At 44.3% G+C, this 288358-nt stretch overlaps 5 protein-coding genes across 11 annotated transcripts; 3 read left to right on the top strand and 2 right to left on the bottom strand.

Moving 5' to 3' along the window:
* Positions 1–27650: 27650 nt before the first annotated feature.
* EFHD1 (EF-hand domain family member D1) lies at positions 27651–68800 on the top strand. Its single transcript, XM_014785400.2, has 4 exons — positions 27651–28018; positions 54864–55011; positions 61877–62011; positions 67477–68800. Exons 1-4 carry the CDS (start codon positions 27723–27725, stop codon positions 67609–67611), a joined length of 714 nt encoding a protein of 237 aa, XP_014640886.1. The 5' UTR covers positions 27651–27722; the 3' UTR covers positions 67612–68800.
* A 10713-nt stretch (positions 68801–79513) lies between these two features.
* GIGYF2 (GRB10 interacting GYF protein 2) lies at positions 79514–216587 on the top strand. Of its 7 annotated transcripts, XM_087424679.1 has the most exons (31): positions 79520–79596; positions 83040–83109; positions 84791–84856; positions 105440–105523; positions 117044–117173; positions 118899–118994; positions 127226–127337; positions 131967–132078; positions 132955–133000; positions 147042–147111; positions 157931–158110; positions 161728–161945; positions 162035–162197; positions 162284–162472; positions 165746–165942; positions 166919–167078; positions 172979–173145; positions 176635–176726; positions 177793–177900; positions 178911–179011; positions 180984–181084; positions 183298–183459; positions 184990–185145; positions 187987–188223; positions 201169–201291; positions 205678–205893; positions 206024–206229; positions 207416–207570; positions 209124–209323; positions 211446–211593; positions 215523–216587. In XM_087424679.1, exons 4-31 carry the CDS (start codon positions 105483–105485, stop codon positions 215588–215590), a joined length of 3954 nt encoding a protein of 1317 aa, XP_087280805.1. In that variant the 5' UTR covers positions 79520–79596; positions 83040–83109; positions 84791–84856; positions 105440–105482; the 3' UTR covers positions 215591–216587. The 7 variants fall into 7 exon arrangements, with proteins under 7 accessions (XP_087280802.1, XP_087280805.1, XP_087280801.1 ...); XM_087424675.1 differs by lacking the exon at positions 147042–147111 and having other exon boundaries at positions 83040–83098; positions 132955–132995; XM_087424677.1 differs by lacking the exon at positions 147042–147111 and having other exon boundaries at positions 132955–132995; positions 161746–161945.
* KCNJ13 (potassium inwardly rectifying channel subfamily J member 13) lies at positions 138968–142094 on the bottom strand. Its single transcript, XM_004427691.3, is given in 2 exon segments — positions 138968–139590; positions 141635–142094. Coding segments are annotated over 2 exon segments (1083 nt in total).
* A 13837-nt stretch (positions 216588–230424) lies between the features above and the next one.
* On the top strand, positions 230425–237296 carry SNORC (secondary ossification center associated regulator of chondrocyte maturation). The gene is made up of 3 exons (XM_004427690.3): positions 230425–230562; positions 236813–236995; positions 237080–237296. Exons 1-3 carry the CDS (start codon positions 230490–230492, stop codon positions 237187–237189), a joined length of 366 nt encoding a protein of 121 aa, XP_004427747.3. The 5' UTR covers positions 230425–230489; the 3' UTR covers positions 237190–237296.
* Positions 237297–239259: 1963 nt separating this feature from the next.
* On the bottom strand, positions 239260–279963 carry NGEF (neuronal guanine nucleotide exchange factor). The gene is made up of 13 exons (XM_087424671.1): positions 279789–279963; positions 278946–279088; positions 273206–273510; positions 254562–254722; positions 252880–253032; positions 251481–251610; positions 248267–248341; positions 245168–245257; positions 244011–244174; positions 243371–243526; positions 242497–242576; positions 241619–241723; positions 239260–240255 (listed from the first exon to the last, which is right to left on the bottom strand). The coding sequence occupies exons 1-13, from the start codon at positions 279893–279895 to the stop codon at positions 240065–240067; spliced, it is 1860 nt and encodes a 619-aa protein (XP_087280797.1). The 5' UTR covers positions 279896–279963; the 3' UTR covers positions 239260–240064.
* Between the last annotated feature and the right edge of the window lie 8395 nt (positions 279964–288358).

The raw sequence follows: 288358 nt of genomic DNA, 5'->3' as shown, positions 1-288358 counted from the left end.
AGTGGTCACAAGGTGAGCACAGCAGGTCAGTAATTAATCTTTAGTTCCCAGGAAGAGATGCTTGTCCTTAACCAAATGCTGACATGGGGGGAAGCTACATCCCTATCTTTAAGGGCATCATTCTTGTCTTTGGGACATAGTAAAGGTTTAAAGCAGATGTACGATGCACGCTCAACAGGCCACGTCAGGCCCTTTTGAAAAAACAAGATCAGGCCGAATTAGTTTTAAACCAAATGGCTTCCTCATATAGTCCAATCTATCCTATTGCTTTTCATTTATTTATCACCAGCTTATCAGTGCTAATGGTTTTTGGTTTTGTAGAACGTGTGTGTGTGTGTGTGTGTGTGTGTGTGTGTGTGTGTGTAGAGGGTGGTAGATTGTTTGCAGTTTTCCAGGTAGATAAACCATCTCATCTTCAACTCATGATAACTGCTCTCTCCCCCTTTACCAATATTCATACACTTTATTACTTCTTGTGTCATCATGTTGGCCAGAATGTCCAGAAAAAATGTCAACTGCACTGATATTGGGCTTCCTTCCTTGTACTGATTTAACAGGAGTCTTCTAGGATTTCCTACAAGTTACTAGAGATAAATCCTCTCTGCATCCATTCAAGGAACCATTCTATTGCTAATTTACTAAGAGTTTCTATCGGGAAAGGTTTGACCTTCATTAAATGCTTCTTCAAAGCTGTCACACGATATTTTCTTTTCCTTTATTATACAAATGTGATACATTTCCTGAATAGGCTGTCTTGTTTTGAACTATCCTTGCATTCCTAGAACAAACCTACTAGGCTATGAAGTTGCATTATTGAAGTACCATGTAGGATCTGATTTAGTAACATGTAAACCGTTTACCACCCCTGCTGGGACTTGCTGCCAGGTCTTCCCCTCCTCTTCAGCATTTATTCATCTTCTTCACTGGTTTCTCTCTTCCCGGCTAAAATAAAAACCATGACCACACCCTTCCTCTTCCTTTGTTTCTCTTCCCAGCTCCGAAATGAAGCTCTGGGCCAGCAGAGCACCGCCCACTCTCTCCTGGGCTCTGCAATCCGCCCCCACACCCTTCTGCATTCTCCCGGGCCTCGGGAACACTCTGCTCACTGGTTTTCTGGGTGGCCCCTCTGGCCCCTGTGCCCTGCCGCGACTTCTCCATCTCCTCCCAGGGCCATGAATCAAATCCTCCCCTTCCTGCTCCTCTTTCTCACGGCTTCTCCCACCACCAACAGGACCTCAGGTTGGTGTCACCTGTGGTGTCCAGGCTCTTGTTTCCTTTCCCCACCTGCCCACCAGACACAGGATTTCACTGTCACCCCAAATTCCAGAGGTCTGAAGTGAAGCCCATCCTCTCCCCTCTTCTTCCAGCCTCCCACTCCCCGCAGCTCTCACCCCGCTGACTTGGACTCAGAGACTCGGTGCCTGTCCTGGACATGCTGGTTTTCTTGGACACGCTCCTCACCACTGCCCTCCCCCTTCATGCCCGCACGCTCTCTTACTAGCACTGACACCAAAACGTAGTTGTGCCTTTAATACATGATCTCATTCTATCCTTCCAAGCCCTGAGAAGCGGGTAGTTATGATCCCATTTCACAGATTAGGAAGCTGAGGCCCCAGGAAAGGAAGCAGTTTACCAGATTGGACATCTAGTAATTGCAGAGCCTAGAAGAGGTGGGGAAGCACCGGGCACCTCATTCTCCGCAGACCCCTCCCTCCAGGGTCTGTCCCAGCTCCCTGGATGACACCTTCTTCTCCTGCTGCATTTTCTTCCTCAGCTGGTGATGGAGTCAGACACCCGAATACTAAGCTGCAACCCCCCAATCTTGGTGGGGTGTTGAAGAATTAGGGACCAAGTTGTCAAGGCTCTGTGGCCCCCAATGTCCCCCACTCTTTTTCACCATAGGGACATGGCTTTCCTGTGGGTGACTTCCCAGCATCTAGAAAAACACCTTCAACACAGAAGTTTAATACCTAGGATCAAGCACAGGCTTTGGGGTCAGGCCAGATTTGCTGCTTGCTAGATGTGTGACCTCAGGTAAGTCACTAGACTGCTCTGAGCCTTAGGTCCTCATCTGGGAAGGTATCTTTACTTGGTGAGGCTGCCAGTGAGCTAAAGTGCCGAAGAGCCCTAGGCACGTGGTGGGGATCAATGAACCTCTTCGATTACTGATAACTGTTGGTGCGGAGCGGGCCGCCTTCAGGCGAGTCTCCGGGCGGAGTGTAGTGCTTGGGGTAGCGCCATCTGGTGGTCGTTCTGCTTTGCTACCTTTTGGCCCACAAAGAGACCCCAGGGACATTTTATCCAGTGGCGCTGGACTCTGGGGATGCTGAGAGGGGATAGGCAGGGCTTGAGCTATATTGGTGTACAGGCTCCCATCTCCTCTTCCCACCTTCCCACTAGACACGGGATTTCACTGTCATCCCAAAGTCCACAGGTCTGAAACAGAGCTCAGCCTCTTCCGACTTGCTCTGGACCTCTCCCTCATCTGCCACTACTTTTCAACAGAGAGGAAATTAATGGACTAACTGCACAATAAATTCTTTCCCTTTTAAATGATTCTGCAAGTAGCAAACTCCCCAAACAGACCTTAATGTACATATTAAAATTTAGTATATGCTAATGGCAGCGTTTCAAATCACTGAAAAAGTAATATTCAATAAAGGGGCTAGAACGATTAATTTAATTAACTATTAAAAAATAAAATAATCTCACCCTCTTCCTTTCCCTGCATTTAGTATTAATTATTGGCATCCTTCCCTCCTTTGTCAAAAAGCCACAAAGTAGGTTCAAGTGAAGTAGTTGGCTTGAGGTTGGGGATTTTGAATCGGGGAAGGTGCCCCAAGTGTGGGGGGGCCCATGTGTGAAGGGGTAGGAGCCTGGAGGAGTCGGGAGGGTAGTGTATAGAGGGACAGTGAGAAAGTAGGTAAATAATTGAGAGGAATGGGAGCCAAGTTTCTGACTGGTAGAAAAGGAGGTACAAATCTGGAAAGAAGAGAAGAGAGAACGAACCCTGTGGTGTTGGGTTGGAATTGGAGGTATTGGTCTGAAGTCATGCTTTTCTCTCTCTATATATATATATACCAATAAAGAAATAAATATAGATGTAAAGTAGAGTGTGTGTCTGTGTGTTTATGTGTGGGTATATGCACATACATTTCCTAGCTACATCCACTGAAATGGCCTAGGAACACATCACACCTGTGACAATGACCACACCCACCACACAGATGTTGGTTACCAAATACCTTGCTCCACTGAAAGGAGCCAGGGCTCCTTGGAGAAATGGAGAAAAGGGAAAGTCCAAGATGAACCTGGAACATCCTTTGTGCCAGAGAATTAGGAAGTAAACAAAGAACGTAGGGACATTTAGAAAAAGACAGAAAAGCCAACTTAAAGGGGCTTCCAGTAGCCAAACCTGGGACAATTTGAACAGCAAAATACCTGATGATAGTAACAGATTATAACTCATGAAGTAAAATAAGACGCCAGGAGTCCATTCTGATATAAATGAATGAATGAATGAATCATATGGGAATGGAAACCTCTTCCTCAAAGTAGAAGCCAGCTAACAGCTCTAAAAGGAGTGATGACATAGAACATCACTGTTTGGCAGCCACGGTAGTAAGAGTTAATTCCGGCAAGAAACATTAAGGTATGCTAAAACGAGTAGGTGAAAGGGGATGAGGAACGGGGTTTCACATGGTCTCAAAGATTCTCCCCATAAAACTTTTATTAAATACAAAGGGAAGAAAAGAAACGTTACAGCGGAAAAACCTGACACATACCATCTTCATTGAGTGGACTGTTATTACCACCGGTCGTGGGACAGAGAAATATCAGGTGCCACCCACTAGGCTGCAAGGGACCAAACACAGCGTACATGAGATGCATTACCTGGGTCTCATCGTGAGGAAACGTTGGACAAATCCAAATTGAGGGACATTCCACACAATGACTGGGCTACATTCTTCAAAAATTAGTTCAAGTCCTGAAAGTCACAGAAAGACAGAGGGGCTGACTCAGATGGAAAGTGACTGGGGAGGCAAGATCACGGGCTGCACATGTGATGCTGAACTGGAACCTTTGCTCTAAACGATGTTACTGGGACAACTTGTGAAAGCCGAATAGAGTCTCCAGCTGGAGGATATATGGGAGTTCTTTGTCCCTATTCTTGCAACTTTACTGTAACTTTAAAGCTTTTTACATTCAAATGTTAAAACAATCGGAGGACTGGGCTGCCTGCTCCAGTGAAGAACAGAAGCTTCTGCTTCCTGCCCTGAGAGCATAAGACGGTCCTCCCACACACTCCTGCCTGAAGCAACCAGACAGCTGGACAAAATGCCCAAATGGCGCTGGGAGGCAGGTGACCCAGGAGAAAAGGGAGGAAAATGAGGTGAGTCCTGCCCTCTCCCAGGATTTCTGCCTGGAGGTAAAATCTAGACTGGGCACAAAGAAGGGAAACCCAAGAAGAGCCCAGCAATCTCATAGAGGTTGAAGTTTGGGGAGGCCCAGACATCTAGAACTGACAGCACAGAGTAGGCAGGAGGAGGGAGGAGCAGATAGAGAGCTCTGGAAATCTGCATTGGGTCCCCTGGGTCTTTGGCTGAATTCCAGTTGTGCATGCATGGGGAGAAACTCCATGGAGCCAGACAAAAACTCCTTCCAGAGAAAGAACCAGTACGGCAGAGCCATAAGCCGAACAATGCCCCAGATTCATCAGAACTAGGAATTGGTTGAGTCCCCACCAGCCAAAGTGAAGAGATTTCATTGGATGCATAGGGGGTCCAGTAGACAGCCCAGAGTGTCACACCTTAAAAGCAGGTTAAATGAGCTGTAGAGGAGAGGCTACTCTAGACCAATCTTGAAAGAGCTTAAAAAGGACTCTTAAAAGATCAATGTGATCTGCAAGTAAATGAATGCTTGCTATAAAAACTCGAACACTCTTTAAAGGAGCACAACAAAATCCAGCACCCAAAACATAAACCTCACAACGTCTGGCATCCAATAAAAAATTACTTGACATAGGCGTAAGAAGTAAAAGCCGTCCTTTAGCCTGGAGAAAAATCAGACAGTATAAACTGACCCAGAAATGACGAAGATGATAGACTTTCTCAAATTCCCATTCTAAGATAACCTCCAGTTAACAGTCCTTGATGAAACAGAAATGAGATCCTGCTTCTTATCCTTCTTGGTAAACTCTTTCCACCTAACAGTGCACTGGGGTCAGCTTCCCCATCAGTGGACAAGTGGCCACAATGACCTTAACTCTGGGCTGGATGGAGGCTTCACATTTCCACACCAGGGTCTGCTGCCTGACATTTTGTTTAATTCCAAACTTCCATTTCAGGAGCAACGTCACCTCCTACAGGAAGCCCTCCCTGACCTCCTAGGTCAGGTCCCCTGTAACATGTTCTCATTTCCCTGTTCTTTCATCCACATCACAGTTGGTGTGAATTTATGTGACTGTTTTATTAATATCTGTCTCCCTGTTAATGCCCCGAGCCCAAGAACTGGGCCAAGTGTGTTCCTTGAATCTCCAGCACTAAGCACAGTACCTACACAGGGTGTCATCGATAAACGTTTGCTGAATGAATGAATGCATACATGAACAAATGCTATGGGCATAATGAATTATACTCAGTCTTCGAAGCATATTTTAAGAGGGTCACTGACAGGCCAATGCTCTCCAGAAGAGGGCGCTCCAAACTCCTGATGAGCTGGAACTTTCCAGGTTCAGCCCCAGATATGCTTGCGGAAAGCATACCCGGTGCAGGTAAATATTTAGACCCCTGTCTGGCTCCCTTTTGATGATTTATTCTTGACAGAGGCCTTTCTCTGAAGTGTCACTCACTCAATCTCTTCAGGTCACCATCTGTAACATTGAGAGTGTCCCCTGACAGGTGAGACGGTCCCCAGACGTAAAATGGGGGAGTTGTAGTAGGTGCCCTTTAAAGCCCCTTTCAATCTAGAAGGTCTATGATTTTCGGCGTTAACCAGGCAGTCTTTTTCTTTTTCTTTTTTTAAATTTCAGCTTTATTGAGGTAATTGACATATAAAATTGTGAGATATTTAAAGTGTACCTCGTGCTGATTTGATATAGGTATACATTGTAAAAGGGTGCCCCCATCTAGTTAAACATATCCTTCGCCTCACATAATTATCTTTTTTGGTGGGAGAGTGGTGGTGAGAATATTTAAGTTCTCTCAGCAAATTTCAATTAGTGAACCAGCCAACTTGTTCTAGTTCACTGCCGGGACGCTGTAATTTCTCACTGCCGCCACCAGGTGGCACTTCCGGTTTTTAAATTCCATGCCAGGCGAGAGGTTTGGAATCCTCTTCACTTGTAAACCCGTACTCGGGTTTGTCTTTGTAGAAGAGAGGTCGGTAACTAAGAGCTTGTAAGATCCCGCAGCCTCCTGCGTCTGGGGGATTCGGGGCGAGGGAGAGGGGTTGGAAGAGTCCACAATCGGACTCACCTGGAGCGTTAGCAGAGGAAGAACCACGCTCTCCCTCCCGCCCCTCTGCCCCTGACCCACCTGCGTTCTCTCCTCCGAGGAGCAGGTCGCCTGGGGAGACCGGACAGGGCTGGAGAGGCCCTGAGCAAATTCCGCACCGCACTGACCCTCATCTTTAAAGTCAGGGTGCACAGGATCCGCCTCACTGGTGTGCCCCAACCCGGGGACACCCCAAAACATCTTGTTTCTGAAGTAGAGATTCCCCATCTCCGCCTCCAGAGATTCCGGCTAGGGCGAGGTTGCTTCCCAGGTTACTGGGAAGATTAAATAAAACAAAACCTAGCCGGCAGGATTTTTGGAAAATTAAGTGAGGCTTCATACGTAAAGCTCCTAGTACCGTGTGCAGCGTAAGTGCTGGTTGAATGGGAGCTTTCATTATTTTTACTGTTAGCAGTTAGCAGTCCAAGTGCCTAGGACCAAGCCTGTACACAGTCGATGATGCCAGGTAAATGTTGCTGAATGAATCAGCAGTTTTGGGGAGAAAATAGAAAGAGAATGCAAAGTGTGCCAGACCTCTCGCTTTTCAAGGGGGTCGGGGACAGGAACTAATTTATTCTTAACATTGCTAATTAAGAAAATTTAGGCTCATGGGGCTGGCCGGGTGGCCTAGCGGTTAAGTTCGCGTGCTCTGCTTTGATGGCCTGGGGTTCGCCGGATCGGATGCTGGGAGTGCACGTACTCGCCGCTCATCAAGCCATGCTGAGGCGGCGTCCCACACAGAGCAACTAGAAGGACCTACAACTAGGATACACAACTATATATGGGAGCTTTGGGGAGAAAAAAAAGAAAAAGAGGAAGATTGGCAACAGATGTTAGCTCAGGGCCAATCTTCCTCAGAAGGAAGAAAGAAAGAAAGAAAGAAAAGAAAATTTAGGTTCAGATCTATTTTTTTCTTTCTTTTTTTTAAAATTTAAGGTAACCACCAATAGAATGACATCGCAATTACTTGGGGAAAAGAGAAAAAACACTTGACTGATATAGCAAAAGAGAGGGAAGGAAAAACCAGGGAATTGCGGGGTAGCATCACAAAAAAGCATCAAGTACAATGACAGTAATTTCAAACATATCCATTATCATAATGCACTCGAATAGGTTCAACTCTTCTATTACAAGACAAAGATTGAAAAAAAAACATGAGAAACATAAACTTCTAAAATGAAAATGAAGGTAAATATATCATATGTAAACATATTTGGATCAGGGAAGTCTAGGTTAAGTGAAATATAAAACTTCACGTCAATTATTCATTAATTCCTTCCTTCCTTCGTCATTATTTTTTTAATGCCTAAGTGTGCCAGGCACTATCTTGGGAACCAGGGAGCCACTGATGAACTGACTGAGATCCTCCCAAGTGACCCTGCAGTAGGAAATGTAATCATTATAATGAGGGGTCGCCCCCATCTGGCTAGGTGTTAACCGTAAGGCGGCTGAGGGCCCTGGTTCTCCTCCCTTGGGCCCTGCTCAGCCTCTTCCACTTCCCCCAAGGCCTCCTGCTCCTTCACCTGCAGGCGGCGCATCTCCCTTGACACAAGATTCGCCTGTCCCTCCCCAGACTGAAGCAGTCTCTCCCTGTGGGTGTGGGTGCCAGCCCCGGGCCATTTCCAACCGGGGCTGAATGTGGCACGTTCAATAAATGTTTGTCTTTTCCCTTTAGCTAGAAAGCAAACAACACAAAGACTTTCCAGGTGGGTACCGAAGAAGCGTCTACTGGTACCTGGCCCTCCTTATCAGAGAAGAGAATAAACACAGGAGAAACACTGACATTTGCTTCGGATACTCACCAAGGTCATTGTGGTCACATGCTTACCCGCTCAACTCCCTCTAGAATGACAGGGGAAAGGGGTCCAGAAATGCTGACTCACCCCTGTGGACCCTTACATCCTGAAGGTGGAAGGTGAGGGCTCAGGGCAGAGTGGTCCCATCACAGACCAGGAGGCGATGTTCCATCCTGGTGGATTAGTTCTCCAAAGCCCCAGGGTCAGGGAAATGGTGACAATTCAGACTGAAGTTTGCTTGTGTCTGTCACTGTTCATTTATGGCCACACGGCAATTGTTCAGCCAGGCTGAGGCTCCAGGCTGACCTGCCCTTCAGCTCTTTATGGTGAGTAAGTGAAGGGATGCCCATCTGAGGAGGAGGAGGCTGCCAGCAGGAGGAAGATGCCCTTCCCTACCCTGGAAGCCGGACCTAGAGATGCAGGATGCTGGGAGTGGATGCAGGCCAACTTCTGAAGGCTGCTGAGGCAGATCGGAGGAGGGAGGGCCTGGAGTCTCTGAACCCATAGAATGGGGAGATGGACAGTCAGGGAGAAAGGCGCCTTCACCAACACCTGGGGAACATGGTCTGTCCTGAACTCTCCCTACTCAGGGTGCTGTTTATGGGAGGGCCGGGGAAGTGAGGGAAGATGGCCTCTTGGCCAGCTGGCCTGTCTTGATCTGTGGACCCTGAAGCCTGTGCGCCTGCCCCAGTGTCCCTTTTTCCAGATGACTTCTGGGAAGCTGAGGGCCAGCTCTGCAGAATGAGCCTGATGCTGATGAAATTTGCAGTGACACCCTCAAGCTGCGTGTCTGTGCCCAGCGTGATGGCTGCCTTCTCATCTTTGTCCCTCCTTTCCTTTGTGCCTAGCTCTGCACCTGGTGTCCCTGGACCCTCAAGGCGACTGTGGACAGAACCCAATAGGTTGTAAACTTGGATGGGGAAAACAATTGCATCTTTATTTTCACTAACTTCCAACTGAAATCTGGTGTTTCCTTCCATCATGTACGCAGCCAACCCAGCCTGGAATTTGTGTCACATCACAGCTGTCGCAAGTGTCTTAGAATACCATTTGCATTACAGTCATGTGTTGCTTAATGGTGGGGATATGTTCTGAGAAATGCGTCATTAGGTGATTTTGTCATTGTGCGAACATCATAGAGTGTACTTACACAAACCTAGACGGTACAGCCTCCTACACACCTAGGCTACGTGGTCTGATCTTTTGGGACCGCCATCGTATATGTGGTCCATTGTTGACCGAAACAAGTCATTATGTGGCACACGACTGTATTCTATTTTGAAAATACTGACGTTATTAGACCTGCTGTTAATGCACTAACCAAGAAGTACCAGAGAGCACACATTTTCAAAAATGTTTTGATCATTATGTTTCAATATAATCTGTTTCCTTCGTACCCCTATGTGTTTTGTTTTTTGCATTTAAAAACATTGTAGAAGCATCCATAGGTGAAGAGGCCAACAGGGTCCAGGGCAGGAGGAAGATCAAGTGCCCCCGAATTCCATCTTCTTTTGTTGTTTTCGTGTCCTTGAGAGTCCACCAGCAACTTGCGAGACCCGGCCATCAAGCTCCACTCAGATGCAAGGGCAGGGTTCCAGACCCCAACTGTAGGGGCAAGGGAACTAGAATAGCCACCTGCCCCACCAGGACCCCACTCCTGCCCCCTGGGTCTCCAGGGGCCCCTGGATCCCACAAGTGTCCTGGGAAAGGGATCCATCCTGAGAAGAAGGCAGCCTTGGTGAGTTGGTCCAAAGTTCGCTGGCTCTGCACCCTGGTCCACAGGGGCATCCTGGGAGGGGGCTGTCCACATGCTACCTTTGTGACAAGATCTCCCACAGCTAGAGGGCTCCGTTGTCTGGGGAATTAGGAAATCATTGACAAGGCCCAGCCCCAGGAAGGGGCACCGCGTGGTGGTCAGTTGAAATAGAGGCAGAGAACAACCGGGTGACAGGTGGGCCAGCAGTGCTCCCAGCTGCTCATGGGCCAGATGGAGCCACTTCTGCCTCTGAATCTCCCTCCCTTGGACCGAGCAGTGCTGTTTGTCCTCCCAAACCTTGGAGATTCCAAGAACTAAATCTGAAACCCCTGAAGCGAGAACTGTCCCAGAGATGTGCTGCCAACAGGAAGCCTTTGCCCACATCCAGGAGAGGGGGTGGGTAGGAGGCCTACATGCACCCAGGTTCCCGCCAACCAGCCAGGCAACTCAGAGAGCCATCTGCCATGTGGTTCCAGCAGGGGGCAGACTGTCTGAGATTTCTGGGGGCCATGCTATCCCAACTTGGTGTAGGCTTTCTCAGGCAGCACCCAGGTGTCTAAAAGAGCAAGCGGCCAGCAGGGGTCAGCGTCCAGCATGAAACCAGCCTGCCCATCCCTATACTTATTGGGCCCGAAATGTGGAAACCTTAACACCATATGTGAGTCATGACATCAGAGTCTGTGTCATTTCAGCTTTGCTTTATCCTAATTTTTGAGTGATGCCCAATCAGCTGGGCTGGGAGCACCACCCCTGCACTGAATTTCTCCCTCGTTTGGATATTTTATTGACATAAAAATAAGCATGAGATTCAAAAGACACCAATGAGAAAATTAAAGGCAAACCACAACCTGGGAGAAAATATTCACGACACATATATCTGGCAAAGGACTTGTATCCAGAATATATAAAGAGCTTTTACAATTCAATAATAAGACAACCCAAAAGAAGTGAGCAAAAGATTTGAACCAACACTTCACCAAAGATGTATGGGTGGCCAGTAAAGACAAGAAAAACTGGCCAGGATCAGTAGTCATTAGGGAAATGCCACTTAAAACCACAGTGAGACACCATCACTCACCCATCAGAATGGCTACAATTTGAAAGACCGACCATACCAAGTATGCGAGGATATGGAGCAACTGAAACTCTCATACACTGTCAGCAGGAATATAAAACTGTACAAGCATTTTGGAAAACAGATTGACAGTTTCTTAAAAATTGAAACGTAACAACTTATGCCATCCCATTCCTAAGTCATTAAACAAAGAAGTAATGGCATATGTCCACACAAAGAGTCATATGCAAATTTTCACAACAGCTTTATTACTAATAGCTCCAAATTGAAAACAACCCCAAAGGGAAGGGAGAGAAAAAGATACTCCATGCAAATGACAATGAAAAGAAAGCAGGGGTAGTAATACTTATATCAGACAAAATAGACTTTAAAATAAAAAGTGTAACAAGAGGCAAAGAAGGGCACTGCATAATGATAAAGGGAACAATCCAGCAAGAGGATATAACACTTGTAAATATCTGTGCACCCAACATAGGAGCACCTAAATATATAAAGCAATTATTAACAGACATAAAAGGAGAAATAGACAGCAACACAATGATAGTAGGGGACTTTAACATTCCACATACACCAATGGATAAATCATCCAAACAGAAGTCAATAAGGAAATATTGGCCTAAATAACACATTAGACCAGATGAATTTAGTAGATAGATACAGAACATTCCACCCAAAAACCACAGAATACACATTCTTTTCAAATGCACATGGAACATTCTCCAGGATAGAGTGCATATCAGGCCACAAAACAAGTCTCAACAAATTTAAGAAGACTGAAATAATATCAAACATCTTTTCTGACCACACAGTATGAAAGTAGAAATCAACTACAGGAAGATAATCAGAAAAGCCACAAATATGTGGAGATTAAACAAAATGCTACTGAACAACGATTGCGTCAACAAAGAAATCAAAGGAGAAATCAAAAAATATCTGGAGGGCCAGCCCTGTGGCTTGGTGGTTAAGTGCGCGCGCTGCAATGCTAGTGGCCCGGGTTCGGATCCCGGGTGCGCATCGAGGCACCACTTCTCCGTTCATCCTGAGGCCGAGTCCCACATACAGCAACTAGAAGGATGTGCAGCTACGACACACAACTATCCACTGGGAGTTTGGGGGGAAAAAATTAAAATAAACAAAAATCTTTAAAAAAAAAAAATATCTGGAGACAAATGAAAATGAAAATACAACGTGCCAAAATTTATGGGATACAGCAAAAGCAGTTCTAAGAGGGAAGTTTATAGCGATACAGGCCTACCTCAACAAACAAGAAAAATCTCAAATAAACACTCTAACAGTGCACCTAAAGGAACTGGAGAAAGAAGATCAAACAAAGCCCAAAATCAGTAGAAGGAAGGAAATAATAAAAATCAGAGCAGAAATAAATGAAATAGACATAAAAAAATAGAAAAAATCAATGAAACTAAGAGGTGGTTCTTTGAAAAGATAAGCAAAATTGACAAACTTTAGCTAGACTCATCAAGAAAAAAGAGAGAAGGCACAAATAAGTAAAATCAGAAACGAAAGAGGACAAATTACAATGGACACCTCAGAAATACAAGAGATTATAAAAGAATACTATGACAAGCTATATGCCAACAAATTGGATAATCTAGAAGAAATGGATAAGTTCTTAGACTCATGCAACCTTCCAAAACTGAATCAAGAAGAAATAGAGAATTTGAATAGACCAGTAAGGAGATTGAAACGGTAATCAAAAATCTCCCCCAAAATAAAAGTCCAGGACCAGACAGCTTCCCTGGTGAATTCTACCAAACATTCAAAGAAGACTTAATACCTATCTTTCTCAAACTCTTCCAAAAAAGAGGAGGGGAAGCTTCCTAACTCATTCTATGAAGCCAACATTACCCTGATACCAAAACCAGAAAAGGACAACACAAAAAAAGAAAATTACAGGCCAATATCACTGATGAACATCGGTGCAAAAATCCTCAACAAAATACTAGCAAATCGAATACAATACATTGAAAGGATCACATGCCATGATCAAGTGGGATTTATTCCAGGGATGCAGGGAGGGTTCAACATCCACAAATCAATCAACGTGATACACCACAATAACAAAATGAAGAATAAAAATCACGTGATCATCTCAATAGATGCAGAGAAAGCATTAGACAAGATACAGCATCCATTTATGATAAAAACTCTCAATAAAATGAGTAGAAAAGGAAAGTACCTCAACATAATAAAGGCCATATATGACAAACTCACAGCTAATATCATCCTCAATGGAGAAAAACTGAAAGCTATGCCTCTAAGAACAGGAACCAGACAAGGATGCCCACTCTCACCACTCCCATTTAACATAGTATTGGAAGTCCTAGCCAAAGCAATCAGGCAAGAAAAAGAAATAAAAGGGATCCAAATTGGAAAGGAAGAAGTGAAACTGTCACTATTTGCAGATGACATGATTTTATATATAGAAAACCCTAAAGAATCCACCAAATAATAAATGAATATGGTAAAGTTGCAGGATACAAAATCAACATACAAAAATCAGTTGTGCTTCTACACTCCAACAACGAAGTAGCAGAAAGAGAAATTAAGAATAGAATCTCATTTACAATTGCAACAAAAAAGAATAAAATACCTAACAATAAACTTTACCAAAGAGGTGAAAGACCTGTACACTGAAAACTATAAAACCTTGTTGAAAGAAATAGAAGACCTAAAGAAATGGAAAGATAATCTGTGCTCTTGGATTGGAAGAATTGACATAGTTAAAATGTGCATACTTCCTAAAGCAATCTACAGATTCAATGCAATGCCTATCAAATTTCCAATGACATTTTTCACAGAAATAGAACAAAGAATCCTAATATTTGTGTGGAACTTCAAAAGACCCAAGATAGCCAAAGGAATCCTGAGAAAAAAGAACAAAGCTGGAGATAGCATACTCCATGATTTCAAAATACTCTACAAAGCTACAGTAACCAAAACAGCATGATACTGGCACAAAAACAGACACACAGATCAATGGAACAGAATCAAGAGCCCGGAAATAAACCCACACATCTATGGACAGCTAATTTTTAACAAGGTAGCCAAGAACATACAATGGAGAAAGGAAAGTATCTTCAATAAATGGTGTTGGGAAAACTGGACAGCCACATGCAAAAGAATGAAAGTAGACCATTATCTCACACCATACACAAAAATGAACTCAAAATGGATTAAAGACTTGAATGTAAGACCTGAAACCATGAAACTTCTAGAAGAAAACACAGGTAATACACTCTTCAACATCGGTCTTAGCAGCGTATTTTCAAGTACTGTGTCTGACTGGGCAAGAGAAACAACAGAGAAAATAAACAAACGGGACTACATGACTAAAAACCTTCTACACAGCAAAGGAAACCATCAACAAAATGAAAAGACAACTTAATTGGGAGAAGATATTTGCAAATCATATATCTGATAAGGGATTAATATCCAAAATATATAAAGAACTCATACATCTCAACAACAAAAAAACTACCAACCCAATTAAAAAATGGGCAAAAGATCTGAACAGACTTTTCTCCAAAGGAGATATACAGTTGGCCAACAGACACATGAAAAGATGTTCAACATCATTAATTATCAGGGAAATGCAAATTGAAACTACAATGAGATGTTGCCTCATGCCCATCAGAATGGCTATACAAGACAGGAAATAGCAAGTGTTGGTGAGGATGTGCAGAAAAAGGAACTCTCATACACTGCTGGTGGGAGTGCAAACTGGTGCAGCCACTATGGAAAACAGTATGGAGATTCCTCAAAAAATTAGGACTATGGTGCCGGCCCCATGGCCTAGCGGTTAAGTGTGCGCTCCGCTGCTGGCGGCCCGGGTTTGGATCCTGGGTGAGCACCGATACACGGCTTTTGTGTCAAGCCATGCTGTGGCGGCATTCCATATAAAGTGGAGGAAGATGGGCACAGATGTTAGCCCAGGGCCAGTCTTCCTCAGCAAAAAGAGGAGGATTAGCGTGGATGTTAGCTCAGGGCTGATCTTGCTCACAAAAAAAAAAAAAAAAAAATTAAGACTAGAACTACCATATGATCCAGCTATTCCACTGCTGGGTATTTATCCAAAGAAGCTGAAAACATGAATGTGTAAAGGTACATGCACCCCTGTGTTCATTGTGGCGTTATTCACAATAGCCAAGACTTGGAAGCAACCTAAGTGCCCATCAAGGGCCGAATGGATAAAGAAGATGTGGTATATATACACAATGGAACACTACTCAGCCCTAAAAAAGATGAAATCTGGCCATTTGTGACAACATGGGCGGACATTGAGGGTATCATGCTAAGTGAAATAAGTCAGAGGGAAAAAGTCAAATACCGTATGATCTCACTCATAAATAGAAGATAAAAACAACAACAAACAATCACATAGAGACAGAGATTGGATTGGTGGTTACCAGTGGGGAAGGGGGGAGGGAGGAGGGTGAAACGGGTGATTAGGCACATGTGTGTGGTGATGGATTGTAATTAGTCTTTGGGTGGTGAACATGATGTAATCTACACAGTAATTGAAATATACTGATGTACATCCAAAATTTATATAATGTTATAAACCAATATTACCGCAATAAAATAAATAAAGAAAAGAAAACAACCTCAGTGTTCATTGTCTTAGTCTGTTTGGGCTGCTATACCACAAATACCATAGACTGGGTAGCTTATAAACAATAGAATTTTCTCTCTCACCATTCTGGAGGCTGGGAAGTCCATGGTCAAGGTGCTGACAGATCTGGTGTCTGTTGAGGGCCCGCTTCCTGGTTCACAGGTGGCCGTCCTTTCACTGTGTCCTCACATGCCAGAAGGGGGAAGGGAGTCTCTCTGGGGTCTTTTTAAAAGGGGTTAGTATCATTCAGGAGGGTTCTCTCCTCATGACCGAATCACCTCCCAAAGGTCCCCCCTCCAAATACCATCACCCTTGGGGATTAGGTTTCAACTTATAAATCTGGGGGGGACACACACCTTCAGTCTATGGTACTGATCATGAATGATGAGCGGACAAACAAATTTGGGTGTATCCACACGATGGACTACTACTCAGCAGTAAAAGGAACCCGGGCTGATATGCCTAACATGGATGAATCTCAAAATCATTTTGAATGGAAAAAGCCAGACACAAAAAAGTACATACTATATGCCTTCATTATGTAAAAGTCTGGAACAGGCAAAATGAATGGAAAGTGGCAAAAAACAGATCCAGTGAGGACGCAACACTCACTTCTCTGCCTTGTCCATGCTGTCCTTGGCGGGCACGGCCTCCTGTCCTTGCCACGCTGTCAGCTCCACTGTGCCCCCTCCCTCCGGAGGCATCCCCTGACCCCCTGGGTGTCCAGCGGTTCCCCTGGGCGGACTTCATCACAGCACTTTGCCCCATGTGACCCAGGGCCTGGCACAGAGGATGCCCTCATTGTTGTTGTTGAATGAAAGAATGAAAAACAAAGCATCATTCTTTCTATCTTCGAGATGAGGAAACTGAGGCTAGAAGGCCATCTTCCCAAGTTCACCCAAATTGGCGGCTGACTCCGCCCACTGACACCTCATCCTGGGACATTCTCCCTACTCCAGAAGAAACGAGGGCTTTCCGAGGCTGGTGAGGGGAGGCCAGGCCTGCAGGGGTGAAGTCAGGGTCAGGGTCAGTATTGGGCATCAGACACACCAAGGTTCGGTCCCCTCCCACTACCAGCTGTGTGCCTTTGAGCTAGGCACTTGCCTTCTCCGAACCTCAGTAAAGCAAACAAATACCACTAACCTCAGGGCAATGTGGGGCTTGAAGAAGCACGCAGGACAGCACTGAGCTGGGGGCCAAGACTCTAAAGAAAGCCCTTTACAAAGAGCTGGGGATCAGGGCAGAGGAATCGACCACTTATTTGTTGGTGGTGGTGTTTTGTAACTACTAAAAACAGAACAAACAAAAACCCTACATAGTTCAATTGCAGAAACAATTGACTGGTTTTCTGATGTTGAGAGGAAGAAATCAGTTCTGTCACAATCCCTCCCACCTCACCCCACGTTCTTCATAGATATATAGAGTTGTGTGTATAACTGTATGGTGTTATGTGTGTAGTTATATATAGTTATAAATAGTATACATATTTACATATTTTTTCTTTTTTTTTTTATAATTTTATTTATTTATTTTTTCCCTCCAAAGCCCCAGTAGATAGTTGTATGTCATAGCTGCACATCCTTCTAGTTGCTGTATATGGGACGCCGCCACAGCATGGCTGGACAAGCTGTGCATCGGTGCGCGACCGGGATCCCAACCCGGGCCGCCAGCAGCGGAGTGCACGCACTTAACTGCTAAGCCACGGGGCCGGCCTACATATTTTTTTCTTACAAGGTCAAGGTTCGTGTCGTATATGTTCACCCGAGTAACCATGACGCCCCCTCTTCTTTAGTCTTTATATTTATGTAGATTTGGTGCTCACACCAGACCTTCTGCTGTGGCTTTTCCACGCCCAGTCTGGTTTATTTAGATTCGTCTCTGGATGGTGCTGTCTGGGAGAAGGCTTTTGTTTTTTCAAGAAGAGGTGATGGGGCTGCATTCCCCGAGCATCTGTGTGTTGCCTGATCTTTGTAAGAATGCTTTGCTGGGTAACACCTTTTTTTTAAGTGTAGTCATCTTTTTTTTTTTAAATAAATTTTATTGAGGCACAACATTGTTTCAGCTGTTTGCTGTGGTGTTAACTAATCACCTCGAAATTTAGTGGTGCGTCACGTTCGTCACAGCGTTTTTCACAACAGCCAAGAGGTGGAAGCAACCCAAGTGTCCATCGACGGATGAATGGATCAACAAAATGTGGTATATAGTACAATGGAATATTATTCAGTCTTAAGAAGGAAGGAAATTCTGACACAGGCATAGCATGGATGAACCGTGAGGACATTACACTGAGTGCAATAAGCCAGTCACAAAAGAACAAATGCTGTATGATTGAGGTTCCTAGAGGAGTCAATGAGATGGAAAGTTAGAGGTTCCTAGAGGAGTCAAGTTCATTGAAATGGAAAGTTAGAATAATCGTTGCCAGAGGCAGGGGGGAGGAGAAAAAGAGAGTTGCTGTTTAATGGGTGTGGAGTTTCAGTTTTTCAAGATGAAAAAGTTCTGGAATCTGTTGCACCACTATGTGAATATATTTAACACTTCTGAACCATACATTTAATGATTAAGATAAATTTTGTTATGTGTTTTTTACCACAGTTAAAAAACGATGACGACAACAACTTAGTGACATAAAACAGCCGCCACCATTTTATTATATCGGCGGGCTCTCTGAGTCAGGAGTCTGCGCACGGGAAGGTGCTCTTCTCTGTTCCAGGTGTCCAGGACCTCAGCTGGGGTGACCCCAAAGGCGGGGGCTGGAAGAGCTGGGACCGGAGAGTCCGCTACCAAGACGATGTCTTTACTCCGATGTGTGGCACCTGGGCTGGACACGCTCCTCTGGGCCTGTCGACTGCAGCCCTACAAGTGGCACCTCCAGTCTGGCAACCTCAGAATAACCAGACTTCTTGCAGGGTGGCTCAGGGTTGCAAGAATGAGTATTCCCAGCAGGCAAGGAGGGGGCAGCACTGTCTTCACCACCTACTCTCAGAAGTGATGGCGCGTCCCTTCTGTTACCACACAAAATTGGGATTCTCTGCCCGATGCGCATAAACAAGCCAATTAATGACAGCATCAGCCTTTGGGGGAGAAATCAACTTTCATTCAATCTGCAGGGAGACAGGGGGCGTGTGCCCTCAGATCCGTCTCCCTGATTCAGGATCTGGGGTGAAATTTAAGAGGTTAGGGAGAACAGGGCTGGCAGGTGGAAATGCTGGTGGGACAGGTTTTGATTGGTGGGCTTCAAGCATTTATGGTGAGGTTTTAAACATTTATGGTAGGGTGGGGAAGGGATTTTAACACCGGATCTTCCTGAATGACGGACCCCTCGCTTCTGATAAGAGTCCGACTTTCAAGTTCTGGTTGTGTCCCAGTCCTTGGGTTGCGTGGGGAGGAGGATCTTTAGTTTCGAGGTCATTTCAGGTCATGATTTCTTCTTTTACATGCTCTGACTACGTGACTTTGCAGTTTTTCTGTAGGACAATTCTTAATCACTCTGTTGATAAGAGATAGGGGTCAGTTGAACTGGTCCTGGAGGGCCTGAGGTTACACTTCCACCATGTTCATTTTGTCCACCAGTCACAAGAGCCATCCAAGTTCAGGGGATGGGGACATAGACCCTACCTCTCAATGGGAGGAGGGTCAAATCATTTGTGGTCATGTTTTAAAACCACCACAAACATAAATACAAAAAAGTACAGAAATCATGAGGATATTGCTTGATGTAATTTTGCAAAATGAACCACTCATGGAGTTACCAACCAGATCAAGAAATAGACAGTACCAGAAACTCAGAAACCCCTCATCTGCCCTCTCCCGGTCACTCCCCATCCTCACCCCTGACTTCTGACACTAAAGTTTACTTTTGCTGGATTTGAACTTTACATAAACATTCAGGATACATTCCTTTATGTCTGGCTGCTTTCTCTTGCCCTTGTGTTCGACCATGTGTGAGATTCATCAAGCAGTTCATTTTCACTGCTGTATAGAATTGCATGGTATGAATTTGCTATAATTTATTTATCCATTTTACCATTAATGGACATTTGGGTTGTTTCCAGTTTGGGGCTTTTATTAATAAAGCAGCCGTGAGCATTATTATACATGTCTCTCAGTGCACACATGAACGCATTTCTGTTTTGTATATGTGTAAGAATATATCTATTCTTTGGGGCATAGTAGTTAAGTTCGTACACTCTGCTTTGGTGGATCGCAAGTTCGTATCCTGGGCGAGGACCTACACGCTGTTCATCAAGCCATGCTGTGGTGGCGTCCCACATACAAAATAGAGGAAGATTGGCACACATGTTAGCTCAGCGACAATCTTCCTCAGCAAAAAGAGGAGAATTGGTAACAGATGTTAGCTCAAGGCCAATCTTCCTTGCCAAAAACAAAAAATAAATAAAAGAAAAAAAAGGACTCAAAGAATATATCTATTCTTTTGCAACTTTTGTACTCAACATTATTTTTGTGAGTCTTTCAAATTGATGAATATACCTGTAGTTTATCCATTGAGGTTGTTTCCATTTTTTTCCTCCAACCATATGGTGTAGGGGAAGAAAACTATCTTTTTCCTTCTACTCTTGTAGGTTCTCAGCTGGGTCTTTGTAACAAAAGACAGATTAACAAGAGAAAAGCGTACACATTTATTTAATATAAATATTATGTGACATGAGAGCCTTCATAAGAAAATGAAGACCTAAAGTTAAATTTAAACGTTTTTATGCTAGATTTGATGATGAAGAGGGGAAAGTCATGGAAAAAATGCGATAGGACAAAACAAGTATGAGCCGAGTGTAGTAAACTGGCGGAGAGAGCAAGGCCTGTTCCTTCAGATCCCTCTTGGTGTCTTGGAGAGAAGGATGCGCCTTTCCTCTGGGTGTAGGGAAGACATCTCTCACATGAAGAGTCTCCGACCTGCTTCAGGGGAAGGTCAGAAAGTCTTCCTGCACCTGCTGTTTCTCAAACTCCTTCAGCTTAAAATATTCAATACACCAAGATGCTATATTTTGGGGTAGTATGTCCTGAACTCCTCAATAGCTGTAAATATTTTTAAACACGTCTCCTTGGCTTCAGATCTCTGTGAATTTCCGTGAATTTCTTCAAGATATGTGCCTAGGAGGAGTAGGATGTGTAATCTTCAGATGGTTGTGCCGATTTACGCTCTCACCAGTGGTGTATGCGCGTCCTCATTGTCCACAGCCAGCCACACTTGGTTTTGTCAGATCTTTTAATGTTTACACATCTGATGACTAGAAATGTTCTTTCATTGTGATTGTAATTTGCATCTCACGTCCCTGAGGCAGAGCATCTTTTTGCATTTATCAACCATTCATTCAGGTTGCCTCTTCTGTGAACTGCTGGTTCAGTCCCATGTCTGTACTGTACTTTAACAAATTTCAGAACAGACAATGGAATGTTGTGTATGTGCCAGTTACTCAAGCCTTAACTCAGTGTCGAGAATGTGTAGCCCAAGGATGCGGAGAAATTGGAACCCTCAGACATTGCTGGTAGGAATGTAAAATGGTGCATTCACTGCGGAAAGTAGTCGTGCAGTTCCTCAAAATAATTAGACATAGAATTGCCAGATGACCCAGCAATTCCAATCGTAAGTATATACCCAAGAGAAATGAAATCAAGTGTCCACACAGACATGCATACTTGCATGTTCATGGGGCTTTACCCATAATAGCTAAAAAGTGGAAACAACACAAATGTCCATCAAGAAATGAATGGATAGGGGCCAGCCCGGTGGCGTAGCGGTTAAGTTCGCATGGTCCGTTTCAGCAGCCTGGGGTTCCCAGGTTCGGATCCCGAGTGCAGACCTGCGCACCACTCATCAAGCCGTGCTGTGGTGGCTTCCCGTATACAAAATAGTGGGAGATGGGCACAGATGTTAGCTCAGGGCTGATCTTCCTCAACAAAAAAAAAAAAAAAAAGAAAGAAAGAAAAGAAATGAATGGATAAATGAATAGTGGTATATCTGTACAATGGAATATTATTTAGTCATAAAAAGGAATAAAGTATTGATACATGCTACAACTTGGATGAACCTCAAAAACATTATGAAAAGTGAAAGAAGCTGGACACAAAAGGTTGTATAGTGTATGAATGTTTTTATATGAAATGTTCAGAATAGGCAAATCCACGGAGACAGAAGCAGATTAGTGGTTACCAGGGGATGGGAGGAAGAGGGGATGGGGAGTGATTACTTAATGGGTACATGGTGTTCTTCTGGGATGATGAAAAAGTTTTAAGACTAGAGAGAGATGGTGGTTGCACAACATTGTGAATGCATTAAATGCCACTGAATTGTACACTTAAAATGGTTGTGTGTTTTGTAAATTTTACCTTAATTAAGAAAAAAAAAAGAACACATGGTCCAGGGGTATCAGCCAACATGATAGCAGATCTCTCACTCCAGGTGTGGCCAATACAAGTCTGTCTGTTATCCATTATCTTGATCAATAACAAAAGCTTGATTTGCTAATTAGCATAATGATTTCAGAAATGTTTTTTAAAAAACATGGGTGGGGGCCGGCCGTGGCTTAGTGGTTAAGTGCACACGCGCTCCGCTATGGGGCAGCACGAGTTCAGATCTGGGCGCGCACCAACGCACCGCTTCTCCGGGCATGCTGAGGTCCCATCCCACATACAGCAACTAGAAGGGTGTGCAACTATGACATACAACTATCTACTGGGGCTTTGGGGAAAAAAAGGAGGAGGATTGGCAGTAGATGTTAGCTCAGAGCCGGTCTTCCTCAGCAAAAAGACGAGGATTAGCATGGATGTTAGCTCAGGGCTGATCTTCCTCAAAAAATAAAAAACAAAACAAAACAAAACAAAATATTGGTGAATACTTCCTAAAGCAATCTACAGATTCAATGCAATTCCTATCAAAGTCCCAAGGACCTTTTTCGTGGAAATAGAACAAAGAATCCTAAAATGTATATGGAACAAGAAAAGACCCCGAATTGCCAAAGGAGTCCTGAGAAAAAAGAACAAAGCTGGAGGTATCACGCTCCCTGAATTCAAAATATACTACAAAGCTATAGTGATCCAAGCAGCACGATACTGGCACAAAAACAGACACACAGATCAATGGAACAGAATCAAGAGCCCAGAAACAAACCCACATGTCTATAGACAGCTAATTTTTAACAAGGGAGCCAAGGACATACAATGGAGAAAGGAAAGTCTCTTCAATAAATGGTGCTGGGAAAACTGGACAGCCACACACAAAAGAATGAAAGGAGACCATTACCTTACACTATACACAAAAATTAACTAAAAATGGATTAAAGACTTGAATGTAAGACCTGAAACCATAAAACTCCTAGAAGAAAGCATACGCAATACGATCTTTGACACCCGTCTTAGCAGTATCTTTTTGATACCATGTCGGAACAGGCAAGGGAAGCAAAAGAATAAATAAACAAATAGAACTACATCAAACTAAAAAGCTTCTGCACAGCAAAGGAAATCATCAACAAAATAAAAAGGCAGCCTAATAATTTGGAGAAGACATTTTCAAATCATATATCTAATAAGGGGTTAATATCCAAAATATATCAAGAACTCATACAACTCAACACCAAAAAACAAACAACCCCATTAAAAAATGGGCAAGGATCTGAACAGACATTTTTTCAAGGAAGATATATAGATAGCCAACAGACACATGAAAAGATGTTCAACATATCTAATTGCTAGGGAAATGCAAATGAAAACCACAATGAGAGGGCCAGCTCTGATGATCTAGTGGTTAAAGTTCCTCTCTCTCCACTTCAGCGGCCCGGGTTCACTTCCCAGTCTCAGAACCACACCACCCGTCAGTTGCCATGCTGTGGCAGCAGCTCACGTGGAAGAACAAGAAAGACTTACAACTAGATATACAACCATGCACTGGGGCTTTGGGGAGAAGAAAAAAAAAGGAGGATTGGCAACAGATGTTAGGTCAGGACGAATCCTTCCCTGCAAAAAAAAAAAAGCTACAATGAGATACCATCTCACACCCATCAGAATGGCTATTATTAAAAAGACAAGAGGGGATGGCCTGGTGGCCTAGTGGTTGAGTTCACACGCTCCACTTCGGTGGCCTGGAGTTCGTGGGTTCGGATCCCGGGCGTGGACCTACACACTGCTTATCAAGCAGTGCTGTGGCAGAGGTCCCACATATAAAGTAGGAGAAGGCACGGATGTTGGCCCAGGGCCAATCTTCCTCAGCAAGGAAAGTAGGATTGGCAAAAGATGTTAGCTCAGGGCTAATTTTCCTCACCAAAAAGAAAAAAAAAAAAAGACAAAAAATAACAAGTGTTGGAGAAGACGTGGAGAAAAAAGAACCCTCATACACTGCTGATGGGAGTGTAAACTGGTGCAGACACTATGGAAAACAGTATGGAGATTCCTCAAAAAATTAAGAATAGAAGGATCCAGCTATTCCACTGCTGGGTATTAACCACTAAGTTGAAAAGATATATGCACCTCTATGTCCACTGCAGCATTATTCACAATTGCCAAGATTTGGAAACAACCTAAGTGCTCATCAACAGATGAATGGATGAAGAAGATGTGGTATATATACACAATGGAATACTACTCAACCATAAAAAAGATGATATCTTGCCATTTGTGACAACATAGAAGGACCTTGAGGGTATTACGCTAAGTGAAATGTCAGACAGAGAAAGTCAAATACCATATGATTTCACTCATAAGTGGAAGATAAAAACAACAACAACAACAAACAAACACATAGATACAGAGATTAGATTGATGGTTACCAGAGGGGAAGAGAGGAGGGAGGAGGGCAAAAGGGGTAAAAGGGCATGTGTGTGTGGTGATGGATGGTAATTAGTCTTTGGGTGGTGAACATGATGTAGTCTACACGGAAATGGAAATATAATGATGTACACCTGAAATTTATATAATGTTATAAACCAATGTCACCTCAATAAAAATAAAAAATAAAAGAACATTGGTGAATATAGCGGCTCATTGACTAAACTGATGAATGTTAAACATGGTCTCTCATTGATGAAATTAAAAGTATTGTTATTCAAGATATATGGATTGCCTAAAATAGTTTAAAATCACTCCCCACCCACACAGCACAGGACAGAGGAATCCAGCAAAGCTTGTAACCTGCCCCTGAGGCATGATCTTTAATGGACTAGTTTTTAGCCATTGATTTAGGAGATTTCTGGTTATTTGATGTTGCCCATAAATAAGGCAAGGAATCTGGTCTCTAGGATGTGAGTCGGCCTCTGGTGAAAGGCTTCGTTGGGTCTCCTAAGAAGGCCGAGAGCCAGGATTTGAGACTTCATTGAACTTATAGAATAGGTTGTCTGAGCTGTTTCTTGTCTGCTCACTGGGAATGTTGGTTTAATAAATATCTTTATGTTTAGCAGAATTTAGTCTGAGACTGGCTTTCCTTACAACGTGATAACAGGATTGTGGGAGAGCAGTTAACACCCACCCCAAACTTTTTTTTTTTTAATTTTTATTTATTTTATTTTTTTCCCCCCAAAGCCCCAGTAGATAGTTGTATGTCGTAGTTGCACATCCTTCTAGTTGCTGTATGTGGGACGCGGCCTCATCGTGGCCGGAGAAGCGGTGTGTCGGTGCGCGCCTGGGATCCGAACCTGGGCCGCCAGCAGTGGAGTTCGCGCACTTAGCCGCTAGGCCATGGGGCCGGCCCCTCGTTCTGAATTCTTTGTCAGGCAGCCAGCCGGACACCGGAAAAGGGAAGATGGACGGCAGGGCTCTTCCAGCTGTGGCCGTGACTGTAATCTGCCTTGGGTCACTAGTGAGATGCTGAGACTTCATTCCTGGGGTGGGGGGCAGGTGTTCCCTGGTGAGCATCAAGGGTACCTGCTGCTTTGCTGCCAGGGGTGGGCACAGCCTAGGAGGTATTCCATCCTCCGCCCCTACCTCAGTGGTGGGGAGACTTGAGAGGTGCCTGGTGGGCATAGCCCCCAAACTTTGCCCCTTGCAGGTGAAGTGCCTTTTGAGTGGCACCCAGCTGACAGCTTGTATTACACATGCACATTATGCCAAAGTGCGTCCTTAGAGAGCTGCTATGCAGCATAGAGCCTGTAGTTAACAATGTGGCATTGTGCTCTTTAAAAGTTATTAAGAGGGTGGATCTCACGTTAAGTGTTCTTACCAAAAAACTGCAAAAACCAAAAACCAGAAGGGCACAAAGAAACTTGGGGAGGTGATGGATGTGTTGACTATCTTGATTGTGGTGATGCCACATCACCACATGATGCCATCATCATGGGTTTTCATGCATGCACACAGTCAGCAAATTGTATACATTAAATACGTGCAGTTTTTTGTATATTAATGACACCTCAACAAAGCTGTGAAAACAAATAGTGCTTCCTCATTTGGAAGCACTTAAATGAAAAAGTCTAATTGCCTTCAAAATCCACTCTCATTAACATGAGAATTTTCAACATTGTGTTTGTAAATGAAAGAAAAGGGAGAGCTATTAGAGTCTTTAAATTTAATGTAAAGTGTGGTAAATTTTAGTGTGTAAAATGATTGTCTACATTTTTTATTACCTACTCAGGCAAAGTTTCTTGTGGATGGAGACTATTAAGAATTTTAAATCTTTCTTTGGTGTGTATGTGAAATATGTCACATATGAAGTGCTCAAAACAGAAGTGACAGCAAAGCAAAGCCAGTCACCATCACCAGGTCAGGAAGGGTGGCGCCCAGTGACATATTCAAAGGGGTCCATCAATCTCCATTTCAAACATAAAATCTGATGTAGAAAAGGCTGCTTTTGCAGAACCAAATCAAATTGTTTAGTAGGGATGTTTAAAAGATTTTGATACCTTTATTTAAAAACAATATTTTCCCTAACACTTTGTTTTTTCCCACTAGGCCTCTACAGATGCCTGGAATCCCTGCCAGGGCCTCCCTGGCCCTACACACGCATGCCAAAGGCCGGTCTCGGGTCTCAGGAGCCCACAGCCTGGCAGGGTCACAGGCACACCCCGGGGTCAGCAGCCGCGAGGAGGTCAGAATAGAGTCCATCCCGGCGGGGGCGGACCATGTTTACATGATTCTTCTCAACTCGGCTGATGTAACAGCTACTCGCATCAGCCTTCCTTAGGGAGAGTGACTACACTTGTTTTCACCCTCTGGTTTAAAATGCTGATTTATTTCTTTATTTTCAAGCTTCTTTTTCTTTTCCTTCTTGTATGTTTCACAGAAAACGTCGCAGCCCCTGAAGCCGCCCTGGTGTCTTACCTCCAGGGAACCACGAGTTTTGTCTCCCTTATTCTTTCTTCTGTTTGCTTATTTGTTTTTAGTATTTTTAGTATGTTTTGGAAACATTTCTTTGCAATGAGTGTTTGAAACGCAGCTCCCTCCTCCCCCCGCTCCCTGCGGGCACCTCCCACGCCCAGACCTCGCGACCGGTGGGTGCCACTCCCGGCCATGGGGACACATGGATGTCACCCGGGGTCGTTCGGCTCCCCCCCTCCCCCCCAGCCTGTCCCAGGCCGCGAGCGCCTCCAGTTGGGGCACTTCTGGGGGAGGAGAAAGGAACCGCCCCATAGGTCGCGAAACTTTTTCCCGCTGCCGTTCCCCCGGGGACAGCAGAGTCCCCGGGCTCCCCCGGAGCGGACGCGGGCGGCAAGGTCAGAGTTGATCTGAGGGTCCACGCCCGGTCCCGAGGGACAGTCAGCCTCCAGTCTGGAGCGCCGGGGAGCGGGTCGAGGTCCCCGGGACGCGCAGACACCTGCGGCCTCTGGCCGGGCGGGCGGTCCCAGAGCCCTGGCGCCTCCTTAAAGCCGCGGCTCCGCCCCGCCCGCCCCTCTCCCCCGCCCGCGGTTCCACCCAACCGCCAGGTCCCAGGCGCCTGGGCAGAGTGTCGCAGAGCCGCGAGCCTGCGAGGAGTACGCCGTCCGCTCAGTCCCCGCGCCGGGTCCCGTGTTCCCGCGTCCCCAGATCTGCCGCCATGGCCAGCGAGGAGCTGGCGCGCAAGCTGCAGCGGCGACTGCAGCGGGAGGAGGCGGAGGAGGGCGGCCCCCAGCCCGCGCCCGGCGCCGCCACAGCCCCGGAGCCGGAGCCCGAGCCCCCCGCCCGGGCTCCCACGGCCAGCGCCGACGCCGAGCTGAGCGCGCAGCTGAGCCGACGGCTGGACATCAACGAGGGCGCGGCGCGGCCCCGCCGCTGCAAGGTCTTCCACCCCTACACCGAGTTCCCGGAGTTCAGCCGCCGCCTCGTCAAGGACCTGGAGAACATGTTTAAACTGTGAGCGTCCCGCGCAGCCCTGCGCCGTGCGCCCCCGAGGACCCTGCGCCCGGGACCCGGGAGGGAGGGAGCGGCGAGGGGGCGGTGGGTCCCGAGTCCCGGGCCCCGCTTTGGTGGGACAGGGTGGGAGAGTGCAGGGGTTCCGGGGGTACATTTAGCATTTAACCCAACGCCTCCAGATCCTGCGCGCCGCGAGTCTATCCCGGCGCGACTGGGGGACCCGGCCCGGCTGCGAAACCGAGAGCAGGAGCCGCAGCTCTCCCTGACCGAGCTCGGAAGTTCCCCTGGGGTAGCCGAGCCCGGGTCCCAGGTCCCGATGGCCGGCCCCGCCCCCTCCGGCGGCTTGTTCCGAGATTTGTCCCGAGCACAACTTCTAGGAAACTGAGACGTGCTGCGCCTCACCTGCCAGCTTTATCTCCCAAGGGAGAAATTAACCCCCTTGTCCTTTTATCTTTTAAAACAAAAGAGGAAAGTTATCCTTGGCTACTGCGCGGGGTCTGATGAACCAACAAAGGCTGAGTACTGGAAGTTCGTTAAACTCGTAGCGAAAGATCAGGACGTTCCTGGAGCGAGCGCGTCCGGGGTGCCTCCTGGGGGTGTCACCTTGTCTATTTTCTCCCTTCTCGCCTTTGGGCAAGAGGGGCCCGTCGGAACCGGACGTGGCAGCGGGCAGCCGGTCCCGCGGGGGCTCATTCCTGTCCTGCTGTGTAAGCCCCACCGGGCGGGGGAGCTGCAGGTGCGCCCCAAGCCCGGGCGATGGAGGCAGCCTAGAGAGCCCCCACTAGTCGGCCTTGCAGCCTGGAAACTCCCTGGGCCTCAGTTTCCTCCTCTGGAGAGTGGGGGCAGTAATCGTCCCTGCCTTTTAAGGCCATAAAGTATTTTGCACACCGCAAGCTCCTAACCGAGCTATTAATATTATTTCCAGAATTGGGCCAAGACCGGAAAAACGCCTGGGGGAGCGGAGGCCGCCCGGCCAGGTCATGCTTGGGGCGTTTTAAAAAGCGCTTGGAATGTGTCTGTCCTCCCGCATGGAGGTTCTATTTAAAGGCGCTGTGGCCGGCGCTCTGTGGCCGGAGCCTCGGCCCCTTCCTGAGGCTGGGCTGTTGTCCAGCCACAGCCCCTGCGAAGAGGTCGCCAGAGCCTGGCTCCCGGAGCCTCCGCGCCTCCTCGGCTTCCTGCCGGTCCCTGGCTTCCAGGCGCTGTTCTCTGGTGCTCACGCCTGGTGGGTCTAGGTCGGGAAATTAACGAAGGCTGAGTTGGGGCGAGAGATAGGAGGCACCGGGCGGGAGACGGTGAATGGTTTGACAGAGCCCCTTTGATTGGGGTTGTGCCTTTCAGGGGAAGACTGCTTTGGCACAGCTGCTTCCAGGTCCCAGCAGTTCCTCCCCAGTCCAGCTGGCTTCAGGGAGGGCATCTTGGGGACCTTCATCTTCTGGTGGCTTTGCGGTGACTTGGGTTTCTTTTATTTATTTATTTTTATTACTATTATTTTTTTCTGCAGAACAATCTTTGAAAGGATAAGTTTGTTTGTTAGTTGGCTGCCTAAGAGTAATAAAGGGAGTCCACAGAGTCAGAGGGTCTTGGGAAACCAAGCAAGGTGGCATCCGTGAGGAAACAGGTAGTGCAACAGAGTCAAACTAAAAGGAAGGCATGTGTGGTCTGGGATCCCACCAGAGCTGGCAGTGCAGCCTGTGTGTGGTACTTCTTTCTCCAGAACTGCTGTGTCCGTCAGAATTTTAGGTTGGGTTTTCTGTCACTTTCAACCAAAATTGGCATAAACAAAAAGGGGATTAATGGGCTCGTAAAACTAAAAAGGACTGGTGTCAGGTGTGGCTGGATCTAGGAGCTCAGATGATGCCATCAGTACTTCATTTCTCTTTTTCTTAAGCCAGTTTCTTCTCTGTATTGTCCCGAGTCTCAGGCGGCTTATCCCTGGTGTTGGCAGTGTGGCCACAGGAGCTCCAGTAAGTCCAGTGGGAAAGAGTAACCACAGCAAAGGCCTCATTGTGTGTATGTGTGTGTGTGTCTCTCTCTTTTTTTATAGCGTTACTATTGTTTCTTACTGGCTCTGAACCAATTACTGTGGCAGGGGAATTCTCGTTCTGGTTGGCCAGGCCTGAGCCACGTGCCCCATCCCGGCAGTGGGAGTGCAGCCCTGCCCCTAGCAGGGGACAGCAGTGGGGAAGAATGGCTTTCACGGGCACATCTAGGGGCTCTTAGTGAGGAAGGAGGGACTCGTGCTGGTGGCTGTGAACGACCTTCACACTCCATCCTGGACCTGACTGTGGTCCAGCTCGGACCTGCTGCTTTGTTGACCTTCAGCCATTAGTGTCCTGAGGCAGGACTGGCAGCTCCCGTCACCAGGGCGTGGGATCTGAGGTACAGGCTGTTGCAAAGAAACCTTCCTGGGGATTGTCCCCCATGTCCTTGGAGGCACCAGCGTGACAGGGGGAACAGTGTTGCCTTTGCAGCCAGAGAGGCATAGGGTCAGACAGGGCCTAAGCTATATAACCCCACTAAGACTTAGTTTTCTTGCTGGTGAAACAGGCACACATACCACCTTCCCACAAGGGCCAGGGAGCTGCTGCGGCTGCCAGGGGCAGGGGCCACTAGGAGAATGCTGCCTTTCTTCCCCCACAGTGGTTTGGAAAAGCCCCCTCTTAAACCTGGCGTCAAGACCCAATTATCTGTCATGAGTTTGGGGACGGTGGGGACATAGCGCCCTCATTCTAGAATCATTAGCTGTGATCACAGGCAAGTTTCTTAACCACTTGTGTCTTTTCATCTGTAAAATGGGGCCATAGTTCCTTTCGTGGGGTTTTGGGAGAACTGAGTGAGATGAATGGGGGGGGTGAGTTGGTGTGCGACATAGAACGGGGCCTTTTGCTGAAGACCATCCCCCCACTTTGGCTCCAGGCCCTGTGTCCATCCACAACCCTCCCCACCCTGCCCCCCTTCAGGCTACACTCACCCTATAAAGACAGGGACTCCTCGGCCCCGCCCCCCGAGCTTCCACCGACTCAGCACCTTTCAGCTGAGCCTACTGGCTTTGCCCTCAGGTGCTTCTGCCCGTTTCCTCCACCTGGGAGGCAGCTGAAACTCCGCTCTCCCTACCCGCCAGAGTCAGGGGCTCCCCAGTCTGGGAGATTTTGTCACCTGGACACCCTGACGCAGCTCAGGTTTTCATCCTCATCCACCCTCGGTGCCCGGCACATGCAGTGACTCTAGCTGATGGACAAACTCTCATTCTTTTTTTTTTGTGAGGAAGGTCAGCCCTGAGCTAACATCCGTGCTAATCCTCCTCTTTTTGCTGAGGAAGACCGGCTCTGAGCTAACATCTATGGCCAATCCTCCTCTTTTTTTTCCCCAAAGCCCCACTAGATAGTTGTATGTCATAGTTGCACAGCCTTCTAGTTGCTGTATGTGGGACGCGGCCTCAGCATGGCCAGAGAAGCGGTGCACCAGTGCGCACCCGGGAACCAAACCCAGGTGGCCAGCAGTGGAGCACGTGCACTTAACCGCTAAGCCACGGGGCCGGCCCCAAACTCTTGTTCTTATGAGGGGGCCTTGATGTGTCTGCAGTTACTAGGTCAGCCCAGCCCCTTTGCCACCCCCTGGGCTACCTGCCTTCCAGCAACTTCGAGCTCATTCTGGGCAGCCGGCTGGCTCTGGGACCTCCTCTGCCGGAGCTGTCAGCCCCGGGGGGCCACCTGCACCCTGCTGCCTGGCCTAGTCTGGGGCAGAACGTGGGCCCCCCTCCCACCCGGAAGGCTGCTGTGAGGCTTGGCATTTGGGGATTTGCCACCTGTCGTGGCCTGGCAGTGCCGCCTGTCCTGTAGCTAGCCCTCCGCAGCCTGCTGATGAGCTCCTTGGTCCCGGCTTAACTCACAGCCCAGCCCAGATTCCCGACTGGCCCTCTTTCATGTTTTCCTCTCCCTGCTGTCCTGCATGACTGTTTTTTAGCTGCATGACTCAAAAAAAAAAATTAAAAACTGCATCTAGGTAGGTCCTCTTGAAAACCGAATTGCTCACTGCCCCTTCCCCACACCCACTCTTGCATTGACCCTTACCTGCAGCTGCCTTGACCATTTGCTGAGGACTGGGCAAGGAAACCCCTTTGTGGGGGCCTCCTGGGCTCCTATGCTGCCCGCAGGAACCCCACACATGTCAACCCCTCCTCGACTCTTCTCCCTGCCCCATGAGTGGGTCAGCTGTGGCAACACCCCGTCCAGCCAGCAGCTGGTCATTACCACACTTCTGTCCCAGTTGAAGCATGGTCTCTTCCTCCCTTTTTCTTTTTCCTTGGTTTCTATGCTTAAGTAAGTAAAAAATGCAAACATGTTAAAAATCCCAAAGAACATATGACCCACTGACTTCTTTTCCATGGAATGACTTTCCACATTTTATCCACTGCAGAAGCGGTGTCGTGAGGCTGTTAAGAGCATGACCTTGGGAGCCCTGCTTCCTGGGTTCAGACTCTGACTCTACCGCTTGCTACCTGGAAGGTGACTTTAGGCAGGTTATGGAAAAGCCCTGTGCCTCAGTCTCCCCTTCTGTCAAGCGGGGCTAGAATACTACCTGCCTTGTGGGATTATTGTGGGAATTAAATAAAGATATGTGAAGCAGTTAGTTCGACGCTTGGCACATGGTGAGGGCCCAGTAGGTTTGAGTCACTATTTTTCAGATTATCACATAGCTGTAATTTTGGTGGATGTGCAAATTTTTTGTCATTTTTTGTTTAATAATTCACAAACACTTTGCAATGTCTGGTTTATCCTTTGAAGTCAATTTCACCTGCAATTTGAGCTGTGGAGTGGCGACCTGGCTGCTTGGTGAGTAACCAGTCCCCCTGGGACTGTGCCCTGCCTGGTGTGCACCCTTCCGGGTTCTGTTGAAGGGATTTACTCGCTCCACTGCTGGGTGAGCGGATGAGTGTGCTAGGGCTGCTGTAACAAAATACCACAAACTGGGTGGCTTAAAACAACAGAAATTTATTCTCTCGACATTCTGGAGACTGGAATCTGAAATCGAGGTGTCAGCAGGGCCGTGCTTGCCCCAAAGGCCCTGGGGAGCATCCTTCCTTGCCTCTCTCCTAGCTTCTGGTGGTTGCCAGCCGTCCGGAGCATCCTTGGCTTATAGACGCATCACTGTAACCTCTGCCTCCGTAGTCCCATGGCGTTCTCCCTGTGTGTGTCTTCATAAGGGCTTCTTATGAGGACACTAGTCATTGGACTTGGGGCCCACTCTAATCCAGCATGACTTCATCTTAATTTGATTTGTTGCATCTGCAAAGACCCTATTTCCAAATAAGTCCACATTCTGAGGTTCTGAGTGGCCATGAGTTTTGGGGGGACCCTATTCAACCCATTACTGTGAGTGAGTGGAGATGCCCAGTCCATTCGGCACCATGATGGTCTCCTCCTCACATCCTGGGGGCGTGGGGAGGGGAGTAGGGGGTCCTCCCAAGGAGGCCCTTGGGTTTAAGAATGTCAGAGACTTAACCAAAGCCAGCATGATTCCTGCCCCCAACAGAGTGGGGTCAGTCAATGTCAGAGACTTAACCAAAGCCAGCATGATTCCTGCCCCCAACAGAGGGAGGTCAGTTGTCCCAAAGCCCAATCCTAATTCAAATGAAGTTGCCATCTAATGGCAAAAAACAAAACCAACAGAAAACCCCCCACTCGTGCCAGGAGTGCACTTACTTTCAGCAAGAATTTCACTTCTAATCAGAGTTTCTAGATCCAGATTCTGATATCACCTTAGAGTACCTGACTTGACCCGTACAAAGTACACCCATTCTTTTTCCTCTGGGCCTGATAGATTCATGCAGATACTGCAAAACATCTTTTGCTCTTTTCAATCTGATTTTCCTACTTAAAAGTATTTTGCTTAGGGATTTCTTACATTTTCGAGGTTAAAAAAAAACTGGATCCTTCTCAGCCTGTGCGCCTGTTGGGTTCTTGGAGTGGGGGTCATTTGCCTTTGTGTCTTGGCTCCTAAGTGGTGTATGGTAGAAGAAAGAGAATTTTCTAATGAGTGTGGGAAGCCAGAAGCGTCATCAGCCCCGCCAGAGAAAGTTCCCTCTCTGTTTCCAAGCGTGTTACTGGATAGCCTGAGCCAACAGAATAGTGGCCTGATTTTAAACGAAGAGTGAGAAGGGCCCAGAAGAAACTGACTCTACAGTGTGTGTCCAGGGCTGTAATCCGAGCTGGCAGAGTGGTCAAGGTTAGACAGGAAATTTTAATTACCCCGGGCTTATCCAGGGGCCTGTTTCAAAGGGAGGTAATGAGAGGGCAGCCACTTAGGGGCAGGACTCCAGTGCAGCATCTTAACGTGCAGCTGTGATGTTTTTGCAGCACACTAAAAGCTCGTGTTTCAGGTCCCCAAAGAGAGGGTGGGAGAGGGGCCTTTGGCTCTGGGAAAGTTGTCTTTTTATTAAGAATCTGAAATGATGATGTCACGGATGTGCTGCCAGCCCCAATTCCTGCATCAGCACTGAACCCCGAAAAGGCGAGGTTGTCGTGAAACTCTTCTTTCTTGTACCCCCTAACCCCCCCAACCAACCCCATTTCCTGTCCTCCTCCTTAGACTCCTCTCTGAGGGAAGGAGAAAGGAGTGTAGGAGGGCTGGGAATTTCCCAAAGAGGCGAAATGAGCCCTGTTAATAAGGAGATTTACGGGGGGGTGGTGGTGAGGCGCTCCCGCATTCTCATCTGGATCTGTTGAGTGAACTGACTTCAAAGATGGGACAGGCAGGCGGGAATACATGGAAGTTGTGCTCTTTCCCCTTAGAGAAGGGCGAGAGCCTCTGACTCCCAGTCGTAGCTTCAGTCCACTGTGGTCCACCACAGAGGTGAGATTCCCTCGCCTTGGGCTGGCCCCGTGGCTTAGCGGTTAAGTGCGTGCGCTCCGTTGCTGGCAGCCCAGGTTCGGATCCCGGGTGCACACCGACGCACCGCTTCTCCGGCCATGCTGAGGCCGTGTCCCACATACAGCAACTAGAAGGATGTGCAACTATGACATACAACTATCTACTGGGGCTTTGGGGGGAAAAATAAATAAATTTAAAAAATTATAAAAAAAAAAAAAGATTCCCTCGCCTGCAGTGGATTTCGCACGTTTGACTGTTCTGGGTGGAGGGTGGGGCGAGAGAACCCGGGGCTTGTCTGAATTCCTGGGGGGCATTCAGCCAGAACCCTGGCTGGCTTCTGTTTGGGGGCCTTGGTCTCTGGCAGAAAGACATTGTGGCTTGGAACTGTTTCTTAGACGGGTTTAAGCACTGGTGGTTCTTATTTGCCCAGCACGTGTGATGAACGTGATGGAGAGGAGCTGGAAGGAAGTTCCACAGCTTCTGGCAGTTTTACCTTTGCAGGGAAACTCTCTCTCTCTCTCTCTCCCCCTCTCTCCCTCTCTCAAGTCTCCTCCACCCTCCTCATTACAGAGCCATCACATTTTATGAGAATTTGAATGAAGGGAATTTGAAATGGAATGATTAAATTAGAAATTGAGTAACTTCTTAAAATCTCACATTATGCAAGAAAAAAAGTCCTTTTCCCTTTCTCCCTTGCAAGATTAATCAAGTGCCTGGTTTCGAAGCTATAAGGTCCAGGGAACTCTAACTTTATTTATACTCTTAGCCCTGTGGTACCCCCAGTCTAGCTAGTAAATAGAAATACCTTCTTCTGTTGAATTTGAGGGGATCTGGTTTCCATGGGCCTGTACCATGTGTGGTTTTCACTGCATGGCTGAGCCAGTGGGTCTCTAAAGACGTGTTGGATGAATCGGGTCTTGGGAGCTAGTGGCTGCGGGCCTGTCCACGACTCGGGGAGAGATGCTCAGTTCAGGAGCCCAGCACACAGGCTAGCTTTTGCACATTGCTTGCTTTTAGCTTCCTGCTTTGTGAGTATCTGTGCATCACATGCACCCTTACACACTCACACGTGCCTACAGGCGTGCTCACACTCACACCCACTCCCACATACACTCACACTCACAGTGTCAGCCTCCTCCACATTATACAGTCCTCCTGGAACAAGCCTCTGCAGCCTCCTCCTGCTCCTGTGTCCCTTGAGTGCTGGAGATGGAAGGGCACTGCTGGTCCTAAATTCTAGATGCTCCTTGGCAGGCCCTCATACAGGGATATCTGAGTTGTTGGAGTGTGGACCGTGCCATCCTGCAGGATGAAACCAACCTGTGCTCATGACCTGCCAAGACATGGACCCGAGGGCCCTCAGTGACTGGTTGGTTCCAAGGCTGCACGGACCTTCTGTGACCCCTTCCCCAGTGCTCCCATCCCTGTGCTCCCACGGCCATCACTGTCCACATGTTTGCTAACATCTGCTCCTGTGGTACCATAGTGATGAGCCTCTTTCTCACCTACAGTTTATGAGCTATTCATTCATTCATTTTCTCATTCATTCAGCTAAGCACCTGTCAGGTACTAGGATTATACAGATTGATCCAGAGGGGTCTCTGCCCTTGAGAAGCTCAACAAGCTCTTACAATGGGCTGGATTTAACATGATGCTGCTTGACAAGGAGGGCTGCAAGTCCTGGAAAAGCCAGCTCCACCTATGTACAAGACACCCATTAGCCTAGCAGACCCTGCGAGGATGCTGGGGGCACTCCAACTTCAGGCTGCTGCATTCAAGGCGGGGGGCCTGGTCTTTCTGGACACAGCCAGGGAAGAGCAGCCAGCCAGGACTGGGAAGGGAGTCAGGCTCTTGATGGATGGAAGGCCCTGGGGCTGAGGCTCCTGGACCCAAAGGATGGGGGCTGAGAAATTGAAGTGTGATGGGGACCTGTGCGACCTCAGAGGGCAGAAGGCGGGCAATGAGGGCACAGTGAAAGGAAGCCACAGCTTTGGTTCAATGTAGAGAAGAAAGAAATTTCTCATGGTTGGAGTTGTTGAGAAATGGAAAGAATTGTCTCAAAGATGGTGAGCCCCTTTCTCTGGAGTTCCGTTGGAAGGTAAGTGGTCTGACATCTTGGAGTGAGAGGTTTGCAGCAGGGAAGGGTTGAAAACTCTTGAGAGGCTGGGGGATGGGCTATGTGACCTTCAAGTTTCCTTCTAGGTCAGGGATGGGCAAACTCGGTCTGTAAAAGGCCAGGTAGTTAATCTATTTGGACTGTGGTCCCTGGGGTCTCTGTCACTCTCAACTCCGCCATTTTGACAGAAAGCAGCCACAGTCAATACATGAATGGCATGGCTGTGTCCCGATAAAACTCAGTGAGCAGGATTTGCTCTAGGCGGTTATTTCGGAATGTTCTGAATCCCAAGCCCTGTGAATCTGTTGGTGGTCTCACTCAACCCCTTCCTCATTTCTCCGCCTTTCCCCCGTCACTGGGCAGACCTCAGGTCCCAAGGGGGAAAGAGCCAGAGGCAGAGCCAGAGGGCAGAGTAAGGCCAGAGCTCCAGGACCCCAGAGTTGCTTCTGGAAGGTTAGTGCTGGAGCAGGAGCAGCAAATGCATCTTCTCCTCCTGCCAACTAAGTGGGCTGGACAGCTGGCGCCCCACAGCTGAGGACCCCAGTGTGACATTCTGCACCCTCAGAAGGGCTGCCTTGGTGTTACTTCCCCTGAGAGGTGGTCCAGGGTGTGTGTGAGCCAGGCTGTGGTCAAGAAGGGTTTAAAAACTCCAGATGAAAAGGAAAACATGGGGCCAGCCCGGTGGTGTAGTGGTTAAGTTCGTGCACTCCGCTTTGGCGGCCTAGGGTTTGCAGGTTTGGATCCCAGGTGCGGACCTACACACTGCTCATCAAGCCATGCTGTGGTGGTGTTCCATACACAGAGTAGAGGAAGATTGGCACAGATGTTAGCTCAGGGCCAATCTTCCTCACACACACACACAAAAAAGCTAACTTGGTGGCACATGGACCTCGGCCTTAGGTGTCTGCCTCCTTGAGCCCTGTGGTTAGAGCAGGGGTCCTTCACCTCCAGTCTTTGGACCCTCTGAAATCAGGTCTCCAACTGCAAGCAAACAGTTGCTGGGTTGGGCCGGCCCAGTGGCTTAGCGGTTAAGTGCGCGCGCTCTGCTGCTGGCGGCCCGGGTTCGGATCCCGGGCGCGCACAGACGCCCCGCTTCTCCCGCCATGCTGAGGCCACGTCCCACATACAGCAACTAGAAGGATGTGCAGCTATGACATACAACTATCTACTGGGGCTTTGGTGGAAAAATAAATAAAATTTAAAAAAAAAAAAAAAAAAAAAAACAAAAAAAAAACAGTTGCTGGGGACCCCTACCTTCTCACAGCGGGGTTTATGGCCCGTTTCCCCAGACAAAGTTGAGACCCACTGGTTTGGAGGGAAACGGATTAGAATCTCACAACTTAAAGAAAACTTGATTATTTTTCATTATAAAAGTGTTACATTCCCAGTTTTAAATTTCTTGTAAAATCGTAAAGATATTTGTGACTTGGAGAGTGGAGTCCTGTGCTGTTCTGTTCCCGAGGGATCACTGCTAACAGGTTGGGTGCATGTTCTTAAACACGAATGTTGAGACCATGTGTGTGTTCAGCTGTGTATTAGTGAGGGGGCCTTTGGCTCAAGTGGTGGAAAACCCTCCCCAAACTCACTGATCAACAAAGATGCGTCATCTCACGTAACGGAGTCCAGAGGACAAGGGTGGCCCTTGGCCATGGCTGGCTGCTGCTGGCATCAAGGACTCGGGCTCAGTCCTTCTTGCTCTCCGCCAGTCTTTGTGTTGGCTTCGTCTGTGGGCTGGCAGCAGGATGGCGAGGTTCCCCAAGTCACATCTACTCTGGCTTCCCACTGGCCAGCACTGGGTCATGGGCCCGCTCAGGCCAGTGACTGTCCAGAGGAAGGTGATGACTGTGATTGGACCATGATTGGGCTCCCATCCCTGAGGGGCAGGTGCCTGGGCAAAGTGGGGGTTCTGTAAGTGAGGAAGGGAGGGTTCAGCCCCAACAACATCTCTTTTGGGCCTTTTCCTGAGCGGAGTACCATGGCTCTCTTGTGTCCCTCTGTGTTTTTGCATACATGGGATGGGCTTTTAGAGGGCAGGTTTGGATTCTGGAGACCAGGTGGGGAGCAGGCTCCTGAATGCCTGAATGTAGAGGTCTTTCCTCTGGGACACTCACTTCTGCCATCTTAATTGAGCCCCTATGATTTCTCTCTTTGTAGTTGTAGGTCCCTGGCAGCTGGGAGGGCTGTGTGTGCATCTGGGGATGGGGGTGGGGGATGTGTGTCTGTGTCAAGTGTCCTCTAGGCCAACTTTCAGTAAATCCCCCACTTTTGCCTCAAGTAGCCCTCCCCTCTTACAAGGAGCCTGGCGGTGCTGAACCCCGCCACTTGGCCTCGGGTTTGGAGGGCCCAACTGGCTTCCTTGGGCAGATTCACCAGTTACACTCCTCTCCTGCTTTCTGTCTTTGAGAACTATTTACTGGCACCTCCCCTTTCCCTAGACCCCGTCCCCTCCCCAAACCTCCTTTATTCTCTTTATCATCATGAGTCCCATGCCTCTATGTCCTCTCCTTTCAGAGGAGTCTCCAGATGGGGAGGCAGTGAGGGCATGGGACCAGCTGCCATCTTTGGCTGGGAGTTGCCGTGTGTTGAAGGGTCTCATTCCTTGTAGCAGCTGCCCGGTCTTCTGTTGCTAAGGGCCCCTCTCTCAGCGTGGAGGCCTTTGTACAAGTCATGGGTGGAAGCTTGTGTGTGTTGGGGGGTGTCCGGGCCGGGTTTTATTTTCTTTCAGTCTCGGCCTAGCTGCCCCCTGTGTTGCTGAATGAAGGTGAATTCTTTGGTTTTGGAGGTAAGGACTGGGTTGCCAGCGACAGCAGCAGCTCCTCGTGGCCAGTTCCTGGAGACTTGGGGACAGGGACAGGGAGCAGTGGACTCCTTCCAGCTGCGCTGGGGTCTGATTCCAAAGTGTGACCCCCGCCTCTGCTGGGCGGTGTGGCTGCCTGGTCTCTCCCCACACAAGGCTGCCTCTGGTCAGCGATACGCCCTTGGCCCTCTGCCAGCTTGGATCAGCTTTGCAGGAAGTAGGAGAATATCCTTTGGGACTTACAAACTGCCACGTGCCCAAGGCCGGCCCCTCTGCCCCATCCTAGTGGGAATGGCAGAGGGACCCCAGGGCTGCAGCTGATCCCAGGCCTGGGGTTAGACAGCTCTGGGAGACCCCCAGCCCCACCCAGCACTGCTCACTGGACACTGGTGGTGCCTAGGATGGCCCTCTACCAACAAGATCCGGCTACTGACCGTCTCAACTCTGTGACGTGGTGAGCTCTGTTGTGGACTTGAAGAGGCGCGGGCCCCTGATCCTGCCCAGCTCTGCCCAGCTGGCCTCAGTGACAGGGTCTCTGTCCCCTCCCTCAATGCCCCTGCTCCCCCTACCCCACCTACGATGGCCGACTTGACTGAGCACCAGGCTCCCCTGACACCGCCTAACAGCCGTGCTTACAGAACACAGGCCTACAGACACTGTTCTTAGTGTTTACACATCATAAACACTGTGAGGTGGCTACTATCATCACTGCTCATTTTACAGTTGAGGAAACCGAGGCACAGAGAAGCTGGGTAACTTGCCCAATGTCACACATAGTGTAAGTGGTAGAACTGGGGTTTGAGCCCAGGTGGCCCGTGCTCTTGTCCCCTGTGCCCCAAGCCACTCTCATTAATGTCATTCCCATCTCCAAATCTCAGCTGTCCTTGACACTCCCCCCTGCATGGCCAAATGGGGCCATGGTGGCACAGCCTCTGCAGGCTGCCTGACCTCCAGGCCTCGCTGGACCACCCACCCTAGGCCTGGGCAGCTGGCCTCCCCCCATCCATCCTACATGTTGTGACTTCTTGCCAGAACCCAGATCTCATGAACTTGCTTTCCTCTTCAGAAGCCTTTGTGGGTTGGGGGGGCAACATACAACATTCAGTAGCTCCCTATTGCCCAGGGGACAAAGACCAAATTCCTCATGGTGACCCTCAAGGCTAGCCCCAGCTGGACATTGCATTCTTCTCTCTCTGGTTCCCCCAGCCGGGCCCCACCCCTGCTGGATGATGGCCCCCCACAGCCTCTCTCCCATACCCCCAATTTCTGATTGATTGCATTTAGATCTGTTAGTTATTGTCACTTCTTGTGAGGGTCCCCCACCCATAGCATTTCTCCTGGGAAAGCAGGGGCGGTCTTTATGGTTGAGTGTGGCTAACTTCTTCCTCCAGGACCCATGCCCACCCCAGGGCCGGCCCAGGACCATGCATGGGACAGGGGTGCCTTGACCTCTGTAGAGAGTCTGAGCTCAGCCTCTAGAGCTGCACTGAGGCCCTAAATACTGCCCCAGGGGAGCTTCACTGCCCACGGGGCTGTCTGGGGAATGGGACACTTGTGCAGTTCCCTCTGCCAGTGCCACCGACCACATGCCACACAGGCACACGCCTGTAAGTGAGATGTGGAAAAAGGTAAGTGACCACCTTCTCAGGTTGTCCCCAAGATCGCATGACCTCTCGGTGTGCAGTCAGAGCCTTAATTAGGTCACTCTGGTTCCAGCCCATTTTCTTTTCACTAAGGGAGCTGCAGGTCCCTCGGCCCCTGAGCCAGGCTGTGGGATTTAAGATGGTGCCAGCCCAGAGGAGGGACACAGGAAAAGGACGGGCTGGCAGGGAAGCGGTGGGGGGAGCTGGAGACTCTTAGGCCCAGAGGCTGCCAGTGTGGGTGCTCTTCCTTCCTGTTTGGAGGGATGGCCGAGTCCCCCACAGTCCACTTTAGCCAGACCTGCGGACCCTGGCCTCCCCTGAGACTGTGCCTGCCCCTGGCCATTTCCCCTGACTCTTGGGCTTGGGGGCCAAGGGGGGGTGGGTGCTGCCAATACTGTCTGTTTCCAGGGGCCCCTCCAGCCTGATTTCCTGGCCCCTCAGGACTTTTATGGGAAGTGTCGAGAGCTAATGGGAGGTGCCCCATTACTGCACCTTGGCAAAGAACCGACCCTGCTCATTTCGACATCCCTGATAGGAAGAGCCCTTTCGCGCCCCCTCTCCCCCATCAGGGATTGCTCAGGACAGGCTTCCCACAGGGCCTGAATGCCATGTCCTCACCACCTCGGCCCTTTCTTCTCTTCCTCCCTTCTGCATGGATCGCCCGGAACTCTAAATTCCCAGATCCACTTACTCCATTCCCTGTGCCCAAACTGAGTCCCCAGCCACCTATACTTACCCAAATTCAGTAAGAGTGCCCCCATTTCAAAAGGACCAAAGGAGACTCGGATTAGGGTCTTTCTCTTAATGAGATAATATTAGTGAAACTCAAAAAGTGAGTCTTTAATGATAAGCTTACTGATAAGTCGAGAGCTTATCTGCCCTTCTTAATCTTGACAACAACTAGATAAAGGAGGAATTTGAAGCCCTGAGAGTTTGAGTAACTTGCCTAGGGACACACAGCACATGATGTCATGGGAGCTTTGAACTGGGAAAGTCTGACGGCAGGAGCACACTCCCAGCCCCTGGCGTCTCCTGCCTTCCTCAGGAGGAGCTTACCGAGCTCTAATAAACTGAATTGTCCCTGTTACATTTGCATTGCTGGGTCAGAAGCTTTCCAAGGCCGAGCCCTCTCCACCTAGTCATTCGTGGTCAGAGGGTTCTTGGCATTTGTGCCTCCATTGTGGCCGAAGCACTTTGCGCTACTGACCTGTTACCTCGTTGTCAATGGCATGTTGCTTTGAGGTGGTCATGGGGGTTGGTTTGCTTGTTTCCGCACTGGGTTGCTGGCAGCAGCAGGAGAATTTGCATGTAGCCGAAACCTCCCTATGTATGGCAGCCAGTTTGAGAGCATGAGGCTGGGGTAGCTTGGTGCAGTGAGTGGCCGTCCTGTGTGGTCACTCCCCCTGCATGTATTTGGGACAAAGCGGAGTTCCCCGCTTGTCTTAAAGGCCTGGGTAGCGGCCGCCTGGCTCTGCCTCCCCTCTGTTGTCTTATAAGGTGCCGAGCGCACAGTGGGTGCTCTGTGGTAGTGAGGGGGCCCTTCCAGTCTGCCCTGCCTCCCCACCTTTCTTTATGAACTTCTAGAGCCATGTATCAAACTACAGGACGCTATGGCTGATGGGTGGGGGAGGACCCAACATCCACGGGTCTCCTGCAGCCTGCAAAGATGTTGGCCTCTTACCAGAAAAGGAAGATATTTGCCAGAAGTGAGCCCCCACAGCACTGGCTGTGCACAGAACAGGTGACGCTGGTGCTCACCTGCACCCAGTGACACCCCCACCTCACCATCGCCCTCCCTGCGTCCCTCCGTGGCTAGGACTATTGTGTGCTCCCCACCTGGGCCCCCTGCTTTAGTCTGCTCACCCCACCCCCCATCCCCCCAGAAAAATCCATCCTGCACACTGAACTGAGAGATGTCAGTGACAACTGATGTCACTTCTCTGCTTCAAACTCTTTGGGGGCTGTCCCCTACTCCTTTGCCCTTAGGAAGAGACGGATCTCCCAGAATGCCTGTGGGAGCTGGCCCCATGCCGCCTTCTGGGACATTCCGGCCCCTCTGGACTGGATGGTGAGAGCAATTCCCTCCGGGGCTCTGCACATTTGCTCCAATAGTTCCTGCTCCTCTGTCCCAGCCGCCTCCCTTCACCCTCCATCCCAGCCCTGCCCGAGTTCCGGCCTTATCACAGCTCAGCTGTCTCTTTGTACACCGGCCTCCCCACTGGGACTGGTCTTTGTGCTTTCCTCTGCCCTGGAGGGGCCCCAGGTAGAGGGAGCCAGGTGGAGAGTGAGCGAGTGAATGGAACTCAGGGAGAGCCAGGAGCTCACCCGACAAACAGGCTGGGAGCGTCCTGACTGGAAATCAGACTCCGGGCTCAAGCTTTTGTGCTTGACTCCCCGGAGCCCAGGGCCCTTCCTCAGAGCCTCCGTGCTCTTACTTTGCGGGCAGTTGTAACACACTTGGGGATCTGATTTCCCAAGCTGCAGCAAATCGGAAGGAAGGAAGGAGGAACAGATGGTTTGACAGCTAGGGAGGACCCACACAAAGTCCAGGAAACCAGAAACTCAGAGAACAGGCTGGAAGGGAAGCCTGAAGGAGGGACGACAGTCCCAAGGCCTCGGGGAGTCCTGAGCCTCACCTGGAGAGGCACAGTGAGGGACACCCACGGGGAGAACCTGGGGCCCAGGGAAAGGCCACCTGCTTTGGGGATATCCTGGCACAGTACCCGTCTCCTGTGCCTGGAGAAAGTGCCTGGGCACTGCGGGGATCTTGTGAAAATGCAGGTTTCTGGCTCAGCAGGTCTGGGGCGGGACCTGAGATGCGTTTCTAACAGTCGGTGACCATGAGGCTGCTGGTCCAGGGACCGCACTTTGAGTAGCCAGCGCCTGCGTGTTTGAAAAGGCAGCGCGTGATTTCCACACAGGCCTTTCTATGTAAAGAGAAGCAGGGCTGTTCCGATGGCCTGGTGGTCTCCGAAGCACAGGTGATCCCCCAACACTAAGGCGTTTTCTGGGGCACTGCCACCCTCCTGAGAACTCCCCCTCTGAGGGATCCCTGGGGGAGTTTCCCATGGCCGAGCCTCAGGCAGGCAAAGGCTGGCCCGCTTCTTTCTTCCTTAATGGCGAGATTACTCGGGCGAAGTGAAAACCAAGAAAACCCAGGGGCTCTGCAACGCGGAAGCCAAGAGAGCAAGCAATTCAGGGAAGGAGGAGGGACCCAGCACTGGGCGGACACTGGAAACCGGCCCCTGCCCCCTTGTTGCTGTCCCACGGCTAGCGGGCCTTTGGTGGGCCGAGGGGTACAGGTGGGCCCCTTTGGCCAGGCTGGGGGCTTTCCCAGGTCATAGGCATGCACAGCTGTGGTGGGCCCAGTGATCAGGGGTCTCAGCCCATCTCACCCCACCCCACCCCACCCCACTGTGCAGTGATGGCCCCAGTCAGTCAAGAGATAGTGAGCTGTTTGAGGCCCACTTGGGTGTGGGCGGCTCTTCAGAGCAGAAGCCCTGGAAGCTGTCTGCTTCCTCTCCGCGGCTGCAGACAGGTACTACTTTTAAAAATAGCTCCCTCTCATTGATTGCTCGCTAGGTGCCTGGGACGAGAACGGCGTGTTATCTCCTTTTGGCCCCACTACAACTCGGCAAGGTTCATCCAGCTCTGTCCCGTTACACTCAGCCTGCAGAGGGCTCACCATCCCAAGTCTCTCCCAAGGGAATGGCTGGGCTTGACCCCCGGCTGTGTCTGCAGGGCCATCCTGGTGCTGATGGGCCTGGAGTCTCCCTCCTGGAGAGTATAAAGATGAAAGGGACTGAGAACATTTTAAAGCAAAACTGTGGAAAAGGTCACCAATCCAGAAGAGGGCTAGAAGGAAGCCCCAGGACACAAACAAGGGAGCAGGGTCCTGGGATTATGGGTGGTTTTTCTTTTTTTATAATTTTATTTATTTATTTTTCCCCCAAAGCCCTAGTAGATAGTTGTATGTCATAGCTGCACATCCTTCTAGTTGCTGTATGTGGGACGCGGCCTCAGCATGGCCAGAGAAGCGGTGCGTCGGTGCGCGCCCGGGATCCGAACCCGGGCCGCCAGTAGCAGAGTGCGCGCACTTAACCGCTAAGCCACGGGGCTGGCCCTGGGTGGTTTTTCTTTAATAGCCTGGGTTGCTTTTAATAAGAAACTCTGGGTTAAAATTTAAATTATAGAAAAAAACTGGTATAAGGAGCTCAGATGTTGGTAGGGGAGGAGCCAAGGGCTTAAGGAAACTCCAGTAAGCCTGCAAGCATTTGAAAGATGTAAACTGGAGGGAGGAAGTAGGGGATGGTTTGAAGCAGGGGAAGGGGAATGCCACCGAGGCTGGGCTTCTAGGGAGAAAGAAAGCCCCAGATGTGTCCAGGACTGGGGCCGTGTGGGGCCTCCCTCCCCCCCCAGGCCTCCTCCATCCCTGGTCCCACACCCCAGGGCTGGGAAGGGTCATCTGTCCTGGGGAGGTGCCTGGCAGGTGGCCCTGCCAGCTGGGCCATGCAGGTGGACCTGACCTGGGCAGGCTATTCTAGGTGCTATTCCCTCCTCTCGGGGCTGGATTCCAGGTTTTGAGGAAGGTGATTGCATTTTCATGGGGGGAGGGGAGCAAAGGAGGTTTCCAGAATGAAGGAAACAAATACACTGCATTTGCCTTTCCCAGAGGCCCAAAAATTTGGTGTACGGTCACCGGTTTGCAGACGGCCTTGTCTAAAGGGGTCTTCACACTGCAGGTGCTTGAAGAGAGGGACTCTGAGTAGGTTGAAGATAAGTGTTTTGCCCCCTGGGCCAGCCTTGGGGGCCTCTTCTCAGGGCCCTCGCCTCCAGCTTCCTGCAGCCACACCTACTGTGGGATTCCATAATGAACCTTCAGAAAGGCCTTTGTCTTTTTAACACCTGACTTCCCCAGGAATCTTCTCTCTGCTTATCTCTGTCTTTCTTAACTGTCACTGGAGGCCAACCTTGGCATTCTGTAAAGACTGACCTGATATCAAGTCTTCCTTCCCCAAAACCTACTTCTGGCGGCTGTGGCGCCCAGCCCTGGGGTCAGGCTGGGGGCTTGGGCATCAGGCTGGGGGTCTTTCTGGTTGACCTCAATGGGTCCTGGTTTTTCCATCAGCATAACAGTACTACATCCGCGGAGGGGTGTTGGAGGGTTACATCAGATGAAATCTATTTGAAGGGCTCGGCTGGTGAGACTGCTTCTCCAAATGTTTGTAAGATGGCAACATCGGTACTCTCTTGGTCAAAAATTAATGACTTTGCGTATGTGGACAATCTGTGGTATCATGCTTTGAGACCAAATCAGAATCCATGCACATTCAGGACTCAGCAACATGGCTCCTATCATTTCTGCATAGTCTTCAGATATAAATTGTCAAAGGTGTAATGGCACAGTTCCAACAGTGTCTGTTTGTTGGGACGCAGTATACACTCTGCCCCCGGCCTCCACCGAGTTGAAGGGCACATAGTATACACTCAGTTAACAATCATCCTTGCCTTCCCTGCTGCCATGTAAAGCCAGGCGCCTGCTTAGAAGTCCCAGGTTAGTTCTGATCCAAAGGAGTTGGCTTTGCCAGTACGTCAGCTTTCACCATCCACCCAGTGGGGTGACTAATGACCATTCAAGGCATTGCTGAATTAAATGAGGTGACTTAGCACAGCGTCCGGCCCTCAGTAAGCTCTCAATGAACAATAAACGCAGGCGGTTCTCATTAATTCTTCACATTCTCATTAATTCTTTCCTGTTGTAAAGATGAAAAGGATTAGTATACGAGATGATGCGTGGTCAACTGCAAAGCGGACCAGTTTTAATTATTAGGCTCTTTGAATCCCAGTGTGTGTGCTGCACATGTGGTCATAGGATCATATGGTCATAGGATGCTTTGAGAGGAGGAGATAAAAGAGCAAGATGACGAAGGGGACCTGGGAGGTTTTTCCTGCCCATCTTGCAAATCCAGGCCCTGGAGGAAGGGACTGGACAAACCCTCATAGACGGTCACTTTGAAGAGGGAAGGATGCGCTTCTGGATTATAAATCCCAGCTCCACAGGGAGGGGCGAGGACGCCACGAATGTGGTCGCTTTGTAGTCCTGCCAGGACTTACATATGGCACTTGACTGGTGCTTCAAGGCAGGAACAAAGGAAAGCAGTCTTGACTGAGTCCCTGGGAGTGAAGGCGGTGGCTGCTCATGACCTCTTTCTTCCATGCCCTGCTGGGCCTTGGGGATGGCCCCTCCACATCTGCACACTGGCTTTATTCCTGCACCAAGCTGGGGGCTCCCAGCAAGACGTGGACGGGGCCTGCTCTGGGCTCAGCTTTGGCTCTTTCCTCCACCTGGGATTTGCCCACTGGGGTGGTAGGCTCCTGCTTCCGGGTACACACTCACCAAAGTGGTGAACCAAATTTTCCTGCCCATTTAAAGAAATCAGAATTCCTTTACCTGTTGCCCAGACTTTTCCGAGGCCCTTTCTGACACCTTTGTCCTTTTCCTTAGGGCTGGAGAATGTTTCAGGCTTGAGGGCCTAGAGGAAAGGTTTTCCAGACCTTGACTCCTCTCAGTCAGAACCCAGAAGAGAAATACGAGGATAACTTCTCCGAGCCCCTCCCTTGTTTCTGAAGGAAGCCCCTGCCCAGGCAGGACCCCGTATCCCCGTATGGACAGCCCCTTGGGCTAGGGGAGGCTGTGCTAACTCTAGGTTAGGCGAGCGGGGAGCCCTCGCCCTTCCTTCCCCCACTGGGTGAGGACCGATTCCTGCCTTGTTCTCTGACTTTTTCTTATCTCCTCCATCCTCGTTCCAGTTTATGCCTGTTCCTGGGGCCCTCCCCTCTCTTTACACCTAAGCTTTTCAGCTACTCCCATCCTCCCTCCACTTTCCTTCCTTTCTTCTCTGCGTTCAGACCCTAACACTCTGCTTTTGCCCCGAGTGATTCACATCGTGAATGCACCATCCCTCATCGCTTCAGTCTCCTCTTCTGCAACCCATGTTGGAACGTGCACTGTGCACTGAGCAGCGGGCAGAGGACATTTACTCAAAACCTCGGCATGGAGGGGCCTGTTGTGGTTGTTTAACTGGCCGTCCTGACTTTGAGTGGCCCTGAGAAGTGTTTCCCAAAGTGTTTTCCCTGGAACACTAGATTGCCAATTTGCACCTTCTCCAGTGGAAAATCCCCAAACGCAGAGGATTGTGTGGTCAGATGAATCTGTGTACTCTGTTGCCCTCTCATAAGTTTCAGACACATGACCATATGGAAGGTTCTGGAAAGTTCCACACTAAAGAAGCCTCTTTACTTTGACTAGGACTCCCTGTAACACAGACTGTCCCTCGGCCTGTTTGTAAGAGCTCTCCTTACCTCAGGTCTCCTTCTAGTCGGCTGTTTTTGCCAGAAAGCTCTTCCTTGTGTTGGGTAAAGCCCTTATCTGTGTTGTCCACACACAGAGCCCAGTTCTGGCCATCCTTTGGGAATGTTCCTGGGAAGTTTAAATGCATAATCTGAAAACAGCTCTTTGCTTCCCAGGGCCAAATACTCCCCGTTCCTTCCGCTCTCGTCTTTGTGTGGGGTCTTAAGTCCATTCACCTTCTTGGGTGTCCCACACTGACCAGGCTCACATCCCCCAAAGTGGAGTGGAGCAGACTGTCATGGGGTGGGGAAGACTGTGGCCTCCTTCATTCGGGATTTGAGACTCTTCATTCTTGCCGACATGATTTCACCCCATGGGTTTTTGGCAGTCCCCTTGACTCACTGTGGTACAGTCCCGCCATCCACAGTTTCACTTTCTGCGGTTTCAGTTATTGGCGGTCAACCGCGGTCCGAAATATTAAGTAGAAAATTCCAGAAATAAACAATTCATAAGTTTTAAATTGTGCACCACTCTGAGTAGTATGATGAAATCTCACGCCCTCCCCTCTGATTCACCTGGGACGTGAATCATCGCTTTGTCCCTCCGATCCATGCTGGATCCTCTACCCGCCCATTAGTCACTTAGTAGCCATCTCGGTTATCACATGATACTTTCATGGTATCACAGTGCTTGTGTTCAACTCACCCTTCTTTTCCTTAATAATGGCCCCAAAGTGCAAGAGTAGTGATGCTGGCAATTCAAATATGCCAAAGAGGAGCCATAAAGTGCTTCCTTTAAGTGAAAAGGTGAAAGTTCTCAACTTAATAAGGAAAGAAAAAAAATCATATGCTGAGGTTGCTAATGTCTACGGTAACTTTTACTACAGGACAGGCATACCTCAGAGATATTGTGGGTTCGGTTCTAGACCCATCGCAATAAAGCAAACATCACAATAAAGCGAGTCATGCAAATATTCCGGTTTCCCAGCACATAAAAAAGTTACGTTTACACTATACTCTATTAAGTGTGCAATAGCACTACGTCTAAAAAAAATGTATATACCTTAATTGGAAAATACTTTACTGCTAAAAAATGCTAACCATCATCTGAGCCTCCAGCGAGTCATAACTTGTTTGCTGGTGGAGGGTCTTGTAAAAAACATAGTATCTGCGAAGTGCAATAAAATGAGGTATTGTTATAATTGTTCTATTTTATTATTAGTTATTGTTGTTAATCTCTTACTGTGCTTAATTTATAAATTAAACTTTATCATAGCTATATATGTATAGGAAAAAACACAGTATATAGAGGGTTTGATACTATCCGTGGTTTCAGGCATCTAATGGGGTCTTGGAATGTTTCCCCCACAGATAAGAGAGAACTACTATTTGGCAAATCTCCAGATGTCATCGCACGTGCTGCTATGCTCTGTTCCCCTCAAACCCTGTATTTGAGAAGTCAGTTTAGGGGACTTGGTTTCAGGATCTTGCCTTTATTTTTTTCAAATTGTGGAAAGGTATATGCAACATAAAATTTACCATTTTAACCATTTTTAACTGTACAGTTCAGTGGCATTAAGTACATTCACATTGTTGTGCAACCACCACCATGATCCAGCTCCGTAACTATTTCCATCTTGTAAAACTGAGACTCTGTTAACAATAACAATTAAACAACTCCCCTTCCCTCCTGCCCCCCAGCCCGTGACTACCACCATTCTACTTTCTGTCTCTATGAATCTGGCTACTCTAGGTACCTCATATAAGTAGAATCATACAATATTTATCCTTTTGTATCTGCCTTCTTTCACTTAGCAGAATGTCTTCAAGGTTCATCCGGTTGTGACGCATGTCAGAATTTCCTTCCTTTTTAAGGCTGAATAATATTCCACAGTATGTATATACCATATTTTGCTTATCCATTCATCCATCAATGGGCACTGAGGTTGTCTCCACCTTTAGCTGTTATAAATAATGCTGCTGTGAACACTGGTGTACAAATAAATATCTGTTTGAGTCCCTGCTTTCAATTCTTTTGTGTGTATACCCAGAAGTGGAATTGCTGGGTCATATGGTAATTCTATATTTAGCAACTTGCATTCTTCCTTGCTGTATTTTGTCCCCAGATAGCATACCAGCTTGCTGAGATCTTTTGGGTCTAGATTCTGCCTCAGCTTTGTGTCGCCAGCCAATTTGATAGTTGGCACCCTTTCTAGGTGGCCCTACCACTAACAGCCAATCCGCCTAACTGTATGGCATCTAAACCTGTTTATCTTTCCCCAGAAGCCTAATAGGGGGGCCTTGCTGACCCTGGCAGAGACATCAAGTCAGCCATAGTTTTCTGTTGAACCGGGTTGACAACGTTGTTTCAAAAGCAAATAAGGATATGACCCAGCAATCCCACTCTTGGATATATACCCAAGGGAAATGAAAACATACACAAAAACTTGTACATGAACGTTCATAGCAACAGTATGCATAACAGCCGAAAAGTGGAAACAACTCAAATGTCCATCAACTGATGAATGGATAAACAAAATATGGTATGGCCATACAATAGAATATTATTCAGCAATAAATAAAAATGTATAAAGAACTGATCGATATATGCTACAATATGGGTGAACCTCGAAAACGTCGTGCTCTGTGAAAGAAGCCAGACACGAAAGACCACATATTGTATGATTCCATTTATATGAAATGTCCAGAATAGGCAAATCCATAGAGACAGAAAGCAAACTAGTAGTTGCTTAGGGGCTGGGATGGGGAGAGCAGGATAGGGAATGACTGCTACTGGGTACGGGATTTCTTTTTGGGGTGATGAAAATGTTCTAGAATTAGATAGTGATGATAGCTGCACAACCTTGTGAATATACTAAAAATTACTGAATTGTACAATAGTTATTTATTTATTTTTGAGGCAGAGGATTGGCCCTGAGCTAACATCTGTTGCCGGTCTTCCTCTTTATTTCTTTTTTCTTCTCTCCAAAGCCCCAGCACATAGTTGTTTATCCTAGTTGTACATCCTTCTAGTTCTTCTACGTGGGATACCACCTCAGCATGGCTTGATGAACAGTGTGTAGGTCCGTGCCCGAGATCTGAAGCTACAAACCCCGGGCCGCCGAAGTGGAGTGCGTGAACTTAACTGTTACGCCACCAGGCTGGCCCCTGAATTGTACAATTTAAAAGAGTGAACTTTAGGGGCCGGCCTGGTGGCTTAGCAGTTGAGTGCGTGTGCTTCGCTACTGGCGGCCCGGGTTCGGATCCTGGGCGCACACTGACACACCGCTTGTCCGGCCATGCTGAGGCCGCGTCCCACATACAGCAACTGAAAGGATGTGCAACTATGACATGCAACTATCTACTGGGGCTTTGGGGAGAAAAAGGAGGAGGATTGGCAATGGATGTTAGCTCAGAGCCGGTCTCCCTCAGCAAAAAGAGGAGGATTAGCATGGATGTTAGCTCAGGGCTGATCTTCCTCACAAAAAATAAAAATAAAAAATAAATAAATAAATAAAGAGTGAATTTTATGGTATGTCAATTATATCTCAATAAAGCTGTTATTTTAAAAAGAAGTAAAATGAGGCCCATCCGTGAGTCATTTTTAGTGAACCCATTTAGTGAACCCAAGGAAGCAATCATTGCTTCCTTTTTCAAGCGCTCACAAACCATCCTTTGATAATACTAGATCCGAGGCTGGTTCCTCTGTGATTCATATACTCTGCTCACTTCCTGGAAACCCAGGAGCACCTTGCTCATTTTCAGACCTGGATCGCTTGTCTTGTCCTTCAGGGTCCTCAGAGCTCACCAACAGACATCCAGGGGTCTTGTCTGCATCCTTTCGTACCTTGCAATATAAATCTTCCAGGCGAGGAGCAGCGCCCAGTGGGAGCACAGAGCTGCTTGAGTTAGAAAATACTCAGCAGAGGGAGGTGGCATCAGCCACGCACCAGAGGAGGACAGACAATGAGTGCCGTTGGAGGTCAGAAGAGGAAGGGCCAGCTCCCAGAGCTCTGGGGCACAGAAAGGCCACTGAGAAGAGCAGAGAGGGGGCGTTCTGTGTGGGAGAAATGGCATGAGCTGGCCACTACAGCTGGAACGGAGCACGTTGGGGAGGACTGGGCCTCATCTCCAGCCCGACCACGTGGGCCTCAGAATACCACCAGCCCACAGAGCTAGATTTCTGCTTGCCCACAGGCTACATTTCTTGGTAGGTGATGGTATGGTTCCCAACAATGGTGCGGTTCTGTTGTTGTTGGAGGGGGCGATAGATCACGAGGAAGCCTGATTTGTTTATTTATTTAACTTTTTTATTATGGTAAAATACACATAAAATTTACTGTCTTAACCATTTAAGTGTACTGTTCAGTGTGCATTCACATTCTTGTGTAACCATCACTACCATCTGTCTCCAGAACGTTTTTGTCATCCCATACTGAAACTCTACCCATTAAACACTAACTCCCCGTTTCCCCTCCCCCACTATGCCCTGGTAACCACTGTTCTACTTTCTGTCTCTATGAATTTGTCTACTCTAGGAACCTCATATAAGTGGAATCATACAGTATTTGTCTTTTTGTGTCTGGCTTACTTCAACCCTAGCATAATGTTGTCAAGGTTCATCAATGTTGTAGCATGTATCAGAATTTCGTTCCTTTTTATTGCGAATTATATTCTATTGTATGAATATACCATATTCTTTTGTATGGCTATGCCTCATTTTGTTTATCCATTCATCCGTCAATGGACACTTGGGTTGTTTTCGGCTTTTGGCTATTGTGAACTGATTTGTTTTTTAAAGCAAGGTCTTCATACCTGAGCAACAAGCCATCTCTGGGTAGTGGAAAGTAGGATGGACTTGAAGGGAGGAGAGCCAGGACAGCCTGGCGCCAGCCCAAATGTGTAGAGAAGATGGAATGGTGGAGTGGCTGGGAGAAAGCAGAGGGCAGAAGGCTGAGGAAGGCTCCCACGGGGCTGACCCAGGCACTCAGGAGTAGAGGGCAGAGCCGGCATCCCCCACCATAGTGAGCTGGGTTTGTTTCCAGGCAGGGGGCTGCAGGGCTGGAGGAACAGCCAGCAGAGGTGCTGGCTCTGTGGCCAAAACTCGGCCAAGAGGCAGAGCCAGGTCCCCTCTCAGCAGTCACACAGATGTGACTGTTCAGACCTGGAGACTGGATGAATGGGCCAGAAGTCAAAGCATAAAACCAGAGCTGGAGCCAGGCCAGATTTGCAGCCACATGCAAGGGCGGGAACCGGCTTCCACAAACAGGAGACCAGGAGGATGACCAGAGGGGTGCCTGGAAATGGGGGTGGCAGGGACCCAGGAGGAGGCTCCTGGAATTGCCAGTCGCTCCGTGTGAATGTAGCAGGTGCATGGGGTGTGTTCCTGTAGCTCTCCGTCGTCCAGCATCAGGAGGTTCGGCCCATGTGTGTTGACCACAACTGGGGAAATAGAGGTAAACAGGAATATTTTTCATCTTTGAGAAACTTATGGCCTGGTTAGGAGATAAAAGGCACGAAAACAACCATGTAGTACAAGATCCACTTTGTTTTTTTTTTGTTTTGTTTTGTGAGGAAGATCACAAGCTAACATCCGTGCTAATCCTCCTCTTTTTGTTGAGGAAGACTGGCTCTGAGCTAAATCTATTGCCAATCCTCCTCCTTTTTTTTTTTTCCCCAAAGCCCCAGTAGATAGTTGTATGTCATAGTTGCACATCCTTCTAGTTGCTGTATGTGGTACGCGGCCTCAGCATGGCCGGAGAAACGCTGCGTCGGTGCGCGCCCGGGATCCGAACCCAGGCCGCCAGTAGCGGAGTGCGCGCACTTAACCGCTAAGCCATGGGGCTGGCCCCAAGATGCACTTTGAATCAGATCGTGCAGAGCCCAAAGGTGTTTTGAGAAGAGGGTCCCTTCTGATGCAGTGACTAGGTGGACCCTGCAAAGCAGGAGGCCTTAGAGTCATTTTTCAGCAAAGGAGGCCGAAAGAACTACACATTTGGGAGAGTAACAAGCGTCCTTTCATCCTGGCTGCGGCCGTCCCTCATCAGCATCCTTCTTTTGACCTCGCAGGTATGATGCTGGACGGGACGGCTTCATCGACCTGATGGAACTGAAGCTGATGATGGAGAAGCTGGGGGCTCCCCAGACCCACCTGGGCCTGAAGAGCATGATCAAGGAGGTGGACGAGGACTTCGATGGCAAACTCAGCTTCCGTGAGGTACCCTGAGCCCCTGGTGGGGGAGTGCCCTGAGAGGACCCTCACATTTACAGTCCCCTGGAGTGCAAATGGCTTTGGCTTTTCGAGAGTGCTGTTTGGATATTTAATCTACAGTCCTGCTTTTAAAAATATCTTTAAAGAGCTAGTGAACTGCCGTGCTGGCATGGGAAAATGCTCAGTATGCAGATTGAAAGTCAGTGTGGGTAGAATAACCTCATTTGGGTAAAAAATGGTAAGGATTGAGAAATCTGGAAGGATGTTCACCAAAATATTCATAGTGGATATTTGTGGGTACAAAGTTTTGGTGGTTTTATAATTTTATATGTTTTTTATATATTAAAACTTTTAATTTTTTTATAAGAATTTAAAAATAGTAAAAAATAGCAATTAAACAATTGCCCCTGGACCCCCTCCTCCAAAGTGTCCAAGAATGGGCTTTTTGGTCTTTGAACCCCTGAAACTACAGGCAAAATTTTGTATGCACAGATGTCTTCCTGGAAAAGTGCATGTAGATTCACAGCCTGATACTTAAATGGGTGAGAACCTCAATGTTCAAGCCATTTCTATTTTGGGAAAAAGTCTCAAGGCCATCGGGTTTTTTCCATGGCAAGGATGCAGCCCCACAAGGAAGAGAATTCCATGCTTTGTGTATTGGAGTTTTATTGAAAGGCCTCTAGATGTGTCAGTGTGACCTGGTATTAGAATAACTTTGGTGACAACATCCGGCTAAATGCTCAGAGCATTAGCCCAGCTGCTGCAGACTGAGATCCAGTCCTGTCTCAGCTGGGCCCTCAGGAGCTGGGAGTAGAGAGGACTCTCCTTGCTTTCTGGTGTTTAACCTTGGTTATTCCAGAAACGGTGGAGCGCTGGCGTCCTGGTTTCTGATGGTGAGAACTTTGGCTAAGTACTGGTCTTCCGTCCAGGCTAGATAGGGCCGTTGGATGCTCTTCCTGGGGGTCTCTGCAGCTGAACTGGCAGTCTTGAGTCCCCTCCCCAGCTGTGACGAAACTGGCCTTGCCTCTCACCGCCAAGAAATCAACTCCAGATTCTCCCATCTCTTCCTTTCCTGAACTGGCAGGTGTGGAGATAGAAGATCACAGAAAACCTGTGTTGGGCATAACCCTCAGGATAATCTAGTTCATCCTTCTCATTTCAGAGCTAAGGAGCTAGAGAGCTCAAAAAGTCGGCACCTGCCTGAAATCGGCCCCAGCTCAGGGCTGGGCTTTGGTTGGAGTTTCCATGACACACAGCCTCCCGTTGTCTCTGGCCATGCTCCCTTCACAGCGGCCCCTCTAGCTCCCTCTCACATGTGGTTCTGTCATATCACTCATGCATCATGCTGGGCACTGGCTCTTTCCAACCCGGATACCCCTGGGATATAGAAAGTAAATGCTTTTGCCTTGGTGAAGCCTTGCAGGTAACACTGGGGAAACTGCTTCTGCGCAAAGTTGTGACCTGTGGGGAACAGAAATCGAGAGGGTGTTTGGAGGTCTGTGCAAGTCACCAACTGAGCTAGGATACAATCCCTCCCCTACCCCGTTTTACCCAGAGGCCCCCCAAACGTGCTCCTCCCTGAATCCAAGATGCTTGGTTAGCTTTTGGTTAGCTGCTGTTTGGGCCATTTCCCACAGATGGTGGACAGCAGAGGCTTGGAAATCTCCAGAAGCTTCCTGTTGTGGGTTCTCAACCCTCCCACAAAGCTTCAGTGACATTCACATTCAGTCCTTTGTCAGTTCAGAGCCCCATTGTGGTCCCATCTCTAGCAGTTGTTCCTGGAGGTACAGGATCTGGAAGTGTAGACACATTTGCCATTAATACTCCACAGCCCAACCTCCTGCTTTTAGTGTAGTCATGTGCCACATAACGACATTTCGGTCAACAACAGACCACACATACGACAGCGGTCCCACAAGATTAGTACAATATAGCCTAGGTGTGTAGTAGGCTATACCGTCTAGGTTTGTGTAAGTATACTCTGTGATGTTCGCACAATGACAAAATTGACTAACGATGCATTTCTCAGAAAGCATCCCCATCATTAAGTGATGCATGACTGTATTTCACTCTGCCGGGTTCTGCCAATGTTGTAAGCCACTAGTGGGCCAATGCTGTGCTTCTGTAATGAAAAGAGGCTTACAGTCAGACCTCCGTCCTCCACACTGAGCTGTGTAACTTGAGCAAGTTATTTTACTTCTGAGCCTCAGTATTACTGTCTTTAAAATAGGGATGTTAGTTAATAGTGTTCCCTCCGGACTGTTGCAAGAACTAAGTTTTCTTTCTGTGCCGTATCAGTTAGAATTCTTGGTCCCAAGTGACAGAAAGAGAATGCCAACTAACAAGAAAAGAACAGACAACTATTGGCTCACATCCCCGGGAGAGGAAGTGGAAGTGTTAGGCACAAGTAATCCAGGGTCTTGCTCTTGCCATACCTTACTGTACTTTCTTCTATGTCCGCCTCATCTTCTCCTTCCACATAAGGTGTTGTGCCCCGGGCCTGCCAAGATGGCTGCCAGCAGCTCCAGATTACATATCCCCCAGCTTAGCAACCCCAGGGAATAGAGGGCTTCTTTATCCCAGAGTCTATACCAGTCCCAGAAGGCCTCTGATTGGCTCTACTGGAGACACATGCCCACCTCCTGGGCCAGTTGTTGCATTCAGGGTGCTGTGATTGGCTAGGTCCAGTCATGTGCCACAAAGCACTATAGTCAACAGCGTCACCATCATCACGTGGGGCAGGAGTTGCCAGGTAGACACAATTGCTCACTTCTACAGTTCTTTCCTCACCACCTGGCATTTAGTAGGTGCTTAGTGAAAGTTTGTGTTCCATTTCTTTCTCTTTGGATTAGCTTGACTGAAGCACATCACATTCGCTCTTTGATATGGAAGATATGTCTCCATTAAGTACTATCTTGCTGCTTTTCCCCCATGTACAAGGGAATTGATCTCTCTTTTAAACCATTTCTTTTCGGGGCTGCCCCCACGGCTTAGTGGTTAGGTGCGCGCGCTCCACTACTGGCAGCCCGGGTTCGGATCCCGGGCGCGCACCGCCGCACTGCTTGTCTGGCCATGCTGAGGCCGCGTCCCACATACAGCAACTAGAAGGATGTGCAACTATGACATACAACTATCTACTGGGGCTTTGAGGAAAAAAAAAAAGGAGGAGGATTGGCAATAGATGTTGGCTCAGAGCTGGTCTTCCTCAGCAAAAAGAGGAGGATTAGCACGGATGTTAGCTCAGGGCTGATCTTCCTCACAAAAAAAATAAAAATAAAAATTAAACCATTTCTTTTCCAATTATGAAAATAATACATGCGCATTATGGGTGTTTTAGAAAATGGCATACATGGAACCATTAAAAATGGTGATGTAGGGGCCGGCCCAGTGGTGTAGCAGTTAAGTGCACGCACTCTGCTTCAGTGGCCCGGGGTTCACAGGTTCAGATCCCAGGCTGGACTAACTCACTGCTTGTCAGGCCATGCTGTGGCAGCATCCCATATAAAGCAGAGGAAGATGGGCACAGATGTTAGCCCAGGGCCAGTCTTCCTCAGCAAAAAAGGGTGATTGGCAACAGATGTTAGCTCAGAGCTAATCTTCCTCACAAAAAAAAAAAAAGATGATACAGCACAGTGTTTCATGACCAGAGAACAAATGTTGACAATATAAAAAGTAGAGACAAAAGCAGATTACCAAATTGTTCATAAAATATGATTGTTTACATTTATGGTTTATGTGTGTGCTTATGTATGTGTACAGACATGCACAAGAAGTCATGAGGGTGGACCAAATGTTAGCAGTTCTACCTCCATAGCTCTAGTGATCTAGAATTGGATTCCAGGCCCTCCCCACCTCTTTCTCCTTTGGAAACAGACAGCGAAGACTTAATATCCTCCTCTCTTTTTCTTATAGTCCTCACTAATTCCATTACATCTGTCTCAGAGCAGAATTGAGACAGATGTAATGGAATTGATTGGACCATGGGGGGACCCCTGGCCAGACTAGGTTAATTGGCTCTGCAGGTGGCTGTTCCTGGAAGAATAACTCAATGTGAGGTCGCTGTTCTCTACCATGTGGATCAGACATGAGAGCTGGAGAGGGAATGCTGCCTCTAATCCCCAAATCAATGCCTCTCCCAGTTCCAGACCTCTTCCAGGTCACTGTATTCCGCTGTTGGGTTTTTGAGACATCCTTTTTGTATAGTGCATACCTTCTTTTTGCTTAAGCCAAAGTTTGTTTCTGCCACTTGCAATCTAAGAGCTCTAAGTAATACAGGGGAAGTGTTTGCGTCACCAGTCAGGGCCATAAAATTAAAAATTTCCTTAAATTTATCAGAAGCAATTAATAGCCTATGTCTGAAATTGCTTTTTAGCTTCATTAATTCTCTCTGTGTTTCTTTGTTTTCTGCTTCTCCTTCCCTGCCCCCACTTTGCTCATAGTCACAGCTAGGACACTTTTCAATTCTCCACAACATACCAGTCTTTGTGGACTATAAATAGGAAGACAAACAAGGCTGGGCAGTGGAGAAATTGTCATTCAGAGGTTGATGATTGTAATAAAATTAAATGGGAATGTCTGGCATGCTTTCTGGAAGGCTGAACATTTTCAGGTTGAGCTAGATTTTTTTTTCTTCTTTAACTAAGGCTAAGGCAGGGGGACCCCTAAGTTATGAGAAGGTTGCTGTTTGTCATTTGCTGAGCTGGCAGAGTGAGAGTGATCATAGGTGGCCAGGATCTGCTCTGGTTAAAAGACCCATGAGGAATACTTTAAGCCCTTCTGTGAACACAGAGGAACATTGTCATCTCCGCTGTACTTGTAAGAGCCCCCAAGATGACTTAGATTTTTGCTAGGCTGAGAGCAGTGGTCCATCTTTCCTGAGCTGCCTCCCTGGGCCCAGGAGAATGGCTGGATGGAGGGACTGCCTGTTTTGTGTTCGCCTGATGGAGCAATGGGGCGGAGGGCTTCTGTAACTAGATGCTTTAAGGATGGGTAGGGTACTGAGGGACGGGTACTTCACTCCTTCTCTCCTTGCATGGCTCGCATTTGCAGCGCTGGTCTTTGCTGCTTCAATCTCTTCCATAAAAGCTTGACCACAATTGTCCCCCCACCCCCTTGCCCTCCATCCTGTTCTTAGGGGGGGGCCTCACCTCCTTGAACAGGCTTGTTTTCTGAGACTTCTCTAGAGCCAGTGTTCTGGATACAATAGTCTGCAGCAAACTGGGTCTTTGCCGGCCTCTAGTGAGAGAATTTGAAGCTGCAGGTGGATGAACGTGGCATTTCTGTACAAGCAAGCTGACCACAGAGGCCTCCGCAAAGCTACAAGTCTTCGTGCACCTCGCTTCATCTCTTACTTTGTATTTGGCAATTTCCACAGTGGAGTTAGGACCCCCAACGCAAGAATTACAAAGAAAAGCTTATTAGCAAGATGTGTTCAGGTGGTTGTGGTGGAGGCAAGACTTTTACTTCACGAAACACACTTCCCTCCAGGGATTGAGATCTTGGCAGTAAAAGACACCCAAGTTGGCATTTGGAAAGTCTGTTGAAGTTGTTTAACCTCCCACTCTACTTTAGGTGATGTTCTTTTTTCTTGGGGAAGCCATTTTTTAGAAGAAACGGTCATGATAAAGACCCCTGAAAACCTGAAATTTCCCTTTAGGCACACGTATTTTGGGTAACACCTGAAAACCTGGAGAAGCCTCTTACTGGGATGACTTGGAAGGCATCAATTTATATTCGTTCCAAGTGGAAAAATAATTACAGAAGTTGACAAGCAGTTGTTTGACAAATAAATTCACAAAAATTCTTTAAAGAAGAGAAGTAAAAAGCCATAAAGTCACCTTGGGGGAGAAAGATGGGAAGACAGGGACCTACCTGCCTTTTCAGCTTGGCCTATTTATTTATTTAAAAACATGTTCTGTGGGGGCCTTAGTACAAGCTTACTTTGAAGATTAATTCATTCCAGTCACATTTTGAATCTGGAGGAAGAAGATGGATTATTCAGTAAATGATGTGGGGATTACTAACTAACTATTTGGAAGAAAATAAGGTTAATGATCAACCTCACATGATAGATCAGAATAAATTTCAGAGATTAAATATTTACATGTTAAAAAAAAGAAGTAGGCAAAAACATAGGCGATTGTTTCTGTAACCTAGGTGGCGAGAAAGGTTTTTCTAAGCATAACACTGGTGAGAGAAAAGAAAAAGATTGATAGAGTTTATGTAAAATTTTTGAAAGTCAAAAATAACCATAAAACAAATTGAAAAGGCGAGTGATGGAGCTAAAGCATTTGAAACATACCAGGTTCCATAAAGATCTCTTAGAAAACACTAACAAAGGTAAACAATCAATCTAATGCAAAAATGGGACACAAATGGAAAATAGGAATGATTAAAAAACATCAGAAATATTAACCTTTTAGCTTTAAAAAATAGTACTTACAGGTTTGTTGGAGTTTTTATTCCATGGCTATAAACAAGGACAATTGACAATTATTTTGCTTTTACAGATAATGCTTCTTAAACTACCGTGTAAATGTTTCTGAGGGATAGATTCCAGCAGTAGAATTAATGATTGGAAGGGTGAAAGCATTTTATTTTTGATACATATTTCCAAAGTGCCCTCCAAAGAGTCTGAGTCAATTTACACTCTCATCAACGAGATAGGAAGGTGCCCATTTCCCTGTATCCTTGTGAAAAATGGGCATGTTTTCATTTTTGACAGTGTGATAAGGGAAAAAATAATTGGTCACACGCACACATTTGCACCCTTTTTTATAGGCTTGGCAATAAAGAATTCAGCCTGGGCCGGAGGGGATTGTTGTAAATCTCTCAGTGCGTTGACTGGACTCTAATCCGTCTTTCCGCACAGTTCCTGCTCATATTCCACAAGGCCGCAGCGGGGGAATTGCAGGAGGACAGTGGGCTGATGGCGCTGGCAAAGCTCTCCGAGATCAATGTTGCCCTGGAGGGTGTCAAAGGTGCCAAGGACTTCTTTGAAGCCAAGGTAGGCAGGACAAGAGCTCCCTCCCTCCGCCCTGCCTGACAGGGGCTCCCAGGCTGTGACTATCCCATTACTGAACAGCGATGACTTAAGATATATATATCGTATGTGATTGCGGGGAAATGGGAGTGTGTCTGCGTGCAATCTGAAAATTAAAAACAAAACAGAAAAACAACCAAGTGGTAAATGCATTCGATCCTGGTTTCAGATTCAAAAGGATTTGCTGGTACAGTGCTCGCAGGTCAACTCTCGATCCGGACTTTCCTAAAGAATTCCTCTCTACCCCAAATCACAGTTAAGTTGCTTGAACAGCTCCCTCCACGTTTGCATCTTGAACATTTGTGTGCAAACAAGTGCATAATGGGGCCAGAGGAGGGAGCCTCGGTGTCTTGTCCCGAGTTGATATTTGCTCCATTGACGGTGGTTGGGAGTTGGGAAGAAATCTCCAGCACATGGTCGCAGAGCCTTTCTGGGTGCTTCCATTCATTCACATGTTCATCTTGTCATTGAACATTTATCGAGAGCCTCTCCCTTGTTGGGTGCTGTCATTTTCAACTCCACAGAGCACACCTGCAGCAAGAGAGATCAGGAGAGCCCTCTAAACTCCCTGTCAACCACAGCAGCAGTGGAGTGCAGTGGGTAAGGCTGCCTGGGTTCAGATTCTGCCTCCTCCACTTACTAACCCTGTGATCTGTCTATGCCTCAGTTTCCTCATCTGTACAATGGGGGTGATAAGAGGATAGCTGTGAGGATTAATTGAGTTCACATGTAAAAAGTGTTTTGCAAGTACCTGGCTCCCCATGAGCACTCTGTACGTAATATAAGCTGTTGGGACTCTCTGCCACTCCAGGCAGGAGCCAGCCTCTTGTGCAGTTTTAACTCATTCCAAGAGTTTACCCAGAGACAGAGTGTCCTTGGTGACATATCCCAGCCTGCTCGGGCCCCTAAGCAGGACTCTTTTCTCACTTCTCTGTGATACTACTTGGAGACAGATTCCATCATCTTTCTGCCAAAACGTAAACTGTGAATCATGGTGGGCTCCTCATGCCTGAATTCCTACTGCTGTCATCTGACCATTTCAGGGACAGGCCAGTCACTCACTGCACCTCAACCAGCATCGTGTGTCCAATCCTGAAAGTGGTCGGTTCCTTCCTTCATGACTTAACATTGATTCGACCCAGCTCCGGCAAGGCCAGGCACTACGTTAAGCTCAGGAGATATAACTCCTTGACAAGGGTGTAGTAGGTAAAACTTTTGCCCTCCCCAGGGCACACACACAGTCTTTGAAAACAAACTTTCAGCCTTGACAGACAGGGAGTAGAGAGGAGGCAAGGGTTAATTCTGGTGGGATGTGTCCTCTCCATTCATCGATTGAATCAACACTTGCAGATCTCTTGTGATACCTTGGGCAGGGGCCTAAACTTAGCAGGACACTGTTTCCAGTCCATTGCTACAGCGCAGTGTGCCAAGTGCTCTTGTCGAAGTCTGTATGAAGTCTCTGGGAACGTCTTATCTGGGCATCCCAGACCTTATATAATCCAGCTCTGATCCCCGCTCCAGACTCGTCCACCCCTGTGTGCATTTCTTCAAATACTGCCACAGTTTTCACAACTGGCCTCAGCACCTGTTGTTTCCTCTGCCTGGAATGCCCCACCCAAATGCCTCTTCCAGAAAGCTCTACTCATTCTTTAGGACCCACCTTAAAGAGTCGCCTCCTCTTGGCTGCTTTCCTTGATTATCCTGGCCGAGAAAGTCCATCCACTTCTACGTGCCTCTATTACTAGTGGAAGTGGTCTTATAATTTATTTGTTCAAGGCATTCTTGGACCCTTTTGGTAAGGGTACAAGTTGACCCAACTGTTTGGAGAGCGGTCCGGGGCTAGCTATTCACGTTTCATATCCTTCACCTCTGGAATTCTGCCTCTAGGATTTTATGCTTCGGAGACAGTCGTGCAAATGCACATAGATGTATAGACAAAGATTTTCCTACAGCATTGTTAGTAATAGAGAAAAATTGGAAACCATCGAATCTTCCATTTCTAGGGAATCGAGTCCATTGTGCTGCACCCACACCTTTGCACATCCTGTAGCTGCACGTATGTGTGGACAGATGTCCAAAATGAATTAAGCAAGACAGTGTGTTTGAAACCTCATTTTGTTAAATATTAAATACAAGCTGAATAATTATATACCAAAGTATTAGTTACATCTGAGGGACTCATTTTTTATATTTTTGTAATGTTTTATAATGTGTGCATTATTTTTATAACCAGGAGAAAAGATGAAAAGAATAACAATAAAATTTTGTGAACTTGTTATGTTTATATGTCTGCCTCCTCACCCAGACTCAAAGGCAGAGTAGGTGTGTTATCTGTGTAATTACAGTGCCTGGCTTATAATGGCCCTTAAACTTTTGCATGAATGACGAATGAAGGGAATCATCACTTGAATTTGGGAGAGGGCCATAAAGGAGCTGACATTTGCAACAGATGTTCAGAGATGAATGGGGATTCACCTTGCAATCAAGGAAGGGAAGGCGTTCCTGCCGTGGGAACGGCAGGAACAAAGGCTCCGAGGCATGGGAGGGTCAGGAGCGTCTGGAGGCTGGCCCCTGTCCTCACTGGACGCAATTGGACAGGGAGCTCTGGGCTCCCCTAAAGGTCAGGCCGTACCCAGCCTGCTAACCACCAGAACTATCTGCAGTCCAGCTTCCCAGGCCCCACCGAGATCTACCTGGGATTTCTCCTGGATGTTGCCCAGGAAACGTGGAGTTGAATGAGCTTTGCGGGTGGATCCAAGGTACAGGCAGGCTTGGAAAGCATAGCTGCAGGCCCTGGGGTCCCTCAGAGGTGTTTGAACAAGGCCTTGACATGATCAGTGATGGGCACTACGGGAACAGACTGGCCTGGGGAGAGGCTGGACTCAGGGAGGTGTCCATAGATGTCTGGAGAAGAATTGTAGTTTCAATGAAGGTAGTGACAGCGGGGCTGGGGAGGAGGTAGAGATGAATCCCAATCTCTCTAGAACTTTCGGTATTCACGACCACTTGGTTGGAGGCGGGAAGTGAAATGCCACAAGGCTGTGGAGCGGGTTGATGATTTTTTTTTTAAGTCAAGACAGGAACCCCCCCCCCCCCCCCCCCCCCCCCCCCGCCCCGACACACAGAATGGGAATGATTTGCGGAGGAAAAGTTATAAACTGGGTTTTGCTTTTCAGTCTGAGGTGACTTCAGGCAACGGGAAGGCATGCCCCATCATTTGAAGGGCACGATGTTGGTTGCAAATAGTTTCTGCTCACGTCTTGTTAGACAGAACTTGGCCACATCCATCTACATGGGAGTCTACACAATGCCTTTTCTCCTGGGAATCCGTGTGCCCAGCCATCAGGGCTCTTTGCCTTCAGTTCCCCTTCACTTCCTACCCTATTGCAATCTGCTTTGCATGGTGAACCTGGTCTCTCAAGATTTGCTGGACCCAAGACCTTTACTCTGGCCTTATCCAATTTAATCTCTTCCTGAAATTGTTCCTCCTCCAAAATAACATTTTCTCTAGGGTTTCTTGTGTCTCTGGTTTCTTCCTTCCCAACAATCCAGTCACCAATATGTTCCCACCATTGGTCAATGTCCTCTAGCTCTTGGGTTTCAACTTGCATCTTATGAAGATAGCTGCTGTGGTCTGTGTAGTTGAGTGTCTGTGGAGCATCCATTTCCTGCCTTCTTTCTTCCTATGAGATGCTTCCCTGGCACATAGCCCAAGGGTCTAGGGGAGACTGACCCCACCCTGGGCTCCAGGAGAGAAAGCCCGATCAGACTCATGATATTCCAGCCCTTGCGAGTGGTTGGTTCAGCAATGGAAATGTGTGCAAGAGATTATTCTGTGCCCCTCAATATCTAGTATCCCCTTCTTCCCTAGTGCAGAATTACAAATAAGAAAAAGTATGCTTCTTCAACATGATAAAAGAATATTTACCTTCCTTATAAATATCAAGGCATCATATAAAGCAGTAATACTAAGTAAAGTAGTATGGGTACAGGAATAAACAATCCAGTTAGTGGAACAGGGTAGAAAATAATAAAAACAGATCTCCTTCATTTGGGAATTTAGTATATGAAAAAGATCATTTTCAACTCAGTGGGAAAATAATGGGCTTTTCAATAACAGGTGTTGCAACAATTGGCTATCCACTTAGGAAAATGAAGTGAAGTCTCATTATGATACTTCCTCACTAGAATAAATTGCTGGTGACTTAAAAGAGCTGAATGTGAAAATAAAACCATAAATGTATTAGAAGAAAATATAGGAAAATGGGTTTAGAAACTTGGGGGTATAGAAGACCTTCTTAAAAATGATATAAAATACAAAAGCCAGAAAGGAAATGGGTGAAAATTTTGATTACATCAAAATTTTAAATATTTGTATGGCCCAAGATACCTTAAAGTTAAAAGACAAGCAAAGAACTGGGAGAAAGTATATAAACATATATATATGTGAAACAAAGGACTAAGACCTAAATTATGTAAAGAAATGCAAATTAAAGAAAAAAAAAAGCTGAATAGAAAAATGGGCAAAGGATACAAATGGGTAATTCACCAAAGAGGAAATAAAAGAAGGTGCCAGTTTTTTTGCCTATCAGATTGGCAAACAGGAAAGAAGTTAATGATAAGCATTGGCAAGGTTGTGTGGAAATGAATACTTGCATTCCCTGACGGTGGGGGTGTAAATTGGAACAGCTGCTTTGGAGAGCAATTCAGCAGTCTCTATTAAAATAACCTACACGCCTGATGTGTTTGGAAATTTTACCAAATTGATGAGACACGGAGAGAAAAAGAGAATCTGTTTAGAAGAGAGGATTTTAAGATGGATTTGTCTGATACAGTATTATTGAAGATAAATTAGGTTTAAAAAAAGACATGAAATCCCATTCACAATACCAACAAAAACGTGTAATATTTGGAAGTAAGTTTACATTGATTGATTTAAAGAAAACGAAAAATTTTAACGGGTAACATAAAAGCAGTATTGAATAAAAACCGAGGCATTTAGGGAAAACTGTGTAGTTTAAAGATATCCTTTTGCCACAGGTGGATGGATGAAACCTCAGTCAAAATCCCAGCAGGGAATTCATTTTGTTTTTGTTTTTGTTTTCCCTGGAATTAAACAATATTGTTGTGAAATTGAAGGGAGAAAGTAGAAGTGGATAGTAGGTGGGGATGTTACACAGTATCCCGAAACAGAGGTGAAGTGGAATGACTCACCCCAGCAGATAGGACACAGCAGCAAATAAAATGATCACACCCTTTGGAAGACCAAAGGGCCGGAGTATTTGCTGGGGGGATCTTGTCCCCAGCAGGACTAGATTTCCATGTCACACGGCTTGAGACAGCCAAGAACTGGTTGATGGACTGTTCCATCTCCAAGTTTCTCTTCCCCTCTCTCACTCTGTTGGTCTATTTTTGCTGTTTCTCTGCAGGTCCAAGCCTTGTCCTCTGCCAGTAAGTTTGAAGCAGAGCTAAAAGCCGAGCAAGATGAGAGGAAGCAGGAGGAGGAGAAGAGGAAGCTCCGCCAGGCGGCCTTCCAAGAACTCAAGGCCACTTTCAGTACATAGTCAAGCGACCTTGACCTCTGTCCACAGCTGTGCCTCACGGACACTACAGGGGGAGCTGGCCAGGCATCCTCACTCCTGCTGACCCCTCACCCTAACCAGCTTTCACACCCACTGCCCAGTGCAAACTCCTTAGCCTCGTAGGGGTGGCAAGGGGTGGCTCTCATCCCAGTGTGGGAGCCCCTCCCAGAAGGTTCTGGAATGGGCCAACTGCCCACTCACCTCTCTCTGCTGCTCACCCCCTTTGTCCTTCTCTGTAGCCAGAACGTGCCTGTACTTGGCAGCCTGTACTTGTGCCTTGCCCCTTTACCATTCCACGTCAAAGAGTGGTCTCTGTTAGTTTGTACAGATACTTCCTTCTTTGGTGGTCCATAGAGGAGATAGTCCCTGGAGGGCTATGATGTTAATGTTGCCCGTGTCCTTGGGTAATTCTTCTCTGCACCTCTCCCCCGCATGTCCTCCTCCCCTTCATTCCCTAATAAGGAGAACATCCACTTCCTTGTTCTCATTCTGAGCCTGATTCTGTCAGTTGCTTTTGCATCTTCTGTCCTTTGATGATGGTGAGGTTTATGGGGATCCAGGCTGGACCACTGTCCCCTCTCCAATAGGGGGCATGTCATGCTGCCGAGATGACACACAATAGAGAAAAGACAGGAAGTTCTATTTCTTCCCATCACCTTTCTCCTCTTAGCACCCCCCGACATCCACCTTCTTCATCCCCCTCCATTCATATGTTCTCTTTTCAGCCTTTTTTCTACTCTTAAATACTGTGCTACTTAACTGTAAGAATGAAAGAATAGTTAGAAGTAATATTAATGAGTAGAAGAATTCCTGTTTACTCTGACTCTGTGCAAATTATATTACAGTAGACCCCTGACATTCCCAAGTGAAAAATCTAGAACCTTTCAAAATTCCAAAAGTCATGACCATTCTCATCATCTAGCCAGTTTCCAACATCTGCTCCGAGGTGTTTGGGGGAAGAAGTTCTTACTCCCAGCACAGATTTTTGTATGTTGTGAGTTCTTGGGATTGCTCACAAATGCCAGGGGTTTGTTGTATTTTAAAAAGTAATTCCTAACATCATATTTATTACTTTTCTTTTGTAACTGTCTTTACAATAAAGAAAATATCTGCATTTCTACCTTACAGCTGTTTCTTTTTAAATAAACTGTGCAAATGGACTTTGCCATCACGTCAATGTGCTTCTAGTCTCCTTTGAACTAGGGGAGAGAGAAGGGTGTTTTCTATGGGGGCCACATCCAGCCCGGGCTCCTGTTGGACACCAGGTCCCTGAAGTAGCGTTAGAAATGGTAACTAGAGGGTTGGTTTTCATTCCGGGACATTCTGAACACTGAGGTTGACTGTCAGTTTCTCTTCTCTTTCCCATCACTGAGGATTCTTTCAGCTGCAGGTAAAATCTGTAGCTTAATTTCTCTTGCTTCCTAGACCCCTTGACACTCTGATGAGGGCCTCCTTCCCATGTATAATTCCAGGGTATTTGGGGGACCTGGGTAAGGACCCCTGTCCTAAGAGAACACGCTTAGCTCCCTTGGGAAGATCATTTCTGTTTCTGCACAAACCCAAGACCTACGATTCTCAGGCATCATTTTTCCAGGTAGGGTCACCTTCTAACCTCCAGAGGAAGTGGATGTGAAAAAGGGAGGAGAGACTCTTACCGTACGATCTGGCAATCATGCTTCTTGGTGTTTATCCAAATGAGCTAAGAACCTTTGTCCAGGGCCGGCCCTGTGGCTTGGTGGTTAAGTGCGCGCGCTGCGATGCTGGCGGCCCGGGTTCGGATCCCGGGTGCGCATCGAGGCACCACTTCTCCGTTCATCCTGAGGCCGAGTCCCACATACAGCAACTAGAAGGATGTGCAGCTACGACACACAACTATCCACTGGGGCTTTGGGGGGAAAAAATAAAATAAATAAAATCTTTAATAAAAAAAAAAAAAAAAAAAAAGAACCTTTGTCCACACAAAAACCTGCACACGACTGTGTATAGCAGCTTTATTCATAATTGCCCAAACTTGGAAGCAACCAAGATGTCCAGTAGGTGAAAGGATAAACAAACTGTGTGCATCCACACAATGGAATGTTAATTCAGCAATGAAAAGAAATGTTATTGAGCAATAAAAAGAAGTGAGCTATCAAGTCACGAAAAGACATGGAGGAAACTTCAATGCGTATTGCTAAGTGAAAGAAACCAATCTGGAAAGGCTACATACTGTATGATTCCAACTATATGACATCCTGGAAAAGGCAAAACTATGAAGACAATAAAAAGATCAGTGATTGCTATGAGTCGGGGGAGGGATGAAAAGGTGGAGCACAGGGAATCTTTACAGCAGTGACCCTTATTCTGTATGATACTGTAATGGTCATTATACATTTGTCAAAACCTATAGAATGTACAACACAAAGAGTGGACCCTAATGTGAACTATGGACTTTAGTTAATGTGTCAATATGGGTGCATCAATTGTAACAAATGTACCCCACTAATGCAAAATATTAATAATAGAGGAAACTGGAGGGGCACAGGGGAGAGAGGTATATGGGAACTCTACTTTCTGCTAAGTTTTTCTGAAACCTAAAACTGCTCTAAAAAACATCTATTAATAAAAAAGAAAAGAAAAGAAAGAAGAAAGAAGAAATGGAGACAACAGTGTAATTACTTCAAACATCCGTCCCCTCTCTGCACAACTAGGCCTGTGTAAGAGCTAAAAACTCTGATTGCAGATGATAGAAAATGTAACACAAAAGGACTTCATACAAAAAGGGACAACTATTGGGTCATGTAACTACAAAGACCAGGGATGGGACTTCTCTGTCCGCTCTTAGTCACGACGTCCTGTAGATGTTGTGCCTCTCCCCTACAGGCCCCATCCTCCATCTCCACAGCCATGGCCTGCATTGGTTCTTTCCTGGGTCTCTATAGTGGCCCTCTACTTGATCTCCCTGCCCTCAGTTTACCCTGATTGTCCACCCTGCAGCTAGAATAATCTTTATAAACTGCAAGCTGTTCCTAACATCTCCCCTTCAATCTTTGGCTCCCCATTTTCAGGATCTAGCCCCTGCTCACCTCTCCTGCCCCATCTCTGGCCCCTCCTCCTTCCCCTCTCTCCTTCCAAACTGTATGCTCTAGGCATATGCAGTACCTGGCAGTTCCTAGAAAGTGCCACTCCTCCAGGCTTTGCACATGCTGTTTCCTCTGCCTGGCCCTCCCTCCCTCCCTTCCCCTGGCAGACTACTTCTCATTGTTTATGACTCAGATCAGAGGTTATCTTCAGGAAGCTTTCCTGATGCTCCCAGGCTAGCTAAGGTGCCCCCTCTCAGGGTTCCTACTTTGCTGTGAGTTTTTCTCTACTGGAATCCTTATGGCATTATGCAATATCCTCCTCTTTACTTCTCTTCCTCCTTCTTTGGACTATGAACTCTTTGAAGGGCAGAAACTCTGCCTTACCCACTGCTGTAGGCCTAGCGTGCTGCCTGGCCTGTGACAGGCACCCCTTACATGTCTGTTTCACAAGGACGTACCAGATTTGTTGGAGCAGAGAAAGATGGGCAAGAAAGGACCACTGCCGCTGACTCAGTGACCTTCTAAGCATCCTGACATGGGAGCCCGGCCTGAGGGGACAGTTCTGAAAGTGAGGACAGCAGAGATTGTGGGGCCATCCTTCTCACTGGAAAAGTGATGAGTCTACTCCCCAAAGGCTTTCCTTTCACTGAGCAATGGGGAAAACAAACAAAGAGATCAGGTCTGCCTCTGCCCTGGAGGCTGTGTGATGTAAAGGGATTTAGAGTCAGACATTGGCTGGTAATAGCCTCACTGAGCCTCAGTTTCCTCGCCTGTAAAATGGGGATGATGATTGTCTACCTGGCAGACTCCATGCCTGGCAAATATTTGGTGCTCAGGACATATCGGTCCCCTCCTATCTTCCACCCTCCACTACTGCAATTCTGTCACCTCCTGAGCCCTGGGTCTCTAAAGTCATATGCAAGGGATCCCAGGTCAGGGCGGCCCAGAAATGCTCAGTTCTGGCTGCTGCCTTGGCCCCAAGTACAGATGCCCACTCACCAAGCATCTCCGCTCTTTTGAGGCCCCTTTCCCAACCAGCCTGGGGAGATTTCTGCCAATCTGCCTGCTCACCTGCCACACCCCCTGCAGCTGGTGATCATGTGACCTGACACCTGTGGCCTTGTCCCTGCTCAGATTTCTCCTTGTTGACCCTGCCTGTCCACCAGGCCAGATTCTGGCCACATCCCTGCCCAGTGGCCTGACTGTACAAGAACAATGGTTCCATAACTATCCTCTGGGTCCTGTGGTGGCAGGGGGTCCTAGGGGGCCAACTTAGGATTCCGTAATTTAGGGAGGCGCTGAGGATAGGGGCCTTATCAAGAATCAGTTTCCCTGTTCCCCTCTTCTCCTTTCCGAAACCAATCACTTTAGGCGCTCTGCCACGTGGTATTGGTGGGAGGGCACATTGCTGTCGTCTTTTTGAAGGGCAATTTGGTAGACTATTAAAATTGAAAATTGTATCTATATTAGTTATTTATTCTTGTTTTGTTTTGTTTTAATTGAAGTATAGTTGACAGACAATATATTAGTTTCAGGCATGCAACACAGAGATTTGACGTTTATATGCATTATAAAATGATCACGACAAGTCTAGCAACCATCTGTCACCATTCAAAGCTATTACAATATTATCGGATATATTCCCTATACTGTACCATACATTCCCATGACTTATGTATGTTATAACTGTAAGTTTCTTCTTCCTAATCCCCTTCACCCATTTCACCCATTCCCACACCCCTCTTCTCTCTGGCGACCACCAGTTTGTTCTTTGTATCTGTGAGTTTGTTTTTGTTTTGTTTCATTTGTTCATTTGTTTTCTTTTTTAGATTCCACACATGAGTGAAATCACGTGGTATTTGTCTTTCTCTGTCTGACTTATTTCACTTAGCATAATACTCTCTAGGTCAATCTATGTTGTTGAAAATGGCAAGTTCATTCTTTTTTATGGCTGAGTTAGCTATTTATTTTTGCTTTAACAAGTCATCCCATAACTTAGTGGCTTAAAAATTAATTAAGTTTCTGAGGGTCAGGAATTAAGAAGCAGTTTGGCTGGCTGGTTCTAGTTCTGAGTCTCTCACGAGGCTGCAGTCAAAATGCCAGTTGGGGCTGTAGTCATCTGAAGGCTTGACTGGGGCTGGAGGATCTGCTTCCAAGGTGACTCACTCATGCAGTTCACAAGTTGGTGCTGGCTGTTGGCTGGAGGCCTCACTCACTTGCCGCATAACCATTCCACTGGGCTGCTTGGGCATCCTGACAACATGGCAGCTGGTCTCCCTCAAAGCAAATGATACAAGAGAGCAGGTGCAAGCCACAATGTCGTTTCAGACCTAGCTTCAGAAATCATACTCTGTCATTTCCTCAATATCCTACTGGTTACACAGGTCAATCCGATTGGCGAGAATCATTGGGTGCCATTTTGGAGGCTGGCTACAATAGAACCAGATTCTTAATTGCAAGTAGCAGAATCCAAGCTGGACTGATTTAAGCAGAAGAGGAGTTGATTGAAAAGACATTGAGGAGCTCACAGAATCACTAGCAGCCTGCGGGGCCAGGCTAAGAAAACAGGCAGAAAGCCAGGTGGCTGGGATTGCAGCCAAAAACACACCACGGGAAGCAGCCAGGCATGGTGCCACTGCCCTGGCTGGCCAGAACTTTGGGGTGTCCCGCTTGCTCAGGTCCTGACTCCAGATCCAGAGTCTGAGGCTGAGCCCAGTCACATGTCCACGTGTTGGGGGTAGGAAGGGGTGGTATCTGGACTGTTTGTCTTCTGTAAAGGGAGGCAAGCTCTGCCTCTCACCAAGATTCTTATTTTCCCTGAACACGTGAAAGTATTTAAGATGCAGAACACTCATGAAAGGGTGACAGATGTCCACCGCCGAGATGCTCATGAGCTTGGACCCAGGGATTTCACTTCTGGGAATTTATCCTATAGGTAAATATAAACATGAACAATTGCATATGTAAAGGCATGCTCATTACCGCATCATTTGTAATAGCAAAAATACTGGAAACAATTGGGATGTCTATCAGCAGGGGACTGATTAAGTATATTACGGTACAGCCATGTGAACAGACGCCGCTAGGCAGCCGTTGAAAACAATGTGGAGGACTGCAAGGCATATTGTTTCTTGGCAAAAGGCCAGGAGCAGAGCAGCATGCACAGTAATGCTCAGGTGTTTTGTTTTGTTTTACATGAGAGAGATAAATCCACGTCTCTGTCCCTGGAGACTAAGCTGCGTGAGGTCGGGGACTAAGTGGATTTTGGGGCAGCCGTTGTATCCTCAGCATTTGGTTGTGCCGAGAATGAAGAAGCACTTGTTGACGCACACAATATTTTGCAGAAAACCACACAAGAAACTGTCAACAGTCGGTTACCTGAGGGGAGGAGAAACTGAGGGTCCTGGATAGGTCTTGGGGGGGAATTAAATTTTTTTCTTTTTATGTTCTTGAACTCCAAAAATTTTAAAACCATGAACGCATATTGCTTTACTACTGCTACTGTCAACAACCGTTAAGAAAAAAGAGAGGATTCTCTGACCACAAAGAAAGTGAGAAGAGCGGTTGAACATGCATGTGGTAACTCTCTGGGACAGTTGAAATATGAAATCCTAAATCTGTAAAAGACTCGGGAGAAAACGAATAACATTTTGGGATGCATCGTGAGGAGTTTACGTGAAAGGATACATTTATTGTGTTCCAAGAGCATTTTTATGATTTAGTTTTCTTGGTATCCACCCGGAGTTTGGAAATGAGAAAAGCATTTAAAATATGCAAGTACTTTTATAATAAAAAATGTTTTCAAACATAAAAATGGATTTGTTTCCATAGTTATCATCTGAGCAGCCTTCCTTGATGTCTGCTCAGCTCTCTGGCTCAGTATCTTCCCACACTCTCTTCTTTGTGTTTTTTCTTTGGTTTTCAGTTCGTACCCAACCCTCTTAATTACAGTTCCAATCTGAGTGGCCACTGCCCTCTCCACTAATGAATCTGTCCTCCCTTTCCATCCACTTTCAAATGTCTCCATCTTCCCTAACTTAGCACCTACTCTTTCCTAACCCTCTATTCTTCCTGCTCCGTAGACACTTCCGGTCACCAACTCAATGGCCGTTTCCCCAGCCCCAGACTCCTTGATAAGTCTGCAGATTTGATATTACCAATCAATCTCTTCTTCCTTCTGTTCCAAAACCGGCTCCTGCTTCTAGCCTGGTCTTACTTCTCTCTGTCCACCAGCTGCACCTTTTCCTCCCAAGAGCCTGCCTTAGCTGCATACTTTTCTTCTCTGAAGTTGCTGGTTATGGACGATTCCCCATGATGTCACACCTCGCCTCTCTGTGGATGACTCTCCAATTTATAGCTCTGATGCCCTCTAATCTCCTTCATTTCAAATTGCCTCTTCAAACTTTTAGATGATTGTATTAGTTTGCTAGGGCTGCCGTGACAAAGTACTACCGACTGGGTGGCTTAACAGAAATTTATTGTCTCACAGTTCTGGAGGATAGAAGCCCGAGATTAAGAGGTTAGCAGGGTTGGTTCCTCCAGAGGGCTGTGGGGAAGAATCTGTTCTACGTCTCTGCCTTAGCTTCTGGTGGTTTGCTGGCAATCTTGGGCATTCCTTGGCTTGTAGAAGCGTCACCTGTTTCTCTGCCTTCGTCTTCACATGAAGTTCTCCCTCTATGAGTGTCTGTGTCCAAATTTCCCCTTTCTATAAGAACATCAGCCATATTGAACTATGGCCCACCCTAATGACTTCATTTTAGCTTCATTATCTCTTAAAGACCTCCAAGTAAGGTCACATTCTGGGGTACCTTCTTTTTTTTTTTTTTTTTTTAAAGATTTTATTTATTTATTTTTCCCCCAAAGCCCCAGTACATAGTTGTCTGTCATAGCTGCACATCCTTCTAGTTGCTGTATGTGGGACGCGGCCTCAGCATGGCTGGAGGAGTGGTGCCTCGGTGCGCACCCGGGATCCGAACCCGGGCCGCTGGCAGCGGAGTGCACGCACTTAACCACTAAGCCACGGGGCCGGCCCTGGGGTACCTTCTGAGATGAGGATGCCAACATATCTTTTCAGGGGATATAATTCGATCCTTACCAATGACGTTCCAGTCACTATTGCTATGTAACAAATTACTGCAACACTTAATGGCTTACAACAACCGTTTTATTATGCTCATAGATTTGATGGATCAGGAATTCAGACAAGGCACCTGTGGTGGCAGCTCATATACAAAAGGAGGAAGCTTGGCAGCGGATGTTAGCTCAGGGCAAATTTTCCTCAGCAAAAAAAAAAAAAAAGAATTTATTTGATTCTATACATATTTATTGAGTGTCTACTGTGTGCCAGGACAATGCCAGCTGCTGACGATGCAAAGTTGAATAATGCAGTATGTGTAATGGTTAAAAGCACAGGATTTTGTTAGCTTTCATCACCATCATCATCAACCGTCAGATTCAGTTCCTGTTCTCCGGAAGCTTAGAGTTTAAGGCTAAAAATATGGCTAAGGCACTCTGAAAAACAGTTTGGCATTTCTATAAACACCACATAACCACCAACCCCACTCCTAGATATTTACCCAAGTGAAATAAAAATTTATGTTCACACAAATACCTGCATGTGAATATTTATAGCAGCTTTATTTAATCTCTCCAGGGGCTGGCTCTGTGGTGTAGTGGTTAAGTTCATTGTGTTCCACTTCGGTAGCCCGGGTTTGCAGGTTTGGATCCCAGGTGAGGACCTACACCACTTGTCAGCCATGCTGTGGTGGCGACCCACATACAAAATAGAGGAAGGTTGGCACAGATGTTAGCTCAGGGCTAATCTTCCTCAGCAAAAAACAAAAAACAAACAAAAGAAAAGAAAAAGAAATTATTAAAAAAAATAATAATCTCTCCAAATTGGAAACGACCCAGATGTTCCTCAACTGGGGAATGGATAAACAAATGTAGTGCATACATACAATGAAATACTATTCAGCAATAAAAAAGAAAAAAGTATTGGAACACGAAACAGTATGTCTGAATCTCAAATGCCTTATGCTAAGTGAAAGAAGCCCATCTCAAAAGGCTACATACTTATGGTTTTGTTTATATGACACTATAAGGCAAAAATTATAAGGACAGGAAACAGAACAGTGGTTTAAGGAGCTGGGAGGCAGGATTGTGGCTATTACAAAGGGTCATTGCGGGAACTTCTGTGGGTGATGTGACTATTCTGATTTTTAGTGGTAGTTACACACACCTGTATGCATTCGTCACAAGTTGCAGAATTTCACACTAAAAATGCTAAATGTTACTGTATGTAAATTATATCTTACTTATATTTATATAATTACAGGCACAGGTGGCATAGCATCAGAGAGGTGGCATGACAAGCTGGTTAGGGACATGGGCTCCGCCACCAGTCAGCCTGGGCTAGGAAGTCCTGGCTGAGATGTGGAGAAAGTAAGCACTTCTCTCAGGTGACTAGCTGGCTTGCTTTCTGCTCTCTAGCACTATCACCAGGATCACAAGAGAGAAGGCAAGTAAAGTGTTTAATGAGGTGGTTGGCAATAACAAGTATTAGTAGTACTTTTTTCTTAAAAGTAACAGTTCAAGGGGTAAGTTCTTTGGCCTAAGGCAGGGAGTTAAAGTAGGCTTCACAGAGGCAGTAATGTTCAATTTAGGCTTTTAAAGATGAGCAGGAACTATGCAGGTTGGTGAGAAGTGGGTGAGTGTTGGGATTGGCATTGTAACAAGACAGGACCGCATGTGCAAAGGTTAAAACAGAACGGCATATTTGGGGCTGGCCCGGTGGCGCAGCGGTTAAGCACTCACACTCTGCTGCGGTGGCCGGGGGTTTGCAGGTTCAGATCCTGGGCGCGCACTGACGTACCACTTGTCAAGCTACGCTGTGGCGGCGTCCCATATAAAGTAGAGGAAGATGGGCACGGAAGTTAGCCAGGGCCAATCTTCCTCAGCAAAAGAGGAGGATTGGCATCGGATGTTAGCTCAGGGCTAATCTTCCTCACAAAAAGAAAAAAAAAAGTGGCATATTTGAGGACCCTCCAGAACAGCATATCTGGAGCATTAAATTCAGGGGAAAGAGGAAAGGGAGGGGGACAACATGGATGAGGGGAGGACTAGGGTGCAGCAGAATGTGAAGGGCCCATTTGAGAGTCTGTATTTCTAACAAGCTTCCAAACGATGATGATGTTGCTGGTCCATTGACCACACTTTGAGCAAGGGCATAAAGGTCAAGGAAAGAAAGTATTTCAGAAAGTAGGGAGTGGTCAAGTGGAGATGGGGAAGCACTATGTCAAGATAAGGACTGAAAAAACTAGTCATCAGCCTGTAGGTTGAGGTGTCCTTAGGGTAAGCAATATGGAGTAGTTAATGATTGATCACCCAGGTGTGGGAATTGGGAAAGTGTTTATAAATAGCTCTTCTGTGCAGTTTGGCTTTGAAAGGGAACAGAGAGGTAGGGAGTTGGTTGGAGGGGTAATTGAAGTTTTTAAAATTAAATTTTAATATGGAAGACACAAATATTTTTTTGTGTGTGAGGAAGATCAGCCCTGAGCTAACATTGCCAATCCTCCTCCTTTTTTTTTTCCCCAAAGCCCCAGTAGATAGTTGTATGTCATAGCTGCACATCCTTCTAGTTGCTGTATGTGGGATGCGGCCGCAGCCTTGGCCGGAGAAGCGGTGCCTTGGTGCACGCCCGGGATCCGAACCCTGGCGGCCAGTAGCAGAGCGCGCGCATCCAACCTCCAAGCCACAGGGCCAGCCCAAGAAGACACTTAAATATTTTTTTTTTTAAATTTTTTGTTTATTGCAGTAACATTGGTTTATAACATTGTAAAAATTTCAGGTGTACATCATTGTACTTCTATTTCTGCATAGATTACATCATGTTCACCACCAAAATACTAATTACAAGCCATCACCACACACATGTACCCAATTATCCCTTTCACCCTCCTCCCTCCCCCCTTCCCCTCTGGTAACCACCAATCCAATCTCTGTCCCTATGTGATCACTTAAATACTTTTAAAAGCTGATGGGAAGGATCCTGTATAAAAGGGAGAGACTGGAGGCACAAGGAAGGAATGGGATGACCTGAGAAGCGTCCAGTTGCCAGACTTAGCAAATAAAAATACAGGACGCCCAGTTAAGTTAGAATTTCAGAAAAACAACGAATAATTTCTTAGTGTATGTCCCCAATATGGCCAGGCGTCCTGTATTTTATCTGGCAACCCCCAAATGGGAGATTTTTAGGCGAAAGGGTTATAGCCCTGGATGCACTAGGAGGGGAGTCAGAGCTCACAGTCCTTCCCAGCTGTCACATTCCAAGACTCTAGAGTGAATTCCCAGTTCCACCAGAACGGTTAACAAGTAGAGAAACTGATTCGAATTTCAGCTTCTGTCGCTTCCCCCTTTTCTCTAGGATGGCACACAGGCAGGAAACGCTGGATGAAAAGCTGTGGAAAAGTTCTAGTTTGGAAAATCGGTTCGTACATGATGCAGTTTTTTTGAACTGGGAATGGGCTCCGGATTGGGCCCCTAGGACAGCGAGTCACAGGGTGCCTGGCCCGAGTCCAACTCTGGACACAAACTCGACTCAACCCAAGGGCAGGCAGGGGGCCCCAGCCCCGCAACCGCACGCGCCTGCGCCCTGCCGCCACGCTACCTCCGCCGGCCTGACATCCGGGGCTCGGGAGGGGGCGTGTCCCGGGAAGAGGGGCGGGAGCAGCGGAAAGGAAGGATGTCGTGGGAGGCTGGAGCCGGGAGGGAGGCGGGGCGGAGCAGGGGGCGTGGCGGACGCGTGCGCTGTCACGTGACGCGCGTGGCGACGTGTCGGCCATCTTGTGTTGTTGAGGCTGAGGACTGACTTGGGTTCTGAGAGACTCCCTGTCCCGGACCGCAGGTAACCAGCAGCTCCGTCTCGCTCCCCTGCCCGGCCCCGCTCCGCACCCCACTGCGCCGCTCCCGCCGGGCCGCCAGGGCCTGCCGCCTGTGCTCGCGTCCCCGCTGTCCCGGCCCGCCCCGGCCCCGCCGCATGGGCACCTACAGGCCGCCCCGGCTGCGGCCGCAGCCGGTCGGGCGTCAGGCGAGGGGACAGGTCAGGTGCGGGGCCGGAGGGAGCCTCCTTCCCGGCGCAGGGCACGCCGGGCCCGGGCGCGACTTTGCCGCAGCGTCGGGGAGCCCCCTCCTTCGGGGCCCGTGGGTATCGCGGGGGTGCCGAGGAAGGAGGAGGGTGGCGGATGGGCAGTGTCAGGCCGGCTCGCTCAGGGCCAGAGGGCTCGCCTTCGGCTACCTGCTCCTCGGGGCCGGCCGCCCGCTCGCCCAGCCTCGGGGTGCCCGGGGGAACAGCTGCCGCGGCCAGACTGCTGCTCCTGCTGGCCCTCCTCCCCACACCTGGCCCCTGGGAGGTGCGCCCTGGCCTTCCTCACCCAGCATCTGCACTGGGCAGACTCCTTCCGTGGCCAGAGGACTGGGTCTGGACCAGGCCTGAGGCAAGCTGGAGCCGTGATCAGAACCTGGGACCGAGGTTGGGAAGAGTAGAGCTCGTGGCAGCTCTGGGACCCGAACGTTCCCATCAGGTTGAAATAAATGGGCATTGGCCTTAAGTGTCAGCACTTTTCCACGAAGCACTCCGAAGACTTCAGCTTTGTGGCTGAAACGTAAATCAGGCGATTAGGGAAGGGGGTCTGAAAGAAGCAGGTTGCCTGACTGTGTTTGGGAAGCAAGAACGTTGCTTTGCATTTGTCTGTCACGTTTTTTTTTTTTTTTAAATTCTTTCTTTCCCTAAAAGTCAAAGCACTTAAGCACACCTAGTCTTTCTGTAAGAAAGGTGAATATTCAGCTTAACTGGCAAGAAATTGGGGAAGGGGGTAGAACTTGTCAGCAGCTTCTTAGCCAGTCTTCTGTACCATGGGTTATAGGCAGTTTTGATTCCCAGCGTTGGGTGCAGGGAAGATATCCTTTACTTAGGTAGTGTTTTCCTTTTAGAATCTAATGACTTCCTATATTAAAAAAGTTGTTTTTGTCGTCCTTTCTGTACATTCACCTTCGTCTTTCTAATATTTGCAGCTCTGGCCTTACAGAGTTTGTCCATTTTGATTAGAACGCAAATGCATTCTCTCATTCATTGTTGTTTTTATGTGTTTTACTAGTCAGTGTAGCAGCTTTCACAGACTGGAATCCGTATGTACTTTTTGTTACATCAGGTGTTGACATCAGTAGAGGACACTAGAAAAAAAATTTAGAAGTGGCATGTTTCTGGAAAAATGTCACACAATCCTTCCTTTGACATTTAACACCAAGGAATACACTGGTGATGGTGGTGATTCACTAGAAAAGAAAGAGCTTCACACCTTTTCTGTATTTGACAAAGCATTTTAGAATTTTGAGCCTGAGGAGGGAGAAGGGACCATGTGCTTTCATTCATTTATTCATTCATTCCTGCATTCATTTATTTGACAGATATTGAGACCCTTCTACACTGTTAGGTGCTTGGAGTCAAGCAGGTCAAAAATTCCTGTCTCCATGGAGCTCATTTCTAGACTAAAATCTTAAATATAGGTAAAATATGTAGTGTAGTGGTAAGTGATTTGGAAAAAATTGAGACAGGGAAATAGGGTAATAGGAAGTTGGGGGAGGGGTTAATTTTAGGTAGAGCGCCCTGGGAAGGCCTCATGGAAAAGTGAGTATTTGAGGAAAGACCTGACACAGGTAAAAGAGTTATTCCTGTTGCTATTTGGAGGAGGAATGCTCCAGGCTAGGGAAGAGAGGGCAAAGATGCTGAGGCAAAAACTGAAGTGGGAGCAGATCTGGTGTGGCTGGGAGAAGTGTGGAAGCTAGCCTAGTGTGAGAGGCACAAGTGAGAGGGAGGCTAGTAGGAAATGGGTACCCAGCTCATTGCGACTAAGATGAAGGGGGGTTATTCAGTGTCCTGGAATCTTTTCCCACGTCTGTTATGACTCTTAGAAAGGGAAATCAGATTCCGGAAATTTGGGCCAGTATTCCCAACCCTCTTCCCTCCACGTGACACCCCCCCCAATTTGGAAAAATTCAGGATGCTCATATGACATTTCAAGAAATTGTCATGAAATGTCTTTCTCAAAAGTAAAAGTTTTTAAATGAGATTGATGATAAACTGCCTACAAGGATTTTTCTAAAGGAATTGCTTTCTAAGAGGGGATCTTCGGAATACTTCAGAATATTTGAAGATGTCAGGAAATGAATTTCCGTTGAAGTTTAGACACAAATCATTAAGGAATATAACCTAGAAGAAAGGTGGAATCAGTGTCTTAACTCACGTTGTTCTTAATGCGGTTAGTAAAGAATTCCTCTTAATGATTTGTGTGCTGTCCAGCCTAGTTTTAAATTGCTCAGGGAGTCTGCCACTGATTTGTTTGTGTATCTTTTATAGCATTTTACATGAGGAGGAGGGCTTTCTGTGCTGAGTTTTTATTCCTACACTTTCACCTTTCAGACTAGTTTTCCGATTAATTTGATACTTAATAGATTTTTTTCTTTGGAAAGAAAATTTTTCTGATTTCTTTCCAGCTTATTTCCATATTATCACTGAGCTTTCATGAATGTCCTCTTTCATTTTAATTCACCTGAAGAATTTTTTTTTTTTTTTTTTTAATTTATTTTTCCCCCAAAGCCCCAGTAGATAGTTGTATGTCACAGTTGCACATCCTTCTAGTTGCTGTATGTGGGACACGGCCTCAGCATGGCCGGAGAAGCGGTGCGTTGGTGTGCACCCAGGATCTGAACCCGGGCCGCCAGCAGCGGAGCGCGCACACTTAACCGCTAAGCCACGGCGCCGGCCCTCACCTGAAGAATTTAATATTTTGATTTTGAAATGGTTTTGCTGGTGAGTTGCGTATATGAAAAATAATTTGTCATAGGCTCTGCTGAAGATCATGAGAAGAAAGGAATTAGAGCTTGAGGGTGTGAGTGGAGCTCCTTGGCTAAATGGATACAGAATGATGAGGTAGCGTTTTAACCAGTCGCCTTTCTCTCTCTTGTTCCTTTGTTGAATTTTCGAAATGACATTTCCAAATTATAATGTCTTTGATGTCATATCAGCTCATTTGTTCTCATGACTCTGCATTTTAATACTCCATATGTCTATTCTCTTTTTGTTGACCTTCACACTGGAAGATGACACTATTGATAGTGATTGCAATCTGGGAGACCATTTTGGGGTGAAAAGATTATTACTGTCCCTTTTACCGTTGCCTTTTTAAAGGACCTTTGATTTGTGCCATTTTCAAAGAGTGACTTCATTTGCAGTTCTCCATTAGCCCTTGCGGACTAAATTTTCAGTATTCTGTTTTATTCTATTTCTTATAGATTATAGTGGGACCAGTCTCATTAGGTTGAATCTACAGCCTTTGTTGGTGTTAATCCAGGTATCTTAGAGGCAAGTTAAATGTCCATTTTCCTTCAACAGTTTGAATTGCCTTAATATTATTTGTTGGTCCTTGTAAAATTCTGAACACAAGCTATTTTTTCCCCCTTGTCCTCCACTAGGATTTTATGGTGATAAAGTCCTAGGATTTCCATTTATTTTTAATATCCTGAAGAATTACATATCTTTAAAAATATAAGTAGATTTTTTATGCCATAGGCAAGCTTGCTTATTGTAGAATCCTAATGTTTCTTGATACTAGCATTTTTTCATTTTTTATTCTCTCAGATGACTGAGAAATATACTAGATTAATTATACAGGAATGTAAAATGATGCCTTTGTTGAATTGCCCATAATTTTGTGTGAGGTTGAGGGAAAAGAGGGGAGAGGTTTGAGAAACAAAAGAATAATCCCTTAATTGGCCAAAATTAATTTTATAAAAATATTTTCAAAGTATTACGTGCTTCCCTACTTCACATGGTTAGGTAAGGCACACAGTTCTATATTTTCTTGTTAACTACAGAGTTTCATTGAACTTTAACTTAATTTATACTTATAACAGGAGGTACCCTAGAGCTTGTTCTCTTGAGTTAGGCCCAGAGAAGAGTTTGTTATCTAGTTCTCCCCTCTTTTCTTTCTACCTGCCCTTATGAAAAGTAGAGTGCAGTGGGTAAAGTTGGATGACCTTTTGGACATTATAACGTGGCTACTTTTTTGCAAAATTAAATCGAAGGTGAAAGTGGCTTTCTTAAGTCACTGTCTTGCTGTTAGTAAAATTGTCAACTTGAAATTTTTTTTTTTTATGTGAGGAAGATCAGCCCTGAGCTAACATCCGATGCTGATCCTCCTCTTTTTTTGCTGAGGAGCCCTGAGCTGACATCTGTGCCCATCTTTCTCTACTTTATATGGGACGCTGCCACAGCATGGTGTGACAAGCGCTGCATCGGTGTGCACCCGGGATCCGAACCCGTGAACCCTGGGGCGCTGAAGCGGAGCACGCGCACTTAACTGCTTGAGCCACCGGGCCAGCCCTTAACTTTAATTTTTAATTGTTTTTTGACTCTTAAGTAGCAACCTTCAAAGCATCATTAGATATTAGCTAAGAAAGCACTTGAAGCTATGGTGTTCAGTCCGCTCCTTGTCCCTTGAAATATCACCATCTTGTGGATTTTTAAGCTACTGTCTCAACAGAGCATTAAAAGAAGGTCATGATTCTGCAACTGTGAGCACACCTGGAGCTTTGCTCCTGGGACGTTTTGGCAGTGGTCTTGCTGCTTGGGGCTCGTTATTTGCATAGGTTACATATCGTATTGCCGTGTTGCTAGCTGTTGTTTTTCTATCAGATATGTTTAAAAAGTTAATACCAAATCCCTGTAATGTGGTTTTGAGTGAAAACCCCAAATAATCACTTTCCTGAAACCCTATAGTGGGGCTCATTTGTTAGCTTCATCAGAATCAGTTAGAACTTTTGTTAAAAATATATATTTTTCAGTCCCACTCCATAGCTACTGAGAGAGACCGTCTAGATGTTAGGACGGGGCGTCTAGTCTACAAGCAGACCAGGGGATTCTAATGTTTTAACCAGATTTGGAATCCATTTCCTGTATAACATATTCATGATAAAAAATTGTGTTTTTAAAGTTTCCTAAGAGAATGCTGGGTCATTTACTTTAATACTTTTATCATTTACAGTGTTAAAAGGACCTGAACAGAGTCGGCTCAAACCTCCTGCTGTGAACCAGCAGAACTTTTGAACAGGTGAGTGGGAAGCACAAAGCTAAGGGCTTATGCAAACAGATGATTTTTTGCTTTTAAGGTTTTGGTTATTTTTGTCCTATTATTTCTCCTGAGGTTATAGGCAGTGAATAGAAACAACTTCTTTGATACCACTCAGATCCCTTATGAATCACGAGAATAATCATACCCTTTCTGCATCGATCCTGGTGTAAATTTGCGTCTTAAACTGTCATAATCATTTTTGATGGCATTAAACAGGAATGCTTTTGGGGTAGAGGTAAGGAGGTGTCTTAAAGAACCCAAGAGAAGTTGACTTCATGAAGGATGTGAATCAGAAACTGGGAAACATTCAGGAGCCCAGGTAGTCCAGATGCACTTTTCTCCCTGCTGCCTAGTTAGTGTCCTCTCGTCTCTTTTTATCCTGCTTTAGTTGTCTTTCCACAGGCTGACTTTTTCTGCTTTGACAAACACACCGGAGAAAATTGCCAGTTCATTCCTGGAGCCACATATGAACTCAGGCTCTAGTGCTATTAGCCAATTGGTTACTAGCTCAGTGTCCACATTTCAAATTCCTGGGAGGGAAAATTTGATTGGTTGAACTTGATCCAATTCTCCATCATTGGTCCAACTAATATGGCCATGGGGTTGGGGTCTAGAAGTACAAACATAGTTGAAAGGTCCCACTCCTAAGAGTGGGGGCAGGTCTCAGAGCAGGTAGAGTGTTGGCTACTGTAGGCAAAATCCTGCAGAAGCTTCTGGATGTTTTTCCTTTTCCTAGAAAAATTTCGTGTATATAGCGTGACAGTTTCAGTTTGTGTGTCCTGAAGAGTTAAAATATGTGCGTATCTTTTGGTGAATGAGGCCCAGTAGGCCTCACCAAGCATCCTTGTTGGAACTCCCTAGTGCAGTGTTTTAGGGCAAGTTCTTGATTTAGGGGGTTCAGAGGAGCATCTGGGATAAAGGTTTAGGAGATGAACATAAGCAAATGAGAGGCTTAGTTTGTGGAAAAATTCATTGATTGCTTATTTTCCATTGATAGCTTTTATAGATTTTTATTTCTGGGTACTTTTTACAGTCTTAAGCAACACTTGTGTATTAGGAAGCCATAGAGAATTTGAAGTAGGGGACTTTGATATGTGAACCTATACTTACGTTATTTGAGTGGTAGCAAGGACTTTCACTGTTGGGAAAGGCTCAGGGAGACGGTATAAACTTTTGTATTAATATGTTTTTGTATTCTAGAATTATTAGGTAATACTGAAGCAAACCTTTTTTTTATCATGGAGCATTTTAAAGTCCTGTTTATGGTGATGTGTCACTTAACAGCAGGGATACATACGTTTGGAGAAGTGTATTGTTAGGCGATTTTGTCATTGTGCAAACATCATAGATTGTACAAACTAGATGGTATAGCCTGCTACACACCTCGGCTATATGTTACTAATCTTATGGGGCCACAGTCGTGTATGTGGTTCGTTGTTGACCGAAACATCATTATGTGGTGCATGACTGTATTTATTTTTGTTTGTAGCTTGTATATACATGGTGACATCCAACTGCTTAAGTAATTTTTTATTACTTACATCTTATGTTAGTATATTAGTATATTGACATTTTTGATGCAAGGCTTAGGGATTACTAATAAAAGTGATTTATTATAGAGTGATGTAGCAAATGACAGGCCACAGGTGTGACTTCCTATGATACTTTTTTTTCAGCCAAGGTTTCTTGAGCAGTTTGCAGCTGAATTCATTTTTAAGGTAGAAGAGTCCTTTTTCGTATTGTACGTTTTCTTTAATCTGGATGTTGAGGTAAGGCATATTCAGGGCTTTGTGAGGTTTAAAAAGATCTCCACATGATCTGTGTAAAACTTCCACAGGCTCTGGGGATCCCTCTCTGGAAAGCATTGGCTTGTGGTGAGATTATCAAATGACATGGTAATGTTTATGGCGTTGTAATTTTTCCTAGAATAGTTCACTGGTTGCTAATTTTGTTCTTCTCTTTTTACCAAAAGAGGGGAAAAAGGAGAAATATTTACATATTGTTCAGAAGCAGTGGGAAGAATGATACTAACAGTAATAGCTTTTCTTCTTATAATGATATTGTGGTCACTATGTTCTTTGGGAACAAAGCTCCTTTTGTTCAAGTTCTTCTGGGCCTGGAGGAAGTCTTGGGAGCTCTGGTCTCTTGAGTAGTGGTCCTGTGGTTGCAAAGACTGAAAAGAAATTGGCAGAGGTACTGTCTTGGTACTTTCTAATTGGTAAATCATGTCTCAGGCCTTGAAGAGATGGCCAGAACCCAGGGCTCTCATGGTTAGCCCCTTGGGAATTGAGGTGTTGTGGCCCAAACTCTGGCCCGTTGAGTATCTGGTGTAAAGCCATCCTGCAAGATCAGCAGGTCAGAGAGCCTTAATTCGTATTCTGGAATCTTTGATACTCTTCTTTAGTTTTTTATACTACTTCCACCATTATTAATGAAGTTTCTGATAGTGTGTTATGAGAGTATATATACTCTTCCCTAACCAGAGGGCTTACTGTATTGCCTAATTGAGTTATGCAAAGGGGTAGAAGTTGGAGGATAGTGGAATAGAGTGGGAGATTGGGAAAAGGAGAAAAAGTGACTTCCACAAAATGAATTCTTCTGAAAATTGAAGGAAATGGAAAAATAAAAAGCAGTATTGAGCACTATATCAATATGTAGTGAAAAGCTTGTGGTGTTTAAAGTGGAGAAATGTGGGTTTAATTTTCTGTCACTTATTACCTGTAACTTTAGATAAATAAGTTAACCTCTTGGAGCCTTATTTTCCTTATCTGTAAAGTATATCCCATGGTGGTTGTGGGAATTAAAAATCTAAGATGCCTGGTACAATGCCTGGCACATAGTAAATAGGCCCTCGATGAGTGGTAGCTTTTATGATTGTTATGACTTTGTAAATAGGTAAATTTTGATTGTAAAATTTCATCTTTATAATTTGAATAGAGACATCATTGGGTTCTGTTTGTAACTCTTTTGGCGTTTTGTTTTGTTTTCAATCCAACAAATATTTGAGTACTACTTTGTGCCAGGCTTTGGGCTAGCTGTAGTGGTGAGCAGAACACACCAGGTCCTGTCTTCATGGGACTTACAGCCTCATGGTAGAGGCAATCAAAACGTTATGTAAGGAAATTTCAAAATGTGGGAACGCTCCCTGTCCTTGAAAAAAACACATTTTTAAAACTCTAAATACTTTTTGAGTAAGTGTCACATTTTGGATCTTGGTGTTCTTGTTGTCAGTGATATTTTATGCCTCTTGATATGCTTCCCAGGGTATGTATGTTTGTTCTAAGTTAATTTATGTATTTTTTTTATTTGTCGTTTTTCCCTCTTTGAGATAGACATTTTCAATTTTCTGATCTTAGGACTCCTTTACCCTCTTTATAGTTAGAGAACCTCAAAGAACTTTTGTTTTTTAGTTAAATGTATCTATATCATATTGAGAAATTTAAAATGATTTGTTAATTTACTTAAAAATAATAATCTCATTAACCTGTTAACATAAATATATTTTTAATGAAAAATACCCATTTTTCGAAAACATTTCTAGAAAATTTGGTGACGAGTGGCATTGTTTTACCTTTTTGCAAATTCTTTTATGTCTTGCCTTATGGAAGGCAGCTGGATTCTCATATCTGCTTCTGCGTCCAATCCATTGCTGTTTATTACTTTGGGTGAAGTATATGAAGGAAATTCATCCTCACAAAGATATGTATGTAGTTAGAAAAGGGAGGAATGTTTTAAGAGCTTTTCAGATAATTGCAGATATTCTTCGATGTTACACTAAAATTCAGCAAGTAATAGTTTTTAAAGGTTAGTTGCAATGTGAAATCTGAATTATATTAATGCACTTTTTGTACTCATGAAAATCCATTGATTGGTCTATCTTGAACATTGAATGGATATTTTATGTTATATAGTATCAAAAAATCACATTTATTAATATCAACACCATCAGAAAATCCTTTAAGTATTGGGAAAGTCTAAGTACTGGAAAACCCACCAAGCTCCTGGTAGTGAATAGAAGTTTTCAAAAATTCTAATTTTTGCTTGAAAGCTCAAATATTATAATTGGCAACAAGTACTGTCAGTTGTTTTCCTTGAAGTGACTATCACTTTGTTCATTTTTGAAAAATGTCTGCTAAATAGTCTGGATAACCATATTTGTGTGTCAGCTATTCTTTCAAGTCAAAGTGACGTTCCATAAAAAGAAGCAGCTAGTTGAGCTTGCAACTCACAACAGTGGAATAAGAGCCTTTCTTTGAGACTCTGGTACGCAGCGGAAGTGCTTTATGCACACTTCCCATTTCATCACATAGAACATTAAAAAGATGTGTATTCAGGGATCAAGAGTAATAAAATTAATAGTTTTTACTGCTTTGTCAAGGGCATTCTTAAGTAAAACTGGCTTTTTTTCCCTCTCTCGTGAATATATGGCACATGGCAGTGAAGGGTACAATGACTAAAAGTACAGTTTGATATCATTAATTTGAATGATGCTAAGGTGCCAGCAGTTTTACAAAACATCATTACTTTGCCGGATCAGTGCAGTGCCAACGCAGTGAAAAATGCAAGTAATATCTTAGTATTATTATAAAAATAGTTTTGACATCATGGATACCTTGAAAGAGTTTCAGAAGACTGTACTTTGAGAATTGCTCTGGGGAGTGGAATGGTTTTCAATGTTACGTTTATATATGCTAACATTGATTTTTTTTTAAAATAAGTAATTTGAAATAGAAACTGGAGTAAAGCTATCATTGAGGGTTTTTAGATCTCAGTGAGAGTTTTTAGTGCTGGGTAGATAGAGATTTGTCTATAAGTTGTGGTCAGTTATAAAATAGTCTTCTATAATAGTCCCATAAAAATAGTCTTCCTCAACAGCACCATCCAACAGAACTTTCTGCCGTGATGGAAATGTTCTGTAAATCTGCACTGTCACATACTGTAGCCACTAGCTGCATGTGACTTTTGAGCACTTGAAATGTGGTTAGTGTGACTGAGGAACTGCATTTTTTAAATGCAAAAAACCTTTACTTTTTTTATTACAACTCAAATTCCCTTATTTTTATAGTAGGCTTTATTGTTAAGAACAATTTTAGATTTACAGAGAAATTGATAAGGTAGTACGTACAGAGAGCTCCCATGTATACTATACCAGTTTCCCTTATTATTAACATCTTACATTACTATTATTATTAACATCTTACATCTTACAAATGTACTATGGTACATTTGCTAAAATTAATGAACCAAGATCGGTACCTTGTTATTAACTAAAGTCCATAGTTTATTCACGTTTCCTTAGTTTTACCTGGTGTCTTTTTCTGGTCCAGGATTCCATCCCATTGCATTTAGTCAGGTATCCGTAGGCTCCTCTTGGCTGTGACAGTTTCTCAGACTTCCTTGTTTTTAACAGTCTTGACAGTTTTGAGGAATACTAGTTAAGTATTTTGTAGACTGCCTCTCTCTTGGAATTTGCTGTTTTTCTCGTGATTTAGGTTGGGGTTATGGGTTTTGGGGAGGAAAACCACAGAGGTAAAGTGCTGTTTTCATCACATCGTATCAAGAGCACGTACTATAACATGATTCATCATTGTTAATCTTGACCTTGATACTTGGTTGACTTTGATACCTTGTCAGGTTTGTCCACTGTGTAAAGTTACTCTCCCTCCTCCCCCTTGAGGAACTGAATTTTGTAATTTTAATTTTATTTATTTATTTTTTCCCCCAAAGCCCCAGTAGATAGTTGTATGTCATAGCTGCACATCCTTCTAGTTGCTGTATGTGGGACGCGGCCTCAGCATGGCCCGAGAAGCGGTGTGTCGGTGCGCCCCTCGGTGCGCCCCCGGGATCCGAACCCGGGCTGCCAGCAGCGGAGTGCACGCACTTAACCGCTAAGCCACGGGGCCGGCCCTGAATTTTAAATTTTAGTTAATTTTAATTAATTTAACTTGATATAGCCACATGTGGCTAATGGGTATTTTATAAGACAGCACAGTTCTAGACAATGTTCCTCAGTTTTAAATTTTATCCCAAACTGTTTTTAACATCTATTTTATTATTTTTTGTGTGTGTGTGAGGAGATCAGCCCTGTGTTAACATCTGCTAATCCTCCTCTTTTTTTTTTTTTTTTTTTTTTTTTTTTTTTTTGCTGAGGAAGACTGGCCCTGGGCTAACATCCGTGCCCATCTTCCTCCACTTTATATGGGACGCCGCCACAGCATGGCTTGCCAAGCAGTGCGTTGGTGCGCACCCGGGATCTGAACTGGTGAACCCCGGGCAGCCGCAGCACAGCGTGCACACTTAACCACTTGCGCCACTGGGCCGGCCCCCTAACATCTATTTTAATAAATTTAAAGAAAGGCGATTTAACGTAGAAGAAATATAAAATGCTAGTCTTGGAATGCATTGCTTTTTAGTAAGCTTAGTCTTTTTAAAAATCTACTTTTTTGAGTTATAATTTACGTACAATAAAATGCTTTCACTTTCAGTGCACTCATATGATGTGTACATTTTGATGAGTTTTGACAAATGTAGGTACTTGTGTAATCATCATCACAATCAAGATATGTCACATTTTCATCCCTCCCAGAAGTTTCCTCCTGCTTTTTTTTAGTCATTTCCTCTCCCCACCAACTGATCTCTTTTTTGTGACTATAATTTTGCCTCTTCTAGAATTTTATATAAATGGAATTATTCAGTATGTATTTTGGGTTTGGCATCTTTTGCTTAGCGTGATATCTGTAATTCATTCATGTTGCTGCATGCATCAGTAATTAGTTTTTTTATTGCCGAGAATATTCCAAGGTATGGCTACTACAGTGTTTGTCCACTAAAATATTTTTAATTGTGCTTTTTTTCCCTAGCTAAATTTATTTCTGGTTTATTTTAACATTTTTAAAATTGAGGTATAAAATATAGTAAATATGTGCACAAATCTGAAGTATATACACAAATCTGAAGTGTATAGGTGGAAAATTTTTTTACATATGTATATACTTCCATAATTACCATCTAAATCAAGATAGTGAACACTTCCAGTACCCCAAAAGGTTCTCTCTTCTCCTTCCCAATCAGTCCCTACTTCTCATGGTGAGCAGTTTCCTGACATCTATCACCATTAATTATTTTACCTATTGTACATCATATAAAAGGAAACACACAGTATATATTCTTTGGTGGCTGGCTTCTTTTGCTGAACGTGATGTCTGTGAGATTCATACAATATTGTTGTATCAATAGTTGGTTCTTTTATATTGCTGAGTAATATTTCGTTGTATGAATATACTGCAGTTTTTTTTTAACTTTATTTTGAAATAATTTCAAACTTACAGAAAAGTTGCAAAAAATAACTAGGACTTTTTGTATTGCCCTTCACTCAGTTTGGTCACCAGTTTTTAACATTTCTCACATTTGTTTTATCATTCATTTTCTCTCCCTTTTTCTTTTCCATACATGCATGTATGTATGTATGTAATTTTTACATAATCACAGTAAAAATTTCAGAATCATAAAAATTAAAATGGATACAATACTGTTATCTAATCCATAATTCTATTCAGATTATTCCAGTTGTCTCTTCAGTTTCTCTTATAGCATATTTTTTGTTGGTTCAGGATGGAATTAAGAATCGTACTTGTACTTAGGTTTTTTTAAAATTTTTTTTATTTATTTATTTTTTTGAGGAAGATTAGCCCTGAGCTACCGTCTGTTGCCAATCCTCCTCCTCTTTTTGCTGTGGAAGATTGGCCCTGGGCAAACATCTGTGCCCATCTTCCTCTACTTTATATGGGACGCACCACAGCATTGCTTGATAAGCTGTGTATAGGTCTACACCTGGCATCTGAAGCTGCGTGCGAACTCCGGGCCACTGAAGTGGAGCACGCGAACTTAACCGCTACGCCACTGGGCTGGCCCCTGCACTTAGTTTTTATATCTCTTTAGTCACCCTTAATCTGGGATGGTTCTTCAGCCTTTCTTGGTCTTTTATGACATTCATATTTTTGAAGAGTACAGTCGATTGATTTTATCTCTATCAATTTGAGTTTATCTGATGTTTTTTCAAGATTAGTTTCGGTTTATGCATTATTGTCAGGAATATAACATAAGTGATGCTGTTTCTTTCTCAGTGCATCACATCAGGAGGCACATAGTATCAGTTTGTCTGATTATTAATGCTGTTTTCTAACTCAGTAACAGCCAGATGGAAGAGATGCATAGGGCAAGGTATGTGGGAAGGGTTGTGGAGCAACGGGGCTCTCTCTGATGTGCCACCCTCTCCACACCTTCACATGTTCACCAGCCTGGAAGCTCCATTACAGTTTGTTTATTCGTTCATCTTGTGATGGACATTTGCATTGATGAACATAATAGCCAAATGTCAAGTTTTGGTAATTATGAATAAAGCTACTATGAATATCTTGTACTTGTCTTTTGGTAGAAATTCCCTTGAGTATACGTCGAGCAGTAGATTATGGGATCATGAGGTAGTCGTATATTTAGATTTAATAGATAATTGCCAAACTGTTTTCTGAAGTGGTTGAACTAATTTGCACTAATCGAGTTATTAATCTTGTGTTATCTTAATCCAGATCTGGCTAAAGTAAAAACAGCTGGCTGATGGAATGGGGACAGAACTATTTATTTATTTGGTATATGTGATGAGCTCTGTTTTCTGCTTTTGGGAAAATGGAGATAAGGAAGTGTAGGGTCAGATTCAGGTTCCTTGGTGTTCATTCTCTGTTAGTCTTGTTGGCCGACTATGCATAGGATTGGCTGGTCTCCATCCCAGATTTCCCATAGTTTTTTTCTGGGTAAGTTGTACATACCCAGGAAATGGAGATTTGCAATAGCAGATAATTTTTATAAGAAAGATTCAGGGAGTTTTCAAAGGAATATTATGTTTGAATTGTTAGTGGAATAGTGGTAGTTAGTCTGTTGACACTTCTCATGGGAAATAGTATCAGAGTTCAGAGTTCAGAGTTGAACTGTCAGCCACTGTGCAGGATTCTGATTCTGATTTGGCTTCTCCTTGCTGTGTTTGTCCAAACAGGACTTAGTACATAGATCTGCAGCTCTTTTGTGTTGATAGTGATTGCACGTGCCCAGAAGTCATCTGGCTCCTCAACACTGTGCCAGGTTGTGAGAAAATGGTAGACTTAAGATCTGAGAGGCCACAGTCTCCCTTTTCTTTGTTGCAAACCCAACAATCAGAAAGAGTTAGGTTGATTTCTTCTCTCTCTTCTCCCTTGAACATGCACTCACACACACATAGAGTGATAGATGAGGTCCCAAAGAGGAGCTGAGGAAGCCAGGAAAATTGGAAAAATATATATAGAAAAAAATATAATTATACTAGTAATCAGAGATAAAATAATTGCTAGTGAGGGCTAATTTAGCTGAGTTTTTAAGAAGTTGACAAAAAGGCCAGATTATATCACATTTATTGTCAAGTTCAGGATGCAGTTTATCGAAGACCAACTTCCTAGTATTAATTGCAGAAGGAATATATTACTTGGATTCACGTATAAGGAATTTGAATAATAGACAAAGTCTGAAATAGTGGTTATGTAGAAATATTCTCTCAGCTATTTTTAAGTCAACTGTCTTTAAAATTTGAAGGTAGACCTTTGTTGGAGGTCCTTATCCCTAGAATTGGTGTAGCCAAAGGAGAGAAAAGGCCAGAGGAGAGAGGTGAGAGCCTTCTCATCTGCACTGTCACAGTTGCTTTCAGCATGAGAAAGATAAGCTAATAGGGCAGTCTCAGAAGTAACAGAATATTTTGTACACATTTCCTCAGAAGCACTTTATGCCTTGTGTCCACTTTATGTCCTTTTCCAACTGCTTCCTCAAAGGTTTGAGTGCTTCTATATTTCAGAGATGCTAGGACTAGGACTGATTTTCTCAGAATAATTCCACTATGCCATGTGTTATTGTCATCCTCTGTCTCCATCTGGTTATTCATCCTTTTTGTAGTCTCGTCTTCATACCACTCTTAGTTTCTTCTCCCCTTGACCCAGTCTCTCACAGTTTCCTTCCTTTCCAAGACCTTTCTACTGAGGTCTCTGAAATGTCATTTTTGTGTTAAACCTCTCTAAGTGTTAAACCGTTCATAGGATGTTTTCCAGTGTTTTTAATTTTACCTTTCCTTGAGCCCTGTGAGGTTACCCACTGCGTTTTCCTGCGCAGTGGTAAGTGCATCAGCAGGTAGAATCAGTATCTTCATCCTTTTCCATTCACGTGCCTGTTCTGTTCCTTTACTAGGGTAACCATTCAGCCGGGTTTGTTTTTATTGTCTCTATGTAATTATTAATACCCCTTTCACACAAACATTTTCTGGTTTGGATGATAGATTATATATAGTCACCCTAGCCAGTATTCCTCCATCTTTGTGCAAAATCTCTTTTCCTCTGAAATTCATGCTGTCTGACAATTCCACTGTCTGTCCCTCTCATTATCGTTGGATAGAGATCTTGTGGTCTCATCCTTTGATTCATTATTTTCTCTCCTCTCTGCCATTATCCTGAGGTAACTTCAGAGTGCATGTGATGACCCATCCAATCATCCCAGGTTCCTGGTTCCTTGACTTACCTCCATCTCTAATTCTTCTAGGGCTTTCATTTTTATTCCTACTACACCTGCTTTTTGATATGACCAACATCTCAAATTTGTAAACTCTCTTACGTTTTTATTTTCTTTCCCATGTGCCTAAATCACACTTTTGCCAGCACCCTCCACTTTGCTAGCTTATTCTTCCATTCACTGGGGTGACAAAACCCTAACCCTGGGTGTGTCCTGTTGTCAGCCCTCTCTGCCCTATACTCAGACTGCTGAGTTGGAGAAAGAAGCCCACAATCATGCAAAGAGATGCCATCTCCATCTTGATTGGGCCTTCAGAACTACTGTAGTTAACTGCAGTGTGTTATCCTGGATTAGATCCTGGAACACAACAAGGACATTGTTTGAAAAACTGGTGAAATCTGAATAAACTCTGGAGTTTAGTTGATAGTGATGTACCAATGTTGGTTTCTTAGTTTTGACAAATGTGCTGTGGTAATTTAAGTTGTTTACATTAGGGGAAACTGAGGGAACTTTCTGTAATATCTTTGTAATTTTTCTATAAATCTATGATTATTCATAAATAAAGTTTATTTTAAAAAAAATTACTGTAGATCACAGCAGCTAGCTATTTCTTCATTCCCCTCAAACCTTTCCCTATCATCTCCTCTGTCATATGCCTACTCACTGAGAAAATTGAGGCCATCAAATTGAATTCTCCTCAACTTCATATCTCCCCACCCCTGCAAAAAAAAACAAAAAACAAAACACCTCACAAAAATAAGTTTGGAGGCATTCTAAGTCATTTGGATCTACTTTTCTCTTGCCACAAGTGGATAGAAGTAAAGGGTTTTTTTTCCATTTGTTCTCTGAAACCCCATTCGTCCTGCCTTCTCAGAGACTTCACTTCCATCATACTTTTACTAAATTGTTTCTTCACATTTTGATTCTATTAGTACTTTTCCATTAGGATATTTTCATCCAAAATAAAAATGGAAATTTTCTTTCCACTCTACTTCATTTCTCTTCACCTTTTCACAGCTGAGATTCTGGAAAGGGTTGACTGCATTTGATGTCTTCCCTTTCTCACCTCCCAGTCACTCCTCATCCCACTGAAATCTGGCTCTGTTCCTCACCACACTTCTGTAATTGCACTCTGCAAGTCACCAATGACTTCATTGTGGAAACCAGTGAAGACTTTTCAGACTTTTTCTTTTTTGACTTCAATATTTGAAACTTTTGAATTTTTCCATTAAAAAAAATTATACCAATACTGTCTTTGTTGTATACGCAATTTAGAAACTTACTAGGAAAAGAATTATCTGTAATTCCACCATTCAGAAGTAAAGATTAACATCTTGGGGCATATCTGTATATACCCACTAAGAATGTATTTTGAAATGTGTTGAATGTAATTATATTCTCTGTATTCTAAAACCTGCCTTGAACACTTAGTATATTGTTGACATCTTTTTTTTTGTGAGGAAGATCAGCTCTGAGCTAACCTCCATGCCAATCCTCCTCTTTTTTTTGCTGAGGAAGGCTGGCCCTGGACTAACATCTGTGCCCATCTTCCTCTACTTTATATGGGACGCTGCCACAGCATGACCTGACAAGAGGTGCATCAGTGCACGCCCGGGATCCGAACCTGAGCCACCAGCAGTGGAGCACGCGCGCTTAACTACTACGCCACAGGGCCGGCCCTTGTTGACATCTTTTCATGTCAGTGCATATAGTTATTATCATCACCTGTCTCTTCTCTACTAGTATTTTAGATTTGTCTTCCATGATGTCTGCTGGATTTCTAACATCCCTCCTTTCCATTTAGCTCTGGCTGTTCATTCTCCTCTTGGTATCCTGAATGATCTTTCTAAAGTGCACATTTCATTTTGGATACTTTCTTGCCCAAATCTTTTCATAGCTTTCCATTGCCCTTGGGGTATAAAATACAAAGACTTCTGTGATATGGCCACCGCTTTACCAATTTTCACTTTAGTTTTTAGCCTTACTGAACAAATGGATAATCTCCCAAAAGAACCTAGCTTTCTCCTTTCGCATTCCCTCCACCTTCCTCTCTCTCTCCTTATCGTTATAGACTTTGTCTCATTCTTAGTGGTTTCAGTTTTTGGAGTCCTCATTATATGGATTTTACCTTGGGCAAGCTGCATAACTTCTCTGTGCCTCATTTCCTCATCTACAAAGTGAGGCTAAAGTATCTATCTTAAATTAAGAGCATCCATGTGAAGCGCTTTGAACTCTTCATAAGCACATAGTAAACTTTCAGTAAATGTTAGCAGGTATCCTGAGTCAACAGATCTTAAGTGTTACTTCCTCTCATTTTAGGGTCACCTCCCCAGGATTCCCAGAGTTTACTTTGAATAGTTCAGTATAGTCCTTATCACGTTGTAATTATTAATGCCTTTTTGACTCAGTTGCTTTTTTATTAAACTGGCACCTTAAGGTCAGGGATTGTCACTGTATTTCTTGTCCCTGTCGTATTCAGGTGTCTGGTTAGGGATTACCAGAAAGTATTACCAGAATCCATCAGATTTTTTTATTGGATCAAAGAAAACATTTTATGGAATTTTCTTTAGAAAACCTAACCTTGTAGTCATATATTTCTGTACATGAAGTAAGTGTGTTATTCTGTAGAGACAGTGGCGCTTAGTGGTAAAAGTTAGGAGACTAGGAGAGCTCAGGACAGGGATCCTGTGTCCTTTCAGGTCCCAGTAGTAATAATGGCTTTCGACTTTTTGCAATTTGGAGTTTAAAAAATAAGTCAGGGGCCGGCCCCGTGGCTTAGCGGTTAAGTGCGCGCGCTCCGCTGCTGGCGGCCCAGGTTCGGATCCTGAGTGCGCACGGACGCACCGCTTCTTTGGCCATGCTAAGGCCGCATCCCACATACAGCAACTAGAAGGATGTGCAGCTATGACATACAACTATCTACTGGGGCTTTGGGGGAAAATCAATCAATAAATAAAATTATAAAAAAAAAATAAATAAAAAAATAAAAAATAAGTCAGATGGGAGTGCACCCCCACTTCCCTCCTAAGTAAATGCCCCTTGTTGAGAATTTGGAAAAGAACGAAATGTAAAAGAAATAAAGATGTCCCATATCCTTAAGATTTGTGATCTTGCAAATAAGAATTCCATCTTAGCAGCATTTTAATTTGATAAAATTTCACCACAACAAATCATTTGAGCTGTTCATTTGTATTTGTTTTGTTATTAGTAATATAAATGAAATTTTACTAGTTTAAAATTCATTTAAAAATACACGTGAGGGGCTGGCCCGGTGGCGTAGTGGATAAGTTTGCATGCTCCACTTCAGCGGCCTGGGGTTCACAGGTTCGGATCCTGGGTGCAGACCTACGCACTGCTCATCAAAGCCATGCTGTGGTGGCATCTCACATACAAAATAGAAAAAAGAGGAAGATTTGCAACAGATGTTAGCTCAGGGCCAATCTTCCTAAAAAAAAGTAATATTAATAAAAATACATGTGACAAGATGTTTAAAAGTACAAGAGGATAACACAATGAAAAGTAGATCTTGCCCACTCTCTACGTCCAGTCCCCCTCCCTAGAAGGCTGTCGTAGGTTTCTTGTGTATTCTTCCACAAATTTTATATGCATTTAAGAACATATGAACATACGTGTTTTTCAAAAATATTTCTCTGTATTTTAATCTAAAATGTTTTCAAGTTAAAAAATTGTCTATTAGGTTAGTCTTAACTATTAAGGCATTTCCTAGTTGTAAAATAGATAAGTCAGTTCTTATTTAACTGTCTTCAGATGCCTTGCGTATAGTAAGGGTTACATCTGACTTTTAATGGTGACTATACACCCCCACTGGTGTAGACCTGTACAGACCCGCCCCTGTAGCTTGTTCTTATAGGTAGCAGCAGACGTGAGCTGCTTGCACTTCATGGACTCCATGAGGCTGTTCCGTTGTCCCTCTGTGAACGTTGCCTGGCCTTCATCCCCAGCCTCATGCTGTCCTGTTAAAGATGGTTTCCCTCTTGTGAGCTCTTGAGTTTCTTGAATGCAATGCCCTTATATCCCCAGGGCTTAGCAGGGACTGACACTTACTTAGTAGGCTTTTGATAAATGTTTTTTTACTTGAATACTGATAGGATTTTGCAATCCTTCCTTGTTTTAGCTTCTATGAAATTTTCTTCTTTAAGCTATGCCAGCCCTTTCAAAGGAATAGTAGCCATTGGACTTTCCTTTCCGACTCAAGGAAAATGAATGGTACCTGTTATTTTTGGGAACTGCTTTGTTCACATGTAGTTTAGAACTCATGTTGCTTCAGCAGACTTTTGGGATACCAGATTGGTCTTGATCAATTGTTTTTTTTCCTTTTTTACACCTTTAGCATATTCTTATAATCTGAGTCTGACCTTCACTTAACATATATTTGAATGTTTGCTATGTGTAACCACTGTCATCATTCTGAATGAGTTAAAAAAGGTTTAGCATGTAGCTCTTGTCTTTTAAAAGCTTAAAATCTAGTTGGTTGTCAAGATATATTTAAGTGAAAAGTTAAAAATAATAATATGAAATTTTTTATTTTTTTATTTTTTATTATTTTTTATTTTTTGAGGAAGATCAGCCCTGAGCTAACATCTGTGCTTATCCTCCTCTTTTTGCTGAGAAAGACTGGCTCTGAGCCAACATCTATTGCCAATTCTCCTCCTTTTTTTCCCCCAAAGCCCCAGTAGATAGTTGTATGTCGTAGTTGCACATCCTGCCAGTTGCTGTATGTGGGACGCGGCCTCAGCATGGCCGGAGAAGCGGTGCGTCGGTCCGCGCCCGGGATCTGAACCCGGGCCGCCAGTAGCGGAGCACGCGCACTTAACCACTAAGCCACGGGGCCGGCCCGGTATGAAACTTTTTAAATGCACAATGTGTGTTACACTGAAATTACTGTAGTGAACTTCACATCAAATCAAGAGATCATATTTTATTGTACATTGTTTTAGGTCAACAACTCTGGCTTTGGAAATCTGTGCAATGGGAATAAAAACATGAATATAGAAGGTTATTTATTGCAGGATTGTTCATAGTGGCAAAAAACTGGAAGTCATCCATTTCCATAGAACATTGTACAGCTTGTAAAAACCATGAATTAATTCTCTATGTGTTTACTAGATGTTTGTCCATGCAAATATTAAGAGAGATGCACATTTCAGAATAAAGTATATAATATGATTCTAGTTTTGTAAAAGCAAATAACTTATACCCCCTCCCAACCACTTATATGTGAATACATGTTTGTCAGAATGTGAAGAGAGGTATGCAGGGATATACACGAGGCTGTTAGCATTTTTACCTCGGGAGAGTGGAATGGAGGGGAGGTGAGAGTGATTGCCAGCTTAGTGAAGGTAATGTGAGTTCTGTTTTAGATAGAATGAATGTGGAGAAAGCTAGAGTCAGTGGATTTGAATTCAGGTTGATAGGTTAGGGCTAGAGATATCTAACTACATGGTCTTTCTCTTCCTTCATGTATCTTCCTGCACAGTGTTTGCGGAGGCTTTGTTCTTGTCTCTTAAGCTTATCCTTTATTGATTTCTGCTTTGGGGTAGTTTCATTCAATTTTTGGTTGCAACTCTGTAGTTTCCCTTCCAAATCTGTGTCTTCCCATTCTGACTCGACCCTAGAGTTCAGGGTCTGTATTAAGGTCTTTTGGATGTCTCTTCAGGTGTCTGGAATTCATTTTGTGCAAAATCGTAAGTTTCCTTCCTCCCAAATTCATTTCTTTTCTATTTTCTTTTTCCTTTCAAGCTTTATAAACAGATTCAAGAAGCACCCCACCCCAGTATTGAATCCTGTAGATTCCATTCCATTACTGCATTCTCTGTTGAGATTTTCCTTTCCAGAGAGAGCAGTGTTTTTATTACTTTGGGAAATATTTTATGGAGTAGGTATTTTAATGGATCTTTGGTCTTGTACAGGCCATTCTAAGGGAGGAAGGGCAGGCCTTCTGGGGGCAGGGAATGGCATGAGCAGAACCACGGAAGGAGAAGGCAGTTGAGAGTAGAAAGTTCTCGTTTGGCTTGGAGTTTGGAGGTGAAACAGTAGGAGATTGAGTTGAGGAGGTATGGGTTGTCAGATTGATGGGAACCTGAAATCTTTTGAGTTTTGACCATACACAGTAGCCTTAATTGACTGGTTTTTTTTTTTGCTGAGGAAGATTCACCCTGAGCTAACATATATTGCCAATCTTCCTCTTTTTTTTTTTTTTCTTGAGGAAGATTAGCCCTGAGCTGACATCTATGCCAGTCTTCCTCTATTTTGTATGTGGGTTGCCACCATAGCATGGCTGACGAGTGGTGTAGGTCCGTGCCTGGGATCTGAACCTGTGAACCCAGGCTGCCAAAGCAGAGCGTGCCAAACTTAACCACTATGCCATGGGACCAGCCCCCTTAATTGACTGTTTTAAAGAGGGGTAGGCATGACCAGAGTGGTACTTTAGGAAGATTGATCTTGTTGGATATGAGTAGTTAAAGGCTGAGTCAGGGAAGCAAATTAGAAATTTTATTGTAATAATCCAGACATGAGTTAACAGAAGTTTGACTGTAATGAGAGGAGAATGCAGGAGGAATCTTGGAGGAATTGACGAAATTTGAGACAAAATGAGTGACTGTGAGGGATAGAGAAGAGGAAGGAATTTCAGATGACTGCTGACTTTTGAGCCGTGAACTGTGAAAACAGCGGGACCTTGATCAGTTGTTGATGAGATAGGTATCCAGGAAGCGTGCCACATAGGTCGTGGGACAAAAAAAATCAAGTCTGTAATTCACAGCAGGGGTGGGGACCCTCCCCTGGGGAGACAGTTTAGAAATTTGTGGGAGAATTTTTTTTTTTATTGATGTTTTAATAGTTTATAACATTGTGAAGTTTTGGGTTGTACATTTTTGTTTGTCCGTCACCATATATATGTCTCCCTTCACCCCTTGTGCCCACCCCCTACCCCCATTGCCCCTGGTAACCACAATACAGTTTTCTCTGTCCATGTGTTGGTTTATATGCCACATATGGGTGAGATCATGCAGTGTTTGTCTTTCTCTTTCTGGCTTGTTTCACTTAACATAATACCCTTCAGGCCCATCCATGTTGTTGCAAATGGGACGATTTGGTCTTTATGGCTGAGTAGTATTCGTTGTATATATATACCACATCTTGATTCAATCATCAGTCGAGGGACGCTTGGGTTGCTTCCACTTCTTGGCTATAGTGAATAATGCTGCAGTGAACATAGGGGTGCATAAGCCTCTCTGGATTGTTGATTTCAGGTTCGTTGGATAGATTCCCAGTAGTGGGATAGCTGGACCATAGGGTATTTCTATTTTTAATTCTTTGAGGAATCTCCATACCGTTTTCCACAGAGGCTGCTCCAGTTTGCTTTCCCATCAGCTGTGTATGTATGAGGGTTCCTGTTTCTCCACATCCTCTCCAGCATTTGTTGTTTTTTGTCTTGGTGATTATAGCCATTCTAAGGGGCGTGAGGTGATATCTTAGTGTTGTTTTGATTTGCATTTCGAGAATTTTTAATTGTTACTGTTATAGTGACAGCCCCCTCGCCACATGCTTCCCCGTGATTTAGTAGGCTGAGTTCTACCCAAAGCGTTAGTAGAGAATGCTGTTGTAAATTAAAAAAAAAGGTTCAAGACAATATCTAAACAGAGTTTATGTTAAATAAACCATGGGTATGCTGAGGAAAGTTAGAAAAGAAGAGAAACTTTTGAGGAATGGTGACTAAGTAGGAAGGAAATGGAGATAGATAAAAATTATCAGTATAGTTCTGGTCATGGAGGAAAAAGGAGGACATAGGTTCAAGAAAACACAATCTAGACAGGCAGAAGAGCATGGTGGGAGCACAGCTTCAAGTCTCCTTCAAATCCTGACATGCTGTAAGAATTGAGAGCTGTTTCGAAGGGTGACAAGTCCCCTGGGAGTTTGAGTTGAAAACATTTAGCTCGGTGGGGTTTATTTATTTATTTATTTTTTAAAGATTTTATTTATTTATTTCCCCCCCCCCCCCCCAAAGCCCCGGTAGATAGTTGTATGTCATAGCTGCACATCCTTCCAGTCGCTGCATGTGGGACGCGGCCCCAGCATGGCCGGAGAAGCGGTGCGTGCCGGGGATCCGAACCCGGGCTGCCAGCAGCGGAGCGTGCTCTTAACCGCTAAGCCATGGGGCCGGCCCTCGGTGGGGTTTAAATGGTGGTGAAGCTTACGCTCATTTCAATACCTCAGTGCATCCTTAGAAAAGACAATTGAGAAATAAGGCCAGCTTCCATTCCAACTAATTTATAATTCAGAGGCATCATGTAAGACAATCCCTCCGGTACATATAAATACATTAGAATTGAGCTTATTTAAATTGGTTTTGGAAAGAGCAATCTGGGGTGGGGAATTCAGAATTAGAGACTGCAGTACTTTAAGCTTTTAAATTAGATTTCTTCAACGGTCATAACTCTTAGATTGCCCTTGTGCAGACAATGACAACTGTGACACAGCTCCCATCGGGCCAATAGCCGTTGTAACTTGGTGTTGATTAAGATGCATTCTAATTTCAGAGAGATTAAAATGTGAAAAAACGTGTCTTATTTTTTTTTCTGAATCATCAGTTGCTTAAGACGTGAGGAGGGCACTAAGTTGATCTCAGCTTGAGTCTGGTGCGCACGCTGCAGGGAGTCAGGGTTAAGTTGAACATAGGAATCTCCCGGGAGCCCACATGGTTGACATAGGGCCAGAAATACTTTCCAGGAGGAGGGCAGATAAATTAATAGCTGATTATGGGCATTAGCACACTCTTACTTTGCCTTTTCTGCGTTTTAGACCAATTTCTAGATTACTTTTAGATCTCTTAAACAGAAGCAACAATCAGGGCAGTGTAATGTATGTATCTTGGAGATATTTGCAGTATATTTACAGTATTTACAATATTTTTCATTTTCTAAGGTCTGATATCCTTTTTTTTTAGCTTTGTTGAGATATAATTGACATATAACATTGTATAAGTTTAAGATGTATAATGTGTCGATTTGGTACATTTCTGTAGAGCAAAGTGATTACCACCATAGCATTAGCTGACACCTCCATCCCGTCACATAATTATTATTTCGTTTTTGTGGTGAGAATATTTAAGATGTACTCTGCAGCTGCTTTCAAGTATATAATACGATATTACTAGCTATAATCTGCATGCTGTACATTAGATCCCCAGAATTTGCTAATCTTATAACTGGAAGTTTGTACCCTTTGACCAATATCTCCCCATTTCCCCTATTCTTTAGCCACTGGTAACCATCATTCTACTCTCTATATCTCTGAGTTCAGCTTTTTTAGATTCCACATATAAGTAATGTCATACAGTATTTGTCTTTCCCTGTCTGACTTATCTCACTTTAAGCTCTGATGTATTAAAATTGCTTTTGAAAGGTCACTCATGAAACTCATTAACTTATTGTTTTAACTTGATGGTCCAAGATAATTTTTTAAAGAATCACTAGAATGTAAAGTGCTAAGCAGAAAGTAGGGAGAGTTGTGGTGGAAGCTGTGATAGGTAAGGGGGGGAGGTCCTTGTTTTAGGAATCTTTGATGATGTACATCATGGTGATGGGAGAGCCATTGCAAGGAGTAATATAAATTAAAATGTAAAGCTATTACCTTTCATTCCTCATTGCTCCAAGGCTAAAGGAGAAAATCCTTAATTTGGTTCCCAGTGCTCTGCATGGTCAGCTCCCACCTATCTCCCCAGCTTCGTCTTATACCATGCCTCCTTTCCACAGATAAACATAAAAAGATGGTGAATTGGAATGTGAGGGTGGCTTTATTCATTTCACTTGGCCGCTATATTGTTATAAACGGGGGGTGAAAAATCTCATTTTGCTGACTCTGGTTGAGAGGAACATAAGCAAAACATACTCTCGAGCTATTCTTTTTGGGCTAGAATTCTGTGTTTAATCTTAACTAACTGTATGGAGATATTTTTCTCTTTAACAGGTTTCTCCACATATAAAAATCTATTGTAAAAATACGGAAAAGAATGGCAGCGGAAACGCAGACACTGAACTTTGGGCCTGAATGGTGAGTTTACAAAATTTCATCCTATTCCATACTGGATGACTAGTATAATATAGTAAGATATTTGTACAGGTGTTGGGTGGTTTATAAATGTGCATGTTTTTGAGACTTTGCTTTATGTGCCTGGTTGAAAACAATGTGGCTAGTCTAAGAATAAATTATATTTAATGACTGCATTCTATGCTCTATTTTAAAAATTTTCTTGGTCTGATTTTTGTAATGATAATGGAATTAAAACTCCCCACAGTCCCACCACCCTAGCAAATGATTTACTTTTTGTTTGAGCCCTTGTCTAGGTGCATATACAGTCTTATGTATGTAACATTTTTATGTGTATATGTTTTCTGCTACATTGTTTTGTGAGTGCTGTTCATAGACTTATTTGAAAAATAGTTTTTACTGAATTATTATTTGAGTTTTATTTTATTGATGGCCTAGGCTGGTGGTCCAGAGTTATACTGGCTATTAATAGTAGCCCTACTAGGATTGGGTTAGCATTTGCCATAATAACCTTTGAGTTAATTATTAATTGACCTTTGAGTCTCTTACAGATGTGTTTGGACCCTGAATATGGAATTCTCATGGAATTTTGAGATCTATCACATTATAGTGTGACTTTTCCCCCCTTCCTCTTCCTTTTCCCCCAAAGTTGGTGATTGAAGATCCTCTCATGAGTGGTGTGAATAATGATAGTTGCTTTTTCCATTCAAACCTTGAACCAGAGGCAATATATAAAGTAGATAAATTGGAATAGTGTGTTAAGCATTCTAGATTGTTCAGGTGGTGGTGGTTTGATAAATGATACAGACTTCCTGTAGTAACTCCCTAGTTGAGGGCTCTTAACTTATCTTATTATATGTATTTCTTTTATATGTAATTCCTAAATTTTCTTGGCCCTTATAGCTAGCATTTGGAGACTGAGGAGAAATCACTCTTTGAAGTTCTGAGAACTGATGCAACGCCTCTATTTTGAGAGTTTATTTTGGAAATGTTGACCTAAGGAATGCTGCACCTGTTTTAATTATTATTTTGTATTTTAAAGATAATTTTCTTACTACCAAATATATGTTTCTAGAAAAATGACAAATTACAAGTAAGCTAGAAGAAGATGTAATTACCATAATTTCACCATTATGATAACCACTGTAAATACATTGGTGTATGTTTCCAGGTGCTTTTATGTATGCTTATTTGTGTGTATACATTTATTGTCACAAAAATGAGATCATACTGTACATTGAATTTTGTAACCTGCTTTTAAAAAATAACCACGTCAAAAACATCTTTTTTTTCTTTTAATTGATGTTTTAGTAGTTTATAACATGGTGAAATTTTGGGTTGTACATTTTTATTTGTCCATCACCATATATATGTCTCCCTTCACCCCTTGTGCCCACCCCCTACCCCCATTGCCCCTGGTAACCACAATACAGTTTTCTCTGTCCATGTGTTGGTTTATATTCCACATATGAGTGAGATCATACAGTATTTGTCTTTCTCTTTCTGGGTTATTTCGCTTAACATAATACCCTCCAGGCCCATCCATGTTGTTGCAAATGGGACGATTTGGTCTTTTTTTATGGCTGAGTAGTATTTCATTGTATATATATACCACATCTTGATCCAGTCATCAGTCGAGGGACACTTAGGTTGCTTCCGCTTCTTGGCTATAGTGAATAATGCTGCAATGAACATAGGGGTGCATAAGCCTCTCTGGATTGTTGATTTCAGGTCCTCTCTGGATTGTTGATTTCAGGTTCATTGGATAGATTCCCAGTAGTGAGATAGCTGGACCATAGAGTATTTCTATTTTTAATTCTTTGAGGAATCTCCATACCGTTTTCCATAGAGGCTGCACCAGTTTGCATTCCCACCAGCTGTGTATGAGGGTTCCTGTTTCTCCACATCCTCTCCAGCATTTGTTGTTTTTTGTCTTGGTGATTATAGCCATTCTAAGGGGCATGAGGTGATATCTTAGTGTTGTTTTGATTTGCATTTCCCTGATGATTAGTGATGTTGAACATCTTTTCATGTGCCTATTGGCCATCTGTGTATCTTCTTTGGAGAAGTGTCTGTTCATTTCCTCTGCCCATTTTTTGATCGGGTTGTTTGTTTTTTTGTTGTTCAGTAAAAACATCTTTTTTATCAATAAATATTTTCTATTATCTTAAATGGTTGCATTGTATGGAGGTACCATCATTTATTTAACTAGTTTTCTAGATGTAGCTTATATAGGATGTGTTCTCACTTTTTCATTATTATAAAAATATTTTTGATGAACATTCTTGTAGCTAAATCTTTATTCACATCTTATTAACTTCTTTACCAGGTGGATTTAAATTCGTATAGCTTACTTTGTAAGCTATTTTGTGTGTAGCTCTCTGCCTTTATCTAGAATTTGTAATAACTGCTTCTCTTTTGTATTTACACACCCTCATGTCTCTTTCTTTGTAAAAACATGATTAAAATCATCAGCTAATTTAAGGAGGTTTTTTTTTTTCAATATCCCTCTAGTAAGAGGTAACAAAAAGAGGCAACACCAGGAATTTAGCCAAAACAAAAGAAAAAAGAAACCCGCTGATGCCCTATACCATGGGTTGACAAACTATGGCCCGTGGGACTGTAAATAAAGTTTTTGTAAGTAAAGTTTTATTGGAACACAGCCACACCCGTTCGTTTCCATATTATCTGGCTGCTTTCACATTACGGTGGCAAGGTTGAGTAGTTACAACAGAGTCCATCTGGCTCAAAAAGCTTAAATATTTATTCTCTGGCCCTTTATAGAAAAAAGTTTGTTGGCCCCTGCCCTAAACCATGGGTTCCTAAAGTCACTTCAGTGTGTCATTGACCCAGTCTGTCAATAGCGTTGTACACATCCTCTTCATTGGTACTCTCAGGTTTTGTTTGATGGTGTTTTGTTTGATCAGCCCAGCATTTTATACAGAATTTGAATTGAGGTAACTTGAGCAAAAGATGGTTACCAATCCCATGCTTAAGCAGTAGCTTTACTTAATTGTTACCCTGCGGGCATTAGTTTAGGAGCCTTCCCTCAGTCATCTGAAATGCTGATAAACTGGGGAGTGGAGGTCTAAGCAGGCAGATTGCCTTCTTTGTACCATCTGTCAGTATTCTTTTTGGCAAAGAGAATATGTGAGACCCGTAACTCACTCAACCCTGAGCTAGAAAGCTGCCGTATGAATAGACACTGCTGCTGTGTTTTTCTGCATGTAACATTACATTCATTGTGAAATTTGAGGTGAGGCGCTGTGTCCACAATACTTGAGAATCAAAGCTTAGAGTGATTACATTGAATCTGTGTGTAACTCTGAGCCATACAGAAACATTTAGTGATACTATATTCTATTTACTAAGATTATCATTTTTATAATGATGCAAAACATAGTGTTCAGTAAAAGATGGATAAAATGAAGAGATTTATTTATACCTGGGACAGTAGTGAAGATAGGAGAGCATTAAAAATTGTGGTAGAGACAGACCAGGAATGCCTTTAAGCATGGACTTTTTGAGGTAGGTCTGCAGAATCCTTAGGTCTTAGCCTATCTTTATATTTAGAATAAAGAAATGTATTACATAATAGAGAAGTAAATCATTTCTAAGTATAAAACAATAGTTTTTACTCAAGTCATTACTCAAATGTCACCACCTTAGACCTTTCCTGACCAAATATATAACACCTCCCCCTTACTCCGTATCTCCCTTCTCTGTTTATTTTTTTCTTCATGGTCTAGATCAAAACATAATATGCCAAATATTTTGCTCCTTTATTTTCTTTATTAGTTATATCCCATCCTCTAGTCCCCACTAGACTGTGCACCCCATTGATGGCAGGTACTTTGGTCTTGATTTTTGTACAGTTTGTTCACTGCTGTATCTTCAGTGCTTGGCACATAGTAGGACTCAATAAATATTTGTGAAATGAATGAATGAATGGTTAGAAAGTAAAGTTGTTTGTAATGTTTTGCTATTGTAAATATTTATCCAGATCCCTGAACAGTTTTGTTTGTATTGCTGATTATTTACTTTGGAATAATTTCTAGGAAGTGGACTTATGAAATCAAAAATTTCATTTTTAAGGCTTTGGATGATATATGACAGGTTGACCACCAGAAGGATTATACAAATTTAATTCCCACCCCTACCTGTTTACTTCACCCTTGACAAAACACTAAGTACTACTGTAAGAATTTTTTTTTTTTTAATTTCTAAATCTGGTAGATTTAGGTTTTTTAGAATTTTTTGTTGTTAGTCCCAGTAACAAAATAATTCAAGCTCATTCCAGAAAACCTTGGAGGAAACAGTAGTACAAAGAAAAAAGAGGGCCGGCCCCGTGGCTTAGCGGTTAAGCGCGCGCGCTCCGCTACTGGCGGCCCGGATTTGGATCCCGGGCGCACACCGACGCACCGCTTCTCCGGCCATGCTGAGACCGTGTCCCACATACAGCAACTAGAAGGATGTGCAACTATAACATAGAACTATCTACTGGGGCTTTGGGGGGAAAAAAAAACAGGAGGAGGATTGGCAATAGATGGATGTTAGCTCAGAGCCGGTCTTCCTCAGCAAAAAGAGGTGGATTAGCATGGATGTTAGCTCAGGGCTGATCTTCCTCTCACACACAAAAAAAACCATAAGAGAGGGGCCGGCCCGGTGGCGCAGGCGGTTGGGTGCGCGCGTTCCGCTGCGGTGGCCCGGGGTTTGCCGGTTCGCATCCCGGGTGCGCACCGACGCACCGCTTGTTAAGCCATGCTGTGGCGGCGTCCCATATAAAGTGGAGGAAGATGGGCATGGATGTTAGCCCAGGGCCAGTCTTCCTCAGCAAAAAAGAGGAGGATTGGCATTGGATGTTAGCTCAGGGCTGGTCCTCCTCACAAAAAAAAAAAAAAAAAAAAAAAATAAGAGAAAAAAACAACTGTCAGACAAAAGGAAAAAGAAAAGATCCAAGTTACCCTTAATCGTACCACCCGAAGAACTGTTGTTAACATTTTGATTTGTATCCTCCTATTCTTTTTTTTTTGATGTTTTTGCAGATGTTTGTATGTATACTTCAAGACATTTAAAAAACAAAAATTCATTATACTTGTTTTATTTATGTATTTATTTTATTTTGAAGATCAAAAATCTGCTCAGATAAGTCTAGATAATAAAGGAATTTATTATAGGGGGAATAATTGCAGACAGTTACCTGGCTTTTTAGGGAAGGAGCCAAGGAAATTCCAAAGGAGTTTCCTCTATTTCATCTCAGCGGCCTTAGGAAGTTTTCCCAGGTCTTTCCTTGCAAAAAAGAGTGAGGCATTTTGTTTATACCTGTGTTAAAGTAGTCATGACTTCATGGTGTGTCTCTTGATATGTGTTTACCTCTCTCAGAAAATAACTAATTCCATTAAGAAAGGCACTATATTTCTCAGTTTTGGTGAGCCCATTGTTTAGCTTAGTGTACTGAACATATACACTTAATAAATGTTTGTTGAGTGAAGGTATTCAAGTGTTACGAGGGGAAAGTCAGGGCAAGAGAATGCAAATCTGAGATGGCTAGGTTACTGTCCATAATCTTTGTGGAATTGTGGGGAAGGTGAGAGATGTTCTGGAGGATAGAATGCATTAATAATCCCAGTTCTCAAAAAGAATAAAAGATATCTATGCAATCTGAAGGGATAGTAAATTAGATGTTATCCAGGGGTGTATGTTAGAAAAGAATATTAAGATTTGTTTAGAAAACATTTTTATCAAGTGCCTCATATGTTCTGTATCTTGGATTAGATGCTGAGGCAACAAGGATAAAATGGCATAGTACCTACTTTTGAATTATTTCCTGGGGAAGCTGACACTCAGCAATTGCACTGTGCTGTCAGTGCTGTGAAGGAGGTAGAATGCAAGTGTAGGCTGTTCAGCTGCTTATTTGATGCCTGTAGCTTTCTCATCCTTCATACTTTTCTAAAACTGAGCTCATGAGTTTTGCCCTTTTTATTTCGTCTTAATATCACAGTGTGCCCATTTGCTCAAGCCAGAAGTCTTGGAGTTATCCTAGATATTTTCTTTTACTTCTGTGTCCCTACATCTGGTCCATCACAATGTTGTGTCAATTCCATCTCCAAAATATCTCTTGAATCTGTTCATTTCTCTCCCTCTTCATTGCTACCACCCTAGTGTAAGCCACCACGTTCTTTGACATAAACTTTTAGAGCAGTGACCTCCTGGTGTTTCCTGGCTCCCATTCTTAATTTCCTTCTAATTGTTCTGTCCACAGCAGCCAGAGTAATCTTAAAATGTAAATTGGATCAAGTTTTCTCCAAAATCCTTCAATAGCTGTATGTCTATTTGTATGACTGTTTATTAGCTTTTTCTTCCCTAGCCAATTAGTTCCATGAAGGCTGGACAGGTACTTGTGGCTAGCCAAGATGCTGAGGATCTACATCACTCTCCTTTTCCCTCTGCTTCTCTCTTTCCAATCTCCCATCCTCCTCCTGTCGTTTCTTCCTCTCCTCCTTTCTAGTTAACCTCTCTTCTCCCCAGCAGTCCCTCCCTCCCTGCAGGTGAACATGGTTAGAAAAAATATTCCTGGGAGCAGAAAGGGCACATGTAAAGACAAGGGGACAAGAAACTTCAGGTTTAAGAGAGAAACGCCAAGACGTTTGCCTTTATTGTAATGCGAAGCATGGGAGAGATGAGTTTGGAGGCAGCCCTTTTATGTTAAGAAGCTTTGATTTTATTTGGTTATTGTGTGCCAATGAAGAATTGATATGAGAGAGCGTTTTATTCAGATTTGCATTTGAAATAAATAACTTCTAGTAGTGTGGAGAATGGACTGTGCCTAGTTAGATCCTTTAGGATGGTGTTGCAGCAGTCCAGGTAAGAAATAGTTGATTAGGGCATGGCTTGAGAGATTTAGGATTTAAAACTGGTGGGACATAGTAATTGGGTATGGGAGATGGTAGAAAGTGAGGAGTAAATGATGATTTCCAGACTCTTAATCCAGTGGCTGAGTAGATGCTGGTGTTCTTACCTGCCTTTGGGAATACAGTCGTGCCACGTAATGATGTTTCAGTCAATGATGGACTGCATATACAACGGTATATGCAGTCCTGTAAGATTAGTACCATATAGCCTAGGTGTGTAGTAGGCTATACCATCTAGGTTTGTGTAATTACACTCTGATGTTCGTACAATGACGAAATAGCCTAACGCATTTCTCAGAATGTATCCCCCTCGTTAAGTGATGCATGACTGTACAGGTGATGAAGGGAGTTGGGATGAATAAGCTGATGAGTAGGGTTTTGGGCAGGTGTATGAAAGCCTGACTCCTTAGGGGAGAGGTCAGATGAGGAAAGATGAGCAGTGCACATAGCTAGAGGAGGATGCTGCGTTAAAAGGAGTGCAAAGATGAGCAGTGCACATAGCTAGAGGAGGATGCTGCGTTAAAGGAGTGCTTTTTTTTTCTTTCTTTCTTTTTTTTTTGTGAGGAAGATCGGCCCTGAGCTAACATCCATGCTAATCCTCCTCCTTTTGCTGAGGAAGACCGGCTCTGAGCTAACATCCATTGCCAGTCCTCCTCCTTTTTTTCCCCAAAGCCCCTGTAGATAGTTGTATGTCACAGTTGCACATCCTTCGAGTTGCTGTATGTGGGACACGGCCTCAGCACGGCCGGAGAAGCGGTGTGTCAGTGCCCGCCCGGGATCTGAACCCGGGCCGCCAGCAGCGGAGCGCGTGCATTTAACCACCAAGCCAAGGGGCCTTCCCTAAAGGAGTTCTAAATCATTCTTAGATACATTATTTAGAGACTGAGAGGAAAGCAAATAGAGTTGAATTTCTCTAGGAGACGGTTGTATGGAGCAAGATCCTAGAGGAGTTAAAGATCAGTGGTGGGCTTTTAGGGAGGGATATTACCTAAATATCTGTAGGTAAAGAGGGACTTGGAGTAAGATATGTTGATTATTCAGTAGAGCGCATTCTCTTCATAGTAGCTAGAGGAATCTCTTAAGAATGCACTCTGGTCATGTTACTCTTAATAGGTCTGGTGCCTGTAAGAAGTGTTCTGTCTCCAGCATTGGAAAGCCCTTGAGGAGGGGTTCATTGGAAGGGAACCAGGGTGGTGAGTGGATTTGAAACTTTGTGATGAACAGATGAAGAAAGTAGCGATGTTGGGCCATGAGAAGGAAAGTCTGGTGAGACTAGTAACTATTTACCAATACTGGAATGATTTTCACTTGAAAGAGCACTTAGATGAGCCCTCCAGTGGTAGAAACTATTGGGGAGCATATTGACTCGGTATAAGAAAAATATTTTAAAATAATTTCTAAAAATATATATGTATATTTTACAGTTAATGTTTGGCAGAATAAACCTTGGCTATTTTAAATAAAAAATTGAGACATCGTTGGAAAGATCTTGGTCTTTTTAGGCATAAAAACCTAGGATTGAATCTTTGTTCTGCTGGCTGTGACTGTGAGCAGGTTGTTTAACCCTCGGTTTCATTTTTCTCATCTGTTATATTAGAATTGTTGTGAAGCTTAGATGAGATTAAATGAGGTAATGTATACGTAAAATTACCCGTCTCAGTTCTCAGTGGATATTAATTCCACTTTTTCAAAGAAAAAGTTGGGAAGAGTCCAACTTTACATGAATTTGATGGAAAGCAGTTTTCTGGAAGGTCCTTCAGTGGTGGTTGGGTCACTCCTTCCTGGGCATATTGTTTTCCTACCTAGTTTTTAACCTGTTTTATAGGAGTTGGACTAACTGACCTCTGAGTCCAAGGATAATTGGAAAGGAAACAAAGGACCAACCCAGTAGCAGTGAGCACCCCTAGCAGCCAGATTGTGGTCTTTATATACACTAAAGAGAGTCAGGCTCCCTGGAGAAATGGTTGATTCTAGGTCTGAGGCAAGAAATAATACAAGCTGAGCCTGGAACATTTTGACATACCAGATAGAAAAGAAGCTGTTCAAGACTACTAGGGTTGTGTCAAAAGGACCCGGGAGCCAACCTCCCACTGGTTGAACAGTCTCCCATTGGTTGAAGATGAGACAGTTTGAGCGTTGTTAAGAATAATTGTAGTGAATTGAAATATGTTAATAAAAAATAATTTGTTACCATTGGACGATGCTAGTGAACTAAGTCGTTATTTTGAAAACTAATAAAAAGAAAGAAGACTTTTTCCTTCCTTTCCTGTATGAACTACACTATTGGGTAACAATCCCAGATAGTATAAGAGCAAAGTTTCTCTTTGTAGAAATACTCCAACTAATAAATAAAGAAGGGGTGATAGAATAAAGTCACTCTGCAGCCATGGTGAACTTAGGGATCTAAACATTGGTCTTCAGGGACTGCCAGCCTCACAAAACCAACCAGGCAGTGTGTGCCTCCTGGTGGATACACACCACCACGTGGAAGTAGTCTTGCCAAATCTGATCAGGTCTCAACATCTAATTGCCAGTTTATGTGAAATGCAGAGAACAGAGAAACATGTTAAAAATTATATCACAGAGAAAATCAGCAAAATAAGGATTTTAAAAAAAATCCTTATCTTTTAGAGATAACAATCTGAAATATTTACAGATGAAATGATAACTTTTCTTCAAAGATTTCCTTCAAAATAATAACAAAGGAGGGTTAGATGGGGTGGTAGCAGGAGCAGGATTGGCCATGGATTATTGGTTTGGAGGCCGGGTGATTGGTACATGGGAGTTCATTATGTTCTTCTTGGTACTTCTGTGTATGTTCAAAATGTCCATAAAATGTTAAAAAAAATGAGTGGAAAGAGTAGATAGAAACATTGAAAAAAACCCCTACGGTCTCACTTTCGTAATACATATTTCTTTTATTTTTTTTGTATTACTTTCTATGTGTAAACTGATTTTTATATTTATTATGCATTTTTGAATAATATGCAAGTATTTACTGTGCTTGGCCTTTATAGTTTTTAATGTGTTATTGGTAGATCATTCCCCTCTTTTTTGCTTTTGTGAATAAAGCTTAGCAATTTTGGGGATATATTTTATTAACGCTTCTGTTGAATTTTCCTTTAGGCAAAACTACTGAGTTAAAGCGGCTTGGTCCCTTTTACCCTTGGTATGACTGTAGAAACTTCGGGCAGGCCCCATATAATCAGCTACTCCTCAAAGTAGTTTTCCCACTTGCTGTTTGACACAGTGTGCCAGTAGGATCTTACTCTTGCCATTTTTTGCTGAGATCCCCCCCAATCTTTTTTTTATAAAAATATCTTATAAAATTAAACAAAATGTTCTTCTTTCGCCAGTTCCATTTGTTGAGACAACTGCTATTACCAGCTTAGAGTATATATATATTTTTTTCTTCTTAGCAGTGAATATAGCTTTTATATTTCTTCTCCTTGTACTTCCCTCTTCACTGCATTTTCACATTCTCTAAACTGATCATTAATTGCTTCCATTAAATGGATTATGAAATATTGCAAGCATATAGAAGTATAAATTGTAACAAACATCCATGTACGCAGCTCCAAGCTGAAAAGACATTGCAGGAATAATTAAAGCACCCTTTATATTCTCCTTCCCTTTGCAGATACAGCCTTATCCCGAATTTTGTATTAGTCAATTCATGTTTGTTTCTATGCTTTTGCTACGTTTTGTGTGTTCTTAAACAGTATAAACCTATTTGCAGGTTTATATGTATTATATAAAAGTATCTTTTTTACAAGCTTCTTTCTGTATTTTGCTTTTTCTTTTGTATAGCATACTTTGTTAAATATTTTATTAAATATTACCAAGTCATTCTTTGAAGTGGTTGTTCCAATTTATAATCCCACCAATACTACTTGAGATTTTCCCGTTTTTTTTTGTTTGTTTGTTTGTTTGTTTGTTTTGTTTTTTTGTGAGGAGATCAGCCCTGTGCTAACATCTGCCAATCCTCCTCTTTTTTTGCTGAGGAAGACTGGCCCTGGGCTAACATCCGTGCCCATCTTCCTCCACTTTATATGGGACGCCACCACAGCATGGCTTGCCAAGCAGTGCGACGGTGCACGCCCAGGATCCGAACCGGCGAACCCCAGGCCGCCGCAGCGGAGCGCGCGCACTTAACCGCTTGCGCCACCAGGCTGGCCCCTGAGATTTTCCCTTGTTTTACATCCTTACCAAACAACTGGTATTGTCAGATTTATTAATTTTTATTAATCTAATAATGGGTGTAAGGTGATATCTCACTTATGTTTTAATCACATGTTACTTTTATAATTTTGAAAAAAGTGTCCCCTCCTCACCCTCTAGGCTTCTCAGGGATGTGCCACGATACCTTTTAAGTTGAAGAATTGCCACATGGTTGTCTAGTTATTTCTCAGTGAACTGTTCTCTTCGTGTGCTATGATAGCAGGTTGCATTAAAGCTAAAATCTTTGATACTTTGAGATAATGGGATTTCTTTCTGTTCTTTTAAAGAACTAGAATGAAGATTTTTATAGTATATTATATAAAAATAAAAAGTTCATAGTGCCAGAATATTTGATGCTTCATTTTTATATTCTGTGTCTTTCCTATTCTAGGCTCCGAGCTCTGTCCAGTGGTGGGAGCATTACATCCCCTCCTCTGTCTCCAGCATTGCCGAAGTATAAATTAGCAGACTATCGTTATGGTAGAGAAGAAATGTTAGCACTTTTCCTTAAAGACAACAAGGTAAGGAAGTAGGAAAGAGTTCAGAATTATGCATAAGTTTTCAGGGTATGTACAGTGATGTATTGATACATGAAATACCCACAGTTTTTTCTCTCTACCTTATTCTTTTTTTCCTGCTTTGAAACCTGCAGTAGTTAACAGAGGCTTTCCTAAGTATAATGCACTCTGTATATTTTAGAGAAGACCTGAGATTTCGTTACTGGAGTAGAAAGCTTCATGGAAACAGGAGAATAGTCAGCACTTAATGCTTTGTCTAGCTAATTTCCTCTTAACCTCTTCCATGTCTGTCTCTATCCCAGTTTTTTTTTTTTTTGCGTGGAGATCAGCCCTGTGCTAATATCTGCCAATCCTCCTCTTATTTTGCTGAGGAAGACTGGCCCTGGGCTAACATCCGTGCCCATCTTCCTCCACTTTATATGGGAGGCTGCCATAGCATGGCTTGCGAAGTGATGCGGCGGTGCGTGCCCGTGATCCGAACCGGTGAACCCTGGGCCGCCGCAGTGGAGCGCGCACACTTAACTGCTTGCACCACCGGGCCGGCCCCTATCCCAGTTTTGATGGCTGAGAAAGGAGGAATTTCTCCCTTTGCTTTATTGCACCTCTTATTCTTCTTTCCGGCTAGAAGTTAGGAGCGAAGTTAGGAGCGAGAAGAGTTGCTGCTTCTCTTGTTCTTTCCAGTTTTTTTTCGTGAGGAGGACTGGCCCTGAGCTAACATCTGTTGGCAGTCTTCTCTTTTTGCTTGAAGAAGATGGTCCCTGAGCTAACATCTGTGTCAGTATTCCTCTATTTTGTATGTGGAATGCTGCCACAGCGTGGCCTGAGAAGTGGTGTGTAGGTCCACACCCAGGATCCGAACCTGCGAACCCCAGGCCGCCAAAGCGGAACGCGTGTACTTAACTACTACGCCATTGGGCCGGCCCCCTTATTCTTTCCCTTTTTGAATTAAATATAAAATTTTTAGTGGAGAGAAGATCTTAAAATGTGACACCACATTTGTGCCACTTATCAAAACTCAAGCGGTATAAAGTGTGCTTTTAGTATCTGACTAATGAGAAATAATATTTTCTGTTTTTTTTTTTTTCATGAGGAAGATTGGCCCTGAGCTAACATGCATTGCCAATCTTCCTCTTTTTTGCTGAGGAAGATTAGCCCTGAACTAACATCTGTGCCCATCTTCCTCTATTTTGTGTATGGGATGCCACCACAGCGTGGCTTGATGAGCGGTGTGTAGGTCTGCACTTGGGATCCAAACCTGCGAACCTGGGCCGCCAAAGTGGAGCGTGGGAACTTAACCACTACGCACTGGACAGACCCCTTCTAATTTTTAAATATGCTTTGTTTTAAATTTTATTAATGGATTGAGAATCTCAAATTTTAGTGAAGGACAGATACAATTGCTTGTAAAACTCCTTACCACCTCTATTTAGACTTAAATGTGGCGATTTTTACTCTTCCACTGTGCACTGTAGAATCCCAGAGTCAGTGCTATATATCAGATCCAAAAGTGGTAGTCTGATGTGAGGATGGGGAGGGTGACTGGGGTTTTTATTATTTGACCCTCTCAGAATATGTAAGTACCACCAAAGTTAATTGTGGCTCATAAGCTACATATTTATAATATATTTATAATAATCAGCAGCAGATAGAAGAATGTTTTTTCTTGTTTTATTTTCTTGTAATTGGGGGGATAGCGGTAATCTCATGGTCATGTGTTTGGTCATACAGATACCTTCAGATCTTCTGGATAAAGAATTTCTGCCTATCCTACAGGAGGAGCCCCTGCCGCCGTTGGCTCTTGTACCATTTACAGAAGAAGAACAGGTTTGTGCCTAGCTTTAAGCCTCAGGTCAAACCCTTCTTCTTTCCCGCTGAGGCATGAGAATAGGAAGCTATTACTACTTAGGCCCTTAGGAGTATCCTGCATCTCCACAGGTCTGCTTCCTTCTTACTGTTTCTTACTCTGTGGATGCTTCTCTTTTAGTTGACTAGATTCTGCTTTAGATCTGAAACTGTTGACTATTATGTAGAGATAAAGAAATGTTACTAGATCTTTAAGGACAATGTGAACCATCCCTTATAACTTATTTAGAGTAGAGAGAAAGAGTTATTCTTTTGAGGGGGGAGGGTCTTCTTTTCAGAGAAATGTAGTTTTTCAGAAGTAATTGGCAACCTGAATTCTCACCAATGCATTCTGCCACTAAAGGACAATGTAGAGCTTCAGCTTACAATGTGCTTAAAAATGTGCTCTCTGTCACCAGTTTTTTTTTATGATATTATAAGAAGGTTAGACTTTTGGGCTGGAAAGTAGCAGATTTTGTATTGTCCTCTTCTAGTTCACTATGTCCAAAGATAAATAAAAGTTTCTGATTTTAAGGAACTGAATCATGATTGTATTAAAATGGAAAAATAAGAGCTGTGTCAGAATGCTGGAATGTCACTTTAAATGAAGAATCATCATCACTTTTTTTTTTTAAAACAGCTTTATTGAGATGTAATTCACATACCATAAAATTTACTCTTCTAAAGTATACAATTCACTATTTTTTAGTATATTCACAGAGTTGTATAACCATCACCACTCTGTTTTCATCATTACTTTTTGTGACAACCCTGGGTGTTTCCTGTACACTTGCCATATTTTGCATGAGGAAGTCACTCTATGAAGAAAGAAAAGCTTATTAAAAGAACTCTATTAGAATTATGTTAAGTTCTAAGAAAGGTATGATATTAATCTTTGGTGATTTTCAGCCCTGTACTTTCATAAGCAATTTTTGTTTATAGTTTCTTCTAAAGCAGACTAGTTTTGTATTTTTTCTTGAAATCTGCTATCATCCATGGTCATCAGCAGATATTTTCATTGACCAAAAGATATTTATTGCTGTGAAGAGTACACAGGAAAGAAAGGGTCCTATGTTCAGTTATTGCTGAGAAGTTCTTTTTCAAAACTGACAAATTTCTTTTTCAAAAAAATTGATATCTGGCTATATTTTGGTTTAATTTTTCTTAAAAATATTTTTGTTATGAAGTATTTTAAATTGATAAGTACAGAAAATATTAAAAACACAAGTATATTTGTTATTCAGATATATCAGATCTTAAAATTATGATATATTTGTGTCTTTTTTTGTTTTAAGAAATAAGATTTCTCATACAGTTGAGACTGCCTGGAGTGTACCCCTTTCTTCCTCCCCAGAGATTACTGTGAAGTAGATTACTTTTCTCTTTCATGTTTTAATATTTTCATTACATATTTGTGTATTCATATGCCATAAATGTCTTATTTTATAGGGCTATAAATTTTGTGTTGAAGATAGCATGCTTTTATTATGCAGCATAGTATTCTGCAGCTTGCTTTTTTCTTTTAATAATGATTTTTATATTTATCTGTGTTGATACACATAGCTTTAGTTTATTCATCACTACTGTATAGTATTCCCTATGTGGGAAAATCCACGGTTTTTCCAGTCTTCTCTGGTTGGATATTTACCTTCTCTGGTTGGTTTTCACTTTTTGCTATTACAGATTATACTGCACTAAGCATTCTTAGGACCTGTTATAAAAGTGGAATCACTGGGTTTTGGTTCTTTGCATTTTTTTTTAAACTTTACTCGGTATTGCCACATTTGTTTCTGTAGTGACTGAAGCCAGTTTTGCACTCTCACTAGCAGTATATGAGAAGTCTTATTTTTATGCAACCCTCCAGCTCTTGGTTTTTAAATTTTCGCCAAAATGGTGGCTATGATAGTTGTGTTTTTTTTTTTTTTTTTTAAAGATTTTATTTATTTATTTTTCCCCCAAAGCCCCAGCAGATAGTTGTCTGTCATAGCTGCACATCCTTCCAGCCGCCGCATGTGGGACGCGGCCTCAGCATGGCCAGAGGAGCAGTGCGTCGGTGCGCACCCGGGATCCGAACCCGGGCCGCCGGCAGCACAGTGCGCGCACTTAACCGCCAAGCCACGGGGCCGGCCCCTGATAGTTGTTTTTAATTTGTATTTCACTAGTTATGAGTGAGATTGAACATCTTTTCATATGCTTATGGGCCATTATGGTTTTTGATTTGCCTATGTCCATTTCCCATTGTTTTACTGGATTTTGTCTTTTGTGTTAATTTTACGATTTCTTTATATATTCTTTAAAATCAATAAAATACTTTTTTTTTTTGGCTGAGGAAGATTTGCCCTGAGCTAACATCTTCCTGTATTTTTTAGTACGTGGGCTGCCAGCACAGCATGGCTGCTAACAGAGTGGTGTAGATCTGTGCCTGGGAACCGAACCCAGGCTGCCAAAGTGGAGTGTGCCATACTTAACCACTGGGCCACCAGGGCTGGCACCAATACCTTGTTATAAAAGGTATTTATATTCATTGTAGAAAACACAGAAAGGTATAAAGAAGAAAATCTCACTCATAAGCTCACTATGTAGAGATAACTACTTATTAACATTTAGTGTGTTTTATTGTAGTCTTTTTTCTTTGTATATCTTCAGTTGTCAAAATATACCAATACAGGTTGAATCCAACAGCACATTGAAAGGATTATACACCATGACCAAGAGGGATTTATCCCCAGAATGCAAGGATGGTGCAACATAAGAAAATCAGCATAATATACCACATTAATAGAACGAAGGAAAAAATCCACTTGATTATATCAATTGATGCAGAATAAGTATTTGACAAAATTCAACACCTTTTCATGATAAAGCACTCAGTGCACTAGGAATAGAAGGGAACGTCGTCAATATGATTAAGGGCATTTATGAAAAACCCACAGCTAATATCATACTCGATGGTGAAAGACTGAAAGCTTTTCTCCTAAGATCGGGAACAAGACAAGCATGCCTACTTTCACTACTGATATCCAACATTGTGTTGGAAGTCCTAGCCAGAGGAGTTAGGCGAGAAAAAGAAATAAAAAGCATTCAAATTGGAAGGGAAGAAGTCTATTGTCAGCATAATCCTCAGTGGCTTTTTGGGTAGAAATAGACAAGGTGATTCTAAAATTCATATGAAATTGCAAGCGACCCCCAGTAGTCAAAACAATTTTGAAAAAGAACAAAGTTGGAGGACTCATACTTTCTGATTTTAGAACTTACTACAAAGCTACAGTAATCAAAACTGTAGCAAAAGGATGGACGTATAGATCAGCAGAATAGAATTGAAAGTCCAGAAATAAAACCGGATTGCTCCATACTATTAAATTGCTTTTAAGAAGCTTTGTATGAGGATATCGCTTGTTTCACTGCTGCCATAACTATAGCATTTTAGCATTACTTTTGCTGTGTTCAGTATTTTTATTTCTCAAATTTGTTTTTTTTAATAAGTAATAAATCACATGGTTTAAAAATCAAAATTTACAGAACAATGTATAATAGAAAATCTCTCTCTCATCTCTTCCCCCAGCCACCTGTCTCCCTTTCCAAAAGGCAGCCACTGTTAGCAGTTTCTTGTATATTTTTCTAAGTAAATATGAAATATATTTTCTCTGTTTTTGTACAAATGATGGTGTACACTAAGCATTGTTCTGCACTTCCAACATTGACTATTTTCATTGAAAAAAATTCTCTGCAAATTTGGAAAAAATGTTCTTCCGTTCTTTGAGTTTGCATTTATTTCCCCACTGCAGTGAAGAGTTTTTTCAAATGTTTGCATTTATATTTCTTTTAATTTTGTGTTCTTGTCTTTGCCAATATTTCTTTTGGATATTAATCTTTTTTTTCTTGATTTATACTATTTATATGAGCTAACCCTAACCTGTTAAGTTTTCTGAATTTTTAAATTGCATTTAATTTCATTTATGATTGTTTTAAATACAGAAGCTAATTTTTATATAGCTCAGTATACCCGTTTTAATCTTTTGTGATTATTCTTACAATTTTTAAGCTATTTATCCATGTTTTTAATAATTTCTTTTTATTTTTCCTTAAATGATTTCTTAGAGACTAAATGGGCAAGAAAAGTTTTTTAATAAGTAGGGAGGAGGACTTGCTGCTAGTTACCAAAACATGATTAGGCTTTTAATCAACAGAATGAGTAATTGAATCATCCAGAAACATCCCATAACATTTCTAGGAAATTAATATTTAGTAAGTGGCTATACAAATCATTTGGAAAATCAAAGATTATTCAACAGGTGCTGCTGGGAACTGTTGGTCAACAATTTGAAAAAGAGTAAAGTTAGGTATGCACTACGCCTATGCACCAAATCTTCATTTTATTTTTATAATGGAAAAGTTTATCTTAAGATGTTAAGGTCTGGATGCTATAATTACAGGGGCTTAATGTAAGAATTGGGAATTTTTCACGGTAGTCACAGAAGATCATCAGGGTCACATGATGGAAGCATTTAATGAAATGGAAGCATTTAAAATATCTCATTTAGGATTTCCTGAGATTTACTTCGTAGCCTTTGTTATTTTTAAAATACGTTGGAGTAGGACAGTGCTTAAAGCTGGCAAAAGATTCATTAACATTTTGATGTTTGTCCTTTGGATGGTCACGCACTCCTTCAGGGATTGTTTAGATCTTCATAGATGAGAGTTTTGAATACTTTTTCATCCCATTTACCCCTTTGGGGGAGGTGAATACTTCTAATAACCTAAAATAGCTTCTTGTTGCATAGCTTACGTTTTCTGAAGTTACCTGAAATAGATATTTTATCTTTGAAATGCAAGTTAATTTTATGCTCTCTCTCTCTCTATATATATGTATGCATGCATGCATGTATGTATAAAATGTAACTAGGGAAAAAAGTTTTCTTAGAACAAAATTGATGCTCAGATCTTCTAGTTGCTCTTTTGGTTTGGCATTTCCCTTGAATATATATCTCAGTTTTAAAAGCATGACTTTACACATCACACCTATAGTTTAGGTAGCTGCTATCAGATTGATGTATTTAATTTATTTGACATCAAAGCAAATTACTTCATTTATGCATTTTTGAATATATAATACATGCATGTAAGTAAACAATTCAAAAAGCACTTATAGTGAAAAGCAAGTCTGTGATTCATCCAAACTCATAACTCCCTACTGTTCTTCCTCAGGAGTAACCACTGTTTCCCTTTTCTTGTGTTGCCTTCCAGGTATATTTAATATATCTCCAACTGTTTAAATATCTATTCCTTTAAACACACATACACATATATGATACTATGCTATGCACACAGTTCTACACTTTACTGTTTTCCCCTAAGCATCTACTTAGGAGATAATGGCAAATATTTAGTTTTAATATGTGTCAGACCCTGTTCTAAGCACTTGATGTTTAATGTGTTAAGTGCTTTCAACAACGCATGAAGTAGATTACAAATATTATTCCTATTCACATTATATAGATGAGGAAAATGAGGCACACGGAAGTTGAGTAAAGGAGCCAAAATTCAGTCTCAGGCAATCTGGCCTCTCCATGCTTCTTTTTTTTTTTTTTTGGCGCCTCCATGCTTCTAACTCCAACTGTGCTTTATATCTTTATAGATAAGGTCGACCATATGTAATTGCAGTTTTTGTGGATCAGAAATGGTTGAATATTAGCAATTTCATGTGTTTCAACGTAATAAATAGAGTTGCCTCATTTTTTTAAACAACTGCATAGAATTGTATGTGTAGATGACCATGATTTTTAAATTAACTCCTATTGGTTGATACTTAGCTGATTTCCGTTTTTACTCTTACAAACAGTACTACAGTTAAAGATCTTTCTGCTTATATTATTTTTCACATGTGTAAGAAGAAGAATTGTGTCAAATGGCATGGACATTTGAATATACTTTGAGAAATTGCCTTCCAGAAATTATACCAGTGTGTACTTTCAGCTGCAGTGTATGAGAATGTACGAAAGCATATGCGAGTTTCCCTGCACCCTATAAATGGGTGCCTTTGAGTTTCATCCATGTGATAGTTTGGTAGTGAAGTGTTCGGTGTGTGGGATCCTGGTGTATACACATAATGGAGTTAGCTCTGATCTCTGTTTTTCCAGTATTAGAATGTATTAATCTAGATTTTGGAACTTCAGTCTTGCTTAATTGTGTTTTTAGAGGCATTATTCAATAACTCCACTAGTTATTCTTTGCTAAAACGTTAGTTAATGCATTCGTTTCAACCAGCTTTTTTTTTAAATTAAGTTTTATTAAAATATAGTTTGAAATAAATGTTTTCGAGTTGGGTGTCTCCTTGTAAGTTTTAGTTACTGATTATATCTTAAGTTTTCTTTTTTTTTTTTATCATTTTATTTATTTATTTTTCCCCCCAAAGCCCCAGTAGATAGTTGTATGTCATAGTTGCACGTCCTTCTAGTTGCTGTACGTGGGACACGACCTCAGCGTGGCCGGAGAAGCGGTGCGTCAGTGCACGCCCGGGATCCGAACCTGGGCCGCCAGCAGCGGAGCGCGTGCACTTAACCGCTAAGCCACGGGGCCGGCCCATATCTTAAGTTTTCAATTTTGAAGTTATTTGATTATATGGTTATACACCTATAAAACTCAAACGAAAAAAACTTATTTACGTTGATAAGTTTCTAAAATTTACCTGAATAAATTGTATTGAATAAAATTCTGAAAAGACAAGTAATGAGACAGTTAATGAGGAGAAAATGAACCTATATATTAAAATGAGAAATTCAATAATGAAAGTAGAAGGTTTTAACCAATTACATGTTGATTTCTTCAAAAGAGGTATAGACGTCACATTTCAATTGATTTTGGATCAAAACAGCAAATCAGGACTTTACAGTGGAAAACAATTTGTACTTAAAATATTAGTTAAAATGCAGGATTCGGGGGCCGGCTGGGTGGTGTAGCAGTTAAGTTCCTGCTCTCTGCTTCGACGGCCCGGGGTTCATAGGTTCGGATCCCAGGTGCGGACTGATGCACTGCTTGTCAAGCCATTCTGTGGCGGCATCCCATATAAAGTAGAAGAAGAGATGGGCAGGGATGTTAGCCCAGGGCCAATCTTCCTCAGCAAAAAGAGGAGGATTGGCAACAGATGTTAGCTCAGGGCTGATCTTCCTCACAAAAAAAAATATTCAGGATTCTTTTTCAACCCAACTTTTAAGCCTCACTTCTTCCCTCTGCCAGGAGGCCCCTTGGCTACGGCCAGGCCCCACTTGGGTTTTCCTTACTGTACCGCACCTCTGCAGTTTTGTACAAATATCTATGAGGGTCTAAGTGTCTAGAAAGTATTCAGGTAAGGATATATCCCAACATTTTCTGAGTTTGAAACTGTCTTGTGAAATTCTCCTTCAGACACCCAGGAGTTTTATATTTTATAGATCATTTTTCAAGATTTTTATAATTGCTTCTTGCTTTACCTTTTCCTAAGCCCTATATATTCCATTTATCCAGAAGTGTCAACTACACATATTTTTGGCGCCCAGGCCTCCTGTCTTCCTCTTCATGTTTGAAGGATGCCCACCCACTACTATTTTGTTCTTGATCCTATTCCAGATTGGCTGTGCAAGTGCAGGCTAATGACTGAGTGATTGGGGTTTTGTTTATTTTTTGCAAGCATTGCTTCTCCTGCCCCATTAAGGTGGTTGATCTTAATGTAGATTCTTATTTGGCCTTTCCCCATCATTTCTGAGTCTTGTTATTGTATTAAATACTACATGAAGTTGCTAATTCACATCGGTGAGCAGAATGAGGCAAAAATGATCATTTTTCTCTATCATGCTGCTCTCCATTCAGACCTTTTTCTGACTCCCTCATCTTTCCGCCTTTCACTAGTTAAAGGGCCCTTTCAAAGCAGATCTCTTTTACCAAGTTTTTTCTATTTCTTTCTGCTTCCGGATACATTCAACATTTAAAGTTTGTTTGTTTAATATTTCTTCACAGAACCTAACTTAGTGTAAGGCATTGGTTGTCAATGTTTGTTGAGTGAAATGTTAATTTGAAATTTTCAGCTAAAATCAGGTTTTGGATCATCTTAGTATGTCTTGTAGTTATGGTTTCCCATTGCTAGTAGTAATTAGATTCCATTTTATATATGCATTGGGATATGGGGAGAAGCAACATGCAGTTTTATCTGTTTTATCCATTTTTTTTCTTTTTTTTGGCAGAGAAACTTTTCCATGTCTGTAAATAGTGCTGCTGTCCTGAGATTGACAGGACGAGGAGGAGGAGGAACAGTGGTGGGGGCTCCTAGAGGTCGAAGTTCTTCAAGAGGGCGAGGTGAGCTTTCATGTGAAAAAGTAATAATGGAGGAGGGAGGTGGAGAAGGATAGGGAAATCACTTTAAAAATATTTTAATACTTGATTTTTAAAAAACTGCTCTTTGATATTAACTGCATACTAAATGTCCTGAACATTTGTTTTCTGAACTTTTCTCAGTATATCTGCTCTATAGTCCCTGATTTGGAGCAGTGGAGTTCTAGCATAGAGATTTGAGTGTGAAGGATTTTAGATGGTTCTACTTAACTTTGGCAGATCTTTATTATCTGTATTCCTTGTCCCCAGGGAACCTTGCACTTGGAGAGCCAGAGCTCCCTGAAGTGCCTTGGCTGCTGGAGCAGCACCCTTGTAGGCCTCTGTGACACAGGGTTTCTATCTAAGGCCATGTGCCAAGAGTGTCCCCAGCCAGAGAGAGGCTTTAGTAAAACCTGTCTCATGAATACTAGGGCTATTTTAGGGGGTAGAACAAAAAATAATTATGCAGCAGTCATTTATTTAACTTAGAATTTTATAGATTTCTGTCTTGTCTTAGAAGAATAATTCTTATTTCCATGTTACTTGTTTCTTTGATATCTGCTGCTTATTTTGGGTTCATTGATTTTCTGCTACATAAGGGCATTCTGGATGTTTGTAATATATTTACTTGAGCACTTACCTCTAAGTTGGTTAAATCATAGCAGTAGTATAAACATACCTTGTAATTTTCTTAAAGAGGTCTTTTAGAAAGTCTCCAAAGACAGAGGCTGTTGTCTCCACATATTGCACCACCCAGATTGACATGATCGTGAGTGTGGAGCATCTAAATTCTTTTTCCTTCAAGTTGTACCTTATGAATAGAGTAATTTATACCTAGTCTTTATAGAGACTATATTAAATTGTGCATTCCTGTGAAGAGGTGTCTTTCAGTAGTCCATTCAGAATATGGGAATGCAGGTGTTGTGAATAATGAAGCCAAAACTCTCCACTTGTGGGCCAGATACTATTACTGAGTTATATGTGTTTTTTCCTTCAATTCATATTTATCAGTCTCTAGAACAGTGGTTTTTAACCTGGGGAGTTGTTAGAATCATCTGTAAAACTTACAAGAAATACCTCTGCAATAGAACACTGGATGGTGAGATTTAGGTGTGTGTGTGCTTCAAAAGCTCTACAGGCCATTCAGATTCCCACATGCAGTTAGGTTCCATTGGTCCAGAGTTTGTCTGAGATCTGCATCTTGGTGGTGCGATGGTGTTTTGGAGATGGCTCTGGCCTGCTACTTGGGTGTTTGCTGTGTTTTCCTGTGGTGGGCTGGCAGTGAGGAGAGGATGCACTCAGGCAGCTTTGTCTCTAATGCTTTTCAGGGCAAGTCATGGAGAGATCTTATTAATCAAGAAGTGTGGCCTGCAAGCCAGGTGTTTTATGTGCCTCAAGTGACCACCAACTTTGTGTGCTGGAAATACCAACCAATTTCTCTAAACAGGCTTTAAAAAAAATTCCATATCAAGAAACAAGTGAAGGATTTGTTGAATTTGATAAATTTCTCCCTGCTTTCTGGTTTCTTGAAGTGTTGGGTTATCACATAGGATGGAACTCATGTGCAGAATTTAGACCTGTACAAAAGATAGATACTGTGATGAAAGCAGTGACTTAATTAATATTGACGTGAGAGAATGGCATGCGACTAGTCAAATGAATGAACTGACTTTGCAAAAAATACATCTAACCATTTCCCAACCGTGATTCTTTTTATTGGTCTCATTAGACCATTAATCTGTGGTTGTGTTTTCTTCACTTATTACTTAACTTTAAGTTGTTGTTAAATAATGACTGTTGTGGCTTTTCTTTTGCATGGGCAGAGCTAACATTAGATGATTGTCCTGGCTCTTTCCAACTTGAGGAAACTTTGGTGGAAAATTGACTGACTTCTAGACTTCTAAATGTCACGAACTAGTAAAATTTAAACAAATAAATGGATAGGGAAACAACATAAAGTCATCATCTTTCTATTTTATCTGGTTAAGACATTTAATAATAAAGCAAATCCATACAACTGTCAGCCACTGTCTTCATCGTCATTAAAAGGAAGTATATTTTAATCCCCCAAAAGAATAGGGTGGGGCCGCCCGGTCGCGCAGCGGTTAAGTGCGCACGACTCACTGCTGCAGCAGCCTGGGGTTTGCAGGTTCGGATCGTGGTGCACACTGATGCACTGCTTGTTAAGCCATGCTGTGGCGGCGTCCTGTATAAAGTAGAGGAAGATGGGCACGGATGTTAGCCCAGGGCCAGTCTTCCTCAAGAAAGAAGGGGAGGATTGGCATTGGATGTTAGCTCAGGGCTAGTCCTCCTCACACACACACAAAAAAGAATAGAGTGAAATTTCAGACAGTAGGACAGTCCTTCCAATTTAGCTTTTTGAAAGATTCATCATGTTACATTTACTTGCTCCTTCTGTATGGGCACTACATTTATAGATGATTATGGGCCTTGTACTTAGAAGATTGTTCCTTATGTTTTACAAGCTGGAATGCTCTAGAATCTGATTCTTTTTATGTGCCCACTTACAAAGCTTCGGTCTCATAAGGAGGACCAGTGCCAATACTAGTCATAACTGGCAGAAAATATTTTGTCTGTGGTTTGCTTGTTTTTCTGGCAACCTGAAGGCTATTTTTCATATTCATATGTTTCCAGAATGAAATACTTTTTTAAGGTGCTATGTACTTAATGGTTTTCCTGAGAAAACTGTTTTCTAAAAGGACAGGGGACTTTTTTTCTTTCACCCTAAAACATTGTAGGGGATCACTACAGTGTTGTATAACAGTTTGTATCACACTTTTTTAGGACCTTAAATAAAATATATATATTTCTTAAGGAGAGAGGAACTGCAACTGGGAGTTGACTTTAAGTTACCTTACAGTTAAGTTGGCACAACTGGAAGGTAACCTTAAGATTATTATGGTTGAACCCTAGTCCTCTCTTTCACTTCACAGATGAAGAAATGGATACTTGGACTAGTTAAGAGGGTACCCATTGTTCCTAAAATGTGTATTTCTTAATAAGTTCATATAAAAGTACACTGTATTCTGAGTTAGTTCTTGATAAATTATAACTAAAAAGTAGAAATACTGCATGGATATTTGAAATAATTATTTAACTGAATTATATTTAGCTTTGGAATGCATTCATGCTTTTATTCAAGATTTATCATCATTTTTTTTTATAATTTTATTTATTTATTTTTTTTCCCCCCAAAGCCCCAGCAGATAGTTGTATGTCATAGTTGCACATCCTTCTAGTTGCTGTATGTGGGACGCGGCCTCAGCATGGCCGGAGAAACAGTGCGTCAGTGCGCGCCCGGGATCCGAACCCGGGCCGTCAGCAGTGGAGCGCGCGCACTTAACCGCTAAGCCACCTGGCCGGCCCTATCATCATTTTTATATGGGTGATTTTATACTGTTGGAGAAGCTAGGGATGATGGCTAAGATTTCATCTGAGTATAAATACATTCGTAGACCGCCCCCCCCCCCCCACAACCACTTTCTAACCTGTGTGTTGTATACAAATGGTGCGTGTTAGTTGGGAAATCCTCACACTGTACAGAAAGTATAAAGCTGAAAGTGCATACTGCCTTCTGCCCCCAGACCCAGCAGCTGGATTTATAGCCTTCCTGACCCTAACTATGCAGCTATATCATTTATATAAATGGAATCATTTTTATATGTATTGTTCTTTGGCATGCTTTTGTCATTCAACAGAATAATTTAGATTTCTTTTAATGTCAGTACTTTATCTTCTGTGGCTTCGTAGTGTTCTAGTGAATTGTTTTATCAGAATTTATTTAGCTAATCCTTTATTGATTAGGTTGTTTCTGTTCTTGTTAACTGCAGTGAACATCTTTATACATATGTATTTGCATATTTGTGTGAGTATTTCTGTTAGGATAAATTCTAGTTAGAGTTGTTGAGTCAAATTTTGATAGATTTAACCAAATTGCTCTCAGTAAAGGCTGGTATACACTGGACCCTCTAGAGCCTCTAAATCCCTGCATCCACACACTCTTGCCAGCTCTGTAGTTCAGATTTAGTCCTGATGCTTTCCTTACTTCAGGAGCTGAGCAAAGGGGAAAGAGTGCCTTTGGTGGCTGTGGAATATCTTTAAGGAGTCAGTTCACAAAATGGATAGTTTGGAGTTGACCCTATTAAATTATCGTTTCTCTAGATTTAGATAAATTATTTTAACATTTGTGCTTGGCTTTTGTACTTTATCTGCTTTCTTCTCAAACGTGCCAAATCTTCCATTTCTGTTGAAAATAATCCAATAAAATGTTTAATTTGCAGTAATGGTTTACTGATCTTAGAATTTCACTATTAAACTTTTTATGAAAGAGCTTAATATTGGCACTGTTTTTTGTTCAGGACTGGGACTGGGACTCTTACACCACTTTTCTAACTTGTTTCTTTCAACCTCCTGTGGTCTAACTACTTCAGTGCTGTCATTGGCCTCACAGGTGAGGATCCATTGGGCCTCGCTAAATATTTAAATGTGGACATCTTGCTTTGTATAGAGACAGAACTTTAAAGATTAATCTTTGGTGTTGAACGTGTGCCAGATGTTGACATCTGACTATCATTTTTTCTTTCTTATTTTCAGGCAGGGGCAGAGGTGAATGTGGTTTCTACCAAAGAAGCTTTGATGAAGTAGAGGGTGTGTTTGGTCGAGGAGGTGGCAGGGAAATGCATAGGTCGCAGAGCTGGGAGGAAAGGTAACTAAGGATCCACATCTTGGTGCAAAGGTTTCTTGGTGTAAAAAACTTATGTCTTTGTGCTTTCTGCAGAGGAGAAGCCTCTTGGTACACTTACAAGATTTCATTTTTTTAAAAAATGCTGTTAATTATTGATATCAAGTTATATGTTAGAAATTTTTAAATGATTCTTATTTAAAGGAAGAAGCATTTTAGATAAATAGGTTAATATGTTAGTGCCAGCATGGATATTTAGTAATTAATTGGATTTGCTATTTGATTAGCATGCAGTGGGAAACATTGACATTTTATTGTTTGTTGCTATTAATCAGAGCATCTTCTGTATATTATAGTTTATGACTTTGTATGAAGTCTATCAAGATGAGTGAGGAAAGTTTCACAGAGATATGTACAAAGATGTCCACTGTGATGATATTTATAGTATAAAATAATCGGAAACAAGCCAAACAGCTTAATATCAGCGTGGTTTCTTATATAATGATATATCTACGCAGTAGAATACTACATAACCAGTAAAGTTAGGATGGTTTTGAAAATATTTAGTGATGTGGGAAAACACATTCTAAAAGCAGTATATAAAACTATGCACAGCATATATCTGAATTAAAGCATGTCTATAATTTTAAAAATGTATGTAATTAAAAAGATAACATTTCTGGGTCAGTAGAAGCTAGCCTTTTTGGTAGGTGAGATGGTGGATATATTTTTTTTCATCTTTGTGCTTTTCTTTATTTTCCAAATGTTAGGCAGTAACTGTGTATTTGTTTTATAATTTGAAAAAGAAATGCTTTGAAGAAACATAGGAAAGTGGGTGTCAGGGATGGGAAATCTATGTTACTCTCAGGTCTTGTTTGAAACTTATTTTATCTTTTTTAGGGGTGATAGACGTTTTGAAAAACCAGGACGAAAAGATGTAGGTAAGGTTTTCTTACTGTTTTAGAGTATTTTTAGCTAGACTTCCATGATACTAGTTCTTAACAAGGCTCACATATAAGGATAGATTTATTAAAAATTGACTCAGTTACCTGCACCTCTCCAGTAGATGGAGTTGTAACATTGCTTGCATTTAGAATCCCATGGTTATTTGAGGGTTCTATTGCATGAAACCAGGGATGATGAGTACAGCCATTAGGATTTACTTGATTTATTAACTTTTCATGCCTTTGTGTTCTCTGCAAGGGATGTATTCGTATTTAAGGCTGTCTTGTTAACTGAAATTTCAAGTTAGGGACCAGTCTATTAACTCCTTTTCCTGTGTAGATAGCATCTCACAGGTGAGAAGAAATAGGGAAAAAGCTACAAGGTTTGCCTTTGTATCAGAGAGCAGACCATGAATATTCTTACTTTAGTCATTTATTCATCTGGTCTTTTTGATGTATAATCTTTCTTTTTTTCTTATTTTGAGATAAGAGCAGTCAAAATAAATTATATAGTTAAGGTAGCCAGTGAATTAAGAGGAACATAGAGAACAGGATTTCAGTATTTATGGTGAATTAATTGTAGTTTATATTAGTTTATAGTAAAGGATCTATAATGTTAAGATGGATTTTCTGACTGATTAAAGGCACTACCTTACAAACTGCCAGTAAATCTTAATATCTGAGGGAAAAAATGCCAATTCATGGTAACATTGGAATTACAAAAATTACCATACAAGTTCCAAATTCCTAGAAGTACCAAAAGAGTTCTCCAGAGCATAATTGTGCCTGACAGTGGTAAACATCTGAAAAACATATGTTAAATATATAAATATTATTCACAGACTGATTGGCAGATTGTTTTCTTAAAAACTAAGTAGTTATAACAATCAACTTTGCATGACTGTTTCCATATGAAATTCCTTTTAACATATCAGTTATTTAAATTTATCACTCATTAACATGGCATTGGGAATAATCAGGTATATTAATGAAAAACCGTTAAATGAGTGTAGCATGAAGAAATTTGGAACAGAATGGGTAGATAACTTGTTGCTAGTTGAATGGCTTTACTCGTATTCTAGACTATTGGTTAAGTATTATTCTGGGGGATTTGTCAACACCTCTGCTCCCATCCTTCTCTGATTCAGTACTTTTGCCAATGAATATGGAGAGGCACTGAGGAGTCATTTAAAGAGTACAGGGTTTGGAATGAGAAGATCACCAATAATCTAAGCTCTCAGATGTTCAATAGGCTCATAATGAATGGAGGTGATAATGCCTTACAGAAGTTTTAGGATTAAATAAAAGTATATGGACTCATTTATTTGTTCAACAATTATTGAATTCCTACTCATGATAGGCCTTGTGCTAGGGTGCCGAATAATTATTCTTTTTCTTTGGATGACAGTGTTGGTGTGTGATCAGATTTTCAAATCATTCACTGTCCAGAGGGATAGCTATAGAGTGGAACAGTTGGGACTTGGGATCAGAATTAAGATGGAACAAGAGACCAGATCTAATGAAATGGAAGTTTAACAGCAGAAAATGCAAAGTCTCACATAAGTAAACTCTCTAGGATTTAACGTATGGAGTACTTGTGTAACAGCAGCCTGCTGGGGAAAGGCACAGCCTTCTCAGCTGACTCTGTGCTTGATGTCAATCAGCAGTGCCGTGGTGTCCCGGTGCAGCATTTACTGGAACTAAAGTGTCCTCTGTGAGTCAGGTGATAGAGAGGCCCACTGTCTTTTATGTCATCACAGGGCAGCTTAAGTATTGTGGTCAGTACTGGGACCACACCTTGAAAGGATCCATACATTGGAGTAGGATGGTTGGGGCGTTTGTAGCCCTGTGATGGGGAATGCATGAAGGAAATCGGGCTGTTTTACATAGGAGACAAGACTATGGACAGGACAGAGTGGAGAGGAGGGTTTATAGGGTCTCTCTGCAAATATTTGTTTAACAGTCATGTGAAAGAGGAATCAGACTTGATCTGTATGAGTCTAAAGGGTAGGTTTAAGGAGGCAGATATTTGATACGATCTAATAATTAGAGTTGTCCGAAAATGGCTTCGGTTGCCTTGGGAAAATAGTGTTTCCTGTCATGAGAATAGCTTGATATTAACTATTTGACACATAGTCACACTTTGGTGGTTTGGACTAGATGAGTATAAAGTTCTTTTTCATCATTATTTGCCGTCCTCGTATTTTAACTGTATTAATTCAATTAGGGTAATTTCTCCAGCCCTCCTCTGTTAAGAGTGTAGGTTCTTTTGTTTGCATCCTATAGGTATATCTTTGAAAAGGCAAGTTCCATAAAACTAAATTGGTGTGAAGTGGTGACAAATATTAAAGTTTTTCCTACTAAAAACAATTTCCAGGGCAATTTCCACATGTGTATATTCAAATATATCGTAATGGCTTTTATTGAATGCTTTTTGATAAGATGCTTATGTCAGGTTATTAACTGTGCTAATGATTCTGAGCTTTTTGTAAGTAATCCACTTTTGTTGAAAATATTGTAGATTAAAAAAATTGCTCATAATTGTATCTTAAATTTTTCAAGAGTAGCAGTACTAAACTAGTTTGTTGGGACACACTGATATATTGATCAATTGTGACTTGTCCTATGACATCAAAGTAAGATAATTTGAGTCCTGAAGGTTCCAGAATGATTTGTTCTTTTTTTTTTTTTTTTAATTTTATTTATTTTTTCCCCCAAAGCCCCAGTAGATAGTTGTATGTCACAGCTGCACATCCTTCTAGTTGCTGTATGTGGGGTGCGGCCGGGGAAGCGGTGTGTTGGTGCGCGCCCGGGATCCGAACCCCGGGCCGCCAGCAGTGGAGCATGCGCACTTAACCGCTAAGCCACAGGGCCGGCCCTGATTTGTTCTTTTTAAAATTAGAAATGGTTCTTATGTATTTGCTTCTTTTTTTTTAAATTTTTTAAATTTTATTTATTTATTTTTTTCCCCAAAGCGCCAGTAGATAGTTGTTTATCATAGGTGCACATCCTTCTAGTTGCTGTATGTGGGACACGGCCTCAGCATGGCCGGAGAAGCGGTGCGTCGGTGCGCGCCCGGAATCTGAACCTGGGCCTCCGGTGGGGGAGCGTGTGCACCTAACCGCTAAGCCACGGGCCCGGCCCTGTATTTGCTTCTGACATGGAGAGAAATGGGTGGAATTAGAGACATCTGGGTAAGAATCGTGCATAACTGCTGTGAATACTCGGAGAATGTGGAAGTAGAAAAAGGCCTGTGATATTGGGCTTATAATTCTTACTCAATAGGAATTGATAGCTCCATGGGGGAGATTAGTTCCAGTGATCATCTTATAGTATGATTCTGATAGGGTGAAATTAAAAGATCATTAAAAAATAAAAAATGATCCAGACGATACCAGTAGGTTCAGCCCAGTGTCATACCAATTAGTGTGTTTTGGTGTGAAATACTTTGAAGTAGACATATCAATTTTTGGTTATTAGGCTGCTACTGGCAGTTGGTACTATGGGCTTGTAGATATATGACACTAGGCCTTATGATTTTTAGTAACTATTTATCTCCAGTTTGTTGGGGCTGTCATACTATCTGTATTGGTTTCCAGAAGCATTTTTTAAGTTAGTTCCAACGTCGTCTTCCTGATCATGTGTTTGCGATACCATCACTGAGCTCCCAGGTGGCCCAGGTTAGTGAGCTGTACAGCCAGGAATTAGAGTTGCCATTCCCACCTCCCAATAGTTTTCCCCCTCTTCCCATTTGCACTCCATTCTCCTGAAAGGGTAATGGTATCTTTGCAGAAAATGTAATTTTTAATGTAGAAACTGATTCTTTGAAGCGAAAGAATCACAGACAGTGCTTTCAGAAGCTTTCAGCTCCCTAGACAAAAGTTTTTGATTGCATTTCTTAGTTGTCTATGTGTGAAACGTTTATTAAATAGCATTAGTATACCTAACAGAGTTTTTTTGGGATGTGTGTGGGGAAGTTACATCTAGTTTTCAGATGCGAAGTTTACGTATAAACAGTGTGCTGTGGGACTCAGCTGACTTGAATGGAGAGCATGCTCTGTCTATGGGGAGACTCAGATCCCAGATCTTCCTCACTTGTTGTGTCACTTTGGGCAGCTTCACTTAACTGTTGGAATTGTGATCTATGTAAGTGATGTAGAGCTCCAAGGAAAAAAACATACCATGTAAATTTTCAATAACTACTTTATTTTCACAGGTTAGGTGAATCTTATTGCTTTATTATAGAAATAAGAATTCTTGCTCTCTACATGTGTTACAACAGTGTGGGTTGGAAAGAAAAATCTGTCGTCTGGCTAGTACTTAAGAATGCCTAAGATTTTCAAACAGCAAAAGTTCACAAAAATTAAGTTTCTGTGTCCTTGGTATTCTTCTGCTATTATCAGTCTTAGACCACTCCAAAGTTCTTCTTTATTTTCTTTTCCTTTTAGTCAAAGAGTAGAAAAATGTGACTTGCTGCTGTGCCCTGCTCTTCACAACTGCTTGCCTTTACTCAGCTAGTATTTATTCCAAGAGATGATTCCTGTGTGGGTCGTCACCAGTAGGGAGGGTTAATCTTTCACTTTTCCCACATAAACCTGAGTAAGGGAAGTTTCAGAAAAGAAGAGCCAGCCACAAATCTATTTGAAATCTGATAGGGTGACTTTTTTGGTTCTTGTTTTGTTTGAGGACAGTTTGATTTTTTTATTGAAATGAGAAGTATTCAAAGGATAGTCTTAAACTGGAGGTAAGGGAAAGGTTCATCTTAGTATATGTAAAATAAAAAAATTAAACAGAGAAAGCATAATTTTTATGGAGTATTAGATTTGGAAAGAAAGAATAGAGTTCATCTGTCCAACCTCCCACTGGTGAATAAACACTCATTTTGTGTTTATAGAAAAAACTATTTGAAGCTGGAAACAGGAATTTGGGTTTGAAAATACTTTGTTGCCTAATAATTACTTTTTGCTTTGTCTATTGTAGATTTTTTTCCCTAGTTGAATTATATCTAACTAAACCTTTATATCTACAAAAACTTAAATATATTTGAATTTGTGAGTTATTTAGAGCTGTCATGGTTTTTTATAACACTGAGTGAATGAATGATAGGTAGGAAGGGAATGTTTTTACTTAAGTTGGAAGCCATTCAGGTGAATAGTTTATTATAATTTTTAAAGCACTATTTGATTATTATGCAGGGTGGCTTTAATGTAGATATAATTTTGCATCTCCTTGCCAAAAATATGACCCTACGGATTCCTTTCAGGCTGGAGCTTGTCTTATTTGCTCTGATCACTTTCTGCCACACATATATGACCATGTGCATGTTTGGGTGTCATTCTCAGATGCTTTTAGGATTATGTATAAGTCTATACTTTGATCTTTTTCTTATGAATTTTTGTTCTTAGCTGTTAAAAACCAAGGGAGTAATACTTACCCTGGTTTTGTAGTATTAGGAACCAAAGGAATGATCTTTGTTGTCTTGAAAAAATAAGAGTTTTAAAAGGATGTTCACTAAATATTGTGAAATCATCATTCTACCCAGGGAGTTATGTTTGCCACTAGACTGTTGTTTCAACTTGCAGATGAAATTGAGAGATTTGGGGTTGATTTGCTGAAGAGTTCAGCTTGTTAAACTTCACTGTCCATTTTACCTTCATTTCTGGTATCATACGACATCCTTATAAATTCATCAACAACATTTCTGTATAAATATCTGTCATGTTGAGGCATTGATTTCAGCAGATAACCACAGATACAAACTTTGTGAAGTAGAGTGTTATATTTCCAGAATGTGTATTGTTAGCTCAGCGATTTTTTTATGGGCATAGGCTTGATCACCATGATGTAATCAGAGAGATGTAATCAGCATTGAGAAAAAAAGAAAACATGAGATGTGATGAAGGAAAAGTGGCTGCGTAACTGGCTGGGTGTATTTAATAGATTAAAAACTAGGGTGCTGGGGACACGTCTTACTCTGTCAGTCCTGTTTCAGAGATCTGAAAATTGTCAGTGCTTTGTCCATTGATATGGGTGTCCAGGTCAGTCTTATTTGGGCTCTAAGAGACCAGAGGAGTTGGAAGTTCAGGAACAGTCTTGTCAAAATTCTCCATCTTGATTTGATATTCACCTTTGGAACCCCGGGTCAACAGAGATGCAAAACAGTGATGTAACATGATCTCAGAGGGTAGGTAGGATGTCCTCCTTTGGCATATTTCTCCAGTGCCTTCCTGCATTGCTGAAAGGAACACAACTAATTCAAAGTGGGGAGGATTTTCATGCTGGAGCAGAGTAGCCAGGGGACTTGATGGTGTAATGGAGTGATAGTAGGTTAGTGGAAAGATAAAGAACGGACATTCCTCAGAACTGATGCCATCAAGGTGGAAGTCCACACTGGTCTGATAGAGTTTGCCTTTTTCTCTTTCCTGATAGAGTACAGCTGAGACCCGAACACTGGTTAGAGGGCTTGGTCGAGTGTTGGCCACTTGGAAAATCAGATTAGGTTTGCCATCTATGTGAGCTACTACCGCTAAATCAGTAAAACGAATTGAGAAAGCTCGATTTTTTGGCCGGGCAATCTTCGCCACAAAGGCACCTGAATTAGAAACCAGTGAATCTTTTTTTAGAATGAACACTTTAAATGTTAATATCCTTTCTGAATGAGAAGACTATATCAAATAGTTAGACATTTCTTGGTGCCATGCCTTCCAAGTGAGTCAGGAATTGAACTCATTCTTCATTAGGGTAGTCTTATTTGCCTAAAGAATTTACATACATTCTTATTTAAAAACTATGATTTCAAAATGGATAAGCAAAATTCTTTTTGTTACATAGAAATGTAAAACCTTATCCTCTAGTTTGTTATAAAGTCAAAGAAGGGTCATTTCCTCTATTCCTGCCTTACTTTAAAAAAATATAACAGAAAATAAATGCAATTTAGTTGCAACTAGATTACTTCAACTTGAAGTAGAGATTAGATTCAGAGTAGAATGATTTGGTGTGGGGAGGGGACCAGTAGAATGCATGATACATTGAAGAATTTTTTAACTTTAAAACTTGTACAAACTTTTTTTTAGAAGACTCTAGCTCTAAGGTGATTTCAGTGTACCTTTCAAGTGCATCCTCTTTGTGCCCCCAAGCTATAGATCAGGGTTGTTGTTTTGTTGTTGTTGTTTTGTTTTGTTTTTTTGTGAGGAAGATCAGCCCTGAGCTAACATTCGATGCCAATCCTCCTCTTTTTGCTGAGGAAGATTGGCCCTGGGCTAACATCTGTGCCCATCTTCCTCTACTTTATATGGGACGCTGCCACAGCACGGCTTGACAAGTGGTGCGTTGGTGCACACCCGGGATCCGAACCTGCGAACCCTTGGGCCACTGAAGCAGAGCACGCGCACTTAACCATTACGCCACCGGACCAGCTCCCTAGATCAGGGTTTTTTTTAACCACTTATGTACCAGAGATCTTGTTGGCAGGCTGGTGAGGTCTATGGATCTCTTATCAGAATTATATTTTAAATGCATAAAAATAAAATACATACAAAAGAAATCAAATATATTGAAATCCAATTGAACATTAAAAAAATTATAATACTATATGTGCTTTATTAATGCATTAAATAACAAAATATAGTTCTGGGTTTAGTACTGTAATTTTGGAGTATTGTAGTGTGATATGAACGTATCTGTAGTTTCTGTTTATATCAAAGTTACAGGTATTGATGATGCTATTGTTTTTTGTTGTCTACATTTATAATCAAAGGAAATGCCAAATTTCAGTTAGGGGTTAGTGAAAAAAGTTGCAGGTTTTTCCTGTGTAAGTTCACAAATCCCCTAAATTTTATCTAATGACTAACTCAGTTTAAGAACTCTTGTGGTAAAGGTTAAGTGATTTGTTACAGGTTATAGAGCCAGTTGGTGGCACACTGGGACTTCATTCCAGATCACCCTTCATATGGCCTATTGCTTACCTTCCCAGATTATTATTGGGTAGTGAGTTAACACCAGGTTTTCTTTTTGCTTTATTTTTTGATTTTTTAATTGTATATCTCACTTATAAAAATTACACTAGCCCTACTTTATTAGAGGAAAGAGTCTTATGTATTACCAGGTTTATAAGCAAAGTTTCATAATCTTTGTAGCCATATTTCCAGTGCATTTTGCTAAGGATGTATATACTTGTTCTCTAACATATAATGTTTGGTGCTCACTAGTATTGAATAAATGTTGAAAAGATAAACTCAGAGGAGAAAGTTCTAGCCCAGTAAAGAAAAAAAAAAATCAAATTCCTCTGTTAGGTAAAATGACTGTCCAAATATGCGTTGAACTTACTTATCCACTTATTTAACAAAATATTTAGCTTCTCTGAAAAACTCGTTTTAGACCTTTTTTTTGGCATAAGATGTTGCTACAAGTTAGTGTCATCATGATCCCTTTTTTCTTAAGAAGTTGCAATAGGTAAAATTGAAGTATAGGATCAAGTTTCTTATGATTACTCCTGTCGTTTGGACCTAGACTCTTTCTTTCAGTCTCAGGCATTACCTGCTAATAATGCAAATAAATTATCCTATAACACAATTGCTTATAACTGACTATACCCTGTCCTAAACATTTGTAATTTTTTTAAGAACAAAAACAATTACCTGTGATAAAAGCCTCTAGCATGAGGCCTAGGAGCATTTGTATGGCAAGTAGGGCGATTGCACTTGGACAGTCACCACTGGGGAACATGGTACCATAACCAATTGTGAGTTGTGTCTCCAGGGAGAAGGAGAATGCAGCTGTGAAACTGGTGATGTACTTGACACAGATAGTGTGGTTTTCAGGTGGAGCATCATGATCTAGTTCCAGATCACCATTCATCTCAGCTAGCACATACCAGAGCACTGCAAAGACAAGCCAGTGGACAACAAAAGAAGCAGAAAAGACCAACATCATCCAGCGCCAGCGCATGTCCATTAGGATTCCCCAAGCATCTCGGAGATATGCAAGACCTCTTTGAGCGCCATCCATTTGGAGTGTGCTGTGGCCATCCTTGGTGACCATCCTCCGGTATCTCTGAGTTAGGAGAGGAGCAATGACTTTGCAATTACTGCCATCCATCTCAGGCTGTAAATCTCTGAAAGCAAGAGTAAATTAGTAAGCCCTTAACTGTTTAACAGTTAATATTAATAAATTCTGAGACCTCATTCACCTTTTAATTTCTTTGGTATGCTTCCCTGACTACTGGGCAGGCTTTCCCAGTCTGACAGGTGTCTCTCTTTTCTCTTTACATAAGGGGGCATTTACTGACTAAGTCACTTATTTGATAGCTAAAGGATATCTCTTACTGTTTCCATGAATGAATGTTAAAATATTATTTGGCATTTTAACATTTCCAAGTATATTTTAAAATCCCTCAGGGTTGGGATTATAGTTCATGTCTTTTTGACCCCTTGTATCTTTCTTATACAAGTCCAGGCATCAAGTATTTATTGATTTGAATAAATATTACGTGTAAATAACAACTTTTCATAATTAATTAGTAATTTGTAATTATGAGTAACTCGTAATTAAAAGGAATGTTAAATATATGTGTTCCTCTGTGTAAATAAATAGAAATCATTTGGAAGTGTAGTGTTAAACTGTCTGCAAATGCTTTGAAGCCAAACTTAGTGCTAGGACAAGACTAAGCTTTTAGAGATCCATAGTTCTAATGTATGCTTTATAATTAGCCTATTGAAGTTTTATGATTAGGTTTTATTTGTTTTTGTCGCTTTGTGACCATATTCATGGAGTCTTTCCTTCCCTGGCTGATGGATTGCTGCCATTTTGAATATTCTAGATTCTGATTAGATTGTGGGGTGGAGAGAGAATTATTTTCTTGGCAAAATAAGAAATTCCAGGTAGAGATTCCTAGATAACACGAGTTTTGAAAATAAATAAACCAGAAGAAAAAGCTTCAAGTTTAGTGAACTAGAGTAATCATTAAGACATTAATGGCAATTTAAAAAAGATAATATAGTTAGCTTTTAGCTATAAACCATTTTCATCAGTGGTTATGCTTTTCTCTGTGTGGTGAGTAGAATCTAATGTGTGCTTTCCATGTGACCATCCTTGCTTATGACAGAGGTGTGTAGAGGCCACTAGGAACAGAATGGGGAATGCAACATCGCTTCCCTGAGTGCTCCTCTCTTCTTTGCCACAATCCAGTACTAGGAGTTTATATTTGACTCTTTCTTTGCTTCTTCCTTCAGAAGTAGATGCCTTTGGGAGTGTTGCATATCCCCTGCCTACCTTTTGAATGACGGTGACGCTTAAGAAGGGGACTAGAGGCATGTGGAGCTAGGTTATTGCTTGGGTTTGCTGGATCCTTCCTATGTATAGGGACTTTGGGCTTTGGAGACTGCCTTCCTGTGTTGTTGGAATTGGACATTGGCTGGCTGGGTATATACTTTTCCTTTTGTCCTGAGGCTAATTTAGCATATATTGGTGATATTAGAGGCATTCTCTTGTATTTTCTTTAGATTTGAGTTGCTGATGGAACACTGGGATGATTGTTAAATTTATTTAGATTAGATGGCCATTTTGGTTTCATATTATGAACTTAAAAAAAATCTTAGGACATTAATGTTTTATAATTTGTTGTCCTAACAAGTTGTCATTATGATTTTATTTAGTGTATTTTTTTTCTTGATACAGCTATTTAATGACTCATTTTGCTAGATTCTTTAAATGTTTTAGGAGACCTGATCTCTGCCCTTTTGGAAATCATAACAACAACAACAACAAAATATTCATAGGCAGTGTGCTAGGTGCTTTCGTATTGCATTATCTCTAATTCTTTGGTATCTCAGCGAGATAGACATTATTATCCTATTTTTCAGATGAGGTCACCAAGGATCAGACAGATAAAAGAAACCTACACAAGGCAGATGGGGGCCTTGGATTATTTTCCAAGTCTGGCTGACTTCACAGCTGGTTAATTTTTTTACTACAAGAAGGTGTCTATTTAGAGAGTTTGGTGAAATAAAAATCTTTCCCAAGATGATTGGTATTGCATTCACAAAATAGTTTTTGGCAGCCAGATTTCTAGCACCTTTAGTAGATGCCCTTCCTGTCCCCATAACTGTCTCAAGTATCTGTTTTAAACCATTGTTAATTTTATACATGGTTCTTACAACAGTAATGATTAATAATATTAGCTAATATATATTGTTTATTATGTGCTAGGAATCGTACCAAACACTTCACATGTATTAACTCCTGTGAGGCCAATAGGCAATGCCTGGCACAAAGTAACCTCTCAGTGAGTATTAGTTGCTTTATTGTTATTGATAATGTTCCTTAACTTTCACAGTAATAAGTACCATTATTATTCCTATTTTACAGATAGTAAAACTGAGGCACGGTGAGTTTCCTAAGATCACAAAGGTAGTAATTGGTGGTGAATCCTCTACCAAGTCCAGAGTCCATAGTTAGTGCTGTATTGCCTCAAAAATAGACATTTTGACCCTGGTAGGCTTTCATGCATAACACAGTGTTCCATTTGACTAGTTTTATGTTCCATTTGACTAGTTTTGTTCAAGAGCCACCACAGAATATTTGTTCTTCAGGAATGCTTAGGTTCAGACCTTTGATTTGTAGGCAAGAAATATGTTTTCAGTTAAAGAGGACATCTTGCAAGATTTGAAGATTAGTACAGTCAGAATTATTACACAGTCTAGTCTTGGATTCCATAGACCAGTAGAATTAAAACAAAACATGGAGAGGGGAATTCTTACATAGTGTTGCCAAATTTGTGTTTTGCCAGGTGAGAAAATAATTTAAAAAATATAATACTACCGTCATAATTTTATAACAGAAAAGACATTTTGACGCTTGAAGAAGAAGAAGGATATAACAGTAAAGGATAGTTGGCTGCCTTCACAAAGGTTGTGAACCACTGCATGGTTCTGCATTGTCCTTCATTGTTCTTGCTTCCTGCCTGTGTGAAAATGCCCATCATGGACCTGTACACTAGCTCTTGTTCCATTTGTGGAACCACTGATTACTTATTGTTTCACAGTAATTTGGGGGTAAAAAAGCTCCATGATTCTTCTTGATTTTCAGCCTACTTTATTAAGTTCTAAAATTCATCATCTGGGGAGATAGCCTTTCTATACTACTACGGCCAGTAAAATTAATTATTCTCATTTAGGCCTTTTCAGGATTGTTGCTTGTTAACCTATAGCTTTTGTAGCACTCTTGCTCCAGACTTTTACAATTTAATCCTTTTTCTCTTGTAACTAAATAACTAAACACATGGAAAAACCTGTGAACAGGGAGGTCAAAAGGCTAACTAACATCAGAATAGTGAAGCAGTATCTTTTTTTTTTTTTTTGCTGAGGAAGATTTGCCCTGAGCTAACATCTGTTGGTAATCTTCCTCTTTTGGCTTGAGGAAGATTCGTCCTGAGCTGACATCTGTGCCATTCTTCCTCTGTTTTGTATGTGGGTTGCCACCACAGCATGGCCTCTGACGAGTGGTGAAGGTTTGCACCAGGAACTGAACCCAGGCCGCCGAAGCAGAGCATGCCGAACTTAACCACTAGGCCACGGGGCCCCCCCCAGTATCTTTTTTTATATATAAAACCTTGCTAGATCTTGTTTAGATTGTGTTGGAAAGTGAAGTAGTTGAGAGAAGTAAGATTTTGATCCCCACTTAACTGATTACCCTGAATAAGTCCATTCTTTAGTATAATGAAGACAAGGTGGGTAATCTAGCCCACCAGGCTCTGGCTCTGTTGGTTACATAGCTGTGTCAATTTGGGCAAGCCACCGAATCTCCTTGGCCGGGCTTCCTTATATTAAAAAAAGAAAGAAAAAAGGGAATTAAATAACATGATCCCTAAAAACCCTGCGTGTTTGTAAGCTTATTACCATGTCCCTGAGCTGACAGAGATTTCCTGCATGATTTTTTTTTTTTTCTGTATGATTTTACATCTGCTTGTATGGTATTTTAAAAAATTATATTGTTGTTGCCTGATATATATGGATTTTCTTTCCATCAAATTTAAAAGTGTCTGATAGACAGGTGTTATGTTTATACTATTATATTTCAAAGTAATTTTCATATCTTCACAGGCACACAAGTACTTTTTGAATGTATTTGTCTTAGTTTATATTTATATGATTCGCATCAAGTGATCCCAATAGAAAGTAGAATCAAAGCTTGGGAAGGTTTGCTTGTATCTCTGTGTGTGGGCTGTAAAATATTTGCCTGTTTATAAACTGTTTGGTGGAAAAATAGTGCTTTATAAAAATGATAGTTTGGCTTCTTTATTTGACGTCAAAATAATGGATTCATTAGACTCATTAGGTTGTAGCACTTAATTTTTTATGTCTTTTGTTACCATGTTGTAATGTAGTAGTGTAGTTCATATTAAACAGTTAAGGTATAGACTATAACTACAAATATTAAATGATTACAGTATTACAATGTGTTTCTTCACGTCTGGTGAAAACACTTTAAAGGCTGTAGAGAGTCTTATAATCATGGTTCCTGCCCTCCATAAATTAGGGCAAGCAATGTGCATTCTAATTCTATTATATAAGCTCAGAAATTCTTTTATATTTTAATTTCTTGTTTGCAGAAGCATCTAATTTCAGTAATAATTCCATGCTTAAAAAGAATTTAAAATTAGGTTACTCATCTGTTTTTTCATGGATTAAAAAAATAAAAGTGATTTTTTTTTTTTTGGTCATTTCTTTTTGAATGCTCATTTTGGGTTTCTTTAATCCCTTCCAAAAGAAAAAGGTGTATTTTTTTAAAAACCACTGAATTTTTTTCTGGGGACTTTCTCTTCTGCTCATTTCTGTATTATAATGGAGAATTAGTATATATTTAATAAAACAAAATTTTCAGTAATGCTTTCAGTAGGGCTATTATTCCATTTCTAAAATTTAAGGAAAAAAAATAAAGAGCCTTAATGTATGACCCTATAAGTAATGTCTTTGTTTTAAAACGCTATTGGCAGTATTTAGCTCTGTCCCTATATGCCAATCAATTTCTTTCTCTGTTCCCCTCAAGGAAAGGAGTAAGAATGAATATTATTTCATGTACTCACCAGTTCTTTTGCTGGGTCAGCCTGTATGCACAGGTAGGTCTTGAGAAAACTTTTGGAGTCTGTCTTTTTGATGAGGTAATTTTAGTCTACAAGTTTAGTTTGTAGGTTCTCTTCTTGGACTGGGTTTACCGTTCACATTCCTCTGTTTATAATGTCGTGGGGGCTGGTTTCAGCTGAAGCTGATGTGATTGGTCACTTAGTCTGCAGGGGGGCCAATTAGCTCTGATCATGTGGAAAAGAATGCTGGTTTGTTAGGAGGTCTTTCTTTACCCAACACAAACCTTAACAACTCTGGAGAAAGCCTCTAGAACTGACTTGGAGAAGGGGTGCATTTTTTCCCTCTAATCAGGACCAGTCTTTAGTAAGTTTTCATAATCTTACTTAAGAGTTTATTTACAAGTTCAAAGGGATAAAATTCCCTGCAAGATTTCCTTTCAGCCGTCTTTCCTTATATAGCATGCTGAAGTGTGAGATATTTCCTTTACTGGTCTTTTTTTCCTCCATTTCTTTGGGGAAGATTTCCTTGGATAAGGAGTTTTAGGTATGAATCAATGAATTAATTTTACTAGTTATCTTTTCATATCCCATCTCATCAGAATGACTACCACTAATTCTAGAACTAGTAATATAGGTAATTTAGTTACCTGAAATCTTTTTTTAGTGGGGGCAAGGAGGCAGACTTTTTTTTTAAACTATGTACAGAGCCCTTGAATGAGAATAAACCAACTGTTTGGTACCTTGTACTTATCTTTAAAAAACACACCTGTGTGAAAGAACTGAAGAATTTTCTCAAGATATGCTTTAGTAATGTTTAGGGGAAGTTTCCCTGAGGAGAAGTATGATGACATGCAGTAAAACGTAGGGTTCAGGGTACAGAAAATTTAACTTAACATCTAAATAATGATTAGCTGGAAAACACCTGTGATCCAGCTTGTAGCAACTTCGAAATGAGCTGTGGGATGGCTTTGTATAATGCCTTACTGAGCAGTGCTTTTCTCCATCTCTGTTAGCTGCTGATTTTAAAACTTTGATCAAATGTCACATGTAAGAGGATCGGAGAAACAAAGGCTGTGATTGTTCAGAGTAAAATCGTGTAAGGCCTGCTGGGAAAATTATTAATGTAGACCAGTATAATGCTACTTAGAAAATGAAATCTGCCTTTGTAGATTCCTTTTCCTCCCCCCCAATTAAAAAAAATATTAATTCCTTCTTTGTTTTATTAATGCCAAACATTTCAATACAAGTTCAGACACAGCATTGGAAACTTTGACCTTCATAGCTAGAGAAGGTAAAAGCATAAAAGAGGAACTTGTATGTGATGCTTGTTCCCTGCATGTACTGGTAGAAATTATACTTTATATCAGTAGCCAGTTAACTGATTGGGGGGAAAAAAGCCAGAGTAAATATAGTGTAACACTGCCTTTCAGAAAGCAGAAGTTCTGGAATATCTGCCATGTGTCTTGAATAGACATTATAGTAAGCAAGATAGTGAAGGATTTTACCAAACTTAGAAGCTCTTTCCGTAGTATCCTCTGTTTCAGAATATATTGAGGCAAAAACAATTTGGCAAAATGATCGTCAACAAAGAAATGTCTCAAGTGAAGGAGTTCTGGTTTCTGGATTTCTGCCATTTGAAAGTATGCCAAGGTCTATTAGACAGTGATTCCTAATCGCTAACTCCTAATTACTAACTGTATGGATACTTTAGGCCAGCTCCGGAGTGCCCACTCAGGAGCATGGCACTCTTATTATAATAGTCTGTGCAGTTCAGTTCATTTCTGGTTGAGGTTGCCAAGTTAGCTGAGATGAAACTCATATTGGCATAGATGATATACCAGCTTCGCCCTAAAACACGTGGGCCCTCCCATCTAAACAGAATTAGTGATTTCATTTGGAGATGGCTCTACAACTTCTATGATTGAATATAAATAGTAGATATCTGTTCATTTATTGATTTATTTTTTATGAAAACTTACAATGATTAAGCAAGGTACGAAAACCAGGTACATTATTCTTTATTAAATTCAACTTTCTGTCCCTAAAGGTGTTTGATTTTCTTTCTGGCTGAAGTAATCCAGTATATAATCCATAGTTGTACCCATTGTACTTGAAAACAACAAAACCTTTAGTTGGAGTGCAGTGTCCTGCCTGTGTACATAGAAAATCTCCCAACTTTAAACCTTTAGCTCTGGTGTCCAGTGTTCTTTCTTACGTTGTGTACTTAGCTTTCTTTAGAAGGTGCTGAGTCTCTTTCCACTTCTGCATTCAAGCCCACCTACTGATTGTCTTCCCCAGAGATTTCAGGCAGCGCCTGGGTGTGTACCAGCAGACGACTGGGCATGAGGCTTGTGAGGGATATGGGGCATATTCAAACCACATGAGGTGCTTTCTCGAAGAGATTCTGATATGCTGCAGCCCCTCCAGTCTTTCACTTCCAGACATGAACTGCTAGTTTTCAGGATGCATGGTAGCCAGTGGAGTATTGTTACCCTTCGGGGGTTAAGATGGGAGAAAAGTTGCAAATCTCTGGATGTAGAATTAAACTATAACCTAACCACCCTGAGTTTTGTTTACAAGTAATTAAAAAAGAAAAGTAAATATCAACACCTGAATGGGATTCCCTTTCACTGTTTTCTCTGGTATTAGAAAATATTTTTAGTGTTGATCAGAGAATATGTATCTGAATAGAGTACTGCAAAGTTACTCACTAGAAAAATTTGCACATAAACAAGCTTCAAAGTCTGTCCCATAATTCCACTTTTGCTTTTGGAGTTTGGACACTTGTAAGTTCCAAGTCTCACAGCTGTAGATTTTCTTGGCTGAGTGCCTCTTTGGTCCATCTGAAGTTTTCCATAAACACCATTTTTGGCTGTGTGTCAAACATGCACACAGGTGCCGTTTTACTGCTCTTTCTCCTTAGGAAGTCCACTGAATTAGATCAGACTAAAACCAACACTGCATTTTAATTTAATTTTATTTTTAGAAGAATCATATTCAGACTTAATACATTAAGGCCAAAACAACCAAGTATTTACTGCCATTGGGGAAAATATTTATATATGTAGTACATATATATATTTTAGCACTTTTCATACATCTTGAGTTACTGTTGATGTAAGAACACGTATTATACAGATAGTTTAGGTTGCTCACAAAACAGTCGTGTTTGCTATATTGATTAGAAAAAAATACTTTTTTTTTTGGGGGTAAGTAGCTCTTACCCTTCTAAGTGTGTGCACATGAGGTCCTTAAGCAACAGTGACGCTCAAGAGACTGAAGTTTGGAGCTAAGCTCTCTTCAGGAGAAATAGTGAGAAAAGCTAGGCCCCTCCATAAGGATACTATAATTGCCTGAGAAAGGAAGTCTTCCTTTTCAGGTTCTTTATAGTATTATCTGGGTCAGTAGGGAACCAACCTAGGTGTCTGTCACCAAGGAACCATCAGTAGGGTGGTGTGCAAAACCAACCAAATAAGGTCTATAACATAATTCTACTTATGTACTAAACATGCATCCAGCATTTTACATGAGATTATTCAAATGAGTATATAGTAGTCCCCTTATCTGCGGGGCATATGTTCCAGGACCCCCAGGGATGCCCAAAACCACAGATAGTGTATATATAGAGTTCAGTGCTATGTTTTTTCCTATATGTAAAAAAATACATTTTAAGTTTGTGTTTCTTTACCTTTTGGAGGTCATAGACCCCTTTAAGACTCTGACAAAAACCTTAGACCCTTTTTCCTGAAAAAAGAAAAAAGCATGCCAGCATACTATGTACTGCCAGTTCAAGAATTCATAGCCCCCAAGCTCATTCATTGACTCTAGGTTAGGAATCTTTGGTTCTGGCATTAATTTGTAAGTTATTCAATTACATTTTATTTTAAATACCTTGTTTATAGGGGCCGGCCTGGTGGCGCAAGCGGTTAAGTGCGCGCTCCGCTGTGGCGGCCCGGGGTTCGCTGGTTCGGATCCCGGGCGCGCACCGACGCACTGCTTGGTAAGCCATGCTGTGGCGGCGTCCCATATAAAGTGGAGGAAGATAGGCACAGATGTTAGCCCAGGGCCGTCTTCCTCAGCAAAAAAAAAAAAAGAGGAGGCTTGGCGGATGTTAGCTCAGGGCTGATCTCCTCACAAAAAAAAAAAAAAAAAAATACCTTGTTTATGAATTAATCTAAGATTTAAAAAAAGTCAACTAAAATATTTGGTTACTCAGCTTTCTCATGGTGCTGATGTTATAGAAAGAGAAAGACTTTGATTTTAAATGCTGAGAAAGGCCATGTGAGTGTCCCTCACTCATTTTAGCCCTGTTCACTGTGGAGTCCTAGAATTTTTAGACATAAAAGGAACTTGAGATGTTATCTTTAAGTTGCCCATAAACGACTTTAATATTTATCATTTATTTTAAATTTTATCAGTAACACACAAATATATATATATATATATATTTTTTTTTTCCCCCCCAAAGCCCCAGTAGATAGTTGTATGTCATAGCTGCACATCCTTCTAGTTGCTGTATGTGGGACTCGGCCTCAGGATGGACGGAGAAGTGGTGCCTCGATGCGCACCCGGGATCCGAACCCGGGCCACCAGCATTGCAGCGCGCGCACTTAACCACCAAGCCACAGGGCCGACCCATATATTTTTAACTCAAATTATACAGATGAAATTCTCTTTGACACCCTCACCCCCTCACCCAAGTTTACACAAATACAAATCTACTTTATCATTTAGATTATAAAGGATTTATTTTAATGTTTACAGCAGTTTTGCATACAGTGTAATTTTTAGTCATGTTAGTAATTGGAAATATATATTTTATTAGATGGTGCTTGAAGTCGTTTTTTTCCCCTCAAAATAATTTCCGGAGTAAAATTTTTATATTGAGGAAGTTGGTCTTAACAGTTTTTTTTTTAGGGGTGTATATTTTGACATCATTTCTGCTGGAAGATTAACAAATTTAGTTCCGTCTTCCCCCTTTTAGAGATGTTGACAGTCTCTGTCCCCAAGATGTTCCACACATGGTATGTTTGTTGCCCTTTTAGAGCTCATTAGACTTAGATACAAGCTCTTCATCTTCCTACTTTGGTTCTTCTAGAATTTCTGGCTGCTTCTGGTTTCTTTAATTTGTGAGTAAGCCCTGGATTAGGAGTTGGAATACCTAGGTCCTGTTCCTGATTTGGTCACTACTCAGCTATGTGACCTTGGGGAAACCCGCCTACAGGTATTTCTCTCCTCACAGGAACAAGTGGAGTTGATAATGTTTGACTTAACTCTTGTGGTTGTTATGAGGATCAGATGAGTTATATGGATACATTTTGTCAGCTGAAATGTATTAAGTTATTAGTTCACTTGTGTGTCCTGGACTGTGGACCTGGAGGGTAGGTGCTAAGTCTAAGTATATTTATTTATTTTTTTAAGTTATTTATTTATTTATTTATTTTTTTCCCCCAAAGCCCCAGTAGATAGTTGTATGTCATAGTTGCACATCCTTCTAGTTGCTGTATGTGGGACACGGTCTCAGCATGGCCGGAGAAGCGGTGCGTCGGTGCGAACCCGGGATCCGAACCCGGGCCGCCAGCAGTGGAGCGCACGCACTTAACCGCTAAGCCATGGGGCCGGCCCTAAGTCTATTTATTTTTAATCCTGTGTCTTTAATTGTGTTTGTCCATAGAGGAGGCATTCATTTTAATGTTTGAGTAATTCCATCGAGCAGAAAATGGTATAGTAGTACTATTTCTCTGGGGAAATATTTGGTAGTACTTAGGAAAGTTGAATATACCTTATGACCCAGAAATTACACTGCCACGTAAACACCAACAGAAATTCATACGTATGCTCACCAAGTTTCATATCCCAGGGTCTTCATAGGAGCACAATTTGTAACAGCAAAAACTAGAAATAACCTAAGTCAGCAGTAGAATAGAGTAATACATTGTGGTCTGTTCATACAGTGAGAATCTGTACAGCAGTGCACAAGAAGAAGCGACTGTTTTCTGTAACAACGTGGATGAATTCCCATAATGTTCGGTGAAAGAAGCCAGACATAAATGAATTTTCCATTTATAGTAAAAAGTTCAAGGGGCCGGCCCAGTGGTGTAGCAGTTAAGTTCACATGCTCTGCTTTGGTGGCCTGGGGTTCACAGGTGCGGCTCCTGGGTGTGGACCGACTCACCGCTTGTCAAGCCATGCTGTGGCGGAGTCCCATATAAAGTAGAGGATGATGGACATGGATGTTAGCCCAGGGCCAATCTTTCTCAGCAAAAAGAGGAGGATTGGCAGATGTTAGCTCAGGGCTAATCTTCCTCACACACACAAAAAAGTTCAAAAGCAGGCAAAACTAATCTTTGAGGTTAAAGTCAGGATAATGCTTACCTTTGGAGAAGGGCTGATTGGGAGGACATGAAGACTTTTGAGAGCTCCAAATATTCTTTTTCTTTTTTTAAGTTGTATGATATATTTGCTTTATGAAAACTCTTTGAATTGTACATTTGTGGTTTGTGTACTTTTTGGTAAGAATGTTATATACTTCAATAATAAGTTTTCTTAAAGGTAGAGGGAGAAGATGTGTGAAGTCCATTTAAAAGTTGTTGAATCTTTTTCACCCTTCTGTTATGAAAATGACAGTGACCCCTGAAGGCAGAACTCCACTTCCCTTGTGCTTACATGTGGGAGATGTTTTGTATGTCAGAATTATATTATTTTGGTTTTCCTTGGTTTACTAGAGAAGTTGTCACCTAGATCTTTCTGTTACAGTTATTCATTATGCAGTATTTGATATATCAGAAAGTATATTGCAGTTTTTAGGATTTTTTTTTTTTTTTTTTTTTTTTTGGTGAGGAGATCAGCCCTGTGCTAACATCTGCCAATCCTCCTCTTTTTTTGCTGAGGAAGACTGGCCTTAGGCTAACATCCGTGCCCATCTTCCTCCACTTTATATGGAACGCCGCCACAGCATGGCTTGCCCAAGCAGTACGTCAGTGAGCGCCTGGGATCCGAACCGGCGAACCCTGGGCCGCTGCAGTGGAGCGCGTGCACTTAACCACTTGCGCCACCCGGCAGGCCCCAGGAATTATTTTATGGAAACAAGCACTCGATAACAAAATCTGAATTCCTTTGTTATAGAATTTTTGAACTAGAATGGGCTAGTGTTCATGTAAATTCACGTGGCTTCACTTCACCACGTGCACGTGCACGCACAAAGATTAGGAATTGGATCTTCTTTAGTCAAGGTGTATAGATCAGAATTGGAGCCAGAATTTAAAATCAGGTCTGATGACTCCAAGACCTTCATTCTTTCTTTGGTACTGTGCTCGTCTTTATCTTCAAAATTTCCACCTCAAATCTTTTTTGGAACAAGGAATGGCATAAGTAATCATACAAACTTTATAAGGTATTTGTTTTCCAACAGGTTGAGAACTACAAGATGGTTTTCAGTAAGTAGAAAAGCCAGATTTTTTTCTTCCTGTGGTTTCCCTATTTTTACTCTATCCTGCTCTTTATCTTTTTCTTATTCCTAGGTACTAATATGAAAAGTATATGTAGGACTTGACACTTAGAAAGGTAAAGAAGCTGTTAGTTTAGAAAAAAATGCAAACAATTAACATAAAGGAAATAAAGTCAGTAAACAGCATGGAAAGTCTTTGATATGAAAAATTCATATCAAAGTTAGTGTACTATTTTACAACTGTTAGAGTAGTAAAAGTTTTAAAAGGATAGCAGCACTTAGTGTTGATAAGGTAAAATGGTATGGTGGTTTGACCCTTTCCTTTGAGCAGGGGAAAGGTATGTCAATGTATGAAGTCTGTCACTTGACCTAGTAATTCACTTTTTGAAGTTTTTTTCAGAAAAAATAGTTCAAAAAAGCAAAACACATATGCAAACAGATATTTCTTGCCTCATTATCTGTAGTTTTCAAAAAATTAATTATAAAGTCCCTGTCCAGTGGGGAATAATCTAATTATGCCAGAGAAGTCAAGTATACTTGGTAAATACCCTTTAGTATTAATAGGAAGATGTATAATCACAGAGAAGTATTTGCTATTATAGATGAAAAGTAGGTTACAAAATAGTAGATGTACTGATTGCAACTACATAAAAATATAAAGTTACACAAAAGCTAAGCACAGATAAATAGAATTCTATTTCTAAGATTGAGAGATTACTAGTATTTTTATTTTTAATAACTTTTATTTTTTGCAGTTTATCATCTGTTAGAAAAAATTATAATGACCAGTTTTGGATGAGTTACGCATTTTGCCTTTAGTGCTATTTTGGTTACTTTGGTACGTTCATTACCTTTTCAAAGGCTGAGTGTAAAAATGGTTGAAAATGAGTGTTTCGACTAGCTCGTCCATCATGTAGGATTACCACGTATTCCTAAATCATTGCACAGTGTCTGGCACGTATGGCTTGTGCCTGAATGATTATTTGAGTTAAAAGCCATTTCCCATCATTTATCAATTTTACGCGTTAGGGATTTCTTTGTTTTAAGTTTGTTTCTCTTTTCTAAGTATAGCTACATTTTTCATCGAGTCATATAATGGATGTAGTGCTTTGTAAAGTGGTTTGTCCCCTTTATTCTGAGCAAGAGAGCCTGGAAGGTCTTCTAACCCTTCTAACCCCAAGGGCAGACGTGGAATTTGTCTATACTTGAATCTATGAAACTTGGTACTTAGTGTGCAATACATATTTGTTGAATGAGTCAGAAGAATAGCATTTGAATTCTCTCTATGCCATTTAAATAGTGCTGTGTGATTTTGGACAATTCTCCTGAGTTATCTTTTTGAGCCTCAATATTCTTGGCTATAAAATGGGAAGAATAACTTTACTACTAAGGATTGTTATGAAGATTAAATTAGTTAAATGAGTGCTTTTATTATCTATGGCTGTGTAACAAATTACCCCAAAACTTAGTGGCTGAAAACAGTAAACATTTATTATCTCAGTTTCTATGGGTCAGGAGGGAGCAGCTTAGCTAGGTGGTTCTGGCCTGGGTCTCTCTTGAGGCTGCAATCACAGTGTCTGCCAGGGCTGCAGTCATCTCAAGGCTCAACTGGAATTGGATCTGCTTCCAGGCTCACTCATGTGGCTGTTGGCAAGCCTCACTTCTTTGTGGTGTGGGCTTCTCTACAGGGCTGCCTCATGACCTGACAGCTGAATTCCCTCAGAAAGAGCATCTAAGATGGAAGCCATCGTCATTTGTAACTTAGTGTCAGAAGTGACGTCTCATTACTTGCGCTGTATTGTTTGTTAGGAGCCTGTTGATAAATCCAGCCCACACTAAGGCAAGGGGATTACACAAAGGCCAGAAGGCAGGGAGTTGGGGGTTATTTTAGAGACTGCCTCCCATAATAAGAAAGCAGATAGGATAGTATTTAGCGCAGCAAATGATTGCATCCCGCTCATTCCAAGATATTTTATCCTTTAATAGAATAATACCTGCTAACAACCCAACAACCGTCTAGGCAAGGAAGATATTGAATCTTAATACATGTGAAATGGAATTATAAGAGGATGACCAGAAAGATTTTAGAATTTCCTCATTTTTTTTCAATTTCAGTATGATTTAATGAAAAGAATTGAGGTTATCACTGAGAGAATATGTAACTTTTATTGTTACAGACTGAGGATGACATCACTGTATGTTCTGGATTTTCAACTACTTTAATGTGAGATTTTGTATAATCTGTTATGAATTATATATGTTAGCACATGTGGGATGGTGACTAAAGAATTTGCATAATTTAGAATTTTGTCCTTTGAAAGTACCAGTTTAGTTTACTTGGTATACCAGGCTCTCTTTTCCGTTAGTATAACTCTTGAGTTGCATCAGGTTGGACATAGCTTAGGTTTGAATTCTGTTCAAAAGCAATTTGTTGTATGCCTATGATGTACTAGGTGCTAGAGTAAATGAAAAATTATAGCTCACGGTCTCTACTTTTGAGTTTACAGTTTGTTTTGGAGTAAAAGAGTGGTTGAAATTTACAGATAGCCTGTTTGGGCAGAGTCACCAGTAGAAGTTGATTAAATAAATTAAGGTACATCATATAATTAAAAATATTGTATGACAAAAAAAGAAATATGTGCTGGTAAGGAAGGGTTGCCAAGATACACTGTTAAGTGAAAACAAAAAGCGTACAAAACAATATGTATAACATTCTGAGGGAAGTGTTACGTGAGTCTGAATGAGGCATCTGTAGGTATACATGCATAAGTATAGCCATGGACAGTTTTTGGAAGGCTTTTATAGAAAACTATTAATGGTAGTTACTTCTGGGGGGAGTAAGACTCTGGGGGTCTTGTGTAGGGGTAGTTTGATTAACTTATTTTATGCTCTTTTTTTTTTTTTTAAATATTTATTTACTTATTTATTTAGAATGTGTGTGTGTGAGTGTGAGGAATACCAGCCCTGAGCTGACATCCATGCCAGTCCTCCTCTTCTTGCTGAGGAAGACTGGCCCTGGGCTAACATCCATGCCCATCTTCCTCCACTTTATATGGGACGCCGCCACAGCATGGCCTGACAAGCAGTGTGTTGGTGCGTGCCTGGGATCTGAACCCAGGCCACCAGCAGTGGAGCGTGCGCACTTAACCGTTACGCCACGGGGCTGGCCCTGTGCTCTTTTTTATTTTTTAATGTACATATTACTTTTGTTTAAAAAATAATTGCCAAGTCTATGAACATTCAGCTTTAAGAAACGTCTAATAATATATGCATATATCTGCAGTTACTTTATTTATACTGTCCAAGCATTGACATGGACACATTTGCAGGAAAGTTTGATTTGAGCACTCAAGTCTGTTTTCAAAATCCTCGCTAGCTGAGGCTCATGTTTACTTATTTTCTTTACAGGGAGACCAAATTTTGAGGAAGGTGGACCAACATCAGTGGGGAGAAAGCATGAATTTATACGCTCAGAAAGTGAAAATTGGCGTATTTTCAGAGAGGAACAAAATGGAGAAGATGAAGAAGGAGGTTGGCGCCTAGCTGGATCAAGAAGGGATGGAGAGAGGTGGCGACCTCACAGTCCTGGTAAGAGTTCTGTTGGGTAAAAACACACGGGGACTGAAATGAGTGAGGATGTGGTGGAAATTGTTAGGGATTAAGCGGGAAACGTAAACTGGTAAAGAAAAAAAAAACAAGAGTCATATTATTTATGTCATCACACTCAGTCTTATTACTACAAAAAATTTCAACCTAAAAATTCCCCACATCTCTGGGGCCATCCCAGTGGCAGAGCAGTTAAGTTGGTGCACTCTACTTCGGTGGCCTAGGGTTCACAGGTTTGGATCCTGGGCATGGACCTACACACTGCTTGTCAAGCCATGCTGTGGTGGCATCCCATATAAAGTAGGGGAGGATGGGCAGGGATGTTAGCCCAGAGCCAATCTTCCTCAGCAAAAAAAAAAAAAAAAGAAGAAGAGGATTGGCAACAGATGTTAGCTCAGGGCTAATCTTCCTCACCAAAAAAAAAAAAATTCCCCACATTTCTTGAGTTGATTACAATCGCTTTTATTTTTCTGGGGCAAATAGTGTGTTTTAATGGGACGCAGTTGCCTTTAACTGCAAAAATGAGAGAGGGTTTCATTCGGTTTTGTCTAACTCTAAGCCTTTGAGTTTTTTCCAGCGTGCTTTAAAACTTATATAATTATACGCTCACTTAGGAATATATGCTCCCTCTAAAATTTTTTTTTTTCCTGCATAAGAAAGGATTTATTCTTTTAGGTTTTTTTTTGTCCTGAAAATGTGATTTATGCTTAGTTGAAGAATAAACTTTAAACCCAGGTCAAAAACATAATCACAAGTTCATTCTTTTGTCCAACTTTAGAAAAAGGAGGGAGAATAGTAGTGATTAGTGGTTTTGTAAGTTCTTCTGTTTGACTCTTCAGAATGGTTCAGACTGTGCTTCTCTGACATTAGATATGCTGGTAATTGAGGACACTGGTGCTTTGTGTCGAAGTTCATCCCCTACCAAAGTGCTGATTCCGTGCCTCATGATAATCAGATGCCACTGTCGTTTGAATCGTGGGGTCATGCAGCACGGAAGCACACAAAGTGTGTGTACATTTCTTCTGAATTTCGCGTGTATAATGTTATTTTATCAACCATATGCCAAGGAAACTTACCTTTAATAGAGGAAATTATAATAACTGTTTTCATTTATTTTTTAAAATCAAGTTGTTAGCAAAACCAGTAGGTCTTGGTCTGAGTAAACATTATAGCAGGCATTTAGAGTGCTTTATGGAGTTGTGAGTAGGTAGAAACATGGTGAAGTTAATCTTTGGATAGAGTTATGGTGCTTTTACCCCAACTCCTTATGGCTGCCTCTTGGGCGAGTTTTCTGTTGTTAGTGGGCATTGTTGACATCACAGTTATCTAGGCAGTTCTCATCAGTCTCTCAGTCCTGGGCAACCAAATGTTACAGTGCTCTTCAAGGCATCGTGGCATTTTGTGCTGAGCTTGCCTGTAAGCAGAAGGGTTTGCAGACTATGTTCCCAACAAGCATTCAGTGAACGAATGGCCAGGATCTGGGCTGAGCGAGAAGAAAAATTCCAGCTGATCAAAAACAAACAAGGTGAATGTTTTGGAAGATGAACAGTGTTTCTGAGCCCAAGTGTCTGATGTTGATTCTATTAAAGGGAGTTAAAGTGAAACTTGAGTGTCATATTCTGCCACTGACCGTCCTCACCAACAGCTTAGATTTTGGACATATATTGTCTTTTTTAATCTTTCCTAAATCTTTCTTCCTAATATTTGACTTTCATGTCAGTTTTGTCATCAACTTGACAGTTTTCCAAAATATTTTATCTATGTATTTTTAAAAGACAGTTTGGGGGATATAAAGATAATATGGGGCTGAAAAAACACTGTAAATATGCATTTTTAAAAAGAATATCACTACTTTTTCAACCCAGCGTATTAAAAATTAAGTCTGATTATATCAGTTGTTATAAGTTACTCTTGACATTTCTTAGATTTTAGTTAATCTTTTGTTAGAATTTGATTAAAATTTTACATATAATGATTTTGACTGATTTCATCTTATGAAAATGGTGTCAAATTTTGGTTCTGATATAAAGTCTGTAAAGGAGCGGTCAGTCTTAATAAGCTATAGATGTGCCTTATCTGCTACATTTAGTGTCATGAATAAAATTTTATTAACAGTTGGTAAGACAACAACAGAATTATGGGATATAGTTTTGTTAAGGTAGGGCTCACCACTGGATGAATTGGGAGCATTGAGGATAGCTAAGCATCCACCGTGGGAGCTGAACTTAGGAAACTCAGTAAGAGGAAACCTGAGCCAGATGCCTAGGAGGATAGATTCCTGTCACGGTGTACCCTTCCAGACGGTTTAGAAAGGATAGTGGTGGACAGAATACTGTGGAATCCAGCGTTTGATCATGAATACTTCTTTTGAAGGTAGTAAATAGTGTTTTATTGTTTATAAGGGTGGGGAGTGTGGGAGTGTCTTCTTACCTTTTTGTGAGTGGCTTATAAGATGCTATCTGTATTTGGCATTTTTATATTTTGTGCTTTGGTTTTCAGTTTGATTTTTAGATTGCTAGTTTTAGCAAACTGGGCCTCAATAATAAGAACATTTAACTTTGGCCTCATTTCTTTTATGTATCTCCCACAGAGAAAGCGGTCAAGGATAGAAAATTCTAATAGGTTAAAACCTGCCTCTCTTTTTAGGACTCTCTTAGACTCAGGTTTGTCAGATTTTAACAAGAGTCTCCCTTTCTTTTTTGGAAAAAATACCTTAACTAGGATTTTTTATTCTTAGGCAGTCTTTTTCTGTTGGAATAGATGTAATAAAAAGTATGCTAGGGTGGATTTAGGAATGTCCCCGGGGGTATTATACAGAAATAAAAACTCCCTAGGGAGAGTTAAGAGATGAGAGAAAAGGGGAAGGAGAGTAAGCATGTTATTGTGGAAAAAGCAGTAGAGGATGCAGAATTGGATTCTGGTTCTGCTTTGCCATTATGCAAGTTACTTCTGTCAGAATTTTTGTTTCTTAAACTATAAAATTAGGATAGAGGGCTATATAAAATCTCTTTGACATTTGTCAGTGCTATAATTCTATGACTTGTTGGGAATCAGAATTACAAATGGGATCTTGGCACTAGCAAGTAGGCATATGGTTTGATATTATGAATTGACACAGGGAGCTGGTTTTATCCATAAAGAATGATATTTTCATGAGAAGAAAGAAAATGCTTTAAGATGTGCCAAAGGGAAGGCATGGACTTTAGTATGGAAAGATATTCAGTGCTGCAAGTCTGGGCTAGGAGAGCCAAGTGAGTGGCTAATCAACATTTCAATCAGATACCTAAAGCTTATTGCAAGTATATATTTTGAGTAAAGTGTCCTTTTAAAAGTGATTTGTTTTAAATTTATCTTTGAAAGCTTTAGAGTATGTTGTGTAGCTCAGTACTTAATGAAGATAACTGCTCTTGTCACTTAGTGATGGTATATATATGCTGAGCTCTGAACTTCATTTAATTTACCTAATTTTCTCTTCAATAGGTTGAGTCACTTGAATTTGCTCTCAGTTGTTGTTTTCTCCTTTATTTCCTATCCATGAATTTTTTTTCAAATATTGTTGTAAAGCTTTTCTAAGGTTTGTGTCCCCCTCCTCATCCCAGATGGCCCTCGTTCTGCAGGCTGGCGGGAACACATGGAACGACGGCGAAGGTTTGAGTTTGATTTTCGAGATCGGGATGATGAACGGGGTTATCGAAGGGTGCGCTCCGGCAGTGGAAGCATAGATGATGATAGGGATAGCTTGCCTGAATGGTGCTTAGAGGATGCTGAAGAAGAAATGGGCACATTTGACTCATCTGGAGCATTCCTCTCTCTAAAGGTAAGAAATTTGTTTTAAATGTCATGACAGGCACTGACCTACCAAATCCAAATATGCTGTTAGTCTTTGGCTGTATTTTCTTGATACAGAAAGTGCAGAAAGAGCCTATTCCAGAAGAGCAGGAGATGGACTTCCGGCCTGTAGAGGAAGGGGAGGAGTGCTCTGACTCTGAGGGTAGCCATAATGAAGAAGCCAAAGAACCCGAAAAGACAAATAAGAAAGAGGGAGATAAGACTGAGAGAGTAGGAGTTGGTAAGGCTCATTTTTGTCTTTTACCTTTTTTTTCGTCAAACCAGAAGTTTCCGAAGTTGATAATTTAAGATTACTTCATGTTACAGATGCTAGTGAGGAAACACCCCAAACCTCATCCTCATCTGCTAGGCCAGGTACTCCTTCAGACCATCAGCCTCAGGAAGCACCACCATTTGAGAGGAAAGAGGAACCCAAAACTGAGCAAACGGAAAAAGCTGAAGAAGAAAGTCGGACAGAAAATAATCTGCCAACGAAAGTGCCCAGCAGAGGGGACGGTATGTGTTTATGAGAGTTGACAAGCTAAAATAGGATTCTGCTGGGGCCAGTAAATAGGCTTCTGTTTATGCCGCCTAGAACTGCTTCTGGTGGTGAATTATTGGAATAGATTATTTTACCAATAAACCTAGTCAAGTACTGCTTTCCACATATGTGTCGATCCCAGAATTCACGAAAACAGAGTTAGAAGAGGCAAGGGTGGAGCTCGGGGATCTCACTTCCTAGGGTGTTAGGACACAGCCAGCCTGGTGGCATCAGTTGAGCAAACTGGATTTGGGATCCTCTGCAGTAGTTTGATTCCCATATCAGTCAGGTACCTTCATTTCGTTTAATGACTGTGTGTGTCCAGATAACACACGACAATGCCGTTGTTCCAAAAGAGGCCAAAAAGAACATGGGTGAGTCTGTGGCAGTCCCGTTACCTTTGCTAGAGAATAAGCTTAGGGTATATCTCATTCTCCAGTGTTACTGTATTGATTTTAAATTGCTCATATACCTTAGTAGTCATGTTCATGTTCATTTCTGTTTCTTCTTGTACATAATTAAAAATGACATTGTAATGCCTGATGGTGAAGGGTTAATTGAGTCATTCACCATAAAAATTCACACCCTTTAACATGGCCCGTGAGACCTTGCATGATCTGGATTTGCTTCCCTTTGTGCAGTTTCAGTGTTGGTCTCTATCTCCTTCAAACTCTACTCACCAGCCTCACGGCCTGTTAGGTCCTGAAATGTGCCTTGTTCTCGTGCCTCGGTGCCCTCGCACATACTGTTTTCTGTGCCTGAAACTCTCTCCTTCCCCAAGTTCCCAAGCTAAGTTAGGTGTCTTCTCGTTTCTTAAACAACCAGCACTATTTCTAACACAGCAGTACAATATTATAAAAATCTGTTTATTTTCTTTTTTGCTTGATAAACTGATATTTTGCGGACTTGAAGCAAGGATTTCTTTTCAGTTTATGTCTAGAACAAAGCTGAATGAATGAGGTCAGCAAGTATTTAAATCTCTACTATATATCAGGTACTATGGAACGTGCACATTTTGAGGCCTGTTTCATTTGTAATAGTCATTTTTCAGTTATGATGTGCCCCTGAATTACTTGTGGTTCATTCTCTTGAATGTACAGGCCTAGAACCTTATTCTAGGAGATTTTAGGGATGGTGTTCTGACAGGCATATTTTGAGAAAGCCTCATAGATGTGCATTAAAGATTGAAACTATATAGATTTATAGTGTATAGGGGAGGTAAAGCATGTGTATTTCAGTAATCTAGACCAAAAATAATGATGTGAATTCATGATTGGCAGACTCCTGGAATGCTTCAGGAAGCAAGTGTCTTTGCACTTGTCTTGGAATAATAAGTAGAATTTGGAGGCAGGTGTAGCTGGATGAATTGGGAGAGGGCCTTCCAGTACTAGGTAGCAGTGAGAGCTAAAGCAAGGAAGTGGGACTGATCCATGCGTGGGCAGGAATCAGCTCCTGTTTGTATTTAGATGAAGTATGAGGTGTGAAAAGGAGGATGGTGGGAAACATGGGTGGAACGTGGATTTGACAGCTGTGTGTAGGGTAGATTGTTGTGATGACAGCTGGGCTGCAGTGTGATCTCTTGGGCTCCAAGAGCAGTCGCTGTGATGTAGGCAGTGCACCTGTAAAGGGAGGGTGGTGGCAGATGAGATTTGAAAGTAGAAACTGGCATGACGTAGTCACTGCTTGTATATCAGGGCAAAGAGGGAAGAGTCAGAGATGAGTGGGACACCTGAGAGGATTATGGTACCATTAATAGAGAAAGAGAGTGGAGATTGAGGAGCACATTTGAGAGGGGAGAGAAAAAATGCAGTTTTCAACATTGATTCTGAGGTGTTGATCAGAAATTAGGTAGGGATGGCCAGAGAGCAGCTGTGAGTGAGAGACTATAGCTAGATGGGAAGAGTTTAGGGCTAGAGAGGGAATGAAAATTTGGAAGGTTACATACACTTTTTAGGGGTGAGAAGAAAAGTGGACTGAGAACAGAACTGTGGGTAATTCCTATTTTTGAGGGCAGATAAAGGGGAGCCAGAGAAAAATCTTCAGAGGCAAGAGTAGAGTAGAGTGGGAAAACTAAGGAAGGAGAATGTTTCAGCTTAGAATTGGGTAGATTGCGTCAGACACTACTAAGAGGTTTGATGGTGATGACCTGGAAATGTATTGGATTTGGGGACTTTGAGTCACTGCTTGTCTTTGGGAGGGAAGCTTTACTGGAGGGCTGGGAGTGGAAGTCAGATTGCAACAGGTGTGCGTGGTGGTGAAGTGGAGACAGCTTGTGTAGACTGTCCTTTTAAGAAGTTTGGCAAAGAAAGGAAAGAGTGAGAGGAACAGGAATTTGGAGAAACTATCTGTAATTGAACAAACAAGGTTTCAAAGGGGAAACTGCAGTTGTATCTAATTACTTCCATTCCCCTTTCCTTTTTAAGAGCCTGCATACTTAGAGGTTAGAAACAGGAACCAAGACAGAACTTCTTTGGCAGTCTTTATTCTTTTTTTTATTTTACCCCTCCAAGCCCCAGCGCGTAGTTGTGTACCCTACTTGTAGGTCTTTCTAGCACTTCTGTGTGGGACGCTGCCTCAGCATGGCTTAATGAGCAGTGAGTAGGTCACGCCCAGGATCTGAACTAGTGAACCTCGGGCCACTGAAGTGGAGTGCGCGGACTTAACCGCCACGCCACTGGGCCAGCCCCTGCAGTCTTGATTCTTATTGAGAAGAACTTCCTGCACTGCACTGGGAGACTCTAAGTGCTTTTTGTTATCCTGTAAAATGTAAAGTATTGAATTAGATTAATTATGGCTTGAATTAGGTTCTTATTCAAGATAATTGCAGATATTTTTAATAAAGGTCTTGATGATGAGATATGACATCTTTGAGAAGATTTGCCGTGCTTTATCAACTGTCTTTATTCTTCAGAGGCATGATATAAAGAAGGAATTAGACTGATTCTGTTTGTTTTCAAGAGGTAGACCTATAACCATTGGGTAGATGCACTACAACACAGGTAGGCACTGGAGAATGCCCTTCTGGATACCTTTTCATCCTTATATTTGGTCATTTTAGGGAGCTGCTTCTGTCATTCTAGGGAGAAATACTGCACTTCTCCGTAAGAAGTAGCGCAGTGTTCATGACACACAGTTCACGTGTCCGTTGAGCCCAGTTAGCAATCTGCCCAAGTTGATAAGGTAGAGTTATCCTTTGTGAGAATCTCTATTTTAAAGGGTTTTCATCTATCTACACTTTTTTCCTCTAGAAATGGTTCCTGATGTCCAGCAGTCCCTGTCCCAGATCCCTTCAGACACAGCGTCTCCTCTTCTCATACTCCCACCTCCTGTTCCCACTCCTAGTCCTGCCCTCCAGCCAGTTGAAACGCCGGTCGTAGGTGCTCCTGGTATGGGCAGTGTTTCCACAGAGCCGGATGACGAAGAGGGTCTCAAACATTTGGAGCAGGTAAAAAGCATGTAATTCTTTTTTTCTCCTCTCAAACTGCCACAAAAATTGGAAAGCATTAAATGAATATTCAAAAATGGAAGTTTTGTACCTTAGATTTTATATACTGGAAAAGTTATTTGTATGTCTAGTATTTTTTTATGTGAGTAATTGTCTTTCAAATCATTTCATGCTTGTAAGTTTCTGCTATGTAGTAGTCATTATGTCAGGTTATTTTTTGCTCTTCTCAGGTTGCCCTTAGCTGTTTGCTTTTCTTTTTTCTTTTTGAAAGTTAATGGAATGTCAAAAATGGCGAATACAAGCAGCTGTGGATGGGCACTTGTGTCTTCTCTGTGTTTTGCCTGAGGTGTAACAGGGAAAATAGTTAAACTCTCAGGATATTAACATCTTATTCATGTCTCTAGATTTCCCTAAGATTGTATATACCATTGTTTATATGTAAAGTAAATGATAGCTTGCTTTCTACAGAGGAAACTCTCTTTCCTTCAGGGTGGAGTGGCTGGTGGCAGGAAATGCTGAAGAAAGAGGGCAATGTCTTAGTAAAACTTGTAAAAGATTTTGTATTAATTGAGCCTTTTGTTCTATTAACACTCATGTTTTTACACGTTTAGTTAATACAATTTAGGATTGACCAATGGCTTATTAGTTGAAAAAGTACTCTAATTAGTGTGTTGATTAGAGGCCTGGGCTTTGATCCATACCGGTTTGTGTTTTAATCTCAGTTTGGTTTGCTTAATAATTTTGAGAACTTGAGCAAGACTTGATCTCTCTGAGCCTTAGTTTCCCCCTCTGTAAAATGAGGATAGTACCTATTTCATGGTATTGTTGGAAGAATTAAATTGTTCCCTGCTGTGTTCCTTACATATGCCTTTCATAGATCAAATAGGTCAAAAAAAGGGTAGGCATTTTAATTATGTATACAAGTATTAATTTAGAATCATTTGTTTCCACAATCCATTTTTTGTTTTTCTATTAGCAAGCTGAGAAGATGGTGGCTTATCTCCAAGACAGCGCACTAGATGACGAGAGATTGACATCGAAACTGCAAGAGCACAGAGCTAAGGGAGTCTCAATTCCCTTGATGCATGAAGCAATGCAGAAGTGGTATTACAAAGATCCTCAGGGAGAAATTCAAGGTAGGTTGTTCCATTGTACTTTAAGTACAGAAGTGTTTACCATTACCTCCCGGTTCTGTAAGATGGTGATTATTTAATGTTAATTTGCATAGTAGTAGAAAAAAAAGTCAGTGCTACAGGCTTTTTTCATATATATAGAAGGCATTTTTATAGGCTCCCCGCACAGTACTTGACGATTTCAGTGAGGGGAAGGGGAGTCCAATGAAAGTGATTTGAATGGCAGAATGAGATTACTAATGTGATAAGGGTATAAACAGAATGCTTAAGACCCCCTCAGTTCTGGCGTCCCGGCTGGTTAACTAGGCAGGTGAGTTAGTTACCCTGTGTGTACTTGAGTCTTACTACCATAAAAAGATGATGGCAGCAGTCTTGGAAGACCTTGCTTGAATACTTTGCTTTAGTGGAGTTGATATCATAAATGATAAAAAAGCTATTAAAAATGTCTGAAAAAAGATAGTACCATACTATAAACTAATCCCTTAAAGGATTTGTATGGTGCATAAGTTAGGTTAGAATGGGGAGAGAAGTACATTTGTTGATTCTTTATTTCTGCTTTTGAAATCTTTGCTTATAACCTGAAATTGGTTGTTGATTGTATTAGTGTCAGTTTCATGATAGCATTTTACCAAGTACACCCTGTGAACCTCTCTCCAGCGTAATAACTCCCTTTCCACTCTCAGTCCCCTTTCCCTGCTTTATTCTTCTTCATAGCATCTATTGCTACCTGGCACTGTGTATATTTGTTCATGATCTGTTTACACCCCTATAAAATGTCACATGCATGAGAGCAGGGCTGTGTGTTTTAATTAAATTTACTTTCAAATAATTGTAGCTTCACATGCAGTTGTAAGAAATAATACAGAGATTCCATATACCCTTTACCTAGTTTCCTCCGGTGGTAACCTCTTCTAAAACTGTAGTACAATATCACAACCAGGATATTGACATTGATACAGTCAAGATTCGGAACATTTCCATTTCAATAGAGATCCCTCATGTTGCCCGGTTATAGCCACATGCATTTCCCTCCCACCTACACCCCCTCCTTAACCCCCGGCAACCACTAATCTGTTCTCCATTTCTATATTTTGTCTTTCAAGAATGTTATAGAAATGGAATCATATAGTATGTAACTTTTTCAGGTTGACTTTTTTCACTCAGTGTGATTCTCTAGAGATGCATCCAGACTGTTGCGTATATGAATAGTTTGTTTCTTTTTCATTTCTGAGTAGTATTCCATGATGTGGATGTATCATAGTTTGTTTAACCATTCACCTGTGAAGGGCACCTGAGTTGTTCCAGTTTTTGGCTATTATAATAAAGCTGTTGAACATTCATGGATAGGTTTTTGTGTGAACATAAGTCTTTCATCGCTCTGAGATAAATGTCTAGGAGTGCAGTTGCTGGGTTGTATGGTGATCACATGTTTAGTTTTTTTCAAAAAACTGCCACACTGTTTTTCAGAGGGGCTGTACCATTTTGTATTCCCTCCAGCAGCCTATGAGTGATCCAGTTTTTCCACATCCTTGGCAGTATTTGATGTTGCTCTTTTTTGTTTTAGCCATTCTGACAGGTGTGTAGTGATCTCTCATTGTAGTTTTTAATATGCATTTCTCTAATAACTAAAGATATTGAACATCTTTTCATGTGCTTATTGGCAGTTTATCTTCTTCAGTAAAATGTCTCTTCGTGATTTTTGCCCATGTTCTAATTGGATTGTTTGCTTTTTTACTTTTGAGTTTTGAGAGTTCTTTTATATATGCTAGATACTAGTCCTTGGTTAAATAAGTGGTTTGCAAATATTTCCTCCCATTCTGTATCTTTTTATCTTCTTAACAGAGTCTTTCACAGAGCAAAAGTTTTAAATTTTGATGGAGTCCAATAGGTAAATTTTTTCCTTTTATGGAGTGTGCTTTTGGTATTAAGTCTAAGAGGAACTCTTTGCCTAGCTTCAGATCCCAAAGATATTTTTTTGCTATGTTTTTTCCAAAAAAATTTTAGTTTTATGTTTTATATTCAAGTCTGTGATCATTTTGAGTTAATTTTTGTATAATGTATGGGACTTAACGTCAAGGTTTATTGTTTTCCCTGTGGATGTCCAATTGCTCTGGGACCTTTTGTTGAAAAGGCTCTCTTTTCTCCCTTGACTTGCTTTTGCACCTTTGTCAAAATTCAGTTGAGCGTATTTGTGTTGGTCTATTTCTGGGTTCTTTATTCTGTTCCATTGATCTGTGTGTCCCTCCACCAATACCACATAGTCTTGATTACTGTAGCTATATAGTAAGTCTTGAAATTGGGTAGAATGATTTATTTCTGTTTATATTTATTTAAATAGTTTTTAGCTTTTCTAGTTCCTTTGCCTCTCATATAAATTTTAGAATAATCTTGTCTATATTTACCAGAAATCTTGCTGAGATTTTAATAGGAATTATGTTAAACCTCTATATTGTTTTGAAGAGAACTGACATCTTTCCCATGTTGAGTGTTCTAATCCATGAACATGGTATGTCTCTTTATTTAGATCTTTGATTTCTTTCAGTGCTGTGACATTTTTAGCATAGATTCTATACATGTTTTATTAGATTTACACCTAAGTATTTGCTTTTTTTTTTTTTTTTAGCAATTGTAAATTTTATTTTTCAGTGTCTGTGTGTTCATTGCTACTATATAGAATTGAATTTATCTTTACTCTGTGACCTTGCTGAACTCCTAAGTTCTAGGAGTTTTATTTGTTTTTGTTAGATTTCATAGGGTTTTCTGTGTAGACATTATTGTCGTCTGCAAATAGGGACAGTTTTATTTTTTCATTTCCTATCTAATATGCCTTTTATTTCCTTTTGTTGCCTTATTGTATATTCCAACACTGTGTTGAATAAGAGGGGTGAGAGCAGACATACTTACCTTGTTTTCTCTATGTTTCTATCTTAGGGGGAGCATATTCAGTCTTTAATAATGAAGTGTAATGTTAGCTGCTGGGTTTTTGTATATGCTGTTTATCAAGTTGAGGAAGTACCCTATTTTTTGAGAATTTTTATCATGATTGTGTATTGGATTTTGTCAAATGCTTTTCCTCCATCTGTTGATATGATGATGTGATTTTTCTTCGTTAGCCAGTTAATACGGTGGATTACATTGACTGGTTTTTGAATATTGAACCAGCCTTGCACTCTTGGCATAAACTCTAATAGGTCATGGTATATACTTTTTTTTAAATATTGCAGAATCCTATTTGGTAATATTTTCTTAGGTATTTTTGTATCTATGTTCATGAGGAATGTTGTTTTGTAGCTTTTTTTGTACTCTGTCTGGTTTTGGTATCAGAGTATTAATAGCTTTATAAAATAAACTGGGAATTATTCCCTTCCCTTTTCTATTCTCTAGAAAAGGTTTTTTAGAATTGGTGTTAATTCTTCTTTAAATGTTTGGTAGTGTTCTTCAGTGAAACCCCCTGGAGACTTCTTTTGGGGAATTTTAAAATTACAAATTCAATATCCTTAATAGTTACAGGGCTATTTAAATTACCTATTTAATATGGGTGAATTGTGGTAGTTTGTGTTTGTTTTTTTTTTTTTTAATTTTATTTATTTTTCCCCCCAAAGCCCCAGTAGGTAGTTGTATGTCACAGCTGTACATCCTTCTAGTTGCTGTATGTGGGACGCGGCCTCAGCATGGCCAGAGAAGCGGTGCATCGGTGCACGCCTGGGATCCTAACCCAGGCTGCCAGCAGCAGAGCGTGCACACTTAACCACTAAGCCACGGGGCCGGCCCCTAGCTTGTGTTTTTTGATGAATTGATCCATTTCATTTAAGAAGTCAAATTTATGTGTAGAATATTCCCTTTTAATCTTTGTGATAGTTTTCCCTTATCTTTTTGATGAAAGTATTCCCTTATTATCTTTCTGATGTCTGCATGTTCTGTAGTAATAATCCCATTTCATTCCTGATATTGGTAATTTGTTCATTTCGCTTTTTCTCTTTGTCAGTCTGCTAGAGATTTGTTAAGTTTACTGATCTTTTCAAAGAGTCAGCTTTGTTTCATTGATGTTTTCACTGCTTTTGTTTTCAGTTTCATTGATTTCTGCTCTTTATTATCTCTTCTGCTTCTTGGGATTTATTTTGCTTTTCTTTTTTTAGGTTCTTGAGGTGGGAGCTTATATTATTGATTTGAGACTTTTCCTCTTTTCTAATGTAAGCATTTAATACTATACGTTTCTTTCTTAGCACTTCTTTAACTGCGTACCGCAGATTTTTGATATACGTATTTTTATTCATCCACTTTTACCCAGGATTATTTAGAAGTGTGTTGTTTAGTTTCTAAGTGTTTGGAAATTTTTCTGTCATCTTTCTGTATACGATTTCTGTTTTGATTCTGTTGTGGTTGAAGAATATACTATATAGGATTTCAATTTTTATAAGTTTATTGAGATTTATTTATGGCCCAGAATATAGTCTGTTTTGCTGTAAGTTCTGTGAGTACTTGAAAAGAATGTGTATTTTGCTGTCTTTGGGGTGTTTTATAAATGTCAGTTAGCTCTTGTTGTTTGATAGTGTTGTTGAGTTCTATAACCTTGCTGATTTTCTGTCTAGTTCTATCAATTATTGAGAGAGGGGTGTTGAAGTCTTCAACTGTGGATTTGTCTGTTTCTCTTTTCAGCTATCAGATTTTACTTCACATATTTTGAAGCTTTGCTGCTTGGTGCATAAACTTTTGCAGTTGCTATGTCTTCTTGGTGGACTGATCCTTTATTATTATATAATATCCTTCTCTATCTAGTAATTTTCTTTGCTCTGAAGTCTACTTTATCAAATACTAATACAGCCACTCCAGTTTTCTTTTGATTAATATTTGCGTGATATGTCTTTTTCTATCCTTTGACTTTCAACGTGCCTGTATTGTTATATTTGAAGTGACTTTCTTGTAGACAGCATGTAATTGGGTCATGTTTTTAGTTGTATGTATTGGATCATGTTTCTTGTTGCTGGCTTCTTCAGCTCCAAATCTGGGATATATAAGATAAAATGAAAACTCAGGGAATTCACCACACTGTGGTTCCTCATGCCCCAAGGCTCCTAGTCAGTCTGCCTTCTCTACCTTTCTGAGTCTTCTTTTGTTTGCTTTATATATAATGTCCAGGGTCTTTAGTTGTATTTAGCAGGAGGAGCAGGGAAAGGTACATCTACTCATCTACTCCATCTTCCTGGAAGTAGAAATTCCAGGGCTTTGTTTTGTTGACTGCTGTATCCCCACTATCTGGACCCATATCATTGGTGTTTAGTAAATATTTGCTGAATGAATTAATTAATGGTTATTGATTGGAGTGTTTGTTAATTTTATGTATAAAATATTTATTTTTTATTGTAAAACATCTAAAGAATGTTAGTTTTTTCCCTCTACCAAGGCCAGATTTAGTTTTACCTAGGTAAATAAATTATAATTTGTCTTAACTGATTATTATTTATATTTTGCTTAACCTTCAATAATCTGGCAGAATATGAGAATTAGAGAAGAGCATATTAAGCCCTGCATGTTTATATTCTCTATGCCTAAGTGATACAAACTCTAACAAATACTAACTCTTTTCAGTTTTATTATACTTTTCTGACAAAGGAATTGTAGAGATTGAGATAGTTATGCTCCTTAAAGTGATTAAAACTGCTGAGAATTCGGGATGTATAGATATAAGGCTTATTTCAAAATTGTTTCTGTTGTGTTTTATTGGTTGGAAGCCTGTTCACCACCTTTGGAGATGAATTAAATTAAGATATCATGCAAAATATTTGACAACTGCCACTGGAAACAAGTTATTACTTCTGGATGAGGATCAGACCCAGGAAATATTTTTTTCCTCTTTAGCCTGAAAGGATTCTTATTGCCTTTCTGTCTAATTGATGCTATTATAGGTCCCTTCAATAATCAGGAGATGGCGGAATGGTTTCAGGCGGGCTATTTTACTATGTCTTTATTGGTGAAGAGAGCATGTGATGAAAGCTTCCAACCTCTTGGTGATATCATGAAGATGTGGGGAAGGGTTCCCTTTTCTCCTGGTCCAGCTCCCCCTCCTCATATGGTGAGTACTTTACAGCTCACCCAGAACACATACTGGACACAGAAGCACTTGCTCCTCTTTGTAAACACAACCCAGATGTTACATCTAATGAGGAAGAAACTGTAGTTCTTGGAAAGTAATTGAAATGGCAATGGGAAGTCTGAATTGGAGACTGCACACCTAGCTATAGTGATCTTTTCAAAACTTAAATACCTGGGCCCATCCTCTTCACACACTCACACCCTCAAACACTCTAAAGAGACAGAATCCTTCAGTAGCTCTCCAGCAGGTGTAGAATGAGAACCCATCTTACCCCTGGCCCACCTACCTCGTCCTGCATGTTCTGGCTCCTTACCTCTCTCAGTTCATTTCAGAGCTTTCAGCTTGATCTGCTGTGCTTCAACACAGTTGATTTCTTAGTGTTCCTTGTTGCCTCTAGTTAGAATGCACAGTCTTGTCTCCACCTCTCCCCTCCATTTACCTCTTGCTTTCTTTGTTTCTTTTTTTTTTGCTGAGGAAGATTCCCCCTGAGCTAACATCCGTGCCAGCCCTCCTCTGTTTTTTAGTATGTGGACTGCCAGCACAGCATGGTTGCAAACAGAGTGGTGTAGGTCTGTGCCCGGGAACTGAACCCAGGCCGCCGAAGGGGAGCATGCTGAACTTAACCACTAGGTCATCGGTGCTGGCCCACTTCTTGCTTTCTGACTCATAAAATAACTTCCTAAATTTGAGGTTTACCTTAAAGCGAATGTTACTAATATAAAATACCAATGCTTTGGAATATTTTGAAGACTTTTCTTTTTTTAATATTAGTTACTGATATTTTAACTAAAAATTGGATCATATTGTAACCCCCCTAGTATACTGGCACTGGAGTACCTTTGAAGGGGAAATCTTACTCCTTTGCAGCTGCTCCTGGGCCTCTCCCCGCAGAAATCCTTTTGGAGCACTTTGGATCTGTGCCTCACTTTTCCTTCTCCAGTGTGGAATGTCTGGTGGCTGGCCATAGTCAAACGTGACCATGGTCAAAAACCTTTAGTGTGAACACTGGATTTCTGCAGTAATATCCACCATTGATTTATTCATCAACCATATACTGAGGGCCTATGCTAGGCCTTGTGGTAGGTTTTTATGAGCTGAAGATAAGACACAACCTCTGTAGTCAAGGGAATTGGTAGGTGAGAACAGTGGCTGTCAATTTTTTTGACCACGACTCATAGTAAAAAAAAAAAGATGAGTTTTACGTCACTACTCTGTACATCATAACTCTGCGTATATATATGTGAAACAAGTTTCACAAAACATTTTGTGCCTTGCACATATTTTCTGTTCAATTTCTTTTCTTTTCCTTTTTTTTAAACATGTAAATGTTTATCTTGACCCAGTAATTGATTTCACAGTTCACTGATGGGTTGAGACCTCCCATAGTTTGGAGAGCAGTGAAGATTCCTGGGTGAGGGGAATTTCCGACATTTCTTTTATAAATCCAAAGAAGAATTACACTGTGTACTATGGTATATAAATTTAGCTTATATACAAACTTTGAGCCTTATTCCCCTTCTTTGAAATTGAGATGAATTTTTATCTTACATGGTTCAGAGCTGAAAGTTCATCATTTGGAGCTTGGCATGCTTACTCTAGTCCATTTCCTGATTTCCAGTTATAGGGGCTGAGCCTCAGTCAGACCCACTTAAGGGGAAAAACCATGGGAAGCTCTGCTTCTTGTCAGCTATTGCCTTTGCCCTGAATAGCACTGATAAGAAGAGCATTCACCTTGATAATGAGTATATCTTGAAACCTAGGTTTTCATGTAGAAATTTTGGATTAACCGACTGTAGCTTCTATATCCTCCAGTATTTAATGAGCAAGGAAGATGTCCCTGAATTTCAGATGATCCCCATCCCAAGAAATTGTATATCAAGTGTTTTATTCCAAACTATAATCAGTTTATGAAGAGATAAACTTTTCACTAATGATTTGCCTAAGTTTAGTCTGTCACCCTTATGCTTTTATTTCTTTTATCTTATACTTCACATTTCATTCTTTTTCCCACTTTTAGCTTTTTTTTTTTTTTTTTTTAGGTGAGGGAGATTGGCTGAGCTAACATCTGTTGCCAGTCGTCCTCTTTTTGTTTGAGGAAGACTGGCCCTGAGCTAACATCTGTGCCAGTCTTCCTCTATTTTTTTTTTTTTTTTTTTGTGAGGAGGACCAGCCCTGAGCTAACATCCAATGCTAATCCTCCTCTTTTTGCTGAGGAAGACGGCCCTGGGCTAACATCCATGCCCATCTTCCTCCACTTTATATGGGACGCCGCCACAGCATGGCTCAACAAGCGGTGCGTAGGTGCGCACCCGGGATCCGAACCGGCGAACCCCGGGCCGCCGCAGCGGAACGTGCGCACTTAACCGCTTGCGCCACCGGGCTGGCCCCCAGTCTTCCTCTATTTTGCATGTGGGCCGCAGCCATAGCATGGCTTGATGAGCGGTGTGAGGTCCGTGCCCGGGATCTGACCCCGTGACCCCTGGGCCACTGAAGCGGAGTGCCAACCACTGTGCCACCGGGCTGGCCCCACCTACTTTTAGCTTTTTAAAATTTAAATTCCAGCCATGTTATTTGAAGTATAAGCTTAAAAGCAGGGTGTTACTACAGTTTATTTTTTCTAACTCATGATGTATTAATAGCAATAGAAAAACCTAATTTTTTGGGTAAAGAGTTATAGTTTTCAAAGCTCTTTTATATTCTGTTTAATTTAAAATTTCTTATCATAAGAAGACATACTTATACACTGGCTCCCTGTATTCATTATGTGCCATTATACAATTCCTACCATAACATTTCCTTTAACCTTTAGATAATTTCACTTCTCTGCTTTGTTCCATTTCTCTAATTTCTACGTGATCTCCAAAGTTTTTTTTTTTTTTTGTGAGGAAGATCAGCCCTGAGCTAAAATCTATTGCCAATCCTCCTCCTTTTTTTCTTCCCCAAAGCCCCAGTAGATAGTTGTATGTCATAGTTGCACATCCTTCTAGTCGCTGTATGCAGGACGCGGCCTCAGCATGGCTGGAGAAGCAGTGCGTAGGTGCGCGCCCGGGATCCGAACCCAGGCCGCCAGTAGCGGAGCGCGTGCGCCCAACCGCTAAGCCACCAGGCCGGACCTCCAAAGTTATTTTTAAGAATGGGAGAATTATACATTTTTTTAGTTGCAGTAATAACTCTGGAGTATAGTACAACCTTCAGCTTCAAGGGCAGGAGGGAGAACAGCAGCTAGGATAAGGACCCTTTCCCATCTTAGGGAGTCTCTTATAATGCAGACACTACCTTCTTCCACTAGATGGCACTGTTTAGTTTTTAAAGGTGCCTGGGTTTTTACAGTTAAGCGTTTTGGGCGTAAAGGTGGAGTGGGATGTGAAGCTCTGGGATTCATTTTGCTTTCAGATATATGTACTAAATGGCTTTTAGGCTCTTTGCAGTTTATTCAATGGTATTTCTTCCCCCACCCCTTACTCCCAGGGAGAGTTGGACCAGGAACGACTGACCAGGCAGCAGGAACTCACAGCCTTATACCAGATGCAGCACCTCCAGTACCAGCAGTTCCTAATACAGTAAGAGCAGTAATGCAGTAGGTGTACTGCAGGACTGAAAGGGCCTTTAGAAGTAATCTGCTCCCAAGTTTCATTGTTTACACCAGAGAGCTGAAAGTTTATGGGATACTTCAGTCACCCAACTAGTGCCATGTTACCACTATCCATTCGAAGTTTGGTCTTGTCTTACTACTTAAATATGAGAAGTTTGCAGAAGATGACACATAACTATAATTTTGCAAGCTCTTTAGCTCCTAAAGCAAGAATCAGCAGACATTTTAAGAACTAAGTCCCTCTTAAATGGCTCAACTTTGAATGCCACAGAGAAAAAAACATAGGCAAGAGGGCAGGAAAGAAGTAAACGTTTATGTTGTTAGTAGTGATGTGGAATGATAAAGAATCACTTAGGTTGTGTGTCCCTTTTGTAGAAGTAAGATTTGCTGTCATCTGGTGCAGAGATTGGCAAACTGGCCTGCTACGTCTTTTTATAAGCAGAGTTTTATTGGGACACACTCATTTGTTTGTGTATTGTCTGTGGCTGCTTTTGCACTACAGTGGCAGAATCGAGTAGTAGTTGAGTATGGTATGCACAGCCAAAACTCTTTACTGTCTGGCTCTTTACAGAAAAAATTTGTCCACCTCTGATCTAGTGAAAAAAATCTTACCTAAAATTTCTAAGCTGAAACATATAAAATTGAGAATTTTTTTACAAGGGATTTTATTTTTGCAAAGGTTGCTTCATGTGGAAATACATATTAGTTTGAATGTGTTTGGTTTTTTTTTTTCCCCACTTTTTCTGATAAAAGGCTGTTGTCATATTGAGGGAGTTTGCCAGTTTTTGACATGTTATGAGTTTTGTGGCTGTCCTCTTTCACTCAGAAGCATGTCGTTTATAAGTTAAGTTCTTTCTAGAATGAAGTATAGAATTTTCTTTATGACTATTATTGTGAATAATTATAAAAATATATTTGATAGCTATTTCTGTGGTGTTTTTTGGGGGATGGTGGACTGAACTTTGTCTTTCAGTGTCTCAGTAAAGTGAACTAAATGTGAATAAACAGGTTACACTTTATTTTACTTTTTGAAGACAACAGTATGCACAGGTTTTGGCTCAACAACAGAAAGCAGCCCTGTCTTCCCAGCAGCAGCAACAGTTGGCACTTCTTCTCCAACAGTTCCAGGCACTGAAAATGAGGTTGGTGGTCATTTCATGATGTGTCACGTTGTATATGTGTATTAAAGAAAGAGAAGAAAGAAAATTTTGGTATAATATGTGAACTCTGGTATCACAGTACCCACACATAACACATATCTGTGTGTTGTGTGTAAAAACAGAATATAGCTTTAAAAAATAATAAGCTGGATGTAAAGCATTTATTTGGTCTTTTTACTCAGAGGATAAATTCAGAATAATAACCAAAGAATAGTAAGAACACTTGAGAAGCAATGTAGTCTTATGGAACCAGCAACAAAAAAATTATAGTCTAGAAGTTTAATCTCATTTTTACCTGTGATATCACAAGAAAGATATTAACAATGCCACACAGGGTTATAATTTTCAAGAACACAAAAGCCATTAGAGTAGGTCTAAGGAAAAGGAGATTATGCCAGAAGTCTTAAATTTCTACTGTTGTAGATTATCATTCAGGGTAATATTTGTTGTATCTCCTGCAACAAGGTATCAGTCACTGCTCTTAAAAACTTTATTATCCAATTTCACCAAAGCCTTTTACATTTCTCTTTTGAGCCAGAACCCATCCTGTGAGGTAGGCAGGTTAGGTGGTAAGGTCTCCATTTTACAGTTGGGCAAACCGGGATTCCGAGAGGCTAAAGGACTTGGTTAACGTAATACACAGAAAACTTGAGCAACAGAACTAAAATGCAGACCTTTTGACTTAACAGTCTGTGGGTTTTTTCATTATAACATGCTGCCTCCATGACTCTTATTGACATGTTTTGGATTTTTTAAGACAGTAGGAATATCCATTATTTGGAAATCAGTATTTGCTAATGCTGAGTCCAGAAGTGTGATTATTGTGCCTCTTTGTTCCTCTCCTCAGGGTTTTGGTAGTGTCACATTTTAGTTAAAATGATGGAGTTTTCTGGCCAAATAACCTGGAAAACCTACAAATAATCCAGAAATTCCTCTCCATCTGATTTTGCAAATGACAAGAACAAGTTAATGTTTTTATTTCCCTTTTGCAGAATATCTGATCAGAACGTCATTCCCTCAGTAACTAGGTCTGTGTCGGTGCCAGATACTGGTTCTATCTGGGAACTTCAGCCAGCAGCCTCACAGCCTGCAGGTAAGAACTTAGATTGGCCTTCAGTATAGCTCCAAGGATTTAGACTCTAATAATTTTATAATTCAGTTTTTTAAAAAGTGTCAGTTTTTTGACCCATTTTGTATTGAATATTAACAAAAAGTCCCATTTTTTTAATAGACCCCCCGCAAAGGATTGAACATATTGTTGAAAATACACTGTTAAGGATTTGATAGAAATTACTGAGTAGATAAATTTCTTGAATTTGAGTCAGCCTCTCTTTTTGATGTTGCTCTAACCAGATAGAAAATTCTTTTAAATTGTTTTTGATCTCTTCTGCCAGAGTGAAAAAAGGCATAAGTAAAAACATAAGTAATGATGATCTAGTCTTTTGAGTGAAGGGTTGATATATTGCTTAACACTGCAGGTACCCAGAAATTTTGGGAAGAGAAAAGCCTGCTTTGAAGTGTGCACCTTACCTCATTCTCTGATCTTGTTGCATCAAATTAGAAAATTTGGAGCTAGGATTTTTAAAAAGTCTTGATATTGGTGGAGCACTTCAGTTTCTTAAGTTCTGATACCTGCAGAGGTGTGTAGTTTGAACCATGGATAGTCCTTACAGGAGGTTAGAGTTGGTGTTAAATTCTCAGGAACCATGGACATTGGTGGATTTTTCTTAGAGCCATTGAGCCTTTCAGGCTGTAGTTCTCTTGCTAACATTGACCCTGGGGATTATGGCAGGAGAAGGACTGATTATCCTCCCTCATCAACTTTCCATGCTGTGTGTACCTTATTTTTTCTTGGTAGCCATTTATAGTTAGGGTGTTAAAATACTCTCCAATTTTTTGGAAACTATTTGTAAGTACCTTATTAAACAACTTCTTTGGGTGTGATGAAGTCAGGATCCTTTACAAATAATCCATGATTTTTATATAGACAGTAATTTATAGTTCATAAATAGACTATCATAGGAATGTAAGAAATAGAGAATTCTGAAAGGTGGTGTCAGCAAACCTTGCTGGCGATAGGAAGACAGACTCAGAAGTCTTTATCTGTTTGTTTACTTCTGCATCTGAACTTGTGCTGCCTTTCAGGTCAGCAGGACCCATTGTCACTTGTGAGACCCGTGGGTCTTGCCATAGGCCGCCCCAGCTCCAGCTGTACCTCTTTCTCTTTTTCTCTCTCTCTTTCATTGAAGTGAAATTTACATAACATAAAATAAACCTTTTTTTTTTTCTCCTGAGGAAGATTCGCCCTGAGCTAACATCTGTTGCCAGTCTTCCTCTTTTTTTGCTTGAGGAAGATTAGCCCTGAGCTAATATCTGTGCCGATCTATTTTGTATGTGGGTCGCCACCAGAGCATGGCTGATGAGTAGTGTAGGTCCGCGCCCAGGATCCGGACCCATGAACCTGGGCTGGCAAAGTGGAGCATGCTGAACTTAACCACTATGCCATGGGGCTGACCCTCTAAAATTAACCATTTTTAAATGCATAATTCAGTGGCATTTAATGTATTCACAACATTACCTAACCACTTAGTTCTCTCTATTTCCACAGCTATACCTCTCGTAACCCCAATCTCCTCTTGGTGTACAGTGAGAGGTTGTATGGCTACTGGAAATACCATGAGCTGTAGGATCTGATATACTGGGATTTAAATCCTGGCATGGCCATGTGTTTGCCTTGTGTCCTTGGGAATATTGTAAAACTACCTCTGATCCTTAGCTTGTTCATCTGTAAAAAGGGGGATATGAACATAAATCTTACAGGGTTTTTGAGGAAGAAATTAGTTCCCCACTAAATGCACGGCACTTTCTTTCCTTCTAGGTATATTGAAGGATACTGATATAAACTACAGCTCACTGGCAGTTGAGTCTACTTGAAAGCAGAACAGATATATACGATGGTACACATTCAGGGACAGGAAAACAGCTTTTTTTGTTATGCTTATGGATATGTGATCATGTGTGTAAGCTCTGACATCCCTCACTTTTTGTTCCTCATTTTCTTATAGTTTGGGAAGGTGGTAGTGTATGGGATCTTCCCCTGGACACCACGACTCCGGGACCTGCCCTTGAACAGCTTCAGCAGATGGAGAAGGCCAAAGCTGCAAAGGTCTGAAACTCACTCTCCCATAGCAGTGCACGCTGTCCAGCTGCAGGACATAGGCATTTGTTTACTGATCTCCCTATCTCTCTAGCTAGCTGTACTTTTTTCCTTTTAATTTACTGTTACTTAGCTCGTATAACCACATTCATATTCTCTCCTTATTGTGCCCTCTTCTCCCAAAAAAGACCTCAAAACAGAATTAAAATTAACAAGTTTAAATTAAATCAATTAAATTAAAATTGGTTGGTTGACACATTAATGATCATGGTCACATGTATATTTTAGTTACATTATTCATAGTATAAACACTTGTTACGAATACTAAGACCATAAGAAAATATCCACTGCGTTGTTTATTAGACCCTTGATGGGGGTCTTTTATTAGACCATGGTTTATTAGACTCTGTGGCTTGAGTTCCTACACTGAATCTTTTTAGTGATATTTATTTACATTTCTTAGTGTCCCCAGACATACAGCTGAAAAGCCCAACATTAATATTACATCCTGTGTTCTATTCACATCTTCCAAAAGAGCTAGGAATCTTGAATTTTGGTTTTAGTGCTTGCCAGAAGAGGATGTGTGTCAACACCTAGTGTCATTGTAATGATTTCTGGGTTCTCATGCCTCTGAGAGAATCTTATTCCTATTTTATACTTAATGAGTTCTTATCCCTTGAGGTAGTGACAATCTCTCCTTAGTGCCCAGAATGTGGACAGTGTTCACAATCAGGGTCTGTCTTCATAAAGGAATTGAGAGACCATAATTCAAACAATTCTTGAGTGTGTTCTAGCTCCCCAGTGCTTTGTGCTGGGAACACATAGATGATGAAAGATAGGAGTTTACAGTCTTGCGTGTGTGTGTTGGGAGTGATGAATGACACAGACAGGTAAAACTTATAATTACAGGGTGGGCAAGAAAGTACATGGGTGGTGTAGTGGTTAAATTTGCTTGCTCCACTTTGGCGGCCCGGGGTTCGCAGGTTCAAATCTTGGGTGTGGACCTGCGTACCGCTCATCAAGCCGTGCTGTGGCAGCATCCTATATACAAAATAGAGGAAGATGGGCACGGATGTTAGCTCATGGCTAATCTTCCTCAGCAAAAAGAGAAAGATTGGCAAGGGATGTTAGCTCAGGGCCAGTCTTCCTCACCCGAAAAAAAAAAAGAAAGTACATGGGCCAGCTAACCAGTAGGAGAGGTGGGGATCAAGAATTGGGTGACACTTTAGATAGACAGTAAAACCTGAACTAATTTCATTTGAAGGATAGTAGGATTTAGTCCAGTTGAAGGGTTTTGGGTTGACAGAGTAGGAGGAGGTGAGAATTAAATTGCAGTTGAAGGAAACAACACCTATAAAGGCTTAGAAGTGTACGAGAACATACTGGCTCAGGAAACAGCTAATTAATTTGGTCTGGCATGGGGCCAGTGCTGTGTCTGAGGAATAAATGATGAGAGAGGAGACTAAAGATGAATAGACAGGCCAATCGTGAGGATCCTTGCACATGTCATGTTAAAGAGTTAGGATTTATATTTAGGGTGAAGGATGGTGTTAAAGGTAAGCCTGGGAGTAATTTTTTTGGTGAAGGTTAGATGTTGAGCTGGGGAATGTGGGCAAAACTGGGTGCTGGGAAACCAGATAAGAGACTCGTAGGAAAGTGGATGAGAAAGTGAAGGCCTGAACTGTACCTGTGGCAATGGGACCAGAGACTAGGTGCTGGATTTGACTAGTGTTTAGGAACTATACATGATAGAATTTGTAAAGTGGTTGATCATCAAATTTTAAAGAATTCTGTAATTTTTCACACTAGCCGCTTTACAACATTGCTGTTGAAACCGTGCAGACACACTGTTATATCTTCAATCAGAAAATCCTTTGTAGGGCTGAGCAAAGAGATGGCCACCCCAAGAGAATTCGGATGTTACTCTCATATTGGCCGCTTTCTCTCCCACATCTGGGAGATGTGGTGTAGTGGTAGTGTGGAGCGAGGGGGTCAATAAGTGCGGGTGAGTGCGACAGTTTAGAAAAGCATTAAACTTGTGATGACTGTGACTTATCAGTTTACAGCTTTCACAGAGGAGGTTTCACCACCCAGTTGCAGTACATGTAACTGAGTGAATGGTAGTTAGCACATTCAGCTTCTGCTCACAGTACTGGGCAGTGATGGTGGAGTGTTCCTGTGCTTGGCTTCAAGTTTCTAAGAGTACTCTTGTGTAATCACAGCTAGAGCAGGAGAGAAGAGAGGCGGAAATGAGGGCAAAACGGGAAGAGGAGGAGCGAAAGAGGCAAGAAGAACTCCGGAGACAACAGGAGGAAATTCTTCGGAGACAGCAGGAGGAAGAAAGGAAGAGGCGGGAGGAAGAAGAGCTTGCCCGAAGGAAACAGGTATATCTCTGTGAACTCCCGCCATAGGATTAGCCCCAAAGGAGGCCCTTCAGGGTATCTTGCTCACTCCTGTCATTTCACAGGTCATAGTTCTCCGAGAGATGGTTTTCCCAAGGCCAGCAGGGAGTTAACAGCAGGATTGGGATTAGGTTAGAATTTTAGGAGACTCAATTCCCTTTAGAAAAAATGTCTGTTATCCACTAACACCCACTGGAGGGGTACTCTTCAGTCCAAGTAAATCATGGGAATTGATTTTTTTTGTGTGTATTTCCTGGGGTTTTATAAAACAGTTAGATTTCAGAAGTAATTAAGTCTTTTCTTAAGTGTTTATAACCAGTGGTGTGGAATGTTTTTTGTATTTTTTGCCCATTTGTATTTCTTTTTAGGGAATTCTCTATTCATGTGGTTGGCCCATTTTTCTTTTGGGATTTTTCAAGATCCCGGTTGAAATAATCACTCTGTAATAGCCTAAAGTCTAGCCTTTAACTCACATTTCCTACTTATTGGCCCCAGTGGTACTTTGTGAAAAACAAAAGGGTGCATGCTGAGATTAGATTAGAACAACTAATATTTCTTAGTCATACTTTACAGTAGCACATAAGGGCTCTAAGACGTGTTGCTGCAAAGAAATCTGTTTATTCTGTGTTGTTCAGTATTTCCTAACTTATTTTGACAGTGGGACCCTTTTCTACATCGTTTTTTTTTTTTTAATTTTTTTAATTTTATTTTTTGTGAGGAAGATCAGCCCTGAGCTAACATCCGTGCTAATCCTCCTCTTTTTGCTGAGGAAGACCACCTCTGAGCTAACATCTATTGCCAATCCTCCTCCTTTTTTTTTTCCCCCAAAGCCCCAGTAGATAGTTGTATGTCATAGTTGCACATCCTTCTAGTTGCTGCATGTGGAACGCGGCCTCAGCATGGCCGGAGAAGCGGTGTGTCGGTGCGCGCCCAGGATCCGAACCCGGGCCACCAGTAGTGGAGTGCGTGCACTTAACCGCTAAGCCATGGGGCCAGCCCTCCTTTTCTACATCCTTAATGTCTGTGGGACTTACATTCTTCAGAATGCGTTCTGGGACACAAGGCTTTACTCAGTAATCTGACTTGAGAACTTATTCCTACCTCACCAGGCGTTTTTGGTGGCTTTGTTGATGTGGCCTCTCGATGCGTCAGGTTCTCAGTTGATTGAAAAATAGAGACTAATGGTACCAATGGAGAAACCAAAGCCTGAGTCCTAATGTAGCCCTTTCTAGTGTTTCAGTAAATGATGTAGCTAATGTGGAAACCAGGATAGACTTCACAGTGTAGTGCTATTTAACTATTAATATTTTAAATATAAATTATTTTAACTCTTAATGTGCCTACTCCCTAGCACACATGTATACTTTTTACTCTATATCCTGCTTGTATACTTTTTATATTTATTGTTAACAGAGTCTTAGCAGCACATAGTCTATTCCTTTTCAAATTATGATGTAATGTAATTGAGACCCAGAGTTTCACACACATACACACACCCTTTCTTTAATTTAGGAAGAGGCTTTGCGACGCCAGAGAGAGCAGGAAATTGCGTTAAGGCGACAGCGAGAAGAAGAAGAAAGACAACAGCAAGAAGAAGCTCTTAGAAGACTGGAGGAGAGGAGAAGAGAAGAGGAAGAAAGGCGGAAGCAGGAAGAATTGTTACGCAAGGTGACCAGATGGTTTACTCTTCTCATCGCTTCTTTGAAGCTAGAAATTAGTGATTGAGAAAGTATTAGGATATTAGAATAGCCTATCTAAAACTTTTTTGGGTTGCTGAAAATTACCAAAAGAGATCTGACTCTTACTACTTTTGTAATAACTGTCACACATACAATTATAAAGTCTGAACAAAATATCAAGGAATCAAAACAAACAAAAAAACAGAACACCAGAGAGAAATCAAAGGCCCTGCCCTTAAAAAACCAAATGTGAGATCTGCAGGTTGACAGCTCTTTGCCTGAGGGTACTCCCCAATTCACTCTTTTAAAGTGCACAATTCAGTACTGCTTAATATATTCACAAGGCTGTGCAACAGTCAACGCTAATTCCAGTCCAGCCATACTGTTCTGCCGTTACAGGCAGCCAGAACCTCAAAACATTTCATTTTAATGTTTAAGAATATAGATTGATTTTTTTTATTAGATGACTTTACTTTTTAGAACAGTATTAGATTTTCAGAAAAATTGAGATGATAGTATAGTTTCCCCTATTATTATCTTACATTAGTGTGGTACGTTTGTTACAATAAACCAATATTGGTGCATTATTATTAACTAAAGTCCGTAGTTTGTTCACGTTTCCTCACTTTCTCCCTAATGCCCTTTTTGTGTTCCAGGATCCCATCCAAAATGTTACATTCAATTGTCGTGTCTTCTTAGCTTCTTCTTGGCTATGAGAAACTTCTAAGGCTTTCCTTGTTTTAAGGAATACTGGTCAGTATGTTGTAGGGAAACCTTCTACTGGAATTTGTCTGAGGTTTTTCTCACAATTAGACTGGAGTTATGGGTGTTTAGATAGAAGACCACAGCGGCAGAGTGCCGTTTTCATCACATTATGTCAAGGGTGCACATTACCAGTGTGATCTGTGACTGCTGATGTGGACCTTGCTCACCTGGCTGCAGTAGTGCTCGTCAGGTTTCTCCACTGAAAGGTTATTCTTTTCACCCTGTACTGCACTTTTTGGGAGGAAGTCACTATGTGCAGTCCACATGTGTTTGTTGCTTAGATTGATACAAAGCTGGAGATTACCTACTTTTGCCTAAGTTCTTGATTGAATCTCTTCGAGAAACCTAAATTCTGTTAGAGGCAGAAAGCTTCCAGGTTAGATTGTGTATTGATTCATTCTTTGGTTTATTCGTGTAACAGTTAATATTATTTAGTTAATGTACTTTATGCCAGTTACTTTGCTTGTTTCCTGGTGGAGTACAAAAAAACTTTTAAGAAATTGTTTCTGTCCTCAGGAAGCTCACAGACTATGTGGGTGATGATTATACAACAAATAAACATCACAGTTAGGATACTTTCAGCTGAAAAATCAAAATATTTACCTTAAAGTGGCTTGACAATAGATAACATCATTGCCTCACATATCAAGGAGGTCTACAAATTAAGGCAGTTGCATGTGACTTCAGTGACTCGGGTGATGTTATCAGGATCCAGGTCCTTTGCACATTTCGGCTCTACCGTCTCTTGGTGTGTTGACTTTTGAGTTCAAATTTTTCACCTCATGGTTAGGAGTTTCGGATACCATACCCTTGTACAACCTGCTCCAAAAAGGGAATGGCCCTTCTCATGCTTCTTCCCTTTTGTCTGGGAAGAGTATCTTTTCTAGAGGCATCCCTTTGGCCTAAATCAGAACACATGGGTGTTCTTAGTTACATTGGAAGTTTAAAAAGCAAAATCTAGCATTTTAAACGTCTGATGTGATGGGAGGCTCTGTCTGCAAGGAAGAAGCCTGAAAGGAATGGTTGCTGGATGGGTAGAAACAGTTGCTGCCACAGGTGGGCTAGGAGCAAATAGAGGAGGACAAGGTTTAGTTGGGCATAATCAAAAGGCAGAGGGGAAGTGTACCTCCTAAAGGCTGGGGAAGTCCTCAGAGAGTGGCTCACATCTGCCCTGAGTTCTGGAGAGTGAAGAGGAATGTGCTATCTGGAAAAGACAGAGCACTGCAGGTGCAGTAAACAGACTTTGCCGAGGAAGGTGAGGAGAGTTGCAGAGGGCACAGTGGAATGGTTTTGAGGGAGAGAAGCAGAAGGAAAATGAGCCAAGGTACGGGAAAAAGTAGTAGAGGGGTGGAGGATGAGTCGAGGAGAGATCTTCCGAGGGACCTGTGGGCCACAAGGGCTGAGAACCAAGGATGGAATTAAGTGTCTTGTGAAGTTTCTTTGGTGCAGAACTGGCTGAGGCTTTCCTGGTAATCAGTATCGTTGCAAGGTCCTGGCAGCTCTTTGCACTCAGCACCCCGAAAGGCTAGCTCTGCCTCAACATTGGAACAGTTCCCAGGAGGCTTTCCTTCAAACTGGTGGTGATTTCTTAGAGATCAGGCCTTAGCACAGATGTTCAAAGTGACTTTCTTTTTATGTAGAAATTCAAATTAAAATTTTATCCTGAAAGCTTGCTAGGCTTTTGTGGCTTTCTGCCTTTTCTGTCACTTCTATAGCCTTTTGACAGAAGCCTTCAAAAGTGATTCAGATTTTTTTTTTTTTTTTGAGGAAGATCAGCCCTGAGCTAACATCTATTGCCAGTCCTCCTCCTTTTTTTTTCCCTTTTTCTCCCCAAAGCCCCAGTAGATAGTTGTATGTCATAGCTGCACATCTCTCTAGTTGCTGTATGTGGGACACGGCCTCAGCATGGCCGGGCAAGTGGTGTGTTGGTGCGCGCCCGGGATCCGAACCCGGGCCACCAGTAGCAGAGCGCGCGCACTTAACCGCTAAGCCACGGGGCCGGCCCCTCAGATTTTTTTTTTTTTCAACACAAATTTTATCATCTTTTGCTTTTCCTTCTGGGAAGGAAGAGGAGGCTGCAAAATGGGCCCGGGAAGAAGAAGAAGCCCAGCGTCGGTTAGAGGAGAACCGGCTGCGAATGGAAGAGGAGGCAGCCAGACTCCGGCACGAGGAGGAGGAACGGAAGAGGAAAGAGCTGGAGCTGCAGCGGCAGAAGGAGTTAATGCGCCAGAGGCAGCAGCAGCAGGAGGCTCTCCGGAGGCTGCAGCAGCAGCAGCAGCAGCAACAGCTGGCGCAGATGAAGGTACAGCTGGGACACCAACCAGAGGAACTGCTTACTGACATTTTTTAGTTAGGTAGATGCTGGCAGTATCAGTAGCAGCTAAACAGTGTCCTTTCCTTATTGTTAAATATTACTACTATGGTTTTTTGATCAAGCAAGTATAATATGTTGCATGTACTTTGTGTTAGGTATTTAAACAACAGAAGAGTAAACTGAAGAGGGTAGAACATGAGCAGTGATGCAGGCAAAACCATGTAAATCTCTTTGGTTCATAAATTTAGTGCAGCTCAATGAATATTGGAATGCCTATTCTGTACCAGTTCCGCACTGCTGAGACAAAGGTAAATGAGACAAGGCAACTGCCCTCAGAGAGCTCACAGACTAACGAGCAAGAGACGGAAAAATCTGGACGTGTGAATAAGAACCATCATACAGGGCTTGAAACACAGCTGACTGGAGGGTTTATTGAAAGTTGGGTTGAGGTGATGTATGCAAAGTGTTGTTCTAGGAGGATTCAAAGCATTATTTGAAATAAGTAGAACGTGAAGACTGGGAGACCAGTAAAGAGAGTATGATGGTGGTGGTACAAATGAATAGCAAGGCCAGAGGGAGAGAATTGGCCTCATAGCAATCAGCAAGACTTAGTGACTGTCTGGATCTGAGAGACAAAGGCAGAAGCTGGGATGCCTCCTAGATAGTAAGCCTTCAGTGACTGGGAAGGTAGTGGAACTATTGATGAAATTGGAGTAACTGGCAAGGGAGAAGCAGATTTATGGTCTGCATAACTTCACATGGGGGCTGTGGTTAGCCATAAGGCTTAATGTTCCCCCATCTTCAGGGAGCCCACGGGATAAAGATATAGAAGCAGGAAATTAGAATAAAGTGTGGTGCTATAGTGAGAGAGGTGGCATTAGGCAGTAGTTCTCATGGTGTGATCACCTGAGAATTTGTTAGGAATGCGAATTCTCGGGTCCCACCCCAGATCTACTGAATCAGAACCTCTTGGAAGTGGGAACCAGCAGTCTGTGTTTGAACAGGCCTTCCAGGGGATTCCCATGCTGGCTAAAATTTGAGAACCACTGTCCACCTGGAAAGTTTGGAATGGCTTCCTGAAAAAAAGGTAACTTCCAAATTGAGTCATTGGGGAGGGAAAATTTAAAAAAAGGAAACAGGCAATTTGGAGAATGGAGGGGCTTTATGAGAGAGCAGACATAGAGTGAGGCAGGGGAATGAAGTTAAGAAACACCGTGGTGTGTTTGGGGGAATTTATAAAACAGGTTACTATTGCTGGAGAGTGAGGTATGAGATAGGTGTGGGCAGGGTCCATATCACCATAGGCTGTGTATACCCTATTAAAGAATTAGGACTTAAAGGTATATAAAACAGAGTGGGCCGCTGAAGTATTTTCAACTAGGAAATAGCACCCTCAGATTTGTGGGAGCATTTAAGTCACTTTGAGAGCTAAATGGAAGATGGACTTGAACAAAACTGGAGGTCAACAGACCAGTTGAGAGGGGGCTGATGGAGTTGTCCAGGCAAGGAAGAGAAAAGCTTGATCTAGGCCTGTGGGAGTGGGAGTGGAAAGGAGGAGTTGGAGGCACCACTAATTATTGAGTGCTTGCTTTGTGTTAGGCACTGTACTGACAGCTTTCCATATGTTATATCATTTCTTCTTCACAACCACCCTTACAAAGCTTAGGTGCATACCTGTGTTTTACCAAAGAGAGATGTTAAGAGGCTAGGTCACTTGCATTGGGTCCAGCTGAGAGTTGGTAGCAGAGCCATGTATTAGAACTCATGTCTGTGGCTCCAGGGCCCTAAAGAGGCCACATCACAGGATATGGTGACCGACCAGAATGTGGGAGTGAGGGGGGAGACAAAGGTATGGGTAACTTCCAGATCCCTAACTTTTCTGTTAGTGACTTTCGTGTGTCTGGTTTTGGCCTCTTATTCTCCAATAAAAACTGTAGAGATATTTGTAGATAAACATTCTAAATGAAAATGAAGAACTAAAGATGGTTATGAGGAATTGCTAAAGGTTCTTGTGAGAAAAAAATTTTTTTAAGATAATTTTATTGAGATGTAATTCGCAAACCATATAATCTAACCAGTTAAAGTATACAATTCAGTGGTTTTTAAGATATTGACGGATATGTGCAGCCGTCAACACAGTAGATTTTAGAACATTTTCATTACCCCCACCCCCTGCAAAAAAAAAAAGGCTATGCTACTCTACCCCCTAGTTTGCCTCGCCGTAAGTAACCCCTAATCTACTTTCTGTCTTTATAGGTTTGCCTATTCTAGACATTTCAGATAAATGGAATCATAATATGTGGTCTTTTGTGACTGGCTTCTTTCACTTAGCATAATGTTGTGAAGGTTCACTCATGTTGTAGCACATATCAGTACTTCATTCCTTTTATGACTGAATAATACTCCATCTTATGGATATGCGAAATTTTGTGTATCCATTCAGCAGTTGATGGACATTTGAGCTGTTTCTACCTTTTGGCCATTATGAATACTGCTGCTATAAATATTCATGTACAAGCTTTTATATGTGGCTGTATATACCTAGGAGTGAAATTGCCGGGTTGTATGATAACTATGTGTTTAATGGTTTGAAAAACTGCCAGACTGTTTTCTGAAGTGGCTGCACCATTTTACATTTAGTGTATGAGGGTTCAAGTTTCTTCACAGCCTCATGAACCTTTATTATCTGACTTTTTGATTATAGCCGTCCCGGTATATGTGAAGTGAAACTTACTTGTGGTTTGCATTTCCCTAAGGACTAATGATGTTGAGTATCTTTTCATGTGTTTATTCACCATTTGTATATCTTGTTTGGAGAAATATCTGTTCAAATGCTTTGCCTATTTTTTTTCTTTTTTTGGTGAGGAAGAGTGTCCCTGAGCTAACACCTGTGCCAACCTTCCTCCACTTTTGTATGTGGGATGCTGCCACAGCATGATGAGTGGAGCGTACGCCTGTGCGCAGGATCTGAACCTGTGAACCCTGGCCACTGAAGCAGAGTGCGCGAACTTAACCGCTACGCTGCTGGGCCAGCCCCTTCTTTGCCTATTTTTTTTTTTTTTTTGTAAGGAAGATTAGCCCTGAGCTAACCTCCATTGCCAGTCCTCTTCTTTTTCCTGAGGAAGATTGGTCCTGAGCTAACATCTGTGCCATCTGTGCCCATCTTCCTGTATTTTATGTGTGGGACACCTGCCACAGCATGGCTTGATAAACATGCGTAAGTCCCCACCTGGGATCCAAACCTGTGAACCCTGGGCCGCTAAAGCGGAGCACGTGAACTTAACCACTGCGCCACCCGGCCAGCCCCTTCTTTGCCTATTTTTAAACTGGGTTATTTGTCTTTTTATTATTGAATTGTAAGAATTCTTTACATATTCTAGATATAAGTCCCTTATCATATATATGATTTACCTTATCATATATATGATTTAAAAGTATTTTCTGCTATTATTTGGGTTGTCTTTTCGCTTCTTTGATAGTGTCCTTTGATGTACAAAAGTTTTAAATTTTGATGAAGTCCAGTTTATCTATTTTTTCTTTTGTCACTTGTATTTTTGCTGTCATACCTAAGAATTCATTGCCAAATCTGAGATCATGAAGATTAACTCCCATATTTTCTTCTAAGACTTTTGTTTTAGCTGTTACATTTAGGTCTTTGATCCATTTTGAGTTAATTTTTGTAAATTGTTTGAGATAAAGGTTTGACTTCATTCTTTTGCATGTGACTATCCAGTTGTCCTAGCACCATTTGTTGAAAAGACTATTCTTTGTCCATTGAATGGCCTTGGCACTCTTGTTGAAAATCAGTTGACCATAGACATACGGGTTCATTTCTGGACTCTGAATTCTATTCAGTTGATCCATGTGTCTATCATTATGCTGTTAATACACTGTCTTGATATTACTATTGCTTTATAGTAAGTTTTGAAATCGGTAAATGTGAGTCCTCCACCTTTGTTCTTTTTGATTTGCATATTGTTTTGGCTATTCTGGGTCTCTTTCAGCTCCATGTGAATTTTAGAATGAGCTTGTCAATTTACACAAATCAGCCAGTTGGGATTCTGATAGGGATTGCATTGATTCTGTAGATCAGTTGGGAGAGTTTTGCCATCTAAACAATATTGTCTTCTGATCCATAAACATGGGAGGTTTTTTCTATTTATTTAGATCTTGAATTTCTTTTAGCGTTTTGCAATTTTCAGAGTATAACTTTTGTACTTCTTTTGTTAAATTTATTTTTAAGTATTTTGTCCTTTTTGATGCTATTGTAAATGGAATTTTCAAAATTTCATTTTCAGACTGTTCGTTGCAAGTGTAGAGATAGACAGTTTTTTTTATATTGAGCTTGTATCTTGCAATCTTCCTGAACTGGTTTATTAGTTAATAGTTTCTTAGTGGATTCATTAGGATTTTCTGTATGCAAGATCATGTCATCTGCAAATTGAGGTAGTTTTACTTCTTCCTTGCCAATCATTTATTTGTTTTTCTTGCCTGTTTGCCCTAGCTAGAACCTCCAATACAATGTTTAATAGAAATGGCAAGTGTGAATATCTTTGTCTTGTTCCTCATCTTGGGGCGGGGGATAGGCATTCAGTCTTTCACCATTAAATTTAATGTTAGCTGTGGATTTTTTCCCCTTCTATTTCTTTTTCTTTCTTTTTTTGGTGAGGAAGATTGGCCCTGAGCTAACGTCTGTTGCCAATCTTCCTCTTTTTGCTTGAGGAAGATTGTCGCTGAGCTAACATCTGTGCCAGTCTTCCTCTATTTTGTATATGGGATGCTGCCACTGCGTGGCTTGATGAGTGGTGCGTAGATCTGCACCCAGGATCCAAACCTGCGAACCTTGGGCCACCATCGAAGGAGAGTGTATGAACTTAACCATTATGCCACTGGGCCAGCCCACCTTCTATTTCTTCTTTGTTGAGCATTTTTATCATGAAAGGGTGTTGGATTTTTATCGAATGCTTTGTGTGTATTGAGATGATTATGTGGTTTTTATTTTTCATTTTATCTATATAGTATATTATGTTAACTGATTTTCAGATGTTAAACCAATCTTGGATTCCTGGGATAAATCCTACTTGGTATATAATTCCTTTTTTTATATGTTGCTGGATTTTGTTTGCTAGTATTTGGTGAGGATTTTTGTGTCCGTATCCGTAAGAGATGTTGATCTGTAGTTTCTTTCTTTCTTTTTTTTTTTTCTTGTGATGCCTTTGGTTTTGGTGTCAGGGTGATACTGGCCTTGAAGAATGAATTGGGTAGTGTTCCCTCCTCTTCTGTTTTTTTGGAAGAGTTTGTGAAGAATTGGTACTAATTCTTCTTTAAATGTTTGGTAGAATTCAGTGGTGAAGCCATCCGAGCCTTGGCTTTTCTTTGTGGATAGTATTTTGATTACTAATTCATTGTCTTTAATTCTTATAGGTCTATTTAGATTGTCTATTTCTTCTTGAGTTAGTTTTGGTAGTATCTTTGTAGGAATCTGTCTGTTTCATCTAGGTTACCTAACTGATTGGCAAATGGTTGTTCATAGTATTCCTTTATATTCCTTTTTTATTTCTGTAATATCAGTAGTGATTTCCATCTTTCATTTCTAATTGTAGTAATTTGAGTCTTCCCCTTTTGTTTCTTGGACAGTCAGGCTAAGTCAATTTTATTGATCTTTTCAAAGAACCAGTTTTTGGTTTCATTGATTTTTTTTTTTTTTCCTCTTGTCTATTTCATTAACCTCTTCTCTAATCTTTGTTATGTCTTTCCTTCTCCTTGCTTTTAGTTTGCTCTTTTTTTTTCTTTTTCTCTTAGTATCTTAAGGTAGAAAGTTAGTTTATTCATTTGAGATCTTTCTTTTTTTCAGTGTCGGCATTTGCAGTTATAAGTTTCCCTCTTAGTATTGCTTTTGCTGCTATCCATAAGTTTTGATTTCTTCTTTGACCCATTGGTTATTTAGGAAGTGTTTTGTTTAATTTCCACTTATTGTGAGTTTCCAAAATTTCTTTCTGTTACTCATTTCTGGTTTCATTCAATTGTGATCAGAGAACATAATTTGTATTATTTCTATTACATAAATTATTGGTTTTATGTCTTAGCATAAAGTTTTACCTTCTTAGGTCTATCTTGGAGAATGTTCCATGTTCACTTGAGAAGAATGTATATTGTACTCTTGTTGAGTGGAGTGTTCTGTAGATGTCTGTTAGATGTATCTAGTAGGTTTATAGTCTTGTTCAAGTCTTCTAGTTCCTTGTTGATCTTCTGCTAGTTGTTATGTCCATTATTGAAAGTGGAGTATTGACATTTCTAAGTATTATTGTTGAATTGTCTATATCTGCTTTCATTTCTGCCATTTCTTGCTTCATGTATTTTGGTACTCTGTAAGGTGCATATACATTTGTAATTATTGAAGCTTCCTGCTGGATTGACCCTTTTATCATCATAAAATATTCCTCTTTATCGCTAGTAACATTATTTTGTTTTAAAGTATATTTTGTCTGGTAATGGTATAGCAACTTGAGTTTTCTTGTTGCTGTTTGCCTAACATGTCTTTTTCCATCCTTTTACTTCCAATTTATTTATATCTTTGAATATAAAGTGTGTCTCTTTTAGACAATATAGGATCTTATTTTTTTATCCAGTTTGATAATTTCTGCCTTGTGATTGGATTTTTTAATTCATTCACATTGAATATTATTGATATAGTTGGATTCATGTCTGCTATTTTCCTTTTTGTTTTTTATGTCTGTCCTTTTTGTTTCTCTATTCCTCCTTTACTGCTTTTTTTCCTGCATTAAGTAAATATTTTCTAATCTGGCATCTTAATTTCCTTAATGATTTTCATCACTATATGTATTTTTTAGTTATTTCCTTAGTAGTTGCTCCATGTCTTATCATTATACATCTTAATTTATCAGAATCAACTTGATTTATTCTAACTTAATTCCAGTTTGACATAGAAATGCTACTCTCTTACATCTCTATTCTCTTCCCCCTTTTTGTAGTTTGTTATAATGTCACATCTCTAAATGTTGCAAACACAATGATACACTGTTGTTACTTTTTATATAATCTTATCTCCTAAAGAAGCTGAGAAAAAAGAAGAGCAATATGTATAACTAGCTTTTGTTCTATAACTTTATTTATCATTTCTGCTTCTCTTCATTTATACCTGTGGATTCAAGTTACCATAAAGAGTCACTTACTTAGCCCAGTACAGCTTTGTTCCCATTTAGCTCCATTGTGCTGTTTTTGGCAAACATGTTAGATTTCTATATAGTATAGGCCCAACAGTATGTATACATTGTTTTATACAGTTGCTTTTTTTAAATCAGTTAGGAGAAGAAAGAAAAAATATTCATGTATTACTATTTTTTATAATTACATAATTACTTTCATTAATGCTGTTTGTGGATTCACATTACTTTCTGGGGTGACTTACTTTCAGCCTGCAGAACTTCCTTTAATATTTCTTGTAAGGCAGGTCTGTTAGCAACGAATTCTCTGAATTTATCTGGGAATTTTCTTTATTTCACCTTCATTGTTGAAAGATAGCTTTACTGGATGTAGAATTCTTGGTTGACAGTTTTTGTTCTTTGAGGACTTTGAATAAATTATCCACTGCCTTCTGACCTCCGTTGTTTCTGATGAAAAGTCAGCTGTTGATTTTATTGGGATTCCCTTGTAAGTGACTATTTGTTTTTCCTCTTGCTGCTTTCAAGATTTTCTCCTTGTTTTTTGGCTTTCAGCATTTTTACCATGATAATGTCTGCTTGGGGATCTCTGAGTTTATCCTACTCAGAGTTTGTTAAGCTTCCTCGATGTGTAGATTAATGTTTTTCAGTAAATTTGAGAAGATTTCAGCCATGATTTCTGCTCTTCTCATTCCGCTCCTTCTGGTACTTAGGTTACCTATATATGTTGGTGCACTCTGCACATTTCTCCAAGTCTGTCTTCATTTTTCTTACTTCTTTTTTTCTCTCTGTTCTTTGGATTATGTAATCTCTGTTGATCGGTCTTCAAGTTCACTGCTTCTTTCTTTTGCCAGTTCAGACATACTTTTGAGCTTCTCTAGTGATTTTTCATCTCAGTTATTGTGCTTTTGAACTCTAGAATTTCCTTTTGGTCCTTTTAAAAATAATCTCTATCTTTTTATTGATATTCTTTATTTGATGTGATGTTGTTATCATATCTTCTTTTACTACTTTATTCATGGTTTCCTTTAGTTCTCTAAACAAGACTCTGACATCTTTGTTAAATCTGACGTCTGATCGCTCTCACAGGCAATTTCTGTTGCCAACTTTTTTCCTGGTATATAGGTCATACTTGATTGTTTCTTTACATGTCTCATAATTTTTTTTTGGAGTCTAGACTTTTTTGATAATGCTTTCTAGCAACTCTGGGTACTGGTGTCTCCCCACCAGCCCCTACCCTCCTCCCATTGTTGTTATTTATTTTGTAACTAGCTATTAATTCAGTGAAGTCGCATTCCCTCCTCCTCTTCCCAGTAGTGTGAAGCCTCTGCTGCTGCTCCTCTGGGGGTGCGGCATTGGGTATGCCCACAGTCACTCTAGGCTGACAGTGGTTTTGGCTCGGCCCTCATTGTCTTTCCATATCCAGCAGTTAAGCTCCACTGATTGCTAGCTGGATTGCTCTATTGTTCTCATAAGTGCCTTGGGGCATAAATAGCTCCACAGACTGATCTAATCAAAATTAGGCTTCTTTGAAGAGATACTTCCCGAGGTCTGTGTTTGAGATCTGTGCTGACCCCAGGAGGACTTCTTCCAGCTCTTTTCTTGGTTCTCTGAGACTAAGTAGTGGCCTGCAGCTTAGCCTGTGTCTTCAATGAATCTATCAGTCTCCTCCCAATTGCCTGTCACCCTAATCTCCACATTTTTTGAAAGTACCCTTTGGCTTAAACTCCTCATTCTCCAGACTCTTGCAAATGAAGTCCGTTTCTTTGGGAGGAGGTTTGGAGCTCTCCGTCTTCTAGTCTGTCTGACCTCCATCCCCAGGCAGAAATCTCTGAGTCACAGCTCTGAAGCTGGGAACAATGGTGTGCTTTTCTCTGAGTACACCCCTGCTTTAGGAGTTGAGCCTTTGTGGGAGGGGCAGTAGCCTCAGGTCTTCATGGCTTGCCTCTCCTGGTGGGGTGGACCCTCTGCCTTTTGAGCTAGGGCAGTGGCAGTCAGGGTCCTAGTACTCTTAAGTAGCACTGTGCTCAAGGTAATTTCCATCCCCACAAGTGGGGGTTAGGCATAAGAAGGGGACCCCACCTCTCAGCTGTACTTGCCTGTAACTCAGCCTTTACAACAGGTAGCTGGAGCCAGGATGAGAAATGCTGATGTTGTGCTCTTTCTGGGAAGCCAGCCCACTAACTGGCAGCTGAGGGGGTGAAGGAGCTGTGTTCTTGGCTGCACTCATCTGGAGTGGAGTTTGTGTCTGGTCGAGCTAGCAGTTGGGAGACAGTGGGTCTTGGTGCAAGTACCACAGACTCTGGTTTTAGCAGATTTTCCTGAAGGAATCTTTCTTCATTTGCTGCATTGCCTTAGGACGATTTCCAGAGGCTTTAAATGAGTTTTTAAAAATAATTTTCATCAGTTTTGCTGAGGAGTGGGTCCACAGAGCTCCTTGTGCTGTCATACTGAAAGTGGAACACAATTGATTTGGTTATTTTTCTTTTTCTTTTTTGTGTGAGAAAGATCAGCCCTGAGCCAACATCCAGTGCCAATCCGATTTCCTCTTCTTTTGCTGAGGAAGATTGGTCCTGGGCCGACATCCTCACGCATCTTCCTCCACTTTACATGAGATGCCACCTCACAGCATGGCTTGACAAGTGGTGCACCGGTGCACGCCCGGGATCCGAACCCATGAACCCCAGGCTGCCGAAGCGGAGCGCACGCACCCAACTGCTGCGCCGCTGGGCTGGCCCCCACAATTGGTTTTTTAAAATCAAAAATAGTGTTGAAAAGTAAGGTAGTAATGTCAGGGCAGAAAAAAGGAGTAAATTTTTTTTAATCAGTGAAGGATATTAGGCATTCAGGGGTCACAAAATGTGCCAAATTCCCTACTGTTTGCTTCTGATGTGGGAAAGAGTTATTCTGAAAAGCATATTGACAAACTGCAGTTCTGCAAGTGGGCAGTACAGGATGTTGGTTGAACTGGAAAATGCCCTGAGGCACTGTTGATGGAGTGATGGTGTCGGGGGAAGAGGGAGAATCCCCCTCTGCCCTTTTCCTTAAGGTTCTTATGGCTGGCCAAATAATTAACAAGACAGGTTAGCAGGAGAAAATAATACCAAGTTTAATAACATGTATACATGGGAGAAAGCAGGGACGCTGCGTTTCTCAACACAATAGCAGAAATTCTCGTCTTAAATAGCATGTTCAGCCAATGACAAAGGAGGATGTTGGGGGTGGGGGGAGTCAGTTACAGGAGATTACCACTAAAGCACAGTAAACAAGAGTAAGGTTATTATGCAGATTTAAGGCCTCACCTTCCACATTGATAAGCCACTAGAAATGAGGCCATCCCCCCTCTTCCCAAAACAGAGAGGGAGATACCTTTACAAATGGAGATTTCCCTTATAAATGTAAATGTTTGTCTGGCAACTCCTTGCAGGGCCATCCAGAGAATGTGGCCAGAGAGACAGAACTTCCGATAAGATGGGCTTGTTGGTGCCTTTTCTATTGTGACCTCTATCCTACATTATCTTTACAGCCATCATGATAGATCTGTTCCAGGAAGGAGCCACCATGTCAAATTCTTTAGGCAGTTAGTGGGGGAGGTCAAATGTCCCTCAGAGAAAACAATCAAGGTAAAGAGATATATTTTAGGATGGCCAAATCTTGATCTCCCACAATGGGATATTATTTCCTAGGTACAAACAAGACTTAAGGAAAATGATAGCTATCTGTAGTTTGTCTCTCATATGAAGAAGACCTTGATTTGTTCTCTATCACTCCAGAGAGCAGACCTGTGAATCATGAATGAAAAGTACAGTGAAGTATATCTTGGCACAGTAATGGGAAGGATCTCAGAGGTGCCTGCAAGGGGAATAGGCCATTTCAGGAGGCACTGCCTCTGTGCCCAGTGCTGGCTGAGGTTCTGCTAAAGAGGACTGTGGTTGGTTCCTGGGTATGGTGGGGTGACACATCCACTGGGATCTTAGACATTAGTGGTTACTGGCTGATTGTATCTGCATCAGAATTACAAAAATATGCAAATTATCTGGCCTCACCTTAGGATCTTCTGATTCATTGAGTGTGGGACCAGGGCATCTACATTTTTACAGGTCTCCCCAGGTGATGCTACCAAGTTTGAGATCTGCCGCCTTATTTGATCTTGATAAGCACCTTCCAATGTATCATTTCCTTTAGAGAAAAAGAGTTTGTGCTCAACTTTGCCTACCTGGTCCCCCATCAACTCTCGCTTAGCTTCCCTCTGCGCCCCGCCCCCCAACTCCAGCACAATTGCATTTTGAGAGAAATGCCCCTACTACCTATCATATTGGCCAAAAAATGTTAAGGATCGATTATATTCAGTGGTGTTGAGGGTGCTCATTTGGACAGCTGTTTGCTAATATCAGTGACAATTTGAACTGTTTATATGCTTATCCCATCAGTTCCAGTTTTAGAGATTTCTGCTGTAGAGGCATTCTTTTTTGGGACTGTTGGGCATTTTGTTTGCTTTAATCCATGCTTATGTATTATTTTTATAATTTTATTTATTTATTAATTTTTCCCCAAAGCTCCACTAGATAGTTGTATGTCATAGCTGCACATCCTTCTAGTTGCTGTATGTGGGACGCGGCCTCAGCACGGCTGGAGAAGCAGTGCGTCGGTGCACGCCCGGGATCCGAACCCGGGCCGCCAGCAGCGGAATGCGAGCACTTAACCACTGAGCCACAGGGCCGGCCCTATTTTTATTATTTTTTAAATTTTTGTGAGGAAGGTTCACCCTGAGCTAACATCCGTTGGCAATCTTCCTCTTTTTTTGCTTGAGGAGGATTAGCCCTGAGCTAACATCTGTGCCAGTCTTCTTCTATTTTTGTATGTGGGACATCACCACAGCATGGCTGGTGAGTGGAGTAGGTTCGCGCCCGGGATCTGAACCCACGAACCCCGGCTGCCAAAGCAGAGCACGTGGAACTTTAACCACGTGGCCACGAGGCTGGCCCTGTATTATTTTTATTAAACATATTTTTAGTCTGGTCAGGTTTGTTTTTTTGTTGTTTTCAAGAGCCATAAGATGTCTTGAAATTTAAGTGTATCTCTTTCTGGCCTAGAAAGATTCCCTTAGAATAATCAAGTTTTTGAGAACATTAAGTTATTCAGGACCCAGATATTTACACTGTATTTTAGTCAATAATTTTAAGGGATAGGAAAGATAGAATTATTGATTAAAAACAGCTTAGTGCTCACGACTAGAAGCTATAGCCTGGTTAACTGCCTTTCATAAAAGACTAATTGAGAACTATGCTTGGCATCGTTCATTAGCTGCCTCAGCTTTCCCTTCAGAAATCTTGTCCTTAAAACCCTTTCACTAGAAGGTAACATATCGTGTCCTTTATTGCCTCCTTGGGTTAAAAATTTAGTGATTCTTTTGTTTACTCCTTTCTCTTTATGTCTCTGTATTGCTTGTGTATATCAATGCCAGATGTAACAAAGTTGCAGTCCCCAAATGGTAGATCAAATAAAAGTGTATTGTGTATATTTTAAGTTGTTGTAAAATCTTGGGTTTGGGGTAGTGACAAAAAATTTAAGTAAAAGAAGCAAACTGACTGGGAGAATAGGATGTAAAAGGATTGAAGAAGGAAATTTGCATTGACTGTTATAAATGGAGTTGGAGGAAACTTGAATGTTCTGGCTGTACGTAATGCATTATTGCCTCTTTATTTCCTGTCCACATTTCCTCATGAACTCTTCTGCCTTCCTTTTTTGTTAGCTTCCCTCTTCTTCGACGTGGGGCCAGCAGTCCAGTACAACAGCATGTCAGTCCCAGGCAACGCTGTCATTGGCTGAAATCCAAAAACTAGAGGAAGAACGAGAACGGCAGCTTCGAGAAGAGGTAAATTTTAAAACTGAAAGTGTTCTAGTCAGACAGTGTCCCAGAAGAGTGAGTGTGCGTTACGGATCAGTTGTTACTAGAAATTATCACTGTTAGAATTGGATATTCATTATTAAACTCTTTGGCCTATAATTTGATCGCTCTGGCAAATCTGAGGGATCTAATAGGAATAACATTAAGATTGGGTAACATAAATGTTCAATTACCTTAAACCTTTTACTGCAGCTCTTGAGAGAATAGCTCATAAATAAAAGTACGTGGGTTTTTCAAAATGGTGGGTGAGTTTTGTGCATTCTAAACATCCTTTTATAAATTTGATGTTTAGAATGCAGAATACATTTAGAATACTAAATAGAATTAGAATGCTAAATTAGTATTATAGTGTTATATATGTATCATTAGTATTATCTAATACTAAATTAGAATAAGAATACTAAATAGGATACTAAAGGGTATTGGGTTTTCTGAATAGCCTAGAAAAACTTAAAATATGACAGAAATAAAGTCTTTCTGCTTGTTAAGTCTATATGCTGTAGTTCATCCTTAGGATAGGACAGATACAAAATAGTGAAAGAAAGAGGGGAAAAAGGAAGAACACAGTTCTTGACAGAGAGGAGAAAATGAATAAGTAAAATGGTTTGGTTCAGCATGCCATTAGGTGCCATATTTATCCATCCATCCATCCATCTGTTTCATATTTGCTGAGTACTACTTGGTGATAGTTATAGTCTGAGGATATAACGAGTCTAAAATAGACAAAATTCTCTGCTTTCATAAATTAGAAGGACATGTAGTTGAGGGGACATGTACAATAAAAATTAAGTAAAACATATGACGTACTAGAAGAGGATTAAATGCCAGTGAGAAAAATAAAGCAGGAAGAGGAACAGGGAGAGGGCTGAGGGTTGGGGATGATATTGGTGGTGGTAGCGATTGATTGTCTAGTTTTAGGTAGTGCAATCTGGGAAGGCCTCTCTGAAAAGGTGGCATGGGGTAGCAGAGTCTTGAAGAAAGTGCTTTATGTGGATCTGAGAGCAGTCATTTTGTTAGAGAATATGTTATTGTTTTTGCATTTGGGTGGTCTGATTCACCAAAGGCCATGGGTACACAAAAAGAAGTGGGAATTGTCTATACATATTCACTGTGTAGTGTGCTTAACGTCATCCAATAAGTTAAAATGTTTCATCACCTTAAAAATTACCTTATTTCCCACCCTCTTAAAAAAAAAAAGACTGTACTTTCTCTGAAATCATTTTTCTTTTCTAAAGGGTTATCAACAAATGGATGCAGAGCGGAGTGTATCTTCTCCCCTTAAGGCTAGAAATTGTTCTAATAATTTTGGTCTCTGCTGAATAGAAAAAAAAGTAATAGCATTAGAGTTGGGATCACAGATCTTTTCCTGTTCATCTTTTTGTCAGAAGTTAATAATTGCCTCATTTGTGTTTTCACTTGATTAATTTTCTTTGAACTGTTAAGTCTTCCTACACGCTTCAAAAGGTATAAAATGCCATTCAATAGATATTTCTCAGATAGAGAAACCTAAGATAATTTTATTTCATCCTTTCCCTGGAGGTATCCTTTCCAGGATCCTCTAACTGGTTCAAATCTTGGCTGCTCCTGGGTTGCTGCACAGCTGTTGTCATTCTTATCATTTGCATGTTACCCTCCTGGACTGATTTTGATTTTCTCATGTTTTCTTTCTTGTTTTCCATCTCTTGTCTTTTTATCCTTTTTGATGGAGCGTTTCCTCAATCTTCTCTTTCAGTCCTTCTGTTGAACTTTTATGTATGCTATCTTAATTTAAATTTCTCTGAGTCCTTATTTTATTCTCTAATTGTTTCTTTTTATAGCCTCTTATTCTTGTTTCATTGAATGCACCATCTTACCTCTCTTAAGAATATTACTTACTGATAGCTTTTTGAAAAACTAGCGCATATTTCCCATATCTTATTTCTGTTTCCACTGAATTTTATTTGTTTGATTTGGTCTTTGGCTTTCACCTTAGAAGCTTATGTCAAATGTTTGTTGATCCTGGGCTATTTGTTCATATTTAGGAGTCAGGCACCAAAAAGCTGATCAGAGGTTCTGGTACACGGTGATCTCCCTTATCCGGGGTGGGGGGGCGGGGTGGACATTCCAAGACGCCCAGTGGATGCCTGAAACCATGGATAGTACTGAACCCTATACATACTATGTTTTTTCCTGTAGACACATAGCTATGATATTAGGCACAATAAGAGATTAACAACAATAGTAATAAAATAGAGCAATTATAACAATATACTGTAATAAAAGTTATGTGAATGTGGTCTCTCTTCTCTCAAAATATCTTATTGTATTGTACTCACTCTTCTTCTTGTGATGGTGTGAGATGGTAAAACACCTATGTGATGAGATGAAGTGAGGTGAATGATGTAGGCATTGTGACGTAGCATTAGGTTACTATTGACCTTTTGACAACACATTAGAAGGAGATTTATCTGCTTCCGGACTTCAGTTGACCATGAGTAAGGGGGGCCTTCTGTATACAACATCTCAGTGGGCTTTGCTGTGATGGTCTCTGGCCGGGCTGTTCTGTTTGGGGGAGTTCCCCCATATTTTAATACCTATAGTTGTATTCTCTTGTGCTGGGTCAGCTTCCCCATAGATTAATCCATCAGACTGGCTCAGCCTCTTTAAAGAGGAAGATTTAGCTTTCTGCTGGGGAGAGGGAGAGAGAGCTGCCCAACTACATCAGTTAGGGGAGGGAGTCTGGGGTCTTACTGCTGCTTTTTACAGACTTTCAGCCAGTCTGCTGTTTGAGGTACCCAAACCTCTAATTCCTGAGCTTTCTGTATGAATTGGCCTGTTTCTGAGCTTCTTGTACTTAGGTTTCAACTTACTGGGTGTGTTACATTGGCTATCATTATTTGTCTGCTTTCCAGCTTTTAAAATCTATTCTGTTCTCTTTGTCCTCATGGGTTTATGCTTTTTAAAAATATATAGGTTTTCTGTCATTTTAGTAGGGCTTTAGGAAGTAAACGTATGTATTTCATTTCTATGTTTAAGCAAAAACCCTACTTAATTTTTTATTTTATTGAGGTCATAATAGTTTATAATATTGTGAAATTTCAGTTGTACATTATTTGTCAGTCACCATATATATGTGCCCCTTTACCCCTTATGCCCACTCTCCAACCCCCTTCCCCTCTGGTAACCACTAAGCTGATGTCCTTGTCCATGTATTTGTTTATCTTCCACATATGAGTGAAATTATACGGCGTTTGTCTCTCTCTCTAGCTTATTTCACCTAACGTAGTACCCTCAGATTCCATCCATGCATGTCATTGCAAATGGGACGATTTTGTCTTTTTTTTTTTTTTATGGCTGAGTAGTATTCCATTGTATATATATGTCCTCTACTTTATCCATTCATTGGTCGATGGGCACTTGCGTTGCTTCCATGTCTTGGCTATTGTGAATAATGCTGCAGTGAACATAGGGGTGTGTAAGTCTCTCTGAGTTGTTGATTTCAGGTTCTTTGGATAAATACCCAGTACTGGAACAGCTGGGTCATATGATATTTCTATTTTTAATTTTTTGAGAAATCTCCATACTGATTTCCATAGTGGCTGCACCAGTTTGCATTCCCACCAGCAGTGTATGAGGGTTCCCTTTTCTCCACTTCCTCTGCAACATTTGTTATTTCTCATGTTTTTAATAATAGCCATTCCGACAGGTGTGAGGTGATATCTCATTGTGGTTTTAATTTGCATTTCCCTAATGATTAGTGATGTTGAACATCTTTTCTTGTGCCTGTTGGCCATCTGTATGCTCTCTTTGGAAAAATGTCTTTTCATATCCTCTACCCATATTTTGATTGGGTTGTTTGTTTTTTTGTTGTTGAGTTCTTTATATATTTTGGAGATTAACCCCTTGTTGGATATATGATTTGCAAATATTTTCTCCCAGTTGTTGGGTTGTCTTTTTGTTTTGTTTCTGGTTTCCTTTGCCTTCCAGAAGCTCTTTAGTCTGATGTAGTCCCATTTGTTTATTTTTTCTTTTGTTTCCCTTGCCTGAGTAGACATGGTATTCGAAAAGATCCTTCCAAGACTGATGTCAAAGAGTGTTCTGCCTGTATTTTCTTCTAGGAGTTTTATGGTTTCAGGTCTTACATTCAAGTCTTTAATCCCCTACTTAATTTTTAAAAAGTATTTCTGCATTTGATCTTTTTATTCCGCTCTTAGGTAACTCTGGCAGTTTACATCTTTATTTGCAGCAAAAGAGTTAACCCTGTCAAGTGTTTAATTTTACATAGCTACTATGTATTTGCACTGCGTTTAGTATACTGGATGTTTGTAACTGTAAAACTAGAATCCTGAGCTAGCTTCTATTTTTGTGCAACAGCAAAGGCGCCAGCAGAGGGAGTTGATGAAAGCTCTCCAGCAGCAGCAGCAGCAGCAGCAGAAACTCTCAGGTTGGGGGAATGTCAGCAAACCCGCAGGTACCACCAAGTCTCTTCTGGAGATACAACAGGAAGAAGCCAGGCAAATGCAGAAGCAGCAGCAGCAACAGCAGCAGCAGCAGCAGCACCAGCAACCAAACAGAGCCCGGAATAATACGGTGGGTACATTTTTCTTAAGCAGTCATTGTATGGACTAGTGTTATAAGTTATCTTTTCTGACTATTGTGGACTCTCTTTTTATCTTTTAATATTGTTAACCATAATCATTTGTCTCTTTTTCTTTAACAGCATTCCAACCTGCACACCAGCATTGGGAATTCTGTTTGGGGCTCTATAAACACTGGTCCCCCTAACCAGTGGGCATCTGACCTAGTCAGTAGTATCTGGAGTAATGCTGACACTAAAAACTCCAACATGGGATTCTGGGATGATGCAGTGAAAGAGGTGGGACCTAGGAATTCAACAAATAAAAATAAAAACAACGCCAGTCTCAGGTAGGGCTCAAAATGATTAAATCTATGCTCCTTGGTGGGTTGGGGGAAGGGGGCATGTGAGGAATGGGATATTGGGTGGACAGGGAAAGGTATTTAGTTTTTATTTATTTTCATCTGTGTATAAGCACATGAGGTCATAGCTTAGTGATTGCTTTCTTCCACCTGGAAAAACATCTGTATTATTACGAGGGGCTCTTTCTAATGCCAGGCACTTAGTCCATTGCCTGTCATGTGGTAACCACTTAATAAATATTAGGAATGGTATATTTTTGTTGTTGTTGTTGAACATTTCTCTAAAGTATTCTCTAGACCTTAGCGTTTTTTTCCTAATTTATATTTTTAAGTTACTTACATTGTGAGTATTATAGACACCTCTGTAATGGACTTAAACGTATTTATTTTTATGATAAATTAGTCACATTTCACTTTCATCTTTCTTTCCTCAGTATATAGTGCTGTTGAATGAGCGTGGGTTTTAGTGTTAAATATGTGAACTAAAATCCCAGCACTACAACTTATTAGCTGTGTGACCTTGGGCAAAAGGGAAACTTTTTGAGCCTCAGTTCCCTCATCTGTAAAATGAAGATAATAATAACAACTTCATGGGTTTAGTTGTAGAGATTAAATGAATTCATGAATACACATGAAGTAATTAATAAAGTGCCTGGCACATAGTAACTACTTAATAAATGGTAGTGTTGTCAGATTGTTTCTTCTTGATTGAGGGCCTAATACATTATGAGTAGGACCCTAAGTATCTGTCAGTGTGTTGAGCATCTTTGCCAGGCACTGTGCTCTAGGCCTTTGCATATAGTATCTTTATTCCTTATGATAACTCAAAGAAGTATTAGTACCATTTTACAGATGAGGAAACTGAGGCTTAGCAAAATTAAAAAATGTACTGAAGGACAGATAGGAAGAGTTTCGTCATTTCCCTGAAAAATAGCCCTATATTCACAAACTAGAATGTATTAGTTAAGGACAGATTTTTAAGAGGATATTGGGTAACCCCCTCACGTGAAATCCAAATATTTGAATTTTTCTTTTTTTTCATTTTTGGAGCCAAGCATTGGATTAATGGACAGCCATCCAGTGTTGCCAAGACATTATCTGTTTATGGTGTTGTAGTATAATTATATAGTAACAGTTTCTGGGAATATAATATCGCCCTATTGTTTTGCTTTAGTAAATCTGTAGGTGTGTCTAACCGGCAGAATAAGAAAGTAGAAGAAGAAGAAAAGTTGCTGAAGCTCTTTCAGGGAGTAAATAAAGCCCAAGATGGATTTACCCAGTGGTGTGAACAGATGCTTCATGCCCTTAATACGGCAAATAACTTGGATGGTAAGAACTGGGGAGGGAAACCCAGTGTGTGGAATGGCAGAGCAGGACCCAAAGAGAAGTTGGCAAACGGGAATCATGGGCCAAAACTCAGGAGGTGAAATCTCATGGAGGTCATGTCCTGCACCTACTGTGAGAACTTGACTCTTTAATAGTATTGTGTATAGTGCGACTTATGAGAAGAGTCCTGGAGTACTCTGCTCAAATGGGTTATCAGTGGTTGCCAAAAACTAAATGCTATCTCAAGCTGTCCTAAGATTTACAGGACAGAGGAGGTCATAGTTCCATGCTGCTCACTTTATGGGGGACATTGCCATCCAGACCAAGTCCAAAGGAAGGTGACTGACGGTGGGAACAAAGGTCAAGCTGGGCAAGAGAAGGTTGAGGTGATGTGAGGTCTTTCCCTTCCTGCCTTTGGGAGCAGGGGATGGGAATCATGTGACAGAGCAAGTAGACTTATTTTATGTGGGATAAAACTAGGACCAATGTGTGGAAGTGAAAAGGTTTCAGCACAATTTGAAGAAAAACTTGCTCATTGTTAGCTGTTCACAAAGAGAAATTTCTGCTTAGATGGAAGTGAGTCCCTCCCTCAGCCCCAGATGTTTGAACAGAGAGGTCAGCTTGGTGTAGGAGGGGTTCCCATACTGATAGGCTGTGTTGAACTAGTCCACCTTGGATGTCTCGTCTAAAACCAAGGATCTTTTAAAAACAGAGCAGTAAAAGAATTGAAGGGTTCCCTTGCAGCAATGTAACAATATCTAATGGTCTGAAAGAGCCAGAGAAAACAAGAGTAAATAATAGTAATGGCTGCCATCCATTAAGCACCTACCATGTGCTAGGCACTTTCTAGGGGTTAACATATGTTATCCCAGTTTTCTATTTTGCAGCAATTTTGTAAGATACCTTTACAATATAAGTGATATTATCCCCATTTTATGAATTAGGAAACGGAGGCTCAGAATGGTTAAGTAACTCATCAAGGTCACACAGCCAGCAAATTTCAGAGTCAGGTTTTAAACCCATGTCTGTCTAACTCTGGTACTTGTGCTTTTCTCCTACACCACACTGCTTGCATGTTCCATTTGATTTCTCTCTCAAGATGTGATGTCTCAGTGAAGTGAAAGGAGGGTATGGCTGTATCTTTAGTATCTGTCCTGGTGCCTGGCACACATCATAGCACTTAATAAATATTGATTGTATTTAAGAAAAGAAAGAATGAATCCCCAAATAGCTTAGTCTTAGGCAAGCAATTGTTTCAACTAGTGTAACGTTTAGTTTCTACTGACATAACGTTTAGTGAAACTAAACATGCATGATCTATCTATCTTTGACTCTATGCTGTTTCAGATAATTTTGGGCATTGCAGTGATAGTGGATTTTTTTTTCCATTTCTACAGAGTAGATTAAAAAATATTTAACATAATAACTGCATACTTTTCAAGTTTCTGTCATTAACATCTGTATTAGGTGTGACAATATATTAAAAACTAAAACTGATTTTTTGTATGTGATATTTCATTGTTACTCTTTATATCTTCTCCCCTCTCATGTTGCAGTTCCCACATTTGTTTCTTTCCTGAAAGAAGTAGAATCTCCTTATGAGGTCCATGATTATATTAGGGCCTATTTAGGAGATACCTCAGAGGCCAAGGAGTTTGCCAAGCAGTTCCTCGAGCGCCGTGCCAAACAGAAAGCCAACCAGCGGCAGCAACAGCAGCAGCAGCAGCCGCCGCCGCCGCCGCCGCCGCCGCAGCAGGTATGAGGCAGCAGAGTGAGTGCGGTGCACCTGTCAGTGAGTGTAATACCTTGAAGTGTAGAGCAACCAGAGAAATGAAAAGCCAAGCAAAGACACCATTTTTGTACATCAAATGACCAAAGCTTTTTAAAATGTGGTAGACTTGATATTTTCAAATTATATGTCCAGAGACTTTCGTGTATTTCTCAAATAGCAGATATAACCATTCATTCTCTGTTAGGCACACCAGCCTCATTTTTCTTGGTTCACATATGTGCCTCAGTCAAATTGCAAATTCCAGCTTGTCACAGACCCATAAACTTGGTTTTGAATAGTTAAAACCTACAGATGTTAAATCTCCAGTGCTCAGGATCCACTGTACCCAGTACTGCAGCATGCCAGACATTTTATACGTTGTCGATGAGGATGTGAAAGGTACAGTCTGTTCTGCTTATTTGCAGTGGTGTCCTGTAAGGTCACTGCCAACACTGAATTAGCAAATACTGAACTGTTGCTCCTAGGTGAAATGCAGGAGTAGGTTTCTGCGAACCTCTGGTCACATTTTTGTCAGCTGCTCAGTATGTAACCTTGTTTTGTGTGTGTTTCTGTTTAAAGATGTCTTATTTAATATATTATTGATTCCTTAACATTGAACTCACTGCCAACTACACTGTAACTCATGCTCAGATGAAGCTTATCTAACACACACCTCTCGTCCATAAGGCATGTTACAGCCTCCTTGCATTTAGAAATGGTATACAGAACTTAACACTTGGGGGCCATTTTAAACAGTGAAATCACCAATAAAAAGCAGAAAAATGTGAACAACATGGCACTACATAGACTGAGAAAGGTGCTGGTCTACAGGATGAGAGCTGAGACAAGGAGGCAGAGTGCTGCCCTTTTCTACCTCCAGTGGGAACGTGTGACTTGGGCAACTCAGATTTTTCACTGCTGTGTACATGTGCTTGTCCAGAATGACCACAGAAGCACTGCAAATGCAAGTATTGATTTTGGTGTTACAAAAAAATTATAGTGAGTAAGCAAATCACAAATAGGGAATTCGTGAATAGTGAGGATTGGTTGTACAAGTTTTCCGAAAGACGAGTTGGCAAGCCTCATGGAGAGGCTTAAGAATATTCATATCCTTTAATCCTGTAATTCCTCTGCTAGAGATAATGTGTGTTATAGGTCACTTCTGGGGATATGTAAGATGCAGTGAAGTACAGGGCATTTAAAATCCATTTGGGTAGGTGGGCTCATAGGGATCAACTGAAGGAAAGTGAAAGATGTAAACATGAACAGCACTAGGAAAAATATTTTAAGGAATCAAAAGAGAAGATGTTGTATAGCAATATAGAAGGCTGTTCCCTTTGTGAAATGACCGCCTCTGTGTGCTAGAATAGGAAGGTGGAGGCCCAGCACACACGGCCAGGCTTGTCCTCCCACAGTGCTCCCTCCACTCCTCCCTCTCCGCTACTACACTACCCATGCCTTAAACTGGTTCAGTCAGTCTCATCCCAGTTTACAGTGAATTGCTCTCATAAGAGCAACAAGGAAGTGTGAATGGCTGGTAGGCTATTTCATAATTTAACTAGTTGGTGGAAAGTGTATGAATAATACTTTGAGACCAGCTTCCTTCTGGGATTGCCAATAGGAATAAAGTACATGACATTAACTTTGTTTGGTAGCACGCTGCCAGCTGGTCTGTAGCCTGTCCTCTCTGTCCTGGGGCCCAGAGAACACAAGAACCTTCCGCTTTGGGTGGGTGAGAGGTGTAAGTTGCCAGAGTGTAGAGGTCTGTTCGTGATTATTTGCTGTATATTTATTTTCCTAGTAAATGATACAGACTCCATGCATAACCAAGAGGTTTTGGGAGCCGTGTTCTCACAGCAGGGTGGACACCTGGAGCTACCAGGACAGGCCTTGTGGAGGCACAGAGCTTAAATGGGATGTCTGAATCTAAATGAAGGGAAAGGGTGGCTCAGTGCACGGCTCTTGACTTCATTATTACCTTAATCCATGATAGGCTTTCTGTTTTTAAACTTATTCTTGGTAAGGTGAGGGGAAATCAACCATTTTCTTAGGGTGGGCCACGCCTGCATCCACTGTGTGACCGCAGTTGTGCCATCTTGTTTCACAGGACTCTGTGTGGGGGATGAACCACAGTGCACTCCATTCAGTGTTTCAGACCAATCAAAGCAACAACCAACAATCCAATTTTGAGGCTGTACAAAGTGGCAAGAAGAAGAAAAAGCAGAAGATGGTCCGAGCAGATCCCAGTTTATTAGGTGAGCTCAGGCCTAAAATCTCAGCTGGGTGTTGGGGAGTGCATGTTACAGCAGTTAACATATGTGAGTCCCATGTTGGAATGTTTGTTCATGAAGAGAACTACTCTTTATCAAAATTAATTTTTTTTAACCTGTTCAAAATAAGTAGTATTTACTGGGCATCTCAGTGCAAGAGCTGTGTCTCATGTGCTATATAGCATGTAAGAAAAGTAATAACTTATATTGTATGGTCCTCTAAACTTTAAAGCCTTGTTTCATATTTAATATGAATTTCCCTAGAAGGCCTTTCAATTCAGTTGGAAAATAATGCTAATGGAGAACAATAAAAGTTGTTTAAAAATGTAAATGCTGATGTATGTGGAAGCAGACCATAAATCCAATCAAGTGTTCAAAGAAAAGAACCAATATTTATTGATACCTACTATATATATATCATAGGAGTTTCAGAATTACTCTGCATTATGAGGTGATGTTCCAGTTTTACCAATGAGTAAACCAAGGCCTAAGAGAATTTAGAACACAGCTAGCTATTCAGCACTGGGGCTGGGATTTCAGAGCAGGCCTGTTTTCTTTCCACTCTTCTCTGCTACTCACAGCTATTCTTGTCTAGCATTGAGGACCAGTGTCTTCATACAAGGCAGCTTCATGGAAAAGGTGACAACTGAATTGGGGCTTTAAAAGACTGGCAGGAAGGATAGGGAGTGGTGTTTCTGGAATAAACAGCATAGACAAAGCTGATGAGCTGCCTATGTTTCTTAAATTGGCCCGAAAACCTACAGACAATGATACAATTAAAATTATTCTCTATGTAGGAACTTAGAGTAGGCTCTTATAAAACCATGCTGTCTGGAATAGAATGATTATATTGGCAAAAATGACAAGTTGGGATGTTGGCCAAGTTAGGAGGCTGTAGTATAGACCAAATGAAAGATACTGGTGGCCTCAAATAAGTTTTTGTTATTGGAGATGGAGAGGAGTTAGATAGATTTCAGAAATTTAGGGGATAGAATTGACTGGACAAGGAGAATGGAAAGGTTTGGGCAGCAGGATGGATAGTGTTGCCATTTGCTAAAATGATAAGCACTGTCAAGTGGAGCAGGCTTATGGGGAGATGGTACAGTGATAAGTGTTGGGTGAAATGACTGTGAAACATCAAATGGAGATGCCCGCATGAGAGAGCTGATAGCATAGCAAAGGTGGATTGTAACCCTACTCTACCCTTGGTAGAATCTGTACTTTTCTTCAGAGGTTTTCTGCCCTGGAGGAAACCAAATGTCAATACAGAAACCTGACCTTGAGGATTGCCCTTTGGAACGGTGCCTGAAAGCCAGCTTTGAAAACATAGACATCTGGTGAAATTCTGTTTTCTTCTCGAAAGTTTGTGTTAAGGATAGATGGAATTGTCCAAAATTTTTACCCGGTTTTGACAGAAATAGATGAATATAGATTTGAAAGTGTTCTTTAAATTCTGGTTGTGTGGGTTCTAGGTAAGAATCCTTGCTGTTTAGTGGTGGCACTTGAGGGCAAGCTCTTGGGGAAAGGTTCCTCTGAAAGTGAGGTAAAGCTCTTTGGGTTAAATATTCAATCTGACCCATCTCCTATTACAGACTCAAGACAAAAAGAGACTCCAAATCCCCCTTCAGGGGGTGAGAGAGAGTCATTCTAGGAATAGAGTCTGAGTAGTCTGAATATCTTGAAGGGGAAGAAAAACAGTTAAATACAAGGGAAGTAAAACTGTTCAACAAAGTATTGAGGCAGCTCACTTGAGTGAGCTCTTGCTTGGACCATGTTATGAAAATTTCTGCTCAACTAAATCTCCCTCTGGAAATTCCTCTAATAATTACTAATTTCTGCTCTTATCTACTCGTTTTCATTTACTATTATTTTTTAATTGATATATGCCTTATTGATTTACAGATTGAGAAAAATTAATAAGTATCCATCACTCACAGTTCCCCATGCACAGGATGAGAAAACAGGTTCTAATTTGATCCAAAAGTTTACATTGAAAAAGTAGTTATTGATCAAAAGAGAACTTTACTTCTAAAACAAACTGTCAGGGAGCCCAGCCTCATTTTAATAATCATATCCTCCATTGTACTCTTGTGTCTCCCTCTAGTTTTTAGAGCTACCAGGTGCCATTGTGAATGAGCATCCTGTACTTGGATATGATAAATATACACACACAATATCATTTTTCCCCAGTCATACTTTCCTTTTAAGAACAGACTCTCAAACCTTAAAGAAATCATGTGAGTGACAGAGTCTGTTGTTCTGAACCTAAGAGAACATAGTCTTTAGAGCCAGGCAGACTGGGCTTAAATCCTCATGTATTTTGCCGTGGGTTTCATGGTATCCCAGAGCTTTTTCCCTCTGTCATCTGGGGAGGAGAAGGGCCCACCTTACTGGATGTTTATGACCGGTCGGTGAGACCATGTCTGTTAAGAGCCTAGGAATTGACATGTTATAGCAATGGATAAGTAACTTTTTCTTTGGTCCCAGGCCTCTTCCCCCTTCCTGTCTTTACATGGTTAAAATTAATTTAGTTTGTGTTTTTGTTTTGTTTCCACTTTTATTGCATGTAGCTCATTGTTTGTATCACATTTCATCTGTTCTTGAGATAAATGTGAAATCAAAGAACAACCTGCTTCAGAGTCGAGTGACAGCTCATTTCATAGACTGTTTGGTCTCAGGGTTATAGACTCACCTAATTAAATCGTTATTTTAAAATATGAACACTAAGCCTTTCATTATTTTCAGTGAAAAAAGTCTTGCAGGTTATGGGAGCACAGTGGATGGCTCGAGCTCCGGGTGGGGTTTGGAGTCCTGGCCTCTCCCAGTGTCAGGCCTCCCAGCAGCTTGTACCACAGCTCGCTTGGCTAGTAAATAGGCATGTTTATGTTTTCAGATCTTGATGTTTTTGAGTCAAGATTGTAATATAGTTAAGCTGTTTTTATTATGTAAGGCATTTTTGTTTGTTATTAGTACATTTAAAATATGTACTTGTTTGAAAACTTGAACATTAAAGAACAAAAAGGAGGGGTCAGAAAACTTAAATAATATTCACAGAACTGCTTTTAGACTGGAGAGCATCGCCTGTGTACTTTTTGATATTCAAATAGCGGATGAAACAGCTTGGGATGTCATTTAGAGTGGGTGAGCTGAGAGCATTTTGAGAGTCACTCGTTCCAAAGAGGGCCTGTTAATAATACTTTTTATCCATCTCTGATTATGGAGTTTATTGAAAACTTTGATTGTTGCCTGCAGTGGCCGTGCTCCTATTGCTTTTTTAAACCAGAGTCTGTTTTTCAGGCCTACTTACAACAGATTGAGTTGAATACAGTCCTTTCATCTTTTTGTGCTGTCTCCTCTGCGATAGGACATCTGAGGGCTCTAAGGGTCTTGTAGGAGGTCTTCCCTTCCTTTCCCTACCCCCGAAGAGTAAAAGCTCTTGGCCAGAAGTTTGACAAAGGTTTCGACCCATGGCGGGGAGGAGTATTCCCATTAGTGAGTGTGTTATTCCTGCCCTCCTCCTGTCCCCATTTCTTTTAAGGTACCTCTCCTAAATGAACTTTCCCTCCGGGCCAGCCTGGGTGGGCCTTAACACACACTTAGACCCTAGGGTCCTCTCAGGATTGTCTGAAGGCAGTGGTTTGCAGTTCCTTTTAAGCAGTGATGCTGGTTTTTTTTTTTTTCCTTCTCCATAGTTAAATTATACCAGAACCCTAAGAAATAAAATAAAAACAAAAGAATCTCTCATTGGAAGGGCAGAAAACCACTGCTGTGCCCTTTATCTTTCTTCCTTCTCTCTCCCTTGAGTATCCCTATGGTATGCTCGAAAACAAGAGACTCATATTCCAGCCCATTGCCTGGACTTGGAGCCACATGATGTCTGGGTGTGGTCACTCATCGCCAATGTTTTCCTGCAGGGTTTTCAGTCAATGCTTCATCGGAGCGACTCAATATGGGTGAAATCGAGACTCTGGATGACTACTGAGCACCTGCCCGTGGACTGGCCTTCCCTCTCCTCTCTGCTGACCATGGATTCTCCACCTTTGGACACACTTACTCACCATTTACTCGTTATCACCACAACAAATCACAGAACCGATCATCTCAGGCTTTTTCTTCCAGCCCTTGGTGTCTAAGATTCTTTAAACCATTTTTGTTGGTGAGCATCTCAGACTGTAGATAAGTGGACTGGACCCTGTGTCTCGGGGGTGGCAGCTGGGCTCACTCCCCAGCAAGGCTGATTGTGGGCAGCGCATGTTTACTGTGCCGTGATTTCATCTGCTGTCTCCCAGAAAGTGTGTTGGGATCTGCCAATAGCAGTTTACTTTCTCTTGTCACTTTTTTCCCTCTATTTTGTTTTTCTTCTTCTTCTTTTTATCTCCCCCTCCCTACCCCCCATAAGGGCATGGGGTCTAACTGGTGCAATCGTGAAGAGAGTTAATGGTAACAGACATTGGCCAACAACAAAATGCCCTTGGACTGTGACTTGAGTGTCCGACAGAGACAGTCAGAGCTTTCCCAGTCTGAAGGTTGCATTGCCACTGCTAACTTTGGGATTGCATCAAAGAGACCCTGAGTGGGGTGGAGTTTAGATGGGATTGGTTTGATGTTGCACACCCCTCACCTGTTCTTTCTGAGCATCCTTTCGGAGAAAGGATTCATGTTTTTCTTCATTAGATAGTGACTTCCAAGCAAGCTGACTTCTCCCCTGGCATACTCCAAACTGATTGGACAAAAGAAACCTGTGGCCTGGGAGAGGAACTTATTCTTAATTTTTCTTTCTTATAAAAACTGATTTTTCCCATAAATGTTTTTACTTCAGAGGACTAGGACCAGTTTGTTTTGGGCCTTTCTGCTGAAAATTTGTCTCGTTTAAGAGGCAGCTAGGATCTTTACCATATGTATGAATTTGTATAATTTCATTTTGGATAGGGATAAACTTTTGCTCCTGATAAAAGCCTGGAATTTCATCTGGTTCCTCAGAGCATTGCGTGTGTGTCTTGCTGTGGCCCCGAAATGGTTTTGTTTAAAGATTCTGGAATGGCAAGTTGCTTGTCTTTTCTGAAAAGAGAACATACAAAAGCTGACCATCTTTAAGACCTTCATCCATGGAAACCACTATACAGGAGAATGCAGTGGGATGGAGGGGATGGGAGAGAACGGGCGAGAGAAGACTGGTTCTGGCTTCTGGTCAAGGCCTCCTAACACCCTTTCACGTCAGACATAAATGTATTCAAGCCCTATTTATAAACAAATACTCTTCCTGCCTCCACCTGTCCCCCACAGAACATCACCTGGAATTGCCAATCACTCTTTGGTCTGGAGCTGTCCGACCGTCCACCCTGTGTGGGGAGTGCTGTGGTCTGGGCAGCTCCTGGGGGAGCACCTTTCCTTTCTGTTGTCCTGGCCTGAAGAGGCTGGAGTTGCTCTGAGAGCAGTTTGGTTTTGGATGATTATATTTGGTTTCTATTTTTATTCTTTTGGATCACCATTCTCCCTATCCCTTCTTGCCTCCCTCCCTCCCTCCTAAACATGTACAATAAGTATACAGAGACTGCTACAAACTTGTATATAGTTTTTGGATCAAATAGCATGAGGAGATGGGGAACCATTTAAAATTGGGACTCCTGCTCTCCTTTGCTTTGTAAATTCAAAAGTGGGGGGTGGGGAAGAGGGATAGTTAAAATGTTTACAAAACTTTAAGCTCCCTCGGAACTTTTGCCAGTGTGGAGGAAAATAAAAAAGAACTTAAATAAAACCTGGTGGTATTCTGTCCGAGCGCACCTCTTGTACTCGCCCCTGTCGAGGCTGAGTTTTGCACTAAACTGTTCTCTTGGTACCATGGGAAAGCTCCAGGCACGTGAGCACCCGAGACATGGAGGCAGCCGTGGCTTTCTCTGCCAGGCTGTGGAACACTGGCTGGCTCTGTATTTGAGAATGTAGAGGTCAAGATAAACATGGGTAAGTTTGACCAGATGTCTTTCCTTCTTTGACTGTCCCTTTCTGCTGGCCTGTTGATCATCTCCTGCCCTCACACCACAGACACACCCCCTGAATGTGTCCCTCTAGAGCCAGCCCACACCTTCCAAACTAGACTCTACTGTGTGCTTGTTCAGGGAAAATAAAAATAAATAAAACACAAACATTGGGGGCGGAGTAGGCACATCGGAGGGACCAAAGTCATTTTAGTCATGGAACATTCCATTTGTTTAACTGGGAGCCTTGCTCCTACCTGAGGAATTTCCCACTTGGGGAAAGAAGCTACTCTTCCCTAGGAATGGTTGTTTCTCAATCAGTTCTGCTCTCTTTTTCAAATTCTCATTTGCTTACTCGTTCACTTCCAGCCACCAGGTTCTTACCCCTTTCTGTAAACTTGTTTCCAAATTATTTGAACTCTTCCTGAGTTTTAAAGTGTTTGTTTTGTACACTGTTTGCTTCCAGTTATTTTAATTCAGAGATTTTGAAAACATACACGGTCAAGGTACTCTGATTATGAAGACTTTCCCCAAGGTAGTTGGTGTTCTGGTTACTGTTGCTGCATAAAAATTTACCCCCAAACTGGCTTACAACAACCCCTTCATTTTCTTGGTAATTTTCTGAATCAGGACTTTGGGAAGAGCTCAGCTGGGCGCGTTCTTCCATGGTGTGTCCTATAGTTGTGGTCAGCTGGCAGCTGGGGCTGCGATCTTAGGAAGGCTAGATGAGGCTGGCCTGCCAAGAGGGCTTACTCGTGTGACTAGCAGTTGATGCTGGCTGTCCGGTAGGAACTCAGCTGGGCTGATGGCTGAAGGAACTGCGTATGTCCTCTCCAGCATGGCTGCTTCACGGTAGATGGACTTATGCGGCAGTGGGCTTCCCCCAGAGAACGGGGCAGGGGCTGCATCACCCTTCTGATCTAAACTCAGAAGTCACTTAGTGTCACTCGTTTGATGCTGTATTCTGTCAAAGTAGTCACAAGCCCACTCAGATTCAAGGGGTTGGGAACATCCCCATCCCCTTTGATGGAAGGAGTGGTAAGTTCGCATTGTAGAGGAGCTTGTGGGATGGGAGATTCTGTTGTGGCCGTTTTCAGGAAATGTCTGCATAAAATGAGTTGATACATATAAATCAAGGAACTTTAACTCTCTTTTCATTGGCTCTAAGTAGAGGGATTATTTTTCTTTTTAATTTCAGGATAATGACACTTTCTGGCTTTATTTTAAATATTTCTTTTAGGGCAACCATTTTACAAATATATATATAGTATATATATAGAGAGAACATGTGTGCATATTATATACATTATTTTTAAATTGATCAGGTGAAGAAATTGAAATTTATTGTATACAAAATGCCCCTTTCTACATTATTAGTAAAAATTAGAAGTCTCTGGGTCGGCCCGGTGGCATGGTGCTTAAGTTCATGCACTCAGCTATGGTGGCCCAGAGTTTGCGGGTTTGGATCCTGGGCGCGGACCTGCACACCGCTCATCAAGCCGTGCTGTGGTGGCGTTCCACATACAAAAAATAGAGCAAGATTGGCACAGATGTTAGTTCAGGGACAATCTTCCTCACACACACACACACACACACACACAAGTCTGTGTATGACTTTGATTAAATAGAAGTGCTGTTGTGAAATGAACTTCTCTCTCTCCTGTGCTTCCAGCATGGGAAGTAGTACTGCATCAGAAGAGCAGCAGGCGTGCACTAGAATAGAGGGAGGTACAACCAAGAGCACATTCCAAATGGAAGGTGGCCTCATAGTGATGGGTTTCTTGGAACAACAACAACAAAAAGCCTCGCTCTGGAGGATGCCTTCGGCTGTGCAGGCGATTCCTGATGCGGAAGCTGCAGTGCTTGCCGGGACCGTGGGGAGCCTGGGAACCCGGAAGCAACCAGATGTGTGGTGGTCATTTTACAGATGTTGTCAGATGCCCTGAGCATGACAGACCTATACAGCTTTTGGTTGTGCCAGTTCTGGACTGGGAACCTGGAGCCTTTGAGAGGAGAGTTTTCCTCTAGGAATTAGTGGGAATGTTTTGCAACTAAAGAAACAACCAGAGCTATGGTTCATCATATAAGAGAAACTGCACATAGATGCTGGGAAGCAAGAGGAGAGAAGTGGGGTCTTTCCCTTGTTGCTGCCCTGCCCCCCTTCGTAGCTGGCAGAGTGATGACATCATGGAGATGGAGCTCACGATAGCTTCAACACTCACTCAGTCCAGCTGGTTTTAAGAAGCAGAGACATCATTTCTTAAAGATAGTTTACTTGTCCCACCAAATGTAGGAGGAGTAGATTAATTTCCCTTGACAGCAAATTGCTAATTCCTCCTTTAGCATGAGAAATGGTCCTGGAAATAGTGGGTCAGTATTAGATTTGGTTGCATATGACAGAAGACACAAAGTAACAGTGACTTAAACAAGATAGTTTATTTCTCAAGTGAAATCCAGAAGTCATCAGTCCAAGGCTGGTGTGATGGCTCAGGGACCCAGGTTTTTTCTGTTTCACCATCCCGATTGTGGCTTCCAATCTCAAGGTCACTCATGGTCCAAGGTGACCGCTAGAGCACCAACCATCATGCCCATATGCGAGGCAAGAGGAAGGAGTGGGGTAAGGCAAAAGAGCACACCTCCCTGCTCAGTCAGCCACCTTTAAGGAGGTTTTTTGGAAGCCCTACCCAACTCCTAAGTGTTATCAGCCAGAATGTAGATACCTAACTACAGTTAGTTGCAAGAAAGGTGGGAAATTTGGGGGTTTGGGGTGAGTGCTTTGGCACCCCAAATACCACTGGGATTCTGTTTCTAAGAAATGAGGAGAATGGATATTGCATTGGTAGTTAGCAGTCTGCACAATCATTCTCTTCAGTCTTCTGTCTTGAGATGGGAGAAGTTTGGGAGAGTTGAGTTGGTGCACATTGACCATGGGAAAGGAATTCCAGCGGCTACCCCAGTCTGGCCTGTAAACCAAGGACCTCAGTCTTTTCCCATGAGAGGACTCAGAACAGGCTCTAGTTTCCATTCTCGTGCAGAGCTGAGGACCTGGAGCAGTTTCCAAGGTCCCAGCCTTGCTGGGTCTAGCATCTCCCAAATCTACCCAGAATCTAGGTCTTTGGTGGTTTTTTTCCAAAGGTACCCTGTGGAGTGTACTTGTGAGTGGTTTTGTGAATGGGGGTCCTGGAGTCAAGCTGTAAGATTTGAATGTTGATCCTACCACTTACTGTGGGCAAGTATTTGTTTTCCCATCTGTGAAATGGGAACTATGAGGTAGTTGTGATCAATAACTTAAAATGTCACAGTACAGTGCCCAGCACATAAATGCTTGATAAATTCTCTTTGTAGGCCATTTTGCAAAGGAGAAGGGAGTTTGTGCCTCAGGTATAGGCACAGTAGAGCATATTAAATAGGGGTAATCTCCCTCTTAGACATCTTAAAATTAGTGCAAAGAAGCAGCCCTCAGGGAGGCAACGTGGCATGGGTTCCAGGAGACGAGATATTACCACCAGCCTCGTCATTAACCAGTCCTTCCTGTCCTGTCTCTGGGCCTCTGTTTCCTTGCCTATCAGATGAAGGGGTTGGCCCAGATCATCTGAGAAACTTGAAACAAAAATCAGTCCTGAGCTCCATATCCCAGAGTTTCTAATTTGGGGTGGGTCCAGCATTGGGAATTATTTTTGAGTACCCCAAATGATTCTAAACGGACAGCCTGAGTGGGGAACCTCCAGCCTGGCTGACTTGTGAGGTTCCCTTCAGCTCTCGCCTCCCGAGTACGAGTGTGCGAGTGTGGTCTGTGTGTACGTTTGCCCCCCCTTGCAGCACGCTGCTGACACGTGGTGTTTGCAGAGTTAGCTCTTGTGTTTCAGTGTGGGTCTTCAACAGTGCAGGACAGGCACCCGTTGCAGTTTTACTGAAGCAGACCCCAGTCGAAATGCTAGCACGGTGAGCCTCGTGTAGGGGACAGAGACACTCACCTGGATTTTCTGACTTGCTTTGGTAACATGAAATTAAGCCTTAAGCAGGTCAGGGTCCCATCATGAAACAGAAACCACCCTAGGTGTTCAATCAAAAGAAATGGAAAAAAAAGAAGCAAAACGGGACAAGGTGAGGTTATTGAGACTAGTAACTAGGGAAACCACCACCACCAGCTGCACTGGTCCTTTCCGTCATTACAGCCATTTCTAGGTGACACTAATGTCTCTTAGTTCACTCACAATGTCACCTGGGTATTTCATACCCTAAAGATTAAGTTTTATTTTATATATCTACACGAACATGGAAAAATTGGCTCATATCTACAAATATACGTGTATATATAAAAGGAATAAAATATACATAGCTGCTACAGTTCTTGTTTCTGTAGTTGGTCGTGAGGGCTGTGGGTGAGTTTTGTACAACTTACTTGTTTACTACCCATTCCACGTTCCTTTTGCCTTCCACCAGCCCCTCAGCTGGTGGGTGACCTGAACCTTCATTCCTGAGGGGTCTGAGTCCTTAACAGTCCTGAGGTTATTGCAGCTTTCGTCTTTAGTTAGCTTTTTTCCAACTTTGGTTTTTAATGAAAAAATTCAAACATACATAGAAGACTAGTGCCTTAGTTCAGGCTGGGCAGTCCCATTATCCAGGTGCCAGCATTTTGGTGTCTGGAGGGCTCTCTTCCTGGTTTGCAGACAGCCATCTTGCTATGTCCTCATATGGCAGAGAGAGAGAGCGATCTCATGTCTCTCTCTCATCTTTTAAAAAATCATCTTTTTATCCCATTATAAGGGCCCCACCCTCATGGCCTAATCTAACCCTAATCACCTCCCAAAGCCTCACCTCCAAATACCATCACATTGGGGGTTGGGGCTTCAACATATGAATCTTGAGGGACACAAACATTCAGTCATATCAACTAGTGTACAAACTCCTGCCTAATATAACCCAGCTTCAACAATGGACATTTTGCCAATATTGTTTCATTTATCCCACATTTTTTCCTTCAGACAATTTTAAAACAAATCCTAGATATGTAATTCGTAAATATTTTAATGTGTATGGTAACAGATAAGAATATCTTAAAAACTACATGCCATTGTCACATTAACAATATTAGTAATTTCTTAATATCTAAACCCAGGTCCATATATGATTTTCTCAGATTGTCTCAAAAGTGTATTTTTACAAAAGTCTGAATCAAAACCAAACTGAGGTTCATGGGTTGTATTTGGTTGACATGTTTAAGTCTCTTTTAGTCTTACCAGTATCCCCCCTCAAAAAAAAAGTTGAAGAAACTAGATCATTTGTCCACAGAACATCCCATACTCTGGATTCAACAAGGAGTACCCTTATGGTGTTCAATTTGTTCATCTCTCCCACATTTTCTGTAAATTAGTAGGCAGATCTGGAGGCTTGATGAAATTCAGATTCTCCCCTCCCCCTCCAAGAATATGTAATTGCTGGTGTGGTCCTGTCCATCACATCAGTCACATCAGCAGGCAATACTGTCTGGTTGTCCTGTCTTTACTCCCGTCAAAACGCATCAGTACGTTCTGTTGCTGTCAGGTTGATTCATCCTTTGTTAAAGTTCTCTTGATCTTTCATGTAGCAGTTTTAAACATTCGTCGATGATCATCGCCTAGGTCTATTTCATTAGTCATTGAAAAATAGTGATTTGTTTTATTAAGGAAGGGGGACTTTTTGTTTTGATAAATTTCAGGCTTAAAGAAAACTTGCAAAAACAGTAGAAAAAACTCCCAGGTAACTTTCACCCAGCTTCTCCAATTGCTAACATTTTACCATGTCTGCTTTACTTTTTCTTGATAACTCAATAATGACTCTCAGTAACTTTTTTTAATGAACCCTTTGAGATTAAGCTGCAGACATTACGTCCCTTATCCCTAAACATTTCAGGGTGTATTTCCTTGAAACAAGGACATTTTCTTACATAACCACAATACAATTATTAAAATTAGGAAATAAATGATACAATACCATTAATGTAATGTTAATATCCAGGTCTCATTCATATTTCACCAATTATTCTGCTAATGTCTTTTCTAAGGAAAAACAAAAAGGTGCAGGATGCCGCTCATGATCACTCTTTGTATTGTCACGTTTCTTGAGTCTGGTCTAATCTGGGACAGTTCCTCCGTCTGTCTTTGTCTTTCATATTTTGACTTTTTTTAAGGGTGCAGGACTAGTATTTTGTAGAATGCCCTCAGTTTGGAGTTGCCTGGTGTTTTCTCATGATTGAGATTATGCAATTGGGCAGGAAAGCTACAGAAGTGATGTTATGTTCTCAATGCATCATATCAGGAGACACATGTTGGTTTGAACCATTACTGGCAATGTGAACTTTAATCATATGGTTAAGGTGGCATCTGCCAGGTTTCTCCACTGTAATGATTTTTCTCTTTATGGGAGATACTTTGAGACTATGTAAATAGCCAATTCCTCCAAACTTTCATCCACTAGTTAGAGCAGCCATTGATGATGATTCTTGCTTGACCAATTAGTAAGATGTTTGCCAAGCTTTCCTTTTACATTTATTAGCATTCTACCATAAGGAAGAGCTTTCTACACACACACACGTGTGCACACATTATATATAGGTTATAATATGATACTATTGTTTGTGCACAAATTGTCCATTTGGAGCCTCTCTGCAATGGATTCTGTGTCTTTCTGCCATATCCCCATCATTCTTTGAGCACTTCCTTGCTTTGGCTTGAGGTATTCTATGCTCATCATCTACTTTTCCTTTCTCAGGTTTGGAATTAGCCATTTCTCCAAGGAGCTATGGTTCCTTTTAGTGGGGAATAATCGTGTCCAGAAACCAAAATCTGGGCACTGATCGTGCTCATTGCTATTGGGTTGTCTCCACAGATAGAGATGGGCAGTTTATGTATGTATGTGTGTACAGATACATGCATACATCTATATAACCACATATATCTATATATTTACTTCTACATGCTATGAGTTCATACTGATGTCTCCAGTTCCAATAAAATACCAAGGATCCCTTCTAATCTTTCTCTTTTCCATATTTGCAATTCCTCTCTCCAACGAGAAACTGGCTCCCATTATCTTCAATATATTTCATTATTTGCTCAATCTTAGAATACAGCAAGGTGGTTTTGTAATTGATCACCAATACTACTGTGAAAAACAAGCTTTCTAACTAGAGTTCAATATTTGTTTACTCTAAAGATACACCTCGAACATTACAAAAATACATATGTACGAGGTTAATCATGCAGTAATCTTTATAATTTAGATTTTTTTGTCTCGTTGGAGGGTGCATTGCCATTTTTCTACCTTTAGTGTGGTTTATTAATCATTTGAAATAGAATTCACTGTCTTGAATTTCTTAATAATTTTACCTTGAATTTGTCTTTTATATGTGAAGTCTGATGAAATAATGGAGCATGCGTCAGGTGCTTAGAGTCTTGGCTTACTCATGGTTCTGCCCTCCCAGGATGGGCTCTAGCTTCCCACTCCTGCCCCTTGGCAGCCTCTCCCTCCCTACTTCTCATCCACTGAGGTGGATTCAGGCCAAAACTCCATCTATCACTCGACTTCCATAAGCTCTCACTTTGATTGGTGAACACAGTGGGTATCCAGAGATGAGCGTCAACACAGAGCCTGTGTCCACTGATCCCTTAAGACATAGACAGCCGCCCTGGTCTATGGCTGCTGATACCTTTGGGGAAGATTTGGAGGAAGATTTACTATTTATACTTGGGGCCATCTTTCAGAGTCCCCCCCCCCCCCCCCCGCCCCCATTGAAATCAGTGATCCTATCATCAGCCCTGGCCAAAGAGAACACACACCACATATCTTTCCAAAGATGCTCATCTTCTCCTACCAGTGCATCTGTCAATGCCTCAGTGAAGGGAGTGTACTTTGGGGCCTACTGAGGACTTGGTGGGGGTGGTGAAGGTGTGAGTCACTTAAGATAAATCCACTCCAACAGTCCTTCCTTCCTGAGTCTTTGGCTTCCCTCCTCTTCATCACAGCAGGCTTCTCAATCTCATTGAATCTAGACTGCTATTGAGTCTAGGTGTTAGCCAACCAACCAGACTGTTGGAGCTACTTCTGGATACTTGAGCTAAAACATTAAGTTCAGAATCTCCACTAATCACACCCCTATGGATATATTTGGCCTGATCTAATGTCACATTCACATCCTATCCCTGTAGTCTAACACCTTAGAATTCATTCCCACACATATTCTCCAGGTGTCTATTAATATAAATTAGCAATATCTTACTTAGTATTTAGTTACTAATTTATTGCTAGCATAAATTAGCAGTTGTTTTACTGTGTAATTATTTCCTCCTGGATTGGACTTTGTACTTGTTCTCCTTGACTCTAGTTATGGATGTGGAGGCAATGAGGAGTTGTCAGGGTGGGTCTTGAGAGGAGGCATCCTCTTGCAAGCGAACTTGACAGAGGAGGTTATTTCTTATTCAGACAAGAAAAGGCTATTGTCTTCAGACAGGGGAGGAGAGCCTGCTGCTTCTTCAGGAGAGGCCTGAGGATCTGTAATTGGAAGATTCTCAGATTTGTTTGAGTCTACCCAGATATCCTCATTCCAAACCTCAGGGTCCCACTCCTTTCCCATCAGTGCCTTACATTTCACCTAAGAGAACTGGCATGGCTGTGAATTCAAATTAACGGCTGTAATTCTGCAACCCGTGCAAATTTGGGGCCTGAATTTGTGCCCTGTATGTACAAGAAATAAGAGATTTTTTAAAAGACTACCAAAGAAATGCTCTAGTTCTCTGATCATGCCTTGACCTTAGAACTTAAAGCCTTGAAATTGTTGTTTTCTGTGAGCACCCAATGCAGTAAAAAGCAGCCAGTGCACTTCACTCTCCTTTGATCATCATCACTACTTAAATGTCAAGTACAGCATCTACTTGGTCCTTTAAGCCTTGTCTTCAGTAGGCCCTTCATGCTAAACAACCACAAGTCTTAACATACGGCCTGCCATGTGTTACCAGATCTCATTTTCCACTGGCAGTGGGGTCTTCCCTGCATTCAAGCTCAGACAGGGTAGCAAACCAAACTTGGAAACATCTCTCCGAGGGTCTGTTTCCCGGGACCGTCCCAGGTGCCAAGCACTGCATTGGTCAGGGACTAGGAAACGGAATTCCCTCTAGGTATTTCAGACAGACGAGATTGAACACAGGAATTTGTCATAAGGATGTCTAAAGAACTCGAGCAGAAGAGGGAAGGTAAGGGGACTCACAAATTAGTAACAGCGACTCGGAAATCGACGCCAGCCTGGACTGGAGGAGCAGGAGCTCTGAGGCCAGAACGCTGTCCACTAAGGCTCCTGGAGTTGGAGTTCAGCTGCCTGACGAGGACCCAGGAGCCTGCACTTCCAGCCCTCTGTGGCTGCCCCTGCAGCCACCACCACCTGACCCTTTGTCACTGATGTTATTGTAGCCAGTGCTGCTGCTGCTGCTGCCACCAGAGACGCTGTCAGAAATCTGGAAAAGAGTCACTGCTGCCCTCCCACCTTCCGTCTCCCACCAGTGCCTCCCACTGGCAGGTGCTGACAGGAAGTCAGCTGGCAAGAAAGTCTCAGGAGGGTAATTTGCGGCTCTGACTCCACATTATGTTGCTACGTTACATTGCAGGGCACAGAAAGGTGAGGGTGGGAGACTGAGAGCGCACCAGCAGCACAGACTGCTGAGCTGAGCAAGTGAGAAGAAACTCAATGTTAAATCTACCCTGGAAATCCCAACTGACTGGATCCAAATACTAAGTTCCCACTGTGTGCTGGGCCTGGCGTTAGGTTCTGGAAATGCACTGTGAACAAAACACAGCCCCTGCTGTGACAGGGTGGGGACACACAGACAACCAATGAACACTTCATCCAAAGGCACCATTACATCTCTCTGAAAAAGGATGTTTATCTGGGATACACAGAAAACTCCTAAAAATAAATGTAAAACGATATTCCTCCCTAATAAACGTGTAGGCAAAAAAAATTGAGCAGACCCTTCACAGAAGAGGATATTGCTGTGGTCCATAAATATGAAAAGGTGGCCAGCTTTATTAGTCATGGAAATGCAACCACAATGAGAGACCACTACAGGCCTGTCAGAACGACTAGAAATAAAAAGACAGGCAATGCCAGGTGTTGGTGAGGATGTGGAGCATCCGGAACTCGCATACAGCTGATGAGAGTATAAATTGGAACAATTTGCAGAACAGCTTGGCAGCATCTACAGAATCTAAACACTATACCTACCTTCTGACCAAGCAATTCCATCTTTAGATATATAACCAAGAAATTAGTGTATATGTCTGCCAAAAGATGTACAAGAGTATTCCGAGGAGCTGTATTCATAAAAGTTCAGACCTGGAAATAACCCAAGTGGACACAAATAAATGGACAAAGTGGACAAAAGAATGGATAGGTTGTGGCATATTCATACAACTGCATACTATTCAGCAACAGAAATGATTGAGCTGCTGCTACATGAAACACTGAGGATGAATCTCGGAGAGAATGTTGAACAGAACAAGCCAGACACACAGAGTTCATAGCATATGATTCCACTTATTTGAAGTTCAAGAGTAGACAAAATGGAGGGCCCGCCCGGTGGCTTAGCAGTTAAGTTCACGCATTCTGCCTCAGTGGCCCAGGGTTTGCAGGTTCGGATCCTGGGCACGGACCTACTCACTGCTCATCAAGCCATGCTGAGGCGGCATCCCACATAGAAGAGCTACAGCTCTACAACTATGATACACCACTAGGTACTGGGGCTTTGGGGTGAAAAAAGAAAAAGAGGAAGATTGGCAATAGATGTTGGCACAGGGCCAATCTTCCTTGGAAAAAACAAGTAGGGCTGGCCCCGTGGCACAGTGGTTAAGTGCACGTGCTCCACTGCTGGCGGCCCAGGTTCGGATCCCAGGTGCGTACCTATGCACCACTTGTCAGGCCATGCTGTGGCAGTGTCCCACATAAAGTAGAGGAAGATGGGCACGTATGTTAGCCCAGCGCCAAGCTTCCTCAGCAAAAAAAGGGAAGGATTGGCATGGATGTTAGCTCAGAGGTGATCTTCCTCACAAAAAAAAAAAAAAAGTAGACAAAACGAATCTATGGTGATGGAAGACAGAATCGCACTTTGAGGGAACTGACGGGGGAGGGGCAGGAGGGTTCTGCTGGTGTGCTGGAAATGTTCTCTATTGATTGGGTTGTGTTTACACAGGTGTGTACATGTATGAAAGTTCATCAAACTGTAAACATAAGATTTGTGCACTTCACAGGGTATATGTCATTCCTCAGAAAATTAACAACAAAAAGAAGAGTTTCTTTTTTTTTTTTTTAATTTTTATTTATTTATTTATTTTTCCCCCAAAGCCCCAGTAGATAGTTGTATGTCATAGTTGCACATCCTTCCAGTTGCTGTATGTGGGACACGGCCTCAGCATGGCCGGAGAAGCAGTGCGTCGGTGTGCGCCCGGGATCCGAACCCGGCCCGCCAGCAGCGGAGCACGCGCACTTAACCACTAAGCCACGGGGCCGGCCCAGGAGTTTCATATAAATATAAGTGCTAAGAAGAAATTAGGAGTGATGGCTGGATGGGGGCTGACTGATGAGAGCTAAGAACTGAATGGTGATAAGGAGGTAGCCACATAATGAGCGGATGGACTGCTTTCTATGAGAGGGGACAGCAAGTGCAAAGGCCCAGAGCAGAGGCAGGATCCAGTTTGGTGTGTTGGAGGAACCTAGTCAAGGCCAGTGGACTGGAGCACAGTGACCAGGGTGGGAGAGGTGAGCAGGGCCAAGGCAAGCCTTAGGTTGGTTTTTGTTCTAAGAGCAGTGGGAAACCATGAAAGGTAGGAAGTAGGGAGTGTTGGCACTCCTTTCTGAGCAATTAGACGTGGGGAGTAAAGAGAGAGACCTTTGACGACTTTTAATTGTGTGGCTAGGACATCTGGAAGGTGGGGGGCTGGGATGCCATTAACTGAGTAGGACTAGGGAGGCAGGGGAGTCCAGGTCTGTTTTGGTCACATGAACTTGGAGATCTCATTAGATACCTACGGAGCTGTAGGGAGGCAGTGGGCGGTGGGGCTGATGTTCTGGGCTGGCCCCGGGCTGGAAGCACATGTCATGAGCACACAGGTGGTATCTCAAGTCTCAGGCACCCGGGAGAACAGAGAGCAAGAGGGGACATGGGGCGTTTCATGACATGGGCTTTTCTGGAAAGAGACTAGCGCTGCTAGAAGGTTTGGATTGAAACTGCTTTAAAAGTGCTTCTTGAACAAGCTCTGTTGAGCACCCACTCCCAGCTGGGCATTGAGAGCCCAAAAGTGAGCAGAGCCGGCCGCTCAGTGCTGACTGCCTAGGGCCGAGTCTCCCGAGTCTGGGCTGTGGGCACTAAAATGCAGATTCCTGGGCCCGTCCATGACCCACTGAAAGCATGCCAGAGGCATCTGCATTTTCCAAGTTCCCTGGGTGAATCTTTTGCACATGGAGGTTTGAGAATCTCTCACTTCCAGTGGCCCAGGAGTGTGTGTGTGTGTGTGTGTGTGTGTGTGTGAGAGAGAGAGAGAGAGAGAGAGGAGAGGAGAGGAGAAAAGAGAGGGAAAGGGAGCAATTTCCTTTTTCCTTCTCTGAGGGTGGGGCTGCTCAAGTTCAGGAAAGCAGTCAGTTCTGTAAGCTTTAGTGTGTGTGTGTGTGTGTGTGTGTGTGTGTGTGTGTGTGTGTGTGTGTGTGTGTGTGTGTGTGTGTGTGTGTGTGTGTTGGGGGGGCGGGCGCGGTGTCCCAGGAGGACAGAGTTTGCATTGATGAAAACCCTTCCCAGCCCTTTGATACCTCTTTGCCGCTGCCTTCAAGTGTACCAGCTCAGTCCTCGGTGCATCCCGCCTGCTTGCCTGCCTCACTCACTCCGGGCCAGGATGGCACTGTGTCTGGCCCTGCGCATGGCGCTGCTGCTCCTCTCTGGGGTCCTGGCCCCTGCGGTGCTCACAGGTAAGGGTGCTCCCTCGGCTCTGCTGCCACCAGCCTTCTGGGGCCAAGAAGCACCTCGGGCCAGATTCTCCAGTGCCCACTGGATAGAAGCCCCTTGCGGGAGATGGGGCGGCCGTTTGGGGTGATCGGGGGAGGGCTCCCATGAGACAGGCTGCCAGGAGCTGTGCTGAATGTTTCGGGGAGTTGTTAGCCACAGGACACGGCCTTAGAAGTAGGAGGGGGACTTGGGGAGCAGAACCAGACACATTAGCTGCCTAGGGGACATGGGGATGACTCCAGCACCTGAAATCTGAAGGCTTCCAGATCTGAGAGTCAAGAGGGGCACCAGGCACAGGGCAAGCGGCTGAGGGGCCAGAGGCCCCAGACCCCTGGACAGAAGACCACAGAGCCCTACCATTTACTTTTCAAACCCTGCAAGCCGTTCCCTGCTGGTTTTCTGAAATGTTCTTCAAGAGTGAAGACCCAGGTACTATTCCCATCTCGGGAAAAATTCCTGAGAGCGCACTGGGCCCTCGACCCCTCCGTAAACCCGTGAGGATGCTGGACTTGGGCTCTGTGCTGAGGCCAAAATGGCTGGCTCTGGGGTTCGGCAAGAAGTAGTGTCCCCACAGACCCGGGGAGGGAGGCTCCCGGGACCTCAGCCCCAGTCCCGGGCAGCTCTGTGGCTCTGCGCTGGGAGGGGCTGGCCCAGGCTGGCTTTGAAGCCTGAGAGAGAAAAGGCACAGATGGGGCATGGGTGGTCTTTCTCCTGGAAGAAAGCAACCTCTGTTGGCCATGAGGTGGGTCAGAGGAGAAGTGTTTCAGGCCCCTGTGGGGGGGCCTGGGCTGGAGAACTGTGTGGGTGGGGGGACCCCGCAGACCCTGTCTGCATCACGGGCTTCAGGGGAGTGTCTGTGGGTGTGTCGGGGAGGCAACTGGAGACCAGCGCGTGAGCGTGGCCCCGGGGAGAGCCGCAGGAGGACGTGAGCTGGTGGGACAGCCACACACTCAGGCTCACACACCGGGAGGAAATGGGTGGCGGCGAGGAGCCCGTGGGCCTGCCAGCCTCTCTCTAGATGCCCCAGGAGAAGCTTGCAGCCTGGGCTTGCTTCTGGCTCTGCCTCCTCCCGGCTGTTTCTCAGCCTCTCTCTGCCTCTCCTCAATCTGTACGAAGGTGAAGACCTCTCGGGGGACTGTAGGCCTACCAAGTTCAGACCCAGGAGCCTTCAGGACGGGCTGGGCAGCCGGCAGGGCTCAGTAAATGTTAGAGGAACGTGGCTACACGTTCCCAGCCCCTTTGCTGCGTGCAGGGTGGTCTCAGGGCAGAACCGCCTTCTCATGCAAGCTGGAAAAGCGTCCAGCCTCCCTTCTGGTGGGAGAGGTGCCAGCTGGGCCAGCTGGGGGCTGGTGCAGTGCCCCAGGAATTGAGGAAGTGCCCTCAAGTGTAGGGTGGCATCTTCTGTGGTGGGGATATTGGGGCTGTGATCCTTGCAGACCCCCCAGTGTCCCACCCCACCCCAATGAGACGCTTCTGCCTCCTGGTGGTCAACGCGGGTGGAGGGGAAGGTGCTGGCGCCCGCCCGCCCAGGGTCTGGGGCTGTCCGGGCAGCTCCTGTCCAGTTTCCTTCTCCCTGAGCAGCCAGGTCTCCCAGCCCAGGCCGCCGGCCAGAGGCCCTGGATCAGACTGTGCGTACACAGCCTGGGTGGGTGGGCTTCGTCTGCCGCCACAGGAATGCTCAGGGATGGCCTCGTGTTTGGCGTTGCGCGACCTCACCTGGCCTCACCCCCTCCACGTGTCCCACCGAGAGCAGACAGGCCAACTCCACCTCGGAGCCTTTGGGGTCTGGCTGGCTGTCGTTCTTCCTACCATTCAGGGAGGCTCTCGGCCACCCGCCCTGGGCTAGGAGCTCTGAGCAGGTGTGTCCACAGCCTGGCAGTCCCCATCCCTGCTCGGTGGGCTGGGGCCCTGGAGCAGGCAGGCGGGGAAGGAGTGGCCTGTGGCTGAGGTCCAGGCCCGGCCTGCTGCCCTCCCTGCTGGTCTCCTGTGGCCGCAGCCGCTGGGGCGGGGGGAGCAGGCCAGGTTGAGCGGGCGGGAGGCCAGGGCGGGGATGAAAAGGCCCTTCATGGCCCGCACAAAGGCCGTCTGTGAGCACGGGCGCCTGGCCTCGGGGCCCTGTGGTCAGAGTGAGCGTTAAACAAACTTATTTACCGAAAGGCAGGGCGGCTGGGGCGGTGGGGCTGGGGGAGAGCCTGTGGCGCCCTGGCCTGGGGTGGTGTCACTAGGCCCCCCACTTCTCCTGGTTTCCTCGGTCAGAGCTCGGAGTCGCAGGACGCTGCTTACTCTGGTCCTTGGAGTTGGGGTGTCATCACAGGTCCTCCTTGGTCCTACCCCTTCTCTGTCCTCACCTAGTGTCCCTGCAGCCAGCTCACTGCTCGCCTCCTGTGCCCGTGGGGTCCATCCTCCACGCCTTTGCTCATGCGTGGCATTTCTTGCCCCATCTCCCCACCCCCCTCAGATGGGGCCTGCTGCCAGCACACTCCCTGCCATCCGTTTCTGCTCATGGCTCCCCAGGATGGATTTGGGGAGCGAGTGGGTCATTGTCTTTAATCTTTGTTTCCCCTTAAGGCAAACTGAGAAAATGCGGAGACATGGAGACGAGGATAAGAAAATGCTTTGGCCCCTCCCCGCTGGCTGCACCTCCTTTGCTGGAGGGCTGCTGGCCGAGTCCAGGCTATGGTTCTGGCCCGTGCGGGCTGCTGGGGCACCCATCCGGGTCTCCAGGGAGCTGGCTGGCCTCTAGGGCCCTGGCTGCTTGGGTGCAGATGAGTCCTGGACCAGCTCTCAAGGATCTGCCGTGACAGCCAGCTGCAGCAGATGCACAGCACATGGAGCAGCCTGGCCCGTGAGGGGGGCCATCAGGGCCGAGGCAGCCGCTGGGGATGGTGATGACAGCAGTTACCGCCTTGTGTGGGCTGAGAGAGGCATGGTCCAACATGTTTCACAGGTCGGGAGGTGAAGGTGGGGGATGAAAGTCTGCCAGGTCCCAGGGTGAGGCGTGATGGAGCCAGGATTTGGACCTCGCCCTCTTGATTTGCAAGCCTTATGGGTTTAGCCCCTTGAAGGTTTAGGGACCAGCTGGGTCTTGGAGGACCTGGGCTGGAAGGGGGTACGCACAGCAGGGACTAGGCGGCCTGGGTCGGTGTGTCTGGCAGGGAGGGTCCAGGCTTCTGGGAGAGAAGCAGAGGGAGGCTGGGACACTGGGGCAGACAGGGACAGGGCCTGGTTGTGCCTCCTGAGTGCCTGCTCAGAGGGCCTGCTCTCCTCCAGAGATGCTCCCAAGCTCCGGCAAAGGGCAGAGGGGGCCTGCTCACCCCGGCCTGGCTAGCTCTGGGGAGTGAGCCCCTGCCCTCCCTGGGCGGTGGGGCCTGTTCCTCCTCCTCCTGAGCTCAGGGCTGATTCTTCGGACGCCACCCAGGTCAGCTGCACCTGGTACCCAGTAGCCCCATGGCAGCCTATTGACCGGGTGCCTGGCAGTTGGAGGTGAGCTTTGGCTAGCAGTGGTGGGACAGGGGGGTGCCTGCCTGTGGCTCAGTCCTGGCTGTGTGGTGAGCAAGTGGGGGCCAGTGGTTTGTCCATTTGTCTGGAGTGACGGAGTCTGCGAGCCCTAGACCTCAGGGCCTGCCAAGCAGTGGGCACACTGAGGCCTCTTCTCTGCCCAGCCCCCGGGAGCCTGAGGCAAGCACACCTCGGGCCTGGAGCCTTCTACGGTGGCAGCAAGGCTGCAGACCCCTGCCCTCCCAGGCAGTGACAAGGGAGGCCTGACAGGGTCACCTCCCCACTGCTCATGGGGTGGTCTTCACAGTTGGGGGGGGTAAGGGGGACCCTCAGACACCAGCACTGCAGTTCAGCCTTGGGCCCTGTTAGAGAGGAGAAGCTTCCCCCCGACTGGGTGCAGGGGCCTTCCGCCTCTGGGAGGCCTCCTCGCCAGGGTGTTTCCTGAAAAGGGGCGCCAGCCTAGGCAAGGTTTGGGGAATGTGTGGTGCTCCCTGCCCGCAAGCCGAGTCTCAGAGCTGACCCAGCGGAGATTGCAGGGGCAGGGCCTGGCGAGCCAGGGACCTTGTACAATTTTACTGTGAAAGGACTTTACATCTACAGAAGAACTGCAAGAATAATCCAGTGAACTCCAGTAGACCACTTACTGAGACGCACCAATTACCAGCATATTCGCTCTTCTCCCTGTCTTCCTGCCTGTCTGCCCACCTGCCTATCTGAATGCTGAGCCCTTTGAGACGAAGTGCAGCCATCATGCCTCCTTGCCCTCAACACTCCCAAGAACTAGGGTATTCTCTTACATAACAAGAGTCAGTGATCCACGTCAGGAAATGAACACCGATACAGTTCTAGGATCTAAATTACGGCCTTATTCAGATTTCACCAGTGGACCCCAGCCCCCCCTTCCAAGAACACATGTTGCATTTAGTTGTCGCATCTCCTTAGTCTCTGATCTGGAGATGAATAATTCCTCAACCTTTGTCTTTCACGTCCTTTGACATTTTTGGAAGCCCAGTTATTTTAAGACGACCTTGTATTTGGGTTCGGCTGATGTCGCCTACGATTTGGCCCGCTGGGCACTGTTGGCAGGAAAGCCCCAGAGGTACCTTTGTGTCTTCCCAGAGCATTGCCCTCTCTGGGAGCTGGGAGCCTAGAAGCGGGCCGTGGGTCTGGCTTGTCTGGGCCCAGGGGGAGCTCTCATGGGTGGAGCCCTCAGGGGTGAAAGGTGCCCCAGGGACCTGCAGGTGGGCTGGCCAGGGCTTTGTTAACCAAACGGCAACTTTCCTGGGATTTTCCTGGGAAGCACACCGGGTACTGCGTTGTCCAGGGGCCTCAGACTCCCGGCAGCACTCAGTGCCAAGGCCCAGCTAAGCCATGGTTTTCTCAGCTCTGAAGCAGGGCTACACAGTCAATAGGATGGCATGTCCTGACACCCACTAGACCCATTCTAGGGACTGCTTCCTTGTGGGCTGAGCATTCCTGGATCACAGTTGAGATTGGGCACGGGCAGGCCTGACCCCACTAAAGCTGACTGTCAGGGATGGGGTGGGGAGGCCTGGCTGCCATCCTGGTCTTGAAAACTTTACTGGCTGTCTGGCGCCCCCTGTCTGGCAGTTTGGGAAGGATGGACAGGCTGGAGTGGTGCAACCATGGGTGCACCCCATGGTTGGGGTGGTGCTCTGGGGCTCCTCAGGCCAGGATCCTTGAGAAAGGATCCTGGTGTGGGCTGGCTGGAGCTGAGGTGGGGTACGGGGCAGGGGTTATCATGCAGGCCTCTCTGCCTGTCTTCTTCTCTGGGGCCCTTGGGTACCCCAAACCCTGCAAACCCCAACTCATGAGCAGAGAGAGGCTCCTGCTGAAAAGGCTGCCCAGGGATTGATGTGCTGATTGCACCCCAGCTTGTTTCTGTGTGTGTGGGTGGGGGGTCCCCACCCACCCTTTCCTGGGGCTTCCCTTACAGTGATGGCAGACACCCTCGCCCACCCCTCTGGCCCTGCTCTGTCTAGAGGCAGCAATGTGCTGGCATCAGTTTCTTAGGATATGGAGGCCCTTTGGGCTTTCAGCCGCAGACACAGAGGCATGTGTGGGTGCTGGACCCCGTGTCCTGTGGGCTGCATGGCTTTGCTTAGGTTAAGGCCACTGCCCTTGTGGTGTGGGGTGGGCCTCTCCTCTCCCCAGGAGGTCCCACCTCCTGTGGCAGTGGCCCCTCAGGGGGCCCAGGGTGGGCAAGGACCCTGGTTCCTGGAGGGGGCACTGTCTCACCTTCCTGGCCTCTTCTCCACGGTGAAGGCTGACCTGTGTCTGCCCTGTGGGGGGAGGGGGACCCTCACGAGTGTCACCTCACCCAGGACTACAGAGCCCCCCAGTTCAGATAGGGAACCCCAGGGTCCTCTGAGAGAGGCAAAGTGCCTGCCCAAGGTCCTGGGTGTGGCCCATGTCCCCCTGCCTCTCACAGCTTTTTTCTGAGAGAGCCTGTTGGTCCCTTACTCCCCGCCCCCACCCCAATCAATCTGTCCTCACTTGGGCTGGAGCAGCCTGGCCCCAGTCGGGGCTCTGGGGACACATGTGGCCTCTCGACCTCGGCTGTGAAATGGGAGGGCTGGGGTAGCGCTGAGCCCCAGAGCCTCGCACACAGCGCCACCTCCCAGCTGGTAACCGCCGGGGCGACGTCTCTGTCGCCCTGCCGCGGGGCCCCAGCGCCTGTCCTTGAACTTGCAGCCGAGGGCCCGCAGGAGCCCGCGCCCACCCTGTGGAATGAGCCCGTCGAGCTGCCGTCGGGAGAAGGCCCCCTGGAGAGCACCAGCCCCGCCCGCGAGCCCGCGGCCACCGGGCCCCCGGCCCCCACGGACGCGCCGGGCCCCGAGGACAGCACGGCGGGGGAGCGCCTGGACCAGGGCGGCGGTAGGGGCGGGGGCCGGGCGGGCGGGGAAGGGGGAAGGGAAGGGGAGCCGGGGCCATGGGCTGACGGCCCTCCGTCCTCCGCAGGCTCGCTGGGGCCTGGCGCCATCGCAGCCATCGTCATCGCCGCCCTGCTAGCCACCTGCGTGGTGCTGGCGCTCGTGGTCGTCGCGCTGAGAAAGTTTTCCGCCTCCTGAAGCGAATAAAGGGGCTGCGCCCCCGCCCGACGCCACTCGGCTCACCCCTGTGCGCCTCGTGTCTCCAGTGTGTCGGCGTGGGAGTGGGCGAGCAGGAGGCGACAGCGCGCGACACGTGCACCTGTGTGCGCGTGCGCCCGGGCCCCCACCGGAGCCGCGAGGGCGTGCGCGGTGCGCGTGCGCGCGGCGTGGTGGGGGGGGGCGGCCGGAGGTGTGGGCAGGGCCTGGCTGGGGAGTGGGGGCGGGAGGACTGGGCTAGGGCTGTGCGGGGCGGGCGGCCCTCGGGGCTCCCAACCCGAGGCAGGGTTATTTTGCGGGGGCGGGGCGGGGGTGTGTCTTCTGACTTCGGCAGCCGGGGCCCCATCTGTGGGCTCGGAGCCCTAGCCCCGCACCCCCAGGACACCCGGGGACCCCTCTCCCCCAGAGCCCCAGGAGCAGGACGAGCGAGGGGTGAAGCCTGGGCGCTGTGGCCCTGTCCCCTCTCCCCCACCCCACTATCGACGCGCAGTCCCAGGCGGGCTCCCAGGTCTGGCTGGGGTTGGGCTGCAGGTGACAGGAGTGTCGCGTGTTTAGAGAAAGAAAACAAAAAGCCTTTTCAAGCTCATCTCTCCTGGCTTCAACTCCGCATTGGTGGGAGGGGGACGTGCTGAGGGAGGGATGGGGAACCGCCCAGCGCGCCCTCTTCCTCCACCTCGGCCCTGGCACTCCGTCCTCGTCCTGGTCCTGCCCACTGTCTCCCACACTTCCCAGGAAGCCTACCTTTTATAATTGAGAGATTTAAAATAGTGGCTGACCGGCTGTGGGCACAGCAAGGAAGAAACCAGAACTCCGCCTAAGGGAGTGTCTGCAACACCCCCGTGATGGACGGCTGGGAGGTCCCCACGCGTGGGTGCTAGTGTGTGTGGGGGGCGGTTCCTCCTCCTCCTCTGTTTCACCGTTGTCTCTAGCAGCTATCTTGGCCTCCTTGGTGTCCCTGAGCTCCTGGCTACACCTGTTTGGGCTAAGACCAGTTTCCTCTTCCTGGACACTCCAGATGAACACACGTGGTACCCACACACACTCCCTAAAACATATCAGGGCTTAAAAGTTTCTGCTTGTAAAGGACTGTTTGTTATAAAACTGACCAGTGCTCATGAAACTGTTTAAACGATTTCAATTCTCATAACCTCCAGCAGCCAAAAAAGCCCTCTTTACAGCAGATGATCCCAGTCAGGATGCTGTTTCCCAGCTTCAAAAAGAAGAGCTGGACCACAGCCAGGACCAACGGCCACCTCCCACCCTTTGTCCCCCCACCCCCACCCCCAGAGCAGCATGGGGCTCAGAAACGGCACATCTCCCCTTCCCCCACTCCTGGGGCACTCAGGGGCAGGTACTGCCCCCTGGGGTGCACAGCACAGAGGCCCCCAGAGCACCGGCCCCTCCCTGGGACCAGGGGGTCCCTCCCCAGCTGAACCCAGTGTGTTGCATGTGAATGCATCTTCCAGGACTTCATCCAGTTCTCAAAGGGTCTGAGGGCGGAAGAACGCCAAGCGCCGTGCAGTGGCCTGAGAGAAGATGCTACGAAGTCCCACCTGATCTAAATCCTGGGCTTCCAGTGTGTCCTGGCAGAAAGAGCGTGGTCCCGGACAGGCAGGCCTGGGTGGGGTCAGATTCAGGGTTCTCCATATTCCAGGACTGAAGGGGGTGGGGGTGGGGTGGCTCTGAGGGCCAGCTGGGCTTGGGGAGGAGCTGCAGCCTCTGGGTAATCAGTGACTGGCCAGGTAGAGAGCCCCAGCCCTGTGCCTGGTGATCAGATCCCTGGTGCCACCACCGCAGTCCCACTGTGGTCTTTCAAACCTGCCTTCTCACTTCTACTGCTGCAGAAGGGTGTCCTCAACTCCCTCAAACAGCTTCTTCTATTTCTGAAGTCCTTCCGTTAGTGGAGGCCCAAATCCACTTCCACCCTGAGGCCCCAACCCTAGCTGCTGCGTCCTCCGCTGGCCTTGAAGGGGGCTCCTCTCTCCCTGCCCAGAACCAAACACCTGATTCCTGTGTGCACCAGGGAAATAAAGAGTAGAATTTCACCTCATCTATTTTGTACATGATGCTTCTTTTAATGCAGCCAAAAATGATATTTGCTTTTCTTGGAACCATGACTGATACAGGATGCAGCGACCAACTCATTCCTCACAACAGCTGGGCTCCTAAAGAGGCCAGAGACACAAGTTACACGCAGCCCATCAGGGAGCCAGGGGCACGTGGGCCCTCGGCCAAGCTCTGGTAGGCCCTCCACGAGGCAGGGCCTGGCCGTGCAGCCAGAGGCTGGCGAGGTTTGGGAGGCGGTGAGCAGAGGCGGCTGGTCCCTCAGTCTTTTGAATTGGGACCAAAGTCTGCCCATCAAGCTCATCAGGCAGGAGCGGTCCACCTGCACGCCTGGTGGATTCTGATGGCTTCCGGGGTAGAAAGGACACGTGCAGGGGGTAATGACAGTCATCACCTTCGCACCTGCCCTCGGCCAAGGACGCCCTGGGTCTGGGGCCTCTTCCAGGGCCTGGGAAGGCCCCTGAAGCATGCCAACCCCCGCCACCCCTTCTAAGAGACAAGAGGGAGCGGTGGGGTAATACTGTTTAAAATACACTTTCCTGTTTACAAATGCAGCAGAGGAGACACGTGGGCACCCGTCCTCCAGTTAGTGAGTGAGGGCAAGACACACGAGCACGCACCACGTGGCAGGGATGAGGGCTGGGGACAGCTCCCGCACGGGGCACCCCGGTCACCCCCTGTGCCTGGGGAGGCGCTGGCCTACCCCCAGGGTCCCTCCACCATCTGTCGGGGTTCGCCTGCCAGGCCCTGCTCCCAGCTGCCCACATCCCTCCGCCAGGCTGGGGGCCAGGGGTCATTGCCGATTTCGGCTGCCCAGCTTCCTGCGGTCCTTATTCTGGCTGCGCTGAGGGTCGTCCATCTTGTGGACACGGAAACATTCCTTGAGGTTCTGCGACCGGATCTTGGGATTCAAGATCTCCTCAGTCATGTTGCTGGGGAACCAGCCTCTCTCCTGGTCGTGCAGACGCTCACCAAAGATCCACCCTGCACGGGGAGGGGATAGGGAGGGTCAGGAGCTCTCGCAGGGGCTCAGGCTGGGCCTCCCTCCAGGCCGGGGCTCCTCTCTGCGCGGGGAGCAGAGCGAGGAGAGGCGGGAGAGCAGCCGGCCTCTGCAGAGGGCCCTGCTCTGCAAACCCCTGCCAGAGATGCTCAGACTGGGTTTGTCCCCCCCAAGCTGGGCAAGTGCAGCCCCGACATCCTCCTGAGGAGCACGATGCGTGTGCACAGAACCAGCCGTGCTCCATGCCACAGTGTCTCCTAAATGGATTGCCTTTGGAACCCATTCCCAACCCTCAGCAATCCTAGGCCGCCCCAGACAAGGCCAGGGGACCCCAAGGGTCAGTCCCCAAGGGGCTGGTGGAGGTGGCAGCTGACCACTTGGTTATCCAGCCTGGAAGGCCACTGTCACCCTTGTGTTGGGCAGCCCTCCCTGGAGAGCTGGGTGGTCAGCTGAGGGTGGCCATCGTGACCTGGCCGACACCAGCAGAGTGCCCTGGCCCTGCCTCCCTCCCCCTGAGATCACCATGTCTCTGCCCGGGGCGCATTGGCAGGTCCCAGGGCAGGGCTAAGACCTGGGGTCTGAGGCCTGAGGTGCCCCTCTGCAGGCCACGCGGGAGAGGGGCAGGGCTGTTTATTTCTGCAGGCGGAGGGCAGGGGCCACTGCTCTTCCAATGCCGGGTGAGCCCCTGGGATTTAGGAACAGCAGAAATGTCCTGCCCTGAGGTCACCAGCCTGAGGCCTGCCAGCCAGGAGCTTGAAGGAGAGGAGGACCTGGGGGAGGGAGATGCTTCGTGCACTTTGGGGGATTCTGACTAGGAGCAACTGGTGTAGAAATAAGGGGTCAAGTTTTCGGGGGAGGGGAGCAAACCTCATTTGGCACTGGCACCAACAGCAGGGGTGGGCAGGAGCTGGGGGGGGTGGCTGCTTGGCCTACCCGGGGCTCCGAGCCTGGTGGTCACAGGCTCACCTGGAAGCTCATCGCAAATACAGGGTCTAGGGTGTTCCGGGCCGTCACCCCTCCCATTGTGATGGGTGGGCGGAGGTCAGGGCGGGAGGAGGGGAAGGGGACGCAGAGCCAGGCGCTCGGGTGCTAAGCGGGGAGGGTGGACCTCGAAGTTCCGGGAAAGGACAGCAGAGGTCCTGGGAGAAATGTCTTCTCTGTTCTGAAGAAAGGCCAGGGGAGGCCAGGATGGACAGAACGGTCTGAGGGAGCAGAGACGCGGCAGGGCCCCGGGCTCCGCCTGCCCCTCAGCCAGCTCTGACGTCTGCTTCTCCACCTGGGGCTGGAACGCCCCACCTCGTCCCTGGGGCTGGGCTCCGAGCGGGACAGGCGCCGGCCGGGCCTCACCGTCCTCGGTCTTGTCCAGGATGTTCAGGATGTCGGCCAGCTCCAGCGTCAGCTCGTCCGGCTGCTGGGCCACGTACGGGTGCACACACTGGACCTGGGGGCAGTCTGAGGGAGGGCAGAGGGAGGGGCACGTCCTTGTCACTGTGTCTCCGCCCTGCCCGGTGCACAGGCAAACCCTGGCCCCCCCGGCGGTTACGGGGACGCGCTGCCCGCCTGAAGAGCAACGCAGACTCCGCAGCATCTGACAAAGGGCTCCTGTTGGGGAAGGTGGGGGGAGGGTGTGGCTCCAGAGAAAACGAGACTAAAATAGCCAGGAGTTCTGGGAAAACAGCACAGGACAAGGGGGTGCAGAGGCTGAGAGCGGCCCTTATTCTCGACTTCAGAAGGAACTTTCTGGACCTGGGATGTGGCCCTGGGGGCAGTGCCGGGATGGTCAGGACCCGGGAGCCTGGTAGGGACAGAGTGTCTCTATCGGGCACTGCACCTGCGCTCTTTTATATACTGTAAGGTTTTCAGACAACCGGCGACCCCCAAGAACACTGGTGTTTGCCTCTGGGCTCAGATCCCTCCTGGTTTCCTCATGGTACCTGTCACTTAAGACCCAGTGACTTATTTCTGCGTGAACCCTCCAAAGGTCTGCAAAGCTCAGGGACGCCCACGTCCCCCATGGGTACAGAGCTTGCAGTTGGTATACAGAACCCTCGGGCCATCCCAGCGGCTTCCCGGAGGCCACAGGGCCGCTGGAACACTGGCCTGGAAGCCCGGCCCTTTCAGGGCGATGCAAAGAGCTGATGCAGCGCGGCGGGCAAGGCCGCAGCCTCCTCTGCCCCCTCACCTGCCCCACCCAGCTGGCGCCCCCTGCCCGCGGGACCACTTACCCAGCAGCCGGGACGTGAAGGACACAAACTTGGTTCTCCGGTTGGGGGCCAGTGAGGTCATCCACCGCTTCATCTCACTCCTGCGACAGGGAGGGGACACACGTCCAACTGCAGAGCCACGGCCCCCACCGAGCTGGCCCCGGGGTCCTGACCCCGCCCAGGGCTACAGCAGGAGGGTGCCCAGAGTCCAGCAGGGAGGCACGGGGCGGGGGGCCCTATATAATCTCCCCAGCTTTAAAGGCAGTAGGTGAGGGTGAGCCCCCCTTGACACCCCAAAGTTAAGCCACAAAAGAGCACTGGGCGGCCAGCTGCCCCGAAGCCACAGTCTGTCAGGAGTGTAAGCCGGGGAAGGCTGACGTCACCCCCGCCCCAGGCGGTGGGAACGGGACTGAGATAGAGGGGTGATGCCTGTGAGTCTGGGGGAGGAGGGAGGCTGGCTGGGCCCCACACAGGGCGTCTAGGCTCCCCGGCTCACAAAGCATCTCCCCCACACCGATCTTGGTCTCTCAGAGCGCCGGGGCTGCAGGGCAGGTGGCCTGGCTGCTCAGAGAGGTGACGAGGTGGGCCCGAGGCCACACAGCAACAGGAGCTCACTGGTAGTTGAGGGTTTACAACGTGTCGTGGGGCCCACGCAGAGTCTGAGGCCCAGAGGGAACACACACATGTGCACACACACACACACGTGCACATATACACACCCCCAGCAAGTGCAGCCACCCCCTAACAGCCCCACACCTGGCCCTAACTCCCCGACAGACAGAGACCCTCCCTGCAGGGTCTGGGGTGGGAAGGGCAGCGTGTGCGGAGCCCTGGAGCCTGGCTCTGCCTGGAAGGAGACTGGGCAGCGCCCCGGGTGGCGGCACCAGGCACTCACTGCGAGGACGCCTTCAGCATGTAGGTGGCCTCCCGGTCGTCCGCGTTCTCGAGCAGCCGCAGGATGAACACGTTGGCCAGCGTCTGGCCCTGGTCCTCCAGCTCCTCCACGCGGAGCAGGCCCCGTGGGGCCGAGTCAAACACCTGGTACTTGTCTCTGGGGACCCAGGGTGGCCGGGCGGGCGTGTTAGTCTGGAGGAGGCCTGGGGGTCCCTGGGGAACACCCCCAGCCAGCCAGCAGGACCAGCCCCACTGCTCCGGCTACTCCCTCCTTCTGGAAGCCCGCCACCTGAACCCCTCCCACGGTATGGACAGCGGGCAAGGGGTCAGCACTGATGACGCCACAGCGGCCCCTCTGCTGAGCACTGACTACGTGTCAGGTGCTGAGCTGGGCTCCCCATATCCCAAGGAGTGAAGCCCCCACTCGACAGGAGGGGAAACTGAGGCTTGGGGGTTTAAATAAACTTGCCCAAAGGCCCAAAGCTGGACAAGAATGGAGCGGCCCTTTAAACCTGAACCAAAGCCCAACCTCTCTCCTGCCACCCACCCACCACCCCCCAGGCCACAGTGGAGCCCCATCCTCTCCGTGCTGCAACCCCCGCGGCGGCTGCTAACCGCCAGGCGCCTGTCGCGCCGCTTACCCGGGAATCTGCCGGCAGATGACCAGCAGGTCGTTGAAGAGGAAGAGGTAGATCTCCCGGAAGAGCTTCTTGGTCCGCAGGGTCCGGGAGGTCTTGGGGCCGGACATCTGCTGCAGCTCGCCCTGCTTCAGCAGCCAGCGGGAGTGGGAGATGATGGGCACCGACTGCGCGAGGGGGATGGCGTCAGAAGGGCCGTGTCCCTCCACGCCCCTCCCCCAGGCCCCCCAGCGCCCTCGCTGGAATCACAACGTGAGTGACAGCATGTGAGGGCTGCGCTGGGCCCGGAACACATGGAGCGCTGGTCAGAGGAATGGACGAGTCCTGGGCAGATGCAGGAAGGGCAGGGTGTGTGTGTGTGTATTTGTGCCTGTGTGTGAGGTTGGATTTGTCTGTTGCGTATGTATCCGCCTGTGCTTCTGTGTATATGTGCTCTATGTCCATGTGTACTGTGTGTGTCTGTACACATGTGTGAGTGGGCGTGTGTGGGTGCCTCTGTGTGTGTGTCGTCATCCCCCCACCAGGCTCAGCCCATGGGGTGTAGAATCAGAGAAGGGGCCAAGTTCAGAGGCAGAGAAGAGAACTGGGTACCACGAGGCTGGGAGGCCTGGTCTGCGGTCCTCACTCCAGGGCGCAGGGGCAGGCTCCTGGCACCTGACAGCTGGACGAGCTACATGGGGGGCCCAGAAGGCCACGTCCGCATCCTCGACGGGGGCTCAGCTCCCACACCCAGCGTGACCTCACATGTGCCCACATCACCCAGGCCCTAGGGCCCAGCAGGCTCACTGCTGCCTGAAGCTTTAGGTAAAGTTGGGGGAGAAGGCAGCAACTTCCATCAGATTCTCAAATCCTCCAGATTGAAGAATCCCTGGAACGGTCCCTGTCATGGACTTCACGCCCGCTGACTGCTCAAGGCCACACAGCCAGTAAACGAGAGCAGAATTCGACTCGGGCAAGCAGCTCCCAGGTCCCCGCACACCATCCCTCGGAAGATAGTCTAGGCTGGTGTGATGGAGAGTGGCGAGTGGGGGCAGGGAAGGCCTCGGTGGACGTGACCTTGCACTGAGACCCAAGGGTGGCCATTCAGTGATCACTGGGCCAGTGACCAACGCTCTAGCCGGCCGGGCTGGGTCGGGACAGGTGGATGGGCACGGGCTCACCTTGATCTTGAACTCCATCTTCTTCTGAATGCTGATCATCTGTTCCGTGCGGCTCATCTTCCTCACGCCCTCGTTGCATGCTTTCACCACCTGGGACAAGAAGGAGGACATGTCAGGCCCCTGCAGCCAGCTCTCCCCGGCCACCTCCTTCTGCCCACTCGGGCCCCAGAGGGCTGAACAACCACTGGGACCCGACACTGGCACCACAGCTGAGACTGGCCAGTCTCCCAAGGGTGGGAGCTCCTTGCTCCAGCACCTTCTGGAACAAAGGCCAGTTGGAAAACCTGTGGGGCTGTTAGTTATGGCTCTCGGTTCTGGTGGAGAAAGTGTCTTGCCCTCACTAGGAAGTAAACTCCAGGGAACAAATAAAAGGATGCCAACCCCTCACATCACCTAGAAAGCAAATTTTTTTTTATAATTTTATTTATTCCCCCCCCCCCAAAAGCCCCAGTAGATAGTTATATGTCATAGTTGCACATCCTTCTAGTTGCTGTATGTGGGACGCAGCCTCAGCATGGCCGGAGAAGCGGTGTGTCGGTGCGTGCCTGGGATCCGAACCCAGGCCGCCAGCAGCGGAGCGCGCGCACTTAACCGCTAAGCCACGGGGCTGGCCCTAGAAAGCGAATTTAAACAAGTAGATGTCCTTTCCCATCTGTCCGACTGGAAGAGGCAAAGGGCAGACACGGCTCCAGGCTGGCGGAGGTGTGGGAGACGGGCCCTGTCACACGCTGTGGGGCGGTGCAGATTCCCCACCGTCCTGGAGGCAACCCAGGTACCTGGGTACCTAATAAACTGCATTTCCTGGGATTTCTGGGGACTCCTTTGGAAGAAGCAACACTCCACGCTGGATCATGAGTGTCTGGAACAGAGCCGGCACCGAGCAGGCACTCAGCAGTTGTGCATGAGGACGGTGCCTGAAGACATGTGCACTACAATGTTCCCTGCAGTGTTGTTTAGAATTAGAACTGTCATCGACCTAAACGTCCCCCAACCGGGATTGACACTAATATATCTATATAACCCTGTACTCTGAAATCATTAAAAATTGCAATAATTTTACATGCACTAGAATGGAGAGCACAGCAGGCTTATATATCACAATCCCTTTGTGCAAAGAATACAATTGTGTGTGCCGGCGTCTGTTTGGAAAGAGGTCTGGAAGGGCAAGCCCCAGCATGTCTGCAGGGGCATGTGGGATAACTGGTGATCTTTACCATCATCTTTTTACTTACGAGTACTTTCTGAATGTTTTTTTTGTATTGAGCATCAATTATTATTTTTTTTTCCCCCCCAAAGCCCCAGCAGATAGTTGTATGTCATAGCTGCACATCCTTCTAGTTGCTGTATGTGGGACACGGCCTCAGCATGGCCGGAGAAGCGGTGCATCGGTGCGCGCCCGGGATCGGAACCCGGGCCGCCAGCAGCAGAGCGCGCGCACTTAACCACTAAGCCACGGGGCCGGCCCGAGCATCAATTATTTTTATATATTAGGAAAAAACCCCACCTTTATTTAAAAAAAAGTAAGCTATGAGAAACAAGAGTATACCTTTCATTACAAGGAGAAGAAAGGGAGCTGACAAGCAGAAAAGAATTTAAGAAACAGAAAATGTTTGCCTGGCCCAGGCTGACGGCAGGGAGACCCCTTGGGGCACGTGGGCCTCTCCCAGGCCGCGGCCATCACTGGACTCACCTTCTGGGGCTCACTGAGGCCAGCTGCCCAGTGGGGGCTGGAATGAACTCCCATCCAGTCAGGTATGTGAGTTCCAGGGGTGGGCAGAAGGCCCCAATGATGCTGCCCAGCTCACAGGTCACTGACCCTCCCCGACCAGCCTTCTCGAGGCTCCAGCCTTTCCCCGACGAGGCTGGGAGGGGAGTGCTGTTTCCCCCAATATTCAAAGGGTGCCAGAAGGATTTCGGTGGCCAACTGGTCTGAGTAACGGACTCGAGGGGAGGCTGGGGGAAATGACTTAAGAAGACCTCTTTGCTCCACGGGGCTTAGAGCCACCATGAGACGCCCACTGAGGCTCGTCCTTTTACTAAGCTGCCGCTGCTGGTAGGAGACGTGGAAAGGACTTCCCCACACCAGGCTCCCGTCCTTCACGGGGTCACCAGCATGACAGAGCCGCCCTCACACAGCTGCCAAGAGCCGGCTCTCAGCTCCAGCCGACACCGGGAGCCAAACACAAGAGACAGCACTTCAAGACAGCAGGATCGGGCCGGCCCCGTGGCTTGGTGATTAAGTGCGCGCGCTCCGATGCTGGCGGCCCGGGTTCGGATTCCGGGCGCGCACCGAGGCACCACTTCTCCGTCCATCCTGAGGCTGAGTCCCACATACAGCAACTAGAAGGATGTGCAGCTATGACATACGACTATCTACTGGGGCTTTGGGGGAAAAAATAAATAAATAAAATCTTTAAAAAAAAAAAAAAAAAGACAGCAGGATCCACGTTAGCTGAGCACCGAGAACGGACACATCCCCTGACCCCTCCTGCATGACCCCTACTCAGCTGGCGACTTCCAGGAGGAACTGCTTCTCTCCGAGGATCAGGAGCGGAGATGGGTTCCTCTCTGCCAGGGCTTGGCAGGGCCAGCGAGTCCTCCCGCAGAGAGAGGAGAGGGGCAGCTCGAGAGACGGGAGCGGCGTGGAGGAGAGGCGTGCGGGGCAGAGCTACGTCAGGGCACAAGGACAGCCAGAACCAGCCTCAGCACGTGTCACGGGAGGGAAGACACAGGAAACAGGCAAGGACAAGCGTGGGGCCTCTGAGGGCCCCAGACGCCTGCGGTGAGGCAGCTGATGAGAGAGACCCGGCCTGTGGGTGGCAGCAGAGGCCCACACGGGTAAACACCGCCAGCTGCTGCCTCGTCCACCCCGGGCACACCAACAGCCGGCAGTGGAGAAGGCAGGACATGGCGCTCTGCGCAGGCTGCACCGACCTATTTTTTAGACCCCATGACTTTTCTGGATTGCAAAAGCAAATAGTAAAATGAATTTGCATTTTCCAAAGACCCACCGACATATGAGGGAGCAGGACCAGGAAGGTGGGTGTAGACGAGGAAAGCAATTTCTTGGGAAGTATAGAGAGAGGAAGCACGACTCACCAGTTCCAGTTCTCTGTGGGCATCCAAGGCGGTGCATTCACGCTCTGACCTCTCTTCCACTCTCTTCAGAATGTTCTGAGCACGGGGAAAGTCTGCATTAATTTTTATAACGGATGGCCTTTCCTCCCCTCTGCACCCCCGCTTTGCAGTGGTGGCCTCCTTGCTGCACTGGTCCTAACAGCTTCATGTTGCTGTGACATCCACATACAAAGAGCCCTTCCAGGTGACGGACAGAGGGCAGGAGAACCCTCAGCTGGACGAAGGCTGAGCATCTTGCCCCAAAGCCTTGCCTGGTTCTAAAATGAGAACCACAAGGCAAAGTGTCCCATGAGGATTAAACGTGAGGGCCAAGCCAGAGCCCCAATCTCCATACAATGAAGCTCAAAACAGAGGAGGTGGCCACTGCTGGCGGGGAGGGCAGGGTTCAGAGGTGAGGGAACAGTCAAGCCTAGGGCCAGCCCTGTCCCCAGGGGGAGCTCAATGCTTACGGTGGGCACCAGGGGCCTCCCCACCCTCTCCTTTGGGATTGTCATTTGAAACGTAGTCACAACAACCCCGAGGCTTTGTTAACTCTGCTCTTATTGATAAAAATGTCTTTTTTCTAATTGTTCAATTTTCTTGAATTAACAGAAAATGATGCTCATCTTGCCTCTGCCTATAAATTGCACGTCTGCATTACTCTCCAAACTTGACACAGTCTCTGCCGAGCTGTCCTCACCGTGCCCATATTTTTGCATCTGCTTTTGTCCCATAAGGAGTTTTGGGTGCGTCTGAGCACATCCACCTCCCTCCACCTGCCGCGTGCAACCGCTGCCCCACAAGTGTCTCCAGCGCCCGAAGACCGCGGATGACCACGCCACCCCCGCTGATCGCTGGATGCTGGGCACTCCTTTTCAGCTGCCCACCACGCTCAGGCCTCTCTCCTGGGCTCCAGAGCAGACCTAGGTCCCTCCTGCTGCCTCTGCCCAGCCAGAGACCTGCAGTCATCTCAGACCCCTCCTCGCCCCTCCCTCCCCAACGTGGGGCCACCAAACCCTGTCATTAACCGTCCCCTTACTCCCAAATCTATCTCCAACCAACGGGTTCAGGCTCCATGTTTACTCATTGGAATAAAACTCTCATATGACCAGGCGGCTCCTGCTCGTGGCCTCAGATGGAGATGGTGTGGCTTCCTTAGCCGGGTGCACGCGCCCCGCATGCCAGACGCCTCTCTGAGGACCCCCGTACCCGCCTTACGCAGTGACTGGCAGTTCTACCTGGAACACCCCACCCCACCTTCACCTGTCGAACATGCTTCCTCTGAATGCTTCCCCGATGGCTCCCCAGACTGTCTGGACCCCCTACCCCCATTCCACTGTTTTCCTCATGACAACATTAAGGTAGGTCTTGATCTTAGTTTTGTTGGTTTTCATCATATAAAAGTTAGGTTTTTATATATCCATATGAAAATGGTTATAAAATCTTTTCCTATAAAATTTCTTAAAATTTTTTTTCTCTGCATAATTAGGAAATGTTACTGTCTTCTGTTTCAGTTTTTCCAAGTTGAAAAAAAATTCAGGGGCTGGCCCCGTGGCATAGTGGCGAAGGTCGGCGCACTCCACTTCGGCAGCCTGGGTTCTTGGGTTCAGATCCCGGGCGCAGACCTACACCACTTGTCACCCATATTGTGGCGGCAACCCACATATAAAATAGAGGAGGACTGGCACAGATGTGAGCTCAGGGCCAGTCTTCCTGAGGAAAAAAAAAAATTCACACGTGACTCCTTCATTCCCAGGTGTCCTGTGAAGTGGGGTCGTCCTCTTTAAGTGTTCCTACAACACTCTCGCCCGCTACCCCAGGGGGTAGCTTCTTCTGACATTGTTTTTTTTGGTCTCTGAGCCCCTTTGTCCTGGGCTCCAACCTCTTCTCCTTACGACGCCGCTTCTCCAGTGGAACCAGCTGCCCACGGCCTTTGGCTTCCCACCTGTCTGACCTCTGACCTCCCCTAACTGTGGCTCACAGGTCACCATCTCAGTGCGTTCCCCTCAGAGCCACGGCTGGATCCACACCATCCACTTCCTCTGGCTGGTGGCTTCCCTCCGCTGGGTACATGGACAAACGCTCCCCCCAGCATGCAGAAGGCACCAGGGGTCTCTGACTCCTTGGAGCCCCCGTTTCAGGAAATCTCATCCTCTCCAGGCTCCTGTGACTCCAGCCCTCTGGGCCTTCCTCCTCCCGCACCACTCTTCCTTCTTGGGACAGTGTCCAGCACTGGGTCTCGGGACCCCTGTCTCTCCTCCCTTGGAGGTCTCTCTGATTAACTCCACCTAGATGCCCAGAGGTCCCGCCCCCCTGACTCCCCCTTTAACTCTAAACCTGGATATGCAGCTGCTCAAAGTGAACTCCGCCAGTTCAACACCAAACCCCATCGTCCCCAGCCCGTCGTCCCCACTGCAGGAAACAGCGTCATGCCCCAAGCTGCCCAATCTGGAAGATTCCTCTTCTTCCTTCTCACTCCACAGAAGCGAGTCCACGGCTCACGTCCCTGATTTCCCTTCAGGATCTGCCCATCCCACACCCAACCCCAGTCAAGCCACCTTTCTTTCTCAAATCACTTCCTAACCCTCCCTCACTTCACTCTTGCCCTTCTGCCGTCTCTCTCCACATGGCAGCCACTGTGAGCTCTTACAAGTGTCAGTCAGGTTAGGTGCCTCCTGACACACTGAGGACAGAGCCAAGTGTCTTACCAGGCTCCCCGGTTGACCTCTGCCCACATCTCCACACCTATTCATTCCCATTATGTTCCCCCAGCTCACTGCTGGCCTTCTGGTCTGCAAACCTTGCTGCCCCGGGGCCTTTGCACAACCAGTTCCCTGTCACCTGAATGGCTCCTCCCTGTCAGCCAAGTCTTAGTTTAATTGTCACTTGTTCGAGAGTCTTTCCTGACCCCCCAAGTGGCAGTGGCCAGGTATTGTGTCACCCTGTTTCACTGTCCTCACAGCCATGACCACTTCCTGGCTGTGTGTGTTTGTCAATCTCTACACCCGAAATGTGGCTCCCTGGGAGCAGGGGCTGAGTCCCCCCCTGCTTGGCACACAGTGCGAGCTCAATTAGGATTCGTGGAACAAATGGACTTCCTGGAAAACTAGCAGAGACCTGGAATGACCAAAGGGAACGGTCTGCAGCAGCAGCATATGCACGCCCAGTCTGCACGGCGGGTGGGAGAGGCCGGTACCTGGACCAACAGCTTGAGGCGCGTGATCCTCTGGAAAGGCAGGATGAGGAAGGAGGAGAGGGGCAGCCCCCTGCACTTGGGGTCCAGCTCCAGCTGTGCAATCAGCTCCCGGAAGGCTGCCTTCTCCTGGCTGGGGACACAGACACGAGAGTGGGTCTCCAGCTGGCAGGCGGCATGAATCGGGGCACGTCCTCCCCGTCACAGCCTCGGAGGAACCAGCAGGCCCACAGGCACGGAAAACGCGTAGATCTCTTCTTTTTTTATGGAAAATAAACTGTTCATGTACAGTCAAATAGCAGTCACCGCTTCACATGCCTGCCCCATGAAGACTTAGCAAAATACGTTGTGTGTGGGAGGACAAGCATTCCTCGCATGGCTAAGACTATGAATCAGACACTCACTCAGTGATGCACCCGGCAGGAAACCGCGGCAAGGTAGACCCACAGAGGGACAGGGATAGGCGGCAGGCCTCCGCGGCAGGCGGGAGAACCTGCGCTCTTCCTGCCAGGCGGGCATCTCGTCTGCAGACCAGCTCGGCAGCGGGCCGGGGCCACAGGGACGAGGGCTCCGGGGAATTACTGTGAGGGATCAGATGCAGGCCCGGGACTGTGTGTCACTGGGGACATGGCACTCTGCCTTTTCCTCGGGCTCAGACGGTCTGCACTCGCGGGGCCCGCCCCATCTAGAATATCTAGATTCCTATTCTCCTGCATGCTTGCCTTCTTAATGTTTGACCTCAGAAATGGCATCCTGATTCCCTCAAATCCCAATTTTCAATCAAACATAAAATATGCAAACCCCCTAATACTCAAGCTTTAAAACATCCACAATTCACTACACGTCTTGATGGAGAGGCCCCGCGAAGAGTAACGTTTAGATGTGAGGCTCAGAGAGTCCTCTGGGGCTCCCGAGTCGGGCTAGGAACACACTGCTGGTTACACTGCCGTTGAGGCGTGGCACAGAGATGCGAAGAATTCAAAAAGGGGCAAATTGACTGACAAATTATCTTGTCAATCGAAACCCCAATTAAGTTTACAACATGGGCAGATTAGTAATAAATCTAGGGCATTGCTGGAGAACCACCAAAAAGACTGCCTCGGCCCCATTCTTGCCTTTGTCTCTCGTTCAAACCACTCTCTGACATCCTGGGCCACGAGTTATTATCCTTTTGGCCTCAGACCCTCTTTTCTCAACTTCACGGTTGCTCTGCACGGCCGTCTGGACACAGGGCCAGTGGGCGCCATGGCTGACTGTCTTGGGGTCAATGTTTCTCTAGTGACACCAAATGCCCTAGAACTACCGGGCTTGGATACCATTCTGGGAAAGCAGAGGCCCAGGGCCCACGGCTTTGCGTCCATGGTTGTGCCGAGTGGCGGCCCCACAGTCTGGGGACACTCACAGCAGTTGCTTGTAGGTCCTCTCCTGGTAGGTCTGGTTGCTCACGTAGGTGATGTAGACTGAGAAGTGGTTGGCCGCGTAATCGTACACGATGTCGCACACGTCCGAGATGACGATGTTCTCCTCCATCCGGCGCTCCAGCTCCAAGAGGAACCTACAGGAGGCAGCGGCGAGTTAAGGGTGCCTGGGTGGGGAGACTCAGGATGCATCCCCACCAAGGGACCTGGCTGGGACAGACCAACAGACAGGACACGATGAGATCCCAGCGCTGGGGGCATATTTGGTCACATCAAGGAATTATTTGTTCAGTTTTTTAGGTGGATAATAGCATTAAGAGTCTTTTTTTTTTTTTTTCGGTGAGGAAGATTGGCCCTGAGCTAACATTTTCCATCTACTTTATATGTGGGACGCCTGCCATAGCATGGCCTGATAAGCAGTGCATAGGTCCACGCCTGGGATCTGAACCTGCAAACCCCGGGCTGCCAAAGTAGAGTGCCTGAACTTAACCACTACCCCACCAGGCTGGCCCTTAGGAGACTTTTTAAAAGAGCGACCTTATCTTTTAGATACATAGTGATGTGTTTACAGATGAAATGAAATGATGGCAGAGATCTGCCTCAGAGTAATCCCGTGGGTGGCAGCTGTGGGTGAACCTTGATGCTGAAGCGTGGGCTCCTTACACTGGTGTCTCTACTTGTGCGTGTTTGGAATTTTCCATAATAAAAGATAAATACACAAATAAAAAGACACCCCTCCCCACAGTGAGGGTGAAGTGGCAGAGGCCGAGGGGTCTCAGAGGCTGCTCTGGTCTCAGTCAGCTCTCACCCTCCCAGCCCACCGGGCAGGGCTGCCACGAGGAGGTGGGGGACTGCAAACAGAAAAGAGGGGTGTCCGTGTGGAGGAGGGACCCACCCGGCAGCTCCCAGGGTGCCCACCACAGGTGTGGAGAGGCCCCTACTGCTCGGGAAGGGCCCCCACTCCGCCACACCTCGGTTTCACGTCTGAACACGCAGGGTTGGAGCAGCTGATCCAAAACCTGAGTTCTGCACTTTTAGCTGCAAAACTCCACGGCCTCCAGTGAAAACGGTAAACGGATCTTTTTTCCTAACAAGACGATTGGAGTTCATTTCTTCTTCGCAAGAGTCAATTAACAGAGGTCTATTCATCCTCCACTTAAGATTGTCCCATTCTTCCTATGGGCAAAACATAAGCACAGTGCCAGTAACCAGTGCCACGAGCTGTTGCCAACGCCATCGAATTGGAGAGAGAGCATAAATCACGGACTGCGCTCGGCACTGGCCCGCAGAGGGTCTCGGGGCGCTGCACACACCAAGCCAGGGCTTGACGACATCGGGATAGAGCCGCTGACACAGACACACGGGGACCCGGTCGTGACACTCGCCACGGACCCCCCGACTGTGTGGGACACACAGAGCACTCGTGCTGATGGGAAGGGACCTGCAGGTAACATCCCGTCCAGGGGGACGCAACTGGCCGCCCTGCCGCGAGGGGTGGCGGATCTTTGGCTTTACGTATTTATTTATGTCTTATCATCGAAAATTCCAAACACACAAAAGTAGAGAAGCCAGTGGAATGAGCACTCGCCACCAGCTTCAGCTGTGCCCCAGGCGCGGAGAAGGTTCTGGAAGCCAGGCCCCACAAGGCCCCGAGTGGGTGGCTCACCGCTCACTGACGGCCATGACGTCCAGGACGTTGGAGAAGAGGATGTGGGCCTCGGACGGGTGCAGGATCTTCTTCAGCCGCTCGTTCTCCATGAAGTGGGACACGAGCAGGCTCAGGCTCTTGTAGTAGGAGGCCTCGGAGGTGACCAGCTCGAACATGGCCTGCGTCAGGGACACGGGCAGAGCAGACAAGAGGAGAGTCTGCGGTCACCCCTGAGGACTCGCCCTCCAGGAGGGTGTCCACCCCGTTCTCAGACAGAGTCGCCAAGGCAGGCCGGGCAAAGGTTTGAAAAGTCAAAAAAGACTGATGCCGAGGCCTGCTGGGACGGGCGCGCGGAGGAAGGGGCTTCCATACGCTGGTGGCAAACTCACCCTCCGCAAGAAAGGTACAGCGGCCACACCCTTAGGGCGCTTGTGGTTTACTGTGGTGAAAACTGGGGACCGCCTAGTGTCCAAGATATGAACAAGGGAAAAACAGGAGGGGTCAGCCGTACTTCGGAGCCCCGACAGTGGCTAAGGTGACTCGGGTCTGTTTCCTGGTGTGGGATGGGCACGAAAGTCAGCAGCAGAGGGACCCCACTTCCGCACGCCCAGAAAGATGTCTGGGAGGGAACGGGCCATCGTGTCAACCACAGACATCAGCAGGGGGTAGAACTGAGAGGGACTGTTACTCTCTTCTTTTTACCCTTTAAATTCTCTGAAAATTTTGAGCATGTATTATTTCTCTCATGGTCTGATCTTACAATGCAATCGATAAAGCAATTTTCATTTTGGAAAAGAGAGAAAGAAATCCATAATCTAATGCACTTTTGGAGGCACCTTTATTCCGTATCGTGATTCTGACCTGACTGTTGAGCCTACGACCCCAACAACACTAATCTGTCTCTGTGCTCTCGAGCGTCGCTCTGTGAGGTGCAGGCAGCAGATCCTGGCCACCTTCCTTCCTCCCTCACAAGCAAACCCAGCGACCCTTCCTGAGACCACCCTGGGACCACCTCACCTTCCTCTCCCCCATCACCCCCGCTGTTCCTCCACCTAGGGCCGGTTCAGGCTGCACACCGGCTGCTCAGAAGGGATAGTGTAGTGGAGTCAATTGTAGCCCCCAAAAGCTGTGTCCATGTCCTAACCTCTGGCACCTGTGAATGTGACCTTATTTGGAAAAAGGGTCTTTTCAGGTATAGTTAAGGATGTCAAGGTCAGAGCATCTGGATTTAGGATGGGCTCCAAACCCAGTGATGGGTGTCCTTATAAGAGAGAGGCAGAGGGAGCTGGGGACCCAGACGCACAGGGAAGACGGCCACGGGAAGACAGGCAGAGACTGGAGTGAGGCCTGGAGCCGGCAGAAGCTGGAAGAGGCAGGAGGATTCCCGGGGCCTTTGGAGAGAGCATGGCGCTGCCATCACCCTGATTTCAGGCTCCGGCCTCTACAACTGTGTGAGCGTAAATTCCTGCTGTTTTAAGCCACCCAGTTTGTGGTCATTTGTGACAGCAGCCCCAGGAAACGAACACAGACAGACAGAGGAGGGATGGAAAAACTGAGCAGTGTAAGCACAGGGGGCTCCGGTCCCTCCCCTGTGTCCTGTCCACCCCCCATCTCACTTACTATGGGGCCCGGCCCCTCCACCCTCCTCACTGGTCAGAACCCTGATCCAGGGCTCCAGGCTCTGGCAGTGACAGCTAAGCTTCAGGGGTTAGGAAGGAAGAGAGACAGGGAGCGAGGCAGGAGAGGGAAAAAAGAAGGGGGTAGGGGAGGGACTAGCATTGCTCCAAACACACGGGGCTCAGTCTCGCTAAATCCTCACAGGTTCCCCAGGATGGACATACAGGAAGCTCCCATTCACCAAGAGGGAACTGACACAGAGGTTGAGTAATGCCCCCAAAGTCATACTGCTGGATGGTGGAAATGCAGAGATTCAACCCAATTCTCTGAGTTCTGGGCTCTGCCACTACCCACCCTGCCGTGTCACGGCAGGCAGAGCAGGGGTTCAATGGTGTCTGCAGGTGGCATGCCAAGCGGCCACTCTGTTGCTTTCATGCAAAGCTCGGACAAAGAGCCAACCTGGCAAAGCATTCTGAAATAGGTGACATATTGGTGAACCTGGGGGGCCCAATCGCATGAGCCTGCCCAGCACCAGTGAGAAAGTTCTCGGGGACATCACCCCAGGGGTGGCCCACCAATTACAGACCCTGGGCCACCAGCAGCAGCGAGAACTCACCTGGTGCCCTAGTGTCCGTGCCTCACTGAAGACAGTGACAATGAGATGAGGAGCTGAAATGAGCCCGTGGCCTCCCTGTAACTGTCCGCAAGTCACAGCTGCTTGGTCTACTTAAAAAGACGAAGTCATGGAAAGCGCATCACACTGGCCTCACTAACGGCAGAGCTGTGGCCCCAGCATTGAACAATGACCCACGCTTCGTTCTGTCTGTGTCTACCCCAGCCCTGCCTGGGAAGACTGAGACTCCAATGGGCAGGAAGTTTCCAGGAGCTTCTCTGTTACAGATGCTGAAATCGAATCACTTTCCTGCTGCTAAATTTAAGTTTCTTAAGAAAATGTCAGGCCATTACAGCTCGCAAGATCTAAGCAAATATAACTAAACGCACCCTCCAAACTGATACGCACGAGCACTACAGACGCCAAGAGAGAAAAAAATACCACTCCTGAAACATGGCCCCACAGAGAGAGGCATGTCCAGGAGACCACGTCTCCCTGAGTGACACCTGTTAGGTGTGCCTGGGACTGTGCATGTACATGCCATCCTGCTCTGTGTCACCCAGATCCCCTGGGCGGATGGTATCTTTGTCCTGACCTCTGGGGGGGTAAGTGTCGGCCAGCTGGGTGGGGACAGGCGGGCCTTTCGGCTGCTGACACGCGGAGGCCCTGGGCCTAAGTGACCACTAACTGTTCACCACAGCACGCACCCCTCGCGGCTCGTCGTCTGGGAAGCTGCCTTTGCCAGGGAGTCTTCACTTTACATGTCAAATTATTTGCCACGTCAATACGGTTGTCTTTTCCTTATCAATATTATTTTTACTCTCAGTCATTCAAGCCATTGCATAGCAGTGTGGAGCCAACAGGGATCCAGGCCCTGCTCGTTCATTCATTCATTCTTTCATCCATGCACTTGTTCATCCATTCGTTCCACAAACGTTTACTGAGCGCTGGTCTAGGCACCAGGCCCTCAGGGTGACCACGGAAAACACCCTGCCGCCACCATGGGGCTCACCTCCTGTCGGAGCGGAGACACAGCAGACGGGAGTGAAGGGCAGGGGTGAGGGAGGCTGCAGAGCAGACAGGAGGATGTGTGTGTGTGTGTGAGACTGTGTATGTGTGTGTATATGTGCGTGAGTGTATGACTTTGTATATGTGTGTGAGTGTATGAGTGTGTCTACATGAATGAGTGTATGAGAGTGTGTATGTGAGTGAGAGTGTGTATGTGAATGTGAGTGTGTGTGTGTGTGTGAGTCAGTGTGTGAGAGTGAGCGTGGGTTCCTTACACAGGAAATCTCTCCTTGATAAACCGGCCGCCTATATCACAGCACTGCTCCTCGGGGGCTGGTCAAGGCCCCTGCTTGCCCACCACCAGGCTGCCGTGTGCGCCCTCGCGGCTGGGCTCACGCAGGATCGTTATCCTCGGGGAACACTCAGTCAGACTGATGCAAATTGTATGAATCATGGCTTGGTCTCCCAGTGGCGCTCTTAGCGCTTGACTATCCCGTTTGATATCTGCTAATAATCATTTTACTTTTCTTGGCCTTTCCCACTCCTGCTACTGCTAAGCCCACTCCCACCTGGGTCCTTCTCTAAGGTTAAGATCTGGTCAACTCTGGACGTTTCTTCAGAGGGGCCAGCCCAGGTGGCTGTGTAGTCAGCGACGGCTGTGATGGGCCTGGTGTCCACCACAGGCAGCTGAGCAGCACAGTGGTCAAGGCTTCGGCCCTGGAGTTAACCAGACCTCTGCCATGAATGAGAACTGCTTCATCCCGCTAAGCCGCTGTCTCCATATGTGCAAAATGGAAGCCACAGTCCCCAGCGGAAAGCACTTGGCCTGGAGCTGGCCCAGCTCAAAGCACCTGGCAGCTGCCTGGGGTTATCATCCACCCGATATCCGGTCGTTGCCATCTGCGGTCATTATCCACCCGACATCTGGGCGTTGCCTTCACAGGACCACGCTTCACGGGATGGAGCTTGGGCCAGAGGGGTCAAGGAGGGCTGTCCCAGGAAGCGACATTGAGGCTGAGTCCCAAAGTATGACCCAGAATTTCTTGAGATCTAAGACAATTCAGTCGGTGGTACCTCATTGTGCGACATGGTTCCCACCATCTGGTCCACCGTGGACCCTCATCGGTCCACACCCGCTCCCACCTCCCCATTCACGTCAGTCCATAGTGCTTCCAGCCTCAGCAAAGCGCTGGGCTGAACAGGTCTCTGCCTGGTCCTTCACCTACGCTGTCTCCTTCCTATAATTCAGGATTCGCCATGGCACCCCCATGTGACACAGTCCACCCTGCTTTGGATTGTTCTCGGCTTCCCGACCTTGGTGTCAGTGAACCACAGCTGTCTCTGCTGCCACCACCTTCCCTTTATCACCATGCTGTTGTGTGGCCTGAGTCACCGGGGCCACCTCCATGGGAGCCAGAGACAAAGGAGGGCTGCCCGAGGACTGAAGCTGCCCCACCACCTCCCTCCACTGCTGTGGTTGTCTGCTGTGTCCAGCAGGCTCCTTCCCAGGACAGACTGTCCGCGGTGGCTGGGTCTGAATTCCCATCTGAGTGGGTGAAGGGGACAGAACAATCTGCTCAGGTGGCCTGCATTTTCCCCCCTGTTATGGACTGAACTGTGCCCCCCAAAAGTCATATGTTGAAGCCCTAACCCCCAATGTGTCTGCATTTGGAGATGGGGCCTTTGAAGATGTAATTAAGGTTAAATGAGGTCATACGGTGGGGCCCTAATCCCATAGGACTGTGTCCTTTTAAGAAGAGGAAGGGACACCAGGCACAGAGGAAAGGCCACGTGAGGACAGTGAGAAGGCGGCCGTCTGCAAGCCGAGGAGGGAGGCCTCAGTGGACACCAACCCTGCTGCATGGTGACCTTGGCCTTCCAGCCTCCAGAACCGTGAGAAATAACTGTTTGTGGTTCAGCTCCTAGTCTGAGGTGTGCTGTCACGGCCGCCCAGCTGGCTAAGGCTCCACCTGATTTCCCATCCGGCTCCAAGAACTCAGTCCCTCTCCGTCCTCTGGGCCGGACATCAGTCCATGGCACCTTCACTGCCCATCTGACCTGATGGTGGCCCAGAGGGTCAGCACAGGAGGCCCCTCCTGACACGGGACACACACCTCTCAGGGAACAAGGCCAAGTCAGACATTCTTCCAAAGTGCTGCAAACGAGACGGAGGGCCAGAGTCGAGAGACAGGAGACGTTCTCTGCCGCAGGCCATCGTGCCCCGGGGGAGACTGGACCAGACTAACAACTTTACTGATATTCTATAAAATAGCACGTGCTGCTTCCAAAAAAACTGCCCCGGGGAGAAAAAGGCTGTTTTGCAAGAACCGCTGAGCGCTCCCCGCTGCCCCTTTGCCAGACTGGGGCATCATTCTCCCTCTGAGTCCAGGAAACTCTTGGCTACGTTTCTCTCTTAGTCATGACATTCCTGCCTGAGGCACATCCACGGGCGTGGCACTTAATTGGTAAACGGTGGCCATGGCTGTCCCTTTTCTCTCCACTTGTCTGTGCAGGGGTATCAGAGATAAATGGCAGGAGGCTGCACATAACAAGAGCTGCCATTCGTTGAACACCTAACACGTGTCTGGCGCAATGCTAAGTACTTCCAACGTGTCGCCTCCCTTGGTCCCCACTACCCTGGAGGTCGCCTGACTGTCCTAACTGTGCAGAGGGCCGAGGCACCCCTCTTTGGACTCCAAGGCTCCATGCCTTGACCATTCTGCCAGGAGATGGCCTTCCACACAAATGCCAAGGTTTTCCCGTGAGCCCAGAGGCCAGCGGCGCCAGGCCAGTGCCCCATCTCCTTGCAGGTCGGGCTGCTGTTATGCAGAAGCCTCCTCCCTCCCTCCCTCCCACACTGGATTACAGGCTCTTTCCAGGTTCGTAATCGTCTATTTAGCTTTACATGGTGATTTCAAGTGGGTGCTTAATAACAAGTAAAGGGAAACCTCTCAACTACCGCTCAGATGTGAATGAATCCTGGCATCCGGTCAGTCGATCACAAAGGTGGGTTAGGACCACCCATCGACTCATAACTTCCACCCAAAGGCCCAGCTCCTCAGGCCTCTCCTCCTTGGCGGCAGTCTGTGTCTATTTACAAGGACACTGTTAGCTGCATTTGTCATTCTTCCTTCTTTCCTGGCTCCTGCTGGATGGGATGTCCAATGTCATCTCCTCTCTTGGATGGCTCCCTAATAGGCCTGGCCCCCTGGTGCAGCAGCTGCCGGAACCCCAATGCTCTGAATGTTTACTCAGCACCTACTAAGAGTTGGGCGCTGCCGGGCACTGGGGATCCTGAGATGACCAAGACCTGATCTCTGCCCCATTGGAAGCCACCAGCTCAGGAGACCACAACTGCTGGGGAGCCAGGGTCTGTGATGCTGTCCAGCCCTTCCCAGCTCACTGGTTCCATGAATACGTGCCCAGAGCCACCTCCAGGATGTGGCTAGGCTGGATGCTGGGGACACAGAGGGACACAGACATGCCACTGAGGATGTGGCTTGGGCACAGCCAATTACAGCTCAGCGGTGATGCTCACAGTGAATGGGAATGGGCCTCGACCTGGCAGTGGGGAGAAGCAGAGAGCCAGGGAAGGTTTCTGGAAAGGGCTGAGTCAAAGAACTAATAAGAGTCTTCTTGGCAGAAAGAAAAAAAAGAAAGCCAGCATTTCTCAGCCTAGTTCCCTGACCACAGGTGTTTGTGAAAACGCAGATTCCCAGGCTTCTCCCCAGACCCATGCGTAACCTGTCTTTTACCAAGACGCCCAGGTCATTCTGAGGCGGAGAAGAGTCTGAGGACCCCTGGCGCCTAGGACTGGGGGCCCCCAGCCCCAAAGCCTCCACATGTACCTTTCTTCCACACTGTCACCCTGAGTCCTCAGCATGAGGGCACTGCCCGGGGCTGACCTTGCTGTTAGTGCGTTTGCTTTTGTCTAGGGTCAGAGGGGACGGAGAGAAAGCTGGGCCAGAACGCCAAGGTTTGCGGTGTCCCTCCTGCAGCTCCGGCTGCCTCAGAGGCCGTGGGACATTGCCCGTTGACACCTTGGCTCAGACCCCACAGTCCAGGCTCCGTGCCCCCCATGTGCCGGCGGGAGTTACGGCCGCCTGGGTCTGCTGAAGGCCGGGCCTTGTGTTCCAGATGCTCAGCCCCTGTGCACCCCCAGACCCCAAAGACCAACCAGGACCCCCGAGGGCCCGAGGCCACCCCAGCCGCTCAGGCGAGCTGTCTGCGCAGGGACGGCCGCTGTCTCCTCTCTCCTCTGGGGGGTGTCAGCAGGGGCTGGGGGAAGGGGTGGCCTTCCATCAAAGGCCACACCTGCTCTCCTTTGGGGCCTTCAGAGTCCTTTTTCTGCCTGCAGCAGCCACCCTGGAGGGATTTGCATCTGAGCTCTGCCAGGCTCTGCCTCCCGCCGTGATCCGACTGTAAAGGCACAGAGCTCTCCTCGCTTGTACAGCCAGTCCAGTAATTCACAGCCCACAGGCCCCAGCAGGGAAGAAAGTGACTCCAGAAAGGCTTTGAATTAAGAAGAAGCCCCTAGGGCATCTCTTCCATGAATAATGATGATGCGATGGGATTCCAGGCCCATGCCCTGACCCACTGCAGCAGGCTCTCTAGTCCATGCGGGAAACGCAAGAAAGCCCAAGGCTGAGGGAGTGTACGGGGCCCCGGGGCCTCGGCCGTCACGTGGGGTGACGACGAGTACATCCCGGTGTTGCTGCGGGACTAGGTCACACATTACATTTGAGCTTGCATGCAGGTGCTGGGGGGTCTGGGGGCCCCTCACCACCAGCAGGACAACCCCAAGCCCCAGCCAGCTCACACATGTCATGACTGCCAAGTGTTAAGTTTTCTCAAGATGACCTGGTTAATAAGATCATTTATGAAAAAAGGACATACTAAAATAAGTATAAATTTTAAAAGATGCATGCTTGAAAAGATGCTCAGCCTCACTCACAGTAAGAGGAATGCAAATTAAAACCACAACAAGATAGCATTTATCATCTAGCACATTGACGAGATAAGATCGTTGCATAATGTACCACACTGGGGAGAGGGAACCTGCACCCTCATTCGTGGCCGAAGTGTGAAGACAATTTGGCAGTATCTTCTCAAAATTTAAAAAACAAGTAGCCTTTAACTCAACAATTCCACTTAGCAATCCCATAGTATTCCATCATACAGATTTCAGTCTTTCGTTCTTATAAATAATGCTGCAATGAACATCCCTGAAACTCAACAACATTTCTAATTGCAAATGTCCATCAAGGGGGGACTGGTTAAATAAATTATGGAACATCATAAACAATGGAGCCCTATAAAGCCACCAAAAAAAAAAAATAAAAGAGAGAAAAGAAAAGAAAAAGAATGAGGCACTCTATTTGGGCTGATATGGAAAGATTTATAACAATGTACACGGTAGTTTACCATTTGTGTCACACACACACACACACAGACACTCTGGGTCGGGGGAGACTTTCTTTCACTGAAATTTTGTTTGCTCTTTTTGAACTTTGTATCAGGTGCATAAATTATTTATCCAAAGTATTCGTTTTAAAAACGGTAAATGCTAATGTTGTAACTTAGTGAAATTAGTTACAGCTTTCTAAATCAAGTCGAATAGGAGATAGCTGATGTTTTGTGTGATGGCTATCGTCTGGTTTAAACCACAGGGCAAAAATCTCCACCCCCTTCCAATTTCGGGCTAATTTGCTGAATTGTTAGGGTTTATCCTAAAGAGACAAATATATGACTCAATGAGGGATGGTAAATAAAATAATCATGATTTAATTTTTTGGTAGAGGTACATCATATTAAAAACTCTAAGTAACTTCCTTCTAAAACAGTTTTGTTTTGGAAAAGACAGAAGTACCTTTAAGTTCTACGTTGTGAAAACAGGTTGAAAAACAACAAAAATACAACTCCGAGGTCAAAGGCTGAGCAGCCTCAGACTGTGAGTTACGCCATAACTTGACAGATCCCTGGAAAGACTGCACAGGGTGTCCCCCCCCCATTCCTTCCCAGCAGGACGAAGCTGGAAGTCCTGTCTGGGCACGCTGGGGCTGTGCTGCCCCACGTGAGCGTACGTGTGTCCCTGTTTCCATGGAGATACTCAAAATAGTCCCTGCTCATTTTTCGAGCTCTGCGCACCCAGCTCACCAGGATCAGGGACCGTGGCGAGACCGCCTTTTCCTATCCCCTTTGCCTGGACAGGCTCCTGGCACTCGCTGGGACACGACCAGTGACTGCTCCAGGTGCCCTGCCGCGGACGGCCCCTCAAGGTTCTCCTGTTTCTCAGGACACCTGTGTCACGTGTGGCGAGAATCAAGTCCTCTCTGCTGTTCTGTCACCGGCAGTGACTGTCCCCACCCCTCCCCCATCACTGGCCCTCCTCCTTGCTTTTTATTCTCCTTTCAGGACAATTCTGTGTTCCACCACCTCCTGGAGAAGCCCCCCGCCACCCCCTATTTGAACACCCTCCCCTGTCTACACTTCCTCCTTCTTAACTTTGTAATTTGAATATGTCTAATTATTTTCTCATAACGTTGTGTTCTCAAACAGTAACTCAAGAACCATTCCAAAAAGAAGAGTGGGAAGCAAGAGCTTCAGAATAAGTTAAAAAACAAAAACTAAACTAAGAAAATCCTACACGACATCTAAGACAACACTTTCCAATTTCAACTACCTCATTTTTGCTTAAAAAAGGAGGAGAAAGACATACAATTTCGTTCTTAAATCCTAACTCTTCAATGACTAAGACTTGTCCCTATCGAAAGGCCGTCATTGTAGGGTATTTTCCTTGTGTGAACAGTAGTTCATTACGACCTGCTGCTTTCGTAAAGAAAAAGAGACGTGCCAACAACAGATTGAGCTGGCAGCAGAAGTTGCCTGACTTGCTTGGATAAATGAAGAGTGATCCAATGCGGAAGTCATTGATTTGGAGCAAAGAATTTGAAGATTTCAGTGTAGTATCCATTGCCAGATATTAACAAAACAGAAACTCACATTGAGCTCTTTCAAATACATATGAAAAGTCAGACTACAAAAACTCAGAGAAACGCATATCAAAGCCTGTGTGTCCGTGTTATTCACTACTGCATGTGAAGGCATTTATTTAAATATATTCATTTATCCTGATTTACTTAAATATCTTTATCTGATCAATTGGAAATTACAAAAATGTATAAAGAAAATAAAATATCCTTATTTTCTATGCCCACTCTACTATAGATGTAATGTTCTATCCTGCCTTTTAAAAATGTAACGGGTCATAAATATTTACCTATTTCATTTTTTGAAAACATGATTTTTAATGTTTATAGTCTTTGCGTAGCTGTACACTAGCCTACTAAACGATTCCCCCATCATTGGGCATGTAGGTTTCTTCCCCCCCTTCTTCCCCTAATTTTTGCTGGAATGACATCCTAATTAATAAGTGTGCACATCTCTGATTAATTTTCAAGATAGATCTCTAGGAATAGAAACACTAAACAACGTACAAACATATTCTTGTAAGGGTTTTGATACAAACATTGCTATACTCTTCCTATCAGCTGGGTTTGAGAGTGCTTGTTTAGAAATTCCCCCAACACTAGGTTTTAAATGTATATATATTCAAAAGTGTTTGCCATTTTGAAAAGTCTGTAACTCAATGTTGCTTTAATTTGTACGTCTTTGATTGCCAGTGATTTAGATTTTTTTCTTTTTTCATTTAATCCCTAGCCATTTGCACTTTTTCTGAGAAGTGTTTTGCTCATTTTCCTTTGGGGTACTCATCTTTTTCTTATTGATAGAGCTTGCTAATTGATTGAAACCTGGGTTTTGCTGATGTATTAAAAAAACCTAACTGATTTTTGCATGTTTATCTTATAACCGGACACCTCCTTGAACTAACTGCCTTATTAGATCCAGTATTTTTTGACTCCCTGGTTTTTTTTTTTGGCGAGGAAGATTGGCCCTGAGCTAACATCTATGCCAGTCTTCCTCTATTTTGTATGTGGGTCACCGCCACAGCATGGCTTGATAAGTGGCGTGTAGGTTCGCACCCAGGATCCGAACCCGCAAACCCCGGGCTACCGAAGCGGAGTGCGTGAAGTTAACCACTACACCACGGGGCTGGCCCCTCCCTCAGGTTTTTTAAGCAGGCAGCCGTCATTGTCAAATAAGGATGGCTTTGACTTTCCTTCTCTACAGCTTTATCTCTTATTCCTTTCCTTGTCTTGTTGCCTGGGCTGGAACTTCCGGAGCAACAACAGTGTTGGCAAGCATCATTGTCCTGTCTTTACCGCCACCAACAATTCTTCATTAAGTATGATTTTGCTTATAGATCTGAGATAGTCTTTATAAATTTCAGAAAGAATCCTTCTGGGTTTTGTTTACATGGTAATAGTTGTACTACTTCCCTTTTCAACCTCTGATCATCAGGGTATTTTTCTTCTCTCACTTATCAACATGATAAATTTTGGTCCCAAACATTAACCATCTTTGCATTAATTTATATGTGCTCAATGTATGTTATTCTTTTAATGTATCTCCAGATTTGATTTTCTTATGTCTTATGTAAATTTTTGCCTTAATTCACAGTGAGACAGATCTATGTCTTATTTTCTTTGGTGGGGAGGAGGAGAGTACTTATCTTGTTGGGTTGAACAAAATGAAGACATTCAACACTTTTTACAATGTTTTACTTTTTAAAATTAACATACAGCAAAACTGCCTGTTTTAGGGGGTGTACAGTTCTATAAATTTTAACACATGTATGGATTCTCATAACCAACACAACAACCAGGACACACAACAGTTCCATCACTCCAAAAATCTCCCTTGTGCCATCCAGTTCTAGTCACACCCTCCTCCATCCCTCTTCCTGGCAACCATTGATCTGTTCTGTCACTATAGCTTTGTCTTGTTCAGAATGTCAAATAAATGGAATCATATAGCATGCAACCTTTCCGATTTCTATCACTCAGCAAAATGCCTTTGAGATTCATCTAAGTTGTGCGTATCAATAGTGTGTTTCTTTTTATTACTGAGTAGTATGCTGTTATATGGATGTTCCAGAGTTTGTTTATCCATCTTTCTGTTAAAGGACATTTGGGTTGTTTCTGATTTTTGGCAATTCTGACTAGAGCTACTATAAACATTCGCATGTAGGTTTTTGTGTGAACCTAAGGTTTAATTTCTCCAGGGCAGTGGTTCTCAACCAGGAACTATTTTCACTCCCCAGGGGACATCAGCTAGGTCTGGAGACATTTTTGGTTGTCCCAACTGTGGGTAGGGGAGCTTCTGGCATCTAGTCGTAGTGGCCAGGGATGCTGCTAAACCTCCTACAATGCACAGGGAGCCCCCACAACAACAAATGATCCAACCCGAATGTTGATATTGCTGCTGTTGAGACACTGCTCTGGGTAAAGCCCTAGGACTGGGATTGCTGGGGTGTATGGCAAATGTATGTTTCACTTGATAGGAAACTGACAGCTCTTCTCCAGGGGGGCTGTACCATCTTGTAACCCCACCAGCAATGTACGAGAGTTCCAGATGTTCCACATTCACACCAGCACTCGGTATTGGATTTTAATTTTTTTTTTAGCCAGCGTGTGTTATTATAATCAGTTCTAAGAGTTTTTTTGGTAGGTTCCTGAGATTTTCTACATAGACAATCATGTCATCTGTGAATAGGGACAGTTCATTTATTTCTAACTTCCCTGGAGACTTTTTTTTTTGATTCAGGGATTATTTGCAAATAATGCTTTAGTTTCCAAGTGTTTGGAGATTTTCCTATAATCTTTATATCATTGATTTCTAGTTTAATTCCTTTATGGTCCGAGAACGTACTTTGTATGATTTTAATTCTTTTAAAGTTGTTAAAGTGTATTATGGTCTATCTTGGTGAATGTCCCGTGTGCACTTGAAAAAAATATGCATCCTGCTACTGCAGAGTGGAGTGTTCTATAAATGTTAATTAGTCCCAGTTGGTCGATGGCATTCAATTCTATATCCTCACTGATTTTATTTCTCCTCCTCCTACTGATTACTGAGAGAGGAGTGTTGAAGTCTAACTATAATTGTGGATTTTGTTTCAATGTGTATGTGTGCTAATGCTCAGATCTGGTTACTAATATTATGTTATCTTCAAATAATTTTCTTATTTCTCTCTTTTCCATGCTCGAGACTAGGGGTCAGCAAATTATGGCCCATGGGCTTGCCACCTGTAACTGTAAATAAAGTTTTATTGGAACACAGCCCTATCCATTCCTTTACATGCTGTCTATTTGTTGCTGTCACATTACAACGGAGGGCCGAGAGGTTTGAAAGAAGCCACATGGCCCGCAAAGCCTAAAATATTTACTATCTGGCCCCTTAAGAAAAAGTTTGAAGATCCCCGCTCTAGACTTGCACTGACCAATATAGTAGCAACGTGTGGCTATTTAATTTAAGTTAGCTTAAATTAAGTAGAATTAAACATTCGTTCCTCAGTTGCACTAGCCACATTTCAAGTGCTCAGTAGCCGCATGTGGCTGGTGCCTATTGGAGATGCAGATACAGAACGTTTCCATCATCACAAAAAGTTCTGCTGGACAGTGCTGTTCTAGATCATTCTAGGTAACATGGGATTCTTCTGTGGTTTGACCGTTTGGCACAACTCAGTCATTTGGGGTGCAATATCTCTTTTGTAGATGATTTTTTTTGGTTCCTGGGGGTATATTCTAGTGATTTAAAAATTTATATTTTTCAGTCAATTTTTGGTAGCTTATATTTTACTAGAAAATCATTCATCTCATCATGACTTTTATGTAGTATTTTTCTGGATCTCTATCCTATGTGCTTTCCTTAGGAGTGTGTTTTCCCCCTTCATGTCTCAAGCTGACATCTTAGTTCATTTAATTTTGTATTTAATCCTTATTTAATAATTAAAGCATATAAGGTGGTGAATTTTTGTCCAAGTGCAGCTTTGGCAGCATTCCACATGTTTTAAAAAATAGTATCCTCATCAGTGTCCTTGAAATAATCTGCAATTATGAAATTTATTTTCCTATTGCAAAGGTTAGGAGCATTTGAAACATTTCTGATTTGAGGTTTTTATGCTCTTTAAATTTATTTTCTTGTTTCACTGCACTGTAGTGAGAAATTATGGCCTCTACAGTTTTAATAAATATTTATCGAGCGTTTTGTAATGGCTTAATATACAAGCACTTTTTGGTGGTGTTTATGGACACCGGAAAATAAAATATTGCCTCTCTTTAGAGCAGTGCTGTCCAACAGAAATATAATGTGAGTCTCACATTTTAAAATTTTCTAGTAACCACATTAAAAAAGGTAAAAAGAAATGGGGAAATTTTAATATATTTTATTTAATCTAATGTATCCAAAATATTGTCATGTCAACATGCAATTAATGTAAATTATTAATGAGATAGTCCAAGTCTTCAAACTTCGGTGTGTATTGTACACCTACACACATCTCAATTAGGACCAGCCACGTGTTAAGTGGTCCACAGCCACACGTGGCCGGTGGCTACCACAGTGGGCAGTGCTGTTCACGGACTACATAGTTCAGTAAAAACATTTTAAATCAACCTCACGATTCTGTTCAGGCTCCTTCCGTCCCCGTTACGCACCAGCCCTACAGAAATAGTGTCGCGTGCATGGCAACTTCTGCTGCTCCTGATAGTCGGCAATACTTGGCTGTTCATGACAGTTTCTAACAGTGACCTTTTCATTGTCAAGCGTACCTCTTGGGATGGCCCGTCAGAATCATAAGACACAACAGCCAGAGATCAGGATTAAAAAAATAAAAAGACTGCCAGATTTTCTATAAAAGTGAAAAAAGACTTTTATGTGACAGAAGATACCACAAAGTGAGAACGCAAGTAGGTGCTCAAAGTCAGCCTGTCGCCAGCACTGTCTGCAGCTCTTTATCTGTATTAACTCATTTAATCTTCACAACCCTGTGATGCAGGCATGATTATCCCAACTTTACAGATAAGGACATCGAGGCACAGAGAAGTTAAGTTACCTGCCCAAGGTCACACAGCTAAGAAGCAGCAGAACTGGGACTACACCCAGGCAGTCGGGCTCCAGCACCTGTGTGCATAACCACCATGCTACATCGCCCCCCCAAACTATACTGCGGGAGAAAACACTGGACACATATAAAAAAATTTAATATCCAAAATGTATAAAAAGCTGCTATCAATCAAGAAGACAAATATAAATGACCCAATAGAAAAACAGGCAAAGGATTCGGACAGGTCATCTGTAGACCAAGAAATGGACACAGCCAATGAGTGTAAGAAAGGATGCTCATTTTACAAGTCATCAGGACAGGCAAGATATGATTTCCCGTCCAACAGATTAGAGTGACGATGAAGAAGTCTGCTAACAGGGCTGGGAGGGTGTGTGAAACGGGCTCTCGCACGCTGCTGGAGTAGCGTTACATTTACGACGCCTTTTTGAATGGCATGTTGGCAGTACCCACCACCATTTCAAACGCCCTTCACTTCTGACCAGCAGCTCCACCTCTAGGCCTGTCTCCACAGCTACGGTCTCACAGGAGCATGAAGATGCACGCACACAGGAGCTCTCCTACCCGAGCTCCAGTGGCCCACGTGCACCTGCACTGTTCCCTGCAAAGCTGCGCGAGCATCCGCCGAGCGAGCGGTCAGGGCGGCAGGCTACTCTCCTGGCCACCTGCACCCTTCTCTCCCCACCTGTGAGTCCCCTGTGTGTGTCCTTAAACTTAATCAAGCCAGGTGTACTTGCTATGCAATTATGTTCTTTAATGACAAAAATCAAAGAATTCTCAGTGCAAAGGGAGTTGTTCTTATGAAAACTAAGCTGAAATCTCTGAGTTCAGTAAGACAAGTTGTTAAAAACCAAAACTCAAATCAAACTGCTGTTGAATAAAACAAGAGTCAAATACCGGGGAAAACACAAAAATCTGTTAAGGATTTTGCACTGAAGAGTCTTCCTAAGTGTCTAAACTCCAAAATCAGAGGGTGCATTGACTGTACTTTATCAGGAGAGATAAAGCAGACACAGCTGGTCCTCCTGTCCGGACACATCTGCATTGTTTGCACTTTTTTCTAAACAGTGAAAACGTATTAATGAGTTACTTTAATTTTAAAACATTTAAAAATAAAGTGATATTTTAACAATACAACTCACTGTTCCCTTTGGTAACTTTTCTTGCCCCGAATTCTACTCTGGCTTAGTTTTCTAATCAATTGGAGGATTTCTGTCTTTCAACGGAGGATTTAAGCAATTTACCTTTATGGTTATAACTCACGCTTTTGCTATTAACTCTGCCACTTTATTTTACACTATTTGTTTTTCGTGTTTTTTTACCGTTTCATTTCCTTTTATTACACAGGCTCTTTCAGCTTTGCTGATGTTGTAGAAGGTTTATACCACCCTTTAAGTTCTACTACAGTTTATCTCTAAGCTATCTAAAGTATTTTAAACCTTTATTTCTCTAATTATCAAGGTAAAAAAATAAGTATTTCCCCCCTAGAAACTGGACTCTTTTCCTTGTTCTGAGGACTAAAAAAGGGCCCCACAGTGATAATATTGCGTGAAAGAAGCCAAATGCAAAATAGTATTGTATAATTCCTTTTATATGCAAGTCCACGTTAGTGATCATGGCCTTGTCCGTGGCTGGGGAGACCCTGGTCTCTGGGATAGGTGGGATGGCCAATTGCTGGGGGATTTCTCCATGACTTCCAGAACCTTCCACATGGTTGCTTTCAGTGGGCAAAGCCTGCCAAGCTTTTCTCAGTCCAGCTCCTTCTGACTCAGTGGACATCCCCTGTCTCTGCATCTTCATTTCTGGTGGGGGTGTGTGGCTTCCTTATGTCTCCTCATGAGTATTTTAGTGCGAAACTGGGAAAAGCTACATCAGGAACTGATGACTGGACATTATTTACACCAGAAGTTCCATAAAAAACTCGAGGCAGCCATTTACAAATCACTGCTCATGAGTCACAAGGATGTCAAAGTTTAAACCAATTTCTCCTGATTCTACTGGGCAGGACGCAGGTGAAGCCTAGGTGGCCCTCCAAAACCAAGCTTTACCAAGTCTTCCCTAGTAGCAAATGCATCGTACAACCCAAGCCTGAGTTAGATGGCCCTGGTCGGGGACTCTTCTCAGCGCTGGTCATTAACTGCGCACAGTTCATAGCGCTGCCTTTTAAAGATTTTATTTACTCAGTTTTTCCCCCCAAAGCCCCAGTAGATAGTTGTACGTCATAGGTTCACATCCTTCTAGTTGCTGTACGTGGGACTCGGCCTCGCGTTGGACGGAGAAGTGGTGCCTCGGGGCGCTCCCGGGATCCGAACCCAGGCCGCCAGCATCAGAGCGCGCGCACTTAACTGCTAAGCCACGGGGCCGGCCCGCGCTGCCTTTTAAATAAGCAAGAAGCGCAATGGTTCTCTAGAATCTAGTGCAGGAGTAATGGGGTTAAAGAAGGAGAGAACGCCTGGAGTCGTGACTGCGACAAGCTGCAAGTTCAAGTACAGGCTTGAATGAGCAGGTGAGGGGGGTGAGGGGGGTGAGGGCGAGAGGGAGCCTGGGAGGGTGGAGATGATGGGATTGGATTGAACAAGATAAAAAAAACCCAAATCTCTTCATTTCTTCCCCTTTTTTAAACTTCCCAATGGACACACACTTGCATATTCACATTTCTGTCGCCCACTCTCTCTCCTTACTATTGACCATACTCTTGTCTCTCTAAACCACAGATTTTCCCTCTAGACCCAAATAATCTTCATTCAACTAAAATGAGCACTTAGATTTCTTAGCTACTCATTTTGGTTACTGTTCATTTTTAATTGCTTATTTTCCCTGCCAGCAAGAAACCGTCAGGCAACTCAATGATACTGCCCCAGCCTATTGATGGACAAAGTCTGCCCGGACCATCCAAGGAAGAGGGAGACACAAGCCCCAGATTTCTGCACCATTTCAGGAGGGGTGGGTACCCAAGGGCTTTCTTTCAGAGCCCCCACTCATCCAAGGGACTCCAAAATAAAGTCGTGGGACAAGACGTGAGTGACAAGTAAGCCACAGGGGACTGGGGTTATTTCAGTCACAACGAGTTCAGCATCACCCAGCGCGTTAGCGTTCATACGGGGCCATGGAAATATGCAACAACAAGAACAGGGCGTGAAGAATGCAACCTTACCGTCTAATGGAACAGCAATCTGAGAACACTCAGTATTGGGGTCGAGCTATCCTAGAAGAGAACTAGGTATCTTTCGTGGCCTGTGAAATCATGTGAATTTTCCTGCACGTTCTGGATGGATAAACTCTGCCTGTCATTCTTCTGGTGAGCCAGCCGGGGAGCCCCACTCACAGAGGAAGCCTCGCCCACACTGGGTAAAGCCCCTGTGCGCTCTGAACAGAAGCTCCCGCCCCTGGGCAGCCCCTTACCTCCTGCAGCTTGATCTCCTCGGGCTGCAGGATCTCCAGCACCCCACTGCTCTGAATCTCCGGGAGGTCCTGCCAGAGGTTAAACTGCGAGTGGGGGTTACTGAGCAGGCAGATCTGGGGCAGAGCCCTCCTCTCGGGTGGGCTCGCCAGCTCCTCCTCGTCCTCCTCGTCCTCCTCCTCCTCCTCTGGAGTCTCCTCGCTGCCCGGGGAGCTGTGGGCATTGGCTTGTATTTCTGCATCCTGTTGCCTCCTGGTTTCAATTTCTTGGAGAGTTGACTTATCTCGGTATTCCTGATACAGGAGACCTGAAATCAAACAGAATTGCAGTGAAGAAAAGAAAAAGGTTTCAGGTGAAGATCTTTCCAAACCACCACGTCCAGGCTTTGTACTGTCATCAAGGGCGAATGCTCTGTCAGAATACACAAAGAAAGCCAGACCCGCACATGTTGCAGCAAACAGTTCTACACCACCGATAAACTGCCATGTCTTCATTTCTTGGGAAGGATCAGCATGCATAAGTTTTTTTGAGCAAAGAGTAAAGAAATCCCTGAACCGATTCAAAATCCAACCACACAAACATAGGCTTTCCCCACACACACTTGGCAAACCACGAGAATCTGGAACTTGATGTGTTAATAACCAATGTGCGCCGAGTTGATGGAAGTGTCCCAATTACGTTTCTGTATCCCAACAGGATGCTTTCCAGAGCCTTAAATGCTTCACTATTAAAACTCAAGTATAGTCATTTGTGAAATGGGAGTAGTTGTAAATTCTCATTTTGAAGGAAAAACGAATATTTCATCAACCTTATGATTCAAAAGGGAAACGTTCCTTTTTTGCTCCCACAGTTTCAGACTTCCATCCCTGACAAATTGTCCTTGAAATAAATGCATTCTAAGTCTCCAAGGAGATTTGGGGGTGGTCATGAATCGGCACAGATGTGGCACCTCCATAGGGAAAACCCATTCCGGACATCCTGCTGCGGGGCGCAGAGACTGTCTCTTCACACAGAGGCAGCAGAAGTTTCAGTGGCGAGGGGGATCCTGGCTGGGGGGGAATCCTGCTGGCAGTGAGGCTGGGGAGGGGCAGACCCCAAGGGTCTTGTCTGCCTTCTGTGCCGTGGAGGTGGCAGTCTATCCCATAAGCAAGAGAGAGGCCCCAAGAGACCTCAGGCAAGTGGTTCTGGGCTACAACTTAGGAGGACTGTGGATGGGAAGAAAGAGGCTGCGACAATTCTGCAGGAGAGGGATGACGGAGGCCTGAACTGCAGTGGTGGCACAGGAACGGAACCACAGGCTTGATACAGGGGACACAGACAAAGTGGAAGGTGGGTCCTGGTGATTGGGGCTGGTGCTGGGTCATGAACGATATTCAGGTGACCAGCTCAGCAACACAGCCTGGTGGCCCCATTCGGGGAGATGAGGAACACAGGAGGAGGGTCTGACTGGGGATGGGGGCGGTAGGGAGATCCAGGGGCACCTGAGGGGCACGCAGGGGGAGAGGTCCAGTGGGCAGCTGGACATAGTGGTCTGGAAAGCAGTCAGGGCCCCTTGATATGAACAGAGATATCTATCTATGAAACAAAGAGGATTTTCCCAGGAAAGTTCTAATAGGGATAAATGTACCACTTGTAAAGCACTTTCTCTTACAATGCAGTACAAACGTTAGCTATTATTCCGTCTTTATCTAATTATTAAATATATCTAAACGGTAGAAAAAGGAAGAAAAGAAAAACAGACACTTTGAAATCCTGAATCTGGCTGGATAAATTATATTCATAAACAGGAACCCAATAAATCTGCCATGTGGATTAAATCGGTTGGCTTCCTATGCTCCATAACGCTAAATTAGAAAGCCTTTATGCTAAGTATAGCAGTTACTTCAAAAAAATGAAGATCCTGTGATTTTACAGTGTTACAATCCTGCAGAATAGAACATGGAGTTAATGTGACAAAGGAATGAGAAAGAAAACCGAAGTCTGTGCTAACTGCAATCCAGACTGAAGATCCACAGAGACAGAGCTTTAACGTCACTATGTAAACTGGCTCACGAACATAAGACAGAATTATTGTTGCCGACACCGAACCAATCATTCTCCTGCGACTCCCATACTGTTGACGGAGGTTTAGAGAAACCAGGTTTCCACAAGTCGATTTAGATTCACTTTTCGATGCTTAGCACAGCGCCTCCCACATAGTAGGAACTCAAATATTTGTTGAATTGAACACCTTTTAAAAATGCAGTTTCCAAGCTTCACAAATGTATCTAACTAATTTGGCATCTTTTTGAAGGTTCAAAAATTTGTCTTATGTATGCTACAGTCGGCAGATCATGGGTAAATACTAGCTCCAACATCTCACTGTGATACATATGTTGAAAAGAGATGAAAATATCAGCATTGTGGGTAGCTGGGTTGAAAATAATATTTCTGAAATGACACATGGCAGACACCGTTGGCTGCCTCTCCTCTATCCCCTCACTCCTTCTTCCCAGCTGTCAGGGGAGGGGTTTTGTTTGGGTGCTGACCCATTCCGTGCCCAAGGAAGTGAGTGAATGTTGACTGATCAAAACCTACCAGGAGAGTTCCCTTCCTCTTGCCAGTGGTGGGTTTAGACATGAGCATGTGACACAACCTGGCCAAGGAGAGGAAGGGGATATCTTACATCTTTGAGAAAGGCTTCTCAAAAAGATGTCCTTCCCCAATAGACACTTGAAGACAAATTGCCCTTTTTTTCTTTTACACATGGCTGCTTGAGGATGTGATATCTGGAGCTGTGGCAGCCATCTTGTGACATGAAGCCCAAATGCTGAGAATGGTGGAGGGAAAGGAGCTGGGTGACTGCTTGGCTGAATGAACCAACTTCAGAACTTCCTACCTTTGGATTCATTAACTGAGATAGAATACTTCTATTGTTTAAGGTCATTTTTTACTGGATATTCTGTTACTTTCAGTCAAAGACTCCCAATGCAAGTAATTTTAGAATTTTCTTAAACCTTCATACTTCTTTCTGAAGCATTTAGAATATGAATTTAAACACCAATTTTCCTGGAGTTACTGTGATTACAAAGAGTTATCCAACACACTGTGTAACCATTTTTCATAGCCTGTTTATTTTTATTAGCATTAAAATTCAGATTATAATAGAAATAGAGTAGCTTTACCTGAGGAACTATATGTTATCTGATTAAATTTCTGTACTCAATGTCCTGTTTATATATCACGTTTTCCTATCTTATATTTAGTACATTCAGCAAGCACAACTTTATATGGAAATTAACTTTACCTGTAAAATCTTGCACCTGGTATTATATCCATGCAGAATTAGAAGGCTCAGTGCCCAGCTCTCCGAATTAAAATGATCTATACCAGGCTGGCTGTGCTGCCCTCAAAAGAAGGTAGCTTCCGGGCCGGCCCTGTGGCTTGGTGGTTAAGTGCGCGCGCTGCGATGCTGGCGGCCCGGGTTCGGATCCCGGGTGCGCATCGAGGCACCTCTTCTCTGTCCATCCTGAGGCCGAGTCCCACATACAGCAACTAGAAGGGTGTGCAGCTATGGCATACAACTATCTACTGGGGCTTTGGGGGCAAAAAATAAAATAAATAAAATCTTTAAAAAAAAAAAAAAAAAAAAGAAGGTAGCTTCCCAGCTCCTCCTCCAAAGCCCCCAGCGTCATTCAAAACCTTGCTGAAGGTTTCACTTGCTGTAGAGGATAATTTTTTTCTTTGCATCCTTCAAATAGACACTTCTAAAGGGCAGGGAATTCTTTTATATTTTAGTGAGCACCTTCTATGTGCAAGCATTCATTAGGTGTCAGAGACAACAACAGCATGTGTGTGCACAACACACACACACACACACACCAATCACAGGGTCTCAGGGCCTATGATCTGTAATGACATTTTATACCATGTCGTGCATAATCCCGGCATAATTCTGTTCTGGCCTCTGTGGGAGCCACTGCAAAATCCAGCACAGTGGTCTATATTCATTCCTCTCTCCTCCCCGCTTAATTCCACGGTGTCTTTAGGAACCTGTCTTCCTTCCCTGATACGTGGAAAAGAATTCACTTCATTCATGGAGCTAAAAGCAGGTAGGGCTGTGGTGGGAATCTGCTTAGCACAGGCCTCATGTCTATGATGAAGGAGGTGAGGAGAAGGCAGCCACAGCTCTGTGCTGTCATTCAGCACATCTCTGAGCACATAGTCTGGATCCAGCCCAGGAGCCAGAAAAAGATATTTCCCATCCTACTGGCAGATTCTGGCAGGGGCCAGTGGGAGGAAGACTCGGGACATTGGTCTCTGCTGTTTACTACAGGAGGAAACTCAGAGCCAGGACGAGCAGGTCCCAGAGCTCAGGGCCCCTGACTCCCAGCTTCGAGCTTAGGCCACTGGCCCAGCAGGTCCAGCTGTCTCCAGGAGAGGTGTCTCCACGCACCCATAATGCAGACGGGAGCACCCACCCCAACTTCCTTCCTATCATGACATTGATCTTACCCAAAGAGGATCCCTTTCAAGAGGGTGGAAGTCAAGGCTTCCAGTGTATGCCAAGGCAGAGGTGGCCCTCCTCACGATGAAGGACAATGTGGCAGAGAGCGGGAGAAAGGGGTTTTCAGGAGTCTTTGTTTTCGGATCAGCCCCTCTCCATGCCTCCAGCAAACAAAGGGAAAAGCTGCCACCACCGCCACCAGCCTGACACCCTGGGGCCCCACTGGGAACAAAGTTCCTGGAGTCAGCAAGGCTTAGCAGCGTGCGTGTGCGCTCCACCCCCTCAGCTTACAGGGGCTCAGCTCCTCTCAGGGTTCAGTTTGGAAAACCTCTGCCAGAGGACAGTAGGGTGCCCCAAAAGTCTCCCAAAGGCAGGGTCTCCTGGGCAATGGAAGCCGCACTTCCCCTCGAGACACTTCACTTCCGTCTGAGCGTTTGGGATGGAGGACGACAATGATGTATTCAGGTAAGAAAATTCCCAAACCCAGAATTTTACTTTAACGAATAGACTGCTGCTCTGACATTGGAGAAAAAAAAGGTTTTCTAAGCAGAGGTAAGAGAACTCACATTACCCATTCCCTGCCGCCTCTGGGGACCACATAAGAACTAGTTTGATGTCATCGGCAATTTTTGACTTCTCACTTCGCTGTCTGCATTCACAGCGCTTCCGCAGAGCTGGACGCACACGGGCTGTGCCCGCACCTCGGGCCGCGTTCCCGGAAGGGCAGGTGAGGCCAGGCCTCCCTCCCTAACCCTAACTGGGGCTCCCACGTTTTCTCTCCTTTCCCTCTCCCTCCCCTGTGCAAAGTCGGCCACTGCCTTCTCTCCCTGAATCCCACCAGGCAGCCTGGCTCTCTCCAGAATGCCCCTCCGCAGATTGCCCCTCTTCCCGGGTCTTCCGCGGGCCCCCTCCAGGCCGGGGCTCACGGAGCCCTCCCTCCTGCGTGGCCCAGCAGGGCCTCCCCCGCCGTCTCTCGGCAGAAGCGGCCAGGGCACAGAGAGGGCTCCTCCGGGAAAGGGCCGGGCGGTAGACCTCTCCGGAGAGGGCAGGATAGCTGAAGCCTAACTACGAGGCACCACTAACATGTGGCACTTTGGCCCATGGAGCCATTCAGAACCAAATATGTCAGAAATGTCCCTCAGCCACGTCAGATGCGTTCGCTCACAGAAACGCAACAGCATCTCCGCAGCAGCGCGACGCTCCGAGTCCAGGGGACCCGCATTTCCCAGGGAAGCCCGCGCCGCCGGGACACCCACCTATTTGCTCAATGAGGTTTCGCCAGGAGTCGGCGGGAATGGGGTGGATCATCTGCAGGGCCTCGGTGAGCGTGGTGGGGCTGTCGGCCAGGGCCGGGCACTCCTCGGGCGTGGCCCCATTTCCCGGGGTGGAGGACGACTCGCTGCCAGAGAGAAGGAGGCGCAGGGGCCGGTTATTTTTAAGCAACGACACACCTCGGCCAGCTTTTGAGGGGCGTCCGCACAAGCGGCCCTGGCCAGCTAGACCCTGCCCGGGACGGTGGCCGCCGCCCCTCCCGGCCAGGAGGGCCCCACAGGCCCTTTTTGTCACCCCACCAGGGCGCGACCGGGTGATTCATTCCCACCCCAGCCCGCCCAAACCTCCATGTTTTCGGAGCTCGCGGGCGGGCGTCGGAAACTTGGCGCGCCCTGCCCGGTCCGCGGCGCCGACCGGCCGCCCCGACGGGTCCCGCGGCCGGGAGCCCAGCCCGCGTTGCGCCCCCCGCGCCGCTCGCTGTCACCCCGACGCAGGACCCCGGCCCCCTTCGGGTCGCGATGCTCCTGTCCCAGGGCCACGCGGCGCGGAGAGCGGGCACCGAGCGGGACGCGCGCGCCCAGGGCGCCCGGGAGAGGGCGCGGGAGACGGCCCCGAGCAGGGATCGGAGCGTCAGAGGCCAGGGCCGAGACGCACCCCAACCCAAGGTGGGGTGCCGGCATGACCCGGCCGCGGGTGGGAGTGGAGGGCGGCGGGCCCGGGGGCTGGGGATAGGCCGCGCGGGTCGGCGTCCGCGGCCCGGGACGCAAGCTGGGGCCCCGGGCGCGCGGGGTCGGCGCGCGGGGGTCGGGACAGCCGCCCGTCCTCACCTGCCGGGCAGGTGTCCCGCCGCCGAGTCGCGCGCGTCGCTCTCCGAGGTGGAGCTATCGTGGTCCACGGCGCAGGCGGCGTTGAAGGCTGCGGCCAGCAGCTCCATGGAGGCCAGTGGCCGGGCGGGCGCTGGAGCCGGGTCGGGGGCCGCGCTGGAGGCCCGGGGCCGGGCCAGGGGCGACAGCGGTCTCCGGAGCCGGGTCGCAGCGCGCGCGGTGGAGCCGGAGCTGCCGCCGCCGCCGCCGCTGCCGAGCGCTCCCGCTGGCGGGCGGGCGGGCGCGCGCCTGGAGGCTCCCGGGGTTGCCACGGCAACGGGGGAGGCGGGCAGGGCGCGCGCGGCGGGGGCGAGGCCGGGTGGCAGCCGGGCGGGAGAGCCGGGGCTGGGCGCGACCCGGGACCTCCCGCCTGGCCCGCGCCTCCCTCCCCGCCGCGGCCGCGCCCCGCCCGGGGAGAGGGGGAAGGCAGGACCGGTGGGGGCCGGTGAGCTGCGCCCTAGCTTTCCCGCCCCCTCGTCTGACCCGACCGCACCAGCTCGCGGGGCGAATTTGAAAGGTACGGGCCAGGTGAGCCTCGGCCCCGCGCGCCCTCGAACCTCTGCCTCGCCCACGCCGCGCATCCTCTGCGGTCCCCCGCAGGGACCGGCCCAGGAACCCCCGCCTCTGCCTCCTCGGGTCCAACCTCGGGGGAGTGTGTCCTCGCTGGAGGTGCCTCTGAGGCAGTCCGAGGCAGAGACTGGGGTCTTGGAGAGCCCCTGCGCTCCGCTCCTGACCCTGACTGTGGAGAGGGGCCAGCGCGGGGGCCTCTTTTGGGCTCCCTCGGTGACCCTGAGGCCCTGGCCACCAGGGATGTGTATGCGGTAGCGAGAGCAGGAGAAGCGGAGTGCCCCACACCTCCAGCCAGTTCTCCTGCCCGGTCACATTGACCCTTGGGGTCTGTGCATTCCTGGTAGTCAGTTCAGTGCGCTTCCGGATACCGAAAGCAGGCACGGATGGGTAACTGGAGTCGAGGGGAGGGAGTGACCTGGTGTGACGTGGGAGTCTAGGGGGATTGTCATCCAGCAGGACGACTGGCACGCTCCCCGGTGTCCTTTTCTGAGGCCAGCCCGCCCGCTGCCCTTGATGGACTTCACTTTGAAAGACTTTGGGGCTCCAGGGCGCTCAGGGCCAGCGGCCTGCCTCTGTGGGCGCGCGCCAGTGCCTAGGATATCCGGGGGATGGGGAGTGGAGGGCAGAGCAAGGTGGAAGACCTTCCTGTGCACCTTCTCCTGCACATTCTACCCACAGGGCATTTGTTTAAATGAACAAACTCCCCGTTTTTGGATGCAAATACTCTTGGTGGGAGGGGTTCAGTTACTAGTTAGTAGGTTGGCTTTAATCAATTCCTTAGCCAGCTGCCTTGAACAAGATGGTTGTGATAAAGAGAGCTTCGAGGAGGAAAGGAAAGAAAGCAGCTTTTGCCTGGGAGGGAACCCCTCCCCAGACACCAGCGCGCACATTCCCAAGGTCCCTGCCTATCCATCTTCCCCCAGCTCTGACTCTAGGAAAAGGTGCTCAGGTTGACTGAAATCCGGTTCCTAAACCTTCCCCCTAGCCCTCGTTCCCCTCTAGGGGCCGGAATGGACAGATCTGATCTCCTCTTTCCCTTAAGGCCTCTGAATATTTGCGTGACAACCGCCTGGTCTTCTCTATGAGCCAAGCCCCTCCCTGCCTTGACTCATTCCACGTGTCTCCAGACGGCCCTCTCCTGAGGTGACATTTTCATCTGCTCACTGGCCATCTCTGCCTGGACGTCGCCTAAAAAGTGTCCTAAACACTCCACCAGTGCACTCACATCTGCCACCAGCAGCCAACCAGGAGTCCAGGCAGAACGTGAGAGCTGGCCTCCACTTCTTCCGTACGTCCTGTCACCCCACAGGACGATGCCACACCGAGATCCTGGATCCCCAAAGTCCTTCAAAGCAGTGCCCCCTCCTTGGCATTTGGACTTTCCCCGGTCCACCCTTCTCTCTGTCCCCTTTCTAAACTATACGTCTGCTTCCATCCCTTCTCTGCTTAAAAACCTCCCTTGGAGTCCCATCACGGGAGGGTGAAGGCCAGCCTCCTGGCTCTGTCACCAGCTCTTCACCAGGCGTCCCACTCCTTTCTAGCTTCCTTGGGGCCACTGCCCTCACTGGCTCTTCTGAGGCTTTGGTTTCACCACACACTTTTCCAGGCTCTTGGCTTTTGCAAGTGCTGTTCCCTGCACTAGGACTCTGCCACCCGCCCCCTTAAGTCTTCACCCTTCAGGTTGAGGCGCCCTGGGGCATCCCATCAGGCCTTTCCTCTGTATAACCAGCAGCATTGCCTGGCACTGTCATTCTCTGTGAATAAGGCCATCCTTACACTAAGGGTGGGCTCCTCCAGGGTGGGCACCCCAGTGTCTTACTCATCCTTCGTCAGGGTCTGAGGCAGCACCTCGTATGGGCGATCACTAGATCACAGGGATCTACCGCTTTGCGTGGTTTCACCATCCCTTAAATTTGATGTAACACAAAATGGAAGCTCTTTCTTTCACACTGTGCTGCACCAAGGGGCAAAGAGTCATTCGTTTTTTGAATCAGAAAATATTCAAGTGAAATTACATGTATTAAGATGAGTATAATAAAACCTTCCAATGAAAAATAAGCTAAAAATATCCTCCTAATTACAAAATCAGTTTAGGAAGTCACTGAGTACTGAAGGCATATAACCTTAAGCTAAATTCCGCATGTTCTAATTCTTATCATATTTAGTGCTTATTAGGCAGGCTATTACTAAAATCTCCATTTAACCAACATTTTGCTCAGAATCATTCACAAAGTAAAGTATTGATAAATATTTCAAATGTTTATACCTGATTAGCACTTAGTAAATGCTCTATAAGTATTTAAGGAATTAATGGTATGTTTTAAAAAATATTTATTTTACCTAAAGATTGTTTATTTCTTCCTTTGGGTTATAAGAGGTAAAAACTAGAAACAAAGTGGATTCTTATTTTTGTTGCAACCTCAGCCTTCAAGAATCCTCATGTTTATAAAATGTTGCTTTATTCTGCAGGAGAATTGCTAGAAGCAGAATGAAGCTTAGGAATGATCTGGTCCAACACTTTAATTTTACAGAAAAAGAAGCAGAAACAGAGGGTTAAAATGACAAGCCCAAGATCACACAGCTGGCTAATGGCAGATTTTGGAAACATATGCTAGTAATTCAAGACTGTGCTGTGTGGGATAAAGGAAGTGCAAATTTGTATTCACTGATATCTAAATATTTTTAAGGTCACATGGTGTGTCACCAGACTATCAAATGTTAAAACACATTTGTATTCTTAAACCTAGTAGGAAAATGACTTGGATTTTATTTTTTCGTAGTAAAAAGATATTCCTCAAATATATGTTGGAAACTTCTAGAAACAGGTGCTTGATAGCTTTTAATATAACTGTATCTTTTAAATCCATAAACACAATAGTTTACTTTTGTCACTCCCAAAAGACTTTTTCGGTTTGTAAATGAACAAATTTAAGCCACATAGGCAGCACCAGCAGTAAATCCGCAGAAAGCTACAGCCTCGAGGGTTACATGGACCCCCAAAATCTAGGGAGAAAGTTAGGAAAAGGACAAGATGTAGCCTCTCTGACTCCAAGAAAACCAGAAACCCATACTCGATGGATGAAAAGATTTCTCCACAAGGAGACTTTCCGAAAGTAGATTGTTCTGTTGTGTGGTTGGAAGTATTTTACCTGTGAGGTGGAGGTGGAGATCTTTCCTTACTTTTTATCAGGAGGATAATTTGTAAATGTGGGGTTGTAACGTTACAGAAATGAGTTAAAAACACAATCAGGTTAGCCCTATGTAGTAAAGGATTAATCTCACCCACAGAGAGGTCTGGTCTTGCCCTGGGCTTCTGCGAGATCTCTAAGCCATTGGAATGTCATGTCTGACAAGATGTCTTGGCTTACCTGGGGGCCTGGGGCCACACCAGATAAGGTGGGGGCTTTGGGCCATGTGATAATAGCTCAACCTCCAGAGGGCTGAAGACTGAGGTCAGCCACCTGGGTGGCCGACCAGTTCTAGGTGATTGAGCCCCAATAAAAACTCTGGACACCAAGGCTCTGGTGAGCTTCCCTGGTTGGCAATGTTGTCACACATTGCTGCTGAGGAATGTCAGCGCTGTCCACAACTCCACGGGGGCAAGACGCCTGAGAGCTCCAGGTGGAACTTTTCTGGACTCTGTCCTATGCATCGCTTCCCTTGGCTGATTAAATCTGTAGGTTTTCACTGTAATAAACATAACAGTGAGTATCCCAGCTCTCAGTGAGTTCTGAGTCCTTCTAGTGAATTTTTGAAACTGAGGTGGTCTTGGCTACCCCCAGACTCTGCAGTTGATGTCAGAAGTGAGGGCGGTCTTGTGGGCTGTCCTCCAACTTTGCAAGCCTCTAATCTGATTTCGAGTACAGTGACCATGGTTCTCTCCCAGCTATCCTTTCCTCCATCTCACTTCCTCTCCCTCAGTCTGCCCTACACCGCTGCCAGGTTACTTTTCCTCAGACATATCTGGTTCCACACATCTGTTATCTTCAGTGACTCCCCAGTACCTTGCTGGTCATTCACTGCTAATGGAGTTAATGTGCAGTCCAGTCTGGGGCTGCCCAGAGGAAAGCCGGGTCACCCCCGAGAGCTCCCAGGGTCCTGCCCTTTGCTCTGTGAGTACTGCCCTGTTATCACCTGCCTGCATGGCTTCTCTTCCCAGTGGACCTGAGATTTTGGGGGGCAGCTATGAAGATGTCGTTTATCTCTGCATCGCCAGCCTCCAGCACATCCAGGAGGCGTTGGGAAATAGTTGGTGGGTGAATAAGTAAATGTGGGGAAGTTGGCAGGTGTTGTGTTGCCATGTCCCTGCGTTCAGTCTTTCTTCTACGGTTATCCAGTGTCACATTAGCATTTCTTTGCTGTCACATCTTGCCCTTCTTTGGTCAGTGAAGATGTTTCTTTAACTGACCTCTTTGGGAACTAGCAGCCTTCTGGAGCTGCTGCCTCAAGCTTGCGGGAGCTAACTGTGACCTGTTGACCATTAACACTGGATTCACTGTTTTGGTGAAGCGAGCAGTGTTTTGTTTTTGTTCTTTTTTGACGTGGTTGCTATGGTGGACGGTTGTTATAGTTTTGGTTAAATAGGGAGAAGTCCAGAGGGATGAAGAGATGCATACAAACCTTTGTCTGGTTTAAGGAGATATGTGAGGGTTGGATGGGTTTCAATGATTATGGGAATCAGGCATTGAAGTCTTAGGGCTGAACTGCTGAAGATTTGATATTGCTGTGCTGAATATATTTTCAGAATCAAAAATACGTGGCCAAGCTTTGCTCCACGTCCAAGTGTGAGAGGCAGACTGGATGATGTTGCTTGGCTAGTGAAAGTTGGAATTTCCAAAGCATTTTGATGGTTTATGTGTCCTCATAGTGTCCTTAAAAGGCTGGGACCAATGGTGGCCACATCTTCAATTATGAGATGCAGACAACTGTACGGCCTTGATAGAAACATACTTCTCAAAACAGGCTCCCCAAAATAACTCATGGATAAGGTGCTGTAACGCTTTGTGGGTTTATCTGAAACTGTGGAAATGAGAGGGCCTGGGAGGAGGGTTTCTTTGGGATCTTCCTAACCAAGGAGGCTGGGACACATAGGGCCTTAGGATTTTGGCTGTGGGTGATGTCATGGGTTTTGACCAATGGGAGCAACCTGAAACAAGAGGGACTTAGGGAAAAATACTGTTATTTCCAATATATGTTGAGGATGAAATCTGGGGAAGATGAGATTAAGAGTTGCTTAGTGGGGCCGGCCCGGTGGCACCAGTGGTTAAGTGCGCGCCCTCAGCTGCGGCGGCCTGGGGTTCGCCAGTTCGGATCCCAGGTGCACACCGACGCACTGCTTATCAGGCCATGCTGTGGCGGCGTCCCATATAAAGTGGAGGAAGATGGGCACGGATGTTAGCCCAGGGCCAGTCTTCCTCAGCAAAAAAAGAGGAGGATTGGCAGATGTTAGCACAGGGCTGATCTTCCTCACAAATAAACATAAATAAATAAATAAATAAAAATAAAAAATAAAAAAAAGAGTTGCTTAGGTATACATAATTCACATTTTAAAGATTTTATTTATTTATTTTTAAAGATTTTATTTATTTATTTATTTCCCCCCCACCAAAGCCCCAGTAGATAGTTGTATGTCATAGCTGCACATCCTTCTAGTTGCTGTATGTGGGTCGTGGCCTCAGCATGGCCGGAGAAGCAGTGCGTCGGTGCACTCCTGGGATCCGAACCCAGGCTGCTAGTAGCGGAGCCCGCGCACTTAACCACTAAGCCACGGGGCCGGCCCCGTAATTCACATTTTAGGCTGTGACCATGGGGCTTTATATACTCTTAGTTGGAACTCAAGCTGTAAAGGAATTCACAGCCCACTTCCTTCCACTTAGGTTTATTCATTTTAAATCACCTTATAAACTATATAGTTAGCACTAATTTAGTCCTATATATAGTGAGTCCTATAGTGTACTATACACATAGAAAATGATATTATTGTTATTATTTAGGAAGCCTACATTTAGCACTAAAATACATTCACCATTGTAATGAAGAATGCATTGCCTTAACCACTAACCAACTATAGCTAAACTGTTTAAGGTATGAGACAAGAAAGAAAAGATGTCCATTCATAAACAAAGTAAACTGGAAGGAATAGTGTATAGTTAACAAAATTAATAACTAGAAATTGGTCACACATTGTTCCTTGCAAATTGAAAATAATTGGATTTTAGAGAAGTATTTTCCGTAACAAGAAGTAAGTAACATGATAACTTGTCATTTTCTATTAAAACAAACCACCTCGCCCTAACATCCAGTAGGAAGAATGTTCTTTGTTGAGTTGCCAGGACTAAGTGTGCAAGGATTTAGAGTCTCATAAAAAGACCAATATGTTGGGCCGGCCCTGTGGCTTGGTGGTTAAGTGCGCGCGCTGCGATGCTGGCGGCCTGGGTTCGGATCCCGGGTGCGCATCGAGGCACCACTTCTCCGTTCATCCTGAGGCCAAGTCCCACATGCAGCAACTAGAAGGATGTGCAGCTACGACACACGGCTATCCACTGGGGCTTTGGGGGGAAAAAATAAAATAAATAAAATCTTTAAAAAAAAAAAAAAAAAAAGACCAATATGTCTGTTGTAGAGACTGGTCACTTTACAAGACTCTTGGAGACACAGATGAGGTGGACTGCAGACAAGGTGCCTGGGTCCATGTCCTCACTGCCGATCGTAATGTTGACAAAAATGTCTTTCTTCCCAGGAATTCGAAGCTTTTGACTACCATCGATATGTCTATTTTGAAGACTCTAATGAGGGAACTGGTGACCTCAGTGTGCAAATTAGCATGAAATGAATGAATGTGATCATAAAGAGAAAGCACGCTATTTCAAAAACGCACAGCAATCAAACAGTTTTAAAAATGAACAGCCAGTGTTAGCCAAGGCTGGGAAACTGTCATTTGCCTCTGGGGGTGGGAATGTGAATTGATGCAACCTTTCTGGAGGGCAATCTGACAGCCCTTACCAGAAATCTGCAGCTGTTCATGTTCTTTGGCGAAGAGATTTTACTTCTAGGAATGTATTGTAACAAACTATAAGAATCTGTGTGAAAAAATTAGCTAAAAGAATGTTTATTATTGTGTTATTGAGAATAGTGAAATATTTGGAGGAACCTAAATGTCCAGTGATAGAAAATGACTATTTAAAGATACGACATATCTCTAAAGCGGAATACCAGTAAAAGTGATTTAGAAAATATTTAATAATCTGGAAAGATGCCCAAAATATATTGAATAGAAAAGCAGATTCCCAAACTGGAGGGTAGTACGATCTTATGTTGTTTATAAATAGACTTATATATATGGAATTTTAAGCATTCGCATATACTTGAAAAAGGACTGGCAGAGAGATCGCCAAAAATATTTCACATTACTTGTAGCTGATTGGTCAGATTCTGAGAGAATCTTCCTCTTTTTACTCATATGTGTAAAATTTTTTTCTACAATAAATGTGTCACTTATGTAATAAGGGGAAAAAAACGTACTTTAAAAAACAACATCAGTCTCTTAATGTGCATAAATTTAGAGCATGAGTTTAAAGCATTCACAGAACCATAGGGGATCCTGATGAACTTAAAAAAGGGGGCTGAGCCGTTTTGTATTCTCTAGATGTACTTGGGGGAAAAAACACCACAATTCATTACATAAATCTCTCTTTTAAAAAGCTCTTCAGTTTCCAAAGAATCACAAATTCAAATTTACAGTAGATTACTTCCTGGCATCTCTAAAATTAAAGCTCTTACCTGATACTCTAATCTGACTGGTTATAGAAATAGTCCCTTTTCCAGAAATTTCTTCCATAAATCCACATAAATCCACATGTATGACTCCTAACCAGAATGCTTCTTCCTTTTCATTGAAGTCATGGTCCCATCAAAGGAGTCATCCAAGAAATCACTGCTCCCGCATCAAAGACAGGTCGTCTTGA

The sequence above is a fragment of the Ceratotherium simum genome, chromosome 37 (genome assembly GCF_057802395.1).
Source record: "Ceratotherium simum simum isolate JZ-2026a chromosome 37, ASM5780239v1, whole genome shotgun sequence".
NCBI classification, from domain to species: Eukaryota; Metazoa; Chordata; class Mammalia; order Perissodactyla; family Rhinocerotidae; genus Ceratotherium; species Ceratotherium simum.
Note: the sequence above shows the minus strand (reverse complement) of the source record. Positions and strands in the feature narration are given on the sequence as shown.

Excerpts from the sequence above, each read along its gene's own strand:
- EFHD1 (XM_014785400.2), top strand. The coding sequence starts at position 27,723 with ATGGCCAGCGAGGAGCTGGCGCGCAAGCTGCAGCGGCGACTGCAGCGG. Across the intron at positions 55,012-61,876 it reads GCAAACTCAGCTTCCGTGAG|TTCCTGCTCATATTCCACAA; the intron begins GTACCCTGAGCC and ends CTTTCCGCACAG. Across the intron at positions 62,012-67,476 it reads AGGACTTCTTTGAAGCCAAG|GTCCAAGCCTTGTCCTCTGC; the intron begins GTAGGCAGGACA and ends GTTTCTCTGCAG.
- GIGYF2 (XM_087424679.1), top strand. The coding sequence starts at position 105,483 with ATGGCAGCGGAAACGCAGACACTGAACTTTGGGCCTGAATG. Across the intron at positions 176,727-177,792 it reads TACCAGCAGTTCCTAATACA|ACAACAGTATGCACAGGTTT; the intron begins GTAAGAGCAGTA and ends TACTTTTTGAAG. Across the intron at positions 188,224-201,168 it reads AACAGCTGGCGCAGATGAAG|CTTCCCTCTTCTTCGACGTG; the intron begins GTACAGCTGGGA and ends CTTTTTTGTTAG.
- NGEF (XM_087424671.1), bottom strand. The coding sequence starts at position 279,895 with ATGGAGCTGCTGGCCGCAGCCTTCAACGCCGCCTGCGCCGTGGACCAC. Across the intron at positions 245,258-248,266 it reads CCCACAGAGAACTGGAACTG|GTGGTGAAAGCATGCAACGA; the intron begins GTGAGTCGTGCT and ends TTCTTGTCCCAG. Across the intron at positions 244,175-245,167 it reads AGATGGAGTTCAAGATCAAG|TCGGTGCCCATCATCTCCCA; the intron begins GTGAGCCCGTGC and ends CCCCTCGCGCAG.
- SNORC (XM_004427690.3), top strand. The coding sequence starts at position 230,490 with ATGGCACTGTGTCTGGCCCTGCGCATGGCGCTGCTGCTCCTCTCTGGG. Across the intron at positions 230,563-236,812 it reads GGCCCCTGCGGTGCTCACAG|CCGAGGGCCCGCAGGAGCCC; the intron begins GTAAGGGTGCTC and ends TTGAACTTGCAG. Across the intron at positions 236,996-237,079 it reads GCGCCTGGACCAGGGCGGCG|GCTCGCTGGGGCCTGGCGCC; the intron begins GTAGGGGCGGGG and ends CGTCCTCCGCAG.